The 288358-nt window shown below is 42.5% G+C and overlaps 2 protein-coding genes across 2 annotated transcripts in view; one reads left to right on the top strand and one right to left on the bottom strand.

Moving 5' to 3' along the window:
* PTGS2 (prostaglandin-endoperoxide synthase 2) overlaps window positions 1-3439 on the bottom strand; it is an 8110-nt gene extending 4671 nt beyond the window's left edge. Inside the window, exons 1-5 of the mRNA XM_065409600.1 lie at window positions 3388-3439; window positions 1986-2102; window positions 1694-1837; window positions 780-923; window positions 86-267 (exon numbers count right to left, since the gene is read on the bottom strand). Of these exons, the coding sequence (XP_065265672.1) occupies window positions 86-267; window positions 780-923; window positions 1694-1837; window positions 1986-2102; window positions 3388-3439 (639 nt within the window). The remainder of the gene's footprint in view (window positions 1-85; window positions 268-779; window positions 924-1693; window positions 1838-1985; window positions 2103-3387) is intronic.
* Window positions 3440-87593: 84154 nt separating this feature from the next.
* On the top strand, window positions 87594-201298 carry PLA2G4A (phospholipase A2 group IVA). The gene is made up of 17 exons (XM_065409689.1): window positions 87594-87666; window positions 96303-96384; window positions 122830-122978; window positions 145689-145802; window positions 148320-148357; window positions 151480-151621; window positions 157182-157318; window positions 163668-163890; window positions 166137-166251; window positions 174272-174409; window positions 174764-174856; window positions 178501-178572; window positions 181109-181351; window positions 187949-188133; window positions 196236-196431; window positions 196686-196843; window positions 201167-201298. Exons 1-17 carry the CDS (start codon window positions 87634-87636, stop codon window positions 201296-201298), a joined length of 2250 nt encoding a protein of 749 aa, XP_065265761.1. The 5' UTR covers window positions 87594-87633.
* The last annotated feature ends 87060 nt before the right edge of the window (window positions 201299-288358 follow it).

Here is a 288358-nt window from a genome sequence, read left to right as displayed (position 1 = left end):
ACACTCTGAAGGATGATGTTCTTGCCACAAAGGCTGATAAACTTTGCTGCTCTTTTCAGTGAGAGTCACAACTTTATGATCTTACCCCATGGCCGAGAGCTTTGGTGAAGGCTGGCCCTTTGTGGTGATCTGTCTTAAAGAACTGGTGGGTGAAATGTTGAGCAAAGAACGTGAACATCATATTTGTGCCTTGAGGATCAGGAATAAATTTTTTCCTCAGCAGAAATTTCTCCACAACTACTGCAGAATCTGGGAGCTCCTTCTTACCTGTAATTTAAAATCATATCAGTTTATTTTCCCTTACATTTGGAGGAAATAAGACTTATTTTATTATTCAATCCAGCTATGTCATTTTCTCCTTAGAACAAGTATCTATCATATATGAAACCTATGAGCTAGATCCACAGTGGAGCTACTTGATTTATACCTGCTGACAACTTAGCTATAACTTTTACAAACCTTACTCACTTGATTTAAAACACAAGTTGATTGCTAAAAATCTTCATTTCTGCTATATTGAATCTGCAGCTCAGCCTTTTCAATTTCTTTCTTTTATTTCTAGCATTTAGCTCAATAACTACAGTTGGAGTCTGTAAATCATTACTTAGTTTTTAGCTCTTTGTACAGTATATCCAATATACTATTTTACAATATATTGTTGCAGATTTCAGAGTGTAGCTCTGTAAAAAATAGTCTCTTAAATGTTTTCCAAGAGGGCAAAATAAATTGACTCTCCCACACTCCACAATCAAACATTGGAAATCTCTTTTATTCCTTACCTTTAACACCCATGGGTGTTGGGCAGTCCAGTGCCACTGGTGGGAGGGCTCTAGTATAGAAGGAAAGGTTGGAATAGGCTTCCCAGTTTTTGTAACCATACTGGCTGTTGTACGTTGGTGGACTGTCAATCAAATGTGACCTTGCTAAAATAAAAAAATAAAAAAAGTATTTTTAATGTTGGCCTTAAAACAGTACATTTAATTTAATTAAGCTACAAGGTCAAATCCTTTCCACCTTACTCTTGTAAATAGTCCCATTGATTTCAATAGGATTACTCAAATTAGTGAGGTGATAGTATTTTGGTTATTTTACAGTAGAAATGGGGCCAGGCTTATCAAGTTTGCATCCAGATATAAACTTTGCCAAAATTTGCTGGTGTGGGATATAGCGTTTTGTTTCACCCTATTACAGTGATAAGAGGCAAGCTATGATGTTTCAATTTGAGTCTGAACCTCTGCCCAATTTGAAGTATGGTGAGATCCAGGCTTTTTGCTTGGAGCCATCCTTATTTAAGAGCAAATGTACAGTGTGGTACTTTCTAGTATTAAAACCTTATTTAATGGAAAACGTCAGTGTATAATATAATGTTTGAATCACTACATTCAATTATAGAGATGAACAAATTATATGCTTTATAGCTGTCATAATTTTTGTTTTACAAAAATAACAGAATAATTTTGATCAATGGTGGACCCCATAAAAAAATTCCCTTTCATCTGTTCTCCCACTCCTTGTGGTTGCCTCCTGATTATGAGGTGGAATGTATGCCATGCTTCTGCTTTCTACATCTCCTGTTCCGTATATCTAAAGTATGTATGTATGTATATAAAATCACTAAGCAACACAATATTTCCTTAAACTCTTGTGGCCAATGTCTACAACTGAAGGGTAATAGCACAAGGAGGATACTTACATGTCAATACATATCTCATGATGGAATCACGGAAGAAGGGAATGCTGTTTATTACATTCCAGACGCCTTTGAAGTGAGTGAGGATGTAGTGGACAGTGTTCGGAGTAGGTTTCAATGTCAGTTTCAGCCAGGTCAAGAATTCCGCTGTGAGCATTGAGGGGAAAGATTAAGAATATTGTAAATTACTTATGAGGACTAAATAATATGCAAATCTGAAAGTAAAATACTGGAATATTTTGCAGCTTTCAAGATTCATTATTGTTAGCTATAAAAACATAACTTTCAGACTTACGTGTAGTACAGTTTTCCCCATAAAATCCTGTCCTTGTACAGTCACATTCATATCGGTCAATACCTGTCGTCATACACACTCCTCTGTTCTGGCATGGGTTTGAGCAGCAAGGATTAGCTGCAATGAAAATTAGAGTAATGTTAATAAAATAGTATTCGGAATGCATAAATCGATGTTTTCATCTCCCTCAGCAAAGTTTTAAGAGCTATGTAAGCAATTTCCTGAGGAATATGGCAGAAAATAAACAAACTGTAGGTAGGTCCAATTCAGACTAAACCTTGCACCGATATACTTAAAAGCTATTAATATAAGAAGAAAAAATATTGACGGTTGTTTATGGGTGATTCATTTTCAGTTGGTATTGTATGTAGGAGGCATTGCTAGAGAATTGATGACCCCTCTCAGAATGTTCAGATCATCTCTCAATATCCCATTTAAAACTTGTAGTATAACTACAAGTTTTGAAGGTGGCAAGAGAGAATGGGGAAAATGAAAAGTCATAATTTCTCTAGGCCTAATTCTGTTCTCAGAATTCAATGAAAGTTGGGTTCATTAATAGGTGGGCATAACTAGGTACTGTGTTAGCTATTTATAATTCCTTTAGCTCCAAATCCTAGATTTACCTATTTCCTAGCCCTAAACCAGATTCAGTGTTTTGTGTGTCACTTCCCAATCTCTCGACTCCCCAGAGCACTGGAGAAATTTGGATGCTGGCTGAAAATTTGCAGCTGGTGCCCATCTCTACTAAGAATCTCAGGAGCAACTTTTACATGGTAAATCAGAGAGGTTGGGATGTGACGTCAACATGATATTTTTAATAATATAATACTAACAACAACAACAACAACGTAAGAATGGCATACTAGGTCAGACCAATGGTCCTTCTACCCTGTGGTATCCTGTCTTCTGACAGTGGCCAGTGCTAGGCGCTTCTGAGGGAATGAACAGAACAGGCAATCATTGAGTGATCCATCCCCTCATCCATTCCCAGTTTCTAGCAGCCAGAGGCTAGGGACAACCCAGAGCATGGGGTTGTATCCCTGACCATCTTGGCAGCTCCTGGATTACAACTCACGAGTTCTGCACTGGCTCCTATGTCAACTGTGTCACTATAGCACATTCTTAAACCCGAGGCTCCATTTCTTAAAAGTGTGGGGTGTCATCAGTGCTATTCCAAAGGCAGTGGCACTCATTAGAAAATTATTTCTGAATCTCGCTCTCCCTGTAGCCCCCTCAAGGCTGTGCTAGCAAAACTGCCTCCATCCAAGTCTCAGAACAAAGAACACAAAACGCACCATGTCAGCCTCAACTTTGGGAAAAGGACATCGCAAAGCGCTGCAAACAAATGCAAGCGAAGGCAGCTCAGCCGCGGCTCTGAGACAGAGAAGGTTTGAGTACTAACCTGCTTGGCTGAAAGCCAGGAGACCGAAGATTAAAGTGCAAGGCACAATCATATCCCAGTGGTTCTTCACGGGAGGAAACTTGCTGCTGCGTAGCCCTGTCAAGTTCTGTACAGACAGCTACTTCTGCTTTCTTGCTGCTTTCCCGGTGTGTTGTAGATTGCGTCCACGATTAACTGCATCCTACTTATGGACCAATGAGTGAGTGACGTAAAAAATTGCATCCGGAAATAGCCCTCATATCCAATAAGTCATCTGAATGAAATGGGAATTTCCTTGAGCGTGTGAAGAGGAGGGAAAGGTGTCCCCTCCCCAACTTCCTCCCCAGCTCATGGGATCGGGGGAATCCCCAACCTCTTCGCACCCGAGACTGTTTCCCATGCGCCCCCCAAACACGTGGGATGGGTGTTTCTCTCTCTCACACACTGTTCCCAGCTGATCTCTAGATTTAGCAAAAATCTGGAACACCAGGTTTGAGCTCCTTTGCACCTTGGAAGCTCCATCTCCCAGACTCTTCTGCCAGGAATCGGCCGTGCCGCTGCCCTGCTCTCCCTGCCGGCTCCCCAAGCTGCTGGCTGCTGGCGTGAAGGAGCTGCAAGGGAGTGGGGAGTCCGCTCTTCCCAGGCGCGGTTCGTTCGTGCGTGGCTCCCAGCACACATGTAGCAGCCAAAGAGGGACGGAGAGAATCGATAGCACCCTTGCTTTGTTTTCTCTCCTGTAATCACGAGGCTCTCCCAGCGCTTCAGCCGCGGCAGCTTTCTTCCAGATTTCTCCAAAACAAAACATGAGCGACCGGGATTGAAATTTGGCCTCAATATATCTCCCCCCCCTCCCCGGAAAAAGAATCGCCTCCCTCCCCAGCACCTTAAGAGAAGCCAAAATAATATCTACTTTTAAATTTTGTAATTGCTTTGGGAAGTCTCCCTACAATGAGCTCAACTCAACTCAAAATAGACCACAATATTTTCTACATCAGTGGCTCTCAACCTTTCCAGACTACTGTACCCCTTTCAGGAGTTTGATTTGTCTTGCCTACCCCCACTTTTAGCTCACTTTAAAACTCCTTGCTTACTAAATCAGACATAAAAAGAGAAAAGTATTCCTGAAAAATTGTGTACTTTCTTATTTTACCATATAATTATAAATTAGAGATGGAAAACAAAATTGTATTGTTTGCCTTTTTAGGTTCCCATCTTTACCTGGAGAGCTGTCCTCCCAGGTTACTGCTGAAAAAAGACTCACCAGGTATATTTTTTAGGTGGAGTATTCCTTTTATTTTCCCCAACCACCGAAGAGTCAGCCAGGTCAGATACTGGGGTTGGTATCATTTGAGCTTATACACATCACAGCTCTGTCCTTTAATCACTTCAAAATTGGGTTTCATGTGAAAGTTCGAGAGTCTCCCTATTGCCAACTGTCCCCTGTATTTGTTATAGGCATTGGTTCAAATCCTACTGTCCTTAAGCCTGTGAATAAGGCAAGCAAAGTTTGGCCCAAGGTGTCTATTTAAAAATATACATGAAATGGACAAATGGTTCCTTGGCATAAATTGAATCTGCTTTTCTGACTGCAAACTATATTTTCCCAAAAGACTTTTTCAGAATGATCACTCCTGTCAAACATTTACATTCAGATAGTGTCCAAAAGCTCCAGTCAGGGCTGGGTTCTGTTGTGCTGGTCAATACAGACAGACAGAGGCAATTCCTTCCAGGAAAAAAATATTACCTTAAAACAAAACAAAACAACAACAACAAAAATAACACAACCCAGATAGAGTTGGGAACAGGGATGATGACAATTATCAGATCCTCCTCCCACACCTCCCCAAAATCTGTTAGCCAAGTTAGTCTTGATTGTCCTTATAAAGTGTTCTTTATTAAGATTTTAATCAAATTATACTATATCACTATTATTCATTGTTTAAAACAATTCATTTAAATATTAGGAGAAGGATTTCATTTACATGTTTTAAGTGGGTCCAGTGGTCTTTATGATTTTTTTAAATGAAAAAAAAATTAGGTGAAAATTCAGACAACATCTCATTTTACTTCTGCATAGGCTTTGTCTGTTAGGATAAAAACAACAAGGAGTCCGGTGGCACCGTAAAGACTAACAGATTTATTTGGGCATAAGCTTTCGTGGGTAAAAAACCCACTTTGATCCATGCATCTGAAGAAGTGGGTTTTTTACCTACGAAAGCTTATGCCCAAATAAATCTGTTAGTCTTTAAGGTGCCACCGGATTCCTCATTGTTTTTATGGATACAGACTAACACGGCTACCTCTCTGATATCTTTTAGGATAGCAGTTCAATCACATGTTTCAGTCAGAAATTATGATATAATCTTTTCCTTGCTAGCAGTGGTTTAATCCCCCACCAGCAAACTTTGATACATACAGTGAATTTAACTACATTTCTACTTAGTTCCTTCTCTTATTGAATACATATAGGTCCTTAGTGATGGCTTACCTTTATTTTATATATGTTAACTATCTTAGAAAGGATGCATAGGAATGGCAATATTCTCAGACAAATGGTTCATTTAATCCATTAGTGGACAGTACTGGATGCTTCAGAGGAAAGTGTAAGAAACCCCTTAGGGTTTGTCTTAGGCTGACCAGATAGCACGTGTGAACAATTGGGACACTTTTGGGGGGGGGGTTGGGGTTATAGTTGTGTATATAAGACAAAGCCCCTAATATCGGGTCACTCTAATATGTCTACACAGCAAAAACACCAAAATATCCAAAACCAAAAAACCCATGGCAGTGAATCTCAGAACCAGGATCAGCTGACTTGGCCTCATGCTGTGGGGGGCTAAAAATAGCAGTGTAAACTTTGGGGCTCAGGCTGGAGCTGGTTTCTGAAACTCAGTGAGAGGGGAGAATCTTGGAACTGACCTTGAACATCTGCACTGCTATTTAGCCCTGTAGCATGGCCATAGGGTGACCAGACAGCAAGTGTGAAAAATCGGGACGGGGGTGGGGGGGTAATAGGAGCCTATATAAGAAAAAGACCCAAAAATCGGGACTATCCCTATAAAATTGGGACATCTGGTCACCCTACATGGCCACAAAGGTTGAGTCACTTGACCCAGGCTCTGAGACTTGCTGCCACAGGATTTTTGTTTGTTTGTTTGTTTTTCATAGTGTAGGAACATACGTAGTGGAGAATTCTAACCTGCCTCTGGAGATGTTTTCCCCCCAAACTCAATCAGTTAGTGCAGAGGTTCTCAAACGTCATTGCACTCTGAGCCCCTTCTGACAACAAAAATTACTACATGACCCCAGGAGGGGGGACTGAAGCCTGAGCCCGCCCAAGCCCCAGTAAGTCTAAGCTAGCCCTGGTGACCCACTTTGAGAACTGCTGAGCTAGTGATTTGAACCCTAGCGCAAATGGTTACCTAGTCTTCAATATGAATCAAAAAGCCTGACGTGCTGAATTTGGTTTTCTCATGAAAGCAAAAGATGGTGTCAGGAGGTCTGTTTGAGTTCACTGTGAACCACAGATTTCCCATGTGACCTTCAGCAAGTCACGTAACCTCTTTTCTTCAATGCCTCCAACCGTAAAATGAGGTTATGTCCCTACTTAACTGGGAGTTTGTGAGCTAAATTAATTAGTGTTTGTGAAACGAATTAAGATCCTCAGGTGGAAGCTATACAGATGGTAAGCCTTTTTAGTAGTCTGCAACCAGTGCTGATTTGGGGGCCTCCTTGCTAGACTTTTATGCATCTGTTTTCTCAGAAGTATGACCATGATTTTATAGATTTGAAAAACCACTAAATTTGAAGTATTTTTTTAAATAATCATAGAAAAAATGTAAAACTAGGAAATACTGCAGGGTTTCTAACTAAGGCAGAAACAACGAGGAGTACCTGTGGCACCTTAGAGACTAACAAACTACAAAAACTAAAAACTAATTTCCCCATGCTAATTTCCCCCTACTGTTACTCACACCTTCTTGTCAACTGTTTGAAATGGGCCACCCTGATTACCACTACAAAAGTGATTTTTCCTCCTGTTGATAATTGCCCTCTTCCACTTTAATTGAATTGTCTCTTTAGAACTGACCCCCAACTTGGTAAGGCAACACCCTTCTTTTCATGTACTGTGTATATATATCTGCCTACTGTATTTTCCACTCCATGCATCTGGATGAAGTGGGTTTTAGCCCACGAAAGCTTATACCCAAATAAATTTGTTAGTCTCCAAGGTGTCACAAGTACTCCTCATTGTTTTTGCTGATACAGACTAACACAGCTACCACTCTGAAACCCGTAACTAAAGCAGGAGATTCAGAGCTGGCAATGTAGGAATATTATTGAAAAAGACAAATAGTTTTGCTGTAGCTGGAGACTTATGTCTTAGTTACATATTGTTATATCATTCTTCACAGGGCCGGCTCCAGGCACCAGTGCAGCAAGCTGGTGCTTGGGGCGGCCCATGGAAGTGGGCGGCACATCAGGCTCTTCAGCGGCAATTCAGCGGCGGGTCCCTCAGTCCCCCTCAGAGGGAAGGACCTGCCACCGAATTGCCGCCGAAGCGGCGGCGGTAGAAGTGCCGATCGTGGCTTTTTTTTTTTCCTGCCGCTTGGGGCGGCAAAAATGCTGGAGCCGGCCCTGATTCTTCAATAGAATCATACTTCAACTGTGGTTCTGGGGTATGCTAGGGATATAGCCAATTTTTCATCCATTTTGTTAAATTTAATGATTGTAAATATATAAAGTGTGAATGCAAGAAACAATGGGTAGAGTTCTCCAGTTTGCTATTGTCAGAGTAGCCAAAGAAAAATTCCCCTTGTGTAGCGGGACTCTTTGCTGGTGCAAAACTGGTGGAGACTTCTTTGCCAGTCAACCTAAACACCTCAGACTTAGAGGGTAGGAGGGAGACTTACTGGGGTGAGGCAGAGCAGAAGTCCCTTATGCATATCTTCCATTGGTGTAAGGTCGCTTTGGGACCTACATTAGTGGTGTAAGTTAAGCAGCTGCTCAATTGCTCTAACTTACATGGGGGCAGGATCTGATTTCCTGATGGGCCTCCTCTTCCCTCCACCATGCATAGACATAGAAACGACAACTTAAAGTATAGTGTTGTCATGACAGGTGGCATTGTACGTGTTGTTTTACAAGCTTTCTTTGCATGTGAGCAAGTTTTTAGTCTTTGAAGAAATGCTGTGTTATTGTTAGTTTATTTGGTAGCCCTTTGAGAGAAGCTCTGGAAGATAGTTGGAGACAGTTCTTGGGTTAGTATAGCTTCCTGCAACCCAGCATTGGTATGTGGGCTGAAATTTCTCAAAGAGGGAGTTGCCTGAGTGCTGTTTGATTGCCGCGATTCCAGGACTGGTGCAGCTGTGTGAATTAAATACGTTACACTTTAAATATACCCAGACTCCTCCACTGGGAAGCCGACGAAGAAAGCCCCAGACATCTGCTATCAAATGACAAATGACATTGGTGTTAGAAGTGGAACGTTGCTGTTGGAATGACTGTGTATAGCAGTTGTTGCACCTTGGTCCTAGAGGGCTCTTGAAGAGGGTCCTAGGAAATTCTTGTTACAATTGTGCCACTAAATTGGTGGGAGGTTTGGATTGATTTCCCTGACTATCAGGGAATTGCTCCCCTCTGGATACTACTAACTCATCCTTCCCAGAGAGTTTTGACATCTCTGTGGGGCAGGATCCGTCTTTTTTCTTCTGTGTTTGCACAGCACCTAGCACAGTGGAGTTCTGGTCCATGACTGGGGCTCCTAGGTGGCTTGTCCCTGGGAGTCATAAAAATACATCTGAAGAGTGATTTTTTTTTTTTTGGCCAAATGGCATATATTTTGGTGTGTATAGTGTGTTGTACTAAGTATAGTTGGAAGCAGTAGAAACTGACTGAATCATGCAACTAATACGGGGAAGGATTTATTGAGTGTTACTGCCCTCTTCTGTTAGATGTTTGCTTTGTACGGTGTGACCAGATGAAGATAAGTGATAGGGGCAGATAATTTGCTATTTTATTTTAGATTTTGTCTGCATTTTAATGATAATCCCTGAATTTCACAGGTTTACAGTCCATGGCACAAAACATCTGTTCAAGGGTAAAACTTTACAAGTTCAAGCCCTATTTAAAAAAAAAACACAATCAACATCCCCCCACCCCGCTAAAAAAGGAAGGAATCTGGCTGCTCTAAGTGATATGAACCTTAAAAAATAAAAAAATATTTCAGATGCTTTTTGTGCTACCCAAATACCAAATTGCAGCCATTAAAAATTGATTTTTGGCAAACAATTGTTCTAGCATGATCTTATTATTTCTTGATGCTTTGAAAAAAAATCAGTGAAAAAGCTGATTCAGTCCTCAGATATATGCAAACAGTTTCTTCAATGACAGTTGTATAGAGATAAGTCAGGGTAATGTGTCCTGTAGGGCTAAAATATTTACTGCTGAAAAGTGGCAAGGGTATTCTACATGTGGTGAACTATAGAATGATTTAGTATTTATAATTCAGTGAAAAAAAATCAAATAGTAACCACTAGCAAACAATATTCAAAAATCACAAGCTAAGCCATGCACAGTCATGAGAAGGGCTTAAAAATAATGAGATAAAAACATAAATTTTATATCCTTTTTTAATTTGCCTTCCATTTTTTGAGCTATGAAGTTTCAGGTTTTCAAGCTTTCCTGTCGGTCTAGAAACTTATTTTTTTCTTAAATTGAAAGCTAAGATTCTCATTTTTTCACATAACTATAGGAGCGGGAAATATCATAAAATTATAATCCTGAGACTCCAGAGAAAATCATGAGCATTGACAGCAATGCATTTATTTTGCCTGAGTGGCAGTGGGAATGGCCAAGTTTCCAAACTGATGTAAGGGGACTGTTGCCCCCTTACTAACATTCAGTGGGGGTGTTTTGGTTGGCTAGCTCCCAGCACTAAAAGGGGAAGGGTCGATGGCAAATCAGGAGCCTGACAGTCCCCAGGAACAATGGGGAGAGGCCAATGCTCCAGATCAGCCTGATTGACAGGCTAATCAGAGGGTCAGGAGGCCAGGGAGGTCCCGTCCTCCGTGTGAGCTGGAATTGCCTGGGTCAGACTGAGTGGGGCCGAGCTAAGGAGAAAGCAGGGGCCCAAGCTGAGCTGGAGAGCAGAACGGTGCCAGATCCAGAGGGGCCAGAGCTGCAGCCCCAAAGCCAGAGCACAGCCAGGAGAGAGCAGGGGCCTGAGCTAAGTTGCTGGGAGCAGAGCTGCAGCCCCAAAGCCAGAGCACAGCCAGGAGAGAGCAGGGGCCTGAGCTAAGTTGCTGGGAGCAGAGCTGCAGCCCCAAAGCAGAGTTACAGAAGCAGCCTGCAGAGCAGACCTGTCCTGGGGGCAGAGCTGTAGCAACCAGAGCCAGAGAGGCCAGAGAAGCAGCCCAGGGAGCTGGAGGCAGAGCAGCAGCAGCAGCCGTGCTGAGGCAGAGTGGAGCTGGAGCTGGGGCTGGAGCAGTCCGGAGCTGGGTGCGGTGAGCAGCTGGGGAGAGTGAGGGGGACCCTGGCAGTGGGCCCAGCGCAGGGAGATACCTCAGCCAAGAGGCCTTGCAGGCCAGACTTGGAGGGGGATCGTAACCCTGACAGGGCGGGGGCGACGCTGGGAAGAAGGGTCCTGCCACCTAGAGCCTGAGAGCGTGTGGCCACCGCCAGAGCAAGTGCCCAACCCACAGCGTCCCTGCAGCACAGCCAGGGCCTGAGAAGGAGGCCCGGGACCTACAAGGAACAGACTGTGAACTGCCCTGACGTTCCAGAGACACTGCTTGTGATATTCCCTGCCTCAGAGCAGGGTGATGTGTTTCCTTTAACCTTTTCCATTTTTCCTTATTCTTTTTTAAAAGTAATTGTTAATTAAATAACTTGTATTTGCTTTAAATTGTATAAAATGATCAGTGGGTCAGGGAGGTGCCCAGTGCAAAGAGAGTACCCCGGAGTGGGGACACCCTAGCCCCTGTCCTAGGTGACCACAGCAGGGTTGGGGGTCAAGCCCCCCAGGAATCCTGGGCCCAGCCTTGTCGGGGTTTACGAGGACTCTGCCAGACAGGAGAGTGGAAGGGGAGTCCTCAAGGGCAGGGAGGCCTCTGGGTAAAGGAAGTGGGAGCGAGGACTTGGATCCTTTCGTTAGCCCACTTCACCGGGGTAGTGCAGAAGCCAGGAAAGTTCCCCACAATAGCGGGACCATTCCCCCGCTTACACTGAGATGGTATCATCATCTCCTAGATTTCATTACTGGAGTGAAGCTAACAGCCATGTTTTCTCCATTCTGTGGGCTTATTTTATTTTCTGCCTATGTTGTACACCAATGACCTTGGAAAACATATACTTTTGGAATCAACGATATATGTTTTTAAAAGGCCCAAACATGTTTATCAGCAAAGTAATATTTTTATACTTCTGCACTGAAACCCAACAGACCATAGTAAACTACTCTCAAACCAGCTAATGAATAAATCTGAGGGATCATGAAATGTTTGAGGACAATTCACAAACACAAAAAGGCAACCTTCATCAATTTTTTCATAACAAGGGTTTGCCCATTTCTGGTTCCTAATCAGATCGAATGTGTAAATCCCTTACTGAATACTGTGTTCAGTTCTACTTACCCATGCTTGAGAATGATGAATTCAAACTGGAACAGGTGCAGAGATGGGCTACTAGAATGATCAGGGGCATGAAGAGCCTATCTTATGAGAGGAGACTAAGGGTATGCCTACACTTTGAGCTGTGGGTGTGAGTCACCCACTATTTCTCATTAAACTAGCTTACTAAAATAGAATGTAGCTACAGCAGTGTGAATGATGGGAAGGGCTAACTACTCCGAGTGCATGTCCATCAGAGACCATAGGTGTGTACTCAGGGCAACTAGCCTGTCCTATGCGTGTGCTGCCATGGTTACATTCTATTTTTAGCATGCTAGTTCTATGAGAGCTAACATGAATGTCACCTCAAGCTGGGAATCCCATCCCCAGCTTGAAGTGTAGACATGCAAAAGAAGGCGGCAAAGGGATATGATGGCGCTGTATAAACACATCCAGGGGTAAACTCCAGGGAGGGAGAAGAACTTTTTAAGCTAAAGGACAATGTTGGCACAAGAACAAATATGTAGACATGGAACATGAATAAATTTAGGCTGGAAATTAGAAGGTTTCTAATCGTTAAAGGGGTGAGATTCTGGAACAGCCTCCCACTAGGAATAGTGGGGGCAAACAACCTAACTAGTTTTAGGATGGAGTTTTCTATACTTATTGATCATGAAATTATATGATGGGGTTACCTAAATAGCAGGGAACTGGACTCAGTGAATCAGAAGGTCCCGGCTAGTCCCATGTTCATGTTTTCTGTGATTCACACCAAAATGACCTTACACTAGGGTGACCAGACGTCCCGTATTTAAGCCCTCCTGCCGGTCTCCCAACTTTTTCTTAAAAACTGGAAAATTGTCCCATATTTTCTGTCTGCCCCCCCCCCCCCCCCCATCAGTACTGGCAGGTCCGGCTGCTGTCCGGATCCCTGCTCGCCATCCGCTCGCCCACCAGTGGTGAGTGTGGGGGGGGGGGGTCCAGTGGCCAGCGATGCAGGTGGGTATGCAAGGCTGGTGGCAGGGCAAAGCTGCTGTGCGCAGGGCCGGCCGCTCCCCCTGCTGTCTGTCAGCACAGCCCCCGCTGTGTGCCGGCTCTCGGGCAGCAGGATCCCGTCCTGTCTCCAGCCAGCACTGGCTACGTGTGCGCACAGCAGAGGCTGGAGAGTGCAAGCAGGCACCAGGCGGTGGCCGGTTATGTGTCACCTCTGCTACCCACCCATCGGCCCTTTATGTGCTCCCCCTTTCACTGTCCTCTCCCTGCTTTGCCCCTTAGCCCCCCCCCCCACCGCCCGGCTGCCCCTCCGTATCCCCACCGTTGGAGCGCATCCCACTCCCAGCGCTGTGCAGAGAACCAGCCCCTGGTCGGAGCGCTCAGCTCACCAACAGCCTGCTGGCCGGCAGGGTCCTTCCTTCCCCCACTGCTTCTGGCTGGGCCGGTGACCCGGGAAAGCCCACGACCCTCCAGCCTGGGGCACTGGCCATGAGGAGTTGAGCCCTGCATATGCCAAAGCCCTGCATTGTGCTGGCACGGGGAAGCCTCTCCGCCCCTCAGCTAAGCTCTGTAGTGGTGGGGGAAGCGATTTCCAGCCTGTTTGCGCCCTGACCCTGCAGGCTCAACAGCAGCCCCCCAGGCAGGAGCTTAGTACCCTCTTCACCACCCCTGCCCTGGGTCCTGTCCTCAGGGAGTGCAGGGCTGCTCCGTTCCCCTAGGCACCCTTTCTCGCTGAACCATCTTTCTGGCCGGGTTCGCTGACACCCCTGCAGTCAGGTTCCCTGGGCCCTGGTGCACAATGCAGCCTTAGGCTTAACCCCTTCCTGCCTGCGCTGTAGCCAGGGGACAGGAGGCGGCTGGGTTATGTCGGTGGCCAGCTGCAGCCTGGAGGTATTAGCTGCCTTTCGACACTGTGTGGGCAAGAAGGGACAAGCTGCTTCCAGCCACAGGGGTGTGGGGTGGGGGTGGGGGGAAGAGATGAGCTCTGCAAAGATACGGGCCAGGTCATCCCTCCCGTCCCTTCCCACCCACATAGTGCCGAAAGGCTGCTGCTGGCCATATTCTGGTGTGAACCCTGGCAGAAATCTGGGGAGGCATGTGGCCCTGCGTTTCCCCCCCATGTGTTGCCTCGGGAAGATGTGGCGCCAGGTACCAGGAGAGGCTGGTCTGTCCCTGGGGCCCAGCCAGGCCTGGAGGGTAGAGAGTGCTGGGCAGGGAGGGTTGGGTTGGTCAGTCACCCCCTTCCCCCCCCCCCCCCGTGTGAGAGAGGTGTATGGGAGTGTGTGTGTGTGTGTGTGTGTGTCACCTTTCCCCATGTGAACCCTAAAGCAATAAAGATAAGAATGTAAATAAAAAGAATCCAACCATGTAGTATTTCTTTTTAACAGGGGCTCAGTCAACTTGATGCTATTTGAACATTTGTACTGCATAGTTCTGATCGATTGCTGTTGAACTCGCTTGAATACGAGTAATTTTAACATGTGTCCCATATTCAGCATAGGGAAATATGGTCACCCTATCTTACACAATCAAAGGGCCAAATTCTCTGCTGGTTCAAATGGGTGGAAACGCCACAGAAGTCAGTGCAGCTATTTACACTTACACCAGAGAATCGGTTACAAAACTCTTCTAATGGTTTTCAAATGTTTCCTTTTCCCTTACTATTCTGGGAAGAATATCATCCTGTTTAATGATAAGTAACTTTCTGGCATGGTAAACCAGTTTTATTTCTTCAAGCTGTACTTTTCCACTCTTTCATTGAACAATACTTATTTCCTGCTTGTCAAAGCTTGTATGTGTCCAGAACAAAGATACATTCTTGAAAGAATCATTAGCAGCTTGGCCAGTACCCAAAATGTAATAGTGACTCAGCCATAATTTAGAAAGAACGTTATTGAAACACTTCAAATTTAGAGTAAGACATGGGTCTTGGGCTTTCTCATGTTGTCATATTCTATCACTAATAGGCTTAATAGTAGGACTGGCAAGCGATTAAAAAAATTAATCATGATTAATCATGAAAAAATCACGCTGTTAAACAATAATAGAATATCATTTATTTAAATATTTTTGGATGTTTTCTACATTTTCAAATATATTGATTTCAGTTACAACAGAATACAAAGTGTATAGTGCTCACTTTATATTTATTTTTTATTACAAATATTTGCACAGTAAAAAACAAAATAAATAGTATTTTTCAATTGACCTACTACAAGTACTGTAGTGCAATCTCTTTATCATGAAAGTTGAACTTACAAATGTAGAATTATATATAAAAATAACTGCATTAAAAAACAAAACCATGGAAAACTTTAGAGCCTACGAGACCCCTCAGTCCTACTTCTTGTTCAACCAGTCGCTCAGACAAACAAGTTGTTTACATTTGCAGGAGATCATGCTGCCCGCTTCTTCTTTACAGTGTCACCTGAGAGTGAGAACAGGCGTTCGTGTGGCACCATTGTAGCCAGCGTCACCAGATATTTACGTCCCAGATATGCTAAAGATTCATATGTCCCATCATGCTTCAACCACCATTCCAGAGGACATGTGTCCATGCTGAGGACGGGTTCTGCTTGGTAATGATCCGAAGCAGTGCGGACCGATGCATGTTCATTTTCATCATCTGAGTCAGATGCCACTAGCAGAAGGTTGATTTTCTTTTTTGGTGGTTCGAGTTCTATAGTTTTCACATTAGAGTGTTGCTCTTTTAAGACTTCTGCAAGCATGCTCCACTCCTCATCCCTCTCAGATTTTGGAAGGCACCTCAGATTCTTAAATCTTGGGTCAAGTGCTGTAGCTATCTTTAGAAATCTCACATTGGTACCTTCTTTGCGTTTGTCAAATCTGCAGTGAAAGTGTTCTTAAAACGAATATCATGTGCTGGGTCATAATTTGAGACTGCTATAACATGAAATATATGGCAGAATATGGGTGAAACAGAGCAGGAGACATACAATTCTCCCCCAAGGAGTTCAGTCACAAATTTAATTAATGCATTATTTTTTTAACGAGCATCATCAGCATGGAAACATGTTCTCTGGAATGGTGGTTGAAACCTGAAGGGGCATAGGAATGTTTAGCATATCTGGCATATAAATACCTTGCAATGCCTTATAAAAGTGCCAGGCGAACGCCTGTTCTCACTTTCAGGTGACATTGTAAATAAGAAGTGGGCAGTATTATCTCCTGTAAATGTAAACAAATTTGTTTGTCTTAGTGATTGGCTGAATAAGAAGTAGGACTGAGTGGACTTGTAGGCGCTAAAGTTTTACATTGTTTTTTTTCGGATTGCAGTTATGTAACAAAAAAAAAATCTATATTTGTAAATTGCACTTTCACAATAATGAGATTGCACTACAGTACTTGTATGAGGTGAATTGAAAAGTACTATTTCTTTGGTTTATCATTTTTACAGTACAAATATGTAATAAATAATATATATTGAGCACTGTACACTTTGTATTCTATGTTGTAATTGAAATGAATATATTTGAAAATGTAGAAAAACATCAAAAATATTTAATACATTTCAATTGGTATTCTGTTGTTTAACAGTGTGATTAAAACTGCGATTAATCGTGATTAATTTTTGTGTGTTAATTGCATGAGTTAACTGTGATTAATTGACAGCCCTACTTAATATAAATGTTCAATAATAGATTTAGTTTAAAAATGTCAAGATAAGCATCCATTAGTTTGCCTGCCTGGACTATTTAGTCTATAAACTCTTTGACTCTATTAATGTGTGGTTGAATAATGTTGAGCACAGTGGGACCCCATTCTTGGCTGGGACCTCTAGATGTCACTGGGACACAAATAAATAATAAGCAACAAGGCAAAGGCAGAGAAGCAGAAAAGTTGATCAACTAGGGATGAATTAAGCAGTTCACAGAAAGGGTGTGTGATGTTCTGTTTGGTCAAAGAAATCATTCTATAAAAACGTAGTTTGCACTTCCAAATTCGTAGTGAAAAAATGTTAACTTTCCTTTGTTTCTGATCTTTGATATGGCCTCCAGAATACACTAGAATCCACTTCTAGTGAATTTGAGTGATGAAATTCCATTTGACATCTGTGAAGTTATAAGTGATAACATTCCTCTAGAGCCAGAGTCTTGGAGAGGGGTGGGGCACTGCAACATCCTTATGGAAGTGGAGAAGCCTGAGTTAGTGCTCCCTTTGGACTGCCACCAAAGTTATTGCTGAGGGGAACTACTCCAGAAAACCAAACAGGCAATGGGGAGACTGTTTGGGGAGCCCTTGGCGGACTGATGCTCTGAGGTAAAAGTCAGGAAATCTTGTTATGTGAATTACTGGAACGAAGGACTGATTTGGGGGAAGGGACTGCTGTGTTTGCGCAGACTTTGAAGTAAGAGTCTGCAAGAGGAGGGATTCTGTTTTGCTTAGAAGGCTCAATTAAAGAAGTTACCCCATCTGAAGGATCTTGGCAACTGTGGAAGCATTCTGATCTTTGGTGGGATAAGCTGGGCATAATGAGTAAAATCGTCAATGACCATCAAAGATATTTGCAGTACCACGATGGTTAGGCTCTAATGACAGAAAGTTCATAAAGACAAGCTCCATGGGTGCCGAACTTGTGATGCTGACAAGAGGAACTGCCTTCTTAGGCAGAGTCTTTCGTTGGATACATTTGGTGCAGGTGTAAACATGGTGGGCGATATCACCCCCCATTCGGGATCAATAGAATCTTGCCTTAACTAGGGCCTCCAATCGCTCTACTCTCAGATGCTCCATTCGATAGTGGCAGGCCTCTAACGCCTCGCTGGTACTTCTGCAATAGCACCAATTGCTTTGGGTGAGGCCTCTAGGGATGCTTCTGTCCTCGATAAAGTCATCCATCCTGAACCAATAGGTGGTCCTATTCCTTTAGCAAAAGGGTCTCCTCTGGGTAACTTGGTCAGATAGCCTTGGGATCCTTTCCCCTTTCCAATGCATAAAGGATGTCCTTCATCTGTGGATCGGATCTCTGGGCATGCTCCACCTCTTGATCTTTTAGTCTGGGCAGCCGAGGGTCCTATTCTCTAGTAAAACTTGAGTAGACTATGGGTGTGGCTTCTGGTTGTGCTCCCAGACAGTCAATTGCTTGTTCTCCATTGGCTGTGGATTGTTCCTCCACAATGGATACTCCCGTTGGCATAAAGCTATCAATTCAGATCACTGGGTGATAACTCCTTAAAGTGAGGCCGCCGAGACAAGGCATCCACATCCATGTTTGTTCGACCGGATCGGTACTGCAGGGTGAAATCATAGGCAGAGATTGTCACTAACCACTGGTGTCCTGCTACAGATAATTTTTCTATTGTCTTGATGTATGTCAAAGGATTATTATCAGTCTTTAAAGTGAACTTGGCCCCATAGAAGTAGTCATGAAACCTCTTTGTCATGGCCCACTTCAATGCCAGGAACTCCACTTGATGAGCAGGGTAGTTTCTCTCAGGCAGTGTAAGGCCTTGACTTGCAAAAGCTACTGATTGGAGTTTGCCCCTACACTCTTGATAAAGGACGGTTCTTAACCCAGTGTAGCTTTCATTGACATGAAATTCATATGGCTGGGTGAGATCAGCGTTCACCAAAACAGGTGCTTGAGTGAGTTGTTGAATGATTTTATGGAAAGCCTTCTCACACTCAGCGGTCCACCATTTTCTGAAAGGTGCACCCACATAAAAGTATTGATGCTGGGGTGGGTTCCCCTTCTTATTTGTGTGAGAGTATCCCTTGGTGAGCTCTGTGAGTGCATGCGCAATGTGCGAAAAATTCTTTATGACCCTGCGGTAATAGTAGCAGAATCCCAGAAACAACTAATTCCTTGAGAGTCGTGGGCCTCGGCCAGGTGGTTATTGCCTTCACCTTCTCTGGGTCCACAGCTATACCATCTGCAGACATTATGTGTCCCACATACCGCACGGATGTCTGACAGAAGATGCACTTGTCTAAGGATAAACTGAGGCCAGCCTGTTCCAAACGATCCAGGACTTTGCACAGCCAAGTCTCATGTTCTTGTAAACTGCACCCAAACACCACTACGTTATTCAGTACACCAGACACTCTAACAGGTGCATGTCCCCTACCACCCGCTCCATGAGTTGCTGAAACGTGGCTTGAGCCCCAGACACTCCCTGAAGCATGCAATTAAATTGGTAAAACCCCAAGGAGTAAATGAATGCCATTTTCTCCCTGTGACCATTTTCTCTGAGACCATTTTTTCAGACTATTTTCTCTGGTACCATGGGTACTTGATAGTATCCACTGCAGAGATCAAGGACAGAGAACCAGCAGCTGCCATTCAGGCTATCCAAGGCATCATCCACCCGGGCATTGTATATTGTTCACTAGTTCAGAGTGCGATAGTCCATACACATGCACACCTTGCCACTTCTCTTTCGTACTACAACGATCAGCGACGCATAGGGGCTCCTGGATTCCTCAATGATACCTGCTTGAGCCGGTTCCTGTAGGTGCTGCCTCACATCTTTGATATCAGTGGGGGCTAATTGTCTTGACTTCTCTCAAAAAGGCTGACCATCCTGCATTTGGATGTGGTGCTCCACATCGTGAACACACCCAACATCGCACTCGTGCGTAGAGAAAACAGCCTTCCTCTTGACCAGGGGTCTCAAACTCAAATGACCACGAGGGCCACATGAGGACTAATACATTGGCCCGAGGGCCGCATTACTGACACCTCCCCCCCGCCACCCTCGGCCCCACCCCCACTCCACCCCTTCCATGAGGCCCTGCCCCTGCCCCGCCTCTTCCCACCCCTTCCCTGCCCCCATTCCAACCCCTTCCCCGAAATCCCCACCCCAACTCTGCCCTGTCCCTGCCCCCAGGGGGTGTAGGAGGGGTGTGGGGTGTGGCAGGGGCTCAGGGCAGTGGGTTGGGGTGCAGGAGAGGTGCAGGGTGTGGCAGGGGGCTCAGGGCAGGGGGTCGGGGTGCAGGGTATGGCAGGGGGTTGGGGTGTGGCAGGGGGCTCAGGGCAGTGGGTTGGGGTGCAGGAGAGGTGTGGCAGGGGGTCGGGGTGCAGATGGGGTGCGGAGTGCAGCAGGGGGCTCAGGGCAGGGGGTTTGGCTGCAGGAGAGGTTCGGGGGGCAGGCTCTGGCCCGATGCGCACTGGGGGCAAGGCAGGCCAATGGGAGCTGCTGGGGGCGGTGCCTGAAGCAATAACAACAACACACACACACACACCCCTGTGCCCCTCCTCCCCCAGGTTCCGGCCACTTCCCGGAGTGGCGCGGGGGCAGGGCAGGCAGTCAGGGAGCCTGCCCTGCCCCCAGTGTGCGTCGGCCCGGAGCCGCTCTATGTAAACGCTGGGGGAGGGCAGGTGGGCTGCGAGGAGCTCGCGGGCCGCAGAAAATAACCTCGCGGGCCGCATGCGGCCCGCGTGCCATGTGTTTGAGACCCCTGCTCTTGACTAACTTCTGACGTGGCAGTCCTTCCACTCGGCAGGAATGGGGGAATCCTCAAACTGGAAACTATCCCTCCCAAAAGATCTACCCTTAGTCTCCTCTTGGTATGGGGGCCCCCCCTCACTCGCTGGTATGCATTGGCAGCTCCTGAAGATAGTAGTACCCTGCCATCTTATGGCACTTCCTCGCCAATCTCTGTAACAGGTTTGCATTTGTCCTAGGATTAAAGGTGTATACTCTCTTCCCTTTGGATATGGGCAGACTAGCACCAATGTTTCTATTTCCTGGGTTACCCTTGCAACGTTCTTTGGAAACTGGACATTTAACAGGATATATCCCCGATAAAGGCAGGCATCAGAGCCAATTCACCAGACTGTCAGGCTGGACAGGGGACGCAAGGATAAATGCCGCAGGTGTTCTCGGTAGTAAAATTCATAAAGTATGATGACCTGTGATCTGCTGTCCAGCAACTCCTCACACAAATTTCTGAAAATATTCAGTATGTGGCAGACACCTGGCATGGAAAATTTCAGCCCAAATGATTAGTGTTTAGCAAAGTTATAAGCAACTGAAAACAGGGTCTTATAATGGAAAGTGTAAGGCAACCTTAACCAAAGACAGTGCTACCAGCACCAACTATCTTAATTAAGTGGTAGGACTTTTCCTTTCCTTTTACAAGTGAATTTATAGAAGGAAGAAAACAAGCATAAAAATGTAGCATTTTGGCTCCACGATTTTGGTTTGGCTTGTCAGGATAATACCCTGATTCTAAATACAATAGTAAGGCCTTGATCATAATATTTCATCAAATAGGAATTTTCTTCCTATTTGAAATGCATCTGTAAGAATAAATGTTTTTCACATTACAACTAAATATTATTTATGATCAACCAGCTAAAATAGAACTGAGCTGAGTAATTCTGAAATTCTCTGGAATTGTGGTTTGGCCTTTTATACTTTTCTCTCATTTCATTGCCTTCTCCACATTTTCCAGATGTTGCTCTTTTGGGTCTCTTATTTCCTATGTTGTCATTTGATCAGCATTTGTTGTGAAAAATGCGTCATAAGGTTTTGTAACCTATTTATATAAAGTGTCTGACGTGTATTTGCTTTCTGTCATTTTACTTAAGAGATGTTTATTGTTTACATTAGGTTAACTACACCTTTGTGGTGTCACTTGCAGCACACATTTTTAAATAATAACTAACATCTCAGCTATTATTTGGTGGAAATACTTTGGGTTATAAGGAAACGGCAGGTGTGAGAACACTGATCCCGAAAGAATGCCACTCAAACATTCCCTTTCTAAGTTCAATTACTGCAAATCCCTTTATAAGTACTTCTGTTTAATTGTGAGTGAATTCTTTTATCCATTCTCAGACTTCCTCCAGACTTCTGTTGTTTAGCTGAATGTCAGAGTCTGTAACTTTCCATCACTTAAAAAAAAACACTGTCATAACTCTGAATAAAATTAACTACAATAATGTATATTGACTAGAAGAACATTTCAGCTTAATGCCTTCTTCAGCTTTCAGCTAAAACCTCTGTTTAAAGAATGAGGATTTTTTAACTTTTATTGATATATCATTTTTCTCAATCACTTTTCAGAGAATGAACAGTATGCTCCTCTTCTAAAAGAGTAAACGCTATCTGATCAATTTATAACAGTGCAAAAACTACTGCATTCTCTACTACCTCTATCTTTCACACAAATTTAGGAAGCTTTCCTAAGACTTGTCCCTTGGCTTCATGGGCTGAAACTGCATCTAAGCATCAGATGAATCCCACAAACTCTCTAAAAATAATATTAAACAGATCATGCTGAAGGATAAGATTTTCCTATGATGCTTAAGTCTCAAAGTCAAAACTTGGATGGAAGACTGGTGCATAAATCTAGCTCCAGTTGAAGGACTTAAGACATTTATCTGTATTAAATACAAAATCCCCATATACATGCAATATTAAGGGAAAACACTCAAAATCAGAAAATACAAAAGTTGTATGTGCAACCTTAACTCTGTCTGTTTGTGTGTATCATGCTTAAGACTCTGTGTTTGTCATGGAGGTCGTGGAAGTCACAGATTCCACGACTTACTGTGACCTTCGTGACTTCCGCAGTGGCTGGTGTGGAGGACCCCAGGGCCGCCGAGCAGCAGCCCTGGGGAAAGCTTCTCGGGTGGCCCTGGGGACAACCACACTGGCCGCTGATGGAGTGGCTCTACAGCCAGCCGCACCAGCTGCTGGTCTGGCAACCCTGCCTGAGCAGCAGTCCTGGGGCGGCGGGAGCAGCCACAGCTCAGTGGCTCCCGGCAGCCATCTTGGGGCAGTCGGAGCAGCGGCTGGCCCTGCGGCTTTCTCTCCTCCTCGGTGATGGCTGGAGCAGCCGCTGGCCACCTGGGGCTTCCCCCCCCAGTGGTGGTCAGAGTGGCAGCAGGCTCCCTGGGGCTCCCCTCTGGCAGCTGGTGCTGTAAGCCCCCTGGGGCTCCCCCCAGGCAGCTGTGGGCTCCCAGACCTTCCCCCTTGCCAGTGACTCCCCCTCACAGCGCCTCTCCCCGCCTAAGATTCAATCAGGGATATTTATGGTATAAGTCATGGACAGGTCATGGGTTGTGATTTTTTGTTTCTTGCCCGTAACCTGTCCATGACTTTTACTAAAAATACCTGTGATTAAATCGTAGCCTTAATCATGCTAAAGTCTTTAGTTTCATGATCACATGCCACACTCTTTCTGAATTAATGCAATATGAAGTCATTAGGTAGGGTAGGTTATACCTAGTCCTATTGTGACTGTGTAGGGAAGTGTGTATGTGTGTGTGTGTGTGAGAGAGAGAGGGAGGGAATTATTATACCTTTGGGCAGCTGCATGAAGACTACCTACCTTGCAGCTTGTGGACGCTTGAATGTTGGATGCTTGCCCAGGGGAGTGGGCAGGTAGGGGCAGGACGTAGGTGTAGCCATGGCTCTGCCTTCTACCCCATGACATTCTGTTCATGGAGCTCCCACTGAGTAGTACGTTACTCTTCAAGTCACCTCACTCTGGGGACTCACTCTGAGTAAGAGTAGGATCATCTGGCCATAAAGACATTATGCAGTACATTAAAGAAAGTATATCCAGGACTTTGGGAAAGAGATATTTGAACTCTGGAATGGCTTGTGGAGTAAGGTGCTATTCAGGAAGAAGGTATTACTTAGAGCTACTTGTTAAGTAAGGTGCTACAAAGGCTACGTTTACACCATAAGCGAAAGGTGTGATTCCCCTGCTTACATACACATACTTACGCTACCTCGGGTATGTACTCAGCACAGCTAAGCTGTGTCTCCACCGCTGCTACCCATACCACCATGGCTACACTGCTATTTATATTGCTGTTTATACTAAGTTGATGAGCGCTGGCATGAGTATGTGTATGTGAGATGGGGAATTGGACCCCTAGCTCGTAGAGTCGACGCAGCCTAATGTGACTAAAGGTGACAGAATCTGGCCCTTAGAAAGTGAGAATTGATAAGAAATGGGTGCAGTCAGAGTGAAAAGTTTTCTGGGGAAAATATTCCAAAGAGTTGCTGCAAACTGTAGTGGACTGGGACTTCAAGAGACTTGGTAGTACTGGCCCACACCGGAAAGTAAAACTAACTGGATCAGATTGTGGTGCACGCAGAGTGGTCACTGGCCAAGCTAAAATAAAGACCTGTTTGTTTGAATCTCCTGAGTTAGGTCTCTGTGTTAGCTGCCTTCAGCTTCATTGTCAAACCAGGAACATTGCACAAACCAGTTATGGTTTGCTGACTTTTTCCATTTTCTCTTTGATGTTTCACTTCATCTCCAATGGAAGCTATGGCTGAAAGATTTTCTTTTTAAAATCTTTTTGTCAAGAGGTAAAAGTCCAAACTATGTGCTTCACTAGTATTAGAGACCACTGAACAGTCCTCAAAGAACTGGGGAACTAGAGACAGTGCTTCAAATGGCCCTTTTTCTAAAAAAGGGCTTGAAGGAACTTATGGAGATATATACCTATCTCATAGAGCTGGAAGGGACCTAGAAAGGTCATTGAGTCCAGCCCCCTGCCTTCACTAGCAGGACCAAGGACTGATTTTTTTGCCCCAGATTCCTAAGTGGCCCCCTCAAGGATTGAACTCACAAGCCTGGGTTTAGCAGGCCAATGCTCAACCACTGAGCTATCTCTCCCCCCAATTGAAATGAGAGAATTACTGTGGTTGCTACTAATCTCCAGCAAGGAGGTGAAGACCCTGTGGCAAATACTGTGATGAAACAACTCATGTTGAAGCAAGAATTTTAATGCTGGAGAACACTGCCAACACAAAGAGGACCCGAGGCAGAAGATTTGCAAAAAGACATTATAAAAAACAGAGGCAGATATCACGTATCAGAATATCTGTGTTGCCAGAAGTCATAAAAAGAAGCAAATAGTTTTGAGTTTGTGCAAACACTTTCTTTATGCTGTCATGGGTCTGTTAAGATGTCTCATTTTGTAATGGAATTGGTACACCAACGGCTGGTTTACAAACAAGGACAAGAGCATGCCTTGAGGAAAAACAGACACTGCTGAGATTTTTTTCATGAGTTTGCTTATTGAAGGCACATATTTTTGTTTCTCCAGACTTTTCAGCTTAGGGGAAAAGCAAATAAATAACTCTTCATTGTTATCAGAAAATTGCTTACAAGTGAAATAATTAGCTATGATCTCAAAGAAACATAGGAACTGCCAGACTGGATCAGACTCAAGGTCTGTTTAGTCCAGAATCTCATCTCAACAGTAGCCAGTACCGGATGCTTCAGAGGAAGGGTAAGAACCCCACAGTAGGCGGAGGTGAGATAATCTGCCTCCCACATTAGGTCTTATCATGATCTCCTTCAGAGATTGACTTAAACCCTGAAGAGTGAGGTTTGATGTCCTATATTTCTTGTTATCATAACAATTCAGGATTTTCTTGTTATCCATATAAATGTCCAGTCCATTTTTCTATCTTGCTAAGTGCCGGGCCTTAATATCTCCTATGCACAGCACATCTGAAGATTCCCAATTAAGCTCACATGCTTATCTGTCAGACTTAATGAGAGACCTAGAATTTCATCTGAATGCTTTCTGGAAGAAAGCTCTGTGAAGCAGATCTAGAGATTCTCTTTTACTTCCCCTTTTCCCTGCTCTTCAATCAATCTTCTTCCACAAGTACTGAATATTTTTTTTGTTACACCTGTACAAAGAGGGGCTAGTGGCAGGAAGTTATACTGCTCCATTGTACAACATGTAGACAGGATGATTGGCACCTCTTACACCATAACATATATGATAAAAATACTAAACCCTTGCAACTTTCCTTCCCAAGTTCAAGGTGCACATCTTTGACTTCTCCTGAAATAATAATAAGCATACTTTTACGTGATGGCTGGGTCATGGGAAGCCAGATCTAGTGGCCAGAGCCAGAGTCCACACTCATGAGACAGGAGTCAAGAGTCAGCTGGGTCAGGATACTGGGAGATGACAACCATGAGTTGGAAATCAGAGTCAGGCCAGGTCAAGATACCAGGGGGTCAGAGGCAGGAGACAAACTGGAGATCAAAACCATGAATCAGATGCCAGGAGTCATGCTGGGTCAGGATGACAGGAAATAAAGCTGGGGAATCAGGAAGTGCAAGGCACACAGTCCAAAACAGGGAGGAGCCCACTTGTTCAGACAGCTTCCTGTTTCTGCTGCTGGCTTAAGTGGGGCCAGTGGGCCAATCAGCCACTCGGGGACTCCTTCAATAGGATCTCAGGGTCAGAGCCTCAAACTGGGGCTAGGCTTCATAAGTCCTAGGTAAGCAGTTGTCAGCAATCTGCCACATGGAAGGTTGGAGTATGGCTGCTCCTGCAGACGTGTTTTTTTAAATACAGAAAAACTGTTCTCATGTAACTTTCCCACTGGGGAGAGGAAGTGAAGAAAAAGAGGCCCACATATGACTTGTGATAGTCATGTCACTTAGTGCACCTCAGGAAGGTGTGGAAATATCATGGTGATGGGCACAGTATAAGAATCTGAATAGAATTGGAAAGGAGAATTAAGGAAAAGATTGAGCATAGAGAGTTTGATAGAGAACCCTATTGCAGATAACATTTTTGTGTCAGTGTTTGTCATCTCATAGGCTTTAAGGCCAGAATGGACCATCATGATCCTCTAGTCTGACCTCCTGCACACTGCAGGCCACTCCTTTAGTAGGCCTATAATGTCTGGCTGAGTTACTGAAGCCCTTAAATCTTCATATAAATCTTGAGATCAGATAAACGATTAAATTTTATAAACAGGACATTTTTCTTTTACAAAAAATATCAGGACATACTTTATAAAGGGTGCTTTATCAGAAAATTTTTGTTTAAACAATTTGCCAGTTTCAAAATATCCAAGATGACAGCATCCAACTTAAAATGTCTCAGGTTTTAGCTAAAAACATTAAAACGAATAGGAATTGCACAGCTGAAACCAAGTGAAACTGAATATTTACCTCTGTTTTTTTATTCTTTATCCCTGTATTCCATTGGCTTATCTCTTGGTTTTGTCCATATGACTAAACCGATCTTTAACTTGGTATGGCTCTGTCTTCATATTTTTCCTCTTGTCCAAATGTGTATGTTTGAAGAATGAATATACTCTAATGTTCTACTATCTATCTCAGCCTCTCCATTGAAAGAAAATAAACTGGGTCGTACAAATCTAAACAGTTTCAGCTTGTACCTATGGTTATTTAGAGATGCCTTTGGCTGAATATTCATCAACCTATGAAATGCTATTTCATTTAGGTTACATTGCTGAGGTCTAAGGAGTGCCACCTATTTCTACTCTCTATAGATTAATCAGTTAAATGTTAGCATCACACCATACCTTTCTATAGGCATCTAAAAGGGGGGGGGGGAGCATGTTGTATTATATAGCACGAATTGAGGGTAAAAATATTGGATACACTACATGGTACAACAAATACAAAGGAGATATTGTCCTCAGCCAATGAATAATTCCTTCCGTGTACAAAGTGCTTTGCATAGGTTTTGTTTTTTCCATTCAAGAGAACTCATAGTTCAATGGTAAATTATGGCTTCACACAGTGCCGGCTTTCTGTTATTTACATTCATTATTTGTCATTCATTACCCAAGGGACAATGAGCCTTGGGTAACATGGCTAATTGTCCCCACCAACCAAGTGAAATGACAAAATGTTATACACACACATTTTTCTGCTTTTTCCTTCCTAGTGGGAAGCCTATAAACATTTAGAATACCCAAGAGCTAAGTTAAAACCCTTATTAAGAGCTATTTGCTGTGGCAATATTTCATACTTCATTCATATGGACAGAAACATAATTTCAAGTGTGTTCACTGGAAGGAAACTGAAAGGGTCCTATCCTGATTTTTCTTATACCACATGCTGTTGAGCTCTTTGTTTAGCATTGTCACTTTGGTTAAATAGCGAGACATTTTCCAGCATGAGTAGAAAGTCAAGAAAAGAATCATTATGGTTGATTAAATCTCATCAAATAATCCAACTATCCTTTACAAGCTTTATCTAATATTTGGAAAGGCAGTAGTCTTGTTTAGCTATCTGCCAAATATTAGGGCATTTTAAATCTCAATGCAAATAGCTATATTTTTTGTTCCAGCCAAATAGCTGATACAAAAAAGGCCAAATCAATGCCAGGCTACAGCTCTGATCTCAGCTAAGGCAACTTGCCCAAATTATTTGATAGTTATGGAACAATCTCTTCCCTCAACCAATGGTAACATGAAACATTCCAGTACAATTCAAGCTTGTTATATTTAATATTCAAAAGAAAACAAAGTGAAAATAACATGGATTTTTTTTCATGTTTAAACATACAACTCCTAACCCGTGAAATATGTACAAAGAGAACCTCTTGAAAGTGAGGTTATTTAATCTAGAGCTCTTTTAGCTATGCTATAGATGCCCTTCTCAGATAAACTCGGTGGGTTCTAGCCCAGCTCTGCCCTCTCGCCCTCCCACCCCCAATTGCCATCTGCTGGATTTAAAAACAAAACTGTGCAGAATGACCAAATAGAGGGGTCCCTCTACTAATAAAAAAATGGAAAAAACCAAACCAAACCATTAAGATTGCTACTTACGCAGAATGGTTATTGCAATGCTTGTGGTTTCGCACATATCAGTTTCCTGCTACATGTTGAAAAGATTAGTTGTTTGTTTTCTCAAATATTTAACTTCCTTTTATATTTTGGTACTCAGTGGTTCAACTTTGAACAATATTTTAGACACAAAATTTGGATGAAATGTTAGACTTTAACTCTGTCAAAAAGTCTCTTACTCTCTTGAGGGTCATACCCAAGACTGTCTGCTTCAGAGCAGTCTTTAGGAAGTCACTTATTCTTTCTCTATCATTTTTATTCATCTTTAAAATGAGAATGAGAGGGAAATTGTGAGATTGTGTTTACCAAGTACTTCAAGTTAAACCTGTCAAATGAAGGACTAAACTGAGAGAGGCATGCACAGTCCTCTCACACTCATGTATATAATGTTATGATGGGCAAAAATTCCCATGAAGCATTCCACATTGTATCAGGATGGGTCATATCTAAAAGCCTTCAACGGAGTGCATGGCTCCCTTGCAGAGTCCCCCTAAACTTGGCTGCTAAATCGTGTATAAAAATGGAGATAAATTTATGCTGACTTATCTTGGCAGATGGATGTTGTTAGCTCGAGCTGAGATATTAAAGGGGTTGGAGTGTCACTCTGGCTGAGTAAGGTAGGAGCTAATGCAGTTGAGATCATACAGGGAAAGTGCCAGGAAGAGCCAAGCGTGGGAGAAAGTTAAGTCTAAAGTTTTTGTTTTCATTACCATTAAAGTCAAACCCAAGGAAGGGATAAGTTTGGACTGTATGTGGCAAGCCATATCCTCAGGGGGTGTTGTGACAGATGTGAGATCTGGGGATTGTAAGGTGTTCAAACAATTATATTGAAATGTGCCAGGGAGGCATGGATTTTCAGGGCAGTAAGTGTTAAGCGGCTTTCCTAGGGAATCTCTGGGGAGTGGTTAATGCAAATGCCACAACCTGGTTATGCAAAAAGCTAGCCTTTTGAAGCTATGCCCTGAGGAGACAGTGATTAAAAGGTTACAAAGTTATGGAGATCAAAGGCCTGAGCTGTATAAAGAAACAGCTGAACTGTCCAGTTTGAGCCTAGTTCCTGATCTAAAACCTGACATGAACTTGTAATCAAGGGGGCAAACCCAGCCAAACTCCTATGTTGGAGTTGGGGTGATCTCTGGTAAGCTTTTAGCATGTGTGTAGATTCTTTAATATGTTTTCTCAGTAATGCTTTTTCTCTAAGAATAAATGCACTTTGCTTTGTGAAAGCTGGTTGGTAACTGGTGTACACTGTGATAGCTCCTGGAGAAAGAGTTAACCGTAGGTTCTGGACCCCAGTCAGATCTTCTGGGAAATTGTAGTGAAGTGCAGAAAAATTGCAAGTCTAAACTTCTGGTCTGAACACAGGTGATGTCTGGGAAGCCTAAAACCTTAAGTGGGTGCCCTCAAGGAAGACCAGGAAGTGAGTAAAAATGCAGTTAATCCTGAAATTCTGACAGGTGTTTCTTTGTGTGTATTCTGGTCAGAGCTAGGTAGGAACTTCACCTACTTTTATACATACTTGCACCCAGGCTGAGAATTTGCTGTGTGTGTACAGGATCAAGTTTGGTTACTTAAGAGCAAAATTATTCTGAGCCTCTATGTTAATAGAATAGGAGCACATGGGCCAAATTTATCTCATTGAGCTTTGCAGAATTTTGTGTGTGCTGATCTGACTGTAGGTGGAGTTTCCAGGCAAAGCTAAACTCTCTCTAATGATACCTTTATTAGAATAAAGCTAGGAACAATTTAGTAAAACAGTATAATAACAGCAGAAGATACAGAAAACTGCAAACTTTTCTACCTGTTTTTTTCTCTCTCCATGACTTGTATGCTAGCTTCCATATGTGAGCTATTGTTTTATTTAGTTTAGCCTTATTAAAAGATGTGCCTGGAAAAATATAATCTACTGAATGACTCCAATAGTGACTAAGAACTAGAGAATTGGGATGGCCTTTTGGTTAAGGCACTGGACTGAGACTCAGGATGTCTGGGTTAAATTCATGTCTCTGCAACAGAATTCCAGTGTGATACTGTGCAAAGCATTTAATCTCTCTGCCTCAGTTCCCTATTTGTAAAATGGGCATAATAGTTCTTTTGCCCACCCTTTGTCTGTCTTGTGTAGCGGGGTGGTCACCCGCTCCTGGCCTGAAAGGGGTTAAAAGCCAGCCCTTGGAGAGGGCTGGGAGCCTTAGGCTGGGCTGATTGGGAGGCAGCCACAGCTGTGGCCATGCCCCAAACAGACTCAGCTGGCCCTATAAAAGACAGGGAAGCCAGGGGCAGACACACAGTCTCCTCTAGCTGTAGAGGGAGATGGGTCTGGCTGCTGGGGAGCTAGAGAAGGTACCTGGAGTGGAGCAGGGCTGGGGGGATGGCCAAGGGAGCTGGGGAGCTCTGGCCTGGAAACCCCCCAGGCTTTGGCCTAGTATAAGGCCAAACAAGTACTGGGGTTGCAGGGGACAGCCCAAGGCTAGGCAGAGGCAGCAGGTCCAAACCCAACCTTGCCTGTGATGAGTGGCTTATACTGCAGTCTGCCTCAGGGAGCAGGGGCTTGTTGGTGACTGGCAGTAGCCTACGACTGAGGTGAGGTGGGGATAGGGCGTGGTGGTTCCCTGGGGAGAGGAGACCCAGTGAGACTGTGGGGTACTGCCAGGGGCAGCACCCTGGTCTAAAAGGGGCACTGGGGTCCAAGAGGGACTCGGAACCCAGCGGGAAGTGGGACACCAGCCTGCAGAGGGCACTCCTGGGTTGAAGAGCTAATTCCCCGGACAACCGACAGGAGGCGCCACAGGGGTGAGTCGCTGCCCCGTTACACTTGTCTATTCAAATGTCAATCTCCTACTTTGTATTTGTGCAGCACCTAGCACAATGGGGCTCCAATTTCACAGGAGCCTCTCAGTGCTGATTTAATGTATATCGTTAATAATAATGCAGATGCTCAAGAATGTAAAAGGTTCCAGCATCAATTGTGACTTTGGCTTGTTCATTGGCTCATGGCGCATCCTTTCACATTGAGCTAAACTCCATTGTGTTCTAAGTGGTGTTCTGCAGTTTACTAGTTGCACATTTGATGAACAAAAGGCTTTGAAAACTATTGCGATATATTTTAATATAGGACATTCTGATGTGTACCTTGCTGGGCATTGCTTTTCCACTGCACCGCCAGTAGCTGGGGCAGGAATGTGGCTGTTTTTTATGCTGTAACTTTCTTCTTCTATTAAGACAGGATATCCTTTTTCTAATAGCATCACTAGATGACCTACAAAATTAGGTAACTAGATTTCTACCTCAGGGCGTTGTGGTTTAAATCTTGTCTTTAGATCATAAGTAAAAATGGGCACACTGGTCTAACTCCTAGTCCCCTTGTCGTCCATTTCTACACACCATGAAGACTCTCTATACTATGAAACAATTTCTCATTCTTTGCCAGAGAGAGGCTGAGCCTGTTTCAGCTCAGGATTGCAGTGCATTAGCAGAGCTGTGTACAGCACATGCCTGGACTGTGCCTTCCTGTTGCATACATAGTTAATCTCTTATTATAAATACAAAATTTACTCAGTTTTTAAAATGAAAAATTATCTGGGTATAGTCCACCCAGGCCTCAAAAAGCCAATAGTCTATGTAGATGACCTCTACTGCTATTGCCCCATTCACTTCCAATCCTAGAAATGTAGGGCTGGAAGGGACCTCGAAAGCTTACCTAGTTCAGCCTTCCCATACTGAAGTAGGACCAAGTATACACAGATCATCCCTGACAGTTGTTTGTCTAACCTATTATTCTAAACCTCCAGTGACAGGGCTTCCACTACCTCCCTTGGAAACCTATTCCAGAGCTGAACTAGAGTTAGAAAGTTTTTCCTAATATCTACCCTAAATCTCCCTTGCTGCAGATTAAGCTAATTATTTCTTGCCCTACCTTCAGTGAATGTGGGAAACAATTGAGCACCATCCTCTTTTTTTTATAACAGTCCTTAACATATTTGAAGACTATCAGGTCACTGTTTCGTCCTCTTGTCTCAACACTAAACATGCCCAGTTTTTTTTCAACCTTTCTCATAGGTCAGGTTTACTAAACCTTTTATCACTTTTGTTGCTCTCCTCAGCACTCTCTTCAGTTATTCTACATCTTTCCTAAAGTGTTGTTCCCAGAACTGGATACAGTACTGCAGCTGTGGTGTCACCAGAGCCAGGCAGAGCATGACAATTACCTCCCGTGTCATACATACAGCACACGTGTTAATGTACCCCAGAATCATATTAGCTTTTTTTGCAACTGCATCATTGTTGACTCATTCAATGTATGATCCACTATAACTCCCAGATTCTTTTCAGCAGTACTACCACCTAGCCAGTTACTCCCCATTTTATATTTGTGCATTTGATTTTTCCTCCCTAGATGTGGTAATGTGCACTTGTCTTTATTGAATATCATCTTGTTGATTTCAGACCAATTCTCCAATTTGCCAAGATCTTTTTGAATTCCAATCCTGTCCTCCAAAGTACTAGCAACAACCTCCCAGCTTGGTGTCATCTACACATTTTATAAACATAGTCTCCATTCCATTATCCAAGTCATTAATGAAAACATTGAATGGTACCTGACCCAGGGCAGTCCCCAGCAGGACTCCACTAGATAACTCCTCTCAGTTTGACTGTGAAACATTGATAACTACTCTGAACACAATTTTTCAACCAGTTGTGCACCCAGTTTATAGTAATTTCATCTAGACCACATTTCTTTAGACCTTAATCTCAGACAAAATCATGCGAAAGCAGTGACAAGCAAGTTCTGGAGTCATTTTGAGTCTGTTAACATCCTGTATGCTTTGCAATTAGGCTTCCGACCAGGGCAATGCATAGAGACCGTTCTGGTATCACCACCTTCTGGCCATGGATGGAGGCTACATCTCAGCATTCATGCTACTTGATCTCTTCACAGCTTTTGATAAAATCAACCACAAGATGCTGCTGAACTGCCTACATGATTTAGGAAAGGTCTATACTTAAAGCACTGCATTGGCACAGCTGCACCAGTGCAGCTGCCTTGCTATATAGCTTCAATGAAGATGCTGTAAGCCAACAGGAGAGAACTGTCTCGTGGGTGTAATTAATCCACCTCACTGAGAGGCAGTAGCTGTGTCAATGGGAGAAGCTCTCCAGCCAATATAAAGCTGTCTACACTAGGATTAGGTTGGTATAACTACGTCGCTCAGGGGTGTGCCCCTGAGCGACATAGCTATACTGATGTAAGTCTGTAGTTTAGACCAGACCATAGTTGGAGTAGATAGTGCAGTGTTACAACAGCCCAATCATTCTGCAATTACAGGACTTGGAGAGTGGTGGAGCTAAAGTGAGTGGCACAGAGAGCATTCTACATTGGGCAGATACAACTATAGCAGAAGAACTGACTATAACATGGTTGTCTCCTGTAATACATGCATCACCTCCCAAGTGCCCCCTCATGGCCAGAGGTGGCTCTGTGGCACCATGCCTGTTTCCCCATCTGTTCAGGTTCCCAGAAATAGTCCACACAGGCTTTTCATCCAATAACACCTCTCCTCGGGTATGGACTTAACAAAAATATCAAAACAATCCTCAAAATGAAGTCCCAAAATAAGTCACTCTCACCTGCATCCAGATAGAGTCCTTTCACAGGCCTCTGCCTGCCATTTCCAGCAATCTGGCTCCAGCAGCTCAGCAGTCCAACCCCCTTTACCGCTTTCCAGGCCCTCCCCTGGCTTCTGAGGGTCACTGTAGGAGCCTCCTGCATGCTGTAGCTGTCATCTGCAACTGCTTTCTCAGGCCAGCTGCACCTTTCCCGCCCTGCCCTGTGTTGTACTCTTAGCCCTGCCTAGCTGGAATGTTAGGCTCTGGTTCAAACTCCTTCCCCCAGGAATCTGTCCCTTCCTCCTTTATATCCACAGGCCTGGCCTGAGTTAATCACATGACCTCATGCATTATTCCCCACCCAGGGAGGTGAGCTGATCCTTGTCACAGGTGGGGCTGAGGTCCCATTTCCCCTTAAAGAAGCCAGCAGTGCTGTGACATCTCCTGGCAAAGATACTTAGTGTAAAAATAAAAGTTGTCTTATTTTTTTTAAACCTACTGTTATAAACATCTAAGATTAATGTAAATGAAAAAGATTAGAGAAAAATGTACCTTTTCTCCCAATTTTTCTTATTGTTTACTTTGTGGTTTTGGCAGCACTTTGCCCTTAGTTGAACTTGACAAAAATGGTGGAAAATTTTCATCACAAATGTTTAAAATTTCACTATCATACAGCAAAACAGGAGAGAAAAATACTTAAACTAGGGAAATTGATTGCAAAACTGCAAAAATTGTAGGGGGACTGAGTTGAGGGTCTGCTGTATGATTATTTTGTATGCTAACTTTATTTTAACAATTGACTGGATTTAAAATTAATTGTCCCTTTAAAGCATGTTTCCATTTTGCAGCATAAATGGGATCAAAGTGTGTTTTAATAGTGTCTGAAGCCTTGGACATCTCCTGCCTTACAAGCGATGTGTAACTTTCCTGGGTATGTACAGCTCTGAATTGTTCCCTTGCAGGAGCTCCTCATGGGGAAGAAAAATACCTAATGTATGTGAATAACAGATGTTCATATAAATTCAATACATAGATGTAATACAAAAGTGGTTCCTTTCATATATGAAAGTACACACACATGCAACCTCAATGAAACCATGCATACTATTACACACATGAAACACACATCCTTTTTACTTTCCTACATGCAAGATTGTCACCAATTAACCACTCTCAAAACTTGAAATTGTTCTGGGTAATTGTGAAAATGACCAATCTGGAGGCGCTAAACTTGCGGCCTCACCTCTGCTATTCTTCTGTGATCAGTGATGCTCATGCTGACTTGTACAATGCTTATAGCTAAAAATAAGTGGCAAAGGTCTATGGGAACTACTACATTTTATGATAACACAATGTGAAAACTTCTCTGCCATGATTAAAGTTTAGATTTAAGAGCCACTGGACAGCATTTCAAATTAGGGAGGAAATCAGTGGTGTACAACTGCACTGACTAGTAGGTCTTTAAACCAGTGTCTTTTCTGAATAGTTGACTGATTAGATTCAGATCTTCTCATACTACATGGAGGCTAATGTAGCAAGCAATTCATATCCGTGCATAGTCTTCCTAGTGTGCATTCTGCATCACATTAAAGTGTCACATGTTTAATGTGGAACAATAGAATGACCATACTAGATCAGACAAATGATCTGTCTATCCCACTATCTTGTTTTCCGATAGTGACCCATGCAAGATGCTTCAGAGGGAAAGAACAGAACAGGGCAATTTACTGAGTGATCCATACCCTGTCATCCAGTCCCAGCTTCTGGCTCTCAGAGGTTTAGGGACACCTCAGAGCATGGGAAGATGTCCCTGACCATATTGGCTAATAGCCATTGATGGATCTATTCTCCATGAACTTATCTAATTCCTTTTTGAATCCAGTTATACTCTTGGCCTTCACAACATCCCCTGGCAATGAGTTCCACAGGTAGACTGTGCATTGTATGAAGAAGTACTTCCTTACATTAGTTTTAAACCTGCTGTGTATTAATTTAATTGGGTGACCTCTGGTTCTTGTGTTATGTGAAGGGGCAAATAATACTCTTATTCACTTTCTCCACACCATTTATGATTCTATATGTCACACTGCCAGGAGTCTTACCATGAAGTCACAGACAGTCCCCTTAGACTCTCCAGTCTATCTTGCCACCCATACAAACTGGACTGAGGCCTGGTCTACACTACGAGTTTAGGTCGACTTTAGCCGCGTTAAATCGAATTTAGCCTGGACACGTTCACACGACGAAGCCCTTTCTTTCGACTTAAAGGGCCCTTTAAACAGGTTTCTTTACTCCACCTCCGACGAGGGGATTAGCGATAAAATCAGCCTTAGGGGGTCGGAATTGGGTTAGTGTGGACGGAATTCGACGTTATTGGCCTCCGGGAGCTATCCCACAGTGCTTCATTGTGACCGCTCTGGACAGCACTCTCAACTCAGATGCACTGGCCAGGTAGACAGGAAAAGCCCCGCGAACGTTTGAATTTCATTTCCTGTTTGCTGAGCGTGGAGAGCACAGGTGACCACGCAGAGCTCATCAGCACAGGTAACCGTGATGGAGTCCCAGGATCGCAAAAGAGCTCCAGCATGGACAGAACGGGAGGTACGGGATCTGCTCGCCATATGGGGAGATGAATCCGTGCTGGCTGAACTCCGAAGCAGTAAACGAAATGGCAAAATATTAGAAAAGGTCTCCAAGGCCGTGAAGGACAGAGGCCATAACAGGGACGCACAGCAGTGCCGCGTGAAAATTAAGGAGCTAAGGCAAGCCTACCACAAAGCCAGAGAAGCAAACGGAAGGTCCGGGGCTGAGCCGCAAACATGCCGCTTCTATGCGGAGCTGCATGCCATTCTAGGGGGTGCAGCCACCACTACCCCAACCGTGTGCTATGAGTCCCTCACTGGAGAAACACACAGGGAAGAGGGTTCGGGGTACGAGGAAGATGAGGATGAAGATAATGTAAATAGCTCACAGCAGCAAGGAAGCGGAGAAACCGGTTTCCCCAACAGCCAGGATATGTTTATCACCCTGGACCTGGAACCAGTAACCCCCGAACTCACCCAAGACCCTGTGGGCACACAGGGGACCTCTGGTGAGTGTACCTTTGTAAATATTACACATGGTTTAAAAGCAAGCGTGTTTAATGATTAATGATTAATTTGCCCTGGCAATCGCGGCCAGTACAGCTACTGGAAAAGTCTGTTAACGTATATGGGGATGGAGCGGAAATCCTCCAGGGACATCTCCAGAAAGCTCTCCTTCATGTACTCCCAAAGCCTTTGCAAAAGGTTTCTGGGGAGGGCTGCCTTATCCCGTCCGCCATGGTAGGACACTTTACCACGCCAGGCCAGTAGCACGTAGTCTGGAATCATTGCATAACAAAGCATGGCAGCGTATGGTCCCGGTGGTTGCTGGCATGCAGACAACATCCATTCCTTATCGCTCTTTGTTATCCTCAGGAGAGTGATATCATTCACGGTCACCTGGTTGAAATAGGGCAATTTTATTAAGGGGACATTCAGAGGTGCCCCTTCCTGCTCTGCTGAACAGAAATATTCCCCGCTGTTAGCCATGCGGTGGGGGGGAGGAGTGAAGTGATCATCCCAGAGAATTGGGTGTGTGGGGGAGGGGAATTAGTTGGGTTTGTGCTGCACGTTAACCCTGAAACCGCAGCCCCTCCTTTTACATTGCAAACCCATTTTAAATGGCCAACCCAACGGGTGCTTGGTATGGTTAATGAGAGCAGTACTGTTTTAAACCATCCCCACATGTTAACAAGGTTAAAAAAGCCAAAAGACTGTGTCTTACCATGGCTGCCTGCAAGCTGAAATCTGTGGCCTGGCACTGCGTGAGTGATCTCTCACACCAAACCGGCAGGCCCTCAATATAAGAGGAAAAATGCGACCTTGTAATGAAAGCACATGTGCTGTGTGATGTGAACAGCAAAATTTAACGTGAAAGAGTGTACCCATTGTTCTCTAAAATGTATCTTTTTTTTAACCACCTCTCCCTTCTCCTCCACCAGCTGCAAATCTTTCTCCTTCACAGAGGCTAGTGAATATTCGAAAGCGGAAGCGAAGGACGCGTGATGAAATGTTTACAGAACTACAGACTGCCTCCCACGCTGACAGAGCACAGCAGAATGGGTGGAGGCAGTCAATGACTGATTATAGAAAAGCCCAATGTGAGCGAGAGGAGAGGTGGCGTGCTGAATCGCGGGCTGAAGAGGAGAGGTGGCGTGCTGAATCGCGGGCTGAAGAGGAGAGGTGGCGTCAGCTTGCACACAGAAGGCAAGAGTCGATGCTCCGGCTGCTGGAGCATCAAACTGATATGCTCCAGCGTATGGTTGAGCTGCAGGAAAGGCAGCAGGAGCACAGACCGCCGCTACAGCCCCTGTGTAACCAACAGCCCTCCTCCCCAAGTCCCATTGCCTCCTCACCCAGACGCCCAAGAACACGGTGGGGGGGCCTCCGGCCACCCAGTCACTCCACCCTAGATGATTTCCCGAGCAATAAGTGTTAAAGTTTTAAACTGCAGTGTGTCCTTTTCCTTCCCTCCTCCCCCACCCATCCCGGGCTACCTTTGCAATTATCCCCCTAGTTGTGTGATGAATTAATAAAGAATGCATGAATGTGAAGTAACAATGACTTTATTGCCTCTGCAAGTGGTGCTTGAAGGGGGGAGGGTAGGGGAGGGTGGGCTGGTTGGTTTACAGGGAAGTAGAGTTAACCGCGTGGGTGGGGGGGGTGGAGATTTCGTCAAGGAGAAACAAACAGAAGTTTCACACCGTAGCCTGGCCAGTCACAAAACTAGTTTTCAAAGCTTCTCTGATGCGCACCGCGCCCTGCTGTGCTCCTCTAACCGCCCTGGTGTCTGGCTGCGTGTAATCAGCGGCCAGGTGATTTGCCTCTACCTCCCACCCCGCCATAAATGTCTCCCCCTTACTCTCACAGATATTGTGGAGCGCACAGCAAGCAGCAATAACAATGGGGATATTCTTTTCGCTAAGGTCTGAGCGAGTCAGTAAGCTGCGCCAGCGCGCTTTTAAATGCCCAAATGCACATTCCACCACCATTCGGCACTTGCTCAGCCTGTAGTTGAACAGGTCCTGACTCCTGTCCAGGCTGCCTGTGTATGGCTTCATGAGCCATGGCATTAAGGGGTAGGCTGGGTCCCCAAGGATCACGATAGGCATTTCAACATCCCCAACGGTTATTTTCTGGTCCGGGAAGAAAGTCCCTTCCTCCAGCTTTCGAAACAGAACAGAGTGCCTGAAGACGCGAGCATCATGTACCCTTCCCGGCCAGCCCACGTTGATGTCGGTGAAACGTCCCTTGTGATCCACCAGGGCTTGCAGCAGCATTGAAAAATACCCCTTGCGGTTTATGTACTCGGTGGCTTGGTGCTCCGGTGCCAAGATAGGGATATCAGTTCCATCTATCGCCCCACCACAGTTTGGGAATCCCATTGCAGCAAAGCCATCCACTATGGCCTGCACGTTTCCCAGAGTCACTACCCTTGATATCACCAGGTCTCTCATTGCCCTGGCAACTTGGATCACAGCAGCCCCCACAGTAGATTTGCCCACTCCAAATTGATTCCCGACTGACTGGTAGCTGTCTGGCGTTGCAAGCTTCCACAGGGCTATCGCCACGCGCTTCTCAACTGTGAGGGCTGCTCTCATCCTGGTATTCTGGTGCTTCAGGGCAGGGGAAAGCAAGTCACAAAGTTCCATGAAAGTACCCTTACGCATGCGAAAGTTTCGCAGCCACTGGGAATCGTCCCACACCTGCAGCACGATGCGGTCCCACCAGTCTGTGCTTGTTTCCCGGGCCCAGAATCGGCATTCCACGGCATCAACCTGCCCCAGGAATACCATGATTTCCACATTGCTGGGGCCTGTGACTTGGTCTAGGTCCATGTCCATTTCCTCATCACTCTCGTCGCCGCGCTGCAATCGCCTCCTCCTCGGCTGGTCCTGGTTTTGCTTTGGCATGTCCTGGCTCTGCATATACTCCAGGACAATGCGCGTGGTGTTCATAGTGCTCATAATTGCCACGGTGATCTGAGCGGGCTCCATGATCCCAGTGCTAGCTATGGCGTCTAGTCTGAAAAAAGGCGCGAAACTAGTATCTGAAGGACCAGGGGAAGGAGGGAGGGAGGGAGGGGCGAGTGACGACATGGCGTACAGGTACAGGGAATTAAAATCAAGAAAGGTGGCTGTGCATCAGGGAGAAACACAAACAACTGTCACACAGAATGCCCCCCCCCCGAGATTGAACTCCTAAGCCTGGGTTTAGCAGGCTGTTGATTTGACGGAGGGAGGGGGGAAGGAAATGAATACAGAACAAATCTATTTTTTACATCTTAAGACGACGGTGCAGCATGACTGATAGCCCTCGGCATTTTCTGGGTGCTTGGCAGCAAATACTGGGCGCTTGGCAGTTAGCCTTCAGGCCTATTGCACGATCTGATACCCATTGCAGTATGATGACGATGGATACCAGTCATAATATACTATCTACTGCCAAAAGGCAAGGGGTTGCTGCTGTGTAGCAATGTAGCCCCACGTCTGCCAGCCCCATGTCTGCCAGCACCCAGATCGCCCTCGGCCTCTTCTGGGTGCTTAGCAGAAAATACTGGGCGCTTTGCAGAAAATAGCATACTACGACTGATAGCCATCATTGTCAAGACTGTTCGATAGGACAGAGCATGTCTGCCCAGGTGCCCATGATTGACAGCCACTGCTGTACGACGAGGACGGTTACCAGTCGTAATAAACCATCTACTGCCCAAAGGCAAAAGGTAAGGGGCTGGTGCAATGCAGCCCTACGGCTGCCAGCCCCACAGCTACCAGCACCCAGATCGCCGATGAAGGCTACCAGTTATGCTGCACCGTCTACCGCCAAAAGGCAGTTAGCTGCTGCTGCTGTGTAGCAATGCAGTCCCACGTCTGCCGGCACCCAGATGACATATGGTGACGGTGAGCTGAGCTGAGCGGGCTCCATGCTTGCCGTGGTATGTTGTCTGCACAGGTAACCCAGGTAAAAAGGCGCGAATCTATTGTCTGCCGTTGCTGTGACGGAGGGGGAGGGGCCTGACGACATGTACCCAGAACCCCCCGCGGCACTGTTTTGCATCATTCGGCATTGGGATCTCAATCCATAATTCCAATGGGCGCCGGAGACTGTGGGAACTGTGGGATAGCTACCCATAGTGCAATGCGCCGGAAGTCGACGCTAGCCTCGGTACTGTGGACGCGGTCCGCCGACGTAATGCACTTAGAGCATTTTATGTGGGGACACACACAATCGGCTGTATACAACCGATTTCTATAAAACCGGCTTCTATTAATTCGATCTAATGTCGTAGTGTAGACATACCCTTAGTGATACAAGGTCACTTATACTAAAAATAACACCACATTCAGGTTTGTTTCAGTACCAAGAGACCAGTCACTTAGCCAGATCAATTGGGGACCCTAGATTTTTACACCAAAGACCATGCCTGTAGCCAATCCTGTAATGAACTATCTAAAGGTTTATAAACTAGGAAAAAGAAATGAGTTATTTGCAGGTTAAAGCAAGCAAACATACACACAAATGAGTTATCATCTAAATCGGATGAGTGGCATATGATGTAGGTGGTCTGTCACCTTATAGACCTGTCACTTGCCAGTGTCACTTTAAGACCTCCATCATATGCCACCTTAGTTGTCTCTTTTTCTAAGCTCAACAGTCCCAGTCTTTTAATCTCTCCTCATAAGTTGGTTGCCCTTCTCTGTATATCTTTTTTTGATGTAACTTAATATATCTTTTTTTTTTTTTTTGAGATGGAGTGACTAGAACTGCATGCAGTATTGAAGGTGTGGGCATACAATGGATTTATATAGTGGCATTATGATATATTTTGTGTTATCTCTCCCTTTCCTAATGATGCCTAACAGTCTGTTAGCTTTTATTGACTGCTGCTGTACATTGAGAACTATCCGCAATGACTCAAGATCTCTCTTGAGTGGTAACAGCTAATTTAGACCTCATCTTTTTGTATATATAGTTAGGATTGTTTTCCAATGTTCACTACTTTTAATTTATCAACACTGAATTTCATCTGCCATTTTGTTGCTGAGTCACCTAGTTTTAGGAGATGCATTTGTAACTCTTTGCAGTCAGCTTTTGTTGTAACTTTCCTGAGTAATTTTGTATCCTCTGCAAATTTTATCACCTCACTGTTTTATCTGTTTTTCCAGATCATTTATGAATATGATTTGAATCTCTTATCTCAGTTATTGTGGGTTCACTCAACCCTATTTAAAACACAAATTCCATATGAATGACAACAAATGAAGAGTTGTGAGCACTGAAGTGTGGGGTTGTTTTTTTTTTTTTTTGGCGCCGGACTGGTGGCAGAGCACCAGTACAGTTCACTGCCTTTAGAAAGAACCTGAGTTCAAGGATGGACTAGAGACCTAAGACCAAAACTCTGAAGGGTGAGGTATTAACTCAAATTTGTCAAAACCAGAAATGTCTGTTACCCTTTGCAACACTGCTAACAAGTGTTCTCAGGTGTGATAATATTCCAGCTAGACTCATTGAAGTGTAAGGTGATGAGTAGCTAATGGACCATGAGAAGGAAAATCCAAAGATTGGAAAGGTGCACTATGTATGGAAAAAGATCAAACAGTAAAGCTTACTGTAGACTTCTTGGCTTCACAAACTTTTACTTGCTGGTGATATAATAAATTCTGAGGAAATACAGTTAGGAAATTGATTGTCTGAAATAATTAATGGTCTGAGCGAACAGTTTGCAGCCTGAGGCAAAGCTTAGGACCAAAAGACGTACCAAACTAATCATTAACTGGTTTTCAGAAGCCTATTATAAGAAAACGAATGTTTTAATAGCATATCTGTAACCTAGTGCACAAACGTCAGAAAAGTCCTTCCATCTTCTTAAGATGACTTCTACAGACAGAGTGGAAAAACTAACTATTTTAAAATCACAATAGTGAGTATTAACTCCATCAGTTTGCCTACAATCAATTCAGAGGTAAGACCCAAAATGACTTCTAAATAATAAAGAAAGAGCTCACCTGGGTCCCAATTGGAACAATACTTGAGCATGTGCTTGACTTCAGTGATATTTAAGCTTAAAGTTACATATGTGTGTAAGGGCCATCCTGAGTAGGGATGCTTTCCTAATCGGGATCTTAATACTCCTGCTGAATGTGTTAGGTAAAGTGCATGCTCCTAAAGTATGTGTTTTCACATGATATAAGAGGCTGCCTTGGAAAACAGTTGTCAGCATTCATACTATTTCACCCCATAGGCCAAGTTCTATTCAGAGCCAGGGATGGTCAGATTGGTTGTAAATACACTATTTTGTGTTAGTTCACAAAAAACTTGGTTCTGGGGCACATACTAGAATGATTTCTTTTGTGGGAAACACATTTTTTTTCCCCTCAAGCCACTCAAATACCTTTTCTCCTGCCATATAGTGAGGGAGAGAAGAGGCAGCCAACACGGAAACAGAGTTGCTTTTTGATAAGCACAACTCTGGAGTAGGCTGTGTTCTTGGCATCAAATAAGAGAATACTGATTTTTAAAAAACTTGCTGATGATGCTGTTGAGCTCAAATTGTTATCTAGCATGAAGGGTTCTGCTTGTTAATGTTTACATGTTGGTTAAGCTTGCAGATGATTTATAAGATGTTTGTAGTTTTAAAAACATTTGATCAGGGGTTGTGGTGATGCAGAGGTGAGTTGTCTTCACTATCATCCTTTTCTGGTGGTCAAAATCAACTATTTGCTACTGTTTTTTTGCCTCTTAACTGGTTTCTAATATGTCAAACTTCATCTCTCACCCCATGGCGTCTTTGTTTCTGTAATAGCCTCCAACTTGGGCCTTGTATGAAAGTTTAAATTAATCTACCAGTTCACTCTTATACACTGTTCTGTTGACTTCTGTCTCTCTTTAACCTATGGTTAATGTTCCTCTACAGATGTGGTGATAGTTTGTCCTTAGCATGGTTTGTCCCACGCTCAACTGGGGGTTTTTGCTCTCTCTAAATGTGGGGTTAGCATCTCTTAAGGGGGTGAGACAAAACAGTCTGCTTTGGAGGAAAATATCAACTAGTGGTCCACCCTGGCATGGCCCTTTAGGGGTTCGGAGAGGAGAGAAAAGGATGAGGAGAGGGGGAGAGAGCACGAGCGCTAAGAGTCGTGAAAATGAATGGTGTTTCGAATACATTTTGAGGACCCAAAAATTTACGGAGAGGGCAAGACTTCCTCTCACTTCTTCAACTGGGAAGGAGTTGGGGGCCTAGCAAAAAGGCTGCCTCCTCCTCCCTCAGAGCAGGCAGACTTGCCAGGAGATGACTGACCTGCTGAACCCTCCAGAATGGAAGGCTAATTGGAGAGCGGGTTTAGCTGAAGGAATCTGGCAAAAGTCTTGCAGCTGACTATTCCAAGGCAAGAGGCCTTATACACAAACCCCAGCTCCAGAGAGAGGCCTGAGGGGGAATGCCTGTCAGGAGGAGGGAGATATTGACTGCTCAAAAGGTGAGACAGTAAGGGACTCTGCAGCAGCTGGGCTGTATTGCAAGTGAAAGGCTGGGAGCAGTCATTGAGAAAGTACCTTCATAACTAGCTAAGGAGAAGCTGTGAGGAACCATAGATTCAGCTGGGGACTGCAGAGTCCGGGGACTTGGTGAAGATGTTGACAAGCAGGGAAATGGCAGAGGGATTTAAAAAAAAACAGTCCTTATCCACCTAAAACAGGGTCCCAGGGTGATAATCCAGAGGAGAAATCTGGCTTGGGTTCCCCTACCCTTCCCCAGACTAAGAGGGAAGGTACAGGCATCAGGGGAAGAAAAGGACAGGTATTGCGGGCCTCAGACAAAGGTTGAGAACTAGTCTCAAAAGCTATTAGACTTTAGGGTTTCCTATCTGAGACTTTTCTGTTAAACCAGGAAGGGGGACTGGACTGAGCATTGACCAGGTCAGAGGGCTATGTCATGTACAACAATAGACTGTTGTGGCATCAGAATAACGAAAGGGGCAGCTGAACTGAAAGAACCCCTGCAATGCTGTTGCTGGACACGGGGAGGCACTTTGGAGGTGAGAGGTGTGATTAGAGGGGACTAACACAGGAACATGCAGAGCTGTAAAGAAGGCTCAGAAGCCTTGCTGTTTCAAGACTTAGCAAGCTGCTTAACTACTGGCTGTACTCATTAATCACTTTTAATAATCATTTTTTGGTTTCGTACCCATCCAGTAGTAAATATCGTCCTCTGGGTATATTGGCTCAAGAAAGTCTCACTTTATTGGGAAAGCTTATTGTCCAGTCTCTTCTCAGTGGATGGTGAACTATAACTGGTCTACTAGGGACAGCTGCAAGGCTGAAGAGTGTTTCCCAAGTAGTCAGTAGTACCCTCGTGTGGGAAGTGATTATCAGATTTGGGATGTATTTACAGGAATGTAAGCTTGCAACATTTGTCTTCCTGTCTTCCAGACAGGAAACTTCTGCTTTTATTTCATAAGAATTGATAAACTGTTCCCTGAAAGTCTTATCACTAGCTGGCCCACCCATGAAAATAAGTACCACTTGTGGGGAGGGAGAGGAACTCAAGGGGAGAAATCAGCAAGTCAAATTAACATCAGCTGAATGCAAGAACAAACAAGTAACATTAATAAGATTAGGGATACAGCTTGTAGACTCATTATTACAATGCCCAGCACTGGAACTTACTCAATTATAAGGTGTGTGTGTGTGTGTGTGTGTCTATCTATCTATCCTATGCCAAATAAATAAAAATGATATTTATTAACATAGTTCTAGGGCTAAATTGTGCCTTCACTTACTCCTGTGTTATCTAGCACTTACTGGAGAAGATGGTGTGTATATTAAACACAATTTAAAATAAATCCAGTAAGAACAGAGGTGAACACAAACCAGAAATTCAGATATGGATCTCAAACCCTCCCAAACACTGGGGGGTTCTCAATCCAAATATAATTTTGTGACCCAAGACCATCTGCATATAAAACAGTACAATAGTACAAAAGATGAGGAGTGACAAACAAAGGGTTTTTATAATCTTTATCCAGACCTTATCCACAACAGCAATGGCTCTTGTCCTTGTTTTGGTCTGTGATCTGCTAATGGCTGAAAATCATCTTGTGACCCACCACATTCCATACTCCTTTGGAACTGTAGGGTTGGGATCTTGGGGCAAACATAATTTTCTTGCCTATTGTAACCTTTACCCCTATTGGTTAGGGTGCCAGCCTGGAAGTCAGACCTGGGTTCTGTTCCGAGCTTTGCCACTAAGCTACTATGTGACTTTAGGTGAGTCACTTTTGCCAGTCTGTGTCTCTGTTTCTCCTCCCATCTTTTGCTTGCCATGTCTACTTGGATTGTAATTATTTGGGGCAGGGGAGATTTCTCTTACTGCATGTTTTGTATAGTGCTGGTCACAATGGGGCTTCTAGGTGCTATTTTAATTCGAATAATAACTGAAGACACTAGCCATTAATCAAACCAATGGCAACACAAAGGGAAACGTGTTTATTTCCATGGAATATTAGAAAAATTCCATCACCACAGAATCAGCCTTCATTAAATGAAAGGAGTAAAGCCATTGTGATAGACTGCCTGAAGATTTTGACAGACATCACTCTATCGACTCATGGGTTTGAGGTTATTCCTGGAGGTATTCAGCTTAGAAATTTTTTAAAATGAATGTGTAAGAGGGTGAGGGAGAGTGGCTGCAACCCACCTAAAACTTGTTTGTGATTCCAGGTTGTTCACCCAGGAAAATCACACACTAGACTGTGTATACCTAGCTGAATCCTTTGGTGGTCTTGAACCTCAGTTTCTGAATCTGTAAACTGGGGATAATACTTACTTTTCCTACGTTACCTACATGTGTTTCCAGAATCTTAAAATCTGTAGATTTCTGTGTTAATCACTTGCTCTAGATGTTTCTCTACTTCTGCTTGCAAAGTGACTGTCTATCTACTCATTTGAGTGGCAAACTGTCAGTGGGAGTGTTAATATAATGTCAGTAAGGTTCTTGTAGGTCTTTATCTTTGTTTTCTTAAGATTGCTGTGAGACCAAGATTCACGGAAGAACTTAGATGCCCAACTGTCACTTTAGATGCCTAAATCCCAGAATCAGGTCCAGTGGGATTCACAAAACATGTGCTCAGCTGCTGCTGAACCCTGTAGGTGTCTAAACTCTCTTGATGCCTACATTTTTTGCAGTAGAAGTTCCTAGGTGACGGTGTCTGTTTCTGCTTCTGAGCATGCATAGTGCAGCCCAGTGTCTGGATGTCAGAGCCCCAGAGATTAGAGCTTGCCTAGGGGATCAGGTTCCTAAAGGCAAATGGGGGGGGCGGGGGTAGAGACACACAGACCTCCCTTGTAACTTTTAGCTCAGTGGTTAGGGTACATATATGGGATGTGGGAGACACCACCCCCCCCCGGTTCAAGTCCCCCTCTATCTGAGGAGGGAAAGAGATTTGAACTGAGGATCTGCCACCTCTTGGAGTGTTCTAGCCCCTAGGCTATGGGATATTCTGATGTGGGCTCCCTCAGACTCCTTTTGAAGCAATTACAAATAATATTTTAAGTCATTGGAACAGGGTATCCCTGGAGGTGGGAGACCATGGATCTTGGGGTATCCCGCTTACTAGGTAAGTGCTCTAATCCTCAGGTTACAGAGTCATTATCAGGTGTGTATACACACACACACACACACACACACACACACACACACACACACACAGTCATAGTGGGTCAGACCAATTATCCATCTAGTTCAGTATACTGTCTTCCGACAGATGCTTCAGAGGGAATGAACAGAAACAGGGCGATTTGAGTGATCAATGCTCTGTCATCCAGTCCCAGCTCCTGGCAATCAGAAGTTTATCAACAACCTCAGCATGGGGTTACATCCTAGGTGAATACCCTAACTATTTGGCTAAAATTTGAGGGTGCTGCTATTGCTGTGGTGCTTCCTCAGATAGTGGGAAGTCTATCAGGGATTGTATAATAGAATGATTCCTTTTCAGAATGCCCAGTAGAGTAGTACAGCAGGCCTCATTTCAAAGGATACTGTCAGCTGTAATAGGCATCCTGGAATAGTGAAACACACAGATTTTTGGTACTTTCAGACTTCTAATATTGTTTCTGATATATGTCCCAAACCTACTGCCATTGAAGTGAATGGCAAAACTCCCATGGACTTCAGTGGGAGTAGAAGCAGAAAGAGAAACAAGAATCCAGATTCTCAGAAATCTGGGTTAAAATAACATAGGAAGCCGAAGTACTCACCAAAGAGAATACAGTTGAAAAGTTGTATGCATTTTCATTTCTTCTTTGAATAAATCATGCTGATATAGACAGATGTAACAATCAAATTTCTTTTAAAACATTGAGTATTCTAAAGGCTTGTGAAACATACTTTTAAATATTTTTTTCTTAAAGTGGAGATGCTTTAAAAACTGACTTAAAAATAAAATTGAGCCAAAATGAGACTTTGCATGTCTGTACATTGTATACTTTGTACTAGTGAAAAGAGTTAAATTCTGAGTTAAGCGATATTGTGAAAATGCTTTCCGTCCATTAAAAAGACATGGTAATTGAAATGCACCCCTTCCGGGGAGGAGGTGAGGGAATATGCACTTTGTTACTCTTTAACTGTGATACAAGCTTTGAAAGAGCTGAATGGAGTATTCAGAAAACTAATGATCTGTGATGCAAATAATAAGGTGTCAAGAGAAGGTTTATTATGCAATAATTTTCCAAAGGGCAAACAAGGTTGTCCACACAATACAAGCATTTTTTGACACTTTTTATCTCCCAAATGTAATGCCTGCCTGCCCTCCAAAATACCACACTCACTTTAGTTCACAAACTATTATTGTGAGTTCAGTGCAGATAGCTACTGTAATCATGCACAGGTCATTTCTATTGAGTTGAACTGTAAAAAATCTCCAGGAATGTAGAGTCACACACTGATGGTGTTAGAGCAACTCCATGTCCTTTAATGTGAAGGGCTCACTTCTACAAAATGGATCCAACTGTGGTGTTCTGGGATCGTGCAAAGTTTTTTCCACAGATCTTTCAGGATATAAGATTCTCAAATATGGAGTCAGTCTTTCAAACACTTGCATGAGTAGTTCCATTGACCGGGAATAAGGATTTGTCAGATCAGACCCTCCAGTATCTGTTAGTACAAGAGGATGGGAGATGGGAAAAGAAGTCTTCCTATTCCCTACATTCAGACAATTGCTATTGCTGTTATAACAAATTACAGTCCCTACTCCTCTTGTACTTGCAGGTGCCTTGTCCTCTTAAGATATGAGGGGTGTCTTGCCTCGAGTTTCAAGGGTTTGGATTTTCAGTTGTTTAGCAGGTGGGCTATGCAATTCCACACAGCCCCCATTACAGGGCAGTGCTTAGAAGGCAAAAGCATGCCCTCAATATTATGATTTTTATTTAAATATCAAATATATATGATTTGATTTTAGTTTTGCTGTTTAGTTTCCCTTTCTGTTTCTTAACAAAGAGTGTGGTGTTATATGAAATGCATCATGTTTAAATTTTGCATACAATATGCACAAAAATAGGGAGGATTGCATATTAACATTAGGAAGTGTGGCAAAGTACCTTCTTCTCCTCAGCAGGCTCAGTCCTTTTTAGCCTTGGAGACTCAGGCTTGGGCAAAGCAAATCCTTGTAGGTAGCACAAGGTCTGGCTAGTCCTTCCCTCAGTCAGTCCCTTGTGCTTGTTTTCTTCCCTTCTGGGGACAGAGTGCGGCCTTCCTTGCTGGAAGGGTTCAGAGCCTTGCTGCAACCAGCCTACTGGCAGCTGTGTGTGTGTGTGTGTGTGTACACACACACACACACACACTCTCTCTCCCCCCCCCCTTCCATGCCGGGGAGGGGAGCCAGCTGAACCTAATTAGTTCCCTGGTAACCCCTTTCCGAGCTGAACCTTATTTCCCCATGGTTATCTCCCCTCAGTGGATTGGGAGAGGCCTTTTAACCCCCTGGGACTAATTACCACTCCCCCCGCCTTTGTAGCTGTTTGTCCTGGGTTTGCCACAGAAGAATAAACTCCAGGATACTTGCTGGCACCCTTTAAAACTAGCATTCAAATATTGACCAAAGATACACAGTATTTGTTCTATCTATAACTGTTCTTTGTGGGACACTTTTGCACCATTCTAGCAGTGTAAAAGGGCTTGAATGTGGGTGTAGATATAATTTACTCTCACATTAAGGCCCCTTTACACTGACTGAGTTGTGTAAAGTGGCCTTAGTGTAAAATGAGATTTGGGTTTATTGTATTTAATATTCTCATTATAAAATCACTGAATTTTCCTCAATCGTAATGAACAAAAATGCAAGTCTGTACTGGAATGGCATATAAGTGGAATTAGCTTAATTCTACAAAAACTGACCATTAGGGGAGATAATCCAGCTCAGCAACCTTCCCCCTCGTCTGCTAACCAAAGCATTATATTTAACTTTATTTTCATGGTGTGACTAAATTGGTACGTGGCCAACAAAACAAAGACTTAAATACAATATACTGGTAACATATACAGGGGTTTTTGCACAGGAAAGTATTTTGTTTTGGTCGTTTTAAACCTAGGTTAAGATTATAGAGAAATCCTCAGATTTTAGTCACACTGTGGCCCCAATCCTTGAGGTTCAGATGAATTGTGCTTGAGTGGGGATGGGATGTTTAAACAGACTGTAACTTCTTGCTCAAGTGATCCATGGGGCTGCCATGGGCTAGTTTAGCCACAGTTGTAATTTGAGGCTGCTCTAATGTAGGGCCGCTTGCAACAGTCTCCTGTCCCTGGAGTGATGTAGAACCAGCTACCCTGACTTTCCACAATAGGAAAATCCCCAGCTAGCCACTTGGGCCACCTTTAAGGTTGGTTTCTACTGCCAGAGTAGAGCAAAAAAGAAATATGGGGGTTAACTTATGTTCCTTTCAAGATATGACCAGTCATACTGGGTCTGGGATGTTAGCCAGAAATGAGTTTAGTCACCCAGTGTAGTGAAAGTGATAGCATCTTTTTTGCACGAGACTGCTTTTTTACATTATTTTGAAATCACAAGACGTTTGAGGGAGTATAGTAATGAACTACTTGTAAAGGTGTGGAGGGTCAGCTCATTTCATAGACTGAGGAGAAAGGAAGGTTTGCAAAAGCACTCCTAGGTGAGAGACTGAGGGCCTGATTTTCCAAGCACATACATAAGTCAGGGCCGCCCAGAGGGTGGGGCAAGTGGGGCAATTTGCCACAGGCCCCGCAGGAGCCCCCACGAGAATATAGTATTCTATAGTATTGCAACTTTTTTTATGGACGGCCCCCCCGAAATTGCTTTGCCCCAGGCCCCCTGAATCCTCTGGGTGGCCCTGACATAAGTGAGTAACTTCCCTTATTCAAATCTCTCATGTGCCAGTTGTGTTTTCACTATATCTTTGGCTTCTTACATACTCCATGCCCAATCCACGCAAAGTACTAAAACTGTCAGGACTGTCTTGTATCATGGGAGACACTTAAAAGTATATCAGTTAATAGTGGCTACAAATCTTGTAAATAAACATAAGAAGCTATGCTGAGGGAGGTTTATGTCCTTTCTAGATCTATAGCATCTTTCATTCAAATATAGGGCTCTCAGAATGTGCCAGCATAAATGCACAGATGGAAGCCAGCGAGCGGCTATTGGAAATATGGTCCATAGTCTATCCATCTGCCTATTATCATAGTGCTTTATGTCCACAGAGGACAGGCAGTATCTAGCATCAAAACCATGAAATACCAGGCTGACCACATATTGCAGCTATTGAATTTCAATCCCAAGAGCATCAACATTTCTTAACTGCTTGCTTGGCTCTTCTAACTCCATTCCTGGTCTGAATTATATAAGTTATACATAACTATAACAACAGTTAGAGCCAGGAACGTATTAGCTGTACTAAATTTAGCTGTCGCAGACAATGGGCACCGCTGGCAGTTTGTTTACGGGTCACTGAATCATTTCTCACTTTAAGTAAATAGAAAGAGACTAAAGAGGATGGTATTGTTTGTTGGGAATTCCAAAGCAGGCAAGCTGGCAACTGAGAATCTCAGCAGCTAAACTGCCCTTTCAGTAATCCAGTGTTTTTCTTAGATTTTGATTTATATCTACAAAGTGGTAGGTTGGAGTGGCCCAAAGCTTCTATTCTTGTTCTGTTTCTAGCTGCATTGCAAATATGGCACTGGGGGATAAGAGAGGGAGACAATGGAGTAGGGATATCTCATGAAATTACTATTGTTCAGGGGTTTCCTTTGATTTTAGTAGCTGCAGCAGTATTGGTGTTTGCTGCCAAGTGTATAAACTAGGGGCAAATTATGTATTTTTACCTATGGTTGGAAATCATAGTGAGTGTCTGAGGTGGAAAGAGGTAGGAATCCAGGCCCATTGCTGCAGAGAGAGGACGTATCACATCCCTGCCTACCATGACCGCCTCCTCATTGCTTGGACAGATGGTTGCTGCTTGTCAGAGTCCATGGTGCTCAAAGGAAGCAGTGCACAGAGAAGTGCTGTGATAGTACCCACATGTGGTCATGTCCCTGGCCTATGGCCTTGATCTTGTTGTTTTTAGTACACTAGTAATCTGAGGCACCATTCAAGATCAGGGCCCTATTGTGTGAAGTAAGACAGTCCATTCCCAAAAGCTCTTACAATCTAGCTAAAGACAACACCAAATGTGGATGTAGCACACAACAGAAGAGATTGAAGGAGGGAGTCAAGCGTAACCACAATAGGAACATGTGGTTGTGTAAGACTAGCTCCATTCTTCATTTGAAGGTTTCACCAGACCTGCTGCACCTCAGGCTCTTCTGTTTGTGATTCTTCTGGCTCTCAGGGCTGCATCTATAATCTCATGCCATTCGGTGTGTCTATGTCTGTCAGTTCATCAAGTGCCATGGCTGAGATGGCCACAATCATGAAAAAGCCATCAAACAGATGGGAGGAAGAATAGAAAAAGAAGGGACTTTCTAAGACAGACTGCTAGGAAAAGGGCAGTTTTTGAATACTGGAGTCCCACTGCTCCCAGAATTCACTAGATCAGGGATCGGCAACCTTTGCCACGCAGCCTGTCAAGGAAATCCCAATGGGGGCTGCAGGAAGCAGCGGCCAGCACATCCCTCGGTTCACCCTGCTTCCCGCAGCCCCCATTGGCCTGGAATGGTGAACCGCAGCCAGCGGGAGCTGCGATCAGCTGAACCTGCGGACGCTGCAGGTAAACAAACCATCCCGACCCTACTGCACTAGATCATGTCCCTCATTCAAAACAAAAACCCTAAATGATAGATGTCTATTTTTTGGTGAGAAAAGCCATATGTATGCAAGAGAGAGATTGGGAAAGGGGGAAGTAGCCAACAGGAAATGTCAGGCTTTTCAATTTTCCTTTGTTGGAGGAGGTGCCTGACACGCTGGCTGAGAGGAACAAGCTGGAAACTAGAACCCTGAGGCACAAGCAAGAAGCAAAATTTAGGCCCCGAAGTAGTACTGTAAATTAAGCACATATGTAACTTTGAGCATGTGAGTCAATTCCTTATATACTTGCTAAGGCTGTTCTGGGCCTCTTTTGGTAGATACAGCCTCCTTCAGGGATGATACCCCTCCTTCAGGGCCCCTGGCATAAGGGATATTGCCAGGGAGCAAGGGGTCTCTTGGTTTGGCAACACGTGCAACTTGGTCAAACCAGAGAATCTGGGCCACATTAAAAAACAAACAAAAAACACCCCCAAAACAAACACAAAATCCAGGGCTCCTAAGGAAGAAGGCAATGCCTATAGATGATAAAGAATCTTCTGAGACCTCTGCACACCCCCAAACTTTTTATCTCATTCCAGCCTCCCACTTTAATCTTCCCATCATCAAACCCAGCGATCCACCCCACCCTTGGAAATCCGAGGAATAGAGGAAAAAGCATGTCGTGAAATTGAGTTCTGGGCTGGCACACTCAGGAGGAAAAAAAGTTCCAAACCGAAGTGGGGCTGGAAGCTGGTGCTCCTCAGATGACCACCAATGAGTTGGTAATACATAGAGACCCAATCTTTCACATAACCAGCATCCAAATCATTTAGGGCTTTGCAGGTCAAAACAAAACACCCAGAAATCAACCTATAGCCAGCATCCCCCTTTCTGTAAGAAATGCTATTTAACAAACAGTCTGACTCATTATGAATCCGCTGCATCTTCTGATGGACCTGAAAGTTTGATACCAAGAAGAGTAATGGCAGGTGATTAAGATAGGGATAACCCTGGTGATGTCTGCATCCCAAAGTAAGAAATGCAATGTGTTCTGCCAAGTGCAGATGATAAGAGGTGCTTTTGACAACTGCTGCTACTTGAGAATGCAGCTGGAGGTGGGGATTTAACTGGATCTCTGCAGGCTATGCAATTTATATCCAAATAGTGTGTGGGCCTCAGTAGAGGTGATTCTAAAGACGTGCAGTGTTGGGTTTGTGTCTGTTTTTTATTCTTTATGATCTATAAAAAGGACTGAAAGGGTTTGGATTTTTTTGTTCTGATGCTTTTTCTCCTGGAAAAAGTTGTATTTTTACCTTGGGAATATCAGGTCTGTCAAGTCTTGTTTCCTCATGGAGACCCAGAGATTTAGATTAGGAGCTCGGTAAACCCTTAACTGAATGGTGTGTGTGTGTGTGTGTGTGTGTGTGTGTGTATTTCAATCTTTAACAGAGAGTGCTCTTTTCTTCCATCTCTTTGTTAGGCATTTGTGTTAAAGAAGAGAAACCAAACCCAAAGGCCTCTAAACAACCTGAAATATATCCCTTCCTCACACAATCGGGTTCCTTTCCTTGGATAAGCGGTTAGATATCCTGACTTTTCCAGTGGTCCATTCTGGATATTTGGAGACTTATGAGACATTTACGTGACCTGTGTTATGTTTAGCAGCTCCCCATAGTCCTCCCCACCAGCAGGACTGCTGCTGCAGGCTCTGGGAGGCCATTCTTCTCAGCTCTCAGAGAGAGCAACTACAATAGTACAGCCAGTATCACCACCAAAGTTTGTGCCTGCTGGGACAATCTCCATCTTTGTCAATACTGTCACCTCACCTCTGTGGCTAAAAGCATGAGTCTCTATGGCTTGAACTAAAAGAGCCAAGCTCCCAAACTGGGAGCTGTAACAGCCCCATATCCTCTATATGGATTGGGCACAAAACAGGACACACAGCATATACCATCCATTGGGTTATACTGGCACCACCAGTTAACCTATAGGAAGTAGCACCCAGCCATCAGCACTGGCATCACTAGATGGCAGTAGTAGGGATCAGCTGGTGGTAGCATGAGCTTGGGAGGTAAGAAGTGTGGGGAATGAGCTCTGTACTGGGGAACGGGGGTATAATGGGTGTCCTTTGTCATTTTGATAGTCTGGTCACTTTAGCTTGCTGTTTATCCTGACCTAAATCTATTGGCTCTTCAGTCCTGTAGGAGAAGTAAGGCAGAAAAGACCTGACATTTCTAATACATTAAAAAGAAAAACTTTCATACCAGAAATAAAACTCTCTCAGACTTGCTTTGTGCATCACAAAGCAGCAAAGACAGGTGACAATTGATATTTCCCCCCCTACTTAGATGCAGCACTTTAGAGAAGGGCTGGTTATTCCTGTGGGGACCAAGATCCGGGTGTTCTGGCTGAAAACCAGGACAGGCAGCATTGGTGAATCCTAAGAACTACCTTGTTTATTGATTTGTAACTTTGTTTTGGGGTTTACTGACTGTAAAGCTGCATGGAAGAAATATAGCCAGAAATGGTACTAAGTTTGTGTTCTGAGTAAATCTGAATCCCCAGACAGGGTGTTGTGTTTAAGCCTGAGACTGCTGAGTTCTCTGCTTCTATCTCTGCCTGACTCTTAGCTCTGCCATATCAATCTTAGGCCAGGTCTACATTACAGGCCTATATCAGTATAACAACATCATCCAGAGGAATGAAAAATCCATAGTGATGTATTTATACTGACCTAACCCCTTGTGTAGACAGTGCTATGCTGACGGGATAGCAACTGCCTCTCGGGAGATGGATAACTACATCGATGGGAGAAGCTTTCCTGTTGGCATAGCAGCGTCTTCACTAAAGTGCTGCAGCAGCTGTAGCACTGTCCACGAAGACAAGCTTTTAGGCACAGATCAGGGGGGAAAAAAGTAGAGCCACTCAAGAGCAACACCATCTGAGGTCTATGGATATGCCCAAAACACCCCCTCCCCCGTGTTATTGAAGGAGCTCACCAGCCAAAACCACCATCTGCAGCCGAAAATCACATAGAAGGAGGCAAAGGGACCCAAACCATACCTAGTGCTGGAGCTGTCCTGCTGCAATTTTCTTCATAATATTCCTCAAAAATGGGAAGATAGGACATGGGGCAATGAATAGAGAGGCCATCCATGTCAAGTGACTGTTTTTGAGTGAAGGCCTAAGATGTGTTCTTTAAAGAGAAGCTATTATACCTTTCCCTTCTTCAAGGAGCACCGACAATCATTTATTCCTACAGGCTTTCACCCTCCAGGTGGGACATAAAGCTAATTCAAAGGTAGCTGCTTGAGTTTCCTTGCACCTCTATCATATTACAGACATCTGGGGATATGCGAGACTGGGGAAACTTGGTTGTGACAGGGAGGTGGTGGCTAATTTGCTGCATGTTGTTTAATAATGTTAATTTTGTACATTTCTGTGCACCTCAGATGGAGAATGTGGGTACTTTTTTTTTTTTTTTTTGGCTTAAGAAAACATACCCTTCAGTTTGCTGTGCTTAGTGGGGTCATACTTTTTATTCACCAATACTAAGACCCTCTTTTTGTTATCCTCACCCTTTTGGGACCAGGTTTTCAAAGGAGTTCAGCTCTTATTTAGGCATCTAAATAAGGGCCAGACTTTAAAAAATACTCTGCATCCAGCAGCTCCCATTATCAAACTCTTGGCTAGATTTTTGAAAAAGCTCAACGTCCAACAGGCTGAGCACTCTTGAAAGTCTGGCTCTTTGTTTTGGTGCCTAAATAGGAGCTGAGCTCTTGAGAATCTGGCACCAATTGTGGGTGTTTAGCCCACCTGAAAACTCTGAGGGCTAGAAATGATGCACTCAGGTTTCAGCCTGTAGAGGCACTACTATACCACCTGGGAGTGCACCAGACAATAAGAGGTTTTGATGGTCGTGATACTGCAAAAATAAAAATATTTTTAACACCTCTTTAAAGATATAACTATAACCTGAATTATAAACCAAGTAGGGAGCCAGTGGAGTTATAGGAGATTGGATGATGGGTGCTGTGGTTTACTTAATAAGACCCCATTGTAATGCATACATGCCAGGGGACAGCTGACAATGGAAAACTGACTGAGTAAAACAGCAATAATTTTCATATGTAAATAGGCATAGGAGCTTTGTGTTTGCTTTGAAACTCGAGCTTTAAGCAAATACTACTTTTTGAAAGTAATAAATGCTCTAGTGTAGTATCTCAAAAAACCCAGTGATTTTACTGTTATCTGATTAAATCTCCTACACACCATTTCTATTTGTCTCTCTCTAATTTGGCCACATGGATGAAACCCGTCACATTAAATGAAGTGACATTTATGTGATGTCTTTAAGAGCTGTCTTTTCCAATTGTGTTGCCGGTAGCCATGAGAGTCTGGAGGCAGTCCTCAAAGTCTGAGAAATCTCCTGAGTGCTTGATCCAAGGCCAAAGCCTGTGGCTAGGCTGTGGGTCAGAAAACTTAGGTCCCTGCATGAACACTGGCAAACGGTGAAACACTTAAGGTTGCTGTGTAAATTTGGAGAAACTTACACTGAAAGTTGAAGGGACATTGCCCATAGCTGCTTATGTTGCTTACCTGTTCTTGAAAATTATGCTATAAATTACTAAAAATGTCACTCTTTGGGGCAAAGGCCATTTTTGTTTTGTTTTGTACAGTGCCTAGCACAACAGGGTCCTGGTCCATGACTAGGGCTGATAGGTGCTACAGTAATACAAATATTAATAAAAATAGGATACTTATTTTGAAATGTGTCCTCACACAGACTTGTCATAAAGTAACAAAAGGTCTGATTTAAAACAAATTAGTTATTTTAATGCAAGTTTATGTGTAAATAAGCTTCCAGTGTTGTGCAATTGCGGGTGCGGAGTGCAGGAGGGGGCTCAGGGCAGGGGGTTGGGGTGCAGGAGGGGTGCGAGGTGCAGGCGGGGCTTAGGGCAGGGAGTTGGGGGGCAGGGTGCAGGAGGGGTTCGGGCTCCAGCCCTGGCGCCGCTTACCTAAAGCGGCGCCGGGGTGGCAGTGGCGTGTACCGGGGCCAGGGCAGGCTCCCTGCTCCAGAAAGCGCTGCAGCCCTGGGGGGCGGCGGCAGAGGGCTCCGCATGCGCTGTCCTTGCTGCACCTCCAGGTACCTCGCCCAAAGCTCCCATTGGCCATGGTTCCCTGTTCCCGGCCAATGGAAGTTGCGGGGGGCAGTGCCTGGAGGCAAGGGCAATGCACGAGCCCTCTGCCCCCCCACCTGGGAACCTCAGGGACGTGGTGCCAGCCGCTTCTGAGAGTGGCGCAGGGCCCACGATACCACGGGGGGCAATCCCGCGGGCTGGATCCAAAGCCCTGACAGGCCGGATTTGGCCTGCGGGCCGTAGTTTGCCCACCCCGATGTAGATGATCTATAAAGATGAACAGTGTTGTAAATGAGTATCTGCAAATTATCACTTGCAAATACTCTTTCCATAAGAAATGAGGCAATATCACCAGAGTTTGAGGCACTTGTTTTGTATTTGACAGCATTTCCTTAAGACTGTCTTACAAACTTCAGCTCCTTCTTCTTTCTTCTGAAAGGCCTTCACCTCAGATCATGCCCATCAATCACCAAAGTTTTTTTTAGCTGTTTGCATATGTATATTAAGAAGTTATCACTTGGTAATTGTTAAATATGATAACTCTGTCATACTGTTGATCACTAAAGTTTGTCCTTGGTGCTGAGATGTCTCTGATTCTCTGTGCTTTCACTCCTTGCAATTTTTCTCCATGCAAAGTATCAAACAATGTTCATAAGTATTACTGCAAAGTGCTCTTTGCTTACTTACATCTCAGTACCACCTTAACAGAGAGACAGCTGTAATAGATCAGCTGACACTTCAGCTCCACCCATTTATTACGAATGAAAACTTCTCTATCCAAGCAATGAAAAAAAGGATCCTGCCTAGAAAGCAAGAGGGATGTACAAGCCCAGAGGGGTCTGATGTAGCATTGAAACTGTAAGCAATACAACTAATTCTTGGTCTGTTTTTTTTTTAATTTTGTTTTAAACTGCTACTTTATTTTGTCAGGTTACCAAGGGAAAAAATTAGCTTAGCCAGAGGGGGGAGTTAACAGATGTGATCATTTTGATATAGTTTTAAAGTGTACTTGTTACAACTTGAAATGAGGAAGCAGTACAAGCGATTTTTAATACTAAAAATACTTGTTTTGCGATATTAAAACAAAACTGAACCCAGAAAGGAGTGTGTCAGATCATGAGCATGAAGGAAAACTTTTAAAACATAAGGATACTTTAATGTGCTTCCACGTGATCATGTAACTCAGTGGGTTGCTGATCCCATGATTCCTAATCCTTCAGGCTGGGACTAATCCCCTTATCAGAGAAATTTTCTTTCCTATAGTTTGTAGCAGGATGGCTTTATTTTCTTTCTCCCTGCAAATCATTGCTAGGGACCAATTCCAAGAGCAACTACACTACCAGAGAAGGAAACCTAAACTGTGAAAGTTACCGCCGTGCTTTTGAGCCAGGGTGAAAGTTTAAATGTGTATTGATGGAGGAGGCACTAACAATTATTTGTAAATATAGATTTATTTATGTTAACAAAATCTCATCCTATATGTACAGCCTGTGAGGTATCAGTCTCTAAGTTGACATGTCTAACACTAACAAGTGCTGGAAAACAAATCACAACAATGTCTAAACTTTGTGCTTGCTTTGTGGCCCTGGGAAAGATGGCATAAAAAAATCAAAATATATATGGGAGCACTTAGAATTGTTCCTAGTTGCAGACATTTAGGAACACCCTCTCCACACCTACTTCCCTCCCCCTTTTTTGCTGTGCGTTCCATTCTGCACTGTTTATCTGTGACCCTGACATATTGTGTACCAAACTTGGTTTATTGCTGTTTCTACCTCTTGATAAAACTACTGGTGACATACAAAAAATGTATATTCTAGGCTAGGCATTCTCAAACTGGGGGTCGTGACCCCTCAGGGGGTCACAAGGTTATTACATGCAGGGTTGCGAGCCATCAGCCTCCACCCTCAAACCCCACTTCTCCTCCATCATTTATAATAGCGTTTAATATTAAAAATGTGTTTTTAATTTATAAGGGTGGGGGGGGGAGTTGCACTCAGACTTGCTGTGTGAAAGGGGTCACCAATGCAGAAGTTTGAGAACCACTGTTCTAGGCCATTGTAATGGACCTTTTGATCTCTTACACTGCTATGGATAAAATACTTTAATATTTTACTTTAATCAGAATATTTTAATCAGAAAAAGAGAGACATTACTACTTAAGTAAAATTGCATTTTAACAATGGGAAGGAAAAGGTGAATAATTCTGGAAGGACATTTACTGTTCTCTTTGGTTTTATCTACAGGGGGAGTTATTCCAAAATAGCTATTCTTGATCAACTCCCTGTTTGGATGCTCTTATTCTGGAATCAGAGTGCCTTATTCTGAAATATCTTAATTTGGAATAAAGCACTTTTATTCCAGAATAAGAGTGGCCACACAGGGTATTGATCAGGAATATTTAATATACTTTAAATTCACACCCTATCTTAATCTGGATTAATTTCTCTGTGTAGACAAATCCTTATACTCTAGAGTGGTAATCTGTCCTGAGATAGAGAGTGCTTATAAGATACATTTTAAATGAAAATGGCATAAATACACAACAATCCTCACAGCAAATCAAAACAGAAAGCTTTAAGAATGTTAAATAAACTCTCCTGTCCACCATAAAATTTCAAGCCCTGGGGTCACAGACTTGTCTGTCAAGGTTGGCCTTGTAGGTCAAATATGGCTAGAGCCGCTCTCTCAAAGAATGACGACTTCACCATTTCTGTGTTCTCTTTTAGGTTTGCTGTAAATCGTTCCCTCCAGCTTACTAATAGTTAAATAATGATTAATGAAGCAACCCATTGTGAAATATATAGAGACGTAATGTGCTAAATGGTTAAGCAATAGTTTTCAAACTTCCTGTGGTGGACCTGTTTTCTCTGTGTGCACGTGTGTATGTGTGTGTGTGTACACATACACAGATATAAAAATCTTCTAATGTTACTATTGCTATTGATTTATAATGGTCATCTATTGATGCACATTACAGTAGAAGTCACAAAACCGTATCCATTTTGCTTCCCTATTTTTCAGATGGTTGTATATTCCTCAATATTTCACTTGTTAGAGGTGCATGGTTATAAATGTCAGAAGTTGTTTTATATGTCTGAAAAGTTTTGAGTGAAATCCCTTCAGCTGTTTGAGCTCTGAGCGTGTGAACCCCTTCCTGCACACTTTTTCTATTTACTAATTAATAATTCTAACCATCGACTGGGCTAGTGCATTTAAAAACAACAACAAAAGACTGGGATCTAAAACTTGCTATGGGCTTAGTCCTCACTGAGGACCAGGTTAGTTCAGACAAAGCTTCCATCTCTGCAATGGCAGGGGCCCCCTAGAATATTTTTGGGGCAGTGGGGTCTGCCTCACCAAGGACACAGAGGGCTGTTCATCAGTGTCGATGATCCAGTGTTGATTGGTGTGAGGAGTCAACCTCTTTTGTACTGATGAAGGACTCTATGGAGAATAAGCTGGGCCCACTAGGGGCTTGTGTGCCTATTTTCTTCCCCCAATTTTAGGCTTAATCTTTATTCTCCCCATGTGGGATTTAGAGAGGCGATTTTCAGACAAAAATAATAGGTGTGCAACTGTCATTTTTGTCTAAAAATCTCCCTACCACAACCTCTTTCATCTGGCATGGTGTAGCTCAGGGGTCGGCAACCTTTCAGAAGTGGTGTGCCGAGTCTTCATTTGTTCACTCTAATTTAAGGTTTCGCATGCCAGTAATACATTTTAAAGTTTTTAGAAGGTCTCTTTCTAGAAGTCTATAATATATAATTAAACTATTGTTGTATGTAAAGTAAATAAGGTTTTTAAAATGTTTAAGAAGCTTCATTTAAAATTAAATTAAAATGCAGAGCCCCCCGGACCAGTGGCCAGGACCCGGGCAGTGTGAGTGCCACCAAAAATCAGCTCGCGTGCCGCCTTCGGCATGCATGCCATAGGTTGCCTACCCCGGTATAGCTATTTGAGGTAGGTTGAAGGGAGAAGGACCTACACAAACTGTTGGCCCTTACAAACTGGCCCCCAATTGAATAGCCTCACAGGGGTCCCATACTTTTTTGAACAAGCCCTGAGTGAGGTTTAGGTCCTCTGTTTGGTTTTGTGAGGTGGAAGTGGAAGGTTTTAATTAGTTAGGAACACTTTAAAATTGTGCTGTTTTTTTATTAACTTCATACATACTTGTTGAAAGCTATTGACAGCTCATGCTTTTGTGTCAATGATTCCTGATCAAATGTGCAGAGTTTGCAAGTGGAAAGTGTCTTTTCTAACCGCCAACACTGCAGACTCAACCTGAAATCTGAAAGTCAATGCTAGTTTTTCTCTTCTTGAGCATGCTTGGTGCTCTATTGTATCATTGGCTATTCTGGAATAACTCCCTATGCAGGCATTCTCTTCTGAAATACAAGCAATTTTATTCTTGAATAACTACTCATCTTCAAAAGTGGAGTAAGTATTCCAGGATAAAGTCTATTTTTGTTCAGGATATTTTGGCCACATGGGGAGTTATTCTGGAATAGCTATAGTCGAAGAGTTATTCTGCTGCAGCTGTGCTGGTCAATTGCCCCGTGTAGACAAACTCTCAAGAAAAAGACACTACTTTCTGCCTGTGGCAGGTGCGTACATTGGGGGCTGGGTATGAGGTAGCATAGGGCCTGTCTACCAGCCCTGAAGCTTCTGGGGAACACCCCTGTATGGTCCCCAGAGGCCAATGAGCAGGCTTTGTGGAACCTTCATGGAGAGTATGTCCCCTGTACTACCTCCCCGGCAGTGCTGGAGTGTGAAAGATCTGTTACAATGTGGTGGTGAGTTTCCAGCTGTATGTAATTTGGGGGAAAGTCTAAATGCCCTGGCCTGAGTAAATCTGAATTGACTTCACTATGTTCAGGCTGTGTGGCAACCATTCAGATATACATCCACATTGGAAAAGGAGAGGGACAAACAGACGGAGGTGCATGTGGGAACAGTATCAAGGGAGCCAAGACAAACTTCCACATCAGACAGGAAGCTCCATATTCCAATGGTACTTCCAAAAGATAATTGAATTGCAAAGATATAGGTGCTTACCAGTCCACATGATTTAAGCACTAAAATAATTGCAGTTTTGGGGTCCCCTGTATTATTTATTCCCCATGAATTTATTTATTTCCAGTGCCACAGTTCAGTGAGGCACATAAGCACATGCCTAACTTCAAGCACGTGAGCAGTGCCATTGAAGCCAATGGGGCTACTCATGGATTTAAAGTTAGACATGGCCTTATGTGTCTTGCTGAATTGGACTCCAGTTGTTTTACTCTGTAACATCCCCTTTCAGGGTGACTAGGGGTCTAGTTTGAAAGCCCATTGAAGTAAATGGAAAGACTCCCATTGATTTCAACAGGCTTTGACTAACACCTTGCCTTTATAGGAGGGGATGAATTTTATCTAGTGTGTATTTCCCATCTCTGTGATATAGCCTTATTCTTTTCTTGCCAGTCTGAAAAACAAATTCTAAAACTTGGCTTAGTAATTAGTAATTTAGTGACGGATGAGCCCACCATTGCTCTGGGAGTTACAACAACTTGGTGCAGGAAAGGAGTGGTTTCAACAAAACTCTAATTTCTTCAAAGCTCCGATATTCAGACTTCCCTGAGGGCTTTCATTTGCCGTATACCTCAAAGAACATTCTGTTCGCTTTTTTGACTCAATGTGCAGCGGCAGTCAAAAAAGCAAACAATGTTGGGAATCATTAAGAAAGAGATAGATAATAAGACAGAAAATATGATATTTTGCCTCTATATAAATCCATGGTATGCCCATTTCTTGAATACTGTGTGCACATGTGGTTGCCCCATCTCAAAAAAGATATATTGGAATTGGAAAAGGTTCAGAAAAGGGCAACAAAAATGATTAGGGGCATGGAACGGCTTCCGTATGAGGAGAGATTAATAAGACTTGGACTTTTCAGCTTGGAAAAGAGATGACTGGGGGTGGGAGGGATATGATTGAGGTCTCTAAAATCATGACTTGTGTGGAGAAAGTAAATAAGTGCTATTTATCCCTTCTCATAACACAAGAACTAGAGGTCACCAAATTAAATTAATAGGCAGCAGGTTTAAAACAAACAAAAGGAAGTATTTCTTCATACAATGCACAGTCAACCTGTGGAACTCTTTGCCAGATGATGTTGTGAAGGCCAAGAATATAACAGGGTTCAAAAAAGAGCTAGATAAATTCATGGAGGATAGGTCCATCAATGGCTATTAGCCAGGATGGGTAGGGATGTTGTTCCTAGCCTCTGTTTGCCAGAGACTGAGAATGAGCAACAGGGGATGGATCACTTGATGATTACCTGTTCTGTTCATTCTCTCTGGGGCACCTGGCAATTGGCCACTGTTGGCAGACAGGATACTGGGCTAGATGGACCTTTGGTCTGACCCAGTATGGCCGTTACATTCTTATGTTCTTATGAATTTTTGAGCTCTACCAGTCTCCAGGTGTGTGTGTGTGTGTGTGTGTGTGTGTGTCACAAAGCCTAGAGAATCAGAGGCAGCAATGAAGAGGGCACAAAGCAATCCCAGCACTCCCTGCTGTATGGAATAGGATGATTTTTGTGGAAGTGAATAAATACCATATTAATGGGGAGTAGGGAAATATTCATTTTATACAATGAAGGAGCTGATCAAACTTGCTCTCTCGCTATAGAGCTACTTAATTTGCTGTCTCTAATGTTCATATTGAAAACTCCATTTTTGACTCTGGGCAAAGTGCACAGAGATTTCTGAAGTACAGTTTGTACAAGCATTTCTGTTCCAAGGGCTAGGATGGAAGGCATGAGTAACTCTTGCCACACATCTCCTAAAGCAACCATGTGGTCAGAGGGAGAGCAGTGATGTGAGGTCTGGGTCTCTGGCTTCATGGATTTCCCTCTGAATTTTGCAGTTCCAGGTGGCTGAGGGCATAACTTGTCATCCGCTGTGGTTTTGAGATCCTACAGATCTGTCTCCCACTGGGGGGATGATGTATCAATAAATGCATATGGTTGACAACTGTTGATTCTGTGAACAAGCTGTAGTCTCACATGTTTCTTTTCCCCAGGGGAGGGGATTGTCTGGCTTTGTAAGGTGTGTCACTACAACTAAGGCTTCAGTGTGACTTACATGCACAACTAATGGAATGATCAGGCTCCAGAACTGCAGTTTATATGTTGCAAGGCATTGAAATGATTCATAAGAATGGCCATACTGCATCAGATTAAAGGTCCACGTAGCCCAGTATCCTGTCTCTGACATTGGCCAGTGCCAGATGCTTTTGGCACTTTGAGGTTTAGGGACACCCAGTGCATGGGGTTGCGTCCCATATCATCTTGGCTAATAGCCATTGATGAACCTATCCTCCACAAATTGATTTACTTCTTTTTTTGAACCCAGTTATACTTCACTACCTTACCTGGCAATGAGTTTAGGGTTGCCAACCCTCCTGGAGTCTTCTGGAATAAAAGATTAATCTTTAAGTAAAGATTATGTTTTGTAATGAAACTTCCAGAACTACGTCCAACCAAAATTGGCAACCCTAATCCAGTTTTACAGGTTGACTGTGCATTGTCTGAAGAAGTATTTCCTTATGTTTGTTTTAAATGTGCTGCCTATTAATTTCATTGGGTGACCCCTGGTTCTTGTGTCATGTAAAGGAGTGAATAACACATCCCTGTTCATTCTCCACACCATTCATATTGCTGAGTTATAACCTTCATTCTAACCAATCTGAAATTTTTCGTAACTTTCTCAAAGTAATTTTGTTTTGGCTGGAATGTTGCATGCTTGATCTTAGCCCCAACATGATTTTTTGGGTGTGGTGGTGCTTTTTGAATAAAACTGAGTAAAAGTCACTTGCATTATACAAATACACATTTTCCCTGTAGAGTCTAAACCAAAATTTTTGATATCTCAAAAATGGCTCAAGTTATGTGGATCCCTGACCTTAGGATAGCTTGGGCGCTGATTCAGCCCCCACCTGAACTTTGAGCAACCTTCGGGCTACTCTAAGTTACATTAGGCAGTAACTGCATTCAAGGGTGCTGTTCCAACAGCCAGGGTTCACTAGTGCAGCAACGCCCTGGCCATTCCCCCTTTTCCAGCATACCCCTCATGCTGTGAAAGCAGTGTGGTGGGGTGAAAGCAAATTTAGCAGGAGTCAGGCTGTGGCCCGCTAAGTTCTATTCCCTTTGCTGCTTGTAGGTATTACAGCTGGTAACTAAATTGTCTATTCTGTATGAAATGATGTAGCCTCTGTGTTGTTCCATAGATTCCATTTACTACTTCAAATACATATAATGGGGCATAAATACAACTCTGTCATCTCCATTACAGTTAACGTGTATTTCAGTGTAGAATTTATCTCATGTATGTCAGCGCATAATCTGATTCAGTGTTTTAAGTGATGGCAAGTGCTAACTAGTTCAGAAACATTTTTTCCTCCCATTTTCTACTGGAAACACAATAATTCCCTAAGTTCCCAAATTGGAAGGATTTGCTAATCTTTTGGAGGCAGCACATGAAATGCGTTGTGTAATTGTTAACAAGACCCATTGGTTTATTTCCAGTCAAATATAAGTGTTGGACTTATTTCCATATTTTTGTACTTAAAATAGAATTCTTCCAAAATAGAGATGCCTCAAAGGATGGGCTTGTTTTGTTTGGAAGAATCATTTTTAATAAACATAAAGGCTCAAGGGTCCCTGTAGCGAGGCGGTCTGGTTCCCCACTGCCCCGGAGAGGGACGAGCCCCTCCGGATGCCAGAGTGGGCGGAGCCAGTGGAGCTTGCGCCTGCCCCCCAGAGGACAGGGCGCAGGACAGGAAGTACAAAAGCCCAACCCCAGAGCTCACTAGAGGCCCGGCCGCCGGAGAAGCCAGACGCCTGTGGCCTAGCCCCTGGTTGGGAGACTCCTGCAGTTTGTGGCTGACCTGAGGACTGGCCAGACGCTGACCAGATCCCGGAGAAGCTGTAAGCCTGCCTGTGGCAAGGTACCCAGAGGAGCTGCCAAGCCTACCGCTCGCCGGGTACCCAGAGGAGCCCATGGTGCTTGATTCCTTGGAAGGCTCCATCCAGACGCAGATACCTCTAGAGGGGGAGATAGGAAGTAGCCCGGGGGCAGCAGACCCTAGTCTGGATGCAGCACACCCAGAGCCGATGTCAGTGTGTTGCGGTCAGGATCTCCACTGACACAGCAGCGGGACTTCTGCTGCTGCTAGGGCCCCGGGCTGGGACGCAGTGGAGTGGGAGGGCCTGCGTCCCCCCTGCCACCCAACGTCCGGGTGGCAGTCTCCCCCTCTCCCAGGTCCTTCGGAGCCAGGACCTGGGCTTCCTAAACTTGTTTGTTTGCTCAGCCCCTGTCTGAGGGCCTGAGCCACAGAGTCTCTACTGCCCTGCCCTGACCTAGGGCCTGGGCCTGTTATTGAACTGTTTGCTCAGCCCCTGCCTGAGGGCCTGAGCTACTGACTGTTTGCTGCACAGCCAGGCTAATTCCCCAACTCACCTGACCTAAGTAGCGAGGCGGTCTGGTTCCCCGCCGCCCCAGAGGGGGATGAGCCCCGGCTGATCCCCCTTCAGTCCCCAAAATCTGAAACAATTGTTTTGCAGGCAAGTATGTAATCTTACCTGATATTTGTTGCATTTCTCAGCATTTTTCTTACAACTGTTTCTGATTACCAAAAATATTGATCTGGTAGCAATATGAAGATGAAGAATGTGACACCACATTAATCTCCATGACAACAGACAGTGATGTCACAAATACACTATGAATTCCCCAGAGTCAAACAGAAGGATACAGGGACCATAACCAAACAAAGTACAGTAAGTGGAATCAGAGAACACACACAAAAGACAGGCCCACTGAACTAAATTATGTACGAAGGATCCCTCTTGTCACATTTGCTTTACTTACAAGTAGCAGTTCACTTTAAGCCATTTCCATTATGGTACTTTGCACTTATAGAATCTTTCAAGGGAGGATCTCAAAGCACTTTATAAACAAGCCTCATAACACCTACTAGTAGTAAAGTATTACTATAGCCACCAATAAAGCAGGTAAACCAAGGCACAGAGAGGTGAATTAAATTGAGATAATTGATTGGTTTGGTAATGGAACCCAAGGACTCACTTAATTCTTGCTAACTATTAGATAAAGGATCTCTGTTATCTAGTAAGGGGTAAAAAGACAAGGTACATCAATGTAATCAGTTGCTTGTGGGTAGAATACCGCAGATAACTGTTCTGTGGAGTGTGAAAGTCAATATAATTAGTACAATTAACAAAAAAAAGTTTGGGGCATGTGACATACCATGTTGAAAACCATTGAGTTTGAAGTCCTCTATCAAAAGAATGGATGTAGCAAAGGTCCAATGGTTTCTCCCATGGTGCCTCATCAATTACTCTTACTTGAAAGGACTATTGCTGTGTATTAGATGGCTGATCAGGCTCCATACCCTATCCCTAATCTATACAGGATTTTATCTTTTTGCTGAGACTGCCAAAATATTGGCACTTATGCAGGTGACTTTGGACCCTTTTGGCATTTTCACCAGGAAATGGACGGAGAGCTCAGAGTTAATTTAACATAGGCTTCTGACCAGAAGTCTCTTTGAAAATGTGTCCATTGAAGTGCATTCTCTTCTCTAGCAGAGGCTAGTGCTGATAATGGCAAATGACAAGGAGAGAACAACGAAGTAAAATACATCTTTCTACCTGCCTGATACACTTCTTCAGTGTTATTTTGTGAATAGTCTATTTATTAAAATGTTTGCCTTACAATTCTAAAAGCACAAAGTTTAGCAAAAGAATACATGTTGCATAGTAACATCCCCAGCCACGGCAATACATAAGCTCCTTGTTAGCATAAACCTTGCTACATAATATATTTGCAAAGTGCAGCCTCCATTTAACTTTTTTTATGTCCTCCAGCACTTGACATTAACCTAATGTCAATCTGTCTATGAAGTATGTATGCAGTGTAGTTGTAACTGTGTTGGTCCCAGGATATTAGAGGGTCAAGGTGGGGGGAAATAGAAGAATTGTCCATGTGGCTTGATCCAGAGCCCACTGAAGTCAGAGTCTTTCCATTGATTTCAGTGAGCTTGGGATCAGGCTCATGGGCAGTTGTTGCACAGAGACATAAAAACATTGTATGGCTTATGGCACTGATTTACATAGGATATCAATGGAACTAGGACTTTGAACCTGATTTGCAACTGTTTGGATCCCTATGTAAAATCAGTTGCTGTTGCTCAGCAATTTACTTCTACGTGGTCCTAGTAGAACTGAGAATATTTTGTTGGAAAGGATGGCTTCTTATCTGAAACCTTTTTAATTTAACTATGTCATTCTGTCCTGGTGTTTATCCCTGCATGTTTCCTGGCAGCATATCTGAAATGGGGTTGTATACGAGAGTTAAGCCATGTCTACACTAGAGACCTTACAGCGGCACAACTATACCGATGCAGTTACGCCGCTGTAAGACCTCCTGCATTGCTGCTCTGCACCAATGGGAGAGAGCTCTCATCGGCATAATTAAACCACCCGTAACGAGTGGCAGTAACTATGTTGGCAAGAGAGCACCTCCTGCTGACATAGTGCTGTCCACCCTGGTGCTTCTGTCAGTGTAACTTACGTCACTCTGAGGGGTGATTTTTCACACCCCTGAGTGACACAAATGATACCGACAAAAGTTCTAGTGTTGACACAGCCTTAGTTATGAACCATTTATGGCTTTTGAGGCACTTGCAGTGTTAAAGTTCTATAAATTGTCGGCATTTGCATAAATGAATATTTGGAGTAATGTTCATACTTTACATAGAGAGACAAGGAGGGTGAGGTAATATCTTTTATTGGACCAATTTCTATGGGTGTGAGAGACAAGCTTTCAAGTCACATAGAATTCTTCTATTGCCCCCACCTTGTCCCTCTAATATTCTGGGACCAACACAGTTACAACTACACCGCATACATACTTCATATAGACAGTGGGTATAAAACATGAATCCAGTTTGTGGGGTTGTTTTAGGATTTTATTCCATTCAATATATATCATTCTTATATTGCTGGATAATTCAAATATCCTCTCTTCTCTTCCTCTTCTCCCCTCTTCCCCTCGAGTATATTGAGAATCATCTTTGCGTTTACAGCTATTAGTCCTGATTAGGTGAAAGGTCCTTTTTTTTTTTTTTTTTCTTTCCCCCCTGCTAGTATGTCTTTTGACACTGATTTGCTAACACTTCTCTAGAGTGATTGTAGACAAAACATGGACTAGGACTGTTATTTTAACTGGACAATTATCTTTTATTCTCAGAGCTGAAGCACTGCAACCATGAGTCAATGATGGCATTAGTGAAAAATTTTATACAAATACACAGAGGGAATAACTTGTAGCAGCAAGGATGGGAAAGAACCCAGCTGTTCAGTTCTACTTCCAGTTGTGTGGCAGTGTATTTCAAAGATTCTTGAATAGCTTCTTGTGCATGTCACTACATATTAATGATCAGATTCTGCAACCTTTATTCACTTTGAGTAGCAGTAACTCATGCAAGTAATCCCACTTGAAATGAGCTAGTGAATGTAACTATTTTCCATTCTCAGAAATTATAATACTTTGCACATAGGTCTTTTTTGGTCCAAGGATGCCGAAGTGCATTACAAACTTTAATTAAGCTTCCCAAAATCCCTATAAACTAAGTGAGCATTATTTTCATTTGACAGTGGTAAGTTTAGGCCCAGAAAGGTTAAATAGCTTGCTTAGGGTCATGTAGTAAATTAGCTAGAACCATGTATAAAACCAAAGAGACACAACTTCAGTCCCCTGCTCCTTAGATAAATCTCCCTCCTGAGCTCCATGACATTGCGAAAAATAGCCACTATAATGTTGGAGAGTTGGGAGTATTAGGTCCCCCAATGTCAAATTCACTAAATATTATGACAGTTGAACATATGGCTGTTTTTGTTCTTGGTTGGTTTGTTTTTCTCAGCAGACAGCTGAGGTTTCACCCAGCTCTTCTTATAATTTTGAGCCATCTGAAAAAACAGATTTTTTAAAAAAAAAGGAGAGGGTTTTTTTGTTGGCAGTAAAATGAATTTTAACAAGTAAATGTAAAGCGGAAATTAGAAACAGGCTTAAACCATGCCTGAATTTTGCATCTTGATCCCTCCTCTACTGAAAATTGGAACTTTCACATAGGTCCACTTACAACAAATGATGATGCTATATGAATGTGGGATGAGAGAAGGCCACAGAGATGCAAAATACTGACTGCCATTCAGTTCTAATTAACATATAATTTCATTTCCCATTTCTTTTTCAAGGCTGAGTTGAAAAACTAACCAATGTTTAATATACAAAAAGCTAGTTTGAATTGGCAACTAGCTAAGCCACTGATGTTCTAAGGGACAGTTAGATTGAGAACATAGAAAATTATGTAAGAGAATGGCCCAGTGGTTGTCAGACAGGTCAGTAGATCAGACAGTGACCAGTGCTTGATGCGTCAGAAGACAGCACAGAAATCCCAATAAACTCCCTAATTGTGAAATGCTGTTCCAAGGAGAGTGTGAGAGATTTTGGGTTTTTTTTACTGACCCTAGATGATGATTATTTGATGCTGAGTCATCAGCTGTGGCTGGTGATCAAGTAAGACTGGTTGTATTGCATTCCTAAAGGTCAGTTAGGGCTGCCTTTAAGATATTGATGTCTTTTGTTACCTGTGATGTAGTTTGGGTCTCTTCTTCTATACAAGGTCTCTTGATATTCATTGTATCTGGTTAAAACAGGGCTTGAAAAATCCTCACTCGGGATGAGTAGAAATCATTACTGGTGAACACAATCAATTGCTGTCAAATCCAAATTTTAATGGGGGGTGGGGAAGAGGGCCAGATCCTCAGCAGGTGTAAATTAGTGTCTGTCAATGGAGCTATGCTGATTTACACCCCTGAGGATCTGACTGTGTTGCTAATTTTCTGGCTGTGAAGATAATCCTTCAAACATGAATGAAAGTGTGAATTGATGCAGTGCTGTTTTCCTAAATCTGAAGAGAGACCACACTAGTGCCATTGCTGCAGTTCAGAGTTTTCACTGCTGTTGTTCAGAATTCTAAGGGCAGCCGCATAACAGAGAAAATTAATTTAAATACCACCGCCTGGAGAAGCTTTGAGCAATAACAGATTCAGTCACTGGAACTATTCGCTGGGTAGAGGACTGAGAAGCAGAGGTTGTGGGAGGCATAGAGGAGCAGAAATACACCCTTGTAGCAGCAGGCAAGCAGTCACATGCTATTTAATAATAATATATGGAGATATACCTATCTCATAGAACTTGAAGGGACCTTGCAAGGTCATCAAGTCAAGTCCAGCCCCCTACCTTCACTAGTAGGACCAAGTACTGATTTTGCCCCAGATTCCTAAGTGGCCCCCTCAAGGATTGAACTCACAATCCTGGGTTTAGCAGGCCAATGCTCAAACCACTGAGCTATCCCTCCCCCCAATTAGCTTAACAATTAGCAAAACCCCTCCACACCTGCCCCGGTAGCAGACAGGAGGACAGTGCTGCTTCTCCCTGCTGACAAGGAGAGAAGATTTTGGGGGAGATGGGAGCCTTCAGATTTGACTTTGTCTGTCAAGCACAGCAGGGTCTCCTTTACTTATTTAAATTGAATAGATACAGAATATCAAAACCAATTAATATATTCTGTACTATACTGATGTGACCCTGGGCTTCCAGAACAATCAAATAGCGCAAAAAGCTGTTTTGTAAAGGTTCACATTTTGGATTGAAAGTTCTCTGTTGCTCAGCTTGTCGTTTGGCCTGTGTGAAATGAGTTGAGTTCCATGCAAGTGGACGTTTGTGCCCATCTGGGGTGGAGTGAAGGATCAGGGCCTTAGACCTCACTAGACAGGGGTCCATTATCAAGCTGTCTGGAGTGGCTCACAAACGTGGGTGCCAATCTCAAGGCAGACTGTTACAAACCAGGACACAAACCCCAAATGGCTGTGTGTTCTATAATTAGATTTCACCAACCAAGTATCCAATGTGAACTCCTCAAGCACTATAACACCCTTAACATGGAGTCTCAGACACTTGCCTTGGGCACTCCAGTCTATCTTGCACCCACACTCAGTCTTGCCTTCGTGACAGACGGTTACTTACAACAAAAATCACAACTATATTCAAGTTACTCCCAGTCCCAAAGGACCAGTCACCTACCCCAGGTCAATTGTACCTTAGATCGCTCACCAAAGACCATGCTTGAAGCCAATCCTGTAATAAACCAGTTAAAGATTTATTAAGTAGGAAGGAGAAATAAGTTATATACAAGGTTAAAGCAGGTAAATATACACTCACAAATTAGTTACAATCTTAGGTTTCAAAAGGTAGGGTAATAGATGCTGCTGTAATATGTAAGTTCTATATGTCCATTAAGCTAAGCAACTTGGGGATCCCTTGTTTAAGCTTAGAAATATTGCCCTCTCCAAACTCCAAGCAGCATAGTGATAGTTATTTCTGGTAGGGATTTACATTTCCTTCTCCCAGAGTTCAAACTGTGATGGGATGAGGGTTTGTGCACATCCCCTCTTCGAGGGCGTGCGGGAGCAATCAACACAGTCTTGTGGAACATTAGTGAACAAAATAGTTCGTCGGTTGTCTATAGGCCTTCTTTGATTGGGCAGGAGCTGACACCTCTTGTGGTAAACTAGTATTTCACATTTGGTAATGCTTCTCTCCTGGCTATGGGGGTTTAGAGTGTTCTAGCAAACTCTTTTATAGTTACAAAGCAAACACTTGAATATTACCGTATAACATGATATACAGATTTTATAAGTGAAATTCATGCATGCATTTCATAAAGTCCAAACACTCAACACATTCTTATAAATTTAACGTCTATTTTAATAATGCTAACACAGATGAGTCAGACTGGTTTCCAGCTATTCATTTGTCAGCATTCAATGAGGGCTAGGGGGCCTTGGCATAAGCTGGCTCCTGGTCTGCCAGTGTCGCACAACTCCCTTTGCCCCTTGCAGAACCAACTCAACAGAGAAGCCAATGATTAAATGGATATGGAGAAGGAACTATCTTTTTGTGTCTAGAGTTTGCATATCTATTAGCACACTGATGGTGCTGGGTAGAGTAATTTCTGTGTATAAATAGAATGCTTCTGTGTCTTGTTCTGTGAATGAGAAATCTTTCCTAAGCATTAAATGCACCATTTTCCATCTTGCCCCCCAAAATCTATTTTTTATAAATATTGTAGGGGAAATAATCAAATGTGCATTATTTAACCTCTTGCCATGAATTAGATGTATATAATTAGTTTTGTTTAAATAGGATGCTAAAGATTTCAGCAATACCTTAATTAACACCTATTTTACTAGAAAGTTATAATGAACTACTTTGAGGGTACACACACACACACACACACACACACACACACACACACACACCCCACCAAAAGAATTTGTCATGATTTCATGTTATTAAACTGAAGGCCAAAGGAAGTAGCATAGATATACCCTTTATCACCGATTGTGTCTAAAAGCTCAAATAAACCCAAACTACAATAGTCATGCTAATACTGAGTCATGTTCAGCTAAAGTTCTGAGTGAAAGATGATGTACCCTGTGACCACAGTCCTTGGTTCAACTTGGCTGTGGTGAAAAACGTGGCCGAACACATGCTATAGGATGCTTTGATGCATCCTTAGACGTGCCCACAAATCTGGAAAGCTCTAGAATTTGCGTAACTTGTTCTAGAGCCTAATTCATTGAACTGAAGATGTTTAACTGAAACATTTACATGTTTGGTTTAAATGGGTGGTGAGTCTTGAGCATGACTCATTAAGTTTTAATTGTACAGAACCCACTAATATTAGTCCTTAGCATTTAAATAGCACTTATTGTTTGTTTACAGTAGTGCTGAAAGACTGCACTTGAGACTGAAGCCCATTGCGCTAGATACTGTTCAGACATCTAGTAAGAGACAGTCACTGCCCCAAAGAGCTTAGACAAGAAAAAGGGTGGGAGACGGTAAGTATCCCCCCATTTTACAGATGGGGAACTGAGGTACAGAGAGCTGGAGTGACTTGCATGTGGTCACACAGGAAACCTGTGGCAGACCCAGGAACTAAAGCTAGATGTCCTGAGTCCAAATCCATTGCTCTAGCCAGAAGACCATCCTATAAAGTCCTGTACAAATTACTTCTAAGGCTTTTTAAATGAGTTGCCTGGAGATTTCAGTCTCCTGCACTGCAACAGCCATAGCAGCTTTAGTGGTTATATGCATTCTCTCTGAAATGCATCCCCTTGCAGAGAACAGGGCAGCTGCTAGATCACTGCACACAGTACCTGAAGTAGAATATCTGGCCAAAGACACCAGGGGCAAACTCTTATCGTATGTTTGCCATTAACATTTTTTAAAGGGATATGCAACCCCCCTCCCCAAACAAATGTATCCCACTTGTTCATATGGGGAACCTAGAGCTATATGTTGTTTCATAATCTTTTATATTTTTCATGTATTGATTTGGTATTTGTCACTGCAGTCAAAATTTTCAAAATGAGCCACTGGCTTTAAGTGCCTTCATTTTGGAGTGCCCAGTCTGAGACACTTAAGGCTCAGTTTTCAGAGGGGCTGTGTGTCTGCAGCACCCTGGGTCTTAAAATGGAGCTCTATCCACGCTGAGCTCCCCAAAATGAAAACACTACAAATTCCACCCACCCACATCAATGGGGGGAGGGGAACTTGAGGGGGCCATCAGTGAAAGGGGGACAGTCACAGTAGCAAGGGAGGGAGACACTTGCCAAGGGACAACAGGTAGCTCTTCTCCCTGGGAATCTTTAGCACCCATTGGCCCACTGAGGGGGAGAGATGCTGACTGGCCAGCATTCCCCAGCTCCCAGGATTTAGCCCTGTGCTGGGGCCTTGTGGAAGCTCTCAGCTCTGTTTCAGCAGCCCATCCTACCCACCCAAACTAGGAATGGGAACCTGGTCTGATAGATGCAGCCGGTCTAGCCGATCACCTGTTTAGAGGGTCAGGAAGGAATTTTTTCTCCCACAGGCCAATTGGCAGAGGACCATGGAGTTTTTTACCTTCCTTGCAGTGCCATCAAGCCACAGTGGGTTGAGTAGGAACATGCCTAGTACCTAACTGAGATACTGGGGTGAAGGTGTTTATTCATCGCAACTTGTGGCCTGTGTTCAGTGCAGTTGAGACAATAGAATGAACAGTTCCCAGAAGTAAAAGGCCTTGGGCTCATGTGAAAGAGTGAGATCTTGTGGCCTTCACAGGCTGAGGTCAGACCATGTGGCAATAGTGAGCTGAGCCCAACCTGTGCACCCTCTGTCTTCCTCATGGGGGAGGAGGAGGGTGCTAGGACTCAGAGGGCTGAGGAACACCTAACCCACATTATGGGGTATATGGTAAGGAGCCCTGTAACCTTGGCGCCAGTTATGGGTTATATGGTAAGGAGCTCTGCAATGGAACCAATTAAATGCCTGATGTAGGGAAGTATAGGTGATGGGCAGGTAACCCCCCTCCCCTGTGTTAACATTTAATAAAACTTGTGGCCTGCCCCCTAATTCCATGCTTGTGCCTGTCCTCAATTTGATGTGTCCTCATCAAATTAGTCTTTAAAAAAAAAAAAAGGCTGTGTTTATTGCTGGAATTACTGATTGGGCTTCCAGCTAACACAATTGGTGCACCATTTTTCTTACCTTTATCCCGCTTGTACTGCCAAAATACTTGTACTGCAAAGAGCCCATCTCACTCTTTGCTTGAAATAAAATTATCTAGTAAAAATGTGGATAACAATTGTTGTGCTATAATTGTCATTGCTGGGACGATCCCCAAACACTTCCTTTTTTCCATTGACTCCGTTTTAGGTTTTTCAAGTTCTTCTTCTTGATTTTTTTTGGGGGGCTTTTATTGATGGCAAAAATAAATGATTGTGTATCTCATGTAAGCCTTCAGGGAGTCCCACAGTACACTGTGGAGACTACTTTTCTTTGGGTTTTCCCCTAGATGTTTTTAGAATCTCTGCCAGTTAAATATCATTCCACTGGTCCAGATTCCATTGTAGTTAGACAATGATCTTCTCCACTTTTAAATACTTTTGGAATCTTTCATTTGAACATTTTGCCTTGGAGCTAGTTTTGTTATTTCTGTTGATTTAGATAAAAGTTGAATAAATGTAAAAAGTACAACACTGAAAAAAATTTAACTTGTATGTGAGAACTCCATGAAATCTTCCTTCCACGGAAGCACTTACTTGTTCTGTTGGAATCTCTGAATGTATTCTTTATATTATATATAAATACTCAGTGCAATAATAATATATCAATGATTATTGCAATCCATTTGTCTAACTTCCCCCAAATTTGGCATGCAGCATAATTATGTATTATAATGTGCTTTTGTCACAGGCCTTCACAGGACCTTTGCAATGTCACACCCCATATGATGAACATTTCCTCTTGCTAAAACTCTTTGCATAAGCACTGGAATTATAAGCTAAAACATGAAGAGCTGTGCCAATTAACTTAGTTCAAGACTGTACTTATGATATCCAGTCACCAGGACAAACACAATACTTGTCTGAAAAAGGGGAAAGTTATGCAGACAAACCTATGGTAACTTTAACCTCATGCTTCAGGGTATAAATTAATTCCTTGCAGAGGTTGGGAAGAAATATTTTCCCTCTATTCAGCACTGCGCAACTGATTAGGTATTTTATAGGATTATTGACTTCCTCTGACTCATCAAGTATTGTCTACTGTTTCATGGGAGGGTACTGTAAAGTAGGGTTTTATAAAAGATACCAGAGAGCTGTCTATGGATCATTGGTCTGATTACCTCCCCCTACACGCTTCGGCTTTTATACACCATTGACGTCTGCCCCAACCCTGGCCATCCGTTCATTCTCAGCCCCAGCACCTGTCCTCATCACTAGCTCTGCCCCGATTAAACCTCCCCTTCAAATCTTATACCTGCCCTTTTCTCTCCACTTCCCTTTGCCTGCTTCATCTGCCAAAAATATCACCGGCATCCATGATTTTATCTCTCACCATCGCCAGCCTGTGGCACTCACTGACGCCTGCTTCCCCGACCACAAAACTTCCTCCGCAACTACTCTCGCTGCATCATCTTCTCTCTCATACTCCACCCTCAATCATTTCCCAAGAAATGGGGCACAGGCACCAGGCTTCTCCTCTACCATTCCCAACTCATTCTTCCCACTACATGGCAAGGTATCACTTTTTGTGATGATGGAAAGAACAAAGGAGAAAACATTATGTATGAATGATAAGGCTTAGAGATCCCATTGGGCTAGGTGCGGTGCATACACTCAGTCCCTGTGAACTGGACTGAGGTCACAAAATGCTTTTCACATAAATCCCCATACAGTCATCAGATAACAAAGTTTTACCTTCCACTGACCTCAGCTGAATTTGAATTGGGAAACTAATGTTAAGAGGTACATGGCGTGGCAAGAGTATATTTGATATGCAAATGAATATAGTGTTGATCAGAAGACTGTTTCTCTGCATTAAATGATCAAACTAACTTATGATCCTTCAAGACAATATTCAATGTGACTAATAAAATAGGATCTACTTTATTAATGCCAATAAAACAGCAAAGTGTGAACACTAAGATGAAATTCAATAAGGACAAATGCAAAGTACTGCACTTAGGAAGGAACAATCAGTTGCGTACATACAAAATGGGAAATGACTGCCTAGGAAGGAGTACTGCGGAAAGGGATCTGGGGGTCATAGTGGATCACAAGCTAAATATGTGTCAACAGTGTAACACTATTGCAAAAAAAGCGAACATCATTCTGGGATGTATTAGCCAGGAGTGTTTTAAGCAAGACACGAGAAGTAATTCTTCCGCTCTACTCCAGGCTGATTAGGCCTCAACTGGAGTATTGTGTTCAGTTCTGGGCACCACATTTCACGAAAGATGTGGACAAATTGGAGAAAGTCCGGAGAAGAGCAACAAAAATGATTAAAGGTCTAGAAAACATGACCTATGAGGGAAGATTGAAAAAAATTGGGCTTGTTTAGTCTGGAAAAGAGAAGACTGAGAGGGAACATAACAATTTTCAAGTACAGAAAAGGTTGTTACAAGGAGGAGGGAGAAAAATTATTATTCTTAACCTCTGAGGGTAGGACAAGAAGCAATGGGCTTAAATTGCAGCCAGGGAGGTTTAGGTTGGACATTAGGAAAAACTTCCTAACTGTCAGGGTGGTTAAGCACTGGAAAAATTGCCTAGGGAGGTTGTGGAATCTCTATCATTGGAGATTTTTAAGAGCAGGTTAGACAAACACCTGTCAGGGATTCTTAGATAATACTTAGTCCTGCCATGAGAGCAGGGGACTGGACTCGATGACCTCGCAAGGTCGCTTCCAGTCCTACGATTCTATGATTAATCAGTTTGATAATCTTAATTTAATTTCAAATCTAAGCAAATATCCCTTCATGTAGTGTGTCATACAGATGAATATAATAGCAATTTTAATGATCATTCAAATACAGGAATTCAGATTCAATTTAGGTGAACTTAAAATTACTTTTCTCTAAAGTAGACTGTGCTGTCATAACAACTTCAGATCATGATTGTATTACATCTACTGTTTCTTTTGGCAGCAGTCTGTCAAAAACAGAGGTGGTCTGAAATTTTGAGTCAGTGCTGTGCACTGAGGCAGGAATCTTGTGGGGGAAAAATAGTATGTGATCATGTAATTAAAGTCTGAATCATAATGCATAAACACAGCACCGCTCAATTAAGGCTGCACAGGAAACCTTAATTCTGGCATTTCTTAACTTTTGAGTGCTCGACTTTGCAACCTTAATTTATTTTTATCTGTGTGTGTGTGTGTGTGTGTGTGTGTGTGTGTGTGTGCTCTGTATAAAGCATCTTAGTGAGGTCTTAGTGAGAGTGAATGTCTTTGGCTATCCCTCGATGCGAGGCTGATGTCTGCCAAGGGGGTTCATTGGTGAGTTTTTAAGTGGCTGAGGAGCCCAATTTGTGCCCTGCAGATTTTCTCACAGAAGTGACCAGTGTAATCTTGGAGGAGACATAGTTGTTGGCTGGACTGTTGTGCCCTTTCTTTCCTCCTTTGTCGCTTCTTGGTCTCATGAGCACATCTGTTCTCCTCAAAGTGAGCTGTGGCTTGGTGTACGGTGTGGCGCCACTGTGTTCTGTTCTGCGTCAAGTCCTCTCAGTTTGTTGGGTTGATGCCTCCCTTTTTAAGGTGTAGTTTCAGTATGTCTTTGAAGCACTTCCACTGCCCTCTGTGAGCCCTTCTCCCCTGACTTAACTGAGAGAAGAGTACTTGCGTTGGGAAGGGAGTGTCAGGCATACGTACACAGTGGCCAGCCCAGCAGAGTTGGTGTTTCATGACCTGCGCCTCTCTACTGCTAATATTGGCTGCAGAGAGAACGCTGATGTTAGTGGGTCAATCTTCCCAGCGGATCCTGAGAATCCTCCTGAGGCAGCACTGCTGGAACCACTCCAGCCGCTTGAGATGTCGTCTATAGGTTAGCCAGGTCTCACGCCCATAGAGAAGGGTGGGGATGACAACTGCCTTGTAAACCAAGATCTTGGTACCTATTTGTAGATCCCTATCATTGAAGACTTGTTTGAGTAGTCTTCCAAAGAATGTGCTGGCACAGCGGATCCTGTATTCAATTTCTGTGTCAATGCTGGCTGTTTAGGAGAGATGGCTGCCATGGTATGGAAAATGGTCCACATTTTCCAGGGGTTCTCCACTGATGGTGATTTGTGGAGTACCAAGAGTAGTTTGTGCAGGTGAGGGCTGGTAGAGTACCTTGGTTTTCCCGATGTTGAGAGAGAGACAAAGGCTGCGATAGGCATCTGCAAAAAGATTTAAGGTACTTTGTAGGTCGGCCTCTGAGTGTGCGAGAATGATGCAGTCATCTGCATACTGAAAGTCCGTGATGCCAATTCTCGTGATCTTAGATTTTGTTTGGAGACGTCGAAGATTGAGGAGTTTGCCATCCATACAATACTCAATCCTGATTCCATCAGGGGAGGCACTCACAGATGAGAATCAGGATCACAGCATGGTAAATGGAGAAGAGTGTTGGAGCAGTGACATAGCCCTGCTTGACTCCAGTGTGAATGATGAATGGTTCGGTCTCTGAGTTGTTGCACGGAATGGTGGCAATCATCCCATCATGGAGTAGTCTGATGATGGAAATGAATTTCTGAGGACAGCCAAACCTACACAGCATCTCCCATAGGGCATCACGATTGATAGAGTCAAAGGGCTTGGTTAGATTGATGAATGCCATGAACAGTTACTGGTGTTGCTCTCTGCACTTCTCCTGAATCTATTGTCCCACAAAGATCATGTCAGTTGTGCCTCGGTATGGCCTGAAGCCACACTGTGATTCAATGTGATTCTGCAAGGGGGAGAAGGCGGTTTAGTAGGATTCAGGCAAGAATCTTTCCTGTGATGGAGAGGAGAGCAATACCTCTGTAGTTCCCGCACAAAGATTTGCCCCCTTTCTTGACTATTGTAACTATGTTGTTACAATACAGTAAGGTGGAATTTCTTCACAGGTCCAGATTTTGTTGAAGTTGGTAAAGTTTATTCTGGAGCAGTGTTCCTCTAGCTTTAAAAACCTCAGCTGGAATGCCATCTGGGCCTGGTGCCTTGTGATGGTTTTTGTCTGGGTGATGACAAGCCGGACTTCCTCAGAAGATGGGGGATCAGCAAGGTGTTTCATTGTCGAGCCTTGTGAAATAGACTTGTTGGTGTCTTCAAAGACTGTGGGCGATTTAGTAGGCTCTAAAGTGCTCCTTCCAGCATTGCTTAATGGCCGCATTGTCCTTGAGAAGGGTGGAGCCATCCTGGGAACATAAAGGGGTTGGGCCTTCAGAGATTGGCCCATATATAGCTTTTTTTTGCTTGAAAGAAGCTTCTTATGTCATCCTGGTCTATAAAATTCTGGATCTCAGAGGCCTTCTCTTGACACCACTTATTTTTGATGTCATGTAGCCTCCTTTGGACTTCAGCTTTGAGCAGGTGATAAGCTTCATGTTTTCGTTGCTTTGAGGAATCATTTTGCCAGTTACAGAATGCAGTTCTTTTCTGCTGAATTAATGCTAGGATTTCCTCGTTGTTTTCCTCAAACCGGTCTTGGTGCTGATGAATGGAATGTCCTATCGTTTCAGCACATGCACTGTGAATGGTATTTTTAAGTTGATCCCAGTGCTCTTGAATGTCCATGACATTAACAGGCAAGTTAGAGAGTTTCTCAGACAGGTATTGCTGGAACATCTGGCAGCTGGCTTGATCCTGAAGCGCTCTGATGTTATACTGATTTCTCTTAGTCTTTGGGTGTTTGCGGTGTGGTGGAGCAAGCTGCAGATACATGACTGATCTTACTAATCGACGATCTGTCCAACAGGGATCTATACCTCTCATGGCTCTTGTTATATGGACATTGGTGTAATCTCAAGCTCTGACTGTGACCTAGTCAGGAAGGTGCCATTGTTTGGACAGAGGATGTTTCCATGTGGTCTTAAATTTGTTACTCTGCCTAAAGATGGTATTTGTGATGAGCAGGTCATGCTCCACACATTTGCTGAGGAGAAGAATACCATTGGGGTTTACATTATCCACCCCTTTTTTGCCTATTTTGCTGCTCCAGGGTTGGGAGTCCCATCTGACTCTGGCATTGAAATCTCCCAGGAGGATAAGTTTGTTTACCTTAAGTGTGGCTGTGAGGACTTCATCAAGAGTGCTATAAAACTGTTCCTTGTCTTCCTTGTCATCAAGTGTTGGGGCATATGCGCTGATGGCCATGGCATATTGGTTGTTGCTGAGCTTGAGTCGAAGAGTCATGACATGCTTGTTGATCCCCATGGGATGCTCCAAAAGCTGACTGGTGATTTTATTTTTGATGGCAAAGCCAATCCCGTGAATGCATCTCTCTTCAGGTGGCTTTCCTTTTGAAAAGAAGGTGTAGCCACCTCCATCCTCTTTTAATTGGCCCTCATCGGCTCGGCATGTCTCACTAAGAGCTTCAATGTCAATGTTGAGTCTTGCCAGCTTGCTGGCAATTATGGCAGTTCTTCTTTCTGGACATTCACTGTGCTGAGAGTCCATAGGGTGGGGACATTCCAGGTGGCAAAATTCATTGTCTTATATCTTATGTTTCGGCCGCGGAGTTGAGTGATCCCACTGGATGTGGCCATCCAATCGGAAGAGTGTGAGACGGCCTATGTTTACAGCACCTTTTCTAGCCCCCTCCCCATTTGGGGTGAGCAGAGGGGATCCTAAAAAGGCCTGCTAAGTCAGTCGCTGCTGTTGAAATGCACTTCTGTCTCATTCAAGCAGAAGATGACTGTCACATGGCTGCTGCCTGCTTGCAGATTTGTGACTAAAAACTCCCAGAGATCACTGCTCTTGTCTTCACTGCCACTCATCCGTCACCACAGGGCTTTGTCGGGTGTGAGCCCTTTGGCACGTGAAATATTGTAACGTGGGGAAACCGGTGCGCAGGCGGTGACCACACAAGGCCTGACAGGAGGAAAACCCTGACCCAGTGGCAAGGAGATTCAAGACAACCGGGGTCTCCCTCCTGCTGCAGCCCTCATTCACCTTCACAGCCATAGAGTACTAAAAGGTTTTCTATATGCGCCTGATCCACCACTGGGTCTTGTGAAATTTGGTTAGTCAGTGGTGGTTTATCAGATTAGTCTCGGATGTGCTCATCAAGGGGGACCCTACCTGGCATATGAAAGTTCCAGATGATGTAGCTCTGAGGGTCTTTAGCCCACACAAGCCTCTCCACCACAACAAAGTTGCGGTCCATCAGAGAAGAAGAGTGGATGTATTGAGCATGTGAAAACAGCTGTTTTTCAAAGGCTTATCAGTCAAATTTGAGTGGATTTTCATGAGGACAGCAAAATGCACATCCCTGGGATAAAGGTGATCCCTTTCCAACCTTCAAATTCCTGCTCCAAAGCATGAGGGCACTAGAGATTTTTCAAGGAAAAGGTTGCCACAAGTTTTGACCAGGGGCAAAACTACATATTGTTTCCTAGCGTCGTTCTCAGAAATGACTGAACAGTTTTGGCAGACATTTTTCTAAAACAAGTCAGACTCGGGCAGACACTCAGCACGAAAAATTTCACCCTGAACAGTTAGTTTGGCCAAATTATAAATAATTGATAACGGGGTCTTATAATGGGAAGTGTAAACCAATCTCAATAATGACGCTACCAGCTCCACCTTTAATATAGCTTTTCCTGTAGGCAAATGGGACTAGCTATACCAGTATAAGATACCTTTATACCATTACAACTGCGCCCATACTGAGGTTGGTACTGGTATGATTGTATTGGTAAAAAATTACACCCTGAATCAACTTAGTAACTCCAGTATAACTTTCAAATGTAGACCAGGCTTTTGACTGAATTGTTATGGGGAGATTTTCAAAGGCATAAAAGACAGGGGTGCCTGGCTTTCATTGAAAGGCAATGGGAGATGGGTGCCTGTGCCTTTGGGTACGTCTACACTTACTTCCTGGTTCGGCGGCAGGCAATCGATCTTTTGGGATCGATTTATCGCATCTTGTCTAGACGCGATGGATCGATCCCGGAAGTGCTTGCCATCGACGCCGGTACTCCAGCTCGGCGAGAGGAGTACGCGGCATCGACGGGGGAGCCTGCCTGCCGCGTCTGGACCCGCGGTAAGTTCGGACTAAGGTACTTCGCATTCAGCTACGTTATTAACATTATTAACGTAGCTGAATTTGCGTACCTTAGTCCGAAGTGGGGGGTTAGTGTGGACCAGGCCTTTGAAAATCTTCTCTTAAGTCTCAAACTTACAGCAGCTTCCTGATTCCAATTTCCTCACTTTAGTACAGTCTTTTTTTGCTGACCCATGTTAACTTGTTGGTAGTTGGCTGCTGTCTCAGAAGGCCGCAAGTTCCCTGTTTTATAGCTCCTAAACTTCCTTTTGGTTAGTTATTGAATACCCTTTATTTTATGCTCTTCCTGAGCTCCTTTGAAATTCACAACATTTCCTTAACTAATTTAGTGAGGCTTAATTTAAAAAGACAGTGGAGTGTTTTACTGCTCCTTTTTGGTAGGACCCAAGGGAAAAATAAACAGACCCTTAGACAGAAACACTGGGCCACACATGTTTCTGATGGAGGTGGGTGCTACTTCAGTTAAATTCTGCCCACTTGTGTGACAGTGACAAATTTGATTGATCTGAATGAAAAAAATGAATTGAATGATCTTTCTACTGCAGTTAATGTAGTCCATATTAAAATAAGGATATGAAAAGATGTATTTGTGCATTTGGGGGGGGGGGGGTCTTAGTTTAATTCTAAGTATGAATAGATATTTCCTCTCAGTTATAGAGAGATTATTCTTTCCTCTCTCCCAGCGATTGAGCTGCCTCAGCATTAAAAATATGAATGAAATTACATTAACCCCTGCCTTTCTGATTCAGATGGCCTTAATTTTTCACACAATGCATTGAAGAACTTGTTGCAACAAGTTATTGAGTTTAACAGGAATAAAGAAGGGATTTAACGTTTATATAAACAACAAAAATGTCCAAAATTCTTACAGTAAGTATTAAAGTATATACCAAGAGTTTTGGAAGGGATATAAACTCTTATTCTTCAGGGCTTTTGGCAATCTCTAACTATGGCAATTCCTAAATTCATATTACAGTAGCTTCTTTTTGTTTGACTCAGTGCTTCTGTATAAAGAATATTTTGGGGGGGGGGGAAGGGTTGTATGGCCCCAATTGACATCCTATTGACTTGAGTAGAGCTCTGCACTAATTGCAATGAAAACAGTTGCTGCTAGTTCATAGTTACAATGGAAATCTTGAAAGGAGCAATATTGTGCCACCCAAGGTAGCTGCTGAATAGCTGCAGTGATCCATTAATTTTTGGTTATTTCTTTTCTCTTTTTAGATGTGGTTATATAAGACCTTGGGAATGTGTGATTTGAGCTGAAGCTTGCCAAAAGCAAAGGTGGTGCTAGAGGCATTAAAATGGCCTGACGGGAACCACTTATTACCTCCAAAGAATTGCAGAATTCTTTGTACTGCAAACATCCAATTGTCCTCCTGGCTACCTCCTAAGCTAGCTCTTCAGCTCCTCCCCACTGCCTGCCTTTTCTGCCCCACCTCCTCAGGAGGCACGATGCCTCACAGAGCATCCAGAACCACCAGGGGAGTGTGCATGCTTCGCCATCTCATTGAATGGCCAGCTTTGCTCTGCCCTTTTTGGGGCAACTTGTACCTTCTAGTGTGCATGCAGGACACAGCCTGGCATTTCCCCCTGTGCGAGGAAAGGCCTGCATATGTCCTTTTTCCACACACTCCTGTGCACCTGCCTAAAGCAAAAACTGGCCTCTAACAAGGAACCAAATGTACACACGGTAGCTACTGAGAATTTGCATTCGAACGTTAAGAAAACTGTTAGCTAAATGATTGAACTGTATCTTAAATAATATTTATACTTAGTATATGTATATGAACGTACATAACTGATATATCTAATTGTACTGTACTGTTTCATTAATCTGTAAGGCTGCAAGGACATGAGAAACACTTTGATACATGACATTCTGGATAATCGCAGCTGAGCAAAACATTCACTTGCATTGAGGTGGGTGGAATCGCATGAGAAACGTGGCTAATCAATGTTATACTGGATTGAAATCTTTATATCCTCAGCTTATCTCAAAATTCAGGTCTTCATTAAAAGTCAGAATTTTGGGAACCCTTTTCAACCTAGGTGGTTACTCTGCTCTATTAGAAAATATGTTTTAGAAGGAAAATGTTATTTTTAACCACGGGTCTTTGTTCATTATGCAGTGATGAAAGGAGCTGTGGTATTACGGTTCACTTTGGAAACACGTTGAAGTCTGTCCATTGTGAAATTGGATCCATAAAGAATAAGATCTTTGATTGTGATACCTGCATATAAGATCTGAACCAAAAATGTCTTGTATCGATCCATTTCAACACATTACAGTGAGTACATTTGACTTTCCTATGCATGTTGTATTGTGCATCATCTGTTGCAAGCAGTTACTAGCAATAACTGTATAGTGTTAGTATCGTCATGAAACTTGAAAGACTCTCAGTATAGGTTTGGGTTAATTAAGAATAGATTTAGGAGAATTTTATTTAAAATGAAATTTGATAGATATTATTGATGTTTTTGTAAAATTTTCCAAAGCTCCCAAGGATATGTCTACACTGCAGCTGGAGGTGAGCCTCACAGCTTGGGTAGACAGACTAGCACTAGCTTGGCTCAAGCTAGCATGCTAAAAATAGCAGCATGGACATTGCAACACCAGTGAAGGCTTGGCTAGCCACCTGAGCTCGGACCCAGGGGTTGGGTGGGTCCAAGCTCAGGTGTCTAGCTGGAGCCTCTGCACCTAACTCGCCTTTGAAAATAGAACTTACGCTCCTACGTCACCTACGCACTTTTCAAATATTACCTTAGACATTACTTGTAAATTATCATAATTTTAATGACTTTTGGATTCAAGACTCATAAACAGTTCAGTCATATGGTGCTTTGATAATTTGATAGTTATATTTCCTCTATTAATAGTCTCATGAATTGATTGTCAGATAGAACTGAGAGCAGAAGCGTTCACCAATTTTCTACAAATGCAACACCAAATGTGTTTAACTTTCTCTTAAAAGTGATTTTTCTCGCAATCTTGACTGGCGTGATAAATTGAAAATAATTTAACACCTGAACCAAAGTCTATTGAAGTCAAGGGAAGGCCCTTACTGAATCCTCCAACTTCGCCTACAAACTTAGTCTATAAATAACTAAAACTTTGCACATTGAACAATGGAATCACAAATCCCATCTGAACTGGAATCACTAACATAAGCAGGATGTGTTCATAAGATCACATATTGTTCGTAACTCTGGGAAACCTATTACAGCAGGAAAAGCAGTGTGTGTTCAGAGGTAGTTACCAATATACTTGTCATAATGTTGAACTTCTGAGTTGCTAAAATACAGTACGTTTCCTTGAAATGATCGCTTATCAACTATGTGGTTTTTTCCCCCTATAGTCACATCCTTTAAATGAGTCTGCAGCCAACGGATGTCAAGCACGTGTTTTATTCATGCTGAAGCTTTGTGAAGGCTGTTGTGATGCCAGTCTCAGGTTGGCAGGCAGCATTATTTAATAGAGTTTAAAATGGCCTGCCAACTCTGAAGATTGCTGTTTGTAATCAGATGGCTACTATGTATGTGTATCGCTGTCCTCTCCTGGATGGAATGTCAAACCTGCTCAAATATCTGTGATGCATAGATTCATAGATTCATAGATTCTAGGACTGGAAGGGACCTCGAGAGGTCATCGAGTCCAGTCCCCTGCCCGCATGGCAGGACCAAATACTGACTAGACCATCCCTGACAGACATTTATCTAACCTACTCTTAAATATCTCCAGAGATGGAGATTCCACAACCTCCCTAGGCAATTTATTCCAGTGTTTAACCACCCTGACAGTTAGGAACTTTTTCCTAATGTCCAACCTAGACCTCCCTTGCTGCAGTTTAAGCCCATTGCTTCTTGTTCTATCCTCAGAGGCTAAGGTGAACAAGTTTTCTCCCTCCTCCTTATGACACCCTTTTAGATACCTGAAAACTGCTATCATGTCCCCTCTCAGTCTTCTCTTTTCCAAACTAAACAAACCCAATTCTTTCAGCCTTCCTTCATAGGTCATGTTCTCAAGACCTTTAATCATTCTTGTTGCTCTTCTCTGGACCCTCTCCAATTTCTCCACATCTTTCTTGAAATGCGGTGCCCAGAACTGGACACAATACTCCAGCTGAGGCCTAACCAGAGCAAAGTAGAGCGGCAGAATGACTTCTCGTGTCTTGCTCACAACACACCTGTTAATACATCCCAGAATCATGTTTGCTTTTTTTGCAACAGCATCACACTGTTGACTCATATTTAGCTTGTGGTCCACTATAACCCCTAGATCCCTTTCTGCCGTACTCCTTCCTAGACAGTCTCTTCCCATTCTGTATGTGTGAAACTGATTTTTTCTTCCTAAGTGGAGCACTTTGCATTTGTCTTTGTTAAACTTCATCCTGTTTAACTCAGACCATTTCTCCAATTTGTCCAGATCATTTTGAATTATGACCCTGTCCTCCAAAGCAGTTGCAATCCCTCCCAGTTTGGTATCATCCGCAAACTTAATAAGCGTACTTTCTATGCCAATATCTAAGTCGTTAATGAAGATATTGAACAGAGCCGGTCCCAAAACAGACCCCTGCGGAACCCCACTCGTTATGCCTTTCCAGCAGGATTGGGAACCATTAATAACAACTCTCTGAGTACGGTTATCCAGCCAGTTATGCACCCACCTTATAGTAGCCCCATCTAAATTGTATTTGCCTAGTTTGTCGATAAGAATATCATGCGAGACCGTATCAAATGCCTTACTAAAGTCTAGGTATACCACATCCACAGCTTCTCCCTTATCCACAAGACTCGTTATCCTATCAAAGAAAGCTATCAGATTGGTTTGACATGATTTGTTCTTTACAAATCCATGCTGGCTGTTCCCTATCACCTTACCACCTTCCAAGTGTTTGCAGATGATTTCCTTAATTACTTGCTCCATTATCTTCCCTGGCACAGAAGTTAAACTAACTGGTCTGTAGTTTCCTGGGTTGTTTTTATTTCCCTTTTTATAGATGGGCACTATATTTGCCCTTTTCCAGTCTTCTGGAATCTCTCCCGTCTCCCATGATTTTCCAAAGATAATAGCTAGAGGCTCAGATACCTCCTCTATTAGCTCCTTGAGTATTCTAGGATGCATTTCATCAGGCCCTGGTGACTTGCAGGCATCTAACTTTTCTAAGTGATTTTTAACTTGTTCTTTTTTTATTTTATCTGCTAAACCTACCCCCTTCCCATTAGCATTCACTATGTTAGGCATTCCTTCAGACTTCTCGGTGAAGACCGAAACAAAGAAGTCATTAAGCATCTCTGCCATTTCCAAGTTTCCTGTTACTGTTTCTCCCTCTTCACTAAGCAGTGGGCCTACCCTGTCTTTGGTCTTCCTCTTGCTTCTAATGTATTGATAAAAAGTCTTCTTGTTCCCCTTTATTCCCGTAGCTAGTTTGAGCTCATTTTGTGCCTTTGCCTTTCTAATCTTGCCCCTGCATTCCTGTGTTGTTTGCCTATATTCATCCTTTGTAATCTGTCCTAGTTTCCATTTTTTGTATGACTCCTTTTTATTTTTTAGATCATGCAAGATCTCGTGGTTAAGCCAAGGTGGTCTTTTGCCACATTTTCTATCTTTCCTAACCAGCGGAATAGCTTGCTTTTGGGCCCTTAAAAGTGCCCCTTTGAAAAACTGCCAAGTCTCCTCAGTAGTTTTTCCCCTCAGTCTTGATTCCCATGGGACCTTACCTATCAGCTTTCTGAGCTTACCAAAATCCGCCTTCCTGAAATCCATTGTCTCTATTTTGCTGTTCTGCCTTCTACCCTTCTTTAGAATTGCAAACTGTTTGAGATATTTGCAACAAAACAAAACATGCCCAATTTAAAGTATCTGAGTAGCTCCTTGAGGTCAGTGGGATTACTCATGTGCTTAAAATTAAGAACATACTTTAGAACTTCTCTGAGCAGCTAAATGAAATATAATCTAATGCCCTTATTCAATGAAGTTTGGTAGGACTGCTGTCATGGGACAGAAATATAATGGGAAAGTGCAGTTTTTAAAATAAAATGTAGTTAAATTTCTCCTCTCCTGTTGAACCATAGTTCATTGTCAATAAAAGAGTTAATAGGAGTTAAAATGAGACATAATTTTCATGACTTTTTGGTTGAAAAGTGAAATTTCACAGAAAAGCATAATCAAAATCCTGAACTTTAAGAGTAATCTTTTCCTAGTTTTTAAATGTTGTCCCTTTTCTTTTTCATGAAAGCCTCACACATAAATAGAAGGGGAAATTGACTGAGTGAGTTATTGAGTTTACAGGAAGTTAGTGAAACTCACTGCACTGTTAGAAGCACAGAAATTAGGTTACAGGGAGGAAAATTATTTCTCTTTCTCCAGTTATATTGATGTTTAGGTGTTGATTGAAAGAATAATAGGTAAAATATGTACAGCCTCGAGTGTGGACTTTTTTTAAAGTTTACAGTGTCCCTTTGAAAGAAGGAAATGTACTTTATAAAAGTTGTTTAAACAAAACAATCCCTTTCCTCCCTAGCCCAATTATCTGCTTAAATTTCCTATTTGGTACCAAGGAAGTAAAAATGTTATACAATTGATGCAAGTCAGAATGCTTTGATGTATGTTTTGTGCACGGTTACATCTTGTCTTCAGATTAAATTATGTGATTCAGCATCTCCATGCGTGAATGGTAATGGGCACCTTTTAAAAAAAATATGAAACCATTTGAATTTCTCAACAGGCACGAAGATTCTTATTCAAAACCAGTTCACTTTACAGAAAAGTTTGAATGAAACTTGAGTGCACTGTTCCGATTCCCAGGATAATGGTAGTAAAGTGAAATGTAATCAAACTAGTTTTTTAAAAAAGGAATAGTGAATAATTGTCACTTACTTGCCTCATATATAAGAGAGGAACTAGAGTTTTTATTGAGGACAGGAAGACATTAAGATGAGAGACAGGAAAGGGTAAGCTAGGGGTTGCAAGAAAGGGACAGGAGTGTGTATGTGTGTGGAATGAGGTGCAAAGAGATGGCTGTGAGTGTACTCATGACAATTCTACGCTTGTATGTACACAGTGTTACCCGCACAAAATTGTCTGTTACTCACACACTCAAGGGCACCCACCTTTACCCAGTTCCTAGGGCTCAAGGCGTAACTCTCTTAATTTAGGAACCCCCACCCTTTCCCAGTTCCTAGGGCTCCAGGTGAAAAGCACCTAACTTTATCCCTCTGTGGGCTCCAGGCTTTCTACTCCGGGGGCTCCGGGCAAACACCCTTTCCCTGTGGATTCAGGGCTTAATCTTTTGCAGGTTTACGGGGTCTCTTACCAGTGAAAGAGCCTTACATAGTAATATACTACATAACCTCTATTAATTAACAGTCACCAAAAACAGAATTCACACACTACACATACAGTGCTCACCACTCCCAATAAGACAGATGAACTTTTCTTGATGGCCAATCAGGACCAGGTCCATCTGGGGGACTCCAGTTTCTGCATGGTGTCATTGGCAGAGTGTTGAGGTCTGGCAGCTCTGATCTTTGGGGCTGTGTCCTGGAGTTGGTTCCCAACGAACTTCCTTTTGGACCCCAGTTTATATAGTGAAGTTTGAGTCCTGGTTAGCTGTACCTTAACTGATCATTATACTAATTTTTTTTTTAACCAATCCTACCATAGTGTAACAAAATTCTCTAACCAACCCTACCCCACCACCTTAATTAATTTACACCTAGCAAAATTAATTATGTAACAGACAAACAATTAAATAACCAGACAGATACCATACAGATAAACAATAGGGAAGTGGGGACCATGATGACAAAACAATAAAGAAACGAGGATTTCACAACCACAACTATTAAGTGATTTCTTGATAGATAGAATGCGATCAAACTAAGTTTTCTTTAGCCACCTTAAGATCTGTTTCTTTATCTGGTGATAGTGGGTGCCATTAGAACAGGTTGTTAAGAAGGAGACCCTGATATTACATTGTTTACATGTAATTTAGATAGAATGTGAGGATGTGACTTTCTGCTTTTAGCTTATGGCTGCTGTCTCTCCTAATATGGCTGCTACTGCTTAGCCAAAGAACAAGGCCTCAGACCTTACAACAGAGTGGACTGAGCCATCAGAAGGAGAATATTCCTGGCAGAAATTCCTGTGACTCATATAATCCATCCAGGTGGCCTGTATGGTTGAGTGATTTCCTCCCTGCTTTTCCACTGGAGAGGTTTAGTTAGTTTTGCAGGAGAAAGAGGAATTGAGGTAAAATTGTCAAAAACCCTTAAGTCCCATCTTCAAAAATGTCACTTTTGAACATGGGAATCAGGCTCCTAAATTACTTAATGGCTTTTGATAACTTTATCCTCAGTGTCTAAGGCCCAGGTTTTTAGAGGTATTTAGAAGTTGCTTTGCTCAGTGTTGCAAGGCCTAAGTGACTTATATAGTTAAGTTCCATTTTCAGAAATGACTTAAGCACGTTGGAGACAAAGTCCCATTGACTTTCAATGTCCATCCTTCCTCTCTGCTCCTGGGTGTTTGGTTCTCTAGAGTAATGGCCTCCAAAAAGATAAATTTCTCTAGCAGCGGAGATATGTGGGTGGGTTTATGTATTGTGGGCTGCTGCTTTTAATTATAACCCTATCTTTAAAAGAGCATCCATAAAGAAACACCACATTGTGAAACAGAGGTTGTTCAGCAGACCTGAGTCCTGTGGAGGTAGAATATACTAATTAACTTTGTTGTAAAGTATCATCAAGAAGCAGACAAAAACTGAGAGGCAGTAATGAAAAGTTTTCCCTGCCCTTCCCCAACTATCTTGTAAAACTGCTCGATTAAGCTGCAAATGTCAAAATGATAAGGAGAAGTTGTTGGTTTTTTTTCTTTTTTCTTTTAAGCCTTGGCGCCTGGGAGGCAAAAAGCGCTGGGCATGCTAAAACTTCTAGGGTATGTCTTCACCACAGAGTTAGCCTAAGCTCTTACGTGGGTGTTGCACCAACCCTCTTTTTGTCATCTGAGTTTGGCGTTACTTTCAATCTGGGCTTGCTGGCACGGCGCAACGTGTGGGTTAGAACCTGGGTTCTGCTTTCACTCAGGCTGGTAACCTCACTTTGCAGTGAGGGCATTGGTTAAATCATTCAAGTGCTGCTGGTCCTTCAATGCCCTCCCACAATTCCCTGTGTGCCCAGAAGGACAGACAAGTCTTTCCACAATCCATTGTCAAGGAATCGTAGGGCAGCTCAGCTTACTGCTGCAAAGAACTATGGGTTATGCCTCAGAAGCCCTAGTGAGACACATGGAGGAGTGCAGCACTGGTGAGAACACAGTAATTTGGGGATGGCTTTGTGGTGTGGCTTCTTGCACCCAGGCTAGGCTAACTTGGCTGCTGAAACCTGGGTGCTGATCCCCTGGGCCAACTCTGTAGTGAAGACATACTCCTGGAGTCACTCTGAATGCTCTCTCCTGTTGTTTTGTCATTACGGTCTGGCAATACGTTGTGCAAAGCTTCATACTGCTGACTGCTAGGAGGAGCATGTGTTGAGATTGGCTACTGAGTTTTTGTCTGTTCTCCCTGACTCACGGTTACTTAGTTGTTTGCTAGTCAGCTTTGCCGTCTGAAAGTCACTGTCTTGAGAAATCAATGCAGAGAATTAATGATAGTGCTTACAGGGACTGTCATTTATCATAAGTTTGTATAGTGCCTAGCACAATGGGGCCCAACCTTATTGTGGTCTTTAAACACTACTACCATATAAATGTAAAATAATAATGCAGTGTACAGTATTTCATCAGTAGTGCTCAATGCACCTCACAAAGGTGGCTACATATCATTATTCCTGTTTTACAGAGGGAAAGCTAAGTCTCAGGCATATGTAAGTGATTTATATGAGGTCACACTGGAGTCCGTGACAGAGCCAGGAACAGAACTTGGGTCTCCCAACGCCCAGACCTGTGCTTTGTTCCCCATATGTCATGTGTATGGGCTATAAATTATTTAGGTTGGGGCCATGCATTCTATGTTCTCTACATTGTCATACACAATTACAATGCTCATAAAATATGGAACGAGCTTTCAGTGCCACAATATAACAGGGATGGGCAAATTGGAGGGCTAGATGGATGAAATAAGAGCAGACCTGAACCAGATTTTGAGGTTCAGCAAAATTAAGGCTGTCGCTTTTTTCCTCCTATTTTCATGTCTCTAGACTTCCTGGTTCCATTCAGGCACTATGGCATTGGGAGTGCTGACATACCATGAGGTTTCTCTTGAAGTTTCAGAGTCTGACAGAAAACAGAAGTCCCTGAGATTGCATGAGATTCTAACTTCTGGAAGCATAACTGAATTGGTGAACTTTCGTGTTCACTCTTCACTGTTACTCTGCTAGGGTCTCTTTATGCTCTGAATTTTGATACATACGGGACATATACAGTCTGTATGTATAACTATACGCATACAGTATATGCACAATATAAATATATATTCAGCAACATTATTTAGGTATAATTGTATCATTTTTATTATTGAAAGGGAGTTAAAACACAAACTAAAATAATACATCTTGCAAAATAGCTTTTCACTTCTTGGTAAGCTGTCATTGACTAATTAAATGCCTCATAGCAGGTACCAAGCTTGGAGAGGAGGAGTGTTATTAATTGAAACTAAAATTTAAAAAAAAGTGTGGGAGGAAAAACATGTAGGAGTGGCTGAAGGAACATCAGGCTACATGTAATGCATTGTCTTAACTTTCAGTAAAGCTACAAGAAATTAAAGGGTGCACATCAGCTGTAAGATGTTCTTTCCTGTATGCATTTCTCTTACATTTTGAATAGGGGATTTTTCTTTTTGCTGCTCCTTGGACAAATGAAAGCTATTTTGACAATTTATTTCTGTTTTTGGAGTTTTATTTCCTGTTTAACCACATGCCATTTGATTTCCAGGTGGAACACCAGTATTCGCACAAATTAACTGTGACGGTATTGAAAGCCACAAATGTTACAAAAGGGGCTTTCGGTGATATGCGTGAGTATCGCTGTTATTGATTCACCAATCTTCATTTCTCACCTATTCAGTTTTCTTCTCACAATGTGGGAGCGTTCTAAGCTTGTCATGTATTCGCAGTACCATTGGTGCTTTCTCTCTAGTTTTGCTAATGCCCAGGAATTGCTGTTTAAACATATTTGCTTTGTCATTGCTCACTCATATTAGTTCACATGGCACTTTTGCCTCTTCTCCCACATTTGACCCAAAAAAAGATGAATGAATGAGTTGTATGCTGCTAGCAGCACCTAGAATAAGTCAGAGGCTGAGTCGGAAGTGAGTTCTCAGTGTAAGGAAACTGGGGGTGGTTGTGTCTTCAAAAGGTTGCGGTTTGGTGAAAGACCAAAAAAAAAAAAAAAAAAAACACGAGAGAGAGAGAGAGAGAGAGAAAAACCCAGAACCCTGCTGATTCAGCACAGAGCAATAAAGCAGCTTTCACTATGAAGAATATATATGGCAACAACATTATTGCTGCTTACTCTGTGCCTGTGTTTCTACAGACACAGTTGCAGAACAGGAAGCCACTAGGAAGGATGACCTATGAAAAACATCAGCAGTTTTAAGAAAATATCTGCTTATTCCAAAGAAGGGTGTCAGCTTCTCATGTTTTTGCTTCTTTGGCTATGACTGTGCTATTATCAGGTCATCTCTCCCTTCATTTGCTGTCCCCTGAAGATCACCACAGGGGTCACTGCTTGGACTGATACTGCAGACTACAGCAGGGACGGGCAAAGTTTTTGGCCTGAGGGTTGCATTGGGTTTCATAAATTGTATGGAGGGCCGGTTAGGGGAGGGGGTTGTGGCCTGGCCCCGCCTCCTATCTGCCCTTCCCTCCCCCCCCGGGACTCCTGCCCCATCCAACCGCCCCTGTTCCCTGACGGCCCGTCTGGGACCCCTGCCCCTGCTGCCCCATCCAACCACCCCTTCTCCCTGTTCCCTGACTGCCCCCCCCGGAACCCCTGCTCCCATTCAACCACCCCGACTCCTATCCACACCCCTACCTCCTGACCAACACCCCGAACTCCCCTGCCCTCTATCCAGCTCCCCCTGCTCCGTGCCCCCTTACTGCGCTGCCTGGAGCACCGGTGGCTGGTGGTGCTACAGCCACGCCGCCCGGCTGGAGCCGTGCCACGCCGCCACCACCACCACCACCACACAGCATAGAGCACCGCGTCAGGCTGGGCTCTGCAGCTGCGCTGCCCCAGGAGCTCACAGCCCCACTGCCCAGAGCATTGCGCCGGCAGCAGAGCGAGCGACTTGAGGCTGCAGGGGAGGAGGGACAGTAGGGGAAGGGCTGGGGGCTAGCCTCCCGGGCCAGGAGCTTGGGGGCTGGGTAGGACAGTCCCGTGGGCCGGATGTGGCCCGCGGGCCATAGTTTGCCCACCTCTGGACTACAGGAAGGACTGTGGACCCTGGGTTGCTCCTCTGCAGTGGGTTTTTGTTAAAGCAGCTGTTCCTTCCCCCGCACACTCTAGTAAATCCCCCTCATGTTATATTGGAGCTAGTGCAAAAGCTTCTCTGCAGTCTGTCTCCTTGTGCAGTGGAACCTTGGCAGTCCCTCTGCATTTGGAGTCTTCCTGACAGTGTTTTATGCCCTGTTGTTATAAGTGACACTTAAGATCACAATAACTGAAAGGAATTAGAGAGTAAATATCTGCCACCATTTCTCATTTACTTTTACTTTTTTACCTCCCTCCCCCCCAGTCAACAGCCTTTTGTTTCACTGTTTTCCCTGTATATTCAGTCGGTCTCTCTAGTATGTGTGGGTCTTTCACACTGTAACAAAGGACATTTGCAAAACAGTAGGAAAAAGTGATTGATAAACTACTCAGGTTCCAGTGTAGTACCTACAACTTATTAATATTTATTATTTGTTCTGTGGTAGCAGCACCACGTGAGGATTTGGGCCCCTGGTGCTAGGCCCCAAACACATCTTACTTTTTGAAAATAACTACATTTCAGGTTGATTGGGCTCCTTAAATTGGCTCACCTTGTCAGACCTTGCATTCCACTCAACAGTATTTCTCTGTTTAGATATTTGTCTCTAATGCAAAATTTTTGAATGCTCCATCTGATCAATCCCCAATTTTCAGGGAATGTGCTAGGCGTCAGTGAGCAGAATCCTATTGATGTTGGTGAAAAATGGGGGAAATACCTGGGACATCTGACATCTGGTTAGCAGACCAAGCATCTTCAGCCACCTCTGTAATTGTCTATAGATGAAAGGACAGGATGATAGAAGCCATTAAGAGATTCCAGTATAAGACCACTTCCCAAGACCACTTGCCAATACAGTTTAAAACTGCTGACACCCTGAAATAGAAATAAGAGAATAAGAATGGGGGGGGGGGGATGATAGGGGTGCACCCTGAGCCCCTGGTATGGAGGAGAGAGTAGGGGACCCAGATATAGGGAGGAATAGAGGGGATCACAAAGTCCTGGGCTTGGAGGGGTGAATGGGTGACCCCTGGCATAGGAGGGAAGAGGGAATAGGAGGGCACATAGATTCCCTGGCATGGGGAGGAATGGGGGGCACTTAAAGTCTCTGGCAGGTGGGAGAGTGGGGTATCTTGGTATGAGGGGAAGAGGAGATAAAGGGGGATAGGAGGGCCATGGAGAGGAAGGTGGGAAATGGGGGTACACACAGGCACTGGAATGGGGGGAGAATGTGGGATCCTGGTGTGGGGTGGGAGAGGGGCAATAGAGGGTGTGATAGGATCCCCCCCAGGGTGAAGCCTGGGACTGTGGGACCGCTGTGCCCCCTGAACTCTCTCCAGCCTGGGCTGTCTATCACAATGCGTTGCTAGTGACCAGCAGCAAACCCCTCCAGGCGCTGTTATCACTCAGCACAACAGAATGTGGAGCCCCATACCCAGCTAGATTGCATGAATGCTCAAAGAGCCACTCATGAATCACACTGAGGAAAGGCACCAGAGTCAAATCCTCCCACAACTGTACCTTAGGAATATACTGTCTTGCACTGCTCAAAATGAGCAATGTAGATATATTAATCAGTTCATTAAATGGACATACACCAGCCTTTGTCAAATTTGAGCAGATTTGCCACTCGCTTCATACAAACTCACTGGTAAAGATAAACAGTAAAACAAATTTATTGACTATAAAAGGTAGATTCTAAGTCAGTGGTAGGCAACCTGCGGCCCATGGGCGGCACACGGCCCATCAGGGTAATCCGCTGGTGGGCCGCAAGACTGTTTACATTGACTGTCCGCATGCATGGCCGCCCGCAGCTCCCAGTGGCTGCGGTTTGCCATTCCCAGCTAATGGGAGTTGTGGGAAGTAGCGACCAGCATATCCCTGTGGCCCACGCCATTTCCTGCAGCTCCCATTGATCAGGAACGGCGAACCACAGCCGCTGGGAGCTGCGAGTGGCTGTGCCTGTGGACAGTCAATGTAAACAAACTGTCTCATGGCCTGCCAGTGAATTACCCTGATGGGCTGCAGGTTGCCCACCACTGTTTTAAGTGATATTAAACGGTAGGCAAAAAGTCAGAGTTAGTTACCAAAAGAAATAAAATATAAGCAAGCAGTTTAAACTCTCAACACTATTAGATTGGGCAACAACTAGATTAAGCAGTTTTTCTCACTCCACTGGATATTGCAGTCCTTATTATACAGATTTCACCCTTGAAATGTGGGCCAATCTCCTCTGTTGGAGTCTTTTCTTCTGAGTGTCTTAATTGCTTGGAGCATAGGTGGGGGCAGGAGAAGGGGCCAACCATATGGCTACTCTGTTTTATACCCTCAGTCCATGTGCTTGGAAAACACAAGTCCAGGCATGTCTGGGGCAATGCTGAGCAATTCCCCTGGTGTGGACTCATGCAGGTGAGTCATTGCATTGTAGCTACCTTGCTGGACAATGGTTGTTGATGGGTTGATTGATATCCTGCCCGGGTGTTGGTTACTTTCCTTGCTGTTGCCTCTTGGAAGCTAATATCTGGCTGATTTCCCAACTTACAGCATGTTTTAGTGACCACCATACAACACAATTCTCATAACTTCATATGCATTAATGATAGATATATCTATAATATGGATAGAGAAATGACTTTCAGCAGATCATAAACTTTCCCCTGATGCATTACAAGGCATGCTTTATATGTAAGATCAGGATTATATAAAAATGAGGAATATGGGGTTCCAGGACGCTCCCCCAATCTATAGAATGTCACAGGGGGCATTAAAAGGGATGCACACGGAGCTTATGGGGAGTGGGGGATGGAGGATGCAAAGAGCCTCTGGTGTCTGCTGTGAGCTCAGCCTACAGAAACAATTAAGTGTGCAGTATACTTTCCTATTCTTCCTCCACAGTAATGTGCCCTGGGGTATAGGGAAGTTCATACACACTGACACATTTTTTTTTTTTAAAAAAGATGATTAGGAAGGCTTTGAGCAAATGTTCAAATGTGGCTCTTCCACACTGTTTGAGAAACTCTTTGAAATAAGACAGAAGTGTGTGTGGGGGGTGGGGTGGGGGGGTGGGGATTGAGAATTATTTCTAGACTTTACAGCAGCCACAAGAATCAGTGTACTGCCATCTGCCATGATCCATGCTTTTGTAACCTTGATCCATGTCAGTCTCTTACTAGTAATCTGGTGTGTCACACCTGTTCTACATCTCTTGTATGTGAAACTTAGTTTAAATGTTTCATGACATGTAGCAACCTGGAAGCTATTGTGCCCTACTTGTTAACCAGGGACACCCGCCCGTTACCTAGCTGAGGGCTGTATTAGCAATTATGCCAGGAGCACAAGAGCTGCACTGTTAATAGCTTCTATAAAACGAACAGGATTTAGATGCCTGCAATTTGAATCATGGTGGAGCATTGCATGTATTTTCCTTGCATGGTGTCTCTGTATAAAAGAAGGTGAGTAGAGGATCACACGGCAGAGCTGTCTGAGTAGCATCTAATCATTCTTGCAATAAAGCATGGGATAACTGTTCTGAAAACCTAGGTTAATGGGCGTAAGAGCTGAAAGAAGTCCTTGAAGATGTTTCTGAATTTTTCTTCAGTTTATTATTGGTGGCAATATTAAGCCTGCAGTCAGATTTATTGTTGAAGCAATGTTTCAAGTAGAAAGCTTTTGTTTTTGTTTTTGTTTTTTTTGTTGCTTGTCATAGACTGAAGTAGTGTTTCCTGTCAGTTTTTGTATTAGATTTGTGTAAGCATAGTGTACAGTTGGAGTTAGTTTAACCATTTTATAGAGCTCCATTTTTTTTCCACAAGGAGTTTTCTGTCTACTTTGATGAACAGATGGACCAGGATAAGGCCTGGTCTGCCTGGCATCATGCAGGAGTGTCCGTGCAGAATATTAGAAATGCACCATTTTCTCTGCTTGAACTTTGTCTCTGTTTTTAGTATGATCTCAGATGTATTTATGGAGCTGTACTTGAGTATTTGAGATTTGGATCTTTGCCTCTCATGACTGGTAAAGATCTATGGGGCGGTCTCATGCCTGTTATTAAAAAGAAGTGTTAACACTTCCTATGTGAAGGAATGATGGAAGCCACACTTAAATACACCTCAGTTCAAGAAACTAACACTTGGTGTCAACTTCAACAGTTGGTGTAGGTTATTGAGAAGAGGCTGTTTGAGCAACACCAGGCACATCTTTACCTCATGAACATCCTTCATCCTTGCTAGCCTGGTTCAGACATGGGTGTAGTGTGGAGACAATATTGTTGCCATGCCACAATCTCCTTGTGATGGTGGAGGAAGGCAAAATGTCTCTACTGCTTTTGTTGGATCTTTTGGCATCTATTGATGCCATTGCATTGAGGCTGTGTTGAATCACCTACAGGATGACCCATCGTGGTGTGTTCTCTCCTCTTGGAGAGGTCCCAAAGGGTGGTAATGAGTATTTACTCTGTTTCCCAAGGACTGTTGCATGCTGGGTTCTTCAGAGCTTCATCTTGTCCTCCCAGCTGCCCAAAATGTATGGGTGGCTGACATGTTTAGGTCACTAGTGTCACCAATGTGTGCATAACACTTAGATCTCATTTTACAGTGGTATCTGTGCTTTCCAAGGAACTGACCGAAGTTAGGGAATAGTTCTGACAGCTCTGGTTAGATCTCAGTTCATATAAGACTGGGAAGATGCTCATCGTATGATGATGCATCTACAGGAATTAACAGGGGCTGTGATATGTCTGACCTTTGCCAGGTCAAGTCTCAGTCTTGGGGTCATAAACAGAACTACCCCTGGATTGTCAGGTGAGAACTGTGGCACCTGGTGGCTTTTTCCATCTACTGATGACTTGGAGGTAGTGACCTATTTTCCCAATGGATATTTTTGCCACAGTGATCCACACTTTTGTGATCTCCAAACTAGCTTAATGAAATGTGCTGGGCTTGGGGCTATGTTTAAGATTACTTCACCTAGTGCAGAATATAGCAGTTCATTTCTTGAAAGGCATTGGCTCTTATATGTACATAATAAGTGTGATCTCTGTCCTGCACTGAGTTGTTCCCTTCTGTTCACACAGAATGGTTCTCAACAGAGAGATTGTCCCTCCGTCCTACATCTTGTTATAAGAATTAGTATCTCATGAGCCATGTTTGCTTTCAGTTTTGGGTTTACAGAGCCAGGAAGGACTTTTTTTTAGCAGTTATTTGTGTACTAACTAGCGCATCCTACAGCTTTTGAATTGGTGTTTTCTGTAGGCATCTTTACTGAACAAACATTTAGCAATGGTCCCCACATACTGAACTGTCTGACTGGTGGCATATAGTGAACTTACAGAATCATAGACGTATAGGGCTGGAAGGGACCACGAGAAGTCAAAAGTCCAGTCCCCTGCGCTGAGACAGGACCAAGTGAAACTAGACCATCCCTGACCGATGTTTGTCCAACCTGTTCTTAAAAATCTCTGACGGGGATTCCACAACCTCCATTGGAAGCCTATACCAGTGCTTAGCTATCCTTATAGTTAGAAAGCTTTCCCACTATCTAACCTAAATGTCCCTCGCTACAGATTAAGCCCATTACAACTTGTCCTACCTTCAGTGGACATGTAGAACAAGTGATCACTGTCCTCTTTATAACAGCCCTTAACATATCTGAAGACTGCTATCAGGTCTCCTCTCAGTCTTCTTTTCTCAAGAATGCTCAGTTTTTTTAACCTGTCTTCATAGGTCACGTTTTCTAAACCTTTTAAAATTTGTGTTGCTCTTCTCTGGACTCTTTCCAATTTGTCCACATCTCTGCTAAAGTGTGGCACTCAGACTGGACACACTACAACAGTTGAGGCCTCACGAGTGCCAAGTAGAATGGGCCAATTGCTTCCTATGTCTTACATATGACACACCTGTTAATCGACTCCAGAATATTAGCCTTTTTCACAATTGCATCACATAATTGACCTGTAGCAATACACAAGCTCTTAGGCTATACCTGTAGTGTGGCAAGGAGAAAAAAATTCAGAAAATAAGCAGGAAAAATGTGCAGGAGGTGTGGAAGAGGAAACCTGGCTACCTCTACTCCTTTTCCATGTGTCGGTTGCTGGGATGTCCCCTGTGTCCACAACGCCATTCTGCATGAAGAGGTGTGTTGCCATTAGTGGAAGTCAGAATGCAACCAAACTGTGAGTGCCCTCAGTCAAATTGCTGGAGAGGCTGAGAGACATGTGGAGGGGCAGCTTTCTGCACAGAATATCTCAGCATCTGCAGTGCTTGGTTAGGATTTTAAAATTTTCAGCTCCTAAGCTTTCTGTAGGTCCTATGGTTTGCAACCTCTTCTGGCCTTCCTACAAAAGGGGAGCCTGCAGTGTTTTTTCTCTGTTCCTTCAGGCTGATATTCTTTTCCAGTAAGATTTTCCCTTTCCAGATTTTGACATGGCAGAAGTGGAAGGTATAAATTATGTTTCTTACATTCACCTGGCATTCAAAATTATGTACTGAGGTAGCAAAATAAATTAGCTGGATGACTTCTCTTTTAATAATCAGTAATCTTGCTTAAGCTGAGAGTGAATTTATTTGCAACTTTTATTTGCAATCAAATTTTCATCTTACGATGATGACTTTTATCAGAAGGATCACAAACTGTTTCACAAACGACTTTGCCTTTCTAAGGAAATGTGCGGTTTAAAAATAAAATAAAAAAAAATAATCAGCAAGTGGTTTAGAAAGAGAACGTGCTCTTACTGTATGGACCTGAAGAAGAACCTGAATTTTGAGAGGTATTTGGGTCTGGATGTAATGGAAATCTCATGGAAATGGTCCAATAATTTGCCTGTAGGCAGCACTATAATATAATGAGAACAACTCATGAGATTTCAGTTCCGTCAACTCCAAACCTATCCATGATTTGGTTACAAATTCAAACTCCAGCCTATCCCTCATCAGGGATTCTGATTACCACTTTCTTGGCCCATCACTTGTTGCAAGAGTAGCTGGGAAGCTACTCTTGTTGCATTGAAAAGGGTATGAAAATGATCCGGGAAAAAAATCGCCATTTCCCTTGACAAACATCTTTTGATGGCAAAATTGCTGTTTTCTGCCTTTACATTTAGACAAAGAAGAAAAATGGAGGCAAGAGTGATTATTTAAAAAAAATGTTGGTGAAAACTTGATTTTTTTCACCCCAGTTGAAGCCTCTTGTATATCTCTCTATCACTGGTTTGCAGCATGTCATATTTGGTAGAAGGGAGACCAATTCAGGTCAGAGAGCAGCTTCTGAAAATAAATAGGATGTGTGCTACATTATCCCTGTGACTGCTGGTTTCATTCTGATGGGGGGGGGGGGGACCTCAGTTAACCCACAGCAACATCTCTACAGGGAGAAATAATTGTATAGTGTATTAGTAAAAAAGCAACACTCTGGCAAAAGTATCCTAAAGATAGAGGGCTGACAACTCTAATTGACTTCAGCTAGTGTTGTGTGTATGAGAGTATTGAGAGCTAGGGAGTCTGTTTCCTTTGGGCTAGACTGTGCAACACTTATTCAGACTACTGAGTGTTTACTCATATGAGTAGTCCCACTGACCGTTATGGAACTATTTGTGTGAGTAATCCTTCACCAATCTGAGTGAAGATGGTACAATGCCTGCACTAATCACGTGTAGTGCCCCCTCTCCACCTGGTTACCTTCTTTAATGCCAATCTGCTTGCAGGTTTTGATGGACAGGCCTGGGTTCTTCTGGATCCTGCCACCCACTCAGCAGGGTGTATCGTCTGTATTTTTTTCTATGAATTTATTTGGTGGTACCTCCACCCCCCTTTGCTCCTTCCTGGCAGGGTTACCAGGGCAGCTTGGGAGGAAAATTCTAACCACAGGGTAATCCCCACTTACCAGATAGTTGAAGACTGCCAAGAAATAACACAAACAAATACAATATATTCAACACAATTATATTAAACAGGAGACAAATATAACATAACAGGGTAAAACACTATTGTTAGGTACACCGGGACTTTCCCCAGTCACATGACCTGATGTACCAAATGTAAGATTAGTGTCCCATTGGTACACGTACTTTGTTGGGACCCTTGATGACCTATAACCACTGTGACAGACCCAGACCAGTGGGGTACAGGAGTCCGGTAGAGGGCAAATATACTGGTCACTGGATGAGTAGTTTTCTGTTCCCTGAGTGACCAGAGAAAGGGGCTGCACTAGAGTAATCAGGAACCTGCTAGAACCAGTTAAGGCAGGCAGGCTAATTAGGACACCTGGAGCCAATTAAGAAGAAGCTGCTAGAATCAATTAAGGCAGGCTAATCAGGGCACCTGGGTTTTAAAAGGAGCTCACTTCAGTTTGTGGTGGGAGTGTGAGGAGCTGGGAGCAAGAGGCGCAAGGAGCTGAGAGTGAGAGGGTGTGCTGCTGGAGGACTGAGGAGCACAAGCGTTATCAGACACCAGGAGGAAGGTCCTGTGGTGAGAATAAGGAAGGTGTTTGGAGTAGGCCATGGGGAAGTAGCCCAGGGAGTTGTAGCTGTCATGCAGCTGTTACAGGAGGCACTAGAGACAGCTGCAGTCCACAGGGCCCTGGGCTGGAACCCGGAGTAGAGGGCGGGCCCGGGTTCCCTCCCAATTGACCTGGGAGAGGGTTTATTTTTTTCCCACCACAATGGATGACGTAGTGCGGGCACTAATACAAGCTACGGCGGCCCAGCAAGAGGCTACCCGTGTCCAGGCAGCCGCCCAACAGGAGGCAGTGCGGCTGCAGCAAGAGACTAATCGCCTGCTGATGGACCAGGCTGCTCAAGACCGAGCTATGTTGCGGGAACTGGTAAACCAGGTAAAGTCCCTTACAGAGCTGAATCGCGGCCATGATGGGATGCGGCTCGTACGGGCCAGCCATTGGCTGCAGAAAATGACGCGGGAGGATGATGTAGAGGCATATCTTCTGGCCTTTGAGAGGACAGCCCTACGGGAGGCCTGGCCTCGAGATCAGTGGTCTGGCATCCTTGCCCCATTCCTGTGTGGGGAGGCCCAGAAGGCCTACCATGATCTGCCTGAAGAGGCTGCGGCAGACTACCCTAGCTGAAAGCGGAGATCCTGGCCAGATCTGGGGTAACGACAGCAGTGCGGGCCCAGCAGTATCACGGTTGGAGGTACCAGGAAGACAAAACCCCGCAGTCCCAATTGTATGACCTCATCCATCTCGCACGAAAGTGGTTGCAAACAGAGTCCCGGAGTCCGGAAGAGATACTAGCGGTTCTGGTCATCGACCGATACATGAGGGGACTACCACCAGACCTTCGTGCCTGGGTAAGTCAGAACGAACCCTCCACCTATGACGAGGTTGTCGCCCTGGTAGAGAGGCAAAGGGCAGCGAGGGAGCTGACCCGACCAGTTAAGGAAGAGGCACCCCGGGTTAAACTAGCAGCACCGAGCCCTAAAGTTCGGGTGACTGGGCCACCAGGAGGGCCCAGGTGGAAACAGAGAGAGGCTGAAGGCCCATGAGAGGCCACAAGAGTCGGAGCATGAGGGAGAAGAGAATCGTGATGTTAGACTGCCCAAACCAAGAGACTGGGGAACGCCTAGGGCTCCATACAGATGTTATGCCTGCGGGGAGTGGGGACACATAGCTGCACAGTGTCCCAGTGCTGAGGAGCCTATGCAGTGTAACCTGGGGAACTGGGCAGATCCATGCTCCCTAATCCACCTTGTGGGGGTCTCACTAACCCCACATATGTATACCAGACCAGTGAAACTAAATGGGGTAGGGACCATGGCACTGGTTGATTCGGGGAGTGCTATCACGCTTATCTCAGGGAAGCTCGTGAAGCGTAGTCAGCTGCTGCAGGCTAAACGTACGGGGATAACATGCGTCCATGGGACAGTTAGTTACTACCCCACCATCCCAGTAAAAATCGAGATCCAAGGGAACACTACTGAGGTAGCAGCAGGTGTAGTCCCTAAACTCCCATACCCGGTGCTCATAGGGAGGGACTTCCCAGGGTTTGGAAACTTACTCCCAATAGGGGGATTGGAGAAAGATGGGGACCCTAAAATTGGTGAGGCATCCACGCAGACTGTCAACCCCCAATCTTCTCTGAAATATCCCCAGATTTGTTCTCCACTCCCAGACAGGGTAGAAAGACAAAAAGGGAAAGAAGGGCAGCTAAGGCCTTGGGAACCCGAATACTGACCCAAAGCCAGAGGGTCGCTCTTGTAGGTAGGCGGACCCGTGCAGCTGAAAAGGAGGCCACGCAGGAGGGAGAAGCACCTGAGTCTGACCCCCACCCTAATGCTTCTGAACCAGTAGAGGCAACAGAGACTGGGCCCCTAGATCTTGGGCAGATTAGCCCTGGGAGAGGAAATTTTGGACAGGACCAGGCAGAAGACCTAACCCAGGAAAACAAGCCTTCCAAACAGGTGAGACTGTCTCCCGATTTAACACCAGACCAGAAGAATGAGGTCTGAGATGATCTTCCGGAACCAAGATGTGTTCTTGACAAAACCGGGTCGAACAACCGAGACGTATCACCACATCGTCACGAACCCTGGGGCCAGAGTAACAATGAGGCCCTATCGGGTGCCAGCGGCCAAAAGGGAGGAAATAAAAGCAGAAGTAAAAAAAAATGCTGGAGTTGGGGATCATCGAAGAATCCCACAGTCAGTTGTCCAGCCCAATCGTGCTGGTGCCCAAACCTGATGGCACCACAAGATTTTGCAACGACTTCCGGCAACTAAACAAAGTATCCCAGTTCGATGCATACCCCATACCTCGCATAGATGAGCTAGTGGATTGTCTGGGTAATGCCCGGTACTTGACTACCCTAGACTTGACAAAGGGGTACTGGCAGATTCCCCTTGCAGAAGACGCAAAGGAAAAGACTGCATTCTCTACACCAGAGGGTCTTTTCAATATACTGTCCTCCCTTTTGGACTACATGGGGGCCCCAGCTACCTTCCAGTGCCTCATGAACAAGCTATTATGCCCGCATAACAGTTATGCTGCTGCCTACTTGGACGATGTGGTCATTCATACCCCAGATTGGGAAACCCACCTGGAGAAGGTGGAGGCAGTCCTCGATACCTTCAGGCGAGCTGGCCTTACAGCAAACCCTGCCAAGTGCACTGTAGGGTTTACAGAGGCCAAATATCTTGGCTACATTGTGGGAAAAGGTTTGATAAAACCCCAAGTGAACAAGTTAGAGGCCATCCAAAATTGGCCCCGACCAAGTCGCAAGAAACAAGTCCGGGCGTTCCTAGGTGTGGTGGGGTATTACCGACAATTTATCCCCCACTTTGCCACAAGGGCAAGCCCCCTGACAGACCTAGTGAAAGCCCGTGGACCTGATCTGGTGAGATGGTCTGATGCAGCAGAGGAAGCATTCACAGACCTATGGACTGCCCTCTGCAGTAACCCCGTACTGATAGCCCCTGATTTCACCAAGGAGTTTATCCTGCAGACGGATGCATCGGAAGTAGGGTTGGGGGCCGTTCTATCACAGATGGTCGGAGAGGAGGAACACCCAATTCTATACCTCAGTCGGAAACTCCTTCCAAGGGAACAAAAATATGCAGTGGTGGAGAGAGAATGCTTCGCTGTAAAATGGGCCATGGAAACATTGCGCTACTACCTGCTCGGGCGCAGATTTGTCCTCGTGACCGACCATGCCCCTCTTCAATGGATGCAGCGGAACAAGGAGAAGAACACAAGAGTGACCAGATGGTTCTTATCCCTCCAACCTTTCCAGTTCCGTGTGCAACACAGAGCAGGGAGCCGTCATGGCAACGCCGATGGCTTGTCACGTGTGCACTGTCTGGCGTCCCAAGCTGCCCAACCCCTTGGCGTTGAGCAGGGGGGAGGGATATGTGACAGACCCAGACCAGTGGGGTACAGGAGTCTGGTAGAGGGCAAATATACTTGTCACTGGATGAGTAGTTTTCTGTTCCCTGAGTGACCAGAGAAAGGGGCTGCACTAGAGTAATCAGGAACCTGCTAGAACCAGTTAAGGCAGGCAGGCTAATTAGGACACCTGGAGCCAATTAAGAAGAAGAAGCTGCTAGAATCAATTAAGGCAGGCTAATCAGGGCACCTGGGTTTTAAAAGGAGCTCACTTCAGTTTGTGGTGCGAGTGTGAGGAGCTGGGAGCAAGAGGTGCAAGGAGCTGAGAGTGAGAGGGTGAGGGTGTGCTGCTGGAGAACTGAGGAGCACAAGCGTTATCAGACACCAGGAGGAAGGTCTTGTGGTGAGAATAAGGAAGGTGTTTGGAGGAGGCCATGGGGAAGTAGCCCAGGGAGTTGTAGCTGTCATGCAGCTGTTACAGGAGGCACTAGAGACAGCTGCAGTCCACAGGGCCCAGGGCTGGAACCCGGAGTAGAGGGCGGGCCCGGGTTCCCCCCAAACCTCCCAATTGACCTGGACTGTGGGTTCTTCCAGAGGGGAAGGTCTCTGGGCTGTTCCCCAACCCACATGGTGAATCTCTGAGGCAAGAAAATCCGCCAATACGCGCAGGACCCACCAAGATAGAGGAGGAACTTTGTCACGCCACAAAATTCTTCTCCGCAGTGGTTTAGCAGTGTGGCTGACTGGGTTCAGTACAGCCCAAAGGACTCACAAGTGGGAGAAGGTGGTAAATCCCTCCACAGGTTTAATATGCAGCAGGTTATAAAATCCCCAAACCCTTACTCCCTGGCTTGACGACACAGTTCAGGGAGTAGGGGGTCCTCAAAACAAATTCCCTGACTAACTAAAAGATGGTGCGCTCACAAACTCCATGAATGATCCTCAGGTTCAGAGATGACTCTGGACTCCTCGGTCACTGCAGAGGGGCTGATCTCTGCTGGCAGGGATCCTCTTCAGGCAGGAGTCAGGCTGCTTCAGTCCCAGGATTTCCCCTCATCACAAAGGGGTGCAGGGCTCAAGGTGCAGATTACACAACTATACTAAAATCCAAACTGTAGTTTCCTAGCCCAATGTACACACACACACACACACACACACACACACACACACACACACACACACACACACACACACACACAGAGGCAGCAGCCCTGGACTCGCAGCCAGAGCAGAGCTGACCATTTGGTGACTGGTCTCACCTAGGTAGGGTTACCATCCGTCCGTACTTCCCTGGACATGTCCGGCTTTTGCATCTCTAAATAGCCGTCCGGGAGGAATTGGTAACAAGGTTAAAATGTCCGGGTTTTTTTTCTCCCTCGCCTCCCTCCCTCCCTTCCATGCAGAGTGCGGCTGCTGATTGGGCAGCTGGGCCGATTGAGCCGTTCCCATTGGCCTCCAGCAGCCAGAGGCCTCCCCTGCTCCCCCCTCCCTCTGTCTGCAGCCCTGTGTAACACACAAACCGACTCACCGGGCAGCGTGTTTTGCCTACACGTGGAGCCAGAATGCTAAGGGGAGTCCGGGGGGGGGGCAGTCAGGGATTGGGGCAGTGTTGGATGGGTCTCTGGCCTCCACCTGCCACCCCCCCCCTCCACACGTCCCCCCCCCCGTGGGCCTCCCCCTCCCTGTCTGCCTCTCCCTTGCCTGCTTGTACTGCCAGAGCCAGCAGCAACTGCTATCTGCTGCCCCCAGGTCCTAGCGTCCCCCATCCACTAATGGGAAGACAGGCTGCCCTTACCCTGCCCTTCCACCCTAGCCCTGAGCCTCTCCAACGCCCCAAACCCCTCAGCCCCAGCCCTCATCCCCCCCCGCACCCTAATCCTCTGCCCCAGCCCGAGCCTCCTCCATCATGAACCCCTCATCCCCAGCCCCAGCCCTCATCCCCCCCACACCCTAATCCTCTGCCCCAGCCCTGAGCCCCCTCCTGCATCATGAACCCCCTCATCCCCAGCCCTGAGCCCTCATCCCCCTCACACCCTAATCCTCTGCTCCATCCCTGAGCCCCCTCCTGCATCATGAACCCCTCATCCTCAGACCCACAGCCCTCCTGCATCCCCTCCTATCACCAAACTCCCTCCCAAACCCCCTCCTGCCCTCAAACTCCCTCCCAAAGCCTGCACCCCCTCTCTTTGCACCGCCTCCCACTCCCAAACTCCATCCCAGAGCCTGCACCCCTCACCCCCTCCTGCACACCCACCCCCTGTCCCAGCCCGGAGCTTGCACCCAGCACACAAACTCTATCCCAGTGCCTGCACCCCTCCTGCACCCCAGACCTCCTCCCCCCACCCAACCCCCCTCCCAGAGCCTTAGGCAGGTGGTGGTGGTGGGGGGTTCTGGGCACCACCAAAATTTCTACAACCCTGCCACCCATGCGTGTGGATAAGGATCGGGGCAGTCAGGGGACAGGTAGGGTCCTAGGGGGGCAGTTAAGGTGGGGGGTTCTCAGCAGGGGGCAGTCAGGGGACAAGAAGCAGGGGGGGTTGGGGTTCTGAGGGGGGCAGTCAGGGGGTGGGAAGTGGGAGGGAGTGGATGGGGGCGGGGCGGGGGCAGGGCTAGGGCAGGGCTTCCCCCGCCCCCCAGTGTCCTCTTTTTTGATTGTGGAAATATGGTAACCCTACACCTAGGGAGCTGGAGGGCTAACTCAGCCTGGCTGGGGAAGTTTCCCAGCAAAACTCTACAAACTGGGAGTCATCAGTGGAGAAGGAAAAGCCCAGCTGAGGGATCTTGCTTTCAGGTCCCTAGAGGCCAGTTCTCAGGAGGAACTCTGCATGCAGGCTTGGGACTCATCAGCTCCCCACACAGCCAGTCCTGCCCTGGCTGGCTCCAGACTGACTCAAAAATGGCTTCTCCCCTTTCCTGAACTCCCTGGGAGGGGCATCTCACTCCCTATTGGTTGCTAGGCAGACTGAGTTTGCCTTGGCTCCCCCTCCCTACCAGGGACAGAGCCCCAGGAATCTAAGTAATCTTCCTGAGGGTTACACACATTAATGGATGGGTTAATACAGAAAGAATTCAAGAGTGACACTTTATTTCTATTTACCACAGCAAGATTCTGGGTTGAGCAGGATATTTTCATAATCTGTTTATCCCCATCCTTTTTGTGCATACATCAGCAGTGAAATCTTTACCACTGAAAGTGTCATCATTCAACTTCAGTGTTAACAATCTATTGAGATGAACTGGGGAAGTTTATATGTTTGAGCTCTTTTTTCAGGTTATCTGCATATTCAAGCAGACACCATTACCTCTGTTCACATTTTTAGCTTATTTTTGCATAAGAACTAGAGACTTAATTTTTTTAATGAAAGCTGAGATTCTGGTACATGAGAGGGCAGCCCCTAGAAAAATGTATCAGTTCAGTGAACCCTTGAAAGCTAGCTAATATGATCACTTCTTACTGGTGTCTGATCTGGAATGGCGTTGAACTCCCTCAGTCCTTAATATGGTTCTGTCACAGACCTGTTGTCATGCCTTCGGCAAGTCACTTAAGTTTTCCTTGGTTCAATTTTTTTCTATATGTAAATTAGAAATATAGTAATACCTACCTTACAGGAATCTTGTGATTAATGAATGTTAGTTTGTAAACTGTTTTCAGATGAAAGGTAGTACAAAAATGCAAAGCATCAATAAAGTCCCTGGTTAGTTAACTATTAATTTAGATTGTTTCACAGATAGGAAATCAACTCATCTCTGCATTGCACAACCAAAACGTTCCTTGGGGCCTGTCTCATGTAGGTGAGTGATGCAACCATCAGATTTGGTAATCAGCTGACCCTTGTGATATGTAGTATTCTGCTCAGATCTGGAATCGTGCCATCCATACTTTCACAGCTTCGGTTCTGTAGCATGCAGAGACTAGATCCATGAATGAGGCTAAAATGGTTCAAGGCCAGTTGTGGAGTTCAGAGCCAGGAACATGCCTTTAGGGTGGTTAGTGGTACAACTGTTAGACTTGCTCCACTAGAGTGGCATTTGGCCTTGAGGACATCCAGTGCCCAATGGGAGATATAAAAAATAGGTGTATATTGACCAGTCATTAATGCTCAAAGCACTGTGCATGAATGTCCACAGAGTCATTTAGACTATCACTGTTCACTGAGTGCTGGCAGGGCTTTTGGCAGTGTACAGAGCATGTTGAAAGGCATTGGCCTGACCCAAGGAGTTGACATTTTGAAATAATATATAGGCTCCGTGTCTTTTTAATTAAAAGAAAATGGAAAGTAATAGACTTGCATCAAAACAAGTCTTGAATATAAAGTTTTGTTTTCATATTTAATTACATGTGTAAACAAACATCTTTGCTATAAGAGCCAAGAAACTCAGGCAGTTGTCATAGCAGTTAAGCCGGACTCAGCAAGACTGTTGATAAACTCCCTTTTCCCTGGTATGACACCCGTTAGTAATCTTTCTGTGACACGTATAGATTCCTCATATCCGATGTGTCCCTCAGGACTCCCTTCACTCTGGCATACAAGTTCCCATCTGACTAGGAAAAAGCTGTGCCCTCCCCCTGCCCAAATTGAGTTAGCTGAAACAAGCTAGCTTAACTCAATCTACCCCACATAACTGTAATGCCCAGGAGCCAGGTATGTCAAAGGGCAGTTCTGATCAGTGGGCAGAATTCATGCATGAAGTCTGCCTGCCAGGAATTCAATCCAAGGGGAAGGTACAGCGAGGTGGCTGATGGGTCAGGTGGGATGACAAGGCAGCAAGGCAAGATCAGGTGAGGCCAAGTAGACATAACAGGATCATGATCTGTGCTAAATTGCAGATCAAATCAGGTTTCCATTGTATTGTACAGTGTGGTGTGTTCTGGGCCAATCAGTACAGATGAACACCGATGGAAACTGCTTCCAACAGAGGGACAGGTTCAGTGGGTATGTCTGTGTTGCAATAAAACACCCGTGGCTGGCCCATGTCAGCTGATTTGTGCTCGGGCTGCAGGGCTATAAAATGATAGTGTAGACATTCAGGCTCAAACTGAAGTCTGGGCTCTGGGATCTTCCTATCCTGGGATCCCAGAGCCCAGGTTCCAGCCTGATCGCGAATGTCTACACTGCAATTTTGTAGCCCCAGAGCCTAAGCCCCAAAGAGCCAGAGTCAGCTGACATGGGCCAGGCGCGGGTGTCTTATTGCAGTGTAGACCTACCCAATGTGGTCAACACAGGGGGAGCCTACTAGCACTGTCTTGATCCCCTATGGCTCAGGACAATTAACCTTTATGTGAATGGCCTTACATGATCTCCCTTAGGGTTTTTATTAGGAAAAGTTGGCTTTAATATCCACCAGGGGCTCCATGGGAGCCCTGTCAACAGATTGCAGTGGGAACGTATTGAATTGGCATGATTTGTGTGCCCTTGCTATGTTCCTTTCACTGACCAGAGCCACGCACTTGTGAGGCCATACTGGTGACTTGGGGTTTCTTTGGTGGCAGAGAGCTTGTGGGTTTCTTCCATGGCAACAACTTCCACCCACATTGGTCCCCTGACTGGGGTCAGTCTGTTGAATCCTGGCCTCAGTCAAATCACTTGGTTCCAGATGACAATATCTTCATATTATATTTAAAGTCAAAACAATACCCATAGGTGTATTGGCAGATTTCAGCCCCAACTCTTAGGGTCTTGGGAAAAATAAACATTATAAATAGGAGTATGTATTGAATGTATTTTCATGTGGGGAGACAGCAGGAATGTATATAAATTTGGCGTTATAGCCTCGATACAGTTTTGATTTCTCCTCTCAAAAAATACCACATCCAAAATGTATTGGGGAGCGGGGGGGACGGGAGAAATCATAAATAAAGCCTCTTGATCAACTTTATTTCCCAAACCTGGAAAATTTCTTGTCCTTCAGCAAATAGCTAATTTGTGTATATTTGTCTTGATTTATCACATGTTGTTTTAAACTCTTTAGACTGATGGCCGTTAATGTTTTGCACTTCAACATGTTTAACAATCGTTAATGAGTTAAGCTTTAGTAGGTATAGTTAGTCTTATGTTATGAATGGCATCAATGAACTACAGAAAGATTAAATAACTTGCCTAAAGTAACGTAGGAAGCCTGTGGCAAAGTTAAGAGTAGTCTGATGCCTTATTCACAAGAGGAACCTTCCTACACAACAAAGATAACTATTTCAGAAAAGTAATCCCACAGGAAAAATATGAATGAACTGTTCTACATTGTTTCTCTTGAAAAACATTTGGTTGCTCTTTTAGACAGTCTGGTTAATATATTGTGTAAAAGAGACTCGGAACAATTCCAAGACAATATTGCATCTTTAATATGTTATGCACTTATTGCTCCTGCAGTGATGAAGAAGCTATTTTAGATTAACAGTATTTGACCCTTGAACCATTACCTAATGTTTCTCTTTTAAACTGTACTTTCAAATTGAAATATTCAGATCATTATTACTTTTCCACTGGATTAAAATTTTTTTTATTGTCTATGAAATTTGGCAACTTTAACATTTTGAAATACAAACAAAATCAAATATTACTGTGATATATGTGAAATAGCTTGTAATAAGTCTTTGGTCTCTGTCTCCCCAAGAAATAACAGATCTAGGCTTTTGATTGTTATTGCATAATTTACATCAGTATTTTCTTCTTTGAGTAGTGTCCTTATGGGTGCTCCACTGTAGGTATATTTGTGTCCCTGTGCTTCTGATTGGAGATCTTTGGTAGCAGTGTCTGTTCGCCCTGCACATGCACTCTCCCCTCCTCGTGCTCTGCCTCAAGGCTAATAAGCACTGCAGGGGCAGACTACCCCCAATTCCTTCTCAATTGCCCCAGGCTAGAGATGGAGCCATTAGCAGTCCATTCACAGATACTTTACTCTCTTGAAATTCATTCTGAGCTAGTTCTAGTGTTTTCTTCTTAGTTCTCATAGCGTTTCCTTTAGTTCTTTTCTTCCCTGTTAAAACCAAACAAACGTTATTTGTTTTACCCTTCTCTTCCTCCCCCCCCTCCATACTGGGAAATGCCCCCAGCAAGGGGAATTTCCAGGTCGCCTGGGTTTAAGAGGTGTGTCTCCTGCAAGGAGTCCATTCTGGTAATGGATGGGCATTCCTGCTGTGTCTGTTACCAGATCCCCAAAAAAACAGGAACTGAAGCTAAAGCTGCTCCTTATGGAGGGTGCTCTCTGGCCTGTATCTGACTGTGCCCAGAGTCTTACAGGCAACACAAATCTTCTCCATAGCCTTCCAGTGAACCAAGGAAGAAATCCTCAGATGCCCCATGGAAGACCTCCAAAAAGAGATCCTCAAGCCTTCATAGTGAGCCCTGAACCAGTGAGAGGAGGTCCCTGGCACATTCGATCTCTTTGGTACCAACAGCACTGAAGGCATCTAAACATGATACCCACAGATTGTGTGGGTCCAGTGTGACAGATACCGCTGGTATGCCTAAGGACCCCCTGGGCACAGGCACCAAATCAATGATGATGCCGGTCATGGACAGATGTGGAGATTGTGCCACCTCTGGGAAGAGGCAACCATCATCAGAGCGCTCGATGCAGCCAAGATTGCGAGCTCCCTCAGTACTGCCAACTCAATAACAGCAACCGCTAAGGGTACCAAATACTGTGGCACAATAGGAATTTAGGTTCTCTAAGGACCTCACAGTATCTAAGGTATCGAGTCTCATCTAATTGGTACCAGGGCCTCAGTACTGGGCACATCTGGAACTCCATAATGACCACCAGCACTGATCCATGCACCTCTGAATCGGCTCCACCATTTTCCACTGGAGAGTCGGATAATGGCCAGGAGGTCATCTCCCATCACTCACTATGCTTCCTCCCACTACCAACCTGGGCCTTCCCAGTCATACCCTCAGTCTGGACCTCAGCCCCTGTGGTATGACTAACCATGGGGTCAGCCACCCATGCCTTTTCCACCGCCCCTGTGGCCCTGTTGGGATACGTGGGCAGCATTATATACTGTGGAGCCTCAGAACCTCCTGAGGAGATCCTGGAGGAGTAGGAGGTGGGACTAGAGGAGGAGGTTATTCACGAACCTGGACCTGCAAATTAACATCCAAAAGTCAACCTTAACTCCAGTGCAATGTTTGGCGTTCATACGGGTTGACCTCAACTCACTGCAAGTGAGGGCGCTCCTTCCACAACACAGATTTCACAGCCTGTCCACACTTATAGAGACAGTTCAAGCTAGCCCTCAAACATTGGCCAGATGTTCCTCCAGCTTCTGCAGCACATGGTGGCTGGTATGTTTGTAATATTTCATGCCAAACTATAGATAAGGTGTCTGTAGATATGGTTCAGCTCTGTTTATAGGCCAAAAAAATACAGGTTAGACAACCGTCTCTTGTTGCCTTCCAAGACCCGGTAAATGTTTGCACGGGGGTCCTGTTCACTCAGCCCTCCCTTGACATTACTTCTCACTACAGACTCATCTCTCATGGGCTGTGCTGCACACCTCAACAACCTCATGACTCAGGGCAAATGGTAGTCCTCTGAGGTGACTCTTCACATCAACGTTGTCGAACTCAGGGTGGTCAGGAACGCTTGTGTTCACTGCTCAGAGGTACACAGATGAAGGTCATGACAGAGAACATTGTGTGCTACATACATCATCAGGGAGGCACCAGATCATCCTACTTCTGCGCAAAAGTGCTAAAGCTCTGGAACTGGGGCATTTGCCACAATGTTCTAATATCGGCAGCCTACCTATCATTAGTACCGAACACAACAGCAGGCAGTTTTTTCACATGACCACAAGTGGGAAGTGAACCCCACAGTACTTCGCAGCATATTTTGTCAATGGGGGACACCGACAAACTTGTTCGCTAATTACCTGAACAGGAAATGCCCACATTATTGCTCCAGGGCTGGTTTCGGACAGCACTCATTAGGGGACGGTCTCCTTCCATGGGACAAGGGCCTTCTTTACGCCATTCCCAGTTCCCTCTCTTGTTGAAGGTCCTGTTGAAAATAAAGAGAAAAAGCAAACGTCTTACTGATTGCTCCCACCTGAGTGAGACAGATGACTGTGTCCACCAATCCCTCTTCAACCCACTCCTTACCTCCTCTCGCAGAAAGAACAACACACTCTCCATCTCAACCTGCAGATACTCCAGCTCAAGGCTTGGCTTCTTTGTAGTTCCAATGCATAGAGTGCTCCCGCTCCCAGGAGGTACAGGAAGTGTTACTACACAGTAGGAAATTGGTTACCCGTCATACTTAACTACAAAAGTGGATGAGGTTTGGTGCAATTCCAGGCACATTATCCCTACATCTGCTATTCTCCTAGAGGTGTTAGAATACATATTGGCTCTCAAGAAGACAGGGCTATACCTCAGTTCGCTCAAGCTACATCTGGTGGCCGTAGTGGTACCATCAACAGGTAGAGGGATACTCAGTTTTCTCACACCCAACTACAAAGAGATTCCTTAAGGTCATAACAAACCTCTTTCCCCACCCAGATGCCCTACTCCAACATGGAACCTAAAACTAGTTTTAAAGAGCCAGACTAGATCACCCTTTGAACCAATGGCTACTTGTTTTCTTACACACCTGTCAACAAAGATAGCATTTCTGGTGGCCATCATCTTGGTGAGGAGAATAGGGGAAACAGCAGCACTTATGGCACACCCTGCTTTACAGTATTCTTTCACAACAAGGTTACTATCTGGCTACACCCAAAGTTTATTCCTAAAGTGGCCTCATCTTTTCACATGAACCAACCAAATCCCCTCCCAACTAAGCCTCACCATGTTAACAGAGAGGCCATACTGCACATGCTAGATGTTAGGAGAGCCCTAGCCTTCTACTTGGACAGGACAAAGACTTCTAGGAAATCTCCTAAGCTCTTCCTTTCCATTGCAGAAAGGTCTAAAGGCACAGCAATATCAGCCCAGAGATTCTCCAAATGTGTCTTGAACTGTATTAAGCACTGTTTTCATGTTCGCAATATAGTACCTTTACCTGGAATTCGCACACACTCCACAAGGTTAGTTTCCTCCTTTGTCGCCTTCTCAGGAATGTCCCTGTCTTGGAAATCTGCAGAGCAGCCATCTTGGGCATTTGCCACATACCCTCACAGAACCCTATGCTATCACTGGAGACTATGCTTCCAATGCTAGTTTCGGCTCTGCGGTATCATCATCCATAACAGACTTGACTCCAAAGCCCCAACCTCCCATTAGGGATACTGCTCCGGAGTCACCTATAGTGGAGCACCCATAGGAACACTACTCAAAGAAGAAGAGGAAGTTACTCACCTTGTGCAGTAGTGATGGTTCCTTGAGATGGGTGTCCCTTGAGATGGTTCCCTGAGATGGGTGTCCATAACCTGCCCTCCCTTCTGTTCCAAAGTTATTGATAGGGACTCTGTGGTAGAGAAGGATCTGAAGGTGGTTCACTTGCACGGCACTAATTAACCTCAAGGCAGAGCATGAGAAAGGGAGAGTGCATGTGCAGGCTGAACAGACACTGCTACCAAAGATCTCTGATCAGAAGCACAGGAATGCACATGCATCTACAGTGGAGCACCTATAGAGACGCTCATCTCAAAGAACCATTGTTACTGCACAGTGTGAGTAACTTCCTCTTAATCAACACATAAAAGCTCCCTGTATTTTTGCTTTCCAGCTGCAGATGAAATTCTTAAAGGAATAGACTTTCATTTTCTCAATTGAAAAGACTGCAAAGTAAACTTTCAAACATGAAAGGGCAATTGAGAAACTCTTGGCCTGAGGTATTTTTGTTACACAGTTGGACGAAAGTTTTGTTGAGATTTTGAGCTAATTAAATATTTTTCCTCCCAGTCATACAGTAACTGCTTTTAAGTTTAGCTGCAAAATGCATTAATTTCTGCTTCAACAGACTGACTTGGCATGGCAAAAGTCGCTTGGTTCAAAACCAAGCTGATGTGTAGAAGTTCAGTCCTTTGGCACCAAGAGGTCTGCAGTAGTTAGTGTTGTCAGGATATTCAGAATCCAGCATTTCAATTTCCAGAGGTCAGGAAGGAGGTCTGCATAGCATTAAAGCAGATTTACTTTTCATCCAAGGAGATAAAATACACAGTCAAAGCTGGCCAGTAGTCATGTTGATTTTATTTATTTATTTATTTATTTATTTATTTATTTATTATTTTAAAGTTGGAGTAGATAGGAATTTGACTGTCTTGACTCAGGCTTGGATCCTCCTCCACCGAGGGGCCTGGGATTCTGGATCCAAGCCATGGGTTAGCATGATTTGCTTGTAGACAAAAGGGGGCGGGTAGGCTGGAGCCTGAGTTCAAACTCAGGGTTCAAGTCCTATTTCTTTGCAGTGTGGATGCATCCCCACTGGACTCATGCTCTTGGAGTCTGCCAGAAATAATCCCACACACTGACTTTTTGTACTCTGGACAGTCAAGTTTTCCCACACTGCACCATGAACAAAGGGCTATAGTGGTCACATTTTGGGAGGCCATTAGGAAGTCTGGGCTATGAGGGTTAGATTTGGGCCCACATAATGCAGTATAGATGCTGGAGACCCAGGTTGGGACCCAGGCTTCAACAATTCATGGCCTGGGGTTACTAATGAGTGTAGACGCTCAAGCCCTAGGTTATCAAACGCAGTGTCTGTTAACTTGAGTTCTGCTAATCCTGGACATACATTGCAGTATAGACATACCTTAAAGGACTGCCCAGGCTTTCCTTGGTTTATAAATAGTTCTATAAATATTGTGCAGAGTGGAATGTAGGCTGCCAAATCGTACAAGTTCTCTCTCTGTCTCTCTTGCACGCGCGCGTGCGCGCGCACACACACACACACACACACACAAAATATTGCAAAACCCTCCTTATTTTCTAAGCAGTAAAAAGTTGTTCTGGTGTATCATAGTTTGCCATGAAAAATCTGACACAGTAAGATCTGTTCACCATAAAATAGACAGGAAGCTAAAAGTGCTTTTTCTATGAATTTTGCAATTAATAAATAAAATGCATTGAAGGAATTGGATTTCTGGTACAGTCCCTCAAGTCACACTAATTAGAAAAAAGCATGGTCAGTATTTAACTCACCCTATTGTACATGCATATTATTCCACATCTCCAATGGGCAAAGGATATCTTTGAAAATATTTCAGAATCTATAGCTGTTCTGTCACTCCCCAATTATTTGTCTTTGAATAGTACACTGAGAGGCTGAGTTGAAGCTTGGCTTGGGTCTGCATTAGAGGTGGCTAGAGGACAAAAATTCCATGACAACTTCTGTGGTTTTGAAATTTGTTTTCGTTCCACATTCGAACAAAATCAAAACTGTTCAAATGTTTTTGCAGAACAGAATTGTGTTGAAATGTCCATTTTCTGTTTGAAAGATCAAGTTTTCAATTTAGGTCTCTTTTTCTCTGGTCAGAAGTGAAAGGGTTAAAGCAACTTAATTAAGACTCTTCAGGCCACATTTTCCCCATCACTCATACTCTGAACTGGATACAGATGGAATAGTTAGAATTTCAGCTATTCCGCTACACATCCACAATTTAAATGGAATATGTAAATAAGGCCCAAGTCCTATAGTGATATTCATAAGGGTGGACCCCTGTGCCAGGACAGAGCCCCAGTGACTTCAGTGTTTCCACCCAGGGATGTGCCCATGTGGATATCCTTACACAATCAGGAAGTACATAAATGGCTCATTACTGTATTCCTTAATTCTACAAAACCTTTGGTAGACTCTCCTGAATCCAAAATATCTATCTTTAATTTGTAATTGAAGACCATTTCATTGGGTATCTATCTTTGCTGCTACTGTGATACCAGATATTGTTGCTTGTGTGTGTGAGAGAGAGAGAGAGAGAGAGAGAGATCAGGGGATGCTTCTTTAAATAACTACAACAACATTGGAGCATTTTTTCAATAAATATGTATCTTTACTCACAGTATCATTCTCTCAGTCAAGGCCTACTCCTATTCCCATTAACATCAGTGGCATCACTACTTTGATCTTTAGGGGAGCAAGATCAAGCCATGTACCTTTTCATTTACTACTGTGTATAATGAGAGGACTTACAATGCATTTATCCATTCCTAAATTTGTTTTGGTTAATCCTATCCAAACACAAGTTCTAACTAATGTTACCCTCTGTTTGGTACTCTACAGTTGACACTCCAGATCCATATGTGGAGCTGTTCATCCCCTCAGCCCCTGACTGCAGAAAGAGAACGAAACACTTCAACAATAATGTGAACCCTGTGTGGAACGAGACCTTTGAGTTTATATTGGACCCGAACCAGGAAAATGTTCTGGAGGTAAATCATGTACTGAGGTACAGCTAGAAATGGAAGTTGAGCAGTGTCAGGAGGGTTAAACAGCAACACTTTGCACTTACACAACATCTGTTATCTGAGCATTTCAACGTTTTCTAAACATTAAGGTTTTGCCTTTTATACACAGCCCTGAGTAAGGGGTTGGTACATAAGTTGCACCATCCCAGGAGCTGCCTTGGGTGGCATTGTGACACTGATACTTCTGAGTCACAATTTCTTACCTGTTTGCTACTGAGACTAGTAATTTACTGTTCTCTACAGTAGCAGCAAGCTAGTATTTTATCCCTTCGTTGGCTCATCTACTTTGGCCAGCAAGTAGGTGGGGGTGGAACCAAGTCTCTGCCTATTCCCCTCTCCTCTCTGCCAGCTAGAGGAGGGAGTAAATGGGAGATTAGCTCCACTTACTTCTATATGCCTGTACCCAAGGTCTGAGGCCATGTCTACACTTACCGCGGATTGACGCTGCTGCGATTAATGCAGTGGGGGTCGATTTGGCAGGTCTCGTGAAGACCTGCTAAATTGACTGCAGAGCACTCTCAGGTCCACTTTGGTACTCCATCAGAATGAGAAGACTAAGGTAAGTCAATGGGAGAACGTCTCCCTTCAACACAGCACAGTGTAGACACCGCAGTAAGTTGACCTATGCTACGTCGACTCCAGCTACATTATTCACGTATCGGGAGTAGCATAACATAGGTCGACTTAGGCCTTGTCTACACTACAGGGCTGAGTAATCACCTCTATGGAGCATAAGGGAGCTGTCGCTCCTTTGTACAGGCATCTAGTCCAAATCACCATCAATCCCTAATTAATTAAGCCTTTTGTACACACACTGTTATAATATTGTGTTAGTCTAACCATTTTAGTGTGTCAAGAGTTTATGGGTATATTTTCATTGCAGAGTTTACTCTGGCTCTTATTTGGTAACCTGTCCACTTTGCAGAGAGGACACAGGCTAAACCAGTGGTTCTCAACCAGGGGTACACAGAGGCCTTCCAGCATTTACATCAACTCATCTAGATATATGCCTAGTTTTACAACAGGCTATACTGAAAAACACAAGCAAAGTCAGTATAAACTACAATTTCATACAGACAAGGACTTGTTTATATTGCTCTATATACTATATGCTGAAATGTAAATGCAATATTTATATTCCCATTAATTTATTTTATAATTATATGGTAAAAATGAGAAAGTAAACCATTTTCAGTAATAGTGTGCTATGACACAAAATCAGACTAAAAATACAAAAAAGTAAGTAAGTAGTTTTTAAGTGAGATGAAAGTCAAATCAGACTCCTGAAAGGGATTCACTAGTCTGGAAAGGTTGAGAGCCATTGGGCTCAACCACTCAAGTGCTGATAGTCTTCAATGTCTTCTTACAGTTTCTCCCCATGTGCTCTGAAGGACAGACAAGTTCTCCCACAATTCACTGGGAAAGGATCATAGAGAGGCCTATCTGCTTACTGCAGCACAAAGAACCAGGGTTTCTGATCCCTGAAGTCTTAGCAACACACATGGGTGAGGGCAGCATCAGTGAGAGAACACAGTAACTCATGTGTGGCTTTGTATTGTGGCTGCTCACAGCTGGGCTACGCTAGTCCAGCTGCTCACAGCTGGGTGCCCATCAGCTTAGTTATATATGTAGAAAGAGGTACCCTAAGTGATTTGCCTGGGGGACACAACCTGGAAGTAGGAAATCTGAGAATAGAACTCAAAGTTCTAACTCCTAGTCCCCTGTTCTAGTCACCAGCTAGATATCAGCACAAAGAATGGAATGAGTCACTTTTCTTCACAGGAAAGTATTTGTAGAAACAGCAAGAAAGAAAAAAAGCAGAAGTTAGGTCCACCAGTGCTTCCCTCTCCTGCAATTACTGGAAATAGACTGTGATGCACCCACCCTACCAATGTGATATATGCCATCATGTGCCAGAAATGCCCCTCTGCCATGTACATTGGCCAAACTGGACAGTCGCTATGCAAAAGAATAAATGGACACAAATCAGACATCAAGAATTATAACATTCAAAAACCAGTAGGAGAACATGTCAATCTCCCTGGACACTCAATAAGACTTAAAAGTGGCAATTCTTCAACAAAAATCTTCAAAAAACCAACTCCAATGAGAAAATGGAATTAATTTGCAAACTGGACACCATCAAATTAGGTCTAAATAAAGACTGGGAATGGATGAGTCACTACAAAAACTAATTTTCCCCTGCTGATACTCACCTTCTTGACAGCTGTTTGAAATGGGCCACCTTGATTACATTGCCCTCATTAGCACTACAAAAGTGATTTTTCCTCCCTTGGTATTCACCCCTTCTTGTCAACTGTTGAAAATAGCTCACTTCCACCTTAATTGAATTGGCTCGTTAGACCCACCACTTGGTAAGGCAACTCCCATCTTTTCATGTGCTGTGTATTCATACCTGCCTACTGTATTTTCCACTCCATGCATCTGATGAAGGGGGTTTTAGCCCACGAAAGCATATGCCCAAATACATATGTTAGTCTCTAAGGTGCCACAAGGACTACTCGTTGTTTTTGATGATACAGGCTAACATGGCTACCACTCTGAAACCCACCTGATGCTTCTTCATGATCCCTCCTCAACCCTCTTGTTGTAAAGAGGAAGTAAATAATAATAAAGAAGCCCAAAACATCCTTGCCAATGTGTCCTATGCCCATGACATCAAGCTTGACAATCAGTTTCACCCCTTGTATGGGAGTAACGCTATCATTTTAGTTAAAACTATCATTATAACTGGGAATACAGTGAGAGACCTCATTGGTGATGAAGAAACTATCCATATTTTCCACCTTTTGTAAGGTAGATTATGACAGTTATCTGCCAGGGAAGAATTTCACATGTCGCCAAGCAGTTATACTACACATTGTTTTTATAAGGTGCAGAATGTCCATATCGTCTCATGTTGCTGTCTAATTCAAATAGTATAGGAGTTAGGATACATATTCTCATTTTACTCTTGCATTATGTGTACAAAGGCCAAGTCTACCACAGCAGAAAGGAGAATCTATAATATCATGCATCTTACCAAGTAGCTGCTGAAGGAGCATAGAAAGAAAGATGGGAAGCTAGTGTCACAACAAGGGCAGAGTTAAGATTCTTTGAATGCCTTCAATGTGCATTTCACATATTTGGTTTCTTTTAAGTTTAACCTCATTTGTTTTGTTTTGTATTTATCCCATAAATTACTGACTCATTCTCTAACTCCATCTTAACAAGGTTTGTTTGAATCTCCTTTGGTTCCCCCCACCCCCATCTCAATTTAAATTTTTTTAAGATGCATTGGAAGCAGGGAACAGGATACGCTGCAGAGCTACACATTTTAAGGCACTGGGAAGTGGGAAGTGATAGAGCAGTGCTTTCTTCAGGAGAATCTGTCACAAGGGATCCTGGCAGAATTCAGGGGCTCAGCATAGTCTCTAGCCTCTGTCAGTTCCCACTACTTACCTGACTCCATACTTTGATTTGGCTCCCTTTATTAGCTTTTCTTGTTTGTGGCTCACCTAAGATTCTCACAACCTGCTATGGGCTTTAGAAGGTGAACAGGAGCCATGGGCCTGATTCTCTGCATAAGGTTTACAATAGCTCCTGCAGTCTTTAAAAATCAGCTGAGTGAGAAACTGGGGATGGGGAACAGGAGTCAAAGTACAGCTAGTCTATCTGGTAATAGTGACATAATAGACAGAATCCTCTTAGATAGCATGGGTCAAATTCTGCTAACAGACTCACAAACTTCACTGTGGTTGCATGAATGTGCTGAATATGGAATTTGCTCAATAAGGTTTAAAAAGATAGTTTTTTTAATAGTCTAACTGTAATGGCTAATGGCTTATCCAAAATGCCTTCCTCAAAGCAATAACACATCTTTCTGTTCTGTTTGTATGTATTATAATGTCAGGAAGAAATTGGGTAGATAGCAAGCTATTTAATTCAGTGTGGTCTCAGTCATTTCTTACCGTGGTATGCTCTGAATTACTCACTTTTTGCTATCGTATGGTCTGACTAAGTGATTTCCTGCTATGGTAAGAATTCAGACAGTTCCTAAAACATAACTTGTAAATCATCTTTGATTTTGAGGTGTTGCTCACTCTTTTTTTCCATCATGGTTTTATGTAGTCATTAAAAAGCATAATATTTTATGAGCTGGCACCTAGTGCAATATGGTATGAGTTGATTTCCAGTATAATGCAGCAGCAACCTATTTCCAAGATTATATAAGTATCCCTTTCCTGTAGCAGACCTACCAAGATATGTTATAAACAGGAATTCAGTGTGATTACTTAAACTAATGAAAGATTTTAGCTGGTTCCTGAATCATATGATATATAAGGCCCTGAAAATTAGCACCACAGAGTCAGTGATACTACATAATAATGGTAAGTTGCATATTAGTTAGCAAAATATATAGTGGCCATGGTAAAGGTTTACTGTAATATAAATTCTCTAGACTACTAGAAATTGTGGCAAACCTCTGACCTTGTCTCAGTGGGTGCTACGCTTCCAGGCGGATTACGCTAGCCTCAGAAGCTCACTGTGACCCTCAACATAGCACTTCTCTCTCTACAGGCAAGGGTCACAGCCTACTGAGCCATTTTAATCATAAGCCAGCAAGGGAGGTGGGAAGTAGCAACCCTCCCTCACACATTCTCTGTTGTCTCACAGTCTCTGTGATTAATCATGGATGGGGGGAGCCCGGGCCTATCCTCTACTGCAGGCTCCAGCCCACGGACCCTAGTAGTAGCAGCTATTGGTAGCTGACTCTTTGAAACAGGATGAGTGCAATTCCCTGAGCCACTTCCCCACAGCAGCCCCCACTTCCTCAACATCTACTTCACCCTTACCTCAGGGCCTCCTTCCTTGTGCCTGATAGGGTTCGTACTGCCTAGTTTCTCCAGCAGCATGGCTTCCTCCTACAGCTCCTGGCATGCATGCATGCCTAACTGACTAAATGGGAGGCTTTTAACTAGTTCCAGCCAGCCCTTGATTGGCTTCAGGTGTCCCAATCAACCTAGCTATCTCCAGTGCTTTCTAGAAGGATCTTAATGAACCCCCGATGTCTTTATTAACCTGGAGCAACTGCCATTTGGTTACCATGGTAACAGGGATTTGTTTAGTCTGGGATTAACACACCTGTTTCTTACTACTTTCCTATATCCATCTGGCCTTGCCCCATCACAAAATATAAACTTTATGTCTAGTTTAAAATTGTCTGTAGCATGGTATTATTACACACACATGCAAATCTGAGAAAAGTCTTTGTATTTTGCATAAAATGAAATGGCAGAATTTGACACTCTGTGTAGGAAGACACACTGAAAAATGCCTTTCCACCATAAGAAAGGCACTTCACACTCAAAGGGCATGGCTACACTTGCAGATGTAGAGCGCTTTGAGTTAAACCAGCCTTCGGAGAGCACAGTAGGGAAAACGCTGCACTCTGTCCACACTGACTGCTTCAGGCGCACTGGCGTGGCCACATTTGTGGCACTTGCAGTGGCATTGGGAGTGGTGCATTATTGGGAGTGGTGCATTATCCCAGCATGCAAGTGACTGCAACGTGCTTTTCAAATGGGGGGTAGGGTGGGGTGGACTGTGACAGGGAGTGTGTACGTGGGGGGAGAGAGAGTGGGTTTTTGGGGGGCTGAGAGCATGTCAGCATGCTGTCTTGTAAGTTCAGACAAGAGCAGACCCTCTCTCTCCCCCCGCCTCTCTTTCTCACACACAGCATTCCATAGTAATGGTTGATTTGTCTCGGAGCAGATAAGCAGCCGGATGTCAGAAATGGAGATTTCAAAGGGCACTTCCACATTCCTGCAGCGATTAAAAACAATGACAAGAGTGGCCACTTGACTTAAGGGAATTATGGGATGTTTCTGGAGGCCTAACAGAGCGCAGTAATGCAACACCTCGATCACACTGGTGCCACAGCACTGCAGCGGGGGCGCAGCAAACGTTATTTCTCTCACCGAGGTGGAGTACCAGGAGTGCTCTAGCCGCGGAGTCAGAGCGCTCTACGTGCCTTGCCAGTGTGGACAGGGAGTGAGCTAGTGCACACGGTGCTCCTTTATTGCGTACTAACTCACAAGTGTAGCCAAGCCCCAGAACAAAACAAACACCCCAATCCAAGAAGAGTTTTAATTCCATAGAGACAGAAGTACCAGAGATGCTATTAAAGTCTCCTAGGGACTTGTGAGCAACAAGGGTGATGTCGTGGTCGGAGTCTGCTATAGACCACCAGACCAGGGGGATGAGGTGGACGAGGCGTTCTTCCAGCAACTAACAGAAGTTGCTAGATCGCAGGCCCTGGTTCTCATGGGAGACTTTAATCACCCTGATATCTGCTGGGAGAGCAATACAGCGGTGCACAGACAATCCAGGAAGTTTTTGGAAAGTGTAGGGGACAATTTCCTGGTGCAAGTGCTGGAGGAACCAACTAGGGGCAGAGCTTTTCTTGACCTGCTGCTCACAAACAGGGAAGAATTAGTAGGGGAAGCAAAAGTGGATGGGAACCTGGGAGGCAGTGACCATGAGATGGTCGAGTTCAGGATCCTGACAAGGAAGAAAGGAGAACAGCAGAATACGGACCCTGGACTTCAGAAAAGCAGACTTTGACTCCCTCAGGGAACAGATGGGCAGGATCCCCTGGGAGAATAACATGAAGGGCAAAGGGGTCCAGGAGAGCTGGCTGTATTTTAAAGAATCCTTATTGTGGTTGCAGGAACAAACCATCCCGACGTGTAGAAAGAATAGTAAATATGGCAGGCGACCAGCTTGGCTTAACAGTGAAATCCTTGCTGACCTTAAACGCAAAAAAGAAGCTTACAAGAAGTGGAAGATTGGACAAATGACCAGGGAGGTGTATAAAAATATCACTCAGGCATGCAAGAGTGAAATCAGGAAGGCCAAATCGCACTTGGAGTTGCAGCTAGCAAGAGATGTTAAGAGTAACAAGAAGGGTTTCTTCAGGTATGTTAGCAACAAGAAGAAAATCAAGGAAAGTGTGGGCCCCTTACTGAATGAGGGAGGCAACCTAGTGACAGAGGATGTGGAAAAAGCTAATGTACTCAATGCTTTTTTTGCCTCTGTCTTCACAAACAAGGTCAGCTCCCAGACTGCTGGACTGGGCAGCACAGTATGGGGAGGAGGTGACCAGCCCTCCGTGGAGAAAGAAGTGGTTCGGGACTATTTAGAAAAACTGGATGAGCACAAATCCATGGGGCCGGATGCGCTGCATCCGAGGGTGCTAAAGGAGTTGGCAGATGTGATTGCGGAGCCATTGGCCATCATCTTTGAAAACTCATGGTGATCGGGGGAGGTCCCGGATGACTGGAAAAAGGCTAATGTAGTGCCCATCTTTAAAAAAGGGAAGAAGGAGGATCCGGGGAACTACAGGTCAGTCAGCCTCACCTCAGTCCCTGGAAAAATCATGGAGCAGGTCCTCAAGGAATCAATTATGAAACACTTAGAGGAGAGGAAAGTGATCAGGAACAGTCAGCATGGATTCACCAAGGGTTAGTCAGGCACGACTTCCCTAATTGCCTTCTATGAGGAGATAACTGGCTCTGTGGATGAGGGGAAAGCAGTGGATGTGTTATTCCTTGACTTTAGCAGAGCTTTTGATACGGTCTCCCACAGTATTCTTGCTGCCAAGTTAAAGAAGTATGGGCTGGATGAATGGACTGTAAGGTGGATAGAAAGCTGGCTAGATCATCAGCCTCAACAGGTAGTGATCAATGGCTCCATGTCTAGTTGGCAGCCGGTTTCAAGCGGAGTGCCCCAAGGGTCGGTCCTGGGGCCGGTTTTGTTTAATATCTTTATTAATGATCTGGAGGATCGTGTGGACTGCACTCTCAGCAAGTTTGCAGATGACACTAAACTGGGAGGCGTGGTAGATACGCTGGAGGGTAGGGATCAGATACAGAGGGACCTAGACAAATTGGAGGATTGGGCCAAAAGAAACCTGATGAGGTTCAACAAGGACAAGTGCAGAGTCCTGCACTTAGGACGGAAGAATCCTATGCACTGCTACAGACTAGGGACTGAATGGCTAGGTAGCAGTTCTGCAGAAAAGGACCTAGGGGTCACAGTGGACGAGAAGCTGGATATGAGTCAACAGTGTGCTCTTGTTGCCAAGAAGGCTAATGGCATTTTGGGCTGTATAAATATGGGCATTGCCAGCAGATCGAGGGACGTGATCGTTCCCCTTTATGCGACATTGGTGAGGCCTCATCTGGAGTACTGTGTCCAGTTTTGGGCCCCACACTACAAGAAGGATGTGGAAATATTGGAAAGAGTCCAGCGGAGGGCAACAAAAATGATTAGGGGTCTGGAGCACATGACTTATGAGGAGAGGCTGAGGGAACTGGGATTGTTTAGTCTCCAGAAGAGAAGAATGAGGGGGGATTTGATAGCTGCTTTCAACTACCTGAGGGGGGGTTCCAAAGAGGATGGAGCTCGGCTGTTCTCAGTGGTGGCAGATGACAGAACAAGGAGCAATGGTCTCAAGTTGCAGTGGGGGAGGTCTAGGTTGGATATTAGGAAACACTATTTCACTAGGAGGGTGGTGAAGCACTGGAATGCTTTACGTAGGGAGGTGGTGGAATCTCCTTCCTTGGAGGTTTTTAAGGCCTGGCTTGACAAAGCCCTGGCTGGGATGATTTAGTTGGGAATTGGTCCTGCTTTGAGCAGGGGGTTGGACTAGATGACCTCCTGAGGTCCCTTCCTACCCTGATATTCTATGATTCTATGATTCTATTCTTGTGGATTTTATGTGAATGGCACTCCGGTCCCATGGTGATTGGAGGCAGTATAAAACCCTAAGATAGATATTAAAAATACAACTTGTGGAACTCCTTACCTGAGGAGGTTGTGAAGGCTAGGACTATAACAATGTTTAAAAGGGGACTGGATAAATTCATGGTGGCTAAGTCCATAAATGGCTATTAGCCAGGATGGGTAAGAATGGTGTCCCTAGCCTCTGTTCGTCAGAGGATGGAGATGGATGGCAGGAGAGAGATCACTTGATCATTGCCTGTTAGGTTCACTCCCTCTGGGGCACCTGGCATTGGCCACTGTCGGTAGACAGATACTGGGCTAGATGGACCTTTGGTCTGACCCAGTACGGCCTTTCTTATGTTCTTATGTTCTAACTACAATTATTAAAATAATGACTGCCATCCTAACACACAGTACATCCTTCAAGGATGTTGCATCCAGCATGGGGAGTTCTATATCATGCCTCATCTTGAGAGATGGAGGAATTGATCACAGAACTAAAAATTAGTGATTGCTTAGGTGCAAGTGATCAAGGCTTGATTATACTTGTTATATGCAAACAGAAATAAAGACCAGATCACTTATGTATTTGTTACTTTAAAACTGCCAGTTTCACAAAAATTAAAAAAGTGAGCAAATCATCTGTGAGAGAGAATTTAAACAGAAAAATGTGCATAATTGTGAACTGTTTAAGAACACTATATTAGGTGACCCAAAAGCTGCAACCTGTCTTAGAGGGGGAAGTGAAAGCAGCCTCTTAAAAAAAATAAAGGAGAGAAGATTAGGGGGGAGGCAATTGAGTGCAATGAATATAAGTTAGAAGCTAGGAATTGTAGAAACTTGACAAGGGAAGCAAAAGGACACAAGGCAAAATCTGTGGCCGGCAGAGTTAAAAATAATTTTTTCCCCAAGTAATTAGGAGCAGAAGGAATGGTATTCATCCATTACTGGATGGAAATGGTAGAATTGTCAATAATAATGAAGAAAACACAGAAGTGTTCAATAAATACCTGTTCTGTATTTGGGAAAAGGCTAAATGATGTATTCATATCTTGTGAAGATAATGAATACTTTACATTACAACAGTAACTCTGGAGAATGTTAAACTGTGACTATTAAAGTTAGACTTTTTCAGCAGGTTTGGATAATCTGCATACAAGAATTTTAAATAAACCAGCCAAGGAGCTCCTTGGACAGTTAATGTGGATTTTCAATAAGTCTTTGAGCAGTGGAGAAGTTACAGAGGACTGGAAGAAAGCTAATGTTATGTCAATATTTAATAAGGGTAAATGGGATGACTTAGGTAATTGTAAGTCAACCTGATGTTGAACCCAGGCAAAATAATGAAATGGCTGATATGGGACTTGATGAATTGAAGGAAGTTAATATAATTAATATCAATCAACATTGGTTAATGAAAAATCGATCTTGTTAAGCTAACTTGATATCTTTTTGATATACATTTACTTGATAAAGGTAATAGTGTTAATATAATATGCTTAAGCTTCTAGAAGGCTTGGTACTACATAATATTTTGATTTAAGAAACTAACTGGCTCATATGTCTCACAGTGTGATTGTAAATGGGGAATCATTGAGTGGGTGTGCTTCTAGAAGGGTCCTGCAGGGATCAGTTCTTCAGCTGATGCTATTTAATGTTTTTGTCAATGTTCTGGAAGTAAACATAAAATCATCGCTGATCAAGTTTACAGATGACAGAAAGATTGGGGAAGTGGTAAATAATGAAGAGGACAGGTCACTGATACATAGCAATCCAGATAGCTTGGTAAACTGGGTGCAAGCAAACAGTATGCGTTTCAATACTGCCAAATGTAAAGTCATTGTAAATATCTAGGAAGAAAGAATGCAGGCCATACAGGATGGGGGACTCTTTCCCAGGAAGCCATGAGTTGGGGATCATGGTGGAAAATCAGCTGAACATGAGCTCCCAGTGCAGCGCTGTGGCCAAAAGGGCTAATGTGATCCTTGCATGTATAAACAGCTGAATCTTGAGTAGGAGTAGAAAGGTAGAAGAGATTACTTCTGCATTTTCCACTGGTGTGACCTCTCCTGGAATATTATGTCCAATTCTGGTGTTCACACTTCAAGAAGTATGTTGGAAAAATGGAGTGGGTTTAGAGAAGAGCCACAGAGAATGCAAATGATTAAAGAATTAGAAAACCTGCCTTATAGTGAAAGGCTCAAGGAGTTCAGTCTATTTACCTTATCAAAGAGGAGGTTAATGTGTGACTTGATCACAGTTTAGAAGTACGTACATCGGGAACAAATATTTGATAATAGAGGACTTTTCAGTTTAGCAGACAAAGGTATAACAAGATGAAGTGTCTGGAAGTTAAAGCTAGACAAATTTAGAGTGGAAATAAGGCCTACATTTTTAAACAGTGAGGATAATATAACCATTGGAACGATTTACCAAGGGTACAGGTGGATTCTCCACTATTGGAAAAATTTTAATCAAGAATTACAAACATAAGGAAGTACTTCAAAACACAATGCACAGTCAACTTGTGAACTTGTTGCCAGGAGATGTTGTGAAGGTCAAAAGTCCACTTGGGTTAAAAAAAGAATGAGATAAGTTCATGAAGGATAGGTTCATCAATAGCTATTAGCCAAGATGGTCAGGGATGCAACCACATGCTTTGCGTGTACCTAAACATATGACTGTCAGAAGCTGAGACTGGATGCAGGGGATAGTTTACTCGATAATTGGCCTGTTCTCTTCATTCCCTCTGAAGTGTCTGGCACTGGCCACTTTTGGAAGACAGGAAACTGGGCTTGATGGATCATTGCTTTTACCCAGTATGGCCATTCTTATGATATTGGATGTTTTTCTAAAACATGTGCTCTAGTTCAAACATGCCTAACTCTGCTCCCATTCAAGTCAATAATAAAAACCCCATTCCTGATATCTTGAGGTTTCTTTCAACCTTGAAAGATTTACTGAATGATAGGAGAACATTTATTATTTTAATAATTGCAGCTATGTTCTTTGGTACGTCTACCTGTGTGTGTGTGTGTGTGTGTGTGTGTGTGTATGTAAGCATGTCCTTGATGAAGAACATATTACCATAAGAAGGCTCTATCTGATGCACCCTCCTTTGCTTCTTTCTCTCCAGAAATATGAGTTATGTTTCTTCCAAATACTGGTATAACAATACGAATGGGAAAGTGTGTTCCAGAGTCTCAGTTGTTTACTTATGCAGCTCACATTCCAAAAGGTGTGGTCCCTGCTGAGATGGAGAATATGCCGATGGATTTTTGGATTTGATTGGACATAGAGTAGAGGCTTACACGTTTGGAATTTCTGTGCATTACGCCAAGTAATTATTGCTGTACTGTGATCTAGTAATTAAAAAGAGTAGGGAACTGAAAGTTATATAGTAAATACTAATATACTAAATAGTAAGATGGGTGAACTTGAGTGCCTGGTATTAAATGAGGATATTGATATAATAGACATCACATAAACTTGGTGGAACGGGGGTAACCAATGGGACTCAATCATATCAGGGTACAAAATATGTGGAATGACAGAGTTGGTCGTGCTGGTGAGGGAGTGGCACTATATGTGAAAGAAAGCACAGAGTCAAATATATTAAAAATGTTAAATGAATCAAACTGTACCATAGAATCTCTGTGGATAGAAATTCCATGCTTGAATAATAGGAGTATAGCAGTAGGAATATACTACAACCCCCCTGACCAGGATGGTGATAGTGATTGTGAAATGCTGAGGTAGATTAGAGAGGCTACAAAAACAGAAATCCCAATAATAATGGGGGATTTCAATGATCCCCATATTGACTGGGCACATGTCACCTCAGGACGGGATGCTGAGATAAAATTTCTAGACACTATTAATGACTGCTTCTTGGAGCTGCTAATCCTGGAACCCACAAGGAGAGAGGCAATTCTTGATTTTGTCCTAAATGGTGCACAGGATCTGGTCCAAGAAGTAAATATAGCTGAACCGCTTGGTAATAGCAACCATAATATAATTAAATTTAACATCCTTGTGTGAGGAGAAATACCAAAGAAGCCCCCCCACAGTAGCATTTAACTTAAAAGGGGGGAACTATATACAAATGAGGAAGCTAGTTAAACAGAAATTAAAAGGAACAGTTGCAAGATTGAAATGCCTGCAAGCAGCATGGAAACTTTTTCAAAACACCATAATAGAGGGTCAAATTAAATGTATACCCCCTCCCCCAAAATAGTAATAGTACTAAAAAAAAAGCCACTATCAACAAAGCAAAAGAGGCATTTAGAGGCAAAAAGGGATCCTTTAAAAATTGGACGTCTGTCCTCCTTTGTGTTTTCTTCAATAGGATTTAATTCTGGCAAGTTAAGTGCAAAAATATAATTAGACAGGCCAAAAAAGAATTGAAGAGCAACTAACAAAAGAAACACAAAAACTTACAGCAATTTTTTTTAAAATTACATTAGAAGCAGGAAGCCTGCCAAACAATCAGTGGGGCCACTGACAAGGCTGTTGCAGAGAAGCTAAATGAATTTTTTTCACCAGTCTCCATTGCAGAGGAATTGAGGGAGATTCCCACACACAAGTCATTCTTTTTAGGTGCAAAGCTGAGGCTGTGTTCCAGATTGAGGTGCCGATAGAGGAGGTTTTGGAACAAATTGATAAATTTAACTGTAGTATGAAACCAGGACCAGATGATATTCACCCAAGAGTTCTGAAGGAACTCAAATGTGAAATTGCAGAATTGCTATATGTGGTTTATAACCTATCGTTTAAATCGGCCTCTGTACCAGATGACTGGAGGATAGCTAATGTAATGCCAATTTTTAAAAAGGCTCCAGAGGCGATCCTGGCAATTAGAGGCTGGTAAACCTAACTTCAGTACCAGGAAAATTGATTGGAACAATAGTAAAGAGCAGAATTATCAGAGACACAGAGGAACATGATTTGTTGGGAAAGAGTCAACATGACTTTTGTAAAGTGAAGTCATGCCTTGCCAATCTATTAGAATTCTTTGAGGGAGTCAATAAACGTGGACAAGGGTGATCCAGTGGATATAATGTACTTGAACTTTCCAAAAGCCTTTGACAAGGTCCCTCACCAAAGGCTCTTAACAGGCACTCTCAGAGGTACAGAGAGGCCTGGGCCACTTTCAGCTTTTGAGGCCCCTAACCATAATACAAATAAAAAATGACAACACATGAAAACAAAATAATGCACCAAAAAAAGAGTGAGACATAATTTCAATATTTTTTTTATTTAACAAATGCTTTTCTAGCCTTTTTCTTTGCAAATGCACTAATTATTGAGGAAAAATCTAGCTTTCGTGCAGTGTCACAGTTGATATTAACAGGGCTGGCTCCAGGCATCAGCCGAGCAAGCTGGTGCTTGGGGTGGCAGCTTGTAGGAGGCGGCATTCCGCCTAATCCTAGGGCGGCAAGGCCGCTTTTCTTTTCTTTTCTTTTTTCTTTCCGCTCCGGCCACCCTGTAGGGGGCAGCGGCGTGGAGGACGGGAGCGCCCTGCAGCAAGCCCGGCAGGGCAGCCCGCGTCCTTCCCTCCCAGCCGACCGGAGTGGTGCGGAGCCCTCCCGGCAGGGGGCACGGTGGGAGGGGCCGCGTGGCAGCGCCCCGCTGAAGCCCTGGCCGCCCCCCTTCTCTCTCTTCCCTCCCTCTCCCCCCGCTAGCTGGGGCACATCTGCAGCGCAGGGAGTCCCCCTGCACCCTGGCTCCGGCAGCGCAGCAGGGTTTTTTTTTTGTTTTTTTGTTTTTGCTTGGGGCGGCCAAAAAGCCAGAGACGGCCCTGGATATTAAACATGGCGAGCCCATTCAAATGCTCTTGTCCCTTAGTTGAATGGTGATAGTTCTTTACCTGCTTCAACACGTTGAAGGTGCGTTCACCTGAAGCTACTGATGCAGGCAAACTGACAAAAATACGCAATGCAATTGTGATATTAGGAAACACCCCACAGAGTCCAACTTCAAGTATTTCTTGAAGCAATTCCTTTGGCTTGCAATCCAATTTTAAGTTCATGGAATATATTCATTTGAGGAAGATGACCTTGTCACTGAGATCTTTTGAGATTTCTTTGTTGTACTGTTGCTGAAATTGTTCAGCTGCAGAAAGTAGATCTTCATTATTCAGTCTGTTGAACTGCCAAAGAAACCCAAAAGGGTACAAATTAGTCGCAGTGACTCCAATCAACTTGTAAAACCTGATTGAATAGAGTCAATGATGACAAGGAAGACATTGACCCTATAATGCTGCTCAGCATCAGATTCAGGAGGTAAATTGTGATTGGGGGAAAATTCAGATGAAATGCCAATATTCTGTGTTACGAATTTGGACTCAGTCAGGATTGCATCCCATTGTTTGCAAATCTATTGAATGTAATTGATAAGACTTTCAATGTTATCCCTCTCAACATCAAGTGTAGCATTGTGTGCTTCAATTATCAGATTAGTTTGGTAGATCATTGTAAGTAGCTTCATCCACAAAATGACATCAGAATGCATTTGAATTTGTACATGTGCTTCTGAATAGACTGAAGTTCAGTTCGAGCCTGTGCAGTGAGATTGAGAGATTCAAGCTCATTTAAAGCCTTTCTCACTGAATTCAAATGCTGCGCAACTGATTGAACACCATCAATCCGTGCAAACCATCTAGTTTTGGAAATCCCATGCAGTGAAACAGGAAGATATTGCTTCAGAATTTCCCACCTTTGTGGACTGCTACTGAAGAGATCCAACGTAAGTAATTGGCTCCTTGCATGATTCAGCACAGTCAACACATACAAGGTTTAGTGTGTGGTTTCCACAGCTGGAGAAAATACAGTTTGAATTATGCTGAAGCAGAACTGCTTGTGCACCTTTGTACTTCCTAGCCATATTAGATCCATTGTCATAGGCTTGACCAATGCAGACTTGAAAGTCTAACTTAAAACCTTCTAGAATTGCTACTACTTGAGCAGCAATTTATTTTCCAGTTTTTCTTGTGAAATTATCAAACAAAATAAACCTTTCTTCAATTGAAAATTTTGAGCTGTCTACAATCTTAATATATCAAATAACCATGGTAGTCTGTTCCTTGTGAGAACAATCTGGAGTGGCATCAACAATGATTGAAAGATACCTGGCATTTTGAATCTCATCAAAAATTATTGTTTGTACGAATGACCCACATAGCTCAATAAACTCGTTTTGTATGTGGGTGGAGAAATAATGGACTTGCATTCACTTTTGAGTCTCTTGCAATTCTCGAACACATTTAACATGCTCTGATAAAAGTGGGTCATATTTGCTGAGGAGCTCAACTATGCCTAGAAAGTTTCCATTTGCACAATCACCAATATGTTGACTGGAACCAAAGAAAGCCAATCCCCGCTCAGAAAGAAAAAGGATGACATTCAGGATGCACTCAAGAAGTTTTTTCCAGTTAATAGTTTCTGTAGCGAGTTCAGTAAAGACTAAAATCTCAGCTGAACTTTCAGTTGATGCTGCCGTACTGGCTGATTTCCATGCAACATAGTTTTCTTTGTGTGTTGTTGAACTCTCATATGATGGTATTCAGTCTTTCAACTTTCTCCAACCTCTGTTGATGCTCCATCCTGATTGATCAGAGAGAACCGATGCATTTGCAGCACTTTTGTTCAAAATGAAGCAAGGTGCACAGTACAGAGATTGTTTTTCCGTACTCCAGCATAACCAGTCTCTTGTGCAGGTCTGACCATTGGGAAGAGTTTTTGTCAGCAGACAAGTAGGGAAAACATGATTATCAGCATCTCGTGGAATGTTACTTGGAATTTGAAAACAACTAATTTGAAGAAGAGATTGCATTTGGGCTGCATTGTTCTTGTCAGTAATTCCAATGTCAGTCACAGTCAAACCTGTAGTGCTCATGAATTGCTCTTGCTGCGTAAGATCTACAACTTCCTATTGCTGTTGAGTTTCTTGATCGTACACAGTCTCTTCTGCTGCATCTGTTACTGTTGGAACATCTCGTTCTTGACTACTGTCCTCATGTTCAGATATTGGCATTGAAATATCACCTGTTGCAGTTGCGGTGCTTTCATTATCTGTAGCATTGTTTGTTGGGTAAGGTGTGTTTTCCAGTGTTTTGAGAAATGAAGTTATTGACTTTGAGCTCTTAGCTGCTGCTTCACTCAGTTGCTTGCACCACTTTCAAATCTCCTCTTAATAGTGATCTATCTGGTCAATATGTAGCCTATCCACACTTGAAATATTCTGCTGTAAATAAGTAGCTTATCTACACTTTAAGTCTTCTACTGTAAACATGTACACAAAGGCTGAAAAGACTTAAAATGACGAATACTAATTAAGAACACAAAATGAAACAGTCAGACAGGTTATTATCCTTATCACTGAATCAAAACTCAAGCACACAAGGTATAATATAACAGGCTGAGCTGAAGACAAAGGTATGACATATATATATAGTAAACACAGACACGGATACACACAGAGGGATAATGTCCAAAAAATTTCAAATGTGTGCCCTCATGAAACTCACTGTACAAGATTGTCCTCACAAATTTTCACCTTGAATCTGGGCCTGTAGACTACAAAAGCCTATGATGATGGCCAGGCTACCAAGCTAAGGCTTAACCAACCAACCAGTCACCTCTTTTAGCTACCATATGAAGATGATAATGAGGAATTCTCACACATAAATAATTCCTTAATCAACTAGACGTGAAACTATACAGACACTGATATGTAACAATTCTGTCAACACGCACTTGATCCAGCACCAGCCACTAGTAGTGGTTTGTTGATATAATCAGCTGAGCTGAGAGGACACATTCGTCACAGTCTAATCTTGTACCATCAGAACTGATATATTTTTATTAATATTTATGAATATTTTAAACTCTTTAATATGAAAAAATCTATATCATGTGATACAGGAGGGCCAGGGAGCAGTGGGAGAGTGGGAGAGGGGAAGTATCTAAGCCCTAGGCTAATTAAGGCATGGTTCCCTGTAGACTAGGGAGGGTAGCTACAGGTTAATTGGAGCACCTGTGGTCAATTAAGGCCCTGTTAGCACCCTAATAAAACCCCCTGCTTCAAGCAGTCAGGGGAGAAGGAGGAAGGAGAGCGGACTGGAGCTTGGAGATGTGCTGTGAGACTTGGAAGATCAGAAAACCGGAGTAAGGGAGACCCTGCCCCAGCAGGGGAGGGAGACTCCCTCCCCCAGCGTTTAAGGACCAAAGGTACCCCACCCAAGGGGGAAGAGGGTAAGAACCCGCAAGGGTTGAGAGGGGCTGGGGCTCAGATTAAGGAGCAAAACCAGACCCCTCCCCACTTCCCTCCTTTACCACCTTCCCGGGCCACTAGTGGGGCCCTCGGTGCCACAAGAGCAGGGGCAAGGGGTGGCATCTTAGCCCCCCGCCAAGAAAAGCGCAGGACCCACCATACTACATTGGCCATCTTGTCACAATCAGTTAACAAAAAAAATGTCTTTTACCAAATCACATCTCTTATTTGCTTAAATTTGCAGCTCTAAGCTGAGAGAGTGTGTCACATTTTGGTCCAATACGGATGTGCATAAAAACAAGTTGTGAAACTTATCAAATGCCAAAAAATTAACAAGTGTCTAAATTGGAGACCCCTTTAAGCTTGAGGCCCAGGCCAAATGGCCCTCCTGGCCCCTTCTGATTGGCCCTGGATCTTAAACAAAATAAGCAGTCATGGGATAGGAGGAATTAGGGAAGGTCCTCTCATGTTCAGTAACTGGTTAAGACAGGAAACAAAGGGCAGGAATAAATGGTCAGTTTTCATTGGAGAGAAGTAAATAACAGGGTTCCCCACGGATCTGTATTGGGACCTGTGTTGTTCAACATTCATAAAGGATCTGTAAAAAGGCATAAACACTGAGGTGACATAGTTTTGCAGATGATACAAAATTAATCAAGATAGTTAAGTCCAAAGCAGACTGCAAAGCATTGCAAACGGATCTCACAAAACTGGATGACTGGGCAACAAAATGGCAGATGATATTTAATGTTGATAAATGCAAAGTAATGCATATTGGAAAACATAATCCCAATTATACCTCTAAAATGATGGGGTCTAAATTAGCTGTTACCACTCAAGAAAGAGATCTTGGGGTCACTGTGGATAGTTCTTTGGAAACATCCACTCAATATGCAGTGGCAGTCAAAAAGGCTAACAGAATGTTCATCACCATTAGGAAAGGGATAGATATTAAGACAGAAAATATTATAATGCCACTATAGAAAGCCATGGTACATCCACACCTTGAATATTGCATGCAGTTCTGGTCATCCCATCTCAAGAAAGATATATTAGAATTGGAAAAGGTACAGAGAAGGGTAACAAAAATGATTAGGGTTATGGAACAGCTTCCATATGTGGAGAGATTAAAAAGACTGTGACTGTTCAGCTTGGAAAAGAGACAACTAAAGGGGGATATGATAGAGATCTATAAAATCATGAATGGTGTGGAGAACGTGTTTAAGGAAGTGTTATTTACCCCTTCACATAACACAAGAACCAGGAGTCACCCAATAAAATTAACAGTCAGCAGGTTTAATACAAACAAAAGAAAGTACTTCTTCATACAACATGCAGTCAACCTGTGGAACTCATCGCCAAAGGATGTTTTGAAGGCCAAGAGTATAACTGGGTTCAAAAAAAGAGAATTATGTAAGTTCATAGAAGATAGGTCTATTAATGTTTAATGGTCAGGGATGGAACCCCATGGTCCTCTGATGGCTAGATGCTGGGACTGGATGATGGGGGATGGATCACTCAATAATTACCGTGTTCTATTCATTCCCTCTGAAGTGTCTGACATTGGTCACTGTGAGAAGACAGGATACTGGGCTAGATGGACCATTGGTCTGACCCACTATGGCCGTTCTTATGTTCTTATAACACTGCTCTACAGCCAAAATGCTTCTGAAATAAATGTAGTCAAACTTTACTAATTCTGGGTCACTGAGAATGAAAATGATGCTTAAAATTGTTGATTGGCTCTAGTTTTCAAGATATGCTATTGGGTCAGTATATACGACCCTTGACTTGGGAATGGCGGAGGATAAGTGAGTTATAAAGGGAAGGGATCTCAATTTAAACCAGAAATGACTAAAATACATCTTTGACTGGATCTATGAATAAATCTATGACTGGGTTTGGACAGTACTTGCTTTTTAGGCAAAAGAATGAATGATGCAATCTGAAGCTGGTATTGCGTCATACATGATATGAATTGCATCATGTTATTCCTAGAAGTCATGGATGATGCAATCATAACGAAGCTTACATCACTCTGCTGAACAAATTGCCCTATATCAGCTCTAGAAATCATACAATGTCGTGCTCTCTTATTTGTCAGTGTTTGATTTTGCAAAGGGACACATTTCTGTTTAGCCAAAGTGAGCAGAGATGCCTCGTACTTGTGTGAACAGTGCAGATAACTTCTGCTATGTTTGTGGTGAAGTGACTTTTGCATCACAAAAGCGCAGTATAACCACTATGGTTAAGAAAGCCTATCACCTTTATTTTGGCTGCAAAATTGGAGATCAGGACAAGAGGTGGGCCCCACACATATGCTGCAACACTTGTGCAACAAATCTTCGCCAGTGGTTGAACAGGAAAAGGAAATCTATGCCTTTTGCAGTGCCAATGATTTGGAGAGAGCCAACAGATCATACCAGCAATTGTTACTTCTGCATGGTGCCTCCAGTTGGAAAAGGTGTGTCAAAGAAGAAAAAGTGGACTGTGCATTATCCAAACATTCCATCAGCTATACGCCCAGTACCCCACGGAGAAGGACTGCCGGTTCCTGATGCACCAGAATCATTCTCACTTGAGTCAGACGAGGAAGAGGATGAAACTTCTGGTCCTGAACCATCAATGTCACAGGACCCACATTTTCTCCCATCCTCCTCCTCTGAACCACACCTCATAACACAAGGTGAACTGAATGACCTTGTCAGGGATTTGGAACTACCCAAGAGTAAGGCAGAGCTGTTGGGCTCCAGACTACAGCAGTGGAATCTCCTGGCAGGTGATGTTAGGGTTTCCATGTTCCATGACCATCAAAAGGATCTTGTCCCATTCTTCTTCATGGAAGGTGATCTTGTAGCCTGCAACAACATCGATGGTGTGATGGCAGCCCTCAACATCGTTCATGATCCAGATGAGTGGAGACTGTTCATTGATTCATCGAAGACGAGTCTTAAAGCTGTTTTACTGCATAATGGCAATGTTTTGCCATCAATTCCAGTTGGTCATGCAGTCCATATGAAGGAAACCTATGACAACATGAAACAACTTTTGAGATGCATAAACTATGACCAACATCAGTGGCAGCTTTGTGGCGATTTGAAGGTTGTTGCTCTCTTGCTTGGTCTGCAGACTGGATACACAAAGTACTGCTGTTTTCTCTGTGAATGGGATAGTCGTGCAAGAGATTCCCACTACATCAAGAAAGATTGGCCACTCCGACAGTCATTGGAGCCTGGGAGGAAAAGTGTTCAGCATCCACCACTTGTTGAATCAAGGAAGATTTTGTTACCACCCTTACACATCAAGCTGGGTCTGAGGAAGAACTTTGTCAAGGCCATTGACAAAACACAAGCAGCTTTCAAGTACCTCCGTGGAAAATTTCCAAGGTTAAGTGAAGCTAAGATAAAGGAAGGTGTCTTTGTTGGTCCTCAGATTCGTGAACTTCTTCGAGATGATGCATTTGACCATGCACTGCGTGGCAAGGAAAAGACAGCATGGAAAGCCTTCCAGTTAGTGGCAATAAATTTTCTCGGAAACAACAAGGCAGACAACTACAGGTTGTTGGTGGAAAACCTCCTCAAGGCATACAAAAGCCTTGGTTGCAACATGTCACTAAAGATACATTTTTTGCACTCTCATCTAGATTTTTTTCCACCGAACTGCGGAGCAGTGAGCGACGAGCACGGCGAGCGATTTCACCAGGACATTGCAACAATGGAGAAACGCTATCAGGGCAAATGGAGCCCATCAATGCTTGCAGACTATTGCTGGACAGTGACAAGAGATGCTCCATTTAATGAATACAAGAGACAAGCCAAGAAGCGCCGAGTAGATACTGAATAGGACTAAACTATGTACATAATAGTTTTTTACCTTTTTGATTCATAATAAATTTTATTTATATAACCCTTTTGCTGATTTTTAAAGTCTTACATAAACAGGACAGATGAAATATTATCATGTAAAGCAACCATAAACACATGAAAAGACCTAGGTTTACAATTTATGATTAAAACTCTACTATCTACACAATATACATAGACATAAAATGTAAAAACTTAAATATCTTAGAAACAGTAGCCAATCAGTTGTTTTAATTGTCATATTTGAATTCAGCACATCAAAATACATAATAAATAGCACATTTTATCTCTGAAGCAGACGACTTCTCAAAAATTGTAGACCAGTGTAATTTGAGTTAGGACACTTTTTGAGTTCTGCTCCCACTGCTGCCACTGACTTGCTGTAAGATCTTTAGCATATAGCTTTTAAATTGTGTATATCATCAGTTTCACCACCTATAAAATTTTATCCCGCCTGGCAAGGAGAACCCAGTTATACTTTTCGCCTTCTAAATATCCCTGTCAAGGGTGGTGGTAGATTTGTAAAGCACTGTGATAGTCTCAGATGAAAGGTGCTACATAAGTGGTTCATATCTGTGCAGTGCAAACCCTCAAAAGCTTCTACTAAGTCATAAACCAAACCTATTAAGTGCCAAAGGAATATTGTTGCTTGTGTCTGGTCACTGAGTACAGAGTGAATGGCTTAGACATGTTCCTATCTATAGTCTATATTTTTGTTTTTAAAGCTCTCTTTTTATATCTTTTGTAGATCACATTAATGGATGCCAACTATGTCATGGATGAGACTCTTGGCACATCAACATTTCTTATATCCTCTCTGAAACTGGGGGAGAAGAAAGAAGTTCCATTTACTTTTAATGAAGTAAGTTGCAAATCTCAATAGCTTGGCCTGCTTTGCTAAAGTCTCAAACATGATGATGAATGTTAATGCAGTAGCAGCTGACTTGAAATCTGGTATTTGGAAAGTCAGAGCACACTATGTAAGTCTTTTTTCAGGTTTCTTATATTTAGCTACACAGTATTCTGGCTGGATAATAGCCTGGGAGTTTTGCTTGTTCCTAGATCACATAGAAGCTATTGCTTTTGTAGTAGATTACATGCTACCCATGTATGTACTATCATGCCCTGACAGCTTTTCCAAAAGGACCTCACTTTCTCCTCACTGATGCTGATTTCAAGCAAGTAACTGGTTAAGGCCTTTTTGGTAAATCAGTTAAGAAATGTATATAAAGTATAATTTACTGCAGCCTGAGAGTTGATTTAATTCTAACACCATCTCTTTTGGAAGTTATTGCTTACCTGAGTACTTGTGTCTTATGAATGCTCTGGTTAATACCTGGTCTTTTTCACTTTTCGGTTGACTCTTCTGTATTGGTGTCTCGGTCTGCCATGTTACAGAAATGAGACTTGAATCATCATTTAGTTAGGAAAGAGGAGAGAGAGAGGGAAAGGGGTTGATGTATCTGAAATTAATTGAGAACAATATGCTTTATATATTTTGTGTTAATGTTAAGTTGTTGTCAAATTGCAAATACTTTTTTTTCTATGGATGGAGTCATTTAGTTCACTAATTTTCCTTTACATTAGACAATGAGTAGGGGAAAGCCTTGTTTAAAGAAATCAAACTATGATGAGCCTTACGAGTAGAGCTGTGCAAATAACTGATTTTTCAAGTTCAATGGTGGTTCTGAAAAACCAGAAAGAAAAAAAAATCAGTTCGGGTCCAACCAAATTGAAACCAAATTGAAAAAAATCAGAAAAATCGAAATCAGTTTCAGGTCTGTTCCAGGTCTGTTCAAACCAGGTCTGTTCAAACCAAAGTCTTCCATATTCTAGCAGGGAGGATAGTGGGGGTGGCAGCAGTACCTCCTCCTCCTCTGGCCATTTTGTGTCAACTTCACAGATTGTGTTAGGTCAACCAAGGCTGCATTTTTTTATTAAATAAACTATTCATTAGAAATTTTTTCCCAGCTCTAGTTATGAGAGAATGGTGAGGAATTCCAAATCAGGTTGAACTCAACATGCACAACTAATATACACCAGCTGTGCCTAATATTTGTATTTGTCATCGAGAACGGAGTGCTGTTGACTCTGGCATTTCACTTTTGGAGTCTGTTTAATATTCAGTGTGTACATTCTTAAAGCCAGTGCATCACTGTATGTTTTCATTATGGCCTTCTAAAGGTCTTACTGGTACTCCACCTTCTAGGGGCAGGTGCTATGTGGGAGAGTTTGTTACTCATAAAAGAGTACAATAGCAGACATATTTCCCTTGTGCGTCAGAGAGTTCAGGGAGGTAGAATTGCTCCTAGTGCTCGCCTGGTTCCAGCTGCTTCTTACACTGAGCCATGCCTAACAGACATGATCTATCCTTAAGGATCAGGCATTGATATTTTTTCAACTTTTTGCTTTCAAACCCCACCAGAAATACTGTTTGATTAAAGAATATTTGTATTGGTCCTTTTAGCTTTGAATATATAGTGAGGTTTTGTTGGACTGGTTATTCAAAACAGGCAGAAAACCTCTTATTCTTTCTCTTTGACACTCAGTCAGCTGTGATAAATTCTTCTCTTATCTTTTAGTCTTTATGCATGCCTAAAGAAGTTAATTAAAATTTTGTAAAATTATCATTATTATTATAACTGCATGTGCAAGGGCTGCAGGCTTGGACACTTTATCTTTTAAATCACATTGTAAACATATTTGTTTGTGATGGTAGACTTGGTGTCTCAGACCAGTAAAATCATTTACCTGTGTGTCATTGCTTCAAATCCAGATCAGGATGTAGTACCTACTGGTGCTGCATGTGGAGCAAATAACAGATAGTACTGCTATTGGCAGTAGAGGCCAAGATTTTTAATTATGTGGGGACTGAACAAAAATTACATCCTGGTCAAGGGTGACACTCACTCACAAAGCAATGTATGGGGGAAGACAATGCTTATTGACAATGCTAATTGGGGGTGATAGCTCAGTGGTTTGAGCATTGGCCTACTAAACCCAGGGTTCTGAGCTCAATCCTTGAGGGGGCCATTTAGGGAACTGGGGTAAAAATCTATCTGAGGTTGGACTAGATGACCTCCTGAGGCCCCTTCCAACCCTGATATTCTATGATTCTAATGGGTCTTGACTAAGTCAAGATTTAACACCACATGCTCTTCATGTTAACTGAGAACTGTAGTCTCTGTACTGTGTGACCACCTTTGAAAGCACTCTGTTCAATCTTCCTAAGGAAACCCATTTACGTATCTGGTCAATTGTTTCCTCTTTTTAAAGTGGGTTTATAACTTATAAGGAGGATGATGAGTGTATATTCAAAGTGCATATGTTTTCTTTCCTCTATAAATGAGATAATCAGCTTGAAATGTTTCTTGTTTAGGTCACAGAAATGATTTTGGAATTGTTTCTTGAAGTCTGGTAAGTATCTCACTTAACCAAACAAATCTGTAGAGAATGACTGTATGAGCAGCCTATTTATGTGTTTTCTATTCCTTGTAATTTTTTTTCAAAAGTATATAAAATTAAATTCAAAATTAACGAGTATTAAGGTTGAAATATCAAGCACTGAAAACTCAGGACAATCCAAAAGTGAAGGTTACGCCCATAAAGTAAGTCTGCTGTTGACTTAAATGGGATCATTCATGCAAGTAAAATTATGCACTTTTTAAAGTGTTTGCAGGAGCAAGGCTGTAGTTTGTAAGATCCTTGTTCCTGGGCCTCCACTAAGTGCTGTCCTTTCCAATGGTCCTCTCCTATGCAAAACTTTAAAAGCTCAGTAGGCAGCCAGCCTCTGCAGTTATCCTTATTGCAGTCATCTTCCACTCTGATCTCAACTTTTAGCTATCTAGCTGCGGATGCATGCTCATCAGATCAATCTTTAAGATTTTAATCCTGCAAAGACTTATGCTTATACTTAACTTTGCACATGGAGGATATTCCCATTGAAGTAATTGAAACTGACTTTAATGGAACAATGCACTATCAATAAAACTATGGCCCCACTGAAGTGAATGGTGCCAGGATTTAGCCCCATGTGGAAAGGTAAGCACATGCATAAGTCTTTGCAGGGTAAGCAAATAATGAAATGCTCTAGTGCGCACCTTCAAATTTTCATGTCAAAATCTTTATTTTAAAGTCATTCCTCATCCCCGCACATAACAAAGTAAGAAATAATTCTTCAATGAAGGCTATTTACAGACCTGGTTTTATAGATCAACTATTTTTTTGAATGATCCCTCTGAAGAAAAATGTGGTCATAATATTTTTTGAAAGTGAGGAAAAATTATTTGTATGACTGTAGCACCTAGGAGCCCTAATCATGGTCCAGGGCCCTATTGTACTAGGTACTGTACCAATGCAGAACAGAAAGATGGTTCCTGCCCCAAATTCACTTCTCATTTTTCAAGAATGTCTGAAGTTATTTAGTCAAATAAATATATTTGGGAGAGGAGCGAATTCTATTTAATCCTAATCTATTTAAATTCTTATACCATCCTCATCACTGTAGTATCTGAACACCACCCATCAGTGCATTAAGTGATATGACTAATTTTTATCATGTGTGGTTTCTCCTCTCTTCAGAGAAACAACATATTTTGAGGAATAGGTCAGGCATCAAAATTTTCAATCTAAAAGTTATGAGCAACTGAAAACAGAGAACTTAAAAATCGACTAATTTTCTTCTGTAACTATAGTAGTTATTTCAGGCACCATCACTATATTAAATATAACTCCTTATGGCTAAGGGGCTGTGGAAAACAGCCCCCAGGGTTTGTTTCATCTTATTCTTTATGCCAGCAGATGTGCATCTGTGTGTGGTCCACTGGGCCACCCCTAGAACTCCTGTGGCTTATACATTTAGACACAACAAGGTGTGATTAATTCATGCTTATGATGTTAACTCAATACAAGCCTCATAGCCATGTCGTGTTGCAATTATAGAATATATTAGGATATCTTAACAAAATGGCACAAGAGGCCAAATTATGCTCCCAGCTACACTCTGGAAACCCCACTGGTTGTAGAGAGACTGCAGAGATGTAAATGACAGCAACATTCAGTCCACTGTATTCCTAAATCCAAGGCCAGGGCATTGCGTTTAGCCAGTCTGGTTGCTGTATTTTTCATGTCTGTAATTTTCATCGAACACATATGAAATATGCTGTTTAATTTAACTGATGAAACTCAGAAATCTTGAATTTCTTTCAATTATGCTGTACAGTACAACAGTCACTGCTCTCTGAATTATACCAATATATGCATTTTGGTGGTGCCTTGCTTCTAGGCAATCTTTTTTCTTCTTTACTCATTCTGTTCATCTGACTGCATAATAGTTTGATTCATATTTTGAATGTATATTTTGATGTATATTCCCACTTTATGTAAGATGTTACATGTTCACAGGTCTGTATGTTTGTCAAAAAGAAACCTTGGATGTGCTGTCTAGTAACTAAGTTGTCAAAATACCCCAGTTGTTTAGCTCATCTTTCATAATGGCTCACTTTCAGTGAGGTATATGTGAGCAAAGATTTTTGCCAGGTCCCCCCAACACCCCTTTCCCAACATACAGCCTGTAGCCCTGATGCACCAAAACACTGAAGTACGTGCTTAACTTTCAATGAGTGGTCTCATTGAATTCAGTGGCACTACTCACAAAGTCAAAGTTAAGGGCATGATAAAGTGATAAACAGTCATGCAATAAAAAGTACAGCAGGAGTATTGGGGATCACACCCTCAGAGTGGTGTACAAGATCAGTGAGTCTTAACCATCCCTGGTCAAATGGCAGATGAAACTTCTTACCCTGCCTACACTATATGTAATGGAAAATAGGAGCCCAGTCTGTGGAATCCCAAGAAAATCCCAATACAAAAATTAGGCCCTGCTGGATACATTGGGGATCCACTTCTGGCCTAAACTACATTGGTGCAAGTCCTGCTGAGTTTGCTACCACATTTGTCACTCAATGACAATCTCAGGAGAGAGGCCAAGGACTGAGTGTCCATGGAGATTGAATTATCATCTCACTACTTGACACAGCACCTCTAAGTCAACATTAACGTGTGCTGGTGGGGTTATGCAAAGAAGCATTCACTGCAGTTGTTCATACTGTCTTTGATCTGTGGATAAGCAGAGAATTCAAGTTCCTGGGCTGTGAATCTAGAACCTTTTTATAAGTGTTAACTTTGCTATTTTTTAAAAAAGGCCACAGAATACATTACTAGCAGCTGAATATTTTATGTCTTCTCTTTCATGTGTTCACTAGTCTGTGAGCTGCAGTCCTGCCAGATAAAATGAGTTGAATACTGGGAGGATTCATATTTGCTAAAGAGACACTGTGACCATTCTTCCCCCTTAGAATGACTTCATGGAATGTGGTACATTATAGTATGATTATGCAATTTATCTAGTACTTTGTATTTTATTGTTTATAATGTAAACCATTAGCACTTGTTCCTGTTCCCATTAAAGTCTATGGGATCGTAGGTGAAATTTTGTTTATCTGTTTTGGGGTTCACAGTCTGTCTGTTTTGCAAAACAGCTCTTCAACTGACCTCCGGTTCAGCATGGCTCTGTGTGATCAGGAGAAGATGTTTCGACAGCAGCGGAGGGAGAATATCATGCACAAAATGAAAACTCTTCTAGGAGCAGAAAACAGCAAGAACTTGGCCACTTCCCGTGATGTAGGTTTGAAATAATTACAACCTGAGCAGCCAGATCAGTATTACCTTTGCAATCCTATTCCTGTCTTTCTGAAAGACATGAAAATAAAGAATAGGATGAAGGGTACAATTCAAAGTTTAGTATAAGTACAAATAAACATCTTTTAGTCCCAGCAGATTCATGATATGGGATGAGGCTGATTTTGCCATCTCTCAAAGTTGCAAGTTAATTTTTTAGGTTTATCCTGCAATGAGTTTCATGCTCATGGAGCCCCATTGAAGTCAGTAGCGCTCTACATTGGCACAGGGATCTACCTGGATGGAGCACATTTCAGGATCAAAACCTTGGCTTTTAATCTTTATTGACACTTTCATTAAACAGCCTGTAACATAGTTTTCGGTTCTTTTCTTTCTGAATCCTTAACAAAACACACCTAAAAGAAAGTTACTACTTCTGTTAGATCAGAGATCCATCAGCTCTTTCTCTGTTGGTATTATTGTATCTTTAGTGTCAGGAACCGTGGGATTGAGTTCCCTCTCAGCTGAGCCTGGGTTAGCCAGTTCAGCATTGCTCCTCCTCCAGTCTGCCCCAGCTCTGCTCCCTTTCCTGACTCCTGATGCTGGCTCTGAGCCTGGGCTCTGGTTAGTGCAGTGATTCTCAAACTTTTGTACTGGTGACCCCTTTCAAATAACAAGCCTCTGAGTGTGACCCCCCCCCCTTATAAATTAAAAACACTTTTTTATATATATTAACACCATTATAAATGCTGGATGCAAAGTGGGGTTTGGGGTGGAGGCTGACAGCTCGTGACCCCCCCATGTAATAACTTCACGACCCCCTGAGGGGTCCCAACCCCCAGTTTGAGAACCCCTCGGTTGGTGGTTTCTGACCCCAGCTCTGACCCTTGGCTTGACTCCTGTCCCTTGCTCTAACCACTAGGCTGGGCTCTGGCTCTAACCATAAGACTGCCCACATCCTGGTTCTGACACTTAGGGCTTTATACTGCAAAGTGCTGGGCACCTCCTACAAGGTGCTTGCACTCTGCTGAGTACACTTGCATGACTGGGTCTTTGCAGTCTGATTTTTTCAGAGGAGATAAGCACCTGCAAGTCCCATTGACTACAGCTGGTGCTGTGGGTGCTCAGCACTTCTGAAAACCAAGTCATTAGGGTCAGATTTATAAGGTGTTTAGGTGTCTAAAGATACAGATTGCACATAGTGAGCTTTACAAAACTGTCTAAATAGACTAGCGCCTAACTCCAATGGCTTTCACTGGGAATTAGGCACCTAACCTGTTTAGGCATATGTGTAAATCCCACCAGGCACCTATCTGCATTTTTAGGGACCTAAATTCCTTTGTAAATCTGGCCATTAGTGTCTCAGGATCATTTTTTGTTACCAGCAATTAAACCTAATGACAATTATTTGGTCTCTGCACATTGGCTGGCTGATGATACTGAAATGAAGACTGTCCTTACAGCACATATATGGGTTTAGGTTAGGGAGCTGTCTTTTTCTTTTAGCATTAGCAGAATGTGATAGACTTGTGCAGGGAATGTGAAATCTCACAAATTCCAGTGACACACAAATTCTGGTGTTTGGTCAGCTTTGTGTACAGTGCCCAGAAAGCATAGCAACTAGCATCTGACAGATAGGGAAATAGGGACACTTTTGATTGGCTGTTCTGTATTCTCTGATTGCTGGCAAGCTTGTTTCCCAATTGCTGCTGTCCCTTTGCTCGCCACAATATTGCAGAGGCTTTTTCCCCTCCACCCCCAAGTCCTGCATCTCCTTCTCTGTTTCTCTTCCCTCAGGTCCCATTGATCTAGGTGAAAACTTGTAACTTGGGCGTGTCTGCTTTTCACAGTGTATGTTCCTTGCATATTTCCATATAAGCCTTTATGAAAATTGCATTGCACAAAAGCAGTTGTAGCAAAGCCTTACAAGTGGGGAAGTTACATATTTAGAATTGCACTTCACCTTTCCTTGAATAGCGGAAAAGTCTCTTGTATTCCTCTCTCCCTCTCTCCCTTTTCTGGTTTTGAGGAGTTGGGGGTGGGGAAAGACTGGCAATAAACTTGTCCTCTACTATGTCTATAGTACTAATATGCAAGGCTGCACTCGACACATATTTTACACTGGTTGAATGAACTGAAACCAAATGCATGGAGCCGAGCTGCTCCTCTCATAGCAACAGCTACTTCTTTGCACGGCCCTAGGCCACCCAGTTATTTTTCAAAGTGGGCAAAGTGGTTAATAAGGGTGTGGTTGGGACGTGCTATATTTCTTACCCGCTTCCTTTCTACACAGGCCCATGCTATAGCTCTGTTCTAGATTTGTGTTGCTGGAAATGAGGAGGTGATCATACAGGCAATAGGCTTTTATGCAGCAGCAGGAGTCCTCTCTCCTATGGCAAAGATTATTTTTCTCTGCCACTGACATGGTCTTTAATTACATCAAGTAACAAGCCAAAATAGGAGGGAGAGTAGTTTTAGATAAGAAGAATCCCTTCAAAACCAATTCTCCACGAGGGAAGAGGTACCACAATCAGGCATGACTCTAAGCTCTATACTCTCTTTGATACATTGGGGTATAGGCTATTAAAATTAGTGGGAGTTTTCTGCATGCAGCAATGGGTCACTTCTCAGAAGCGCTATATCATGAATTCTGTGATTCCCATGATGGCTGTGGATTTAAATACAGAGGGAATGTAAGTGATGACCAGTCTTTTCTTTGTTGAACACTTCAAAGAGCAGCCTTTTAGAGTTTGCTGTGTCCTGAAGGAGATTCAGCCTTTCCCTCCTGCTCCTGCCATTACACTGGTTAATAGACTTGCTGACCAGTGATGGTTTGGGAGCATCCTTAAATAGTTTTCCTCTTATGGGCTTGCACCTGGAACTCCCCTCTGCTCAGCCTGTTGAGATTTGCCTTTATAGATCAATTAGCTAATGTTTGCAAGGAGCTTTCAAAGTTTAAAGCACACTGTAAGTGCTGAGTAATATACTAATATAGCTCTACTGTTCAAAGCAACTGCTCTATCAGTGTTGGTTTAGTAAAACAGGCATGTCCTAATTCTTCACTTTAGTTTTGTTGTTCTTTGACAGAAACCTATCCCTTGTACAGAATGACAAAGAATGATAATGCCAATAAATACCTGTGGTTGGAATTATTAATACCTAGAACTTATACGGTGCTTTACATCTGAAAAGTGCTTTACAAACACTAATCAGTTAATCTTTTACTGAATTAAAATCCAATCTTTTGTATAGAGCGGAAGGTCAAAGATGACATCCAAAGTTTTGCAATTATTGGGTGCAGCCATTTCCACTGGCTATGTGTTTTAGATCTAAGAAGCAAAAGTGGGGTTCATTGCTGATTTATTTCAATGTTGACTTAAAACTTGCGGAGTGTGTTTAAAATTCCCATGTAAAGTATAAATAAGTAAACTATAAAATTTGTTTTCCCTGCATCCATCCTTAAAATCTTCCTAACCACTGTAAATATCAAAATGTCTCAGTGCACATACAGGAAGCAAACATTGAAATTAATAAAATTAAAACATTTTTTTGCTTTCATCAAAAGAATCACACACGGTTATAAAATGCAGTAGAGCCAGATTCTTCCACCCTTATTTGCAGTACCTTATTCTGCAAGTAATGCCATTTAAATGAAGAGAAAGGCACTAGTCCCTGTGGGTAATAATTGCACAACCTTGCCCTGGTTGATTTAATATTTCTTAAGTAAACTATGATTGGCATGTTGGATAGCATGTTGAAATCATACTTCAGATAATGTACAGCACTTTCCTGTCATGGGTTTAAGAAGTGTCATCAGTGAGATGTATAAATTGATCAGTGATTTTGGTTACTGCTGCTGTTTTATTCACACAGCTCATGAAATGGATTGGGACTGAGATAACTACTAGAGGGATTAGACCAGAGATTAGATAGTGGGATTAATTTACCTCTCTATGGGCCAAACTGACTTTCCTGGGATTTGCAGACAAAGAAAAAGAGAGAGATGAAATCGTGGCTTCATTTAAATCAATGGGAGGTTTGCCATTGACTTCAATAGAACAAGGATTTCACCCTGTTAGTGAAATTCCATCCCCCTTTCCTTTTTTCTTCACTGGTTTGAGGATTTCCCCCCCGCCCCCTTGTTTCTGATGTGCATTCACTTTGGCCATCCAATAGCAGTTTCTGTTTTTTGTATATCCATATACAGCTCCACCTTGGAAATGTATAACTTGGCATTTGTCCTTGAGTCAAGAATAGCATCAGTTAAATTCTCAATCTGAGGACAGTATCCAGTGTTAATGGAGGGAATGGACTCTGGTTATCTATTAGTTTCCCCTCCTCCCTAATCCCTAACTACTTTGAGTCCATAGACGATTGAGGAGGAGCATGTGAAGGCACAAAGCACAATAAAAGTCAATGGGAGATGGGTGCCTATCTGCCATTTGTGCCTTTGAAAATCTTCCCTTTATTGTTGTGGAAGAGGATAGTTAGGGAGTCAGCTAAGCAATTATGAATTGTTATAATTGGTGATCTTCATTGAATTCCATAGCTGCTTCTAAACAATGTACACAGCCTACTATTTAGAATGGATTTGACAAATAAATGACATGAAACAGATACACAATTGTCTTAAATGTTGGGTACTCAAACTTGTGAGAAAAAACTGTTTTCAATTTTTTGTTGGAAATTATTTTGTCTAACTCTTTTTTTCTGTGGTGGGGTATGGTGCAAGGCTAGGATAATAGATACATCAGAAACTCTAGATCCTTTAGGTCCAAAGTCTTCCTAAAGTTAGTGGAAGTTTGGGGTGTGTATAACATGTGGGATTGGACACTTAAAAATTATTCTACATGGCATTTTTTTTTCATGGTAGTGGAGCTTTAGTTATGGCTGTGTTAGGATTTCCATCCCTCTCCCCTTCCTATTTGACTGAAATATCTCATATCTATTCAAACTTGAACTGATGTAAAACTTGATAGTAAAGGACTGAAATTTTTTCAACACAAAATAAGTTTGTCAACCGTATGACCCCTTTAAAGGTATGTTAGATCATTAAATTATAAATAAGGATGTGCAATAAGGGCCAACTTAAAGACCCCCTAAAGAATAATCATGGGTGCCCAAGACCTATGTGTGGATGAGCATCCACTCCAATAGCCATCAGTAAGTGAGATGACTAGTACACCTTCCAAAGAGAGAGCCAAGTCTCTCTGATAAAGGCTGTAGATCTGAAATTTCACTGCTTTTGGCTCCTTCACTGAGACGTTACTCAGATGTGTTTCCTTTTAAAAAAACATTTCTGTGGATTTATTATTTTTAGATCATAAGGCTTAATGTCTTTTCTAATGTTAAGAGGAACCATTTTGGTTCTCTTGTAAGATCTGCAGCCTAGAGATAAGGATTCAGCTTTGAGTCTCTGCTGTGGGGACTGTTGAATGGTGACTATTAATTGCACAAGTCTGATGTCTTTGGCTACTGATTGGTGGACACAAAATATATTTAGCTCTTTAAAATGCATCCTTGAAGCCAACCTTACTGTGTGCTGTCTTTTTCATTTGCCCAGGTACCAGTGATAGCGGTGTTGGGTTCAGGTGGTGGATTTCGTGCCATGGTAGGGTTTTCTGGAGTTATGAAAGCGCTCTACGAATCAGGAATTTTAGACTGTGCAACATATATTGCTGGTCTATCTGGATCTACATGGTAAGTTTTCTGTGCCCTACCCTAGCCCCACTTTGTTTTGGTGCAGTGGAAACTTTCCACTGATAACTGGGAGAATGAATTTTATGATGTAGGTTACAGTCACCAGGGGTAAGGAATTCTCCATCCAGTGCAGTAGAGTGGCAATGGAGTTGATCTTCGGTTGCTAGTATTTTGGAGTACCTGCCAGGATGTAGGCAACTTCAACTCCAAGAGGGTTGCATAGGAGCTTGATCAGTGAGGATCTGAATTAACACAGTTCCCATCTCCAATAGCCATGTCACTATACAACCAATGTCCTCACTTTTCAAGCTGGTGGGCCACCTTGTAGGTAGGAGAGGTTTTAACAGTTTGGCATCACGATAGCCTTGTGGACTTTCTGCCATAGGAGCCCTTGACCAGGGACTCTAGCCCCTTCAGAACAAATTTACACAAAAAAGGTTGATGATTTTTCCTTGCTCAAGAAAACAAAAATCAGATTTTTTGTGAAGAGACATGGGTGTGCGCATGTTGGATTTGCTGCAGAAATGAAAGGTCTTGTTGAACTTGGGTCAAGGCCATTAGAATTTCACAACAGGGTGAAGATACACTGGTTGCTATAAATGCATTAGTATATGTGCCAAGTTCTAAGTAGACATCTCACATGTGGACATAAGAAGATGGGAACGCACAGTGCCAGAAAGAAGCCCATGTCTCCAACTATTGGCTTTTGAGATATATTCCCATTTTCTCTGGAGGAATTAACAGTGGATGTTCCCATATGAAGTTCTTTACCATTGGTAAGAGCAGGGTAGAATGGAATATGGCTTGCAGAAAAGTGGGCATGTTGTGATTTGTTCATGCTAACCCCAAGATGTGGCAGAAACTCTGTGTGCTGGTGGTGCTTTGCTTCTTTCCTATATAGCTAAAGAGTGCCTTTGCTGTTATCAGCTTTTGCTCAGTTTGAGACCAGAAAAGAAGCCAGCATCAGACTGGTGCCAAACCTATATCTCCCCTTTATGCCAGCCCTGGTAAACTGTGTTGAGAGGAATAACAGCTGTCCTTCCTGCCTCAGCTGAGTCTGCAAGTTCATTGAATTAGCTACTTACTAGTCAGAGTGTGAGCCGATGGTGCCTGAGGTCTGGATCTCACTGAGCTACATTTTAAACAAATACAGCGCTGGTGAGAGTTCAACCCTGTATGTCGATGTACTGTAAAGATAATAGAATTTGAATCAAAATAGTAAAATTCTTTAAACAAATCAGGTCAGAAAAATAAGTTTAAAAATAGCTGAGGTTTAATCGAATAAGTCCGCACAGTCTGGGTGATAACACCTTTTCAGAATTGTCCTGTGTAATATAAAGAAATTCTATTTTTGACACTTAGCCAGTACCTCCTTGTTTTTTCTTTTCCATATCATTTATCCCCCAGGAACAGGGTTATGCCTTCCAGCTGAAGGGTGGAGTATTCCCTGTTCCTTCCCTTGAGGGAAAGGGCAGGTTTCTGCCTGTTCCCCAAGATGCGTGCTTGATCTTGGAAGAGGGTGTCTACCTCATTAATTGTGTCAGTCACCTTGCCTGACCATAGACTGATCTTCCGCATCACGTTTTCCTTTTTTCACACACACTGTAGTTTGCTGGTGTACTTATTTCACTTGTGATTTGATACATGTTAATACTTTGCACTACCATAAACTCTCAAAGCATTTTGCAAACACTAATTAAATCTTGCATTGGACATGTGGCATAGGTTTCATTATGCTGAAGCACAGTGAGAATAAATGACTGATCTAAAATCCCCTGACAGAACCCAGAGGCTTCCTGCCCACTTGGTCTACTTTAAATTCTAAAACGCACTAAAACACTGCATAAAATGTGACTCCTTTACTGTCCCTTAATTGTGAAAATATCTGGCTCTTGCTAACTGATAACCCACACTTCTATTAATTTTCAAATGGCATTAATAAAAAGTGAAAGATTAAATGACATCAATAAAAGAGAGGACTAGAGAAAGATATATGGAGTACATGTTACTGCATGAGGACTCTGTGTACTTTTTACATAACCTCCAATCATCAAACCTTCATTTGCTGTGAGTATTTAAAAGCTGTTATATTAGCTTAGATGTTTCTGTTCTTCACCTCTTAAAAAGATGAGTTACAAACAGCTGGATGCTGCCATAAACTCTTTAATCTTTCAATTACTTTGAAAATGATTGTGGAGGATCTGGCTGCTTGTCCATTTTTAAAAATATATTTGCAATCAACTTCTTAAATTTCTCCACTTCAGTCCTAATTTATGAGATGACTGCTAAGTTGTGTAAATGCTGGCCAAATCAATTTGGTTTTAATCATCAGCATATGTGCTTTGAATTACTTTCCAGCTCTCCATTTTATTGTTTTAAAGAATTTCCTGGAATTATGGTAATTTTTATTACCTCAGTAATGCTTTGCTGGATTGGAGCCTTATGGACATGCCTTTTCTTAAGTATGTGAATACTCATTGATGGCAGTGGGATTGCTTGGGTCTTTAAGGTTAGGTATGAGTATAAGTGTATTGCTGAGTAATGTCTTAAATGTGTAAAATACCATTCATTTGGACTGAGAGTTGTTTCCAGTTTGTACATTTGATTTTAGCAGTTTTTTAAGTTGGTTTGTAAAATGTAAAGAAAAAAAAGATGCTCATTTCCTTATTTGCTTTACTTATTAGTACAGTAGACTTAAGCCAACATATACTGATAAGGACTATCTAGGCTCTATTTTCATATATACTACTGCATACATTACAGTGTGAATCTTTCCCACCTAAATTATGCAAAAAGCTATTTGTATTTACATTCATACAAAGATGTAAAGTAGACAAACTGTTTAAATTATAGTGGGCTAAAAATAAACGTCAGTAACATTGATGGCTTTTAAGAAGAGTTGTAACATGTATGGACAATCCAGTTGTCCGTTAAACTATACACGCTACATGGGGGAAAATTCCCCAAACACAGGCTTTGGCTAGTTTGAAATAGTGAAGAATCTACATTTCTTGACAGTAGTAGTATATCCCTTTTGGCCACAAGAGGGTGACATAATTACCAAATTGTGTTAGTTGCCTAACCTGCTTAGACTTTTTTTTTGAAAATCCCACTACGCACCTATCTCAAGGCTTAATTTGTGCCAGGGCTTGCCAGGGCTGGGCCCCAGCACCTCCAGGCTTGGCAGTTCATAGCCCTGGCACCTTTGGGTTCGCCACATCAGTTATGAAAGTAAAAAAATGGTTTGAGCCCCAGCACCTAATTTCTTGAGCCAAGGTACCTTTTTCTTTACAAATTAAGCACTGACCTATCCATATCTTTAAGTGCCTAAATACCTTTGTAAATCTGGCTCAAATGCCTCTGCGTAATAGATGACAGGGTTCATATTCATACCAGTAAGTACATTAGATGAAAAGAAGTCAGAGTTGATAATATGGCACTGAGAAATTTGTTTGGTCATTCTCTGAGTAAGACTGAATTGCCACTGTTAGCTTATTGCAATAATTTCTCCTCTAATTTTGTAATCCTTAAGCATATATATAAATAAGCAAGTTTTATCTAATTGAAATGCAGTGCATTTGGGAGCCCTATTCTGAAGCCCTTAGTCAATCAAAACCCCATTTATTTCAAGAGAGGTTTTGCCCAAATAAGGAGTGGTTTAGGACTTCAGTTTTTGACCCTTGTGACTGGATAAAGATTTGCTGCTGAAAGATAATTGTCAAGACCATAATGCAGTTGGCACGTACAGTTTTATTAACATGATTATATTTAATTGAACAATTTAAACAATTATTTGGAGCTTTCATGCATAGTCACATTTACATTTGTAGAGCTGACTCATCAAATAATGTAAAATAATGTATTTGGAGCATGAAAAGAGCTAAATAAGCATAACTCTGTGTGTGTTTGTATGTATACATGCACAAACCCTTTAAAAACAAGAATATACCATGAGTAAAACTTTTCATACTATATTCTGTGTATGTGCATGCGTGTTATATATGTTTAAGCTTATCTTATACCTTCCTATCTTTCTAAAATTTAGCTTATGGGTTATATTTGTGTGTGTGGCTTTTTAAAATAAAACATTCTCCTGTATTTTTTCCACTTGAGTTATTTGTAGTTCTTCATTCTTAACTTCAGCTTATTTTTTTTAATGTGATGTATATATCCTCAAAACCAGGGACATGCCTGAATATATCACTAATATAAAAATAAATTATATAAAAATTTTAGGGCTGTCAATTAATCGCAGTTAACTCACACGATTAATCTCTCTGTTAAACAATAGAATACCAATTGAAATTTAGTAAATATTTTTGGATGTCTTTCTACATTTTCAAATGTATTGATTTCTATTACAAAACAGAATACAAAGTGTACAGTGCTCACTTTATATTATCTTTGATTAAAATATTTGCACTGTAAAATGATAAACAAAAAAAAATAGTATTTTTCAATTCACCTCATACAAGTACTGTAGTGCCATCTCTTTATCATGAAAGTGCAACTTACAGATGTAGGTTTTTTTGTTACATAACTGCACTCAAAAGCAAAACAATGTAAAACTTTAGAGCTTAAAAGTCTATTCAGTCCTACTTTTTGTTCAGCCAATCGCTAAGAGAAACAAGTTTGTTTACATTTATGGAAGATAATGCTGCCCACTTCTTAATTACAATGTCACCTGAAAGTGAGAATAGGTGTTCGCATGGCACTGTCGTAGCTGGAGTCGCAAGATATTTACGTGCCAGATACGCTAAAGATTCATATGCCTCTTCATGCTTCAGCCATCATTCCAGAAGACATGTTTCCATGCTGATGACGCTCGTTAAAAAATATGCATTCATTAAATTTGTGACTGAACTCCTTGGGGGAGAATTGTATGTCTCCTGCTCTGTTTTACCCACATTCTGCCATATATTTCATGTTATAGCAGTCTCGATTGATGACCCAGCACATGATATTCGTTTTAAGAACACTTTCACTGCAGATTTGACAAACGCAAAGAAGGTACCAATGTGAGATTTCTAAAGATAGGTATGGTCCGCGACCCAAGATTTAAGAATCTGAAGTGCCTTCCAAAATCTGAGAGGGATGGGGTGTGGAACATGCTTTCAGAAGTCTTAAAAGAGCAACATTCTGACTAGAAACTACAGAACACGAACCACCAAAAAAGAAAATCAACCTTTTGCTGGTGGCATCTGATTCAGATGATGAAAATGAACATTGCTTTAGATCGTTATCGAGTGGAACCCATCATCAGCATGAACACGTCCTCTGGAATGGTGGTTGAAGCATCAAGGGACATATGAATCTTTAGCGCATCTAGCATGTAAATTTCTTGCGACGCCGGCTACAATAGTGCCATGCAAATGCCTGTTCTCACTTTCAGATGACATTGTAAGCAAGAAGCAGGCAGCACTATCTTCTGCAAATGTAAAGAAACTTGTTTGAGTGATTGGCTGAACAAGAAGTAGGACTGATTGGACTTATAGGCTCTAAAGTTTTACATTGTTTTATTTTTGAATGCATTTTTTTTGTACATAATTCTACATTTGTAAGTGTACTTTCATGATAAAGAGATTGCACTACAGTACTTTTATTAGGTGAATTGAAAAATACTATTTCTTTTGTTTTTTACAGTGCAAATATTGGTAATAAAAATAAATATAAAGTGAGCACTGTACACTTTGTATTCTGTGTTGTAATTGAAATACACCTCTACCCCGATATAACGCTGTTCTCGTGAGCCAAAAAATCTTACCGCATTATAGGTAAAACCGCGTTATACCGAACTTGCTTTGATCCGCTGGAGTGCGCAGCCCCGCCCCTGGAGCGCTGCTTTACCGCGTTATATCCGAATTCATGTTATATCGGGCTGCGTTATATCGGGGTAGAGGCGTAATTATATTTGAAAATGTAGAAAACATCCAAAAATATTTAAATAAATGGTATTTTATTATTAACAGCGCAATTAATTGCGATGAATATTTTTAATCGTTTGACAGCCCTAAAATTTTTCAAAAGCACCTAGGTCCCATTTTCAAAAGTGAGCACACTTGAAAATTTTACTCATGCTATATTCCTGTTTTATAGGGAGTAAATAAGACATAAAGGTCAAATCCTGTACTCCCCATTCATGGGAGCTTTTCCTGCATAAAAACTCCAGGGTTTTGCGTAAAATGAATGATCACAGCTATATCAGAAACTGAGTGAAATATAAAGCTTAGATAGTCTGTCTGTTGTAAATTTAGCTCATTTGGGCCTTTATCCTGCAAACTGCAAAATCAGGACCGAGTGTCTTGTGTATTTATTGACAGAGCTATTGATCACTGTATTTTCATTACAGGTACATGTCAACTTTGTATTCTCACCCAGATTTCCCAAGGAAAGGACCAAAGGAGATTAATGAAGAATTGATGAACTGTGTCAGTCATAACCCACTTCTGCTGCTCACTCCACAGAAAGTCAAACGCTACATTGAAGCATTATGGAATAAGAAACGTTCTGGGCAGCCTGTAACATTCACTGATATCTTTGGAATGTTGATAGGGGAAACACTTATCCAAAATGTAAGTGTGTTTTTATGGTTATTCGAGCTGCAAGAATACTGGAAAATAACATCTGCAGATATTCATTTGAATTGACCTTTTTGTGTCCTCACTAACATTTTATCAAACACATTTAGTAGCAGGAATATTTGTAAAATAATTTCAAATAACTAAATCATTCAAGAAAATTGCAATCTGTCCATGCATTTAGTGAATAAGAAAAGAAGCAGCATTTGTCTATCATGTCTGTTATGAAGTAATAGCCCAGATCCAGTTTGTCTATTTATTTATTTATTTATTTATTTATTTTATGAATCTCCTATCACTAACTGTGGCGGGGCGGCGACGCACCGGCGTGGCGCCTCCTGCTGGTCGTCCAGTGAATTAGCTCTTCCCAGCCCGGTGTCTTTCCTGCCGCTGGCTCCGTGTCCTTCTCAGACCCCAGTGCCCTTTACCCAGGGGTTCTGCCCCCTAGCAGCATCCCACAATCTGGGTCTCCCCACCCAGGGGAACCCTCAACCCCCTATCCCCACCTTGCCTCAGTGGTTACTGCCAGTCATCATCTAGCCCCCGCTCCCTAGGGCAGACTGCAGTCTATAAACCACTCATCATTGGAAGGGGGGTTGGACGAGCTGCCTCTGCCTGTCTCTGGGCTGCCCCTCTGCAGCCCCAGTACCCTTTGTGGGCCCTTAACTCGGCCTGCGTCCTGGGGTTTTGCTAGGCTGGAGCTTCCCAGCTCCCTCTGCCCCTTCCCCCACCACTGCTCCACCTCAGATACCCTGCTCAGCTTCCCAGCCAGCCAGGTCCTCCTCTCTCTAGAGCCAGAGAGAGACTCTGTGTCTTTTTCAGCCTCTAGCCCTCAGCCCTCTTATAGGGCCAGCCGTGGCCTGACTGGGGCATGCCCCCCCCGTGGCTGCTTCCCTCAATCAGCCTAGCTTTTCCCCTGCCGCAGCTCTCTCCTAGGGCTGTTTTAAGCCCTTCAGGGCAGGAGCGGGGTGACTACCTCGCTACACTAACTTCCTGAAAGTGAAAGAGATACCATAGGATAGTACTGTTGTGCAGTATTAAAGGCAATCCTGCTTGACCAATTCATGTAATAGACTTATTGAAGTCCAGTGAATCATGTGAGCAGGATTTGCCTTTAATCATGTACCATAAGCAAAGAGTACTTATGCAATGAAATAGACTATTATAGATTGGTCTGATACTCTATAGTGTGCATATGTACAAATAAACTATACAGATATTGACTTATTCCAAGGTTAATAGCAGTAAAATATTGACAGAGAGGACGGCAAAACAGCTCTTGGGGTGAGGTTGGTTAGAATTACTATTCCTGTTATATTGAGGAACAAACAATAGCCCAGAGAATTTAGCTGAATATGCAAATTGAAGCAACAAGTCATTGAAAGAGCTGGAAATAGAACCCAGGATTCTTGGCTCCCAGGATTCTGTCCTATGCAGTAGATCACATTTCTTATATCTATCACATTTTAGTAAATAGTGGTTCAGCCTAAGAGAAAGCATTAAGGTTTTGATGACCTTCCTAGCCTTCTGATATATTTTTCTTAATGCTTATTCTTAGGGTTTGTCTACACATGAAAATTAATCTGGAATAAAGCCAGGTATGCATTTAAAACAGACTAACTATTCCCAATTAACTTCATGTGTTGATGCTCTTATTATGGACTAAAAGTAGTATATTCTGAATTGTCGTAATCCAGATTGATATAATTCAGAATAAATCAGTCTCATTCTGGAATAAGAGTATCCACACAAGGAATTAATCAGAAATAACTATTCTGGAATAGCATGTAGACAAGCCCAGTTATAACAACAGAAGATAAGAACCTTCAGTGTCCACCAATACTGCTACCCCAGCAGTCACAGGAAGTAGAGTGTATGGTAGACACTGACTTCATCCAGCATATCTCTGCCAAATTTTCAAAACACCCTCAAAGAGATCCCCAAAGTCTCCCCCTGCTCTCAGATATGGTAAATAGTTCAGTGAGAATGGGAGCTGCTTTAAGCATTTACTACCTTGATTCCTGTACATTAACATGTGTTGTACAGATAGTGACATTCATAGAGATTAGCTCCTTTTATGGTGATGCATTCTGATTTTTCAGGAGGTCCTTCTTCTCTTTTGATGTTTTCAACGAAACTAGAAGTCTTCCCAACTAGCGGCAGGTCATCCATTTCCAGACTGCTCTTGTACCAATAGTTTTTATGTAACTTCTCTCCTCTTTTTTTTTTTTTTTTTGCAGCGGATGAATACCACTTTGAGCAAAATGAAAGAGAAAGTCAATGAGGCACAGTGTGCTCTGCCACTTTTTACTTGTCTCCATGTCAAACCTGATGTGTCAGAACTTATGTTCGCAGGTATGTTTTCAATCTCTTTATTTAGTTGTCATTTGTGAGGTCCCCCCCACACTTAAAAAAAAGTCCTACTTCTTCTTAATTCTTTTTGGACTAAGTATATCCCATGGCTTGGATAAATCTTGAATGATTGGTTCCACTCAGGGCCGGATTAACTTTTTGTGGTCCCGTCGCCAAATATATTTGTGGGCCCCCCGGGGAATGATTGTAAAAGGGGCCGGGGCAAAAGCACAATGGGGCAGGAGCTAGGGTCGGTCCCTGGAGCAAGGGAGGGGCCAGGGGTAAACTGCAAGCACAGCAGGGTTGGGGAGGGGGTAAACAGGATCGCCCCCCGCTCATATAGAGTGGGTACCTACCTGGTTCTAGCCAATTCTCTTCATCTCTCTCTGCACTGAGCTGCCCCTCCTCCCGCAGCAGCAGGATAGGTTCTCTTCCAGCCCTCTGGGGTGGGTGTTGGGAGGAGCAGAGGCTAATGTGGTTACTCCTATAACCGGACTTTTAGTTTCCATTCAGCACCGCTAACCAGACACTCAGGTCCCATTTTCTACTGGAGTTTCCAGTCTAAAACTGGATACCTGGCAACAGGGCTGCCAGAAAAGCCTGGGGGCGGGGGGTAGCAAGTGGTGGGTGGGCTAGAGAGCGGAAAGGACCTAGTGGGCAGGACCATGTCTGCTGTACTGCCCAGGTAGGTTGGAGACTGTGGGGATCAGCTGACACAGTATCCCCAACCCAGGTGACATGACAACCAGTGGTGGATTTAGAGTTAGTGGGGCCCCCTGGCCCTGTGCTCAGCTTCATTTTCGGGGGCCCTCCTTGTGACCCAGCCAAGAAAAAGAACATTCTGTCTTATCTCCCCCGCCCCCGTTTTTCATTCTTTTTTTCTTCATCCTCCTCCTGTAAGTAATAGCAAGTAAATGAAAATAAAGGGAGGTACCTTGATTGTTCTTGAGTCTAACTTATTTTTCCATAGACCACTTGAGAATCACGGAGGGTCTTGACGGACCACTTGATGATCTTTCCAAATATTGTTTGTACCGTTAGCTAACTATTGTAAAGCACTTTGGATAAGAGTGCTTTATAAAAAAAATGTAAAAAAACGTTGGAGTGTGGGGTCTGGCCAGGAGTTAGGGTACAAATGGGGGCTCAGGGTTCGGGCAGGAGGTTGGGGTGTGGAGCGCTTACCTGGGGCAGCTCCTGTTTGGTGTGAGGGGTGCAGGTGGAAATGGGGTGGGGTGCAGGAGCTCCTGTTTGGTGCTCAGGGTGGGGATAGGGATGTGGGGGGGCGAATGAGTGAAGGCATGGGGGGTGAGGGGGTGGGTATGTGTGAGGGGTGCAGGAGTCAGGACAGGGGGCTGGGGAGGTGTGAGGGGTGCAGGAGTCAGGACGGGGCTGGGGAGGTGTGAGGGGGTGCAGGAGTCAGGTCAGGAGGCTGGGGGCATGAGGGGGGATGCAGGAGTCAGGGCAGGGGGATGGGGAGATGTGTGAGGAGTGCAGGGGTCAGGGCAGGGGGCTGGGTGTGTGTGAGGGGGTGCAGGGGTCAGGATGGGCAGAGGGCTGAGGGTGTGGGCTGGGGTCGTGGGGGTGCTCATGGCAGGGGGCTGGAGGGGGTATGCCCCAATTCCAGCCCCTTCCCCAAGGCCCCGCCCCCGCCTGTTCTCCTCCTCCTCCTCCCCCCGGAGCGTTGAGCGTGCTGAGGCTCCACTCTTCCCCCTCCTCCTGCCAGCAAACAGCTGATCGGTGGCAGGGAGGGGGAGAGGAGGGAATGTAGCACCCTCCCGGGAAGAGGCAGGGGAGGAGCTTGGCTGCCAGCAGAGCCTGCCCTGCTACAGCAGAAGCCCCAGGAGCCGGCAGCATCAAGCTTCTGCCCCGACGGAGGGGGGGGGGACAGAGAAGAGCGGGCCGGGCCGAGTCCCCTTTGGACTGGGGGCCCGGCGCCATGGTAAATCTGGTACTGGACCCACTGTGAGAATTACAAAAGAGGTTGGGTTAATTTTAAGCAATGATTAAAGTTTATTAAAGTTCATAAGTATATGGAAATTGAACCAGATTTTTTAGATTTTTGACCAAATGAAAATGTGGAAAGTGTCTGCTTTCCTCAAAAATATTCTACTTCACAATGGAAAACTGAAACGTTTTCAGCTGAAAACTGAAGATGCTCTCAGTATTTTTTTTTTTTTCTTTTTGAGGAAAAGTTTAAATTTTCCACTGGATGGAGGTGACGGAGGCGTCCATCAACTCTACTCGCAAGTCCAACTCTAATGTCTGAAACACAAGACCACCTTTCCTTCTAAATATTTCTTTTAACTTAACAGTGTTATTTTAAGACTGTCATCCTTATCAGCGTATTTAGTGTACCATGCTCTTGAAGTTTTCCATTCAGTATAATTTTCTAAGCGATTCCCTCCCTATATAATTGCATAACTTGTCTTGACTTGAGGTAGAGTAGGTTTTGAACAAAAATACTTCCACTTTCTTACTTACTAGGTTATGGATGTAAGATAAATCCTGCCTTGTTCTTTCTTGTTGAGGTGCATTAATTGTATAGGATAACATTCCTCAGAAAGGTGATGGTGCAAGATTTCATGCAGCTGCCATCTGCTTTTATGCTCAAGGCTCTTAGTGTTCATTCTATTCATAGTATTTCTGACCCTAATGGCGCCGGTCATGCCCAGAATGGTAATAATTACTAACTAAACATAATTAATATGATTTATTTCAGGAAAGTTTTTTTTATTGAGATAACTTTTAAAAAAACCTATCCAGCTATTTTTACTAAAGTAAAGTCAGACAGTGACCCTTGTAAGAGCTGACAGAATCACAGCACCAGCGTATATAGCTGTAGTTAGTCAGATTTACCTGTGGTGAGAAATCTGAGTTCACAAAGCATGTACTGGCTCCACTGTGGATTTCCCAAATTTCTTTACACATAAAAGACAAATTGCAACAGAAAGAAAAGTTAGCTAAAGCCAGGTCAATCCAAGTTTAGTTTTTGAGCGGCTGCACCTGAAATTGAGTATAGCAAACCCATGATTGTTACCAACATTTCAGAGAGAGTAAGGTGCATGAATGCACCACTTCACATTAATGTGTAAGTTGCATGGTTCAGTTGGAAACACTTTCTTACGGCGCACTTACTTTCTCAATATTGCCACATACAAGAAGCTAAATTTTGCATCCCTTACTGAGGTCCCACTGAAGCCAATGGGACTCCTCACTGTCTGCCTCCTCATATCAGAATAGGTCAAAATTGCCATATACTCAGCAGTGTAAATCCATATAATTCCACAATGGAGTTACACTGATTTACATCAGGGGACAGATGCAAGCAACACTGAAGTCAATTGGTGGTACCTCCTTTGACTTCAATAATGTTTGGATCAGGCCTCAGATGAGGAACTTACATAACTTATTTTGATATAAGTGCCTTTAAAAAGGGCATTGCCGCAAATGCTCAAAACCAAACCACCACAATTCCTTACAGGGGGCAAATGACTATTCCATTTCCAGACATAGTATTATCAAACAAGATTTATACAGTGCAATAAGAAAAACAAAATACAAGGGGTTTTGACAGTAATTACATTTTTCTAGATTCTGACCCTAGGTATTGATATAACTACAAAGAGTACTGAACATAGATATATAATTATTTACACTATGATAGCTTCTTCCCTTCAGGTCAAAGCTTGTGTCTCAGAACAGTTTGAGTCCTGTCCTACCACTGAGACACCACCCATCTCCAATGAGATGAGTGACTAAAAGTGAGATCAGTTACTTATAGGAAAAAAGATCCCTTGAGTTCCCTATGCTCTGGGTCTGAATAGAAAAATTATCTTCCTCTATGCAAATTCCAAGGCTTGGCTATGACAGATGCATTTAATTGGTTGGTTTTCTGGCCATGCTGTTCCTAAATTTAGTTACACTATTAAGATCAAAGTGCTAAAGTGCATTAACCTCCAGATTACTATCTTTGGCTCTCTCTGTTTCCTGCCATGCCTGTACCTGTATGTGTGAAATACTTGACATGTTTTTGCTTGGGCATGAATGGTATATTTTGATCAGATAACTTATAGCCCCCACAATCAACCTTGCCAGACTGTGAAGTTTGAATGACACAGTAGTCCTGGTCAAATATTTCCTCTTCAGACAGATATGGTTTCCTTTTTATTTTATTTTTAACCAGATCTCTGAATTTCACCAGCATCTGAGAATAAGCTTAACATCTTGCATTTTGCTGGAATCTCTCTAAGCAGTTTCTTTCACAAGCAAGAATTAATTGTCTCAAAGGAGTTAAAAAAAATAACACCTGCAGACAACACGTTGTTAGCCAAACACTGTGTTCTAACATTAGGCAGCTATTTATACTGGTACATCACCAGTCACATTGATTTCATTAAACTCTATACAAGAAAACATTTATTCAAATTAAAAAGCTTCTCTTATAGGCGGCATTTTCATGTATTCAGAAGTTTTGTTGACATGAGGAATCGAATGATAGTGTCTTCTCTCTTCTCCGAGTCTTTGGTATGTTTATAATATGTTTTAAACTTACCTCAAGTCAATGATACGAAGTTACTATCAGGGTGGATTTGATTTAAATCAAATTGATTGAAATCATGATTTAAATCACTAGTCAGGAAGACTCGATTTAATCATGGATTTCTACATAAAAGTGCATTCTTGGTTGTTATAACCTTAATACATAGTCTTCACAACTCAGAGATAGATGTAGGTTTCATTTTTAGAAGGTACACACTATACATTTTTAAAGTGATTTATTTTGAAAACTTTTCAGATTAGTTTTACAGCTATATCAGAAAATGAATGATTGTTTGGTTATTTCATTTACCAAAGGTAATTGAAGCAGATAGTTCACCTCCCAATGACTTCATAAATATCTCCAATTCACCAGGTTAATCATTAATATTTGGAGGATTTTCTTGCCATGCTGTATTAGGAGGAGAACATCACCAGACAGACATATAAATTGTTTTATTTAACTAAAACAACGTTATGTATTCGGGATTTTTTTCTTCAACAGCAAACATATAATATTTTAACAAAACAAGCATATGCATTTTTGAATTTAGTTAAACATTCAAGTTTTTTAAAATCAGGTTTGTTTTTGTTAAAATTTTAACTATAATAGTTAAATGAAATATTTTTTTAAAAACAAAAATTAAATTGACTATGTCAGGTCAACATGAGAAACTTAAAATATCTAACTCAGTCATCTTCACCTTCATTTTCCTGTTTGTTCATAATCTGGAAAAGAAAAACAAGCTTTCTTGCTTTTTCAGGTCCCAAACAATTCCTCAGTTTGGAATGAATTAGTCCAAAGGAAGAAAATATTCTTTCTACACTGGCAGAAAAAGCTACTGCTGTTAAAAGTGAGATTATCACTTCAACAGTCTCTGAATCCAAGTGCTTAAGTGACTTCCACCAGTTCACTGGTGTGATTTTTCTTTAAAACATCATCAACAAACATATATTTCTTGAATGGTTCTTATTCCCAAACTGGGTCTCTTTTACAGCCTGCTGCCATTATACATTTTCCCTTCTAGTGAAAGAATGGTAAGGTAGATCTCAAATCAATGAAGGCTACACTCAGAAAGGCCTCAAGGCTTCTGGAGTATGCTGCTCAAACAGTTTCACTTTTGTTTCTACTGCCTGTCCCTCCCTTCTCACATTTATCTCCAGACTTCTTCTCCTTGTCCAGATCTATTCCGCCCCCAACAATCTTCTATTCATTGAACTTTTTGAAACTTTGCACTTTTAGAGAGAGGTAAGGGACTGACTCTGTGTACACACATTTGAAGAGGGTCAATAGGGTTGAGGTCTGTTATTTCTCACCTCTATATATTATTTATTTTAAAACATTTTTGCTGTTAACAAGCACGTTATCTCTGGAGACACAAATCCGCAGTTTGAGAACTGCAAAACTAAGCATCTCTGATGGTATCTTCTAGACTGAGCACTGAGTCCCATTGGGTAGATGGAAAGATTAATCTAAATAATCTATACAGAAGCCCTGGAACCCCATAAGATTGGGTCCCTAATCCATGAAATATTGGAACTCATTTACAAAACTTTTCTTAAACATTACATGAATATATTGTCTCATACTATAGAATTAGAATTTATAATCCCTATTCCATGATGAGATATCTTTGAGCTATAGTGTATCTTAATTAAAACTATCTTTAGATAGGTTTTTTCCTCAAAAAGCATTTTATCAAAAATATCTGATTTAAATCAAAGAAATCCGAATGTTTTGATTTTTTTAAAAAAAATCATTGATTTTTATCCACCCTGGTTACTATGTTTTGGAAATTTATATGAGCAAGAAGTCATATGATAAATGATATTTCACTTCCTTCAGTATTGATGATTGATTTATAAGGGCACTCAAATAGGTTATTGTTGTTGAAAAGAATTGATTCAATTATAAGACAGTGAATGAAGACCAGATATGTTAGGTTGTATTTTTGTCTACCATCGTTTTCTTTTATTAATTCATGATTTAGAGCTGAATCCTGCAATGTGAGTGCATTTCACTGGATTTGGGGTAAAATTTTCAAAAACATCTAAATTCCATTTTCAAAAGATATTTTAGAGCCCATCTCCTACTGCAAGTCAATGGGATTTAGATTTTGAATAGTGTAGGTCACTTTTGAAAATGGAACTTAAGCTCCTAAGTCACTCAGGTGCTTTTGAAATTTTTACCCCATGCATTTATTAAGTGTTGTACAAGCCACAAAATGTACAGTCTCCTTGTATATGTAAACTTTATAAAGAAAAAAGAAATTGTATTATAGTTACAATGTTTTTGCATCCTCTGTTGTTAGTAAACTTTTTAACTGGCTCCCAACCCTGTCTGTTCTAATTGTATTTCACTATAAGTCTTAGTCTCTGGTGAAATCCAGATTTTACTTCTGGAGTCTCTTCAAAGCTTTGTGCAAATTAAAACAATTTCATCTGCTCTACACGTCGCCATACTTCACATTTTCAGTATACTCATAATAGAGAGAAACTCATAATTTTGTATATCCAGCAATCTCTGAGGATCGCTGCCACTGTTGGGATTTGTGTTGGTGATTCACATTGATGCATGAGATGGAACCCAGATGTTGTATAGCGTGTTTCACTATCTCTCTCCCCGCCACTGCCTGCCTAATTTTTTCAACAAATTTTGTTATGGTAGGAATGGGTGAGGTTTCCAACTTAACTTCAGGATCAAAACTCCCATTGAAGTCCAAGGGAGTTTTGACTTCTGCATAACTTGGAAGACATTTCCAGGGGTTCTTGACCTGTGGAAAAATTGGAAAGAGTCCAGCGGAGGGCAACAAAAATGATTAGGGGTCTGGAGCGCATGACTTATTAGGAGAGGCTGAGGGAACTGGGATTGTTTAGTCTCCAGAAGAGAAGAAATAGGGGGGATTTGATAGCAGCCTTCAACTACCTGAAGGGGGGTTCCAAAGAGGATGGAACTCGGCTGTTCTCAATGGTGGCAGATGACAGAACAAGGAGCAATGGTCTCAAGTTGCAGTGGGGGAGGTCTAGGTTGGATATTAGGAAACACTATTTCACTAGGAGGGTGGTGAAGCACTGGAATGCGTTACCTAGGGAGGTGGTGGAGTCTCCTTCCTTGGAGGTTTTTAAGGCCCGGCTTGACAAAGCCCTGGCTGGGATGATTTAGTTGGGAATTGGTCCTGCTTTGAGCAGGGGGTTGGACTAGATGACCTCCTGAGGTCCCTTCCAACCCTGATATTCTATGATTCTATGATTCATACCCAGATTACGTGTCCTGGAGAAACACTTTCAATTTAAATATATCTCCGGCATTTTATAGCAGATGAACAGGGAACAATTTACCATCAAGTATATTTCCTTGTATGCTTTTCTTTCCTCTTGGAGAAAGGTGCCAGTCATTTGTGTATGTTACAGATGAATTGTTTTTGTTCATGCTGCATTTATGTCTAGAGGAAAAATGTGAGCTAATTTTTTTATGTAATGCATGCAGATTGGGTGGAATTCAGTCCATATGAGATTGGTATGGCGAAGTATGGCACATTTATGCCTCCTGATTTGTTTGGAAGTAAATTTTTTATGGGAACAGTGGTGAAAAAACATGAAGAAAACCCCCTGCACTTCTTCATGGGTAAGTGAATGATTAAAATAAATAAATAAAACAAAACTGACATTTCAATTCTCTTCTCTCCAGTGCTTTTAAATTTGTCTTTCTGTAATCAGAAACAGTCTGACACAAGAATAACCTCTATATGAAAAGTCATATCTTAATAGTCTGGTGGGAACCCACAAGAATGGTTCCATATTCAGTGATGGGAATTTCATGATGTGGTGCACATCTGCGTTTAGGATCTAATCTGTCCCAAAATCTCATTGTTTGTGTTATTCCAATGCATTCTCAAAGTAGAATTAGCTATTTAAATAATTTCATATATGTTTTGTTCTGCAAGTTTCCATTGATTTAGTCATTTTCTTCCCATTTCAGGCGTCTGGGGCAGTGCATTTTCTATATTATTTAACAGAGTACTTGGAGTTTCCAATTCTCATAATAAAGGTCCCACCATGGAGGAAGAATTAGGTAATGTAACAAAAACAAATCTATTAGCCAGCAACTGGTATTAACATTTTAGTGAATTAATAACTCAAACATCACTATCACTCTAGATCTGTGTGTGGGTGTACGACACTATGTTAAGCTTTTGCATGTCAAAAGCCAGGGAAATTTCCTTTCACCAATTTACATTGATAGACACCAGCAAAGGACTTGGAGGGCAGGGGAAGAGAATTAGTATTGGCTTACTTTTTCAATACTTTCCCCACTTTTATTTATTTGTAGTCTGAGTAGGCACCATACTTGACCTGTGTCAGGGCTATTGGAAGAGGAGAGGTCTTGCACGTAAATATTCTTTAAACAGATTTTTTTTAAAACATGATGGTTTAAATATACATACACCAAAGTGCTTTTTCTGATTGATGTGGTCAGCTTCAGGAGCCAACAGGCTGTGAACCTGCCCTCATGGCTACCTGCAATTATAATAAATGTCTTTTGAGGATGGGACTGCTCATGTAATTGATAAAGGGATAATGCAGCTTTTCACCTTTTGGTTGCCAGTTCCATTCCATTCCAGGGTGCCCTAAATTCTTACCATCTGATGATAGTTTAGTTTCTGTGAAACTAGTTTAGTGGTCTCCGTTCACTTCCTACTGGACAAGTGTCCACATCATTGTAGGGAGGGGAATGTTGGAGCTTGATGGTTGTGGTAAGGTACATCTTTCAAAAATGCTAGTTTGGGGTTTTCTAAAAGCTTTTGATATTGGAATGATTTTTACTCCTGTACTGTGTCCAGAGACTGTGGATAGGTGCTCATGAAATGCATTTTAACCACTAAATAAACCAGAATAGTCAGCACCCGTGTCCATAGCCTGAGTTGAGTGGATGAGGGTTGGCTGTGCATAAAAACTCCACTATCCCTTCTGTCTAGTAGTTGAGACTATTGCTGGGGACAATATGGGGAAGCTAGCTTTGTCATGCTGCTCCTGTCTTGTGGCAAATAGAAGAATTCAGCTTACAGGGCTTTCTGCCTGGTATAGTTCATGAGCAACAAAACTCACTGCATAAAGAAAAAATAATCTGGTTAATATAATAATCTGTCTGAGTTAATTTTTGAGGTACTGAAACATAGGAATTTAGGCATTAGTCAGCAAAACACTTCAGCAGATACTTAAGTTTAAGCACAAGTAGCCCTATAAAAATCACTAAGTAAACTTAGGTGTTTAAAGTTATGCCTATACTTAATTGCTTTACTAGAACAGGGCATCACTTTGAATTTTTAAAGAGATCTTTTCTCTGGAAAAAAATCCTTAAAAATAATATCTATTTTTTACACTTCCAAATATATTTTTCAACTTTTTTCATTAAAACAATCCTTGCTCTTGGTTTGAGATGTTTCCTGTTTGTGAGAATTTTTACAGACAAATACAAAATACCTCAAAGTGAGAGTTTGCCATGGAAAGGGTGATGAAACCTGAATATATTATAGTGGCAAAACTATAAAATTGATGTGATGGAATCCTGGCCCATTAAAGTCAATGACAAAACTTCAGCTGAGTTCAGTGGAACCAGGACTTTACCCAAAACCTATAAGCCACACTGAACATGAGAATTAAATAAGCTATTTCTCATATCTTTTTCTTTAAAAAATACATCTTTGACATTCAAAATCTATATTTGTGGCTTTTAATAGTTTCTTTTTTCGGTTGTTAATTTTTGTCTTGTCAGATATTCTTTGTCATCATCCAAGAATTTGTAACATTTGTCTTTGTTGCATGCTGTTAGCATTGACAATAGTTTAGGTAGTGTCTGAATAGCTATTTAGTTTTCAAGAGTGAAAATATCTAAGGAGAAAATCTTTAATGACAGAAACTCTTGTGTGTCTGTACAGATTTCTACAGTGTAATATCTAATCCTACAAGGACTAGTCCTCATAAACAATCAACATAGCGTTATATGTATAGCACATTTAAATTTAATTCCCACATGCCTTTTGTTAACCTGAATCTCTCTCAATCAAGCTTTCTGTTTTGAGCTAGCAGAAGTATTGGAAATGCATGTTGCTACTTGCCTAATGTTTTAGTTGATCTTATCCTTGATTGGATAATATACTTGGTATAAATGACAATCCCAAACAAAGAATTTTCTACCCAAGACGAACTCTGTCCTGCCATGACAAAAATTTGGTTTGTCATAAATAACATGGATGATTTTCTTTAGCCAGAGGCAATTGGTTTATTCCATTCTATTCAAAACAATTATGAGAAGACAGTCCTCTTTCGGCTTCAGTTACTTATTACTTGTTTTCACATTTCTAGTATAGACTATTTACATCATAAATTATCTTGGGGAGGAAGGCTGGAATTTTTAAAGGACCCTAAAGGAGTTAGGCACCAAATTCCCAAAGCTTCAGTAGCAGTTGGGTGCCTACTTTGAAAATCCCAATTTAAATCTTTACACCGAAACAGATGAAGTCAGAATACTGGGAGCTTGGTGAGCTTGTTTCTTCCAACACACACTGCCCACAGTGTCAGCTGAAGATGATTTTCCAACACTAGGCTGTTTATAAAATGATTTTCTTATAATTCAGCTGAAGTCAAATAACTAAAGACAATGACAATTGAAAATCCATTTGTTTCAAGAAAGGGTTTCCTTGATTATTTTAAACATAGTTGTTTACTTTAAATGTAGTAGCAGAAATAATTAAAGAAAACAGAGTTTGCTGACTAGAAAATAGTTTTCACGTAAATTAATCTCCTTTATGAGCTATTTGATCTGACTGTGGAATGTATTGCTGCTTTAATTGCACAGCTCTCAAAAACCCTTTACCTTTTTTTTAATATTCTTTTATGGTTTTGGAAAAACACCAAGTAATTTACAGTTTCAGGCTGAGTTTGATTATTTTGGATACAATGATCTTATCCTGATGGAAAATAGATTTTTGCCAAATAGGTACCTTGTGTTCATTCTGTTGATTAATGATGTGAAATGTAAAATGCCTGTTCCTCCACTGAAGTTAATTGCTTTGGCCTAACTGCTGTTTTTTTGTTTTTCCCTATGAAATAGATTTGTATTAAAGTTATGTAATTGTCTTGTTTTCTTTTATTTCCCAGAATGTAGAGGGGGTACGTGATATGCACATGGCATTCCCATTACCGCAAATTAAAGGCATACATTTGGAGGAGAATATATGGCTTTGTTGTCAGGCTTATTTTCTATTAAAGTAGTTTTATTTTGTGGGCTTGCAAAACAGTCATTAGTTTTGTTATTTTGCGTACAATCTTGGGGAAATCAACCCTAGTATAAGTAGTTGTAATTCACAATGGATGTTAGTGTGCATTGCCCATGCTTATGTCTGGACTGCACCTTAAAATTCCACCTGTTCTTCAGAGGATTTTCTGCCTTGAAAGAAGAATTCCGTTGGATAATGCTGAATTCCTGTGAAAAAGGGCAAACCCATCCTGAACTTTGCAACAGTTCCAAACCAGGATCTCACACTATAGATTCTTCAAAGTTGTGTCCAAATGTTATTTGAGTCCCTACAGCTGTCTTGCTTAGTTTTCATTTCCTATCTATCACAAGTACTATACAATGATACACCTTGACACTTTTCTGATCTCCTAGTAAGCTTAGATCTAACAATTTAAGATATTGTATATTTTTTTCAACAGAAAATATTAGGCTAAAACATCTTGTGAGCAATGATAGTTCAGACAGTGAAGATGAATCACAGGGACCAAAAGGTAAGGAAAACCCCATGGTCCAGGGCATGTTTTACTTACTATACCTGTTGCACTTTTTCTATATATACTGTTGATTTGCCTAGCTAAAGCAAGGTGATTGTGATGGCAAAAGACAACTTAGGGACCTTTGTTGCTATCAGTCATGTACATACCCCCCCAAATGGGCCAAATCCTGTTTGACTTACCCATGAATATTGTCCTTTGTAGATCCCATTGATGCCAATGGTAAAATTCTGCTGCTTGAGCCAGCAACCTTAAAAAAGTATATGCTTTGGCTTTAGCTTGGTAAGGCCAAGAGACCTGAGCAAGAGACCTGACAGAGGCTTTTCTCTTCATATCAGCCCAGACTGTTCAAGCTGGTAAACAAATGAGCACTCAGAGACTTGTGCCTTAACATCAGCTCAGAAAGCCAGCAGTGCTGCTCTAATGATCCTCACAGAAGCCCACATCTTGACATAAGCCTAGAACATGAGAGTTGTTGAGCCAGTAACCTCATCAAGCCGTATTTCCCAGCAAACTGAAGTAGATGAGCTAGCAAGTTCACCAGTGTCTGTGGCTTGGTCATCAGCCCAGTAAGCTAGAGATGCCTGTTGATTTCAAAGGGCCCTTAATCTAAAGTTCAGCTGAGTGTGGCTCAGTCTGAGTCCACTATCTTTGATTAGCATTTCTGGTGCTTCCAGATACCTTTGTGAGTGACATCAGTATTGCCATTCTGGACCTAAGGCCACCATATTGGGTAAAATATGGAAATTGAACTTTGGTGTTTTGGAAAAAGTGACTTAGAGACTTAGGAGCATAATTCTAATTGAAAGGCAGTGGGGCTCAGGCTTCTAAGTGCCTATGTCACTTTTGGAAATGGGATTTAGGATCCTAAGTCACTTAAGCACTTTTGAAATTTTAACCATTATCTCCATCTTGCCCAAATAGTTTATCTTGATTTTTATATATGAAAATGTTTTCAACTGGGAATGGGCGACAGGGGATGGATCTCTTGATGATTACCTGTTCTGTTCATTCCCTCTGAAGCACCTGGCATTGGCCACTGTTGGAAAACAGGATACTGGGCCAGGTGGACCTTTGGTCTGACCCAGTATGGCCGTTCTTATGTTAAAATCCCTTATTCTTTCACGCACCACATCATAGTTGTTAGTGGTGATGTTGATTCTTGTAGAAGAAATAGAGACACCCAAAACTAACAGGCACTGTTTTAGGTTTTAATGATGGTGCCAGCACTGGCAGGAGGAAAACAAAACCTTTGAAAATGAGGTCTAGTCAAATAAGAAGCTCATCACTTCTCCTTTGACTTGAAATAATGGGGAGGGAGAGATGCCAATTTCAGTATTTATTTGCAGATATCCTGCTTCAGTGTCATAGTGTCCAACATAAAGAAAACAATCATTATTTACGGCCTTGTATGTCTGTATGCGGTTTACATAGCTTGATTTGTGACACTAAACACTGGGGCTTGCCATAATTCTCACACTTCCACAGGATAAGTCTGCAGTAGGACCTGCAGATCAGACTTCCTACTCTTTTGACACTTGCTCTGCCCCTATTTAAATGAAAAACAGCTCATTGTGAACCGTGGATTAAAGAGAAAAATGAGAATGCTACACTTGGAACATCGGGCCTGATGCTAAATTCCTTGAACACTCAAAACACCTACAGAAGTTGGTGGGAGTTCGGAGAGCTCAAGGTCATGCCCCACAGGCAGTAAGATCCTTTGCAGGTTTGAATGGAAGCTATGGATGCTCATCACTTTTGGAAATCAGGTTACTTTAATGTAGGTGCTATGCTTTTGATTGCATTTTTAGTTTACTTGGGCGATGTTATCAGAACAAGCTTGACCCAAAATTTAGATATTCAATAATTTTTTAATAAAGCAAGATCCATAGAAAAACTTTTGTAACTTAATTATTAAACGCTCAGGTTTCTCTGTTATGCAGATTTGTAGAATTTAAGATTTAGCTCAATATCTACATCCTTATGTATATCTATATATTACTTATGGCTATGAAGATACAGCTCTGAGTGTGAACAGATACAGCCCTGAGTTTTCACACAGGTGAAATGCTGCTGATCCCCCTTCACCAGCACATGGGGCCCTAAATGCAGCACCACAACCGTGGTTCCACCTAGCAGGGCCTAGGCCATACAGCAGGAATCTTCCTGGAACACAGGAGCCTGGCATGGTGTGGAGGGGGTGCACTGGAGAGGCCAGTGAATGTGCTATTACATGGATCCACACCCATCCCACAGTGGCAGGAACTCTATCATCTCCACAGTCATGCTATTATAGAAGCAGCAAAGAAGTTAGATGGATGCTCTACAGTTGAGGAGTGAGAATTCCTCCAGCTCCTCTAAAATGCTCTGCGCAAACTCCATTTACTTGAGCTGTGCATGAGAGCAGGGCATGGTTTGGTCTTGGGAGAGATGTGAAGGCTCCCTTTCGCTTCAGTAGGGTGTTGAAGCTGAAGCCTCATTTTGACACTTTTCATGTTAACTGTTTCACTGCTGGTCATTTTTTTACACACAGGCTCTGAAAATCTTGAGGCTGAAAAAGAACTTCAAAGTAGCAGTCAAGAAAGCTGGGTCCAGCGCATGCTGATGGCCTTGGTGGGAGATAGTTCCCTTTTCAACACCAGAGAAGGGCGTGCTGGGAAAGTACACAACTTTATGCTGGGCTTGAACCTCAACACATGGTACCCACTCTCCCCTCTAGCAGGCCTGGGTACTCAGGAATCTGTGGAGGAGGATGAAATGGACACGGCAGTCGCAGGTTAGTTCACAAAGTATCTGTGCACTGCATTTCTGTCAGTGAAAGAATAAATTATGAGCTACAATTGTGGGAACATGTCATTAGACTGGAATGCTTACAGCTGAACACTTCTGAAAGCAAGAGCATATTTGCACAGGGGCAATCTTGAATATTTACAAGCACGTTGAGGTCCTTGTATGACTGGTGCTGTAAAGCGCAATGTGTTACTCCTATATGAGGCAAGTCGAGGCCTCCTGGCAGAATCAGGACTGACTCCATAGAAGTGCAATGTGTTGGTTCTGTATGATGCCCACCCTAAGGCTTCCTGTCAGAATTGGTAGAACAACATACTTACTTGTAGAGTGGGGAGGAGTTGCTCTTTCCTTGGTAGAGTTGACTAAAGTGCTTTTTGTACATGGCTACTTCCTGGCTTTCTTGAAATACTCACAAAAGACTATGTGGAATATCCTATCACGTTCTTTTCATCTTCTCTGATTAGCATGGGGCAGAAATGAGTCTTGCCAATCAACATCATTTTCTTTCCTTAATGCTCCCTCTTCAATCCCGTCTACAAATCCTGTTCCTTCCCTACTCATTGAATTTTTAATAGTAGATCAGCAACAATAACAGTTAGTTCTTATATAGCATTTTTCATGTGTAGATCTCAAAGTATCAGCCTCTGCCTCCAGTCTTGCTGCTCTGTTTTTCTGCTTCTCTCCCAGCTATCTGGGTGTTTCCTCCACACTATCCCCAGTATGGAACACCCTTACTCTGCTAGTCCACTAAGACACACCTTTCTCCTCATTAAAATCCCTACCTCAGCATGATTGATCCTTTGGGCACATCCACATGTCTTCATATCTAGTCCATGTGTGTGCAGGAGGGGGAAGTTTGAATTTGTCATTATGGAATTGTAAATACCAGATGTCATTTAAAAGCTCAAGTAACAAAGTGACTCTCTAATGTGTATTTGTTAATGTAACTATCCTTTTGAACAGCTCTATAGTAATTTCCGTCTGTGCTCCACTTTCTAAATATTATTTTTCAGCTCAGAGGTGTTTACAACTGGGTAATCTTAATATTTATAGTGCCTAAAACAGGCAGGAAAGTGCTTAGTAGATCTGTGGAAAAAATAACTTTTGATTAAATGTAGTATATTTAAGGCACATAGTATGTAAAATCAAACCCTCAACCTCTAGGATTTTCATTTGGATTGAAATTTGAACCTCAGATAGACAGAGATCCGCCTCCACTTGAGAGAAATTTTTGACTACGGGTCATTTGGAGTTTCCCTGGCCATGTTCTAATAGTTTTTTGCTGTTGACTTTTTTTTTTTTTTTTTTTTTTTGCATTTCTAAGTATTTGCTCAAATTACAAGATTAGAATCCAGTCTTGCAAGTTACCAAGCATAGTGCTTATGATTATGAGTAACGCTTACACTTTGTTCAACAGTAACTATCAATAGAACTGGGCCCTCAGTGGTTAGGAACAGAGGTGCTGTACTAAGATGGATTATTCAGTAGTGTACTTTTGATACTACTGATGGATTTATCTATATCTGTACAAGAGCCTGGGAGTCTAAAGAAGTGGCTTCAAAGGAACCTTTGAAATAAATTCAAAATATTACATGCTTTTTCATGTCCTTTATCCATGTTGCTATTATCCATGGTTTTAAAAATAATATAATTTGACCAGAATTAGCAATATGTTTTCTTTTTGTTTATTAATAGGAACATTAAACAGACCAGAAATAAAGGCAACTTAAAAAACAGAGCTGACATTTGTATAGTGCTTTTCACATTGATCACTTCACAGACTTATAAAGTCATAGTATATGTAAAAAACCAGCACTGCACTTAGGCATACTTGACAGTCATCAGTGGGCATTGAACTCAAGACCTGCACCATTGAAAGTACAGGCATCTAATGCTTCAGCTAAAAGTAGCAGCTGGCAGAAGGAAATACAATAGATGGGACCATCCACTAGAAGGAGACATGACCACATGCATGAATCCAGGCCAGTGTATTATACATACACAATTATAATAAAATACATATAAACATGAATAAAAGCCCTATACATCATAAGATCACAGAACAACAGTATTAACAAATGTATTATTACATTTAATAATAATAAAATACACCATAATCACATTAGATCACAAGGGATTTTCAAGAGAGGATCATATGACTCTCTGCCTCCCTCCCCGCCCTTGTATGGCATGCAGGGGTTATGTTGTTAAATACCAGCCCAATCGGCCTGATAAGCCCAGAAGAGTGGTGGGGTTGGGAGAACAGCCAGGCAACATTCTTTAGCTTCCCCTTTGCAGGATTGCAAATGCTACGTTGTGCAGTTGTTTCTAGGTAAGCTTTAGTGGGGAGTGACTGGCAAGACAGGAGAGTAAACAGAGCTGAGGACAGGTGCTCTATGTGGTATTGTGCTCAATCAAATCATCAAATTTAACCGGGAAGAGAGTTCCACTCTTCGGGACACTTTTCCCAGGCAGGCCAAAAGTCCACTCAGCTTGATGACCTGGAGAGACGGGGAGCAAGAACAACTTTGGGCCTGAGGAGCCCTGCCCCAGCAGGCATACTGGGCATGCTCCAGTTGGAGAAGAGGCTTAAAAGGGAGTCTCCTCAGCACAGCAGGGTGGTGGGTGGAGAGAGACAGATCTCCCTAGGGAAAGTGAACCAAACTGTGGAGTTCTCTTCCCAGTTAAATTTGATAGATTTATTATGGAGGGGTTTTGCCAGGAGAGCATCCCCAGGAGGAGGACTGCTGCACGGAGCTGAGACTCCCCCGCCTGCAGAGGTCCATGGGTCGGGTTGCAAGGGACAACCACAAGCCACAACGTACCCTGAGGAAGGACAGAGCAGTAGGAAGAGACCCAGGAGAGTGTGTTAGCTGGACCGCAAGTAGCAGAAGCCTTCTTTATGAGGGTCTTAGAGTTGGAACCCAGTGATGTGGTTGGGCTCAGGTTCCCTGATCTCCTACCACTAGGTAAGACTGTCACCACAGACTCTAACTGCTAGGTGGGGATGCACCCCTGCTCACACCTGGTCATGGAACTGCTACCTGTTCAGAACAAACAGTTTTCACAGATCTAGATCCTAGTCTTATTGCAGGCAATCCCTGGGACTATTGCCACTGACTTCAAACAGGCCAATGTTTGGCTCTAATCCTCTGGAGCAGGAAGTCCTCACACTGACACTTTTTATTTTTCCATTAAGAATTTCAGCTGTTGAAAATCTTTGAGCTTTGATTCAATTAAAACTCCAGACTGGCTTCTGCATCTAATCTGTATATATTTTTTAAACATATGCTTCCTCAGCTGGATGGAGTTTTATTGAATCCAGTCCTTCTGTGTGGCCCGAGCTGTCTACTTTTATTTTAAGTAGAATTCCCATCTAACTTTTGCTCACAATTTTTTTTGTTTTTAAGAAATAACCTCAAATCTACTTGAAAACTCCTGAATAATTAATATATAGACTCACTGTTGATCTATTTCTGTGTCTTTGACATTCCAACACCCTTTAAAACACTCTTGAGAAAATGCCGACTGAATAACAATGGGGAAAAATTATCTCATAGGCTTTGCTTCCTTATTTCAATACTTATGGAAACTATTTTATGGTAGATGCATGTCAGTTGTGAATGCCCTTTTCAACTCCCTCACTTTCCTTTAAATTGCTTGCCGTGACAAGGAGCATCTGGAAATAAAAAATGAGAACATGTTTTATAAGCTATACTTGAAACATTCTTTCTTCTAAATCAAATTCTTGTATATCGGATAGTCACTCTGTGCTGGTCACACACAGATTCTATTAATTTATGACTGTTCTTTATGTTTTACTGTTAAAAAAGATTTCATGTGATAAGAAAGTATCTTAGGAGAGGTGCATCTTTCTTTGATGAATTCACATGTAATAAATCCTTCCATTTTTATCCTACATCTCACAGAGAATAGTTTGCAGAATTCCTAGGAATATAAACTAGTATCTTTTTTTAAAAAGAAAACCTGGACCAGCCATAACTGAGTAATCCCATGATCTTTCTCACCTGGCACCCTGTCTGCAACAGTGGCCAATGCTGATGCTTTAGAGAGAGAGGCAAAAAATCCATATAACATACTGTAATTGACTCCAATTCATGGAGTCACTGTGAGTGCTGTGCTACATAAATCCCCTAGTTTGGGCTCAGTACAGGGGTAGGTTGGTGAAATTTAATGGCTTATGGTATATAGGAGGTCAGACTAGATGATCTGATGGTCCCTTCTGAACTTAAACTCTCCGAATCTGTTTGGTAGCATGCTGGGTATGCCACACATTTGGGGGCAAGTGCTATAGGTGTTCCAAGCATTAGGCCCTTCAGGTGCTAACCTTTGGGGAGTTCCCATAAACATTCAGAGTCTGATGAAAAACACGGGATATCTTACAAGGGCTGCCAGAAATGCACAGAGCAGTTACCCTGGGCACCCTTGCTTTAACCTACAAACCCAAGATGAACCAACAGTTCCTAACCCAGCCCTTAGGGGGAGTGCAGTACTGGGGTACAAAGGGCAGTTCCTCTTGCCTGGCACCAGAGATCATATTCTCTCCTTCTTCTTTCCCTGTATTGTTGATGCAGATTAGGAAGCAATTTTAACATTATCAGCTGTTACTTTTGCTGATATAGATGGAGATATAAAGAATAGCACCATTAGTGCTATTCAATACAATACAGAACAAGTGTTAGTACAAGTGGTGTCACCACTGATTTATTCTCATCCTGGAGATGGGAGACCCTAGTATCATCTGTGAAATCAAATGTGTTGTTCTGCTTAGCATTTTGGAGCAGTGATAAATTTAAAAAGAAGACTAAACTAACTAAACCATTTTGGGGGAAGAGCCATTGTTGCACCTCTCAACAAGAACTTTATTTTGGCCCCATATTAAAATTTCATAAATTTAAATAAAGAAAGCTTTTATAAATTGATGAAGTGATTTAATTTTTAAAAAAAATTCTAGTGAAAGCAAATTGTTCATAAAAAAACAAACACAAATGAAACACAATCATCATATCAGTAAGAACTGGAAAGGTAAATTGGCTGCAGTATAAACAAAATAAAAACAGATACAATTGACTTTTATTTTCCAGGCTGAGAGAAATGTAAATACATACAAAGTAAATCTTTGTGTTTTTACACTTCCAGAAATGTAAGGTGTTATTAACATATAATGTAACCAAATTTATTTGCCTGTAACTTAAGTTAAGAGTAGCTTTTTAATAAGGCATAGAGAAATATTGTTCTGATGTCTGGTTAGGTCTCAATAGTAGTTCTGCATCTCAGTCACATATTGCTCTGAGGGAGATTTCCCTTGAGAAATTCAGGTACAAAATAGGAAATTGGTGCATCATTTGATGAATCTGTACTTGGGTAAAGAGAAAAGAATCTAAGTACTTGATTTGAGGTTTAATGTGCAAAATTTTCTTCATGGAACCTGAAGTGCAAGGGGCAACCTGGTTTTTAGGAACTAGAGTAAGAATCAATTTCCATTCATTTTTCCTCACATGAAAATACCTTTGCAAGGGTGACTATTTACTCTGTCATCTGTGTAGGGCATGCATGATTGTTTAACTCAGAGGCATAGAGTTTAAGGCCAGAAGGGACTACTAGATCATCTAGTCTGCCTTCCTGTATAGCACAGGTCATCCGCACCTGGACGCTACCCTGGATTGGTAGGTATTAGAGGGACAGACAACAGAAACAAATAATCAGAGCGCTCAGGTGCCATAGCGTTCATCATTCCTTGGACTACAGTGCCCTCTGCAGACATCGCTGTTTAAATCAAAATTTCAAGGATCTTTAACTTAACTTTGGGAGCAAACCGCGGTGTATGATTAAAAGTCCTGTTACGTGGTACAATCAGGTACATTATGAAGGAAAAAAATCATTCTTCAGAAATATCTTTAAGACCTAGGAGAAAATATTCAACCTCTACAGGGATTGTTTAGCAGTATCCAGAGCCTGGGTTGGTGCAAATGGACATGGACAAATCTCCCTCTCTTCCCCCCCTCACTCCCCCCCGAACTCCTCCCACACACAGATTGAGCTTTGAGATCAGGGAGGGAACACTGCATGCTTTTGGGCCTGTGGACTCTAACTTGACAACTTTTTCTGTAAAACAATATTATGGTTCTGACCAATGTGACAAGCAAGATGGTAATGTGTTAATTCATGCCTAAAGTCTAATTTCAGACACTTGAACCTTGAAAGGATGTCGACACAGTGTTTGGTTGTGCAGATTGGCACCGAAGGACATACAGTGAGCATTTATGATTTTGCAGTCAGATATCGGATTTGGATAACCATTTGCTTTGGGTTCCTAGGGGGGCTAATTCCTGTCACTTTGGAAGTCATCTTATTGTGATTATTTTTAATACACACATACATTTTTTGTTAAGACTTCTTACTTTATAGTAGATCACATTAGGCTTACATTTAGTTAAGTTACTTAATGCAATTGTCATCCATAGCTCTGAGGGATTCTACAATCCATTAGATGGGTACTTTACCAATTCAATTACTAACTGTTGGGGATTTTTGGATTTGTTTTTTGTTTTGTTTTGCCTAGATCCTGATGAGTTTGAGAGGATATATGAGCCACTAGATGTGAAGAGTAAAAAGATTCATGTAGTGGATAGTGGGCTCACCTTTAACCTGCCATACCCCCTTATCTTAAGACCTCAGCGAGGTGTTGATCTCATAATCTCCTTTGATTTCTCTGCAAGGCCAAGTGACTCCAGTCCTCCTTTCAAAGTAAGTAAACCAGACCATTCCTTCAGTTTGTGTTATAATTTTTAAGGTGGTTAGGCCCAGATTCTCAAAGATATTTAGGCATCTAACTCCAGTTGATTTCAATGGAAATTATACACCTACGTATCTTTGAGAAGCTGGGCCATACTTTTTATCCTCCCATCATGCTGGTGGCAAACGCCATTCTTGTGTGGCTTCCAGGCCCTTCCATTCACAGGACTTTTTAAAAAAAGTCTTACTTTGGTGCCATCATTGCTCCAGCTCTGCAGTAATTGACTTTCACGTCAACAGTTTTCTACTCAGCCCCCAATTCTGTTCACTTTACTCAGGAGATTAATTCCGCTGAAATAGAAGAGACTACTACCAAGAGGAAGTCAGTGGGATTTGACCCTCAACAAAATGTCACTTGACATAATTCCTCACCTGATTTTTTTTGGAAACCTTGCCTGCACAAAGACATGCAGAATTTGTCCCTTAAATCTTTTTTTGAAACTACATGCCATGATCTGTTGTCTCCTCTTGTAAAAAAATGTTTATAATCAATATTAAGCAAATAAGTTACTTACATTTAATAATAATAAAAATAAAACAATACGACACAAATATAGAAGAAAATACCATATGGAAGTTCCATAATACAGTAGAATTACAATAAGCAAACATCCAGAAATATGAACTGCTACTTCAGTCTTCTTTTGATGTCATGTGTATCTCATGTTAAACAAAATACAAAAGGATAAATTCTTAATGTAAGAAGTGAAAAATCTTCTCCTTTGTTATCTATCATAAGCTACTCATTAGATCATCTATGGAACGTGTATCAGTACACTTAGGGTTTGTGTACACTGAACCACAGTGTGGGCTATGGGGATGTGAATTGCAGAGCACACCAAAGTGTTGCAATCTTACTGCCATGTATGGATGCAGCTGGTGCAAACAAAAAGATTCCTAGTTCACATTAACGCAGTCTCTTTCAAACAGGAGTGTGCTAACGTGACCTAGATACCTTTTAGTTCATGACAGCAATGTCCACACGGGACAATTAGATCGCAGTACTTTGGTGCGTGCTATGCAGTTCACACCCCTATAGTCCGCACTGTGGCGCAGTGTAAACAGGGCTGGCTCTAACTTTTTTGCCGCCTCAGGCAAAAAAGAAGAGCGCCGCTCTGCCGTAACACCCCCCCCAGCACCGCGCCACTGACCCACCCCCCCAGCGCCGTGCCACAGACACCCCCCCCGCCCAGCGCCGCGCCACCGAAACCTCCGGAGCGCCGGGCGCAGAACCACCCCCCCCGAGCGTCGCACCGGGCCACCAAACCCCCCCCAGCGCCACGCCGGGCCGCCGAAACCCCCGGAGCACCGCGCCGCCCAAACCCCCGCCCCTCTCGCGCCTCGCTGGGCCGCCAAGACCCCTGCCCCCCCCAAGTGCCAGGCCGCCCAAACCCCCCGAGCACCGGGCCAGCCAAACCCCTGCCCCCCCCCGAGCGCCACGCCGGGCCACCCAACCCCCCCGAGCGTCACGCCAGGCCGGCCTACCCCCCCCGAGCGCCGCGCTGGCCAACCCCCCCGCCCCCCGAGCGCCTCGCCTTGCCGGTCCGGCCAAATCCCCGGAGCGCCGGGCCAGCCAACCCCCCCGAGCGTCACGCCAGGCCGGCCTACCCCCCCCCGAGTGCCGGGCTGCCCAAACCCCCGGAGCGCTGTGCCGGCCAAACCCCGCCCCCCCGAGCGCCATGCCGGGCCGTCCAACCTCCCTGAGCGCCAGGCCGGCCAAACCCCGGGCCCCCCCTCGAGCGCCGGGCCGGGCCGCCCAACCCCCCCGAGTGCCGGGCCGGCCAAACCCCGGGTCCCCCCTCGAGCGCCGCGCTGGGCCGGGCCGGCCAAACCCCCTGGAGCACCGCGCCGGGCCGGCCAAACCCCCGCCCCCCCCGAGCGCCTCGCCTCGCCTCGCCGACCAAACCCCCGGAGTGCGGGGCCGGCCAAACCCCCGCCCCCCGAGCGCAGGGCCGGCCAAACCCCCATCTCCCCCCCCCCCCAGCGCCGCGCTGCCCAAACCCCCGGAGCGCCGGGCCGTGCCACCAAATCCCGCCCCCCCCCCCAGCGCCGCACCGCCAAAACACCCCCCGCGCTGCCCGGCCGAAAAAAAGAAAAGAAAAAACCCTCGAGCGCCGCCCTGCAAAAAAAAAAAAAAAAAAAAACCCCACCGCGAGCGCCCCCCGCCACCCCAACATTGGCCGCCCCTTCTCAGGTGCCGCCCCAGGCATGTGCTTGGTCAGCTGGTGCCTGGAGCCGGCCCTAAGTGTAAACATAACTTAACCTTAGTTTAAATACTACTAGGTTGTTGTTATAAATAAATAGTTAATAGCGGTAATGTTTTCAGAAGTACCTGTCTTATTTTCAGACATGACTGACATAGTTAGGGCTGGATGCACCAAGGGGCTGGTTCTGATATTTATGTGATATTGAGATCCTCAAAATCTCCATTCAGCTACCACCTAAATTCCCTAGCCTCCTAAGGGCTTGTCTACACTTGAAATGCTGTAGTAGCACAGCTGTAGCGCTTCAGTGTAGACACTACCAATGCTGACAGGAAAGGTTTTCCTATCCGCAAAGGTAATCCACTTTCCCAAGAGGCAGCAGACAGGTCGACAGATGAACTCTTCTGTTGATCTAGTGCTGACTACAGCGGGGATTAAGTCCAGTTGGCCTGTTCAGAGTATACCCACTCGATCAGACTTTGCACAAAAGAAAGCCAAGGCTGACTGATCAGGAAGTGGCGGGAGGGGCAGCTGGTTGAGGAGGCTGGAGGGTAGTGTGCATGTGCACATACGTACGTAGGTACCAGCTCAGTTGCCCAGTGGTAAGGGCTCTCACCTGGGATGAGGGAGACTTCAAATCCCCACTCTGCTTGATTTGGAGCAGGGACTTGAACCCAGATCTCCCACATCCCAGGATGAGCGCCCAGGCCGTTGGCTGTCCCTCTCTTGTTTTTTGTGAGAAAGGGTGTAGGTGCCTTGCTCTAGGATAAGGTTTACAGCTGTGAAGGCCGAGTGGAGATAGGCATCTTCATCCAGCCTGGAGTTAGTTGCTTAATTACTTCTAAGGGGTGGGGCCTAGGCCACTCCCCTCTCCTCAGCATTTCCGATGGGCTACCTTATATGGCTCCCCCTTTCAGCATGCTGACTACTGTGAATCCCTCTCTGAGGCACCTAGCTCTCCCCATGCACTGTACAGGGAGTAGAGGTGCCTAACTTGGGGCTGAGGATTCCATTGGATTGCCACACCTAAATCCTGCTATGGATTATTAACTTTCAATGAGATTTAGACTCTGACAGTGCCTGAGTCACTTTTGAAATTGAGACTTAGGCTCCGAAGTCACTTAAGCGCTTTTGAACATTTTACCCTAAATGTAAAAGTATGATTACAGATCAGTAACTGGCCACAAAGGCTTTAAATGAAGAAATGGTTAGAAATTTTAGGAGTCCAATTGTCGTGGCTTGGAGATTTTTCATCAGAGCAGTTCCGGTTGTTGTTTTTTAAAGTATCCAGCACCGTGTGATAGAGATTTAGAACACTCTTTCCCTTTTCCATTCTGACTTCTTTCCAGACAAGAGATTTTCAAACCAAATGAATTTCTCTGTCATTAGTTTAGACACGGAGGACCTGGTCTGACTCTCAGTGAATTCAATGGAAAGGCTGAGAAGTGGATCAGACATGATGACTTCTTCAGAAACTCCCTGCCAGAAAGCAGGTTTTCTTTATAATCCGAAAGTTAACAATTTCTCCAGCTCTAAGAGGAAGTCATTTCCATTTATTATGTTATTAATTAATCATTAATATAATGTTGTTATATATTGAGCACCAAGCATATGCTTGACACTGCACCAACATGGGTCCTTGTCCCTTGTAATGTAAAATCTAGTGCACTGATGTGAATTCAGTAGCATTGAATGGGTTTAACTGAGATGAAAATTTGGCACTGTGCCTGCAGGATTAATGGGGCTATTCTTCAAAAATAGATAATGATCATTGTCACAGTTCAGGGCAACTGCACCTATATCCCCCTCTGTGGTCTAGCAGGAGCACCCGCTCTAGCAGCTTCTGGCTCCCCAGCTGTCACCTCTCTTGGGCATAAGAATGGCCATACTGGGTCAGACCAATGGTCCATCTAGCCCAGTATCCTGTCTTCCGACAGTGGCCAGTGCCACATGCTTTAGAGGAAATGAACAGAACAGGAACAGGCAATCACTGAATGATCCATCCCCAGTCGTCCACTCCCAGCTTATGGCAAACCAAGGCTAGGGACACTCAGAGCATAGGGTTGCATCCCTGACCATCTTGATGAAAAGCTGCTTCTTTCTCCCTCTTGACCGGGGTATTTCTAGGCTGCACAGTTCCTGCACAGGCCTGCCCTGTGAATTCCCTAGCAAGTCAGACTGCCTCAGCAGGCTGCTTTACCTTCTTCTCAGAGGCTATAAGCAGCGTAAATGCCCACCATTTTAAGTTACCACACCGTTTTTTTCTAAGCAAGCACATTTATTCTTGCGGTAAAGGCATTACAGAGAAAACTTATTATAAACAATAAAAGAGCCTACATGTATGCTAATAAGCTAACTAGAGATCACCTTCTATCTCCACAAGCGCTTTGGTCAGTGTCAGTGCTTCCAACTCTCCCCAGCAGATTGGGGCCCACTCTTGAACAGAAGGTCCTCTCTATTTGCTGGGCCAGAAAGATGGTCCTGTTGTGATTCAGTTTAAACTCACACTATTTATCCAAAAATCCTTTGTCTGTGGTATCTCTCTGGAGGTGTTACAACCTAAGTAAATTTGCCTAATTCCTCCTCCCCCTCCCCCCCCCCAAGTTCTTAGCTCCAGGGAAGGGGCTGTCATTACTCTCCCCTATGGAATTACATACAATCCCTGAGCCACAATGATACATAGATTTAATACAGTAAGATTTTCCAAAGAGTTTGGAGGAAATTGCTATATCTGTTACAATAATGATGATTAGGTAAGAGGAAGTCTGCAAAATGGATTGCATGGTGTCATTCAAAAGTGAATCAGATATTCTGTTAGAAAGTACTTTCAGGAAAGTGACCCAGCCTGATAGATGGGGTTGCAGAGTGAAAATTATAGCAGTTTGAGAACTGTTGGGCCCTGATCTTCCTTTACACTGCTACATGCATTTTCAGGCCCTTTTACTCTGCCAGAGTGATGTAAAGTGGCTGTAGTATACATGAGTCAGGTCCTTTGTATTCACGTAGGAGTTAGGTGAAGTCTACAGTTTGTTTGCGAAAAGGGAGGTAAACATGTACGCCAATCTTACTGTACCACAAGAGTCTCAATCGTATTAGAAATAGCATGAGAAAGGTCCAAGTTTATAACTATTGCATGTTATAACTACTTAAGAAGGTGGTTGCTGTGTAGCTGACGTAAGAATTCTTAAGATTAAACACATACACATTAGCAGCTGGAAAGAATGTAATAGCTGGAATATGAACCAGAATTCCTATGCTCTAGCTTCATAGAGCAACTCCATGATATGACGTAGGGAATGTCTCTGTATCGTCTTGTAGAGATTTATCTTTGTTCAGTCATTGCAATACAGTTGATCATACAATATGTTGGAAGTGAAGCAGACTTTTCAGTTGTGCCATTGCCAAAGTAAGCCCCGTGTTTCATCTAAGATTTTCTAAGAATAGTCCCATCCAACCTAAACTAAAGTACTCACTGCAAAATAAAGGTTAAATGACATTTATTATTTCTTAAGTGGCAAGAGTGGAATGCCTGATCCATTGCCTTTGCAATCTAAGCAGACAGACAAAACATGCAGACAGCTCTAAATGACCAGAGAAAGGTTTATGTCTTCCAGGAATGTTAAAGCCAACAGAAAAACAATAACAGCAAGGAAATTTTCATGGGATACTTAAAGGGACACCATCAGTTTGAAATCCTAGTCAGTTGTTAAAAGTGAGCTTAAAGTAGTGTCAGGGAATACACCTGTTTTGGAGAACAACTGAAAATTGTTGTGGTTTTACAACCACATTGTCAATTAAAAAAGAAAGATTTCTCTCTCCTCTGCTGCCATGTGTAAGAGCCACTCAAACAACACTGACCATTGACTATGTTGGGAAACAGTAATATGAGCTATAGACAATTGCAAAGAGTAAACAAACTGAAAAAATAGAGAACTTCTCTCTAATCTCTTTCAACTACAGTAATTAGGTACTATTTGTAACAATAGTAGGTTAAAAAAACTCAAACTGTCCCTGTACTTGGCATGCTGCTTAGATCTTCCCTGCATAAACACCCCACCTCGACTTAATTGACTGAATCCTGAAGTCTAATGCTTAATTAGGCAAAATTCACTTGCAGATTTCGCCCATTTTTTGTCATTAAGGGAGCATAGGGTCCATTGTCCTGATTAGCTAGTATCATTGACTTGTAAGGTCATTGCCACTGAGACATCTTTTCTTTTCTCTCATTTTTATGTTTTCCCAATAGTGTTGTCTGTGCAAGGTTTTAAGTGCCTACTCCTGTACTGCTCTTTGTGCATTGAGCTTTCTGTCTGTTGGTAGGTATTTTGCATGCAGATTGGAAGGTAGCATATAGCAACATTAAGATATTTATTAAAAATAGCAAGAGGGTTTCTTGCACTTTTAGACCTTCATATAAATTCCATCAAAAAACTCTAAAAGCCATTTAGGAGCTTGGCAAAGAACAAAAATGAAATGCATCAAGTTTTGTCTCAAAGTGATCTCTTAAAAGACTGAACTATTAATTCTGAACACTGAAGTGTATGACAGAAATACTGACATACCTCTACCTAGCAAACAGCTATAATCTGTAGACGGTAGTTTTCTGCTAGCCACTTTCACTCTGCCAAAAAGGACCTGAGCCAAATTCTGCACTGATGTGTACACTTTGTGCAGCTCCCATTGACTTGCTTTTCGCAGAGCACACATCAGTGCAGAATTTGCCCTTTGTTTGCAATAGATTTGAAATATGTCTTATCTCTCCAAAATATAGTGAAATCTGCCAGCTGAAGACAATGACTATATTCACCCATTATTATTTCATACCCACTGCCTTTTAGTCTCTTGCGTGTTCAAAATGGTTTCCCAAAGGAAAATCCTATTTTGTTCTGATTATATTTAGATAACACATGGTTAAATATAGACTGATCTTCCCTACCCTCCCACAATTCGCCCACATTATGTGCTTTTGAGTCATTGTCTGCAAATGATTTTGTTTACTTCTCTGTCCTGAGAAGAAAACATACTATTTTCCAAGTTTCCATCCTGGCTGTAGCATGATTTTAAAATGCAGTTCTGCTTGGAGAAGTAATTCTGTAAATGTAGCGTTCTGTGGATCAGTGTTGATTAAATCTCTTTGGTTTCCATAGCAGTGGTGGCCAGCTTAAAAATAAAATTATGGGTGGGGTTTTTTTTAGCCGTCAGCAAAGCAAACTCATCCTGAAATCTGAGAGTCAAGATGAGCTCTCCCCTTTTTGTGAATTATCACTAGTAATAGAGGTTGTGCGGGCCAAATTAGGCCTTGAATTACAGCTGTGCAACCCCATTGTCTTCAAATAATGTCTTCAATGGCAGTTGTGCAACCCCATTATTTTCACTGGGTTCACACAGATGTAACTGGCTTTTTAAACAATTTTGATGATGATACTGAAGGTGGAATTCAATTTTGCTCCTCCTTGGTTGGCCCTGCAAGAGTTACAGGGGTAAAAAATCATTTTTAAAATGTATTTTTATCAATAAAGTCATCAGATATGAGTCTCTGGGGAGCAGAGTTGCATAAGAAAATTAATTTGGAGACCTGTTTTTAAGAGTGGAACTTCACTTTAATGATTTGGATTGAGCAATCTTTAAAGGAGAGCCTACACTTCAAACCAAAAGTTGTTTGTGTTTAGATATCAAGCCCAATTTGGCAACGCCTCACTCATGCCAATACTCCTGCTGCAGTCAGAAAGCAATGGTTTGTAAGATTGTTCCTATCATCGGTTATCTTTGTTTATCTCTGTGACCCTCAATAGAAAGTCCCCAACTGTGATGGCTGTTTGTAAACTTTTGAAACTTTACTTCCTTTTTTAGGAAATTTTGCTTGCTGAAAAATGGGCCAAAATGAACAACCTTCCTTTTCCAAAAATAGATCCACATGTGTTTGATCGAGAGGGCCTGAAGGAGTGCTATGTTTTCAAACCCAAGAATACTGATACAGAGAAAGACTGTCCAACCATCATCCACTTTGTTCTGGCAAACATCAACTTCCGGGAATACAAAGCTCCAGGTGTGTTCGTAATAGACACTAAAAGACACTAAAATTTGGTGTTCCTGGAAACAATAAATTAATATATCAGTTGTTACATTGTGAATACTTTTTATCAGCAATACCTAGAAATCTTTCCATAATTGCCATGAATTTCCAGAGCCCCATATAAAAGCAAGTTATTGTTATATAATTTATACTTCATCTCTTAAAACTTTCCCTTTTATTTTTTCAAAACGATAAAATATTGTCTCTGTTTTTTGTTGTCTCTATAGGTGTTCCAAGAGAAACTCAGAGAGAGAAGGACTTTGCTGACTTCGATATTTTTGATGATCCTAATACTCCGTTCTCTACCTTCAACTTCCAATATTCCAATGAAGCTTTCAAAAGGCTTCATGATCTAATGGAATTTAACACTCTGAATAACTTAGACGTAAGTACAGTGTAAAAATGTCTGATTTACACCAGTTCAGAGGTGCTTTCAGGAGTCCACTTAGCGATGGGATTAACTAGAGATGAGAATAACCCCCTAAATTTACTGGCTAAAAATCTTCGATTTTTTTTTTCTGCCTGTGTGCGGAAAAGTGCAAACTTGCACAAAAACTTATTTTTATATGCAGTTAGCTATGCTGTTTTGCATTAATCTTTTTTACACAATTCACAAAGGAAGCACAGCCCAACTAGTAAGATGGAAAAGTTCACTTTTAAAAAACAAAGCCAGTTAACCTTTAAGGATCCTATACTGCCCTTGATTTGTGTGCAGAATCCCATTGATCTCAATGGAAGCTCTACAGACCAATTTGAATGTAGAACACTACCTATAACAGGGAAGATAAATAGCACCATCTCCCAGCTTTCTCAGTGACTGGCCAAATCAGCACCTTGATAAAGGCAACTGACAAGACCAAGTGACGTTGGTAGGAGAGGGAGGGGACAGCTTGTCTTCTCCATTATGGCTCCCATTATTAATGGCATCTTGGTTCTGGAAAGAGACTGAATGGCCATGATGACAAAAAATGCCAATTTCCATGTGCGGCTGATTGTATTCATTAGTACCAGACACAAACCTGTCCAAGGCCTTGGTGATCCATTTATTTTTACTTCCAAACTTGTTTATTGCAATACATGATGTTTGTGGCAAGCCACACACTGAAAAAGCTCCAGTGAGTAAACAACTAGCATCCCGTCTGCCTAGCAACTCTGGACTCACTGTAACACTTCAATCAGTGCTCCCTTCTGTACTGGCTCCCCAGTGAATACAGACTGGTATCTCTGTCTTGATATTCAAAGCACCTGCATGGGATTTGGTCCTAGTTCACTGAGAGATCACCCTGGACCCTTCACAACCAGGATGCTTCATTTCACTTGAACTCTGAAGCAGCTGGACCAAGATGAGGGAATTGACCTCAACATTTTCAAATTTTAAGGGTTGGCTCACAGCCCATTAAAGTCAATGGAAAGACTGACATTGATCGTAATGGGAGTTGGGTAAGGCCCTAAATGAAAAATGTTCAATTAAGCTTTTCTGGATAAATTCTTTATGAACTTATGCTTCCATGCAATGCACACATAAACACAAAAACTGTGAACTGGTGGAGTTATTTCCCTTGCAGACTGGGAAGGGAGGGAGAAAAGAAGTAGCTGTTTCTATTTTAACTGCTCAGATACTATACTGATGGGGTCCTGTATAAAATGGGGAAGGAGATGGATGAGATGGGCAGTGAGATTCAGAGAGGAGAATTTTGCCCTTTCTTTTGGCATCTGGTCTTAAAGTCTGGAATTCCAGAGCTGCAGTAAATACAGTCATACATGATGATCTCTTCTTGTAACTGTGTAAGCTCCAAGGTAATCATGCTGCTGAGATAACAGAGATATTTTCCATTAAAAAGAAACAGCTAAAGAATGTCTCAGGAGCTATAGAACCATAGAAATATAGGGTTGGAAGGGATCTTGAGAGGGTATCAAGTCCACCCCCTGTGCTGAGGCCTAGACCATCCCTGACAGGTGTTTGTCCAACCTGTTCTTAAAAACCTCTACTGACAGGGATTCCACAGCCTCTCTTGGAAGCCTGTTCCAGAGTTTATAATCCCCAGATCCTTTTAAGCAGCATTACTACCTAGCCAGTTATTCCCTGTTTTGTAGTTCTGCATTTCATTTTATATGTGTATGAAGATTATTTTAATGTACTGGTAGTTTCCTGCCATAACAGAAGAATTGGATAGAGTGTAACGAAATCTATAATGCTTTTCATGTCTGAGTTCCTGTGCTTGTTCAGGGTTCATTCCAATTTGGGTTAATATTCTAATCTAATCTGTTTTTTGTTTTCACTGTTCCATTATTGCAATATCTGAGCTCCTCCCAGGTAACCAGGTGAAGCCATTTGGTTCAGTGACCTAGGGGAATAGGAGTGAAGTTCTGTAACAGCCTTCCAAGGGAGCAGTGAGGGCAAAAAAACTAATTGGCTTCAAGACTGAGCTTGATAAATTTATGGAGAGGATTGTATGATGAGACTACCTGCAATGGCATGTAGCTGATTTGTGACTGCTAGCACCAAATATCTCCAATGGCCAGTAATGGGACATTAGATGGGGAGGGCTCCGAGCTACTACAGAGAATTCTATAGGTGTATGACTGTTGGGTCTTGCCGAAATGCTCAGGGTCCAACTGACTGCCATGTTTGGGGTCTGGAAGGAATTTCCCCCCAGGTCAGATTGGCAGAGGCCTTGAGGGTTTTTTGCCTTCCTCTGCAGCTTGGGGCACGAGTTACTTGCTGGTTTAAACCAAAGTAAATGGTGATTTCTCTGTAATTTGAAGTCTTTAAATCATGATTTGGGGACTTCAGTAACTCAGCCAGAGGTTATGGGTATATTAAAGGAGTGTGTGGGCGAGGTTCTGTGGCCTGCAATGTGCAGGAGGTCAGACTAAATGATCATGATGGTCCCTTCTGGCCTTAATCTATGAGATGTATTCTGAGCTCTGCTACTTACTTTGCTGTGTGACTTTGAACAAGTGATTTCACCACTCTGTGGTTCTGTTTCCTCATCTGAAAATGGGGATAATGACATTTGCCATTTTTGTAAAGTGGTCTGAGTTCTATGGATGAAAGTTGCTATATAAGATATATAATTCTTAAATAATTCTTTGGTAAATGAGCTCAGAATCAGTCTGCTAGAGACTGATTTGTTCTGCTGAAACTGTAATCACTAAATGCTTTTAAGTCTGAGCTAAGGAAATAAAAGTAAAATTTAAAACAGTTAGAAGTCATATTAATGATTTAATGTTACCATTAAATCTGAATATTCTTGTAGAGTTTGATTTACACCCCAAAATCAGATATGGACCAAATTCTGATTTCATATACTGCAGTGTAACTCCATTTACTTCAGTCATTACACCTGATTTACATTAAACAAGATCAGAATCAGGGCCCAAGTATATTTTTGTTCTAGTGATTTCACTCAACAGTTGTAAATTTTTTCTGCTGCAAGTTTCAGATCTTTGTAATAAGTACATGATCAAAATATGCCACCTAGTGGCTATATTGCCTTCTACTTTCAACATCAAAGAATTAGGATTTTTAACATAGACATTTTTTAAAGACAGTCTTCCTCTTTTGTGATGTATAATTTTCTATAGCAGGCACGGAACATTATTTCATAACAAGATTGTCTACATAGCAGAATTGAAACAGCAGATGAGAAATGTTTACATGACTAATTCATGAGGTTCTTCAATTAATTCAGGTAGTAGTGCAGACATTCTCTTTAGATGACCCATGGAGTATGAAATCAAGCCAAAGTAGATGATTTTAGCTTTCTCTCTTTTTTTAGCTGCTGCTGCTGCTGCTCTTGTGCTCTTCCCTTTTTGGCAGAGTGAATATTTGAGTTTGCAGTGGTTTATAGAGGGGGGAAAAAAACCCTGACCTTTTTGCCTCCCCAGACTCTTGCATATCCTGGCAAATGACCTCTTTAAATGGACATTCATTTGCTTTTTAAATTGAGATGGGCAATCTGCCACCACTTTATGGTTCTTTCCGGACAATCCTGGCTATTCCTCCGTTGACTAGTGGGCCCTGTTAAGTCCTCACAGCCATTAAGTTTATTGTTGTATTTTTGATCAAAGGGTAGACACATTGCGTGGACCAAAGGCTTATGGGACTTTTAGTGTGACCAAAATGAGGGTAAAGGCAGGATGACCTAGGAATTAAACTGTGGCAAAATAGTGTGTCCTGAGTATAAAGTGAGGAACTAACTTCTTTCATTGTCAGTTATCAGGATAGAGCCCCAAAATAAGACACTTCCCCAGTGTTTATTTGTCAGGTCTTTTAGTGCATATTGTTGATGCTACCATGATAAAAGGACTGTATTAGGACAAATCATAATTCATAATAAGCTACCATATTATACAGCCTTCTCATTTCAAAATTCTCCAGTCTTCCAGTTGTCACCTATATTTTATCAGAGGTTACTATTTAAAAAAACCAACAAACTAGTGATTGACCATAAGAGATTGAGAAGTAGTTAGGATTCTTCTTGGGGGAGGTATGTGTGTGGGGGGAAGGAACGATGTTCTTTTTTTCAAAAATTTCAACATATGGTCTGTTTATTTGTTTTTAAAGCCCTTTCTTCTAAGCAATACTGGCTTGCTTCTGGTATTAAGAGCAACAGTTGTACAAGCTGATATGGCTTTTTGCCATCAGTTAAAGAACCACCTTCAGTGTCAATTCTTTGCCCTGAACTTTGACTCTGTTTTACAGGTGATGAAGCAAGCAATAGTGGAAAGCATTGAATACAGAAGACAGAATCCATCCCGCTGCTCTGTGTCCCTCAGCAATGTTGAGGCAAGAAAATACTTCAACAAGAACTCTCCAAGCACTAACCATACATAGGATATGTACTGCAGGTGCCACTCCTTCAAGAAATTTGCTAAATCTATGTAACTGGATCTGGACATGCATTACAACACACCATTGCTCAGGTGAAGGGGCCATGCGAAACTGAGGAAAGCATTTTTTGTGAATTTTCATGTTTCACTGTGATTTGTACTTTTTTACATTTTTGTTTTGCATCTACAAACATTTACAAAATTCCAGCATAAATGGCCATTTCTTTATTTTAAAAAATACAGAATTGTGCATGCTTTGGATGCAAAGTAATTTGGTTCAAAATGCTCCTATTTTTGTAAAACATCTGCCAATTTCATGAATATTTTCTCTCAATATTTTCCATTTTAAATGTTTGTTAAAGTGGCGACTGTGCCCGGGTTCCTGGAAGGGCCACACTGAGAATGCTACATGCAGGGCAGACTGCAAGGAACAGGAGCAGACTATTCCCCAAAATGGTGGTTTATTCTATAATTAGATTAATCAAACCAGTAACAAAACAGCTTTTGTAATACCACACTGGTTAACCAGAAGCCAAACACAATCCCCTGTAAACATTCCAGCCCTTGGCTCCCATCCAGACAACCAAGTCTAATACAGTGAGGGGTTACTGAAAACCCATTTCATTATATGTGATGTTCTTTCTAATCCCAAAGGATCAGACACATACCTCCAGGTCAATATGAATCTCACTCAAATACCATGCTGTCAGCCAATCTTTAGTAAACAAACTAAAGATTTAATAATAAAAGAAGAGAGTTATAAATGGTTAATAGATCACATACATACAAATAATTCCAAGTCCTTATATCAAGTTTGTAGCAATGATGGGATAGATCAGGGTGGCCAACCTTTGGCTCCGGAGCCACATGCAGCTCTTCAGAAGTTAATGTGCGGCTCCTTTTATAGGCACTGACTTGGGGGCTGGAGCTACAGGTGCCAACTTTCCAATGTGCCAGGGGCTGCTCACTGCTCAACTTCTGGCTCTGCCACAGGCCCTGCCCCCACTCCACCCTTTCCGCCCCCTCCCCTGAGCCTGCTGTGCCCTTGTTCCTCCTCCCCCCCCCCCGAGCCTCCTCCATGCCACGAAACAGCAGATTGAGAGGTGATAGGGAGGGGGAGGCGCTGATCAGCAGGACTGCCGATGGGTGGGAGGTGCTGGGAGCTGGGGGGGGGGAGGGGAGAGCTTATGGGGGGGGCTGCAGACATATTACTGTGGCTCTTTGGCAATGTACATTGGTAAATTCTGGCTCCTTCTCAGGCTCAGGTTGGCCACCCCTGGAATAAATTGATGGCTTGTAGAGTCTCTCTGGTAACTGCCAAAAGATTGGAAGGTCCTCAGTTCAAAGTTCAAGATGCTCCTTTTAGTTGTAAACCCACAATCCAGAGAATTAGGGCAGGAAATAGGCAAAATGGAGATATCTCAGGGTCCTTTATATCTTCTGCCATGTGCTTGAAATTTTACTGTCCCAAACAAAGCCCGCTGTCCCTGTTTGTGGAAAGTTACTGGCCCAAGATGGAGTCCAGGGTCACATGAGCATATCATGTGCCTCTACATGTTTTGCTGAATCACATGGAGCGGCCATTGGCTCCTTTCTGGCTGAGACATCCTCAGGAAGAGCTATCTGGATGGGATGAGTTTCTTAAATGGCCCTTTGTGAGAGCTGAGTTTCCTCGATGGGCCATCAATACATAGCTGTCTGGCCCTAATGTAAGTCCTATCTGGAGGATGTCACACAAGAATATAACACAGGTTTAAGATAACAGCACATAGCCAATATTCATAACTTCAGATACAAAGATGATACATGCATACAAACAGGATAATCATACTTAGCAAATCATAACTTTTCCATTGGCACCTTACATGATACACTGTGTATAAGATTTACGGAAATTGTGTTAGAGTGGTAAGAACAGTGATATAAATGGTCACCTTTCTTATAAACAGCATCACAGTGCCATTTTCAAATATGTGACAAAATATAAAAAACTTGGAATGCAGACTCTTGTGAGATAAATTTTACACACCTGTACAATTCAGGATGAATTATTTTACTACATAAAGGCACTGACTTTCTTCAACACAATAAAACATTAAGGGTATGGATTTCATGGATCTATATACTTAAGCTAGAAGCTAAGGCCCAGATCCCATTCCACTTTATATCAATGGTAAAATTGTCATTGACTTCAGTGTAAACAGGGTTGGCTCCTTACTCAATATCAACTTCTTAATGTATAAAATTTCTCAGCAGTTGCCAATTATTAGAGCTAGTAATGTTGATTCTTCCTATAGATTTATTTTATAGATAGCCCTTCCCTGATCACTGCTCTCCTTTGGCCAGACTGACCATGCCAAAAATCCAGTATAAGAAATCCCTAAGGGAGCTGCATTTCAAACTTTGTTTTTCTTGCACAAAGAACATAGTGATATCTCTTTAAAAAAAGAAAAAAGAGAGAGAGAGATTCTTATAACTAGTGGGAGAAAGATATTTTTAATTACCTTTACTAAAGATTATTGGTCCCATTTTCAGTTAGTGTAACTTACCACTGACTTTAATGGAGCAATGACAATTTGCTCTAGCTGAAGTTCTGTCCCCAAAACATTTTGAATTTTAATCTTGAGTATTTTCACAAAAATTAATGGCAGTTTTCCAGAACTATTCATTAAGGCAGCCTTCCATGTCCTCAGTGATTCATGTCAGTAAGTGTTAGCGCCTGATGATAATTTTTCAATGATTCACATACCTATTCAGGAGCGGAAAACAACTTTAGCACTTCAGAGGACATGGATTTCCACAGCAAAGATGATTTAAGGAAAAGGATTAAAATTTCTAGGTGACAATGAAAAATTCATCACTCCTTAACTAATGTAATGTTTGAAATGTAACTTTGTTTGTCAATGATGTGTGTGTCTGTGTATGCGCCCATGCACACGTTTCTAAATTTCTCCTCGGGAGCTGATATTTTCTGACATATACCACTTAAACTGCAGCCATGGGGGACTATGTTAGTGATTAATTTGGAAAAGCATCAAACCCCGTAGTTATGGGAATAAGAAATGCTTATACTCTAAGGTCAATTTCTGCTAGTATTTCTTTTTTTCAAAAACTGGCTGCATTTGGTGTGCAGATTTTACGTGCTTTCTAAAATGAAATACAGATATAGGGCAATGAGATGTTTGTCACAGAAAATCTCCTTGTGGTTAGCACTTGAGAACTGACATTTCAACACCAGGTGCCGCAACAAAATTCCAAGATAAAGTGACTTGAGTTCACATCCATGGACAAATTCTGATCAGATTTTCTCTCCCCGCGATAGCACACAAGCCATGGGCACGGGCTGTGAGGCAGCACAGAATCTGTCTCACATTTTTGACCTGTCCTTTGCACTTAATTAACTTGTCTGTTACCCTCAACAGCCCTTGGCCAATCTCTAAAAAGTACTAGGACAAAATTATATCCTCAGGTGTGCGTACACACAGTTCCAATTGAATCTTAGCTACTGAAGTAGGGCTGTCAGGATAGACAAGTAACCAGTAGGCTTAAAAGCTTTTGTGAGGATGAAGGTATGTCAAGGCTCCTGCTGTGAGAAGAACTGTGTGAACAAGGCCCTTGTTGTTAGTGAGGGGGGAAGGTTTTCTGTATGAATTTATTATTATTTATTAGTTTTATTTGGATAGCACTCAAAGAGCCCCATGTGGATCAGGGTCTCATTGTGCTGGGCACTGTGCAAGTGCACATAAAGATGTGATCCCTGCCCTAAAAAGCTTACAGTCTGATTTAAAACAATGCAATGAGGGGGTGTAACAATCACTACAGGGAGGAGGGAAGGAGCATGATGAGGATGATGAGATCTCATAGTGACATAGGTTACCTGTGTGCACAGCTTGATGGTTGTGAATTAGATGAAAGGGTGTCTGGTGTACTTCTAAAAATAAATAATATCGTAGAATATCAGAGTTGGAAGGGACCTCAGGAGGTCATCTAGTCCAACCCCCTGCTCAAAGCAGGACCAATCCCCTCTCTCTTGAGCTCTCACTTGATTGCCACTCAGCCCAGCAGTCATTAGCTGGCTGATTTCACATAGGTGTCACAGCAGAAGTGGCATTTGAAGTGGAAGAGGGTAGTGGATTTACAGCTTTGTTCAAGGAGGGTTTGCTGTGTGTGGTGAGCAGTGCAGTAGGAAACAGACACTTGTGGGAGAACCAGAGGTAAGCATTCCAGGCTGGAGCTCAAGAACTTTATCAAACCTTTTTCCTGAGAGGACCTGGTTTACACACTATGAGCAGAGTTAAGCACATGCACAAGTCTCTGCAGGATCAGGGCCTCAGATTGTAAACTCTTCAATGCAAGGACCTTGACTGAAATCTAAAGTCACTGACAAAACTATTGACTTCAGTAGAGCCAGGAATTCCCCCCTTTATCTTTTTACTTGTCCATTAGGTTCCCACCAAACTTGGCACTGTATAAATAATAAAAATCACAATTAGCAACACTGCTTCTTGCAAACCCTACTGAAAGCTAATCTGATTTTTTTATTTGATAATTCTCACAATAAACAATTTTTACAGCAACTGCTCATTTATCAAAGAGATTACTGTTAATCCAATGGCGGTTCCTTTTATTGTGAGTTATAGCACCATTTTTAATTGTCTAAGATCTTCATACCCATGAGGAAGTAAGCAATTATAATGAAATTTTCTTAATAGTTACTGCATCATCCCTCCTTAAATTTACATGTAATCCTAGGTAATTAATAAACACTTCCCTTATTGAGGAATAGGTTTTATTTGTGTTTGAATTAGTACCTGTTTAAAACAAGAGCGAAAATAAAGGTAATTTGTCTTACCGATGCATAATTTAAACGTTTGCAGCAAATGATTGAAAACAGGAAGAAGCTGGTACCACCTTTATATTGTAATATTTTTCTTTTCTAAATATATTGTTTTTTCTTTTGGTTAACGTGATAATATTTTTATTTCATAAACGTGATAATATTTTTATTTCATAATATATATTTTTTGTGATGCTCACAAAGTAAGATTTATATTATCACATTATTATGTTATCAGATGGCAAAATATAAATAAAACTTGGTTTGTGGCATTCGTTGTTTCAGGAGGTATACACTAATTCTCAGACACTGCGCTGTACTTTACATTTCATTGTGATACGGGCTCAGATGTGCCGAACTAATGAGAGTGGAAACCAATGGGACTTATATGAGCAAGGCATGCCGGTACAGCTGGTCCATAACAAGCTGTAACTTCTGTGAAAATTTTAACTAAAATGTATTTTTAGTTGAAATTCAACCTTTAGTTAAAGAATTGAATTTTGGAAAATTTCAACCACCTCTGGGAACAGGTCTGGCCCGTGATTATCCTTGTCAGAGGGGTGTTAAAACGTCACTCTGGGAGAGATTCTGTGCTGTATCTAAGGCTCATGCCATTGTTGGGATTCTAGAAAAGGTCAGTCCTGGTCTTGGGGAATGAAGGCAGGTGGGCTGAAGGGCTCCCTTTCCATGACTGAGTCAGGCCCAGGGAATGTGGCAGAGAGGCCAAGGGAGGAAACAGTGCTGCATCCTGCTGAGACCCAGAGAAGCTTAAAGCGCATAGGAGATTCAGTATCTGGATCCCCTCACAGCAGTCTGGTGAGCTGGCGGCACAGGGGGTCTAGATCTATGACAACTCACTTTTCTGATGGGAAGGGAACACTTGAGTGTTGTAAATCTTTTTATGAGGGACCATTTTATTACCATATGGCCAGGGCCGCCTCTGGCTTTTTGGCCGCCCCAAGCAAAAAAAAAACCGGCCGGCCAGAACGGGGGACAGGCTGGGGGGGGGGAGGGAGCGGGCGGGAGAGAGAGAGAAGGGGGCAGCCAGGGCTACAGCAGGGGCGCTGCCACGAGGCCCCTCCCGCTGCGTCGCCGCCTGCCGCGAGGGCTCCGCTCCGGTCGGTGGGGAGGGAAGGAAGAGGACTGCCCTGCAGGGCGCTCTGGTTCTCCGTGCCGCCGCCGCCCCCTACAGGGCGGCCGGAGCGGAACAAAAAACAAAACAAAAAAAAAAGCGGCCGTGCTGCCCTAGGATTGGGCAGAATGCCACCTTGAACAATCTGTCGCCCCAAGCACCAGCTTTCTCAGCTGGTGCCTGGAGCCGGCCCTGCATATGGCAACCAAGGCTGTCAGTCTGACACTGGCCATCACCACTAGGGCAGCAAAATATTAGACAAATCAAAACTCTCAATAATATTTGAACATGAATGAGTGCAGGACAGACCTTTCCAATATGCTTACACCAGCAAATTTTCTTGAGTCCGCATGGATAACAACCTGGTGTTACTGTGGATTTAAAACTAAAAGGACTTACCATTCAGAACCAGAATAGCTGCTAATGCCCTCCCTTTTAGGACAAAGCCTGCTGTTCATCTGCAAGCACTTGAATGGAATTTGTTTATTTGGCAAGAGAAACATCTGAGAGGACTTGGTCTCCCCAACTAATTTATTGATGAGTCTGGTTTTGTTTATTCCAGTTGGTAGCAGCAATCAAATGAAAATCTTTCATAATCCAACATTCCTAAATATAAAAGAGGAAATCTATCTGCATGCAGATAGAAAGTGACGCATTCAAACCTAATTCAGCTCAGCTGTAGCGTAGGAGGCTTAGCCAATTGTCATGCAGTGTATTAGAAATTATATAAAATGTGAATAGTAGCAGAAAAAGTAAACATCTTCCCACCTCCTCATAAGTGACATGAAACCAATGAAATTGTTTTCTGCTTAAACCAAGTATTCGGTCCTGTGATTCATAATTAGAGCTGGGTGAAATTTTTTGACAGAAACTTGCAGTTTTGGAGCAGCTTGAAACATTTTGTGAATTTGTGTAGATTTCATTCAGTTGTTTTGGGTGGGGAAAAATAATCCAAAAACCTGATATGTTTTGTTTTGAAATAAAACACCAATTTTTCAATTCAAAATGATTTTTTGCTTTCAAATTTCCTTTAATTTCAGTTTGAACGAAATGAGTCATTTCACCCAATTTTTTCTACTTTTTGATTCTCCAAAACTCGATGGGAAAAAATTTCAGATCAACCCAAAACAATGTTTTCTTCAATTTGTCGTATTTGCCAGAAAACCAAAACATTTGTTATTCACACCGCAATATTCACACTCTTTTTTTTCAAGACTTTAGCTGTTTTATTGGTTGTGATACTTTTTCCTACAAAGTAGTTTGTTAGTTTAACAAAATAATAATTGCATTTGGAGCTGGTTGAAATAAATTTCAAAATGTGGACAAAATTTTAAAATTAAAAAAGGTTTGACTACATTTTCAAGCGCCCATCCCTTCCCTCACATGTGCACATGACCTTTTTTTTCCAGCCAACTACAGAACTGGTTGCTATCCTTCAAATGTTGAACAAAAACAAACAAAAAAACAGGAAAACATTTTGACAAAAAAGTGTTTTCTTCCTCTGTTTTCTGCAACAAGCTCCACTTGGGGTATGACTAGGTTTGGGGGAAGGGAAGAAACATTGTGCTTTAATTTTCTAAGATTACTGGCAATTGTCTGGTCTTATTTGGACTGTTCATAAAAACTCATGGCCCAATCCTGCTCCAGTTGAAGTCAAGGACAAAATTCCTGTTTTCAGGATTGGGTCTAGAACAGAAACTTTAAATGTTGAAGTGTAGCTCTACCCTAAAAAGTGTGTTATGAAAATGGCGCCATAGAGAGCCATATTCATGTATCTCACTGATTTTCAGATTAAATGTCCTCAGTTTCTAAGTAAAAAGCTGTCCCGTCCCCACAAATGCATTCCAGGGTCCAAGAGTCAAGCTGTTTTCTTTCCATCTCACCTGTCATTGCCATCATGGAGGTTCTCTGGGCCAAATCAAGGCCCCAGCCTCTTAAATGGTTTGTATAGGTGTCATTAATGACATCTATGGGTTGACACAGCCGTGTCGCCTTTCTTGAATACCCTCCACAGTGAACAGAGGTGGAATAAGGAGCCACTGTGACAGCTCAGTGTTACTTTAGGATCCCCATGGATGGAGAGAATCCCCCAGTGTAACACTACTTCAAGGCAGCTTTATGCCCCAAAGCTGTACTGTTGCTGGGAAAGGCCTACTGAGTTTGGGCCCTATGGCTTTCATCCCTGGAGGCATCACTCAGATTCCTTGTCTCGACATGTTGATACTGACCATATGGTGGAGTTTCCAATTTGGAGGTCAGATGTATTAAATGTCTATTTACATTATTGTTTTTGTTTGTTTCTTTCTTTGCCCAGAGCAAATTTGTGGGCTGAACTCTGACTAACCTGGAAAGCACAAGAAATGGATCCACATGAATGTTGATGTCAAGATTTGAATGTTTGCAGCAGAGAAAGAAAATTGTGTCAGCATCAAATCTCTGTTTTGACCCAAAGTTTTGTCTGTGGGATGAAATTTGAGAAAGAATAGGAAGGGGATTAGAAACCACTAAGGTCTTTTCTTTAATGCACTCTATGTTGGCAAGGGATCTGTCTGCTTACAGGCCACTGGAAAGATTCTTTTTGAGGACGTTGTTCAAAGCAGTCTGTAACAGCAAATGGATTTGATGTTAGTAACCCAGGTTATACAACCACACAAATTTACATGACACATGCTTTCCCTGCTGCTCACTCAAGTTGAAAGCATGTCGACATTTCCTGAAGCTGTAAATTCACCTATCCCTCTTACTTCTTTTACTTACATAAGGGTTAGATTTGTGTACTAATCTTCTGAGTCATCAAATTGTTATACATGTAAACTTGCCCTTCTCACGCGAGGGGAAAAAATAAAGATCATAGTGGTTCAGCAAAAAAGACTATAAATCATAAGAGTTAAACAGTAAGCTAAATTCCATGCAAAAAAAGTCATGTTGATGCAATGATTAGGTTTATAAATTGATCTGTGAAAACTTTGACCTTAATTCTGCTCCCTTGTGTTTATAAAGACAGTATTTTAAAAGTATAACTCATGTGGCTGTTAATACAACATTTTGTATAATAGAAATTGGAATTTCTTATGTGACCTTATAGTCAGTTACAATTTAGTATATACAGATCAGAGTTTGGCTTGATTTTTAAAACTTAATGAGCTCTCCCAAACAAGCTAAGTTTGTGGAAAATCAGTAGTGTGAAGGTTTGAAATGCTTAAAGTTGAATGGCCCAAAGTCTGAGATGATCGGGAGTTTGAGAAGATATTGAATTTTAGGTGATCTCTCATTTGAGGGAATCTTCTGTGTGACATTCTCTAGAAACTAATCAGATCCCAAGAGTGGGCAGGGGGAAAATGACCCAGTGTTCTAACAACACTAGTTTTGAATCAGTTTAGAAAACTGAATGACCGTGTTGTAGCTTTAACTTAAAAATGTTGAACTGGTTTTATTCAAAGCTGGCTTGTGCTAAGTGGGATGACTTTAATGCTGAAGTGCCTTTAACACTGACACAGCTTTGTAATTTTGCACTTAATTCTAACAATACTCAACACTTCAATAACACTTTCAATCTGAGGCTCTCAAGTGCTTTGTAGACAATAGTGAATAAGGCCATACAACATCTATGTGAGGAAGGTATTATTGTTTCTATTGCATAGCAAGGGAAACCAAGCCATAGATGTTATGAGACTGACCAAGGGCTACAGAGGACATCTGTGGCAGACCCAGAACAAGAATTAATGTCTTTTTTTATTTAGGTTTTTGCTTAATTCACTAGCCTCCCAGCCAAGTCATTAGGTCAATATTTTCAAATCTGGATGACTAAAATTAGGCACCTAAATCCAGATTTGGGTGCTTAAGTAAAGTCATCTCTTTTTCAGAGGTGCTAAGCACCCAGCAACTCCAATTAATCCTAATTACTTCAGTGCAGGTACAGACACACTTTCTGAAACACTCTCTAATTTAAGTGCTTATATCTTTTGAGCAGCCAAATTGTGACACTGAGGGCCAGATTGTCACAAGTACTTAGTCCCTCTTCCTGCACCCCACAGCTCCTATTGACTTGCCCTGGAAAGTAAATGGGAGCTGTGGGTGCTCAACACCTCTGTAAGGAAGGCTAGAAGTATCTCAATATGGATTTTTATGCTAGTTAATGGGAGGTTTTTTCACTGCATTCAGTAGGAACAAGATGTAAGATTGAAGTTCATCATCAAGATATGCTAAATGCGTGTTTTGCCAAGATGTTCTGTAGGATGGATTATAGGGAGCAGGGAAAGGGAATAATGAAACAGCACTAAGTGAAATTGAGGCAAATATTTTGCTTGAATAGCTATAAAACACAGAGACTGATTTTTTGCAGCTGTAGATTTAAAACAAATATTTGCTTTTGTTTCAAATTTCTTTTAATCCAGAGGATTAGCGAAAGGAAATTTTATTTGCCGGGTCTGCCAAATGCTGTTATGACGATGACACATCCCTGGTAGCAGTCAGCAGAAATGGATAGGATCCGATTCGCTAAGATAGCATCTCCTTATTGGCAGATGTTGGGAGTCTTTTCATCTGTGCTAGGGGGAGAATGTGGCTTGTCAGAGTTCACATCTCCAGTTTTGAGGTGGTAGATCATTGAAAATGACAGTTCAGAAATCTGCTATATGAATCAATATGGACGTGTCGGTCTCAGAATAAGAATACACAACTTCTGTTTAAAATATTAGTGCTAAGCTCAGACTCATAACAGACAATGTAAACAGACACACCACTGATGGCTGGAAAGGCTGAGTCTGGCCATTGTTCTGAGTGTTATGTATATTCTTATGTTTGTTTAAGAAATTCTAGACAAGCAAATTAAGGCACTGTGAAAACAATGTAAACCCGTTACCCATTTGTGATGACATGCACCTTTATATGTGCCAGTAAACGCAAGTGGAGACAACCCAGTGCAACTTCTTCAACAAATTTACTCTCTGGCTTTTTTTTCTTCAAAGCGTGATATGCTGTTACCTACTGATGAACGTTGATCAGTGGGATAAGGACCCCACTAAGCAATCATGGGTATGTCTACACATACAGTCTAAATTAACTGTTACCACTCAAGAAAGAGATCTTTGCATCGTGGATAATTCTCTGAAAACATACACTCAAAGTGCAGTGGCAGTTAAAAAAGCGAACAGAATGTTGGGAATCATTAGGAAACGGATAGATAATAAGACTGAAACTATCACATTGCCTCTATATAAATGCATGATATTGAATACTGTGTGCAGATGTGGTCACCCCACCTAAAAAAATATATATTGGAAATGGTACAGAAAACAGCAGCAAAAATTATTAGGGGTATGGAATGGCTTCCATATGAGGAGAGCTTAATAAGACTGGGACTTTTCAGCTTGGAAAAGACATGACTAAGGGAAGATATGATAGATGTCTATAAAATCATGACTGGTGTGGAGAAAGTAAAATAAGGAAGTGTTATTTATCCCTTCTCATAACACAAGAACTAAGGGTCACCAAATGAAATTAATAGGCAGCAGGTTTAAAACAAACAAAAGGAAGTATTTTTTCACACAATGCACAGTCAGTATGTGGAACTCTTTGCCAGAGGATGTTGTGAAGGCCAAGACTATAAGAGGGTTCAAAAAAGAACTAGATAAGTTCATGAAGAATAGGTCCATCAATGACTATTAGCCAGGGATGCAAAACCATGCTCTGAAGTACCCTTAGCCTCTGTTTGCCGGAAGCTGGGAATGGGTGATGGGATGGATAACTTGATGATTATGTGTTCTGTTCATTCCCTCTGGGGCACCTGGCATTGGCCACTGTCAGAAGACAGGATATTGGGCCAGATGGACCATTGGTCTAACCCAGTACGACTGTTATGTTCTTACACAGCAAAGAAAAACGCCTGCCTGGCCTGTGCCAGCCAACTCAGGCTCCTGGGGTTCGGGTTGTTTCATTGCTGGAGCCTGAGCTCTGGGACCCTCTCACCCTGCTACTGCTTTAAGTGCAGTAACTCAGTCCCATCTACTTCTAGGTTCTCACTCAGCTTCAAGGCTTCTATGTCTTTTTCTCCTAGGCCTCTTTCCTCTCTCTCAGTTCTCTTTAGAACACTCCCTTCATTCTGCTCCAGAAATTCCCTTGGCTTCAAACTGTCTGCTTCTTGTCTCTCTCTCTCTCTCTTCAGGCCGTGAACAACTGTTTTGTTGTAGCTCTGCCTGCCAGGAAATGAGGAGGTAAAGTATTTGTGGTTTAAAGCACACTATATAAGCCTCACTCCGATCCTTCCCACTTCAATTCTTTTGCCACCCTTGCCACTGAAGGACGGAGTCCTTGCCTCAATCTTCCTGTTCTCTCCCTTCCCTCTCTACTTCCACTGTGCTTTTCCCCGCTCCTCTTTCTTCCAAGTCCCTGAAGAAAGAAAAGGGACAAATTGGAGAAGGCTTTGCAGAGGGAGGATGTGGATAGTAGGGTTTTAATCTGTCAAAATTCCTGCTAAAATGCAAAGGTGCTTCTCTGCAGGAGAGATTTTTAGAGCCAGCTTCCTCAGTCACTCCGAAGAACTGTTACTGGGGATCCCCAGAAGTGTTCCCACGTCTGAAAAGGGAAATGGGTTTCCTGGCTTGATCAGGACCCCTCTCACCACTCAATGATTTTAGCACTGCCTGCCTGTGCATGCCAACTGCTACACCCTTGCTTTCAAACTCTGCTTCCATCTTCGCTCAAAGGATGGGCAAACCTCAATACGTGTGGAGGTTTGGTTCACAAAAAACATCAAATAGTCTGTTTGCTTATCATTTGCCTCATCAGAACAGAGCACAGTGTTAGAGGCTGGAAAGCTTTCAGAGGCTTATGTTCTGATGAGATTTTCCATGTTTTTAGCTTCTGGGTAGGCTAGAAATATCATCGTTTTCTAAGGTAGACCCATCCTCTGCATATCCCAGGGTATTTTGTGGTTGATCTAGGTATTAAGCTCTACAGGGCATAGGCTGTTTCTTCCTTTGTGTCTTATTCAGAGTCAAGCAAATGGTCATTGCTTAACAAAAATATAAATAAGAGGCCTAAAAAGGTGACTGGATTACAGGAGGCCTGGATAGTTTAGGGGGTTGGCAATGAGACATCGAGTCTTTCTCATCTACATCGCCTGTTCATGACCAAACATTGATAACCTCTAGATCTATGTGAAGTCAGTTGCTGGGTTCAGTTCATTTCCAAGCTTGTTAGTGGCCACATCACAAGTCACTCTTCTGGACACTCTTGATGACAGTCTCTGCAGAAGGATTAAACAATGAATGGGGATGGGAGGCTGACCTAGTTGCCCTTGCAGGTGAAAGTTGAAGCATTCAGGATGGAGGTGCGTGCATAGCCACTGGCCATAGTATGGATGGGTAAAGGGATTCCTTTGGTTTAGAGGTTTCTCAGTTTGGTACCTTTCATAAGCATTGAATATGCTAATTTTAATGCTTTTAAAGAAAGATAATTTTCTGTATTAACTCTTCTCTCCATGTGCATTTTTATGTGCTATGGGAAATATGGCTAACTAGTAGACTTCAATGATTGGCAAGTAATGAGAATGCTTGCATCCAACAATGAAGATGTAATTGAAACTATGGATCTTGCAAGCAAATCTGATTAACATAAAGAGGAGGAGGGCACAGCACAATTTTTTCCTCAAGAAAACCCCCGAGGTACATCAGGCATATCTGCTCATCCCCAAATTAAAAGATTCATGTTTTTGCTGCAATTATCTGGTAAGACATTCTGAATGATATCAAAGAAACTCTTAAAATGTCTGTCTAGACACAACACTTGGTAGCAGTGTGAGGGGGCCAGATGTGATTTTTTATTATTGAGTTAATTACATGAAGCTTTTGATATATCTTTTAAGACTAGGGCAATAAAATAATCTCAAATAACAAATCGCTGAGCAGTATGTTATGCTGGTCTGAGTCAGACAGTCTGATGTTGAGATTAATTTATAAGGATGCTTTAGAATTTGTGGGCAATATTAGAGCCTTCAGGTAATGCATGGTTACTAGCAGAGGGACATAATCTAAGGCTCTGTCTCCTTACTGTGTCAACTGAAGATTAGAGCCCTGTTTCAGCAAAGCACTTGACCGTATGTTTAATTCCAACCTTATTCAGTGAAGCCCTGTGCAGATGTCCTATAGAGCTGAGGGGACTGCATCCCCTCAACCCTACCCCTCCTCCTCCAAGTAGTGTTGCCTACTTTAAATTCTCCAAATGAAACTAGAACATGTCCCCTTTGCATCTTTGCATACCACAGTATTAGCAACCCTGTACCCCATCATGGCTGTCTCTTACAAGGAAGCCCAGAGGAGGAAGGCAGCCATAATTTGTACGCTAGGCACTAAACTGTCTGTCTGCAAGAACAGATAATAAAGAAGAAAAGTTTGAAAACTTGGTTGTTTGGGATTATCTTTCAATCCCCTGCTTCCTGCCTGTTTGATGAACACCATTTACCAGCTGAATAATGAGTATGTATTTTGTTTCACATTTTTGCCCAATTTATTGAACTCATTATTTAGAGGCAAATGAACCATGCTCCAGCTCATTCAGTTGAAAAACACAGCGTGCTAGATGTCAGCGTAACGCTGCAGAATTCGAAACCTGTTTCCACATGAGCGCTTGTGCAAGATGAAACTAAACATTATCAGGCAAGAGGAAAGTTTCAATTCAGAAACCCAGTTCTTTGGCTAAAGACGGTATTAGACACAAACATGAGCACTTCAGCGCTGTTTTGTTAGGATCTCAAAAAATGTATAATAGAACAGCAGGACCAAGATTTTCAAAAATCACCCGAGTGCACTTCGGAGCTGCCCACACTTTTGAAAATCAGCCCATTTATTTAGTCTAACTGTAGGCTCCTGTTTGTGAAAACCTTGATCTGGAAAACTGATTAAATAATTTTGACCAAATTGTGGCATTTAGTCAATGATGTGAGTCAGGGCAGGTGAGGAATCTCCCCTCATGCCATGAGAAACTCATGAAGGGACTATGCTTTATGGAAGCATGGTCCAGCCCTGGGCAGCCCAGTATACAGTGGGACTGAGCAGGCTTTTTGTTCTGTGTTGTACAGCACCTAGCACAAGGGAATTTTGGTCCATGACTGAGGCTAGTAGGTGGTGCTGAAAACAAATAATAATAATGTACCATCTTTTATGGCCCACTGTTCTCATTTCATCCCCACCATCTGGGGCACACCCTGGAAACATGGCTGAATCCTTGCATTCTCCCCATAGCCCTGCATGCAATAGGAGTCTCTTGTGAGCCAGTCGTTATGAGGCGTTACATTAGCATTGTTGGTAAGGTCACCCACGTTCATGGTTTTGTGAGGGTTATTTAATTACTATCTTTGTTAAACCGCCAGATTGCAGAATGTTAAAAAAGAAAATAATTGGTACTTACGAGATAAAGCTAGACTGTGGAGCACATCCTCAGCTGGTGTCAATCAGCATAACTTTATTGACTTCAGTGGAACTGCAGCTAATTGCACAGGCTGAGGATCTGGTGCTGTAAGCTAAATGGCTCACTGAAGCCATTTGAATTTCATGGAGTATAAATTAGTGCCAGGTTGGCTCATTGCTATTAAGTAGAGAAATACTAATCAGTAAAAAGAGCAAATGTTAACTAAAGATGCTTACAGAAAATTATAATGTTTAGCTTTCATGCTCTATAGAATGTCTGGGATAGCTGAGACATAGACATTTTGATCTGCTTTATGTCAGGTTAAATCCAGAGTAACTCCACTGAATCTGGTCTATTACACCAGATTTACGAACTGTAACTGAGGTCAGAAGCTGGCCCTGCATCTCTAGCTCTGCAGTGTCAGGCATATTATACAGCATAAAAGCTAACACCTCTAATTTCCTATAAGCAACAATAATTTGCTTCTGCTAATAATATCAAAGGGCAAAATCCGTACCAATATACAGCCCACACAATCTCAGTGTCTTCAGTGGGGTTGTATAGGGTAAGACTTTAGCACAAAATTTATCTTACAGTTTTCCTTTATCCCCTTAATACTAATTTCTTTTTTGTGTTAAATTAGTTACATAATGTTCTGTAATCTGACACTTAGACCAATTCAGTACTGACACATCATTACTTACTCTATTATCAAACTGGTGAAGTTCTGAACATTCTTTAACACGACATACCTAGGATACCAACAATTCTGCACTGACATGTTAAATCGGTTTTCATTTTTCTAGCCTTTTTTTAAAATAATACTTCTTGTAGGGTCCCAACTGAATATCAAAGTGATCATTTTCTATTATGCTATTATGAATTTAAAAATATTTCCCTGCATATTGACCCCAATGGATTTGCTGCAGATTCACATCCAGTGTAAGTGAGAAAAGAATCTGTCCCACAGAGAAAACATGACCCATATACAGAGTAGGAAACAGTAAGGGACATTAGTGTGAAAGGAACTCGTATTATAAAATCCAGTCAATACTGTAAACCCATGTCCTGTAGAAAGATTAACCCAGTGCTTTCACTATGGCAGCACTTGTGTCCTAGGAGAGATTATTTTATACTTTGTAAATAATTCATATTTCACGTAAGTGTGGAAACACTAGCAAAAGCAAATTATAGGGTCAATGTATTTCCTGTCTCTTGAAAAGACAGACAGAAAGTTAGCATCAGTTGTCAGGGAGAGTCCTCATGAGAAAGAGGAGATCAAAGCGTGATGGTCAGCAACAGATGCAGGAGGAGGTGAGTTTGTGAAGGGGGCAGGATGTCTCCAGCTGGGAGGTTTTACCTTGAAAAAATAGATTAGGGTGATAAGCAAGGGTGGAACAGGCAAACAGAAACTGTATGTAGTACTGGGGGATAGTTGGTATGATAGTCAGAACAGCTGTGTAATTGCTTAGGTGTGTCACTCTCAGAACTGTGGTTAGATAGGTGCATGGGAAACACATAAGACTGCAGGGGACAACTGTTTAAGGGGGTGAAGATGGCATATACCCTTTCCTTTGTATAACCACATAGGAGCTGACCTCAATTTGACCCTTATTGATCACCTTAACTGTCTGTATAATGATTGAATGTGAATTGCCACTGTGCTGTCAAAAATAGATTTTAAAGGGAATGCTAATTTTGGTGACCCAAAACCCAACAATAAGTGGGGGAATGTAGGTAGTGAAGAAAACCCCAAACATTATTCTTTTGAATTGGAGGGCTGGCTGGTACCCTCAAGCCTTGGCATTCTCAATGGTTTGTCTCATCTGTAATTTTCATGTTATTGAAATGGTGGAGCATAATTGACTCTTACACTAAAGCATAGTGAAAGCACGGTAGCAAAATTTATGAATATTGTACATAAAAGAATTCTCTTTCTCTTGGAAAAAAGCAATAGAAACTTGCTAATTGGAGCTGGATAAAAAACAGAATATAAATCCTGCAAGAAGTTCTGAAAGTTCAAAATTTGGTTTGTTTCAACTTGGAAGGAAAAGTCACAATCTTGGAATTTGCTTAGAAAATAAAATAGTCCCAAATATTTTATTTGACCTCAACAAACACTTTGTTTTGATAAAGTTGAAGCATTTCATTTTGACTTTACCATTTTGCCTTTTATATTATATTATAAATAATAATATAATGTGCAAGTCAAATTTTCTATTATATTACATAATGTATCACAAAAGTAAAACCAAAATGTTAAACCTTTGTTAACCAAAATGTTAAAATGTTAAACAAAACCAAAACTTTTTCATAATTTCCCATCAAAACTTTAAATGAAATTGATATATTCCCCAAAATGTTTCAATGTTCTCAAACCATCATTTTCAGATGGAAAACTGTTCTATCAGAACATTGACCAGCTTTATTGCTACTAGTCCTTCTAATTTGCAAGGGTGTTAAAGAAAGCTGTTGTGAAATAGAAAACTTTCATTCCTAAACACATTCACATATAATAAAAAGAACAGGAGTACTCGTGGCACCTTAGAGACTAACAAATTTATTTGAGCATAAGCTTTCATGGGCTACAGCCCACTTCTTCGGATGCATAGAATGGAACATATATTGAGGAGATATATATACACATACAGAGAGCATGAAAAGGTGGGAGTTGTCTTACCAACTCTGAGAGGCCAATTAACTAAGAGAAAAAACTTTTGAAGTGATAATCAGGATAGCCCAGTACAGACAGTTTGATAAGAAGTGTGAGAATACTTACATGGGGAGATAGATTCAATGTTTGTAATGGCTCAGCCATTCCCAGTCTCTATTCAAGCCTAAGTTGATTGTATCTAGTTTGCATATCAATTCGAGTTCAGCAGTTTCTCATTGGAGTCTGTTTTTGAAACTTTTCTGTTGCAAAATTGCCACCCTCAGGTCTGTTATTGAGTGACCAGACAGGTTAAAGTGTTCTCCTACTGTAGTAGTGACATTGGCCAAACCGGACAGTCTCTACGTAAAAGAATAAATGGACACAAATCTGACATCAGGAATCATAACATTCAAAAACCAGTAGGAGAACACTTTAACCTGTCTGGTCACTCAATAACAGACCTGAGGGTGGCAATTTTGCAACAGAAGGGATTGAAGGTCAATTTTTACATGTTCAGAGTCCCATGGTAGAGATGGAAAGTGCTCCTATAAAGTAATGTATGGTTATAAAAAAGATCGCATAGAACAAAAAGTCACAGGAATTTCAACAGATTGCTTACGAGTCAGAAGATCAAGTAAAATGTAACAGCTTGAGGTTACTCTAGACATCAGTTCCAAAAAGCATGTAGTCAGAAATGGAGTAACATAATAAGCATTTGCTATATTAATCTATGCATGAAAAGTTCTCTTTTTAAGATAAATAATTCAATTCAATTGTGAAGCTTCACGGGGAGGATGAATTTATTCTTCTGTTTGCAGAATTTCAAATTAAATCAGACTCTTGCTGACAAAAACATCAATCTACTCTCTAAAGTTCTAGCCCAGCTATTTGTACCAATGTGATAATGTTGAAAAGAGTGTAGCTGTTTATAACTTATTCACATGAAGATTTCCTCCTGTGAGAGTTTCTTTCAAGTTCATTGTTGTCCCACTGTTAGAATTCAGTGAAAAATGTCGCTGCTGTCTTCTTTATACACTGAGAATAAGCCCACACCCCTCAGGAAGGAGGCATCTATTAATCTGTTTCTGGGGACAGAACAAGAAAGATATTTTTTGACCTCTCTGGTTTTATTTTACTGCCTGTATCACAGAATGCTCTTAATGAGTTAAGAGTCAATTATTACACAAAAGATAGTAAGGCTGATTCTCTTTTAAACTGAGGCCCCTTTAAGCTGCTCTGGCAACATGATAAGGCCTTAAAGAAGTTAATTTACACCCCTTAATGTCCCTTTATATTATTTGTGTGGTGTAAATGGCCTTAGGGTAGATGAGAATCCGACCCAGCAGAGACACTGTGTTGTGTACATGCTGAGGTGCTACTTTTTAAGGTAAAGTTTAGGATTGAAATATTTACAGCTCACATTTATGTGGTGAGAACCAGCTTATTTGAATCATCACAGTGAGTCTCTGCAGATGGAAAAGTACGTTTAAATAGCGTGATACAAATTCAACCTTAAGACCCATGCTTCACCTGTGACTCATTCCATTGTCAAAACCAGAATAGCATGCATAGGGATAGGATGCTATTCACAACTTCAATTCCTTTAGTGCTACCTTAACACCATGTGTGTCCCTCAAATGGGGCCTGATCCTGAAAGCATCCACAGCTCCAAACAAAGTCACCCACTGGAGCTGTGGGTGCTCAGTATATCTCAGGGAATGCTCTCAATGTACTGTATTTAAGTCCTGTAAATATTCATAGGAATCATACCAATGATTGAGAGCAATGCAGTAACACTGGGGTTGCTATGCTGATTCAGACCAGTGTCCATATAGTCCACTATCCTGTCTCTCTTAATTGCCAGTACCAAATGCTGCAGAGAAAAGTGAAAGAAGCCTCAAAGTAGGTAATTCTGGAATAACCTGCGTACTGAGGAAATTTCTTCCTATCCCCCTCAGTTAGAGATTGGTTATGAAGCATCTGGGTTAAAATCCTCTTTCTAACTTTTTAAAAAATCATATGGAAACGTTCATTATAAACATAAATATCCAATTTTTTGTATTAATTAATTAATTTATGCTAAACTCTTGGCTTTAGGGAGATCCGTGGCAAGGAGTTTCACAGGCTAATGAAATTGTGCATTAAAAAAATTCTTTATCAGTATTACTGTTTTCTGTTTTCTCTGAAATACCCTGGACATGTCCTTGTGCTTGAATTATGAGGGAATCAGTAGGAGTGACCAATCTACCTCCGCTGACCTGGTCAGTTTGCGTACCCTGTTATTCATCTCTTTTCTATTTCTCTTTTCCATTTCCAGTCTTTTCAATAAGAACATAAGAACATAAGAAAGGCCGTACTGGGTCAGACCAAAGGTCCATCTAGCCCAGTATCTGTCTACCGACAGTGGCCAATGCCAGGTGCCCCAGAGGGAGTGAACCTAACAGGCAATGATCAAGTGATCTCTCTCCTGCCATCCATCTCCATCCTCTGACGAACAGAGGCTAGGGACACCATTCTTACCCATCCTGGCTAATAGCCATTTATGGACTTAGCCACCATGAATTTATCCAGTCCCCTTTTAAACATTGTTATAGTCCTAGCCTTCACAACCTCCTCAGGTAAGGAGTTCCACAAGTTGACTGTGCGCTGCGTGAAGAAGAACTTCCTTTTATTTGTTTTAAACCTGCTGCCTATTAATTTCATTTGGTGACCCCTAGTTCTTGTATTATGGGAATAAGTAAATAACTTTTCCTTATCCACTTTCTCAACATCACTCATGATTTTATATACCTCTATCATGTCCCCCCTTAGTCTTCTCTTTTCCAAACTGAAGAGTCCTAGCCTCTTTAATCTTTCCTCATATGGGACCCTCTCTAAACCCTTAATCATTTTAGTTGCTCTTTTCTGAACCTTTTCTAGTGCTAGAATATCTTTTTTGAGGTGAGGAGACCACATCTGTACACAGTATTTGAGATGTGGGCGTACCATGGATTTATATAAGGGCAATAATATATTCTCAGTCTTATTCTCTATCCCCTTTTTAATGATTCCTAACATCCTGTTTGCTTTTTTGACCGCCTCTGCACACTGCGTGGACATCTTTAGAGAACTATCCACGATGACGCCAAGATCTTTTTCCTGACTCGTTGTAGCTAAATTAGCCCCCATCATGTTGTATGTATAGTTGGGGTTATTTTTTCCAATGTGCATTACTTTACATTTATCCACATTAAATTTCATTTGCCATTTTGCTGCCCAATCACTTAGTTTTGTGAGATCTTTTTGAAGTTCTTCACAATCTGCTTTGGTCTTAACTATCTTGAGTAGTTTAGTATCATCTGCAAACTTTGCCACCTCACTGTTTACCCCTTTCTCCAGATCATTTATGAATAAATTGAATAGGATTGGTCCTAGGACTGACCCTTGGGGAACACCACTAGTTACCCCTCTCCATTCTGAGAATTTACCATTAATTCCTACCCTTTGTTCCCTGTCCTTTAACCAGTTCTCAATCCATGAAAGGACCTTCCCTTTTATCCCATGACAGCTTAATTTACGTAAGAGCCTTTGGTGAGGGACCTTGTCAAAGGCTTTCTGGAAATCTAAGTACACTATGTCCACCGGATCCCCCTTGTCCACATGTTTGTTGACCCCTTCAAAGAACTCTAATAGATTAGTAAGACACGATTTCCCTTTACAGAAACCATGTTGACTATTGCTCAAGAGTTTATGTTTTTCTATGTGTCTGACAATTTTGTTCTTTACTATTGTTTCAACTAATTTGCCCGGTACTGACGTTAGACTTACCAGTCTGTAATTGCCGGGATCACCCCTAGAGCCCTTTTTAAATATTGGCGTTACATTAGCTAACTTCCAGTCATTGGGTACCGAAGCCGATTTAAAGGACAGGTTACAAACCTTAGTTAATAGTTCCGCAACTTCACATTTGAGTTCTTTCAGAACTCTTGGGTGAATGCCATCTGGTCCCGGTGACTTGTTAATGTTGAGTTTATCAATTAATTCCAAAACCTCCTCTAGTGATACTTCAATCTGTGACAGTTCCTCAGATTTGTCACCTACAAAAGCCAGCTCAGGTTTGGGAATCTCCCTAACATCCTCAGCCGTGAAGACTGAAGCAAAGAATCCATTTAGTTTCTCCGCAATGACTTTATCATCTTTAAGCGCTCCTTTTGTATTTTCATCGTCAAGGGGCCCCACTGGTTGTTTAGCAGGCTTCCTGCTTCTGATGTACTTAAAAAACATTTTGTTATTACCTTTGGAGTTTTTGGCTAGCCGTTCTTCAAACTCCTCTTTGGCTTTTCTTATTACACTCTTGCACTTAAGTTGGCAGTGTTTGTGCTCCTTTCTATTTGCCTCACTAGGATTTGACTTCCACTTTTTAAAGGAAGTCTTTTTATCTCTCACTACTTCTTTTACATGGTTGTTAAGCCACGGTGGCTCTTTTTTAGTTCTTTTACTGTTTTTCTTAATTTGGGGTATACATTGAAGTTGAGCCTCTATTATGGTGTCTTTAAAAAGGGCCCACGCAACTTGCAGGGATTTCACTTTAGTCACTGTACCTTTTAACTTTTGTCTAACTAACCCCCTCATTTTTGTATAGTTCCCCCTTTTGAAATTAAAGGCCACAGTGTTGGGCAGTTGAGGTGTTCTTCCCACCACAGGGATGTTGAATGCTATTGTATTATGGTCACTATTTCCAAGCGGTCCTGCTATAGTTACCTCTTGGACCAGCTCCTGCGCTCCACTCAGGATTAAATCTAGAGTCGCCTCTCCCCTTGTGGGTTCCCGTACCAGCTGCTCCATGAAGCAGTCATTTAAAGTATCGAGAAATTTTATCTCTGCATTTCGTCCTGAAGTGAAATGTTCCCAGTCAATATGGGGATAATTGAAATCCCCCACTATTATTGGGTTCTTAATTTTGATAGCCTCTCTAATTTCCCTTAGCATTTCATCATCACTATTACTGTCCTGGTCAGGTAGTCGATAATAGATCCCTAATGTTATATTTTTACTAGAGCATGAAATTTCTATCCATAGAGACTCTATGGAACCTGTGGATTCGCTTAAGATTTTTACTTCATTTGAATCTACACTTTCTTTAACATATAGTGCCACTCCTCCCCCTGCACGGCCTGTTCTGTCCTTCCGATATATTTTGTACCCCGGAATGATTGTGTCCCATTGATTGCTCTCAGTCCACCAGGTTTCTGTGATGCCTATTATATCTATATCCTCCTTTATCATAAGGCACTCTAGTTCACCCATCTTATTATTTAGACTTCTGGCATTTGTGTACAAGCACTTTAAAAACTTGTCCCTGTTTATTAGCCTGCCTTTTTCTGATGTGCCAGATTCTTTTTTATGTGACTGTTTATCATCTGATCCGGCCCTTACATTATACTTTTCAGTCCTCTGCTCCTGACTATAACCTGGAGATTCTCTATCATCAGACTCTCCCCTAAGAGAAGTCTGTGTCCGATCCACACGCTCCTCTGCAGCAGTCGGCTTTCCCCCATCTCCTAGTTTAAAAACTGCTCTACAACCTTTTTAATGTTTAGTGCCAGCAGTCTGGTTCCACTTTGGTTTAGGTTGAGCCCATCTCTCCTGTATAGGCTCCTCCCATCCCAGAAGTTTCCCCAGTTCCTAATGAATGTGAACCCCTCCTCTCTACACCATCGTCTCATCCACGCTTTGAGACTCTGAAGCTCTGCCTGCCTACCTGGCCCTGCGCGTGGAACTGGGAGCATTTCTGAAAATGCCACCATAGAGGTCCTGGATTTCAGTCTCTTCCCTAGCAGCCGAAATTTGGCTTCCAGGACATCTCTCCTACCCTTCCCTATGTCATTGGTACCTACATGTACCACGACCACCGGCTGCTCCCCAGACACAATCTGTCTTTATCTCTCCAAGATGCTAATCCACTATGTTGCCTTCTCTTTCTCCTATATCTTTCATGAGATGAGGTGACCAGAACTATAGTGTTCCTGGTGAGGACACCTCATTGATTTATATAATAATTAATAAACTCATCAGTAGATCTCAGAATACTTACAAAGGAGGTAAATATCATTACCCCCAACTGAAGTGATATGATTTGCTCAAGACTACCCAGCCAGCTAGTGGCAGAGTCAGGAATGGAACCTAGATTTTCTGAGTCCTATCTCTATAGGCTGTTTTCAGTGTTGTTTCTATTCCATTCCTGAAGCACTCTGACGTGTTGTGGGCTTTTTTTCCCCCACTGCCACTGTAAACACAATACAGCCCTAATATATATTTGTAGGAAATTAATTTGCACAATATTTTTTTTTGCATATACTCATGGTTTTCCCTAGGAGTCAGACCAAAATACATATAAATTGCTTCCTCAAACCTTTGCTCCACTATTAACTTGCTCTTTGCCCCTGCATTGTGATGTTACCCATGCAAATCTCCCTTTACTCTCACAACCAAATCTAAAGGCAATAACACATTATAGGAACATAGTAATCAAAATGGAAGAATTAAAAAGTACCTTAAACTACATGATGCATAATTGATGACATAATTGGTTTCATGCTATTTACATTCAGGGTGGTTTACATTTGTTATATGAATACAGCATATTCATTTTAATTTGGGATCCAAGAAATTTAAACCACAACTATGGCAAGTCAAACAGAAAATCTGAGTGGGGCAGAAAGTCTACAATTATTATTTTTATTACTGAATTTATTTTGTATTCTGTTCAAACATTAATCTAGGTGGGAACATAAAATTGAAGCTGAGGTCAAATGAAGCCAGGAGAAACATACACCTTGTGCTGAATAAACCAATAAATGAATTGCTGGCAAATGGTGTAAATTATTAAAGCCTTGGATACTCTGGGTGGACTCCAAATAAAGAGGAAGATTAGGAGCTATAAAGTGATGTCCTGCCTGTTGGTCTCCTGTTCCACCCAAGCTGGCTAAGCAGCAACTGAGGATTCCCCTTCTTCAGGAGAATCCATCACATAGGAGAGTTGTTGCTGGTATAAGCTATCACTGCTGGCTTCATCTTATATGTAGGGAGCATGGTCAGATTGCAATGTGACATTACTGGCTAACCAAGAGCTCCTTTGAAATCATCAGTAATCAGGTAGTGTTTAGAGCAGTTCTCAGGCCTAGTAGCCCAAGATTGAACGTGGAGAGAAGCAGAAAGGTGGCACGGCTATGCTGGTGAAAAGGTGCTTTGGCAAACAGCAAAAGCATGCAATCTTCCAATGTTATCTAGTCTACCAAAGATTTACCCAGCTACTGGATATCCATCTGGTATTTGCTGTACTGACTTCATTGCTAGTAATACACATCTGGTCAGTTTCACAGTTCCCGAAGTAAAGGACTGAATTACAAGCCTCCCAAAATATCCACTGGTTTCCTAGCGCCATCTTTTGGACAGCAATAATAAATGAAACCCAGATTGCACTGTTTATACGCTTACCATACTCGTTCTCACTATGATCTTATATTTTCTCTTGGACAGAGCACATGACATTAAACAAAAACAAAATGAGAAAATCCAGTCTGGTGATCTTGCATGAAGCAGAAACAGTAATGTAAACAATATTGTACAGCAGAATCTGCAAATCTACCTACTTTATTGTTCTCTTTAAGGTGTTGGAGAACAGCTGAATATCCTGAACTTAAATAAATAAAAGCATTCTTAAAATGCAACAGGCAAAATTAATGAGAAGGTATAATGTAAACAGCAAAAGTTGGGTAAATTGAAACTTATGCATGTGTAGTACATAATACACAAAGCTTAATGCTGATTGAAGAAAAGCTAATGAATATGTAATGTGGAAATGTATAAGAAACCAGTGAATGAGGGCCCAAATTGGAGAAATACTTGTCCAGAACCTTAAGATATGAGATTGAAGGACCAGACCAGGGATCAGAGGCTAAGATGACCATCGTGAAGTGGAGGAGGGCTTCCCACTACCCTGGAACTTGGTAACTTGGGCTCCAACTGTTCCATCTTATCTGTTTATTGTCTGGCCTAAATATATGTCCAGACTCTACAAGTGACAGTAATTCTGTCTGTAAATGTATAAAGAAAGGTGAAAATTGATTAAGCCTACATTGGGTGAACTTGTGACTCAGTTTCTCAGCTTACCCTCCCAACAAAAGCCTGCACCTGCTCTGATTTAAATCAGTGGCAAAACTCGCACTGACTTCAATGGGAACAGGACCAGTACTTTATGGGTGCATTGTTTTCAAATATGTGCTGTACAGTATTGATTGATTGATTGATTGCACTGTGGTAATGCCTAGAGACTCTTATCAGGGATCAGAACCCCATTTTGTTAGGCATTGTACAATAAGTAACTAAAAAATTGTCCCAGCCCCCAAAAGCTTACAATCCAGAGTATGCTAATCATAGAATATATGAGTTGTTAACAGGAGCTGCAGACTGTGTGTGTGTGTGTGTGTGTGTTCCATAACAATATAATACTGCGGCAGGAAGAAGGTGTTCTGATTAATGACAGGGATTCACGTATTTGGGTAAGACCGAATCCAGAGATTCCTCATATTTGCTAGGAACTGGAACATAGGAATTGCCATATTAGATTAGATCAGTGGTCCATGTAGTCCAGAAACCTGTTTCCAACAGTAGCCAGTATCAGCTGTTTCAGAAGAACATACTATAATCCCCATAATAGATATTTATCTAATACCTGACCATAGAGAAAATTTCTTCCTAGCCCCTGTTATTTAGTGATTAGATCACATCTTGAAATATGAGGGTTTATATGTATTTTTTATGCAACTGGATGTAGTTATAACTATAATTGTCTAATCCCTTTTATAATCCCGCTATTCTCTTAGTCTCTATGACATATTGTGGCAGTGAGTTCCACAGGATAATTCCATGCTGTGTTCTAAAGAAAAACATTTTCTTTTACCAGTTTAAATGTAATGAATTCCAGTTTCATTGTGTTCCCTTGTTTTTGTAATGTGAGAAATATAAGTCCCCAGTTCACCTGGTGTGCAGCAGGTAGACCATGGACCACTGGTGGGCTGCAGAGAGCTGGCTGGTCACATGCTGATGACTCTCTTGGTCTCCAATGGTGACATTTCATCAACAAACAGATAAAACTCTCACTAAACAATCAGTGGGATGATATGTGGTGTGTGGAAGGGAAGGAGGTCTGCACAACCAGGAAGTGGACCATAAGATCACTTCTATTTAAAAGGCACTCCTCACTATGAAAAAGTTATTGAACCCTGGCTTTATAACATTCATAATTTCATATACATCTCCTCCATTCTTCTTCATCTCATTTGTACCACCATTAATCATCCTCATCTCTCCTCATGGGGAATTCTTTCCCTATCTCTGATCCTCTTCACTGCCTGGCCCTTTCTGTTTCTGCTTGGAGATGGGATGATCACAACTGAACACAGTATGCTAGGTGAGGATGTACCATTGACTTGTTTAGTAGTATTATAATGTGTTCCATAAAATTATCTGTTTCATTCACTATACATCATAAGATTCATTTGCATTTTCACCACAGCTGTGCAATAAGCACGTTTCCATTGTTTCATTTTCCATTTTTCTCATCTGTCTACTTTTCATTTTACCAAATCATCTACAGTATCTAAGGCATTAATGCCACATTCCTTACTCAGCGAATACCTTTCAAACGCTAACAGTAAGCACATTAAAAGATTCCTGAGTCTTTCATTCCATTTCATCCCTGTAAGGAAGAGCTACAGGAAACCCAGGTTTCCATTTTAAGGGGTCATTACAGTGACACTAGTTAATTTAATAACTGTTTTCGACTCTGCATGAAATCACTAAAAGGAGAAGCAGAAAAAGAAAGGGTTAAGTATTTTTGCTTTTTAGAAGGTGGTTTGATGAAACCTTTTAAATAAACTAAAAAGCACTTGCTGTTTATTGCTATAAAGCCCTAGAAATGGCTCACTGACTTATAGCTTGGTTCTGTTTGTGATGTTTATGATGCCATGCAGGATTAACTGATTTTGCCACTAAAGGGAAAGAAGATAAAACCAAAAAGCAGTCTGTAAATTCCAGCAACCAGGGGTGCCAACCTCTGCATCTCATAACAGATGAGACATTGACATTTTTATGTTCTCCAGTTTGGTTCTAGCTGGAGGCGAAAAACTTAATTGCTAGAAGCTGAAAAAGAATAGACTTAACAATGGCAACATGAGCTTTTATTTTGGGGAAATGAGTGTTTGATTCCTCATGTTTTCTGTTTTTGTCAAGAATTAAAGAATCATTAAAGAAAGTAATAGGCAAAGCTGAACACGGCAGCTAGGTGAGAGTATTGATCGAGAGGACTGAAGGGAGGCATAAATGTCTACAAATTGATAGAGGGATGCTTTAGGGAGGATAGAGGTCCATTATTGTTACTAGACAATGAGGACAGAGCAAGAAATAATAGGCTAAAGTTGCAGCAGGTAAAATCTAGATTAAATGTTCAGAAAACCTTTATATTTACACAGTCTTAGTTTTTGTGAAAGATATGGACTGACAGTCCTGCAGATCTGAAATCCTGTATCTATCCACAGAACAGACATCACATCAGCCCTGATCTTACAAACATTTAGATACATTAACTTTAACCATGTGCGTAGTCCCATTGAAGTCAAAGGGGTTAAGCAGCGTTCATTATACTGACTGAAGAAGTTTTCGATGAGTAGTAAATTGTAGCATTTTACATACTAAACTGAACAGATGACCCCTTTGTGAGTCCATGTGTGGTAATGAATAAGCCGTGTTATGTATGAGGAGCAGGCCATTATTTGTGTACACCAGAGCAGATTGGATAAATATGTGCTTTCATCTTGGTATATTCCTAATGGACAACATTACTTCCAGAGGTGTTTTCCATTAAGAACATGTAATCAAAATTCTGTTCCAAATAGCTATAGTTCTCAACATAAATATTGAGGGGGGAGCCATCAGAACTTTATACACCCTTCTGAAAATTATTTATTTTTCTCCTCACAATCTAATTTAACTTGAATAATAATACCAGTCATGGCAAGAGCAAAACTTTGGGGAATAATAACAAAAATGTATGATATTAAATGGAAAGAAGGAAAAACCAAAGTGGAGTTATATGTTTTAAACGTATAATGATGACAGATTACGGTTAACTGTAAAAAGCAGACTCAAATTCAATATTCTGCATTGCTCAGTCATAACTCAAGGGACCGCATTCTTTCTAATGTAAAAAAAGCGAAATCCTTCTGGATTAATAAAAATAAATCCTTGTGGACATCAATTTCAGCTGAGTTTTCCTTAGCAGAGATTAGAAATGTGAAGGGACCATCGATCATTTTGCATAGATTCATTTATTTATCGTTCTATTTTAAGCAAAGCACTGAACATGGAAAAGATTCAAGTCTTATATAAATTAGGCCAGAATATTGATGGGGAAAACAGGCTCTGGTCCAGATTGAACCACTCAGGCACAGACCCATATTGGGGGCTGTTCACAGTCACCCCACCCCAAGGAGAGCTCCAGGAGGCATCGTGCCACAAGCTATGGAACACATTTTGGGCACCGCCCTCTTTTCCCCTCCTGACTGAAAAGGTCCTAAGGGTTGGAGGCATATTCTATCTGTCTATCCAAGTATTCATTTGGCTTCTATCACTGTAACAACAGAATATTTACAGATTTATCCTCCTGTGAGAAAGGGAATAGAGTAGGTGGGAATTATTTCAATGAAACACTTTTTAAAAAAAATAAAAAATAAAAATGGTTGTTTATTTTGGACCACTAGGTGCTACTGCAGTACAAATAATAAAGAAACCAGTTACCCAAGAGATGATGATAGTGCTGAATCAGGTAATCCTTGGTCACACCAAGAAGTAAGCCTTATATTGGAATTTTTTATAAGTATAAGAGCTTCTTTCATCAACCAACAACCCTTCAAAAGGCAGATATTTTCTTGCTCAGAACTGTCTTTTTTTTCGGTGTGGGAATGTAGCTAATCTCTAGTTTTATAGGCTAGCAAACCTGAACTGAACACTGTGTTTTGATTTAGATTCCTCAGGCCAAGATCCCTTTACATCACAAAAGAAGCCTTTGTGTAAATGCCCCTTGTGCATATCACGAGTTTTCTGAAAGCCGAAGGAGAACAATATATCACATTCTCATCTCCCAGGACAGATACATTTTATTTTAAGAGCCCTGAACATCAGGATGGATGAACCAACAATGGAATATTTTGTGCTATGCTTTCCAAGCCATGCTACTATTTAAACCCAAGTGCCTACCAAGCAAGGGAGGTTCCCCTCAAGATAATATAAAAACTTGTTGCCTTCCTAATGGATGGAAAAGGAGAGAGATTTTCTCTACCAATACGTTTGTTTGAAAGAAGCTGGGTTGGTACCTTGTAGCTTGCTAAGACTTAGTATGCAGGAACTGAAGGAGTGATGCTTTACAGTCTTCGCAGCCCCTCCCATTCAATATAGTTTTTGACTTTTTAACTTTAGCATTGTTATTGACCTGCTTCTTTAGGTAACTCAGTCCTCATGTGTTCTAGAGGCCATGCACATTCATTCTGTTTATTCCCAGATATCTATGGTAAACAAGGACATTATATCAAAATGACAGTAGACTGTCTCCTGGGCCCAACTTGCAGATTCCTATTTCTGAAAGCTATTTCTAGTTTGTTCCCCATGGTAAAATCTTTGCAGCAAATTTAATGAGGTTGTTCTTATCTTTAGAAAAAGGTTTGGGTTTTACTTTTAATTAGTTATCACTTATTCATAGTTAAAGTTATTACTTAACTGCTCCCTTTATTTTCAATGACAATGGAAAAAGCATTGAATTAAATGTTTCAATAGAAGGAAAAAAAATACTTATTGCTATATTTCTTACTTGGAAATAAAATGCCTGTACTCTGGGTTGCTTATACCAGGAGACACTTTAAAGACACCTCAGCAGTGGAATGAACTACCTGAAATATTGGTAAATATTGGTATTGGCATCACAGTCATAGGTGTAAAGATGGAAAAGTTGTGAATTAAACTGGAAAAAGAAATTTCAGTTTGAAAGTGTGTTATGCCAGAGGATGGGTAGGTACCAGGGAATGTATCTTTGATCTATGGACAGTCACAAACCTTGTTGAAGCTGGTGGGCATGATAACCACCTTCAGTTAAGGCTAAATGAGGAAGCAGTTAAATGCAGCTTTGTTTATTGATAGCTGAAACAAGTGAAACCACCACCCAAATCACAGACTAACATGGCAAAGCTGAAGCTGGAGCTAAATTCATGCAGCCTGAGGGATTTTCTCCTAGGGATTGAATGCAAAAGCATGGGCTGGGTATTGTTCGGTGCAGCTGTGTGTATGAGTCAGAAGCAGTGGGAAAGCCAGCAAAAAAAAAAGAAAAAAGCAAGCAGAAAGCTCTGAGACATCAAATGAAATATTTGGTAACGTGGCCCTCAGAGAAAGCCAAGAGAGAGAGCTTTTGGGGCAGATTGCAAGTTCAAATTAGCTTGGAATTGTGAGCAAGGAAACTGCTTTCTGTTTTTTTTATTCTTAGTCTGTTCAGGGAAACAGGACAGGTTGTCAATTCTTTGTAAATAAACAGGATTGCATGAAAGAAATACTTGATGGAAACAGCCCATTTTAGTAAAAATAAATGGACAATAGGCAAATTTGCCTATAGGCAAATATCTTTTATGTGCCAGAAATCTCTGGAGCCATTTCACCCTTGTTCTGAGTTCTATATGTTTTGTTCTCTAGTAACACTGTGGAGAGAAAAGAGGGAGAAGATATATCTCAGCAGCCTCAGGCTGGCAGAATTAGGCTATCCAGTACGTAGGAACACTGGAATTGCCATACTGGATCAGACTTGAGGTCCATGTAGTTCAGTATCCTGTCTCTGACAGTGGCCACATGCTTCACAGTAGGCAGATGTAGGTTAATCTGTACCCCACAGAGGCATCAGCTGGAGATTGGGATGACACCTATTTCCAAGAGGGTCACTCAACCACCCCCCCTTTTCATCTCATCAACAATTTCTGCAATTTTGTGTTTGTTTTTAACCTCAGGCAATTCTGTAACTCCTTTTTCCATCTTTTCCCTGTCAGTGTACTTTTCAGACACCACAGAACCAGGTGGGCTGTAAGTACCTGACTGGAATGGAAGTCCATTCTGCAACTGACATGGGACACAAGGATGAGCAAGGAACCAAAAAGAGAAAAGCAGAATCACTGGAATCATGGGCCCCTGGATTCATTGTGTTTTCTCCCAGTCTCTAACCTGGGACAACTGGGAGTGCTGTGTGGTGAGTAAATCAGGTATTCAGATTATTTTGGGAACTCAGGGATATTCTGTTGTGTTACCTCATAAATTAGACCGTGGTTAAACTTTCCTTGTGGTTTTGAATTGCATCATTTTCATGTCACCAGAGATGGCCTCAAGCCTTCAAACTTACAAGGTGGTTTGTAACTAGCTCCAAAATCGAACTTTCACAATGCACAGGGCTGTTTGGATCCTGGGCTCATTTTCAGTCTCATCTCTGCGTTTGACCTTTAATATATTAGTTATTTTCTTTTTACGTATTGTGAACGTAGAAGCCACACTCTGTTCAATATTATCAACAAACGTGGACAAGGGGGATCCAGTGGACATAGTGTACTTAGATTTCCAGAAAGCCTTTGACAAAGTCCTTCACCAAAGGCTCTTCTGTAAAGTAAGTTGTCATGGGATAAGAGGGAAGATCCTTTCATGGATCGAGAACTGGTTAAAAGACAGGGAACAAAGGGTAGGAATTAATGGTAAATTCTCAGAATGGAGAGGGGTAACTAGTGGTGTTCCCCAAGGGTCAGTCCTAGAACCAATCCTAATCAACTTATTCATAAATGATCTGGAGAAAGGGGTAAACAGTGAGGTGGCAAAGTTTGCAGATGATACTAAACTGCTCAAGATAGTTAAGACCAAAGCAGACTGTGAAGAACTTCAAAAAGATCTCACAAAACCAAGTGATTGGGCAGCAAAATGGCAAATGAAATTTAATGTGGATAAATGTAAAGAAATGAACATTGGAAAAAATAACCCCAGCTATACATACAATATAATGGGGGCTAATTTAGCTACAACTAATCAGGAAAGAGACCTTGGAGTCATTGTGGATAGTTCTCTGAAGACATCCACGCAGTGTGCAGCGGCAGTCAAAAAAGCAAAAAGGATGTTAGGAATCATTAAAAAAGGGATAGAGAATAAGACAGAGAATATCTTATTGCCCTTATATAAATCCATGGTATGCCCACATCTTGAATACTGCGTACAGATGTGGTCTCCTCATCTCAAAAAAGATATACTGACATTAGAAAAAGTTAAGAAAAGGGCAACTAAAATGATTAGGGGTTTGGAACGGGTCCCATATGAGGAGAGATTAAAGAGGCTAGGACTTTTCAGCTTGGAAAAGAGGAGACTAAGGGGGGATATGATAGATGTATATAAAATCATGAGTGGTATGGAGAAAGTGAATAAGGAAAAGTTATTTACTTGTTCCCATAATATAAGAACTAGGGACCACCAAATGAAATTAATGGGCAGCAGGTTTAAAACAAATAAAAGGAAGTTCTTCTTCACACAACGCACAGTCAACCTGTGGAACTCCTTGCCTGAGGAGGTTGTGAATGCTAGGACTATAATAGGGTTTAAAAGAGAACTGGATAAATTCATGGAGGTTAAGTCCATTAATGGCTATTAGCCAGGATGGGTAAGGAATGGTGTCCCTAGCCTCTGTTTGTCAGAGGATGGAGATGGATGTCAGGAGAGAGATCACTTGATCATTACCTTTAGGTTCACTCCCTCTGTGGCACCTGGCATTGGCCACTGTTGGTAGACAGGATACTGGGCTGGATGGACCTTTGGTCTGACCCAGTATGGCCGTTCTTATCTTATTATGTATTAAAAGAAACAGTGTCATTCTGTATTTTCTCTTCCCTTGACTGCTACTGACTTCTGAGAGATGGGAGAAATAAAAACCATGTTTTCCTCAGGAGAGTCTGAATTTCAGACTTAAGAATAATGGTCATACTATGTGTAGAGATGCAACCAACGAAGCTGATTTCTCTTTAGAGGACTTTGGGGAGATTACATTTCAACTTTGCAGCCTGTGCACTTAGAAAAGCAGCTACTTAAGAAAAGGGCACTGCACAAAATACCTCTCGAAAATCCCTTGTTTCCAGGGATGATATTCACATTAGACCGAAAGTTACCTATGTTCCAGGCAAGTTTAGTGCTTGGGAGGAAAGATGGCCTTGTGGTTAAGGCACTTGCCTGGGACACAAATGATCTAGGGTCAATTCCCAGCTCTCCTGTGGACTTCCTCTGTGACCTTTGGCAAGTCCTATCCATGCCTCCATTCCTTTTCTCCTCCCTCTTGTCTACTTAGACTGCAAACTTTTCAGTGTGGGGACCTGGGGTTTGTATTGTGATGTGTCTGCCCCACACAGGCAGTGAAAGGGTAAATGTGGGCCTGAGGGGCCAATTAACCCACCTGGCTGTACCTGAAGGGTGGGCCAGCCCTAATTAAAGATGAAACCCAGCTGGGGATGAGCTGGCTAATGGCTCAAAAGAGATGAAATTTGAAGCATAAAGGGGCTGCAGGGAACACTCAGCAGCTGCTCTCTTTTTAGTAGAGGGCATAAAGACAGGCAGAAGCTGGGAGAGAAGGTTGTCATGTACTGGCCAGAGCTGGGGACCCCTGCTGGGTAGAAGGCTGCTGGGGACCCTGAGGTAAATGGGAAGAACCAGATCAACTAGGGAAAAGCTCAACCCAAGAGCAACAGAGTGGTCCTGGAGGAGGTCAGCAGGGGTACTCAGAGGCAGGGAGGCCTGGGGAGTGGAACGCTGCAGGAAGGCAGCTTGCAGGAACCCTAATGTGAAGGTTGTGGTGGATTGGGAACACAGCCAGGGTCAGGAACCAGATCTCCAGGGTGAAGTCCTGGGATGCACTGTTCATTACAAGAGCTTGGAAAGGTGCTGGGGAGAAGGCCTGAATAAAGGCTACAGCAGGAAGAAGTCTAGGAAAATAGTAGCAAGGAGCTGGATGGAGCAGTCTTTGGTGCTAGATATAGGGTGCCTGGGCTGGAACCTGGTGTAGAGGGAGATGCTAGGTTCAGCCACTGCATAAGGTTGTGTGAAGCAACCTCCCTCCCCCCACCTCTCAATGTAAGGGGATAAGGACAGTTCAGAGCCATGGGACAAGGTTGTAAGGACCACTGAAACCAGGATCAGGGGACAGAGACCTGATAAGGTTTTGGAATTATTACTTAGACTTCTGTTTGTTGGACTATTGGAAGGAGTGGACTTCAATGTGACCTGGCTGGAGGGCTGAGTCATGAGAAGAGGTGGATCACTGCGGTGCTGGATTTACCATCGGCAGGGGGCACTGGGGAGGAGAGCCAGCTAAGCCATACCCAGCCAAAGGAGAGTGCTGGCAGGTACCTAGCACAATGGGGTCTCAAGGTTTGCTGGGGCCTCTAGGCACTCCTAGTAGTGTACACGTCATAATCTCATTTTTATTGTAAATTTCTTACATCAGAATCTGCTATAAAAGTGTAGAACTGAAGTAACAGAAAACGTTAGTTATGCTTAAGTAATGAATCTCACCTCTGAAGTTTTCTGCATGAGTAATCTTTTGTATATGTTCCTCACTCAGGAACTTTGCTTGCTTCCTGACTTTGGGCAGTGGTAGGTTGAGGAATATGCTGCCCAGTCTCAGAAAGGGCAGGTGAGGCATTCCTCATTGAAACTGTGTACTACGTACATAAGAGAAATGTATCATATCTGTGGTATATCTATTTGGAATTTAATACCCCACTCCTCCCCACTCTACTACCTGAGTAGTTATTAACGGATTCATCTCATTTGCCAGCAGGAAGTGACAAGCATCCCGATTAGTTTTGGTAGAGAGACAATAAGATTTGATTACATGCATCATAAGTAGATGTAGATTTTTCAACAGATCAGGGATGAGCAGAAGCGAAGATTCCAATTTAACCCAGATTCCCATCTTTAAAAATGAGTCTGGACCTGCAATATTCCAGACTGAAAAGGGAAATTTCCAAAATATCCACTAGATGTCAGTATTGTTCTATAAAAATGCATTAAACATGTGCTGCTGATATGGATCAACTCACTAACTTTATGTGAAGATGGTTCTTTCCTGTATTAAGCCCTTCCAGCCTCCACACATCACCGACAAAACCCCCCTTATTTACTTGTCAATTCTTACTGTCATATCTAGAATTTATGAAACTGTGATGTAGCAGAAAGTGTCAATTTCTCTCAAAACTGTATATTCATAGAAATCTCATGTGCCTTTTCCTAAGAAAATTAAATATAGCCAAAGTCTTCCAACATCTCCAGGGCCAAAATACCTTGGGGAGTAAGGATGTCCCTTTCCAGGCTTTGTTTGAATTTATGGGCATTGGTCTGTTAATAGGCCCTGTCCCGCCAAGACTTATACATGTGTTTAACTTTATGATCTATGAGTAATGATCAGACTAGGACAATACTCACAGAGTGAAATCCTGACCCCATTGAAGTCATGTGATGTTTTATGAAGTTAATGCTAACTTTTTACTTATCATCCTTATTAGGTCACCTTCAGCATCACTTAGTGGGGAAAAATATCTTTAGGAGCTCTGCTATTTCTGCTCTTTTTTTCCTCTTTCCCTCATCTGTTTCTGTCCCTTTCCCCCTTCTCTGCATTTCATTCCTTTCAGCAACTTCTGATTCCCACCCCCTGGGGTTCACCTGGCATCCTGTTCCCTCCTCCATCTGGTTAAATGGTCAACAATGAAGCAGTTAATGATAACTCTAAAGCTTAGTCATGACCCTTTATGTGTTAACACCTGAGCGAAATTAGTAGAGTAAGAGTGGAATTGACACCTCCCAGAAACAATTTTTCAGGTTGTCTGAAAACTCAGGAAAACAATACTGCATTGGGTATTCTTGGTTCACCTTTGGAAGACTGTTTGCCAATGTGAGGGCTAGAGACTCTTTTTAAATGGAACATTGGATTCTACAATATCTTAGTAAGCCATGCAGACACATCAAGAGGGCTAGGTGCTTGACCCACTGTGGTTTTAAAGGGAGTTAGGTGATTAAAGGCCCAAAAGTTAAACATTTTAATTTTTTGCCATGTGTTGTAGCCATGTTGGTCCCAATATATGAGAGAGACAAGCTGGGTGAGGCAATATTGCTTATTGGATCAACTTCTACATATGAACGCCCATACTGGGTCAGACCAATGGTCCATCTAGGCCAGTATCTTATCTTCTGAGAGTGGCTGGTGCCAGATGCTTCAGCAGGAATGAGCAGACCAGGGCAATCATCAAGCGATTCATCCCCTGTCATCCATTCCCAGCTTCTGGCAGTCAGAGGCTAGGGATACCCAGAGCATGGGATTGTATTCCTGACCATCTTGGCTAATAGCCATTGATGGACCTATCCTCCATGAACTTATCTAATTCTTTTTTGAGCCCAGTTATAGTTTTGGCCTTCACAACATCCCCCGGCAACAAGTTCCACAGGCTGGCTGTGCGTTGTGTGAAGAAATACTTCCTGATGTTTGTTTTAAACCTGCTGCCTATTAATTTCATCAGGTGACCTCTATTTCTTGTGTTATGAGATGGAGTAAATAACACTTCCCTATTCCCTTTCTCCACACCATTCATGATTTTATAGACCTCGATCATATTCCCTCCCCCTTAGTTGTTTCTTTTCCAAGCTGAAAAGTCCCAATTTTTTAATCTCTTCTCATATGGAAGCTGTTCCATACCCTTAGTCATTTTTGTTGCCCTTCTCTGTACCTCTTCCAATTCTAATATACCTTTTTTTGAGAAGGGGTGACCAGAACTGCATGCAGTATTCAAGGTATGGGTGTACCATGGATTTAGATAGTGACATTATGATATTTAGTGCCTTTCCTAATGCTTCCCAACACTGTTAGCTTTTTTGACTGTTGCTGTACATTGAGCAGATGTTTTCAGAGAACTATCCACAATGAATCCAAGATCTTTCTTGAATGGTAACAAGCTAATTTGGACCCCATCATTTTGTATGTGAAGTTGGGATTATATTTTCCAGTGTGCATTACTTTGCATTAGCAGCATTGAATTTCATCTGCCATTTTTTTGCATAGTCACCCAGTTTTGTTAGAACTCCTTTCAGTCTTCTTTGGACTTAACTGTATCGACTGAAAATTTTGCCACCTCACCGTTTACACCTTTTCCCAGATCACACAGGCCCCAATAAAAATCCCTGGGGGAGTCGTCTATTTACCTTTCTCCACTGTGAAAACTGACCATTTATTCCTACCCTTTGTTTCCTATCTTTTAACTATTACTGATCCTTGAGAGGACCTTCCCTCTTATCCCATGATTCCTTATTTTGCATAAGAACCTTTGGTGAGGGACCTTGTCAAAGGCTTGCTGAAAGTCCAAGTATATGTCCACTGGATCACCCTTGTCCACGTTTGTTTGACCCCCTCAAGGAATTCTAATAGATTGGTGAGGCATGATTTCCCTTTACAAAAGCCGAAAAGAAACAAGTCTTTGAGCTACATGGGCTCTGTGTAAGATCAAAAGCTTGTCTTTCACCAACAGAAGCTGATTGAATAACTGACATTACCTCACCTACCTTATGTCTCAAACATTTTAATGGCATGTGTTTTACTTTTCATTGTCTGGAGGAGAAAAGACAGAAAAGTGAAGAGTAGGTGAGGTAAATATGTTTAGAGGGTTTTTTTAATGCATAATTGATACTTTTTTTTTAAGGATTGTGTTTATGGTTTAGGCTATAAAGCAGAGGACTGGAAGTCAGAATTCTCTCTGCCATTAACTCTCCATATGATGTTGAGGAAGTCATTTAACCTTTTTCCATGCTTCACTTTACCCTGGTGTAAGGCAGATGCCTGATTTACCTTCCTCAACATGCTGATGCGGCATAATGAAATTTTGTCAATTTTGTTGAAATTCATTTGTTGAAACGAAAGATAATATATAAATGCAAAGTTTTAGAGGAACACAGTCAACTTAAATCAGGCTTCTCTCTGAAATTGTGCTGCTACGTTTGTTACAAGTGACACATGAAAAAACTACAGTTGAAAGAGCAAAGAAACATCTTTTCTTTTCAGTTTGTTTACTTTCTGTGTTTGGCAGCACTTTGTGTAAAATCAGTGTCATATCTCTTGTATAATCGTCATGGATCTTTCCCACAGTAACATGTTTTAAAATAGGAAAGTGAGATTGAAGTCACAAAATTTGGCAATGGAACTGTAACATGGAATGATACTTGAAGCTCACTCTTTTAAAAAGTGACTAGATTTTCCAGGTGAAAGTGTCTCCTTAAAATAAATATTACACTCTGTAATTGACATCTACCTTTGGCTACATACTATCCTGCCCTCTACTAAAAGACCTTCTTAAAAATTGCTTCAGGGGATTTCAGTGACGCCTGAAGCAGAAACCAATGGGTTAAAGTCAAGCAGCTCAGCCCAAATTATTGCTATGAGTATTATTCATTTTCAGGTTCAGGGGAAAAAAAGATAAACGTCTAATACAGAATAATATGTCTGATACAAATGAACAAGCACAATTAAATGGAAGGGGAAGACAGCACCAGACAAGGAGAGAAGCATATAGGGGGAAGTACTGAATATTCCCTACACTTGAGAAAGTGGCACATGGAAAGATAGATGTGGTTCATGTTGCAGAGGGGGTCTGATAGGAACACATGGAGCAGCACTGTACCTCAGTAGATGTGGTCTTTAGTCTAGACTTTGCCACTGACTTTCCTGTGATCTTGAGCAGGTTTCCTCCAATGAAGTGTGCCTCTGTTTCCCCTTTATCTGTCACGTCTATTTAGAATTTAAATGCTCTGAGAAAGATTGTCTCTTACTATGCACCCAGGAAAATGGGGCTTCAAACTTGCTTTAAGCCTCTAGGCATGACTGTAATACAAATAATAATATAACAGCAGAATCCAACACACACAGTTCTGAATGTTCTTTTTAAAAAGACCCACTAAGCAATGCTGCTAGGAGTCATATAGTGCTATTCTTTAAAGAATGATTGTTTCAAAACTATCCAGCAGCTTTAAATAAACCCCACAAAAATAGGACCCTGGTAGTGATCATTACATTTACATGGTTAAGGACATATGTTTGCAGAAGAAAATTGCAAATCGCCGAAACAAGTGTTTGTGCTTGTTCTCCATTATTTTACTTTCTCTTTATTTTTGAGCATTATTATAAAATCAGATCTTGTAAATTCAAACTGGTTCCACTTTTCCATTGAGATGGTGGAACCAGTTCAGATAAAGAACTGTGCCTTTTAAGAAAGCCATTGCATGATTGGCACTGTTTGGTGTTACATTCTGGGGTGCAGTGTAGACCAATGCAAGGTTGTGTCACTGCCTGCCCTGTAATCCTGAGTGCCTTTAATGCCCTGATGCTACAGCTTGCAGCCCAGACTTCCTAGATGAAAGAACTCCATCTAGTCAGGTTTTCCCAGAGATTTCAACCCCCTTGCTTGAAGGACCCATCTTTCTCAGCTTGCAAGAATTCTGGCCCCTGGTAATGGATGCCAGGATGGGCTCTTCTCTCTCCTTATATCTTCCCAACTTCACTATTCTGGCCTCACACTCTGGATGAACTCATGCTGTTCTTCCCTTTCTGTGGACTTCCCACCTCGCTGCTGATTTGTATGTAAATGGGGTTTGCATTGTTTTTAGTCACACCTTGCTTAATTTCATTGGAGATAGGTAGAGAGGATGTAAGGCAGCTATCTGGGGAAAACCTGTTTCTCCCTATGTTTGGCCAGAGACATTAAAGCATAATATCAGTGAGTATCCATAATTCCTCTTATAGTGTTAATACATACATTTCACAATGATATCAGTCACCAGTGTGATGTTAGCTTTCCTAAAAGACCTTACTTGATACACTTTTATATTACTATATACAATCAGCTGATTCAATTACTTATGATTTGAGATTCAGCCTTCTAGTCTTTCTAGTTAAGAGTCTATCTCCCCCACTGGCGAGGTTGATGGCTTTGTTTACCTTTTATGCAAATGTGCCTTCATTGTCTCTACCTGATGATTAAGCTGCTCAGACAAAAAAATACGCATTCCATTGTCTAGGGCAGATTGGACTTATGCATTGCTTGCCAAACACATTGTAAGAATATAATTCTAGCACATCTCCATAACTTCACTGCATACATACACCACACAAGAATATTAATGATCAGTGTTAGTTTTCCATTGAGATATTATACACCATCTTTTGTGGATATATCATGACAACAATATGTTAGGTGTAATAAGTACTTCAGGGCTGTCCAGAACTGTTGACGCAGAGTGGTGAACCTCCAGTGGGCTTCTGCGTCTCAGTGGGCAGTCTCAGCAGAGCAGCCAAGGACTGCTTTGACATCAGCTGACTCAATCCTCACCTCAGAGGTCATGGCTGAGGCACATTGAAAGGGAAGAGCAGAGCAGGAAAGACTGCATTGTTGCAGCCAAAGCTGTACCGGCTTTATGGAAAGGCACAAAACCCCTTTAATTTTATGAGCTATCAACTTGATACCTTCCATGAGCAAACATGCATAATCCTTACACTTTGTATGAACCATCTGTCGTTATTACTCGTATTGCAGTGGTGCCCAGAGATCCCAACCAAGATCAGAGCCCCATTGTACTAGGTGCTGTACAAACACATTGAGAGATGGTGCCTGTCCTGAAGAGACAAGACAGACAGGAGAAAGGAAGGATTATTAGCCCCCATTTTACAGAGTGGGAACTGAGCTATGGAGAGCTGAAGTGATTTGCTCAAGGTGACACAGGGATTCTATGGCAGAGCTGGGAATTGAACCCATCCACCTCTTCCACTCCAGTACCTTACCACAAAATCCATCCTTCCTCCCTACCAAAAGTCATCAGGGAAATGAGCAAAATCCTTTGAGCTGTGGAAATGTGCTGTTAGTCATTTTTCTTTCTTCGTTTTCATGTTCAACCTTTCCTGACTGCACCTGGAACTTTGAGTGGAAGTGTTGAAAACCCGCATCAGAGGCTGCTCTTCTAAGATTTTTGAGGGAGGTTCAGACAAGAAACAGCAACACTTCTGAATTTTCACGTGCATAATTTGAACCAGACCTTGGAGTCTTTTAAATTCAACCATCACTAATTTTAATCAGATAATAACAAAAATAGACCACTCAGAGATGCACATTTATAAAACGCCCACTATATTATTCATAAATCAGTCAAGCATGGTTTGAGTGTCTGATTGCACAGCACACATGCACATTCACGTGTGCTGAAAATAGCATGTCAGTGGTTGTTCACTTAACCCCTACAGACCAAATTGCCCATATAAATAAAAGCTCAAGCATTTTGGAGACAATGATTTGAAAATGCAGTCCAGCGGGGCTTACTCAGATCATTGTTCTTTTGCTTTTACTGAGGCTTATGCTGCAAATCACTGTGCCAAATCATCCCAGTGGGTATTTTATTGGGGAAAATAATAGGTTCTGCAAAGTTAATGTTCTTCTACTTGACTATTAGAGAGGGGTTTTGATATTTTGGAGTAGTGAACTTCTGTCTGACTCTCTTACAGATGTAATTTTCCTTTTTTGTTTCTTTGTGTTGGAAATTGGAAGGGGGAGAGAGACTCTTTGAAAAGATTTATGATAGAAGTTTGCTTTGTAGGAAACTTCACTGTAGAATAAGATGAGGTAAAATTTCAGATTGTGACCAAAGGCTAAAAAAGAGAGAGAGACCAAATCAATAACACAGTAGGTGCCAGCCATTTGTAAACTCTATTTTCTCATTCAGGTACCATCTAGCATCCTATTAGTTTTGTGCTTTGTACAGGGTTTGACTCTGATAGATGAATGGCAGAGATTTCAGTACTTTACCAGCAGAGCTTTGTATCTAATGCTATATATAAACCAAATCTGAATGTGAACCCAATATGGATTAGTCAACATTTTCTTAGCCATCCCCCAATCTCTAGTGGCTTTCCACCTGACTGATAACAGACTTAATTACCTTAATTTTTTAAGATCATCCTAATAAAGAATGTTGGCTGGGGATTTCCAGACCTCTTAGGCCTATCTACATGGGGAGTTTAAACTGGACTAAGTCAAATTAAACTGGTTTGAAAACTCCTGTGTCAACATGACACAATTCATTGTTGCATACTGACTTTGCATTTACCGTGAATTCTAGAGTCCTCTTTCAAAGTGAACCACCTTGGCTGTGAATTGAAATAGTGTGGTCTGCTGCAGACAGTGGTGCTGCAAAACACTTTGGCACCCTTCCAATGACTATCCCACACTGCTTAGCAGCCACACACAATTCACTTGTCGGTTTACACGTGTGGCCTCCCCTGCTCTGGGGTCAAGTTGCCCAAGATGTCCCCTCCCTGCCTATAAACTGTCACACAGCCAAATTTTGTCCATTTGCTCCTGGATACCAGTTATCACAGTACCTTAATACCCAGAATCCCTACAACATGCCTCAAGCAGCTGCTTGGTGCTGGGCTGGGACCTGGGTCTCATCACCACCTGGGGAGAAGTGTCAGCGGTGGAAGCTATTGTGCCCAGCCATCAGAATAAAGTCCTTTTTGTGGATGCTGGTCAGCAAATGTCCATGAGGGGCCTTGGCCGGGACACTGAGCAGTGCTGGATAAAGAGCAAACAGCTTAGGACCACCTACATTAAAACTAGGCTTAACAGGAAAAAATCCAGCAGGGGACCTGTAACCTGGCCATTTTTTTATGAGCTCTGGACAGGAGTTTACATATCTCCCTGACCACCAAACCCAGGAAGCTTATGAAGCCTGCTGCTCACTCTGTCTCCACTGCCCACCCCAAGGGATGACCAGCAAAACTCCTCAGAGGATGAGACCCAGGAGCCAGTGAAGAGACCTCCCTGGAAAGCCAGGATCCCTGATTCTGGCTAGGTAGAAGGCAAGTCTGATTGCTGCCCTGCAGAAACCAGCCCTGATTCCCAGTCAGCAACACAGACTGGGACTGAGGAGTTTGATTCTACGGAGGGGAACCTTTATAATTGTTTTAATATTTGTTTTAATGTATTATTATTGCAACACCCCATCCTCGCTGGGTACCCATGGCTGCAGACATTGCAGGCAGATCTGTGCTAGAAGCCTTTCTGAGTCCTTGGTCCATGTCTCTCTCACTCTATTGGCCCACACAGTCTGTTTGAACACCCCACTCTCCAAATACATCTTTCCCAAATGGCAGCTACTCTGGCTGGGCAGTCAGCCTCTGTCTCCTACTAAAGCCCTGACTACTGACCATTTTCAGGCCTACACTGTGCCCATGCACCTATCTTCCTTTCCTCTTCCCTCAGCTGTCCTGCCTGGCAAACACCATCCCTGCCCCCTTCCTCAACTCCATTCAAAATGGCAGGTGGGCACATGGCATAGCTGCAGCCTCTACTCCACACCATTCCTGCAGCAGACTTGAATAAGGGAAACATTCTTTTGTATGAAATGCAAAAGTTTATTAAGACAGTGGTTACAGGAAAATAAGTTTGGATAGTGTTCTCACTTTACATGAGGTAGACATGGTCACTGCATGTCATTAAAGCTACAAAGAGTAAGTGCCCTGTAACATCCATTCTTACAAATTGGAACCAGTGAATGCTTTTGCCAATCAGTACAGACCCCATCTATTTTCCTCTACATTTTTTCCGACAAGTCTGCAGGTGAGAGAAAACAAAATCTAAGGCTGAGAAATTGCAAAATTTGTGTTCTGAGATTGAGGAATAGTTGCATGCCCTTGACTCTTCTGTCCTCTCCCCCAGAATAGCTTGTGACTCCCTTCCACTCCTGCAACACTTCTGGGAGGTGACTGTCTTGGTGAATAACTTCACAGTATATCTCGCTCATCTGCCCTTTGCCTGTTTGACTAGAGCCATTCTTTGCCTCCTAGTCCCCCACCTCAGTGTAATGTCATCCAGAGTCAGGATAGCCTAAAGGATAGCTCGCCATCGACGCCGGTACTCCTGCTCCGCGAGAGGAGTACGCGGAGTCGACGGGGGAGCCTGCCTGCCGCGTCTGGACCCGCGGTAAGTTCGAACTAAGGTACTTCGACTTCAGCTACTTTATTAACGTAGCTGAAGTTGCGTATCTTAGTTCGAAGTGGGGGGTTAGTGTGGACCAGGCCCTAGTGATGATGCGCCTGTAAAAGAACTAGACAAGCTTGTTAATTTTTTCATCACTATCTCTTATACAGTAACTCCTCACTTAACTTTGTAGTTATGTTCCTGAAAAATGTGACTTTAAGCGAAACGATGTTAAGCAAATCCAATTTCCCCATAAGAATTAATGTAAATAAGGGGGGCTAGGTTCCAGGGAAATTTTTTTCACCAGACAAAAGACTATATTATATATACAGTATAGGTTTTAAACAAACAATTTAATACTGTACACAGCAATGATGATTGTGAAACTTGGTTGAGGTGGTGAAGTTAGAGGGTTGAAGAGGGTGGGATATTTCCCAGGGAATGTCTTACTGCTAAATGATGAACTAGCACTCGGCTGAGCCCTCAAGGGTTAACATGTTAATGTAGCCTCACACTCTACAAGGCAGCACAAATGGAGGGCGGGGAGACAGCATGCAGACAGAGACAGAGACACACACCCTGTGTGTGTGTGTGAGAGAGAGAGATGCACATTGCCCCTTTAAGTACTCTGACCCCACTCTAAGTACATTGCCTTTTTAAGTAGATCAGCAAGTTGAGACAGCAGCTGCTGCCAGCAAGCTCCCTCCAGCCTGAGCCCTGTCGTGTCCCACCCTGCTCTATGGAAATGGGGTAAGTGGGGGGCAGGAGCAGGGGGGAGGGGACACCCTGACATTAGCCCCCCTCTTCCCACCCCCCACTCCCCAGCAAGCAGGAGGCTCCCAGGAGCAGCTCCAAGGCAGAGGGCAGGAACAATACATGGTAGTGGGGGGAGGGACAGTTGAACTTCCGGCAACTGCTAGCCTGCTGGGTGTCTGCCACAAAGGAAACTTAGGGGTCTAGGGAGCTGATAGGGATGCTGCCGGTCCACCCTGGTTCCAAGCCCCCACCAGCTAGCTCTAATGGGCTGCTCTTTCTGCAAGCAGTGGACAAAGCAGGCGGCTGCCAAACAACGTTATAAGGGAGCATTGCACAACTTTAAATGAGCATGTTCTCTAATTAATCAGCGACGTAATAATGAAACAAGGTTAACCAGGATGACTTTAAGTGAGGAGTTACTGTACTGGATTTTCAGGTTAGAAGACTTCTAGCTCTAACTCTAGCTTTATGTTAAGATCGATGCATGATTTAAATGAAGAAATGTCCTGTTTTTTTCATAAGGGGACACTTTGCCAATATACAGAAGGAACTGCCAAAGTCTAAATGGGAATAAAGATTATGGAGAGAGATTTCCTAAGGGAAAAGGGCACACATGTATTGATGGTTAAAGTAATTAATGCAACCATTTGACAACAACCAAAAGTAGCAACTGATTTTTCAAAAAAATTAAACAAACCAACTCCCCCACCCCTAAAATTGATTAACAAAATCCATTTCTGCTTTAAACACATTGTATATGAGAAGGATTTATTTTTGACACTTTTATTCAATGAACTTTCCTTGCAAGTGAAGGAGACCGTTCAGGTAGTTGGTATTAGCACTTTAACAAGAAATTATTTAATATTTGAAAATATTGTACTATTGTACAATACTGTGTGTGTGTAGCAAGAAATGGACTTCTCTCACATCTCAACAATTGAGACTCTCTACTGCAGCAGTTCTCAAACTGTGGGTCGGGACCCCATTTTAATGGGGTTGCCAGGGCTGGTGTTAGACTTGCTGGGGCCTGGAGTCCTGGGCCAAAGCCCAAGCCCAAGACCCACCACTTGGGGCTGAAGCCGAAGCCCGAGCCTCACCGTCTGGGGCCGAAGCTCGAGCTTCACCGCAACCCAAAGGCTTCAGCCCCGGGCAGTAGGGCTTTGGTTTCAGCCCTGTGGCTTAGGCTACAGGTTCCCTGCCGAGTCCTGATGTCCCTTAGCCCCCACACCTGGGCTCAGGCTTCAGTTCCCCTCCTCGGGTCTTGTAGTAATTTTTATTATCAGAAGGGGGTCGCAGTGCAGTGAAGTGTGAGAACCTCTGCTCTACTGTATTCTACCTAGTAGAAGCAAATTATTTTAGCCACTCAGTGAAAGTAGAGGATATCTAATCTTGAAAGCTGGTGTTTGTAGAGATAACGTATAGTTTGGAAAAAATACATTGATCAGAACCATTTGTTGTACAGAAAAAGATGCTTTGTTAAATGTTTGATGTGCCATTGTGAGATGAACTGTTAGGTTCAGTCCCAATCCTAATTGAGCAGCTTTTCACATCACAAAAAAACACCACCATGATTGTCACAAATTATCAATCTTCATGTCAGCTTTGGTAGAGAGGTCAAAAATTGAATGGAATAGATTCTTGCCAGTACAAATTATCCCTGCAGGCCATTGCTGAGCCACATGGGCATGCATCGATTTGGGTAAACTGGCACCGTTGTCAGCATTGTTTCAGTTCCATGGACAAATTAAGAATAATAGTTTCCAGTACTGTCAATCAAACTTCATTCAAATGCCTTAAATTCACTTCAACAAAGGCCCTGTCTGAATTCAGATGTAGCACTAATTTAAATAAATTGGTTTCTAATGTGTTGTCAAAACACACAAGTTGTACTTTAACTCTACCAATATAGTTAGTGTGGTACAACCCTCTTAGGCCTTGACTATACTGGCAAGTTTCTGCACAGTAAAGCAGCTTTCTGTGCTGTAACTCCCAAGGTGTACACACTGCCAAGCCACTTAGTGTGTAGAAACTGTGCAGTTGAAGTGCTGTAAAAAAAACCACCCCGACGAGGCGTACAGCTTTCTTCACTGGGGCTACAGCATCGCAGTGCCAGTGTAGATGCCCTGGTCGGTTACAGTGCTGCAATTGGCCTCCAGGAGGTGTCCCACATGCCTGTTCTCACCTCTCTGGTCATCGGTTTGAACTCTACTGCCCTGCCCTCAGGTGACCAACTGTGAGCCTCACCCCTTGGGAATTTTGAAGTCCTCTTCCTGTTTGCTCAGTGACACATGCAGTGGTCTCAGTGCATCTTTCCAGGTGACCATACCTGCTCTACGCACCAGGCGATCCCCCACTTGGAGCAATGCTGAGCTGCTGAACCTAATCAGCATTTGCGGAGAGGAGGCTGTCCAGTCCCACCTGCGCTCCAGCCATAGGAATTATGATACCTATGGACAGATTTTACGATGGATGACAGAAAGGGGCCATGACCGGGACACACTGCAGTGCAGGGTGAAAGTGAAGGCGCTGCGGAATGCCTATCACAAGGCGCAGGAGGCAAACTGTCGCTCTGGTGCTGCGCCCACGAGCTGCCAGTTCTACAAAGAGCTCCAGGAAACTCTCATGGAGATACTGGGCAATCCGTTGGTGCAGGTTCTTTGGCAGAGCTGCTTTGTTTCTTTCCCCATTAACGGTAACTTTCTTGCTTCACTCTGCCATCATGGGGGCGGGGGGGAGAGGGGAGTGGGGAGGGGAGACCATTGATGCACACGGGCGAGCTGCATAAAGGCCAGGGTAGAAGCCGCAGTCTTGGAGAAGATCCTTGATCCCTTGCTCACCCTCAGCAGTGAGATATCTTCCATAGTAAACACAGCCTGTGGAAAATGTGGGGACAGTAATGATTATAAGCCCCCCCCACCCCCTACAGTGCTGGCTCTCCCCAAGAGCCATGTGCCCAGTGTACAGTACAGTCCGGGAACACTGATTTCTCCTGCCCCTGTGGTTACTCACCATTTTGGGTGTCTTGTGGCTCACGTGTGCTTGCCTGGGGTCAGCCAGTTAGTGACAGGTATGTGAATAGTGGCAGTGTTTTAAAGCACTGAATCAGTGGTCTCTGTGTTGCAAACAATACTGCTTCTGTAAAACGTTGTATTTTGGCTTCACAGAGATGACCTTGGGAGCCCAGCCTTCCTCTTTGTTATCGCCGGCTGAACAGCTGTGCAGAATTAGAAAGAGGCCATGAAGAACTAAAAAGGACTTTCTGCGTGATGTCATGATACACTATGCGGCTGAAAAACAAAAATTGAAGGAGTGGCAGGACAGTGAGAAGAGGGACTGAAAGAGAACACAGAGTGCCAGAATGAAGCCACGGAGCGGCTCTTACAAGTTATGGAGCGCCAAGCGGACACGCTCCAGGCGCTACTAGCACTGCAAACCGAGCAGCTCCGTGCCCGCCCTCCCCTGCAGTCGCTGTCGCAAAACTCTTTCCCATGCGCCCCACAGACACCGCCAACACACTCTTATCAACCTCCTGGCTCCAGTCTGTACCTGCTGCATTCCACTCCTGCCCCGTCACAGTCCAGCCCTGCAGACTCCCAGTAAACACTGCACTCAACACCGTCCCTCGGCAGTTTAGCCCTGCTGAAGTACAGGTTGCATACGATACCTGGACATACACAAATATTTAATCGTCTTGGGACCCCACCTCTCCTGGGACCCTCCCTTCCCTCATCCCCCACAGTGATGTTGTTTTTTGTCTCTCTCCTCCAGTTGTTGTTTTTTAATAAAAGAATTGTGTTGGTTTGAAAGCAATCTTTATTCCATTAATTGAAAGCAAACAGAGCCCTGCAAAGCAACAGGCAATTTTCTTAAACCTTCATAGTGCGTCGTCTGCACCAATCACAATCACCTCTTAGCATTACAAGCACTGCACTCCCGAGCATAGCAACAAATATTAATGGATTTCAGCTTCAAATTGCTGCCGCAGGGCATTCCTGATCCTTATGGCCCTGCGCTGTGCCCCTCTAATAGCCCTGGTCTCTGGGTGTTCAAATTCAGCCTCCAGGTGCTGAGCCTCAGCGGTCCAGCCCTGAGTGAAGCTTTCGCCCTTCCCATCACAGATATTATGGAGCGTACAGCACGTGGCTATAAGCATAGGAATATTGTCATCGGCCAGATCCAGCTTCCCATACAGGCAGCACCAGTGGGCTTTTAAATGGCCAAAAGCACACTCAACAGTCATTCTGCACTTGCTCAGCCTGTTGTTGAACTGCTCCTTGTTGCTGTCAAGGTGACCTGTGTATGGTTTCATAAGCCACGGCATTAAGGGGTAGGCAGGGTCTCCCAGGATCACAATGGGCATTTTGACTTCCCCCACAGTGATCTTCTGGTCCGGGAAGAAGGTCTCTGCTTTCAGCTTCCTGAACAGGCCAGTATTCCGAAAGCAATCTCGTGTCGTAGCTACCATGCATAGCGAGATCAGTGTTGAACTCCTCTTGCCTTTGTAGTTGAAGGAATAACTCCACTGCCACTTGTGACGTGTTAGTGAGAGCGAGCAGCATACTGGTCAACAGTGCGGGATCCGTTCCTGCAGCCCGAAGAGGCAGAGCACGCAGTACACAAACTGTTGAAAGATGGCATCAAATGCGGACGGAAGCACAGGGATTGCTGGGATGCGAAGCAATGCATCACAGGACATTGGGACAGGACCCAGGATGCCCCGCCTTCCCCTCTGCCTTTCCACGACTCTTAGCAGCAGAAGAGGAAGAGATGCTCTGTGGGATAGTTGCCCAGAGTGCACTGTTCCAAATACCGCTGCAAGTGCCACAAGTGTGAACATGCTATTGTGCAGGCAGCTGACAGTAGGAACACACAACAGAGGTTTCCATTCAGCAGTCTCTGAGTGGCAATGTAACTGCCGGCAATGTAACTCTGCCAGTGTAGACATACCCTTAGTGAGAGCACAGTAATACAAGTATAAAGGTGCTTAGATCAGTATAGCTTATTCTCGTGCTGGAAAGGAAATAAACTCTACTGATATAAAGCCCCTTTTATACTATATAACTACACCTCTACCCCGATATAACACGGTCCTCAGGAGCCAAAAAATCTCACCGCCTTATAGGTGAGACTGCATTATATCGGGTACGGTGCTGGTACGCCGTGCCGGACTGGCTTCCCCAGTGGTGATTTAAAGGGCCCGGTGCTCCAGCTGCTGCGGGGAGCTCCAGGACCTTTAAATCACCGCCGGAGCTCCAGCAGCGGGGCTTGGGCGGTGCTTTAAAGGACCTGGGGCTCCCCGCTGCTTTACTGCATTATATCTGAATTTGTGTTATATCAGGTCGTGTTCTATTGGGGTAGAGGTGTACATCTATTCTTGGGTATGAACTGTAGTCATCAAAATCACACCCCTAACTGTCATTGTTATAGAAGTCCCGAAACTATGCAAGACTAAATCAACTTAATTAAATTAGTGAGTCAATGTCTGTTCTACACTGTTAGCATAGCTATGCCAGCAGAGCCACCTAATAGAGATGCAGTGTATCTGACAGAAGGAGTTCCTCTGTCAGGCTACGTCTTCACTACAGGGGGGGTCGATTTAAGATACGCAAATTCGTGTAGCTGAATTCGACGTATCGCAGCCGACTTACCCCGCTGTAAGGACGGTGGCAAAATCGACCTCCGCGGCTTCCCGTCGACGGCGCTTACTCCCACCTCCACTGGTGGAGTAAGAGCGTCGATTCGGGGATCACTTGTCGCGTCCCGACGAGACGCGATAATTCGATCCCCGAGAGGTCGATTTCTACCCGCCGATTCAGGCGGGTAGTGTAGACCTAGCCTAAGTCTAGTAATACCACCTCCCTAAACGACATTAGCAATGCCAACAGAAGTCCTCTTCACTATGAGTTTTGCTTGCATAACTCTGTTGGTTAGAGGGTAAACTTCTTGTTTGTTTTTGATGCTCCTGTCCACATTGCTAGCTACCATAACTTTGTAGTGTAGACCAGGCCTGAAACTCATTTGCGTGGACCCTTTTAATCTGTAATGAAATAAGCTAAATCCATCTTAGTCACTCAAACCAATTTCTCAAAACTGATTTAGTTAGATCAATGCAATTTCTGTGTACAGACCAGTCCCAAATGTAGGTTACTAAATCATACCTCATTATGCATCATCAAGGTGCATTTAATTGGAAAATCAAGTACTGACTTGTCAACAGCTACTCCACATCTGGGGTCATAAGATATGCGAGCATTTAAACCAACACTGAGATCCCTTTGATTATTCCTAAATATCCCAGGCTGTGAGAGTTAGAATTCTTCTGAAGAGACAGGAGAGTGCTCTGCAGACAGACACTAGGAAGGTGCCTACCCAAATCGATTGTTCTGTCAGTTCCTGATGTGAATGACGAAAGGGAGAGAAAAACAGCTGCCTTAGATATCTCTGACTGTAAGTAGGCTGAGAAGCAGTTTAGATAAGCTGGGATAAAGAGCCTTTAATCAGCTAGAACGTTATTTTTGATTTCTTGATGCTTTAAGATGAAACCTTTTCTTCTCCCCTGTTGTTGTTAATGCTAGGTTGCCTAGGTAACAAAGAAACGGATGGCTTTAGTGATGCATGTATAGGGAGTAGCTTGATTCTTTGGCAAACAAATACAGTCTAAGGAAAAGCAGCCTTTCATTATGTGGTTATATTTATTTTGCTGAGTGTTAAGTCTACAGAGCTGTAAGGAAAAAGTGAATAGCGATATATACCTTCTTCCTAGCTGCCAGCCTTGCTTTTATCTTACTCTAAGCATGACCATCTTAACAACCCCAACTTCCTTTGTATCATAAGTTTTCCTTTATAGCCTGTTTCCAATTTCTTAGTTGATTAACTTTCTTTTTCTAATGCTGAGGGGGACAATCAGGGTAAAATAGGATAGCAGGAATGCAATCTTAATAAAAACCCTCTAAAATTCATAATAAGACTCTAGGCTGTGCTGTACATGGCATGGACCCCACAGTGTCTGCACAACATTGTATTTCCTTGATTCCTGGAATTGCCAGGGCCAGTCTGGCCCTCAGCCCAAATTAGAGCAGCCCCTAAATCTGCTCTAACTTGTGTCAGCTACAAAACTCCCAAGGGCAATAACACCAGCCAGGGTTGACAGAACACAAAGTCAATCCAGCCACTCTCTCTTCACTGGCCACAACCCTAGCTCAGGTGCTACAAGGGTAGGGGTAATATACAGCTTTGCTGGCTCTGTGCCACCCGGGGATTCCCCCGTATTGGGGTATCCTTAGCTGCCAGTAAGGGCAGCTTTGGTCCCTGTGAACTGCAAGTGTGGAGCAAAGAGGCCATATTAAAGCACAGAAACTATTTCTGCTAACTAACTCAATGTTGTTATTAGTCAGAGACTTGTTTCAGAGAAGGAATCCCCTCCCCCCCAGCCCAGACCTTGTTTTGCACTGGGCTGTTGATTACTCCTTTCACTTGTCTAGAGCTGTAACTTCAGAGTTTAATTAACCAGGGCTGAAAGATTCATTTCACCCTAACACACACCACAAAAGTGGTTCTAAGGACAGGGACCCTAATGAGCCAGACATTTTGAAAATTTAAATATTCTGTGACTTTACCTCTGTTACACTTTATTTTTTTCCCGATTAACATAAAATGTAAAGATATGCATCTGATCAAAGGAAGCCATCCGATGTTTTATGCAATATGCCTTTCTTTGACTACAAAAGAGAAAAAAGAGATCAAAAGTACTTTAAATTCTAATCTATTGAAAGCAGAACTGTACTCATTTAGCAGATTTCACATTTGTGATGTGACAGAGAGATTTTTCTCATCTGGGTTTACATTGTTTTACTCCATTGTTAGTGTATTAAACACACATACACAACAACACCCCTTCCCACACCAATAATAATTTTAAGGGAATGTAAAAATAGCATTCATGACCAACACTAAATTTTCCAGTGCAGCTAGTCTGTACATTTTATGGAAGCTTCTTTGATTATTTTTTAATGTGCTCCATGGTGAGCTAATCCATACTTACTTGTTTATTTTTTCCTTTTACATGATCTGCATAACTAGATAAGAAGGGATAGTTCATAATGTTACATAGTTAGAAAGCCAGAAAGTACCTTACAATCAGGGATGGGTGAACCTCAAGAACTTCAGCCAAACATAGCAAAATGACCTGAAACTTCATTTTATCCGTTGGCTCAGAAATCAGTAACAGAGTCAGTGTATTTCCTTGTGTCCTGGAGAAGGGGTGGTAACAAATGGCACGCTGGCAACCCCCTTTGGCAGAAACCTTGGGCCCAGTATCTCTGTGCTCTTTGTTGCCCCTGTCTCTCACAGGGACCCATATTGACCCATAAGCCAAAACTGTCTGCTTCTGTTTCCCTCCAGCTGCCAGGGGTGAAAGTAGGAATAGGGACTTACCGGTATGGGGCTGGGTTGGGTCCGGCGCTGGCCCCTGGAAGGGGTGGGGATGGGGGTCAGAGCCAGCCCCGGCCGCCCTGTACTGGTAAGTGCCCTCCCCCTCCACCACCGGGGTAGCAGCGGCAGCCGGGGGCTCCGGCAGCAGTTTAAAGGGCCCCAGGTTCAGCCCCCGCTACCGCCCCGGGCCCTTTAAACCACTGCTGGAGCCCCCGGCTGCTGCTGCTACCCCAGGGCTCCGGCAGCAGGGCTCCGGGGGCTATTTAAAGGGCTGGGGCCGTAGAGGCAGCAGGAGCCCCGGACCCCAGGGCTCCAGCAGCGGGCCTCTGGTGGCAATTTGCCGCTTGGGGAAGCCGGGCCGCCCCGGTACGGCACACGGGCTCTTGCCGGCACGCTCTACTGGGGCGTACCGGCTTACTTTCACCTCTGCCAGCTGCTGAATCAGACAGGAGAGCAGCCCTAGCTGTTGCTGCATAGGCAGCCAGGAGAGCTTGGCCCATTGGCAGCACAATAGCCCCTAATGCCTCTGGAGAGTTAACTTGCTTGTAACCATCCTTTTGAAAGAGAGTTCCTTCTACCTCAATGACCCTTAATGGCAGGCTGTTACATTATATATAACTGTAAGGTGCAACAGATAGTGTCCAGCAGGGACGCTAGAGCACATTCAATTATAGAGGGTATCAAGAAGTGCATTTCCTTTTCAAACAGGGACCATTCACATTTTGAGTTGGCGTTGCCATTAAGTCTGACCCTGCAACCCCTCTAAGCTGAAAGCAGGGGGGAAGCCTCCCTTTCTCCCTCTGGTTTAGGTACACAGCACTACACTCCCCGTATCCCTCCTCTTTGATTGGTGTGGTGACAGCTTCCCTTCCAGTTTTGATCTACTTTAGCTATTGAATGGGCCCTTCAAGCTGGGAAGGGTTCCACCCAGAAAGTAATTATAATCTCTGATTTAAAAAACCTTTAAATGGACTGACAACCACAATTTTATTTTTTATTTGCAAATGTGCTTCCCCCCCACCCCTTGCTGAGTTCCGAAAGATGTCACACTGTCACCTTCAATCACACAAAGGAATTTGCCATGATATTTCTCTCTAATGAAAATGCTGATACACTTTATATCTTTCAAGAGCCCAGTGAATTGTTTTTAAAGACTGACTGGTGGAATACCTATGTGCTCAAAGTCATGTTATACAAATTACTGAATGGTTGGATCCTTTGTCCATGTTCACTGTGATTTAAAAAAGCAGAGGGAGAACTCAGGTCTCCCAGAGCTCCATCACCAACCTCCCTCTTCACGGGTTGGTGACAGAAGGATTTATCGGATGGGAGAATTTGAATTTGGAGAAGGAGAAAGAATCTAGTTGGGGAATTCAAAGGGATCTCCCCACTGGTAGGGAGAGTAGCACTAGTATCCCATAGGTAGCTCCTAGCTTGGACAATTAATTTTCTCCTAGAACATAAGAACGGCCGTACTGGGTCAGACCAAAGGTCCATCTAGCCCAGTATCCTGTCTACCGACAGTGGCCAATGCCAGGTGCCACAGAGGGAGTGAACCTAACAGGTAATGATCAAGTGATCTCTCTCCTGACATCCATCTCCACCCTCTGACAAACAGAGGCTAGGGACACCATTCCTTACCCATCCTGGCTAATAGCCATTAATGGACTTAACCTCCATGAATTTATCCAGTTCTCTTTTAAACGCTGTTATAGTCCAAGCGTTCACAACCTCCTCAGGCAAGGAGTTCCACAAGTTGACTGTGCGCTGTGTGAAGAAGAACTTCCTTTTATTTGTTTTAAACCTGCTGCCCATTAATTTCATTTGGTGGCCCCTAGTTCTTGTATTATGGGAATAAATAAATATTCCTATCTGCCTCCATCTTCCAAAGAAAAATCTAACTCCTGCTGGTTCTCTCTCTCTTTCACTGGGGGGAAAAGAAGTGAAGAGACTGATCCTGCTACTGCCAGGTCTCCCTCCCCACTTCAGGAACAGGGAAATCCTGACACTGGAATCCCTCTATCCAGAATCAACTGGGGGAACCAGAATACCTTTATCACTTTCTTCTTCCCTCCTGGCTCTCCTTAGTGGTGTGTGTGGATAAGAAAGAGGATATTTCCCTATGCAGTTCTACACTCTGTGCACACATCCTCGCTCTGGGCCTGCTTCGAATGGACTCCTTTCAAGTACATTTAATGCCTTGTTCCTATTATTTTCCTATGCCAAGTCCCATCACATTAAGATGATGCAATTTGAAGTCTGTATATGACGTCAACACCCACAATAATGACAATCAACCTTTTGAATGGACTAGCTTCCCAAAGGATACTCAGGGTTGGTTGTGACAGAGCATTCAAGTGTTTGGCAGCAGCTAATGTAATGCTGCTTTAATAATGTAATCTGATACAGTATTAATCAGATACAATGGTACCTAATCAAACATTATCGCCATAATATAGCTACTACCATTTCAAATCTAATGGCAGCAAACTGTTTGCTGAAAGTGACTTTTGAATAAATAAAACATTCACAATGATAATGGCACAGCAGACAAGTGCTGTGCCAAATGCCTATTAAAAATCATTTGGCACATCAAATTTGCTATTAGGCAGTTGAGTAACAATACTACTTTTAACCAGATGCATCCACAGAGTTTAGATTGGTTGGATTCTGTTCCAATTCATGTTTCCATAGCCAATGGAGAATATCAGGCTTGAGCTGGTAACATGGGGGGGAAAAAAAAAAGCTCACTTCAGTAGATTCATGGCCCAAATTCCAAATAATCAGAACATTTTAATTTTTAATAAGACAAACATAGATTTAGAAGCCTTATCTAATTTACATAAAAATGGTTACTAAGGCCTTGTCTACATGCAGAAGTAGTGCTGGTTTAATTTAAATTACTTTTTGTTAACTGAGTGGCTTAAACCAATGCGAACCCCGATGGGGACAGACTTATTTGGGTTTATGAATGGCTTATTTCAGTTTAGCTTAAGTCTGTTCCTAATCGACTTAAACTAAACACTAATAAGCATGCTCTAAACTGAAATAAGTGACTACATAGCCTTTGGCACCACTTTAATTATGTCAGTTGAAAAATCTCACTTTTAATTTATGCTTTCTTGTGTAGACAAGCCCTTACTTTATACATCTCTGATCCCCTCCACATCTATCTTAGGCCAACCCTTTCAACTTTTAAGCACCTTACACCTTTCTATCTCACAAAGTAATTTTTAGAGCTAGTCAAAAATGAATGAAAAATATTCACAAAAATGTCTTGTAAAATGTTTTAAAATTCAGTAATTTTCAAACAGATTGTATGGATTTTAGCCTGACCACTCTTGGCAACATGGTAATAATCCTTTCCCCATCTCCTTTTCTTTTCTTGCTAGTTCTCCTCTGTTATTCCTTCTTATATGATGTTTGGTGAAAGTGGCCCTTATTATTTTTGTAACTCTTTTGTCAAGTGTTGCTGGTAGCAACAAGAGCTGAATTAAAAAAGCTAGGAGGATCCCTCTTAAAAGTAACACAGGTACGGCCAGACTACCCGCCGGATTGGCGGGTAGTGATCTATCTATTGGGGATCAAATAAAAATTAATGGAGATATCCTATCTCCTAGAACTGGAAGGGACCTTGAAAGGTCATCGAGTCCAGCCACCTGCCTTCACTAGCAGGACCAAGTACTGATTTTGCCCCAGATCCCTAAGTGGCCCCCTCAAGGATTGAACTCACAACCCTGGGTTTAGCAGGCCAATGCTCAAACCACTGAGCTATCCCTCCCCCCCAACGCGATATATCGATCCCCGAACGCGCTCCCGTCGACTCCGGAACTCCACCAGGGTGAATGGCAGTAGCGGAGTCGATGGGGGAGCCGCAGCCCTCGACCCCGCGCCGTGAGGACGGGAGGTAAGTCTAAATAAGATACGTCGACTTCAGCGACGCTATTCACGTAGCTGAAGTTGCGTATCTTACATCGACCCCCTTCCGCTAGTGTAGACCACAAGTTCAAGCCCCCATCCACAATGTCTGAGCTCACTATATACCTTCCCTAGGTGCTTTTAACAGGCAATACTTCCCCATTTTTTATGAAATGAGAAATTTTTTTTTAGGGGAAACAGGATACGGTCCCAACATATTTATGACAGATAAACAAAACACCCCCGCATTGTACCTTTGGCAGTAGTCCATTAACTTGGCCCTCCATTGTGACAGATGTAATAATATTATGAATACTGAGGTGTAAGAATTTTATGAACACTGTATGTGACTTGCTCAGTGAGGGGAGTTAGGGTATAGTGGACACTAGAATTTCCTTTGTGACTGTACTGATCTAACTTAACAGTGGGATATGGGAAGAGCAAACAGAAAGGCGACACAATACATCTCTGTAAGGAGACCTCTGGACACACATGACAGACAGTTAACTGCAGGGCAAGCTGTTAGCTTTAAGAATCCTGTCTTCAGTATCTAAAAAGTTGCAAGTTTTATTTTGCCAAAACTGGGAGCTGGAGATCAAAAGAACATTAAAGAGTTTACAGGTGCTCCCTAGAGGGAGGGAGAGAGGGTTACTAGTCAGAAGCTGTCTAGAAAGACAGGCTGATGCAGATGGAGAGACTCTGGAGAGGGAGTCTAAGACATTGGGTCTTCCCAGCACCAGGGAATGGTAAGCCTAGAGAAAAGCTAGATATGCGTACGGTGACTGGTTGAATCACAGAACCCTCCCTTGGGGCTGCAACCTGATGTGCGAAGACTACTTCTGCCCCAGCTCGGGACCTCAGCACCCTGTCTTGCTGAGCCAGACACGCCCATCTGCTCCAACACAGACCCAGGGTCTGAATCACTTGCCCCAAAGCTGCAGACATAACTGAAAGCAGCGTACAGAAGTGTTCTCGTCTTTAACACTCAGATGTCCAACTCCCAATGGGGTCTAAAACCCAAATAAATCTGTTTCACCCTGTATAAAGCTTATGCAGGGTAAACTCATAAATAGTTCACCCTCTATAACACTGATAGAGAGATCTGCACAGCTATTCCCCCCCCCCCCCCAGATATTAATACATACTCTGGTTAATTAATAAGTAAAAAGTGATTTTATTAAATACAGAAAGTAGGATTTAAGTGGTTCCAAGTAGTATCAGACAGAACAAAGTGAATTACCAAGCAAAATAAAATAAAACACACAAATCTAAGCCTAATACAGTAATACAACTGAGTACAGATAAAATCTCACCCTGAAAGATGTTCCAATAAGTCTCTTTCACAGACTGGACTCCTTCCTAGTCTGGGCACAATCCTTTCCCCTGGTACAGCCCTTGTTCCAGCTCAGGTGGTAGCTAGGGGATTCCTCATGATGGCTCTCCCTTTTCTCTGTTCCACTTATATATCTTTTGCATAAGGCGGGAATCCTTTGTCCCTCTGGGTTCCCCCTCCCCCCGCAATGGAAAAGCACCGGGTTAAAGATGGATTCCAGTTCAGGTGAAATGATCACATGTCACTGTAAGGCTTCATTACCCACTTGCCAGCACACAGGTATACAGGAAGACTTACAGGTAAAACAGAGCCATCTGCAGTCAATTGTCCTGGTTAATGGGAGTCATCAAGATTCCAAACCACCATTAATGGCCCACACTTTGCATAATTACAATAGGCCCTCACAGTTATATTTCATATTTCTAGTTTCAGATACAAGTGTGGTACATTTATACAAATAGGATGACCACACTTAGTAGATTATAAGCTTTGTAATGATACCTTACAAGAGACCTTTTGCATGAAGCATATTCCAGTTACATTAGCATATTTTCATAAAATCATATAGAGTGCAACGTCACACATACAGATTAGGTTATTGTTTTTAAGGCTCTCTCTGAAATGCTTTTGTTCTCAATAAATAACACTTTTCTTTAAGGATGGTGTTGGGTCACTGATTACCAATATCTAGGGTTACCAACTTTCCAATCACACAAAACCGAACACTCCTGCCCCACCTGCCCCTTCTCTGAGGCCCCACACATGTCCCTCCCTTCTCCGAGGCCCCACCCATGCGCACTCCATCCCCCCTCCCTCCGTTGCTCACTCTTCCCCACCCTCACTCACTTTCACCGGGCTGGGACAGGGGGTTGGGTACAGGCAGGGGTATGGGCTCTGGGTTGGCGCCGGGGATGAGGGGTTTGGGCTGCAAGAGGGGGCTCCTGGCTGGGGCAGAGGGTTGGGGTATGTGAGGGGTGAGGGCTCTGACTGGGGGTGGGGCCGGGGACGAGGAGTTTGGGGTGCAGGAGTGGGTGCGGGGTCCCAGTGGCACTTACCGCAGCTCCAAAGAAGCAGCCAACAAGTCCCTTCGGCCTCTAGGTGCACGGGCTGCCAGGCAGCTCTGCGCTGTGCCTTCGTGCCCCCAGGTGTTGCCCCCACAGCTCCTGTTGGTCGCGGTTCCCGGCCAATGGGAGCTGCTGAGCCAGAATTCGGGGTGGGGGCAGCACACGGAGCCTCCTAGTCCCTGTCTGCCCCAGCACCTAGGGGCCGCAGGGACCTGGCGGCGGCTTCCAGGAGCAGTGCGCAGCCAGAGCAGGTAGGCAGCCTGTCTTAGCCCGACCCCTGCTGTGCCGCTGACCAGACTTTTAGCAGCCTGGTCGGCAGTGCTGACCAGAGCCGCCAGGGTCCCTTTTTGATCAGGTGTTCTAGTTGAAAACTGGACGTCTGGCAACCCTACCAATATCATTGCCATGGACAGAACAGAATTGCAGGGTCTGGACATAGGTCAGGTAAATCACACTTGATACACAGGAGACTGCAACCTAGAGTCTAGTCTGAGAGTGGGAGAATCCCGTGATTCCACTCGAGACAGGTCATGGCTTGAGGGGTTGCACTTGGAGAGACTGGGAGAGGTCAGAGATGCAGTTAGCCTGAAAACTGTGACACCATCTGCTAGTGTGAACATCCAATAGGTGAATGTGCTTTGTTTACTTTTTCCCCATCTGCTAAACATCTCTCACAGTCTGATGTCAGTGGGAGCATAGCCCCCAAACCCTGAGGTGCACTCAGGCAGGCTTGTCTCCAGTCCCTTCGGAAGTGCTACCTTGTGCTGTCTTGATGCTCCATCCTGTTATAATGACTTCAGCTTTATTTAGTGGCTGGGTAGGAGGAGGTCACTCAGCTCTGCTGCTGTTCTTTGCAGTGTAAGCAAAGAGCCCACTCTGGTTTGCACCATATCAAAGGGTTGCTTCTGCATTGTCTTACATTGAGGAGTCCTCTAAGGATGCTCAGTGCGGGGGAACCAATAGCATGCCGAACCTTTGAACAGAATCCTCACCACAGCAAATACACTGCTGGCTGATATGTTTGGGGGCGGAGCTAAGACTGAGCAATCCCTCTCCCTTCACACCCATCCCTGCCCACCTATGGGAACAGGGTATGGCAGCTCTGCAGAGGCTACATCTCCCACAATATAAATCGACCTGACTGCTCTCCACGGCTGTGCACTTGGGCCACAATTTGGCCCATTATTATTTATTTTGATTATTATAGTATTACTATATACCTACAGAGGGAGAGCTCAAACCTGACAAAGAGATTGAAGACACCTTAAATTTCCTAGGTGCCAGGTATTGCCAGCCTTAGCTGCACTGAATGTAACCTTGCTCTACTTGTAGTCCCATTGAAATCAATACTACTACTCACAGCAGGACAGACTGTGACACCTTTACTCACAATGAATAGTACCTTATCCCCTGCCCTCCAACAGTTCTAGTGGAGTCAGTGGAAGTACTTGTGGGGCAAGGTGCTCTTCAGCATGACTGAGTACCACTCTCTGGCTCAGAGTACGGCGCTACCCCCTCCCCCCCCCCCCAAAAAAGAGTATAGATGGCAGAATCTGGCCCTAAATGTATTGTCTATTACTCCAGTAATTGTCACAATGAAGTAAATATACCTAATATCTTCATATTACTATATGTAGAACACATATTTCTCTGCAAGTGTTATTGCTTCTCTTTCATATTAAGTTTTACTTTGGTATTGCTGCTGTTAGTTAATAAATTATTTCCCTACTGTAGATTAACAGAGCTATAACATTCTATGCCACAGGCAAATCCTGATACACCTACCTTCGTTGAGTAGGATGGCAATGAATGATGATGGCTCTTTTATGCAAAATAGAGTCCCAAACTGATTATATATTTCAGTAACTGAAATCTAAAGTATTACACTAAACAGACATAATGCTGCATATTGTTTTACCCTAGGAAAGCTACCTTTTGCATGAAAGTTAAAAAGGATACTAATAGGATTAATAGCACCACAGTTGATACAGACCTAGCAACAGAGTGAGACACATTCTGGTCACCTGCAGATATTTTTGCAGGCTGTTACTGTGTCTTCTGCTAATATGACATGTCCCTTTGGTAGAAAGGACACGGCTTTGTGATTTCTTACTGCAATTTGTAATGAGTCCTTTGGCCCGGGTAGGGACAAAGAGACAAAATTCTGTTGATCTAAATGAGGCTAAACTATATTTCTAGGGCCTGCATGTGGCCTTATTTAAATCAATGGCAAAACTCTCACAGACTTCATTAGAAGTAGAACTTGACCTCAAATGACTTGAATGACACCAAAATTGGACTAGTACATTCCTCTGCAGTCAGGGCAACAAGGTCATTTCTGGGTTCCCCAATCATCTGCATGTTTTGTGCCCTATTACTTCATCCAACCTGAATTTTGAAACTAATAAATTTAATTAGGATTACTAATAGACGACCGCCACATTCAATTTATTCCAAACCCATTAATGTATTCTTTTTAGAGAGAGCAAGAGAAAGAAAATGTTTTTATGGTGCTCATTAATGTTCTACTTCTTAGGCCTCTCTGTGAAAAGTTCAAGTGTCTTTTAATCTTAAAATCTTTTAAAGTTCTGCCATCCCTTTGGCATAGATCCTCTCTGTCCCTGTGCAGGTCACACCATGGGAAGCAGTCTTTGGCCTCATCCGCAAACGTTAGTTTTCCTCTGGTTGGACTTCTCCTGCTGAGAAATCTTTGGTAAGATCTAACAAATGCAAGTCCTTTTGATGATGTGCTGTCATTTGGCCCAAGAATTATGGCCACTGGAGTGGAGTTGATTTGTACCAAAGAAGCAATTTATTCTTTCCCTTTTTTACATGATTTCAGAGGAGAAAACACTTTTTTAAAATCTAGAATGCTAGAGAAATATAGTAGTAGAAAAATACTTTTAGTAGCTTGTTCATGGCCTGGATATAGAAGTAGTCAGTATAAAAGACAAATAGCAAATATGTTATAAAGAATCACATTAAAACAAATACATGAATATAAAAATGTCTAGGCTAAGCTAACATTATATTTGTCATAGAAACATTGTTTGTGAGCATCTATAGTCAATTAAGAAACAATAGGTCTGAATCTTATTTTCATGAAGTCCCTTTTACCTTACTCTGGTAGGATAAGAGACTTAAAGTAAATTACATTTAAAGGCTAGAGCAGTAATAGAGAGGCCTTAGTGCAAATGAGAATCAAGCCCAATGTGTAAACACCTACCTCCTGGATGAATTGTGAGCAAGGGATGAACCCAGAAGCCATAGCTTCAAAGCACAGGTCTCTATCACTTGAGCTGAAAAACGAAGTCCATCAACTAGGAGCAGAGACAAAGGAAGCTATGCTCTATGGATCAGCCACTCAGGGGCAGGGGCGGGGTGGGGGAAGACACACATGGTCTCCTGTCTTCTACTCTGGGGAAGCTCTAATGAATAACTAGATTTCTCATTTGTTATAATGTGACAGTAGATAAAGGATCATTTCCAACAATATTTCTGAACACGTATCTTTACAAGATCCCAACAATAAATGCTAAAACTTATGCATTTCCCCAAATCTTTGGAAACCAGGGTCAACTGACTGGGCCTTTACATTGACTCCTTGCTTATATCAACATGGTTCATCCAGGAGGTAAACTAGCCTAGGCTCATTGACTGCTGCTGCCCTCAAGAATCCTTTTCAGGGGAGGGGAGAAGCATTTTCTTACAATGAAAATCTGCATGATTTATTAGGTGATGGTGCCGATACCACAAAGAGTAGCCACTCCCTCCCAGTCTGCTCGTCCAACCATTTGGCTCCTCCTCACCCTAGAAGCCAGTCCCTATATGTCTACAATGCAGCTGGGAGTGAATCTCCCAGCATGGGTAGGTAGAACTGAGCTCACAGGGTTTGAGCTAGTGTGCTAAAAACAGCAATGTGTATGTTGCGGTTCTGGCGGCGACTCGGTCCGTCCCCCTGAGCTCAGACCCAGGGGGTCGAGTGGGCTAAAGAACTTGAGCTGTTGCCTGAGCTGCAATGCCCACACTGCTATTTTTAGCACGCTAGCTCGAGCCTGAGTCTGTCTCCCCAGGCTGGGTAGCTGGCTCCCAGCTGCAGTGTAGACATACCTCAAGGAGCTGCCAGAGAGAGGCTTGTGGGGGTCTTGAGGAAGCATGCCTCAGAGCAGAGCTGGCTTTTGCTGTTTCTGCACCATCCCATAGCATGGATCTGCTGATTCTACCCCTGTCAGGAACAGATGGTGAGTTACTGAACAACCCTTTATTTTCAAAGTTTTTGATTGGTCTAATTGTTCTGACTATGGGCTACAATACAAACTGTTGCATGGCTGTTTTGTTGCCGTCCCCATAAAAGAGTCTTGGCTGAAAAGGGCGGTAATGAAATAAAAAAAATGTAGGTCAGGATACAGTTTAACCAAAAGATGGTGCTGATGTATCTGCAGGAGCCCTTTAGCCATGTATGAAAGGAGAAGAACATTATCTTCACAAGGAGGTAAATGTAGTGCAGAGAGACATACATTTTTAAATAATGAGTATTTATATTTACTACACAGCATTGTAAATGTAAACAATTTAATTTTAACAGATAAGCACAGCTTCTATAAGTGGATTATTCGATATTAGCAGCTCAGTGGTAACTCTCAGAATTAAATATGATAAATGAAACACATTTTCCTAGAGTAGCCGAGCCTTCAAATTTAGCAATTACATTAACTCTCCTTGCTAGTCTCCCCACAGAAAATGACTCTAGAATTGCAGAAAATAGGAGGAATGATTAAGTAGGAGAAAAAAGGGCAAATTTTACATGCTACATGCTTGTGTTAATATGGATTTGAATTAGGTTGGAATTATCCCTTATACTCATGACATTTTCCAAATTCTCAGTCAAATGATTGCATGCATGTCCAGAGTTTCCAAAGGATTAAATGCTAATGGACATACTATGCTGATGATAGCTCTGAAAATATGGCTAAATATTCAATAATACGTGTGCAAAACAACAGGTAATAGAAAGTGAAGATTTCTCACTTATACTAAAAAGTCTGGAACTGCAAAATGCAAGGGACTGAACATGTTCCACTGAGGTTCATGGGAGTTCTTCCAACCTTTGCCTGGAAACAAAATCACCAGGTATCTTCCCCCATGCTTCTACAGTCTTCCTGCAGTCAGCCCTCAGAAGAGCATGATGCAGCTTCTAAGCAGACCTCAAACTCATGGCATTTTGTGCCAGATCAACAAGCAGTCTGTCATTCATTGCCTCATAGCAAATGAGACCCCCACCTTGGCATGTATTATTGATGCTGCAGGGCCAGCATTGGCTCACCTCAAACTGCACATACCATATTCCCTGAACACACATACAAACAATGAGGAAGGTGGTGGTGGTGGGATGAGGGGAAACAGCAGCTATTCTACATCAGTCCAACCTCAAACACAGAAGGAGCGTCAATGGGAAAACATATGAGGGTAGCCACTTCATATGTGAGTCAATAGACAAAACCAATTGAGAAATCCTACTAATCTACAGCCCCCCTCCCCAGACATTGAAGGTTTTCCAGAGGAGCTCATGAAGATGATGATTGACAGTAGTAGAGTCCCCAAAAATCATTGGCGGAGACTTCATCATCCATATGGACATAACTTTCCCCTCCACGGGTTTCATATAGATGATCCCTGGACCCACATAAATGGCTGCTCACACCCTAGATGAGGGGTAAAATTTCAAAAGTGCCAATGTCCTATTTTCAAAAGCGACAGGTACTTAGGTAACTAAGTCTCATTGATTTTCAGTAAGATTTAGGTTCCCAATTGCATGTTATTTTTGAAAAGAGAACAAAGACTTTTTGAAAAGTCACTTAGGTGCTTTTGAAAACGTTACCATGGCTAGTCTGTGTAGAACTGGACATACAGGGCCAGATTCAATGGAGAGACACCAGTTCACACAAGTTGAGGATCTTGGCCTGAAAATGTAAGATCACTGTTGGATGAAATCACTGTCACCTCCAAACCAGACATCAGATTCACCAGCAGGAAAAAAGCTCATCCATTAATGTACTCCATCGCAAGCTTGTAACAGGGTGGCTGGCCTCTTCATGGGCCAGAGGCCTTGTGCCAGCCAGCCCTGTTCAATTAGCCCTGCCCTGCTACACCTGTACATGGTGTGTCTTTAGAGGAAGGAAAGCCCAGCTGCAGGGGGCTGGTGATGGAAGTATAGCAAGACAGATTGTTCAGTGCTGGATGAAAGCCAAGCTGGAGACAGAGACAGGGAGACAGTGTGGCACTCCTGAATGTTGAGGTGGAACTGGGTCAGTATTGGGACTTTTTATTGCATCTGAGGCTAGTCTGCAAAGAAGGAGGCTAACAGCTAAGTCTAGCTGGGCTGAAGATTTAGTTGTTTTGCTATTTTCTGGTGGACTTTAAGTGAAAGATGTTGAGGATCCAAAAGGGGTTAAACTCTGTTATGTGGAGGGTCAGGTCTCTCCTGTAGCCAGAGTGATCCAGAAGAGACAATGGGGAACCTAGGCAGAACTGCTGCAATATTACTTCTGGCCATGAAGGGGCATGCTGAGATGTCACTTCTATGATGGAGCTTATGGACCCAGCCAAATTCCAGAGCATTCTCAACACAAACATTACCCAACCCATGGGTCAAGGAATGGAACATCTGATGAGATATTATGGTGGTACACTAGCTCACAGATGAGCTGTGTCAGATGAAAAAAAAAAAGGAAATACAAATATAGTGGCAGGAAAACTCACTGGGATGAACTGCAACTGAAGGCTTTCTTAAATTGTGTGCTGTAGCCATGGGAACGGCTAAGAAATCTTTATTTTCTGGCAAAGATCCACAAAATGAGTAAGAGCCAGGGCCATCCCCTCAGTCATATCCACCACTTACACCAAATGCACTGCTCCATTTCTATCCTGATAAAGAACTCAGCCCCTTTGAAAATAAGGTATTTCTCTTAATGAAACAATGGACAGTGACAGCTTTAGACATGTGTGTAAATTTGATCATTTGATCATTTTCTCCTTCATAACAAATCCTGCCCACCCACATGAGTTCCAGACCTAAACGTTTTCTTCCTAAAATTCTGCTGTCAAGACTGAAGAGAATGTTGGAGTGATTTCTCTGTCTCTGATGGAGTTTAGCTCCTTTCTGGATACAGTTTAATCATTCCTGCCAAAGACAACATCCCTGGAGCTCCACATCAAATATTTTGCCTTGGAATGTTCTGGGATGCATCAAAGCTCAAGTATTTAAAAATAAATAAATAAAGAGAAATCCTAGGGAAAATAACAATCTCGGGACCCTCCATCACCACCACAACACAAAGCTTCTTGTCTCTCATCCACATCTCTAATTACATAGGTTGGAAACTGTTCCATACTGTCAGCTAGAGGTGGTGGGGGTTAAAAATGGGGAAAAACACTTTGTGAACCAATTGTATTTCCCCCCTCTAATACTTTCATCCACCTGCCTTTCTGGGGGCGAATCAGTGCAATTCAGTGGCTGCTTACTAAGTGGTGTTTTAGTAGATAGAAGGTGATTTGCACTAGATGCCATTTGATGTCCAGGTAAAGATCTGTTTTTGTGAGGCTGACCTTTAATTTTGGTAATGTGTATAGGGAATTCAAAAGGTAAGACTAAAAACACCTAACTGGATGGATGAGTAATTAATATGACTGCTTATCAAATGGTGTTGCCGGTTTTCTTGGTCAGGGATATTACAAAGCTCTTTTTATATGAAAAGGAAAACCAAATAATAAATTCATGAGTCCATAATTTTTCCTCTCTGCGGGCACATATACACATGGAGATTGTCACAAGCTAAAGGGAACAAAAAACTGGGAACCACTTGTTAAAAGATTGACAGCACAATGCTGCGTTGTACTGACTTTCAGCAAAGGTTTCACTCTGTTTATTCCACTCACAAGGATGCAATTAATGGTTGAATTTTTTGAAAGGGAAACCAAATAGTTTTGCTTCCTTTTAACTTTAAGATACACAGAACACCTTACCTTTTGGTAAAATGATATAGATTAAGCCACCTTCTGATAACAGTTCAAACCTCTTTCAGATTTCTGGCTTAGTGTGACAGCAGGGGTCACTGTATTTAGTAGTCTAATTTCAAGTGTATATCATGTGCCAATAATATCATGCAAATCTTTGTTTTAAACAAAGCTGACAGCATGCTTTTCATTCTGGTTCACAAGCAATCATTTTATGCATTGCTTTTCACTTTATTTATTCCAGAAATAGCCACACAATTGTTATTTCTGTTTTGTCTATTGTGCAAACATGCTGATCTATAAACATAATATTTGTGGAGAAAGTTCAGCAACAATGTCTTTGCAATTCCATATCAGCTTGCTGTTGAATGCATAGAAATTGTCTTCATCACCTGTAATTATGTCAATATTATTACTGAAGGAAATAATTTATGTGGGGAGGGTTTACTTTTCCTTATCATCATGCAAGGGAATAGAATTAGGAAATACAAAAGATACTAACCATTTGAAAAGGAAAAATTAATTGAATATGGGTCTGATCCAGCTAAGTGCTGAGGTTAAAGTACTTTCATTGACATCAGTGAGAACTGAAGGCATTTGGTGCTGTACTAAAGGCACTTCTGCAGGATTGGGCTCTAATGGTCTGAAGAACCTACTGTTTTAAAAATAATCCAACCATGACAATTGATAGCAGGGATGCTTCCGTTTGCAAATAAAACAGCTCATTAAAGACTATACATGTCAATTATAAATCAGTTCCATTGCTTTAGGTGAGTTGTCTTAGCGGTTTAAAACTTGCACGTTACAAGATCTAAATATACTCCAGGAGCAGATATTTTCCTGCTTTAAAGGATAAAGAATTTCCCTCAGACTTCATAGATCAAGGAAATTGCATATAATCGAAAATGAATATAAATTCCAAAACAGTTCAGAAATTGAACGAATGATTTTTTAAAAACACGTAGAAGTACGTAATGCAATTCTGGGAGATGCTAGGCCATAAACAAATCTTGCACTACTGGATATAGCATGTAATATTTTCTTTTGATGGTACTTCTAGCAGCTTTAAAGTAAAAACAGACTATGTAAAATGTGGAACAAAATACTGTCAATACATTTTTCATTCAAATTACTGCAGCATACTAATGTTCCTATAGTTCACCTATATATTTTAATAAATGCTGTTGATTAAATACACTTAGACAATTTAAAAAAGATTCCTGCTGCATATGCTGATCACTTTTAGATTATTTGTATGCACCTGAGAAATTGCTAACTGATTTCCTTAGGTCCTCTTTGATCAGAAATTGGAGAGGTTCTGTGAGTGTATGTTGCTTTTCACCAACAAGGCTTCATCGTGATGCATGACACGAGAGTTTTTTTGTATATGGTGAAGCTCTCACTACTGCATTCCACTCCACCACAGACTGCTATAGAACAAAAATCGATGCTTTCTCCTCTCTCTCTATGTCACAAGAAGAAAGAGGCCAATCCACCTGTGACTGGCTACCTGACCTCCAGTTGGGCTTAAAACAGGGTGTCTGGGCTCTTGACTAGGGAGAGAGACCTGGTAAGTCAGTCAGGAAAAAAAGCAAGTGAGCTGCCTGAGAACAAAGGAGAGATGGAAGGAAATCTACAGAATTGACTGAGGAGAAGAACTGTAGGAAACCAAAAGGAGACCAGAAACTGTGGGCTGCTGGTGAGAAACTGAAGGACTGGCTAGACCTGGGGAACCCCATCAACTTGCAGACTTGGGCAGTGTGCCCTTGGAAGAAGGAAAGAACAAGTGTGGCCTATCTGAGCTGGACCCAGAAGCAAGGGTTTGACTCTGGAGGGAGTTCTTGAAGAGCAGGGATAGGACTCACAGGCAAAGCGCTCCAGTGGAGTTAACCCTGCAGAGAGCTTTCTGGCAGAAGACCCAATTGGCAGGCTGTGGGAAAAGCTGAAGAACAAGGGTGTGGTTCTGGAGGAATAGGACTGGCAGGCAGGGAGGCCCGTCTGAGTGGAATCCTGCAGGGAGCCCTCTCATTGAATACTTGGCTTGCAACTATGGGAGAAGACTTGTGGCAGAGAAGTGGGTCTTGGAACTCTCTGACAGAAGGCCTCGAGAACGGGCTCCGAAACACGGACTAAAGGATCTAGGACAGAGTGGTTACTGTGGTTAATGACTAGAGCCTTGCGTGGATACAAAAAATGTGTATCCGCATGCAATCCGCAAAAATTATCTGTGGATATCCGTGGATTTGCAGGGCTCTACAGCGGGGGCTGGCCTGAGACTCTGAGGTACCCCACGCCCCTGCAGGAATCCGGTCAGGGAGAGCCACAGGCACCTGTGGGGAACCCACCCAGAGTTGGGCAGGGAGCCTGTGGGGTGGGGACATGGCCGTGGGCTGCTCTCAGGCAGGTGGAGGGTCTGCCGTGGCTCCCCATGGCTCCCTGGCTGGGCTCCATGCTGGCCTGACTGGAAGGGAGGAGGGGTGACCTATGGAGCTGCCTGAGGGCTGCTCGGTCCCCCCACCCAGGGCAGGTGGACGGTCTGCCGCGGTTCCCCACAGCTGCCCGCCCAGCTCTTACCATGGCCGGGCTGCGGCTCTGAGTCACTCCCCTCCCTGGCTGGAGCCGGGTCAGGGAGAGCCATGCTGGCAGCTGTGAGGAGTCCGCCTGGGTCCCTCCACCTGCCCTGGGCAGGGGGCCCCGAGCACCCTCCGCCCAGTGTCCCTGCCCTCCAGCCCAGGACAGGTGGAGGGACCGAGGCTCCCCACAGCTGCCAATGCAGCTCTTACCCCGACCAGGTTCTGTCTGGGGAGGGGGGCGGCTCAGAGCTGCAGCCCGGCCATGGTAAGAGCTGGGCGGGCAGCTATGGGGAGCTGCGGCAGACCGTCCACCTGCCCTGGGTGGGGTGGCCCAAGCAGCACCCGGCTGCTGTCCCTGCCTCCCAGATCCCCCGCCCAGGGCAGGTGAAGGGTCTGCGCCACGGTGCCTCACAGCTGCCCACCCGGCTCTTACCATCAGAGCTCTGCACGGATATAACATTTGTATCCGCATCTGCACTGCTATCCGCAGAAATGGTCCACGGATATTTGCATCCGCAGATGCAGATATCCACAGATATAAAGCGGATACCCGTGGATTTGCAGGGCTCTATTAATGATTCCTGCATGGGTGAACTGGGAACCTTTTGATTGGGAATGAAGAGCTGCTGCATTATAACCTTGTTTTATTTTGGGGTTCTGAGAGGAACTGTTCTTATTCTGATAGATCTTTGGACTGTGGCATTTCATATAAATAAAAGGGTTTGAATTTGCCCCTAAGAGAGACAATATTCCGTTTCACAGGTGAATTTCAAGGGGAAACTGTGCTCCTGGCATGACATGGCCTGCTGCTGGATGGTGCTCAGGCAGGCGCCACCTTGTGACACTATTCATAAAAGGTAGGTCACAAAGTTGGTGCAAGATTTTTTTTTTTTTAAATGAGCATGCACTGAGAAAATGGTATATACACAAAGAACTGCTCACATAGCCTTCCTTATGGAATGTATCACACCCTGCATATGAAATCATGTTTGTATTGTCTTTGAGAACTGGTATTGATAAGGCTTGTATCAATGGATTCTCATCCAGAAGTAATTGAAATCATAGAGCTAGTTTAAAATCTCTCTCTACCCCACTCTCCTCACATGCACACACAAAATTTACAAATGTTTTTGTGCATTGTATGTGTGGGAGGGAATAAAGTTATTATTCAAAAAAGTAATTAAATTGAATTTTGGAAATTTAACCAGCTCTAAACATTTAAATGTGAACCCTCTATGGACTCCACATTAACATTTTATGGCATGGACATGTGCCACCATTATGTCTTTTGATGCTGTATACTGGAGAAAACTAACTATTAGCAATGACAGAAAACTGTTTCCTCATATTGCTTTACACTCCTAGTCCTCAGTGAGCAGATTCATATAAGCTTTTGTCTACCTACATGTAACAGACTGCAGTTTTTTGTCTCTGGCAGGTTTAAATTTTTGTGCAATCCATAAAGGCAAGGACAGAAATAATTTGGGTATCACTAATCTGGGATAGTACCAGAGGCTGCATAAAAGAACGGTAGAGCAGCAAAATAAGCAGTAGAAGTGTCAGTCTCAACAAGATATAGAAGATTCTGCATATCCAATTGAAGAATGTTCCCCAAGAGCTGTTATGAGAAATTATAAGTCACAAGAACAGCATTGTTTAAGCAGGGAAAGTAGACAAGAGCATGAATGTGTTCTTTCAGAAGGAATCCAATGACTTTTTTTTAAAAATGGCACAACAGAATGTATGGTTGCTGATGGGTATGCTATATTATACATAATAATACAACGAACATCAGACAAAGGAAATAAAAGTTAGAGTGGCCAAGCCAGCCATGGCTTCAAAGTAGATGTGATGCTGTTGCTGTTCTTGAAGTATTTTTCCATATCCCCCTCTATGCTTAATTTGTTGATAGCAACAAAGCACTAAAAGAGGAGTGCCATCATGGGAGACTGATATGTAGTATCTTCTGTCTCATTGAGATTACCACTGCTACTGGTTGTTTGGCTTCTCCATCACTCTTCCCATCAGCCTTCAATTTCCTAAGTGAAATGTACATAATTATTGCCTTTGGTTTCAATGGCAGAAACCTGTAAGGAAAAAATAGAATTCCAGAGACCTTTGATAAGTCTGGTTGTCAAACTGGACATACTTAGAACCTACACAATGACATCTATGTTCAGTTCAGAGGGGCATAGCACTCCTGGTGAGTGGGCACAATGATACTAAACAGATGTTTGTGAAAAATAATGTACAAATAAAGACACACCATGTCAGAATGTTGCATAGGTCACTATTCTACAATATCCCCGCAGTTCCTCCTGAAGACTTGCTTCATATTTGAGGATAAGCTTTAGCTAGTCCAGCACCAAATTCGAAAATAGTTTCTTTAGTGTGGGAAGTGAATTTCTAAGTCTTGTGAATCAGGAGCTGACTTCCATGAAAAGGAGAGGAGTACTAGCATGAAGTCTCCACTCACCCACATCTGTCTAATGGCCGCATATTCTGTATTTCTTGCCTAATGGCAAGCAGGGCCGATGGGGGGAGAGGGGGCCTGGCGGGGCCCGGCGGTCCAGAAGGGGGTCCGGGGCCCGGCTTCCCCCCTCTCTCGTCAGCCCTGTTTAGCCGGTCCGCCCTTGCTGGGGGGCCCGAAATTTTTTTTTCACCAGGGCCCGAACCCGCTCTCGGTGGCCCTGATGGCAAGTGAAGAGCAGAATGACTCACTCTGGAAGCCTGCATATAGCTTCTGCTAAATATGGGGCTTATGATTTTGGTTCATAATCTGGAATAAAGTACAATAACGCTACATATACTCAAATTCCATGATGCAACGTATAGAACTGTATTACATATCTATTGGCCAAACAGGTAAGGTCAAAATAGTCAGAAAATGAAGTACAAACTCAGGTTTCTGAAAAAAAAATCTTTTATCAAAAACATATTGAAAAGGGGGCAACAACAGAAAAATTAACTTGACGAAAAACAACCGCTTAGTGCTGTGACACTTGATAATTTAGCTGTAGGTAAAATTATTGTGGTTGGACTAGAGATATAAAATTGTAACATTTGCTATACTTTTACTGCATACCACAAATGAACGTTTCTGCATGCCTGACTTTGTAATCAGAGGCTGTCAGGCTGCTGTTTGTAGGTAGCTTCATTTGCAAATGCAGAAACATTTGGTACATCAAAGCTGATAATGTAGGATTAAAAAACTTACTGCCCTACTCAAATTTTCTTATTTGAGTGAAATACTGATGAATTTATTTGTGCTTTTCCATTGTTAAGTTAGTACATGCACGACTGGGCAACTTTCAATTACAGAATACTTGAAGCTTTGAAAATCTTGCACAGGACTAGTTATTAACATTGGTATCATGCTGGGATAAAACCACATTTTTAATCTTACAGTATTTAAGGTACCTAAAGCACCACTGCTGTTAGAGATTTACTGGTCTCCCACTGTTCAAGTTAATGTTGTCAGCAATAGTGGAAATTCAGCTTTTAGCTCATAGGCAGAGAGAGAAAAACAATGGAAGGGCCTTTCTTCGGTTAAAAAAACCCGTTTACGCTCCAAAAGTTTGTTACTTTACATACAAACAATTTTGTTACAAATGTATCGCAGGGGAAATACATTGACATTCATAGTATATGTATAGCTCTTAATGGTCATCACCTTTGAAAAACCAGGATTTTCTCTTTTAGGGGGTGTCTAAATACGGTTGTAGGAGCTTAATTGTAGATGCCCACAAATCTTGGTCAGAAAATGGAGTAGGAACGTTCAAGGCCAAGGACCATGACAATGTTTCACAGAAAGAATGGAAATGGGAGAGATGAAATAAGAAATGGGAAGGAAGGGTGCTTGAAGAGGCTCCATGTGAATTAGCTCAGGAGCCTGAACAATCTCATGTTGTGTTACCTAAATTATTCGCAAGCAGGTTGATCTGTCTATACTTTTTCCAGCTGCAGGTCTTTCTATCAACAAATTCCTCTCACAGCACCCTGTTGCTAATCTTTTTGGAGCATTACAGTGTAGAACACATGATCTTGAACCTTCACAGTGAATTAGAACATTGTCATCCCCTGGAAGCAGCCGATAATTTAACATTTTGATATGAGCTAAGAACATTTCATCACACTGAATGTGCTGCTTCCATTGCATAATTTGGCATCTGTGAGCAAAGAGGTTAATATACCCATGAATAATTGGATATTTCTGCACCAGCACGTCACTATTTAATTGCTTTTTATAAAATTACATGATTTCACCATCGCCTTCTTCCCTGTGAACTGCCCGCCTCAGATTTTCTGAGCCAGATCCTCAGATGGTGTAAGTTGGCATAGCTCCCTTGCAGCCATTGGAGTTACTTTGATTTATACCTGCTGAGGATCTGGTGCTTTGACTTTTGCAGCTTCTCTTGAGTAGAGAATGCTGATATATAATTACGTTTACACTAGTGGCAATATATTTATGGGTCATGTGAAACTTTGGGGAGAGTGATTCATAATCAAAATATGCCCCTAAGACTTCTAGCTCTGTAGATATTTATAATTGACTATTAAGCTGAGAGCTCTGACCCCTCTCATTGTCTGCTTCAACAGAATGGTTACATTCCTGGAATCTTGATATCTACTCTAGCCTACAGTGCTTGCCTGATCTGCAGGGAGAGTTCTATTGAATAATATGCAACAGAGAGTCCTGTGGCACCTTTAAGACTAACAGATGTATTGGAGCATAAGCTTTCATGGGTGAATGCCCACTTTGTCAGATGCTTATGCTCCAATACATCTGTTAGTCTTAAAGGTGCCACAGGACTCTCTGTTGCTTTTTACAGATCCAGACTAACACGGCTACCCCTCTGATAATTGAATAATATGAAGATGCAGTTGGCAAAAAAATTACTCACTAGTTGCAAGGTAGGTGGAACATCAAGGCTTCAAGACTACAGGTGATTTGGCCTTCAAGCACAATGCCCAGATTATTTTCTCTATGATAATGATTACATTTACACATTGCTTTATGACCAAAAATGTAAATTGCCCTCCTCTTCATAGCAATTTATGACCTGTTGACATTTCCAGATCTCTTGTGAGCTGCTATTACTGCCAGCAAATGGGCGGCATTTTATTGGGGGTCTTATGGTCAGATATAGGATTCTGAGTGGAGGCTTTCGAAATGCCCTTAGGGATTTAGACGCTGTCATAGGATTGCTGCCCCTTTTAAAGCAAGTTAAGTCTCAGCCCTCTTGTGTCACAGCTGATCTGCCTTCCCCAGTGGAGAGAATGACTTAAGACACATGACCGATGGTTAAGTGACTAAGCCAGGTCTCTGCAGGGATAGAGAAACAGACCTTTAGACAGCCAAGTGAGGTTTTCAGAGTGAAGCTGGAGGAAGAGGGAGTCTCCTGCAGTGGACCTGAGAAAGGGGTAGGTAGAAAGCACTGGCTGGAAATTTTGTTTTCCTTTTGGGAAGAAGGCAAGTCAGGTCTTGCATCTTCTCAGAGAATACCTCAGGGAGGATAGGCTGTGCCCAGCTTAAGACTTGGGTGGAAGACTTTTTTGTGTTTATTTTGAACTTCATGTTAATAAACCAAACCCCAAGGAGAGCCATTATTGGGCTTATGAAAGTCTCTGGTGAGTATTTGAGGAAGAAAGGGAAAAGGGATGGTGCTGCAGAGCCATCCCTTACTATGTGAGGGCGATGAGGAGGCTCCTGACCCTGTTACAGACACATCTTCCATTGAAATTAATGGAAGATATGTTTAAATTTCCCAGATTACTTTGGAAATCTAAATTCTGGTTCTTATTTTAGCCCTGTAATAAGAATCTCATACATTTTGTTTTGTTTATTTTGATCTAGTGCTTCCTCATCAAGCGTTTGGAGTTTGTTGATAATGAGCTTAGCTTCCCTGTGGAGTACGACCCTTTGTTTTGGTTTTGGAAGGTGCATGGGTGGGCAGCCATGCCCTTTCTCATAGCCAAGTACCATGACTTCCAGTATGTCACCAAGTGACACATTAGCACTGAATTCCTCATGGGTAATTGGCAATTCTCAGGAATGGCACAGCGTACATTTATGGGATCATTTATCTGGCAGCACATTTCTAGCAACATAGCTAGTAGGCTAGAAATGTCATTCTTGCCTCTTTATGATAAAATTTAGATTAACAAAAAGACTGAAACAGGGGAAGGGATTCACAGAGAGAAGACAGGGTGCTTGAAACTTTGAAAAATACAAAGTAATGTTGGAACATAAAACTGATTTATTTATGGAAAGTACATATTATCATCCCCATTTTAGAGTGGAAACTCCAGCATAAAGAGATGAAGTGACTTGCCCAAGATCATACAGGAAGCCTATGGCAGACCAGGGAACTGAATCTCAGTCCAATGCTTTAAACACAAAAATATGCTTCTACACTAACAGTATGGGGAACTGTAACGCTCCCTCACTCACCCCAGAGGAGGGAGGCCCCTGGAGGGCTGCGGTAGCCTGCCTCCAGGCTGGTCTCTGTTTAGCTGAGTACTGGGCTTGCCTGGGCTCAGGCAGCCGGTAACCACCTCAGTCTTAAAGGTAGGCTGGGGCCTGTGCTTGCAGGGCTCAGGCAGCCAGCAAGTAACAGTCTCAAGGGGGGCTGGCTATGGCCTGGGCGGGCCTCAGGCAGCCAGCAACCAACATAGTCTTAAAGGTAGGCTGGAGCCTGGGCTTGCAGGGCTCAGGCCACCAGCAAGTAACAGTCTCAGGGGGCTAGCTATGGCCTGGGCAGGGCTCAGGCAGCCAGCAAACAACAGTCTCAGGGGGCTGGCTATGGCCTGGGCAGGGCTCAGGCAGCCAGCAACCAACATAGTCTTAAAGGTAGGCTGGGGCCTGGGCTTGCAGGGCTGAGGCAGCCAGCAAACAACAGTCTCAGGGGGCTGGGGCTACTCCTCTTCAGAGTCGGAGCCCCTTGCAGAGGAATGAGGGTCAGCCCCCCAAGGGGAGGGGCAGGGGGATGCAGGCCCTCCCTACTCCACCGCGTCCCAGCCCAGGGCCCTGGCAGGGGCAGCACCAGCTGCCCTGGGGTCGGCGGGGATCCAGCCGCATCACGCCGATGCTGGGGATTTGGGCTTTGCAGCCAGCTCTACGGTAGCTGCCCCTGGGCCACTTCCTGCCTCCCTGGGGTGGGTACCTCCAGTGTCCAGGCGTTGTTCAGCTCCTCCGGGTAAACGGCAGTGGGCACTCCAGGCCAGTCGTCATCCGCGTCTGGGGCGTGGACCGAGCTAGGCGAGGGATCCGCCTCGGGCTGCTCTGGAACCAGCAGGACGTCCTTCTCCTCTGCAGGTTTCCCCCTGAATGGGCTGCGGGTCTGGTCTTTTATACTTCTGGCCCCGCCCCTCTCCTTCCAACAGACAGGTTATCATCAAGTGATCCATGCCCTGTCACCCAATCCCAGCTTCTGGCAAACGGAGGCTAGGGACGCCATTCCTGCCCATACTGGCTAATAGCCATTGATGGACCTATCTTCCATGAATCTATCTAGCTCCCTTTTGAACCCCGTTATAGTATTGGCCTTCACAACACCCTCTGGCAAGGAGTTCCAGAGGTTGACAGTGCATTTTGTGAAAAAATACTTTCTTGTGTTTGTTTTAAACCTGCTACCTATTAACTTCATTTGGTGACCCCTTTTTCTTGTATTATGAAAAGGAATAAATAACACTTCCTTATTTACTTTGCTATACCACTCATGATTTTATAGACCTCTATCATATCCCCCTTAGTCGCCTCTTTTCCAAGCTGAAAAGACCCAGTCTTATTAATCTCTCCTCATACGGAAGCCGTTCTATACCCCTAATCATTTTTGTTGCCCTTTTCTGAACCTTTTCCAATTCCAATATATCTTTTTTGAGATGGGGCGACCACATCTGCATGCAGTATTCAAGGTGTGGGTGTACCATGGATTTATATAAAGGCAATATGATATTTTCTGTCTTATTATCTATCCCTTTCTTGATGATTCCCAGCATTCTGTTCACCTTTTTTGACTGCCGCTGCAAATTGAGTGAATGATTTCAGAGAACTATCTACAATGACTCCAAGATCTCTTTCTTGAGTGGTAACAGCTAATTTAGACCCCATCATTGTATATGTATAGTTAGGATTATGTTTTCCAATGTGCATTTATCAACATTAAATTTCATCTGCCATTTTGTTGCCCAGTCACCTAGTTTTGTGAGATCCTTTTGTAGCTCTTCAAAGTGTGCCTGGGACTTAACTATCTTGAGTAGTTTTGTATCATCTGCAGATATTGCCACTACCACTCTACTGCATGTGATATACATGACATATAACATATGATGAGCTCAATAATAATTGCTTTACATGTACTAACTTGTTTCCAGATTTAAGTAGCTGTGAGATAAAAAGAATCCTAAGTATAGGACCATAAATAAAATATACATACACATGCTATAAGGCACTTACTTGGCATGGGTCATATTTTCAAAGGGGTCTTCAATGGGAGTTGAGAGGGCTCACCCCTCTTACAATCAGTTTTTTATAGCAGTCTTAGGCCTTAGGCTTTTTAGGGCTAGATCCAAAAAGGAACTTAGACATTGCAACACTTGATATTACAGTGCCTAATTTGTAGGTAACCTAATTAAATATTCATTGGAGCAGGGACTGGAACCCAAGTCTCCAGGATGAGTACCCTAAGCACTGAGCTGCAGAGTCATTCTCACTCTCCCTGCCCACTGTGTATTTAATTTATACAAAGTGGAAGAACTTCAACAGGTGGGATTGAGCAAGACCCACCCCAGAATACCCAGTAACCTGGTGTCTAGAGAAGTCTCCTGGGAAGTGGAGACCTGGGTGCAAGTCCCTGCTCCAAATTGGGCAGAGTGGGGTTTCAGCCCTAAGTTTTCCACCTCCCCAGAGAATACACTAACCATTGGGTATATTGGGGACACACATGCCCACCCTCAAATTTTCTCTCAACTTGCCCCTGGCTGCCTTTTGTTGGGGGCCTCAACCTACCTACTGGAGTGGACTTCTGAAGGCAAGGCCTAGTTTGTGAATCCTACTGGGATTGAGGTAGGGTGTGAAGCCTTGATGCCCCTGAACTGCTCAGGTGGCTTTGCATATGCCCATCAGCAGAAACTTACACACCTAGGGAACTTTGCCAGTGGGAATATAGGTACCTATAGGTTTAGGTGGCAGCTATATGGGGTTTTGTAGTGATAATCAGTTTTTTTTCACCTGCTGATAATATCCCACCTTAATCGATTAGTCTTATTAGAGTTGGTATGGCAACCCCCATTTTTTCATGTTCTCTGTATATCTATCTATCTATCTATCTATCTTCCTACTGTATTTTCCTCTGCATGCATCTGATGAAGTGGGCTTTAGCCCACAAAAGCTTATGCTCAAATAAATTTGTTAGTCTCTAAGGTGCCACAAGTACTCCTCGTTCTTTTAGTTAGGTGCTTACGTCCCTTTGTGGAGCTACCCCTTAGCCGCTGGTGTAACTACATCAATGTAGCTGCACTAGTGCAAACCCCTACTATTGGTACGTTGCAGTGGTGTAAGCTATGAGTTGCAATCTCAAATGAAAGTAAGAGGCACTGATGCGCTAGGAGTTTGCTTCCAAGCAGCTACATGGGTGTAGCTACACACTGGCTAAAGCCCTAATATAGACAAGGCACTAACAGCATTTTTCCTTGCTCCCCATAATGTCCTACACATCTGATGCTCCTGAACGCATTCAGCTAGTGTTGAAAATAAGAGCTAGTCTGAATAGGAGGTGCTAATCACAGCTGATGATGATAATCTCAGTTTTTCCAGCTTCCATGCACTATTGGCACTAACAGTCAACAGCCCCTCAAGACTTGATAAGAGCTGGAATTGAGTATGATCTTATTCAAGAAAAAAGATACTTAGCAGAGTATTCAGTGGACGAGCATCTTCTATACTGTGATTATTGTGAGACAATGGCTACAGCCAAACAGCTATTTCCCTTCTGTCTGATGAGGAAGATGCAGTAATAAAAATAAAGTGGTCCTCAAGTACCATGCTCCAATTTTCTTATGTTTTTATCTTTTGTTGATAGTGGTACATAATGGGTGCAGTTTCAGTCTGATACTAGTAAACCTTCAGAAAAACAGCATGTCATGTCAGTTCCCTTTCCTCAGTTCTATCCAAAATAATAGTGATGATAAATAAAAAGTACACATGCAGTTTTATTTCTTTTATTAAAAAAAAGTTTCTTCTATTTTATTGACACTGTCCATCTTTTATCAGTGCTCAGGGCAAGAAGCAATAATGTCAGTAAAAGGTAACATTTCAGAGGAAAAAGTTATACAGGAGACTGAAATTCACACCACCGTCAGCCCATAATTGGAACCTTAGCTCTTGAATATCTCTGCACTGCATAGAGGAACTTCAACCACAGTCTTGTCTTTTGGGAGTTTAAAAGTGATCTCCCTCAGCTTCCATCCTGCAAAATGTTTAATAAACATTAAAGGATACACTCTGAATGTGCATTCTTTTCCACTCACTCATCAGGGAAAGACTCTTAAGAATCAAACAAATGGGCATAAAAATAAACCATCACTTACAGGCAGCTTTATCTAAATGTCTTCAATTGCTGTGGCTGTGGAACCGTGAGACAGCACACATAGATCCTATCAAGGGACTGGAAGAAAAAGGGCTAACAGGCCCTTTCTGTCTCTGTGAAAAACCACAGCTGTCTCCCTGAAGTGGGGGATTGTCAAGGTGTAGCAGGTGTGAGCTAGGTTCCTGGAACTAAGTGCATGTTCTGAACACATGATAAGAGGAATGGGCTGTGGAAAGATAAAATTGGCAGTGTTGGAAGCTAGGATCTCCTAGAGAGTGAGGGTACTGTTGGTGGCAGAGCCCCTTATCAAATCTTGGTTACACAAAGCCTGTTTAACCCCTGACTATGGAAGAGTTTGCTTGTTTGACAAGGGCTCTGAATCCAGGCAGGAAGAAAGTGTTTGTCCTTATATCTTAGTTTAAGCCCCACCTCTGGGGAGCAGTTTGGGGGTTATGTTGACTGGGCTCATTTGTCCCTATTGCTGGGAGTTTAGTCACTGAGCTTTTGGTCCCTGCTGGGACTGTGGCTCATCTGACTTAGTGCAACTTCCCCTTCACATTTCATGTCTCTACCCTTGACAGCCAGCACCTGGAGAGACTATTTAACACAGTTGTAGAGTATTGAGTTGATTAGGTTTTAGTCTTATGAAAGGCTAAGCTACTATGGTTGTATAAACCAGGAAAGAGTTTAATTGGCCATTTTCAGCAAACTGCTCTTACCTCCCACTATGTAACAGCTTTCTGTGCTCGTGAAATACTTTAAATTATGTGTCTAAAGAAGAAAGAATAGATGAAAAGGTAACATGTCTCAGGTCAAAGAAAATCCTATTTATACTTAGTAGATTGGGAAAACTTGTAGGCATGTCGGCTGTATGAATTCTAATCTTAGCAAAGACAATAATATTCTGTGTGTCAATGTTGTGTGCAGCCTAATATCCAACTCTTTTCTAAACTTGAAAAAATGAATTTTGTGTGTGTGTGTGTGTGTGTGTGTGTGTGTGTGAAAGATACCAGGAGAGCTTGACAGAAATCCTATTTATACACAGCTCAAGTCATGCATGGGCAAATACCTTGGACCTGAAGAGGCAATTGATAAAAAGAAGTCCCGAAGAATGGTCTTGTGCCTAAAATTATAGACTGGCACTAGGGAGGAATGGGTTATATTCATAGCTCCTATAATGAACTTTGGTAAGATGCTGAACTTCCTTTTGCTTTATTCCACTTCTCCCTTCCCCCACCCTCTTTAAAACAGGCAAAATACATTCAGCAGCATCTGTGATGGGTTGGATCACAGAACCCCCCTGGGAGCTGCCACCTGATGTGCCAAGACTACCTCTGCTCCTGTTTTCCCTGCCAGCTTAGGACTCCAGCACCCTGTCTTGCTGAGCCAGACACTCCTATCTGCTCCAACAAAGACCCAGGGTCAGAATTACTTGCCCCAAAGCTGCAGGTTTACGTGAAATCAGCTCACAGAAGTGTGCTTGTCTTTACCACTCAAATGCTCAACTCCCAAAGGGGTCTAAACCCAAATAAATCCGTTTTACCCTGTATAAAGCTTATGCAGGGTAAACTCATAAATTGTTCGCCCTCTATAACACTGATAGAGAGCATTGCACAGTTGTTTGCTCCCCCAGGTATTAATACATACTCTGAGTTAATTAATAAGTAAAACGTGATTTTATTAAATACAGAAAGTAGGATTTAAGTGGTTCCAAGTAGTAACAGACGGAACAAAGTAAGTCACCAAGCAAAATAAAATAAAATGCGCAAATCTGTGTCTAATCAAACTGAATACAGATAAGATCCTCACCAGTTCCAGAATGCTCCCTTTTACAGACTAATCTCCTTTTAGCCTGGGTCCAGCAATCACTCACACCTCTTTGTTCCAGTTTCTTCCAAGTATCCTGAGGGGTGGAGAGGCTCCCTCTTTAGCCAGCTGAAGACCAAATGCAAGGGTCTCCCATGGGTTTAAATAGACTTTCTCTTGTGGGTTGAAACCCCCCCTCCTCACTCCTATGCAAAGTCCAGCTTCAAGATGGAGTTCTGGAGTCACCTGGGCAAGTCACATGTCCATGCACGACTCACAGTCTTTATAGGCAGAAGCCATTGTTCACATGGTATCTTGTATGTCTCCAGGAAGACTTCTTATATGGATTGGAGCCTTCCAAGATGCATTGTTCCCCAAGTGTTTCCTGATCGGGTACTTAACCTTGTGAATTCCTTCCTAAAGAAGCTGACCAAATGCCTCACAAAGCTTACTTAGAAATCAAGCAAGTATACAGCCAATATTCTTAACTTCAAGTACAAAATGATATATGTGTACAAATAGGATGAATAGATATAGTAGACCATAACCTTTACAGAGATATGTTACGTGGCACAGGCAGCACAAAATATATTCCAGTTATGTCATATTCCCATAAAGCCTTAAGGGAGGTACCGTCACAGCATCTATGTCACAAAGATGCTGTGAAGTTACACATTAATGTTTGTAAAATGCTTTGATGTCCTCCAAAGAGGCCTTTATTTTATTTATTTATTTATTTTTGCTAGGATCAGCCTCACTTCTACCTGCAAAGGCTGTAGATTAATGTTGAGCTGAGGAGTGGCTTCAGCCCTACTGAAAGTAATGGGAAACAGTGGCCATGTTGAATAAAGATAAATGTTTGTGAAATGCTGTAGCATGGCAGGAAATCATGAATTACTTTGTAAGAATCATGATATTATAAATTGATATTATAATGAAAGTTAACAGCTCAGAAGGCCATTCCCCCAAAAGACAGTGCAGAGACTAAAATGAACGGCTAATTGACTGCCTAATTGAGTTAGTGGAAGATAGAAGGTTAGTGTTAGTAATAGGCTAAAGATGCTTTACCCAAGATCCTTATCCTGAATTTGAACTGAGTTGATAGTGATGTCAAATCCTGTATTTACCCTTATAACTGTTTAGTCACCTTGTTAAAATAACTGGTGGTCTCAGTCTAGTTCCTCTGGTCAGATACCCACAGGACAAACTTGGCAACTGACAATTTCCTCTCACCTTCTCACACACACTTTGTCACTGATCAACACACAGAGAATCTTAACTCTATCCTAGTAACAACACTTACAAAGTCTAAATCCGCCTCATTCACCTTCCTGTAATTTTCTTTCATAACAGTGCATGAAACTTTACCTGAAGTTGCCTGAAAACAGAATAATAATGATACATTGCAATTATATGGAAATAGCTAACCTTGTATAGGTTGGCTAAGTGATGACATAACTGTCTACAGATACAAGAAAGATGTCAACATTGAGGAATTGAGTCAGGTGTCACAAGCTAGGAGTGACAGGATGATATTATGTAAAGGAATACTATGAACACTTTCCATATAAAACAGCAAACTAGCTTTCTAAGGGAAGTGATGGAAGTTACATTGCTTGGGATCTTGCAGCTAGACTCAGTGAATCATTAGTAAATGTACTATTTAGAACAGCTCTTCACTGGTGATTGAGTGAGTTAATAGGTCTTTTCCCCTTCTAATTTTCCAGTATACCAATATTGAATAATTTAGGCAAGGAAATATTACATCACATTTTCATAATCTGCAGCCATACCATCTTGGGTTGTGATTCATTTGTATCTCATACCCAAGTTCCACAGGATGGAGCTGATGACTTACTAGGTGATACTTTTCTCCCAGCACTGAACCAATGCTCCAACATGGTAAAGGTGGGAGGCATAGTGTGACTAGAGATCTCAGTCTGAGACATAAATCAGAAGCCATTAATATTAGCGACCATTGCAGATCCCATAACACTTTTTAATAGAGTAAGGATGGTGCCCTCATTGTCATTGTGAAATCCTAACTCATTATTCACATCACCCTTGCCAAACTTCTCCTGTATTTTCAACTGGAAAAGTTATTCTTCATTTTCCTATCTTTAAAAACAATAAGAACAGACAAATTGGGTTGAGGCTGTGTTGTCCTTGTCATGCCAAATCCCCTTTCAGTACCGGCTTTCAATACTACGCACCACATAAAGAGACACTTCAAATCAGTTCAGAAGCTGAAGCTAGTGCAGAATAGGGCATCTTGTTTATTAAGTGGAGTATTCAACATGAGCACGCTCTCAATCTGCAATCGTTGTCTACTGTCTTCCGGGTGGAATTTAAAGTGTTGGTTTTGACCTATAAATAGCCTTCGATCATCCTAACTCGAAGGCCACCTCTCTTTGTGTCATATGTTTGCAATTGAGATTAGCAGAGGTACTTACTCTAGAGTTCTTTGGTATAGAAGAGAGGAGGTTACTTTCAACTTTATTATTCCCTCTCCCAACAGATCTCAAAATGCTTTTCAGTGATTAATTGTCTCACAAGAGTCTTATGAGAGATGTTAATACTATTCCTATTTTATATCCAGGACAGAAAGGAGTTAAGGTACTTGTCCAACGCCACAAATTGAGTAGGGTGGAGCAGTTGCGAATAGAATCCTGGAGTCTTTGACTCCCAGACTAATACTGTGGTCACTCTCCTGCTCAATTAAACACTACAATGAATAACATCTATTATATGTTTCCAGCAGCTGGAATGAATGAACAGCTAATACAATAATTTTTAACCTTACAGACCAAATTAAGCTGACAGGTGATTGTTCTATATTTGAGTTCAAGAATTTAAACATACTTAATATATCTCGGCTTATTTTAGGAATAATGAATATGTGGGATTTATGCAAATCTATGTCCTTTTAACCTTCAACAGTTAGCAGTGGGGAATGGGCCCATCCATTGTAGCTTTACAGTGGAGATAATTCCTGTGTCGGTGAATCTTTTCCTCATGATGTATGAAAAGTATTTAAAATGGTTATGGGCCCTGTCATGGTTGCAAGGTGAGCTTTGCTTCAGCCCCCTTTCCAATCCCATCGTGTGACAGGTTTCACTACTTTTCCCCCCTCTCTGGGTGGAATCACATGATCCTGCCCTGTTAGACTGCAGTCTCGCTGTTTGCTAACCATGTTAATGTGACGTGCTCACCTGGCATTGATGCCTGTAATCCCTTTTCCTCCAGAGCCTATGACCATTGGCCAGTTAAAGCGACTCAACTGTAGTGTCTGAAAAACAAAGCATTATTTATTTTCCCAGGGAGACATAGTACACAGAGCAAAGGGATAGAATAACTCTAACTACCTGGGTCTTACTAAACTTTATTTTTCCCTTGCAAGTTTTGGGTAAGT

This window comes from Emys orbicularis, chromosome 8 (genome assembly GCF_028017835.1).
Source record: "Emys orbicularis isolate rEmyOrb1 chromosome 8, rEmyOrb1.hap1, whole genome shotgun sequence".
Classification (NCBI taxonomy): domain Eukaryota; kingdom Metazoa; phylum Chordata; order Testudines; family Emydidae; genus Emys; species Emys orbicularis.
Note: the sequence above shows the minus strand (reverse complement) of the source record. Positions and strands in the feature narration are given on the sequence as shown.

Bases quoted from the DNA above. Each gene is read 5' to 3' on its own strand.
- PLA2G4A (XM_065409689.1), top strand. From the start codon at position 87,634: ATGTCTTGTATCGATCCATTTCAACACATTACA. The intron at 157,319-163,667 runs GTAAGTTTTCTG...TTTTCATTACAG, and splicing joins GGTCTATCTGGATCTACATG to GTACATGTCAACTTTGTATT. The intron at 174,857-178,500 runs GTAATGTAACAA...TTTTTTCAACAG, and splicing joins CACCATGGAGGAAGAATTAG to AAAATATTAGGCTAAAACAT.